This window comes from Balaenoptera musculus, chromosome 14, assembly GCF_009873245.2.
Source record: "Balaenoptera musculus isolate JJ_BM4_2016_0621 chromosome 14, mBalMus1.pri.v3, whole genome shotgun sequence".
Classification (NCBI taxonomy): Eukaryota; Metazoa; Chordata; class Mammalia; order Artiodactyla; family Balaenopteridae; genus Balaenoptera; species Balaenoptera musculus.
The window spans coordinates 76,063,739-76,352,096 of NC_045798.1; the positions used below are offsets into that span (position 1 = coordinate 76,063,739).

Below are 288,358 nucleotides of genomic sequence, written 5' to 3' on the forward strand. Positions count from 1 at the left end.
TATGTATGAATTAGTTGAAATGGAGTTAATTTTACCTGAGATTTTGCCTAATTGTGTGATTTGCTCTGTTCTTTAGGCACCTGGCACCTGACAGATTCTAATTTTAATATTCTAAAATCATCAGTAAGATTGTGCTACGCTTCAATTCCAAATGCCTTTAATCACTTGGTATAATCTGTCTCAACAATTTATTTTCTATTTTTAATAATTTTTGACTCTAAGGAATGAGTGAGAAGTAGCTTCTTTGCCCAACATTTATCCAGAGCTTCTTTCATGAGAAAGATATGAAACTTGAAATGAAGCAAGCATAAGCAACAATAGAAAACAAGAATCTGCCTCAAAAAATAAATAAATAAAACCTAGTGAAAATATAGGATCAGATAATCTCTGTACAAGTCAAATTCTCCTTTAATGCCTCCTTCATAGTTTCGATACTTACAAGTTCAGAAGGAATTTTGTTCTGAACTATATCTTTACAGAGCATTGGGAACGATGCTCTCATCAATCACATGAGAGTCCCTAAAATGACTCCATTCCATTCAGTGTTCAGTCTCCAAACTGCACCACTGAGGACCTCAGCTGTGGTAGATAATCATGCTAACAATGTAAATGTAAAATTAAAAAGTAGCAAAGTGTCTGCACCCTTCCTGCTCTCTCTGCAGTCCCACTTCCTCCAAAAGGGGACATGTTCTGTTCATTCAACATTTACAACTCGCTGCCATGATTCCACAAAGTCAATACATGCTCCCAACCCAAAGGTGAAAAAAGGGAAACTGAATTCCCTCTAGTGTGTACACGCGCACCAGCGTGCACACACACACGGTACAAACATATTTGTTTAAACATGAATATCTATAAACAAAAATTGAAATTTAGTAAGAGAAGCAAGAATCTGAGCCAAAAGTGTAAGATTAACTATTACATTTCTGTTGAGGTTGGGGTACAGGAAGGATCCCATGGGGAAGAGGAGACGGGTAATAAGAAGAAAAAGGAGACAGTTAGTGCGAGGTCTGTGAGCTCTTCATCCTGGACACAGTGCATCTGCCCAGAAAAGTTTGATTACATCTAAAAGCACAACTTAGCACTAATACAGAGTTCAATCCATTTTTGATATTTGGCTGCAGACAGCTTTCAAGCTCCACCAGTCCCTCTTCCACTTCTGCTCTACATCTAGGTAAGCTGGTAGGAAAGCCCAGGTGCTCCTTCTTTGGTGCCAGCAAAAAGTTCAAACATGCAAGCCCCAGCCCATGTGAGGGAACCTTCACCTCAATCCCAGGCTCCAACCACAATTAAAGCCAAGCCAATCTCCTTTCCCTACTCTCTCACCCCATTTTCAGACCTGTTTGCAACCTCCCCTGTTCTCCCCAGAAAGCCTCAGTATGTGAATCATAGACCACTTCATACCCCCTTGGTGCACGTGTGGCATCATCAGTTACAACACCCGAACCAAATTTGGGGTGAATGGAAGAGTACACGCCGTCTCTGTGGGGGACCAGACAAGCACTATCTAAGCTAAGCATGGTCGTTATTAGTTGGGTGAACTATTAGTAGTATGAACTGAGGTTCGAGTCGTTTCTACTTCCACTATTCAGTCCGGCATTTTATGTGTCAAGGAAAAACTCGTAACTAATGTTCCACAGCACCGTCCATGTGAAAGTGGTTGTAACCCTTTTTATCAGAAGTGACTACGGGAATAAGGACCCTCATTTGTCTATGGGGATAGCACAAGTCCTTCAGCTCAAGCCTCCACTCAGATATCTAAAGCCTACTGGGCAGCCCAGCATTTTGGTACCAACTCGCCACACTGTAAAAACACAGGGAATAATGCATACAACAAAAGATTTGGTTAAATAAAATTTAAAACTAATAAGTATTTTATCATATCATTCCACATCACAACCTACCAGACAATATTTTCTGTACCAATTATTAAATTATTTTTAAAGAATTGATGGACCTTGAGTAAACACAGAGATTATTTAGAGCTATTGAAAATCAAGGAGAATGGTCTTTTATGAAAATCTCAATCTGTATAAAATCTAATAAAAGCAGAAAAAACTGAAAAAGACCCAAGAGGAGATACTTACGAGACACACAGTAGCGCCTCATGGACTTCCAGCTAAGAGTGTGTACAAAGAGGGGAGAATAAAGAGGCAGACAGAACTTGGAAGGGCTGACCCCAGTGCCGTCTGTCCCCTCCTTGTGGAGGGTAGAGTTGCAGAAGTTACTGCCTGTTTTGAAACCCTGAGGTAATGGTGGTATTGAGTACATAAATCAGGACAGTAACACAGCTCACAGAGTTATAAGCATCATACAACTTTATGTGCTGAAAGTGCTTCCTAAACCTGAACACTGCACAATTAAAAGTTCGTTGTGACTGTGTCCATCTTTCCTGCATCCTACACGAATCTCTTCAGAAGTCATGATAACTCAAGTCATAAGGGAAGTTTGGCTTGGTACAACTTCTTTTTACTACCTTTTCATTTGTCTTCTTGAATCCCTGTGCATGTTTGCAACAAGCAGATAAATGGAGCTAAAAACAATAAGTACAAAGTTTAAGGGCATCTATTTTAACTAGCCATCAGAAAAGACTTTCTAATTAGAGATGCTCTACAAGGAAATGGGCTTTCTCAGCAAAGGATTGAGCCTCCAGTCCCTGGAAATGCTCAAGTAGAAGCCATCTGCCGCGGGGCTGTAAACAGCATTTCTGCCCTGGGAGAAGGATTGGAATACTTGACTTGTGAGGTCCCCCTCCACTTCCATAATGTGATGATTGATTGATCATGCAGAGAGAAAAACATGCTGTGAACTTGAAAATTATTTTGTCCTCTTAAAAAATTTTTTTGCAAAGCAAAAACTAACACACCATTGTAAAGCAATTATACTCCAATAAAGATGTTTAAAAAAAATTATTTTTTGCATCTCTTTTCCAAAATGACATTTCTAAGGAATGTGACGCTGATGGTCCCCTAGAGGAACATAAAGACAACTACCCAACCTTGATTTCTCCTCTCTAAAACGTAATTTCTGATTAAGAGCTGGGGGTGGAGGGATGGTGGGGAAAACAAGGTAGTTAATAAACCTTATAGCACAGCCAGCATCATCAATCCACCAACAGCTACATACTGAGTAGCTATTATGTTGCAGGCATGACAGGAGATAAAAGATGTATCAAAGGTCCCTGGCTTCAATGTCCTAAAAATGTGTGGACAAATCAGACATTAAAAAGCAAATGATTATGAATAAATAAAAAGGTTGCAAACTAACTGCCAGGGACTAGGTCCAACTTGCATGCCTCATTTGGTCAACATACTGTTTTTAAAATGTTTAAATTAGAATGCCATTAGGCAGAATATGTACCTCACAATCACCATGTCACCACTCTACCTCATATGACACAGGCCCAATTCACACATTTACATCAAATTCCTGACCCCTACAGGCAGTTGCATTTTTCACCTCCTAATGTACAATATAAATGATTAATAGCAGAAATATCATAAAATGGTATGTATATGGTTACTTTTAAATAAATGCCACAAATATGAAATACTAGAGGGGTTTAGAAGAGGAAAGCAGAAAGAAGAGGTTATGAATGACAGAAGTAAAAGAGGTGGGGAAGCATGAATCATAATTGAGAAGATGTGTTGAGAACATGGAGACTAGAAGGAAGAGGTGAGGGTGAGAATTAAGATTTGATCAAATTGTAGAAGGGTTTGAAAGCCAGGTCACATTAGTCAGAAATCTTGACTGAAAGTGACAGAAACCCAAACCAAAGTAGTTTTTTTCAAAAACAGAAATTTATTTAAAAAAAAAAAAACTAGAAATTTATTGGCTTCCCCAATTGATAAGTAAAGGGTAAAGGTAAATTCAGATATGGCTGGATCCAAGCACTCAATGATATCAGCCCTTTTTCTCTCTTTCCTTTTCACTCTTCTCACTCTAGCAATCACTTCCGATGTTTTCTATGTATTGGGTTTTTTCTGTCTTATTGCAGATGGGCTATGACCAGGAGGCCAGGGATCTTGGTCTTTCAGGAGACTCGACTTCTCCAGTTTCACAACCCAGAAAAAAGAAAGAAACTCTCCAAAAATTCATTTATGGGTTCAAGGGAAGGACTCTGAGTCTGGGAAAATGGGTTCATGGATCATATGCTAACTACTGTGGTCAGAGGAAAGCAAGTCTAATAACAATAATGATGTATGTGCACTGGACAGTCATAATAAAGGAAGGTGCTGAGATGGCTCGCCCAGGTGCTCTCAGGCTATGGAAATCCACTGGAGGTTTTAAAGCTCAAAACCACATGACCAAAATACTCTCTTAGGAAGTTTACATGATGAATTGGAGGGAGAGGAAAAGGAATATGGAGAAGTGAGTTAGGAGTCTCATCCAGGACCAAGGACATAAAGTTTAACTGAAATAGAGGACAATTAAAAATAGACAGATGCAAGAATTATTTAGGAATAAAAATTAATAGAATAGGACTTCCCTTGTGGCGCAGTGGTTAAGAATCCACCTGCCAATGCAGGGGACACGGGTTCGAGCCCTAGTCCAGGAAGATCCCACGTGTCGCAGAGCAACTAAGCCCATGCGCCACAACTACTGAGCCTGCGCTCTAGAGCCCATGAGCCACAACTACTGAGCCCGCGTGCCACAATTACTGAAGCCCGTGTGCCTAGAGCCCATGCTCCACAACAAGAGAAGCCACCGCAATGAGAAGCCCGCACACCACAACAAAGAGTAGCCCCCTCTCACCGCAACTAGAGAAAGCCCACACGCAGCAAGGAACACCCAACGCAGCCAAAAATAACTAAATAAATAAAATAAAATTCTATGAAAAAAATATTTTAAAAAATTAATAGAATAAGGAAAATGATTGGATATGGGAGAGAGGTTTCAATTACAATTAATTTAATAAATATTCATAAGTGTCAGTTCTGTTTTAGATACTGGTTATACAGCAGACAAGACGTCTGCATCACACAGCTTACACTCCTCTGAGGAATATGGAGGTGGAACACATAAACTGAGTAATAAGTAATACAATTTCAGTTCCTAATAAATGCTCTGAAGAAAAACAAAAATGTGTAGATGGCATAAAGAGTGGTGAGTGGAAGGTGCTATTTTAGATTAAGGTAGTCTGAGAAGGTCTTTAAAGGAGGTGACACTTATGCAGAGAGCTGAACTGTGAGAAGGAAGCAGACACATAAGGAACTGGAAGAGAAGTGTTCAGGGAGAGGGACCAGCAAGTGAAAAGACTCCAAGACAGGAATCAGCTTGACTGAGGAGAGAGCCAGAAAGAAGAGTGGACAAGGGCAGAATGAGAGGAGAGGAGATCAGCATCAGACAAGGGCCAGATTTGGTAGGGTCTCCTAAGCCATGGAAAGGAGATAGGATTTTATTCTAATTGCTATGGAATTTAGAGCAAGAGACATGATTTCATTTGGGCTGTACAGAGACCACCCAGGCTGGGCCATAGGCAAGAGTGAAGCAAGTTATCATGGTGGCCCAGATGAGGACATGGTGGCTTAGGCTGGGATGCTGGCAATGGAGATGGTGTTAGACAGTCAAAGAGATTCAACATGTTGTGCCTGAGTGAAATATAGCATTATTATGAAAAGAAAACTAGAAATGGTTGAAGAATTTTTTCATACTTAAACCTGAATACATCTACTACTCAGGCTATGTCTAAACCATGGGGTGATACTCCCTGTTCAAGAGCAAAGGCCCACGAGTGCTTCCTTCCAACTACATAGAGGGGGGAAACATGTGCCTAAGACCTGCTTTTGACTAAAAGTTTTAACCAACAGTGGAAGACTATTGACAATAGCTATTTCTGATATGGGAAAAGCCCTAAAGGACGCCCCAAAGAAAAAGAAAGGATGAGAAAGGAATATAAAAAATAAATCAAAATGAAACTTTTAAAAGAATATTATTTCACAGAGGAATTCTTGAAAACTTCACAGAAAAAAAATGAGCTCCTTTGGCCTCTGGCTTTCACGAATTTTGTACAACAAAAAAGGCACGATTCCCTACCTCTTCTTCACTTTCTTCTTTCTATTAAATTTGTGGTGGTTTTTCAGAACAAAAAAATATCACAGAGACATTTCTGTATATAAAGAGTAAATGTCTACAGATTTTCCAGAGGGGATTTTTGGCAGAATGTATAAAACAAAACATACTTATATGCTTTATTCATTCTACTAATTATAGAAATGTGTCCTATATAAACATAAATATGTAAAAATATTTATGTAAAAATGTATTAATTACATATATATTTTATCTGAGATATATATATTTAGTTAAGAATCTGAAATAATCTAAATAAATAATGACAGGGGATTGATATCAACACCATAGGCAAGTTTTCTGTATCCTTGTTGTGTTGGATTATAAACACATATGGGCAGGAGAGGGATCTGGAGAAATGTAACAGAAAGGCCCTTCCGGAGTTTCATTGGGTAAGGAAAATTTTTCATCTGGTACCTAGTTTATGACCTAGAATGGGGTCACTGAAATTGTGAAATTCTGGCTTTGTCAAAAGAATTCCCTGGATCATTTGTTACTTCAGACCTCAAATTCCAGTACTGAAAGGCAAATAGCCAATAAAAAAAGAAAGAACCAAAAAATAAATTTAAAACTCCTGTGGAGCTACAGGTTCATCATTTTGGATTCAAGCCAGCAGATTAGCACCTTGCGAATGAAGATGTAGCAGTTCTGTCACCATATCTGTTTACATTTTGATCTTGGAATCATCTGTATTTTGCAATGCTGCTTTTCTCAGGCATTATTTGGCCCTACCAGATATCTATTGCTATTTTGGTCCTTGACATGTCTAAAAGTTTTTAATCTCAGTCTTTATTAGGTTTAAAGAAGGGACCCTAGGGGTCACAACAAAGAGGATGCAAAGAACTAGTTGTCCCTGACTGCCTCAGTTTTATATTGAAAGAGAGAGACAGAGAGAGAGAGAGAGAAACAAAGGCATGTGAAAATGAACAAGAACATTTTACAGTTACATCAGTGGCTGTCTGTGACACCAGCATCTTGTCTCCTTTGGGCCACCTGTGAATTATTTTTCACAATTAATGGGAGAACTGAAGAAACAAGTGGCAGGAAATGTAATTGCGTGTGCTAACCCTGAATACAATGCTTAAGGCAGAGGATTTAATCTGATGGCTTCATGCACTGAGCCAAAATAGAAAGAAAACACCAGGTGTTTATATTGTAATGATTTTCATTTTTAATTAGTGACTTCAAAGATTTTTAACCAACCTGAGTTTGGCCCCTCAAATACCATATAACATTAATTAGAGTCCAAATTTCTCCAGTATTTTAAAGAATGCATTCAGGGCTTATTTCCCTTTGATTGACAAAAATCTTAGTACCCTGTGACAAAATCCACTTTAGAACTTTTAAAAACACAAATGTGTTATAAATAAGATTTACATTTTGGTGACTCTGGTTTAAGATTTATTTAAAAGGTAACCATGTCCTCTTGGTTATGATGACATTTGTACCACACTCATTTGGCAAAATGCTCCAGAGAGATCATTTATGTTTAACAAAACACAGTTGGTGCAATCAAAGCTGTACTTTAATGTCCTCATTTGCAGTATTTTCTCATGACATTGGCCTCTGCTTTGGACACTGAGAAAAAAGAAACAAACACTCCACATCCAATTTTTTTCTGTTTCTTCTGACATTTAGTAGTGTGCCATGATTTCAAAATATGACTTTTCATTTCTTTATACATGATGGTGTAGGCTCTTGCCTGGAGACTTTTTACATCAGTGAGTTTCCCAGTCAAGAAACTGTAAGAGGAAACTAACACTGCCATGGGAATAGCCTCTGGGTCTGTCTAGGTGTTTGAAGGGAAATTTCCATCTTAATGACAGAAATGTACCCAATTCTTACATTAAAAGGAAGACTGGTGTAAAAGATCCAAGTTCAGTGGGAACACAATCATCATTTAAGCTGTGTGAACAATTGTCACCAACATGATTGGTACACCAATGACCTCATTGGCTGAATAAACAATTACCCAAAGGTCATGTTGCTCCCACAGAATCATGATGGTCAAAACAATGAAAGTAATAGCCCAATGTGATAACAGTTGGACACTGAAACTCCCATAGCACGGCTTGAGAGAATTTAGTTTGAGAAATACAGTGGTGACTGACTGTGGCCATTAGCTTTTTCCTGTTGTGTGAGATTAATTTGTGACTGAGATTTATTAGCCTAAAGGAGGCTGGGGTTGATGAGATTTTGTTGATATACTGCGTAGAACACACATCAAGTCAAAGAGAAAAGATGAAAAATTAAAATGATAAAGTTGCATTGCTAGCTTGTTGCTGAGGTAATTGAAGTGGCTTGTGTTGTGCTGTGCTGTGATGGGTAGAAATAAAATATGTACAAATTTATCTAGATCATCCTTCTGAAGAAAGGAACTACAAAATATTTTCCCTCTCTATTAACGTGTTGAGGAAATCTCCCAGTTCTTTTTTGACAGTGATATTGAAGCAAAACGAAAATGAAACCCATTCAGAATAAGCTCCAGAAGTGAAGCCAGCTATTATCCATGGAAATAGGCATAAGGGTTAGCGTAGATAATTGAAATACGAGCATAATGTAAAAACAGTGTTTTGTCTGTTAGGTGAAACCACAACTCCATAAAATTTCTTTTTAACAGAACTGAAATAGAAAAATGAATTCAATTTTTTTAACCCACCCAACTTTCCCTCTGATGGAGATTCTAATTATCAGTGAAATGCCTAAAAAATACATACAGACCAGAATATTAAAAAAGGAATAAAAAAGCAAGGGCCATGACATTCATAAAGCACTAGAATATCAGCTCCACAAAAACAGGGATCTTTAGCTCACAGACATGTTCCACGTGCCTGGGGTTGTGCTGGCACATGAAACGTGCCCAGTGGGTCTTTGCTGAATTAACAAAGTGCACAATCTTCTACTGCTGAGAACTGACCAGTTAGTGTGGATAAGACCAAAAAAATGTCTTCACTTCTGAGAATCATCTGGCCAATAAATGTGTCACATGGAAATCTGGTGCTCTATAGACTGTCCACCAGAACAGGACCCTGGATGGTGGACCACAACCCAAGTCTAGTGGGCATGGATTTTCCTTGAAGGCAGTGTGACTGGAGAAGTGACAATTCCCCCACACCCACCACCTCCAGAGTTGCAGGGCTTTCAGAGTTGGGAGACCTTCTCCCTCTGAAGCCCATGATGATATTCCAGGACTGTTCTACACCACCTCGATTCTTTAGTTCTTCAGTTACTTGAAGATGTAACATTGACCAGGTATTACAGGTCCTTCACAGAACAGAGCAAATGAGAGTCTAGACATCACCATCTTCTCCACCCTTCTTTTAACCTAGTATTCTCATGCAAGTGAAACAAGGTTCAAGTCAGCAAGAGGCCATAAGAGGGAAAAAAAAGCACAAAAAAAATTTTCAGGGAGATTTATAAAAGCTAACATGCTTCACTTTAGTGAGTGAAGGCAGGAACTGAGTGCATGTATGAGAATCCAGCTTTTGGAGGAGGCATGGGAAGGGTCTTTCTTGTACCAGTGAGAATCATTTCCTCCCACTTCAGACTGCCCTCCACATGACCTTGACAGCAAACCAGCAGTCTCTATCCCCAAAGTGCGTTTACCTTCAACGCCCCAGGGAAAATTGCAACCTTAATCCTGAGAAGACTCTATCGCTGTTTTAGTATCTATTTATTTCAGTTCTCCTCACACGAACCTGTGTTCCAAAGTGCACCCCGAACATTCTTCCCATTTCCTGAATGAAGACTCAGCTGGCATTATGGCTCTGCTCTCTCCCAAGACAGCCCCAATGACAACAGGGAATACCTAAGGCCCTTCTCTGCATCAGTCTCTAGAAGGGCATCAAAGTCTCAAACTGCCCAAGACTAAAGAAGCTTCTCACCAACAGAGGAACGGCTAAGAGTGCCGGTTCTGGAAATTTATTAGCTGCGTGACCTTGGGCAAGTCACCTAATTATCGTGAAGCTTATTCTGTTCATATGTTAAGTGAAAATACAACAGGAACCCTTCTGAAGGTTTTTATGCTGATTACTTGTAAGATACTTGGCACAAATAAAGTACTGATACATGCTACAACTTGGATGAGCCTTGAAAACATTATGCTAAGTGAAAGACACCAGTCATAAAGACCACACCCTCTGATTCCATTCATATGAAGGTGCATTATAGCGAAATCTGTACAGACAGAAAGTAGATTCGTGGCTGCTCAGGGCTGGTGGTTGGGATGGAGGGAGAGGATGGGATAGCTAAAGGGTACAGGATTTCTTCCGAGGTGATAAAAATGTTCTAAAATTGACTGTGGTGATGGTTGCACATATCCATGAAGAAACTAAAAACTGTTGAATTCTACACTTTAAATGGGAGAACTGTAAGTATATGAGTTATATTTCAATAAAGCTGTTTCTAAAATGATGCTTAGCACAGTGCCAGCCACATATCTAATATTTGAAAAATGTCGGTCATTATCATTTATTAATTCACTCAACAGATATTTATTAAGTTTCTAACATAACTCTGGCACTTCTAATATAACTCTGTTCTTCTCGTTCTTGTTCTTATCATTCGTATACCATTTTTACATTTGAAACTTTGCATGTGTGTGAAACATGCCAAGGTTTTAATAATGCAGGAAAAGTCCATAATGTTATTTTGACTAAACTGCTTCCTTGAAAAGGTAAAATTAATTTAGATGAATAAAATGTTTTAGATGTAAAGGTTTTACCTGAGAAGTACTCACTGAAACCCTGGAACCTTATAGGCACCTTGAGAATACCAACAAAAAATGTCTTAATCTATTCAAAACTAGAGTTAATTTATTTATAGTCAACTTAGAAAGTTTTCTAAATGAGAAATACATAATTTAGTGACAGCAGATCAGTTCTGTTTCTGTAGATTTTAGCATTTCATATTTAAAAACACAGAAATAAAATTCTGCATTGAATGGTTTAAGCCCAATAACAAACAAAATCTAAAAGCCATATTTGAATCTCAGAAGACATGAGACAATTATTCTAAGTAGCTCTACAAACGCCATCATCCTACTATATTTCCCATGACTTTCATAAAATAATCAGATTCTGCTTCCTCTTGCCCTTCTCTCCACCCACAATCACTCTCACGTCCATCTTCCACCAAAGACTGCAGGTAACGGGTAAAATTTGTAACCAAAAAAATTAAAGAAAAGAGAAGGGAAAAAAGGGCTCTAAAAATCTATGTCTAAATGGGAAATTCTTTTACAAAAAACATTTGGATGTGCTTCGGCAAGTGCAGAGATTTAAATGGTGTTGGGTTATTGCCAAGGTGGCACACATGCCTGCTCAAAGCTGGTTGTTTTAACCATAACTGGGGCCCTGAGCACAAGAGAGAACAAAGAAGCAAACTAAAAAGTCAAAGCAGCCAGCCTCCAGACCGCCCCTTGTGAATCCTAACTCTATTTTTTATTTCAGATCAGATAGGCTGCTCACCAGAGCGCTCCCTCAACTTTCTAGTAAATTCTCAGAAGCCAGGGCCAAATGGAAAGCACTGAAGGCACCTGTAAAACCCAATTTCTCCCAGAGATTCACTGATACCTTGGCAGCTGCGGTCGGAACCCAGCCGAAAAAGTAAGTCTGTGTTGGTGAAAGATTTTTACGTTAAAATACTGCTCTCCGGGTGTCCTCGCTTTTTCCATAAACACTCCATGGGTTTGTCCCTTCACACTGTTTTCAAACCACCAAGAGCCACTGAAATAAGGAGGAAAATTGCCCTAAATATATAGTATTCGAGGCAGTATTTTTTCCTTATGGACATATTCAGGATTCCTTCCCAAGCAGATTCTGAAGCAAAACAAAGTAAAGAAATTGAAAAGACTAAAAGAGTAGGAATTAACTCAAGGTCTATGGACAAACGTCCATGGGGATCACACTCATTTCTTTTCTCCTTGAACACATGGCTAACTTACTTTGCCTGCTGTATTAATAACACAGTAAATTTAAATCATTAAAAAAATTTAAATTCTTTATAGAAGAAAACTGATGGTTTCATTTTCATAGATAGACCAGTCTATATAAAGCAAAATAATAATATAATAATAATAATAATAATAATCACAGTGAGTTTTTCCTTCTATTAAGACTTAAATTTTTTTGATAAATTTCCTGTGTTACTGATATAACTATGTCCTTGTAAACAGAACTACGTTTATCTTAATACACTTATTTGTCAGGAATTCTTTTTTTAATTGAAGTATAGTTGATGTATAATATTATATAAATTACAGGTGTACAATACAGTGATTCACAATTTTTAAAGATAATACTCCATTTATAGTTATTATTAAATATTTGCTATATTCCCCGTGTTGTACAATATTCTTGACAAATGCCTTCTTCCTATGGTTTTAGCCTTATGATAGCTTGCTAGCTCAACCCTAAGTTTCTTGAGGAAAGTGACTGCTCTTTATTACTATTTATTTTTATTCCTCTTCCCTCACACAGTATCTGGCACATAGTATGCTTCAGAAATTGCTTCTGAAATAAGTGAATTATCATCTGAGTTACTGATGTATACTTGGCATCATTTTAGAGATCTATGATCAGTTAAGGCAACTTCTCTCATAAAACGTCAGCTTAAACCATTACAAACTTTCATAGATTGATGCCCAAATTATGATTGAGAAGGAAACTTTACTATGCTTCCCCTTTCACTAGGTTTTGACAGTTGCTGGGAAAGAGGAAAGTCATTCATGGTCATTTTATTCCATTTCAGCAAAATACTTCCTGTTACTTTGGGGGATTATAATGTGATGAGACTATCCTAGCTGGTCTATTAACGTCCCTCAAAATTGTACTTGCCCACTATTTCCCATTTTACTCCCAGATCCAGAACCCCACTGTCAAAGGAACCCAGAACAGGGTAGATAGATATGCAAATACAGGCCCTTCCTCTTTGCTTGCAATCGAAGCTGTTGGCAGTGAGCCTGGAATGAGTGAAATGCGTGCCCAGGGCTCCTGACAATTGCCCACACTCTGTCTCTCTTTCTCTTTCACATGCTTCATTCTTTGCTTTCTGTTAAGAATATGTATTGACTTTGTGGAACCACTGCAGTGAGCTGTAAATGATGCATTTAATGAAAAATCCTTGCCTAGCACTCTGAAAGAGAACACAACAACGTAGGGCAATCATTGCTGGGCAGTGATGGGTGCTGGAATATCACATTCATCAGTTTCACTGGCAAGACAGATGTACTGATTGGCAATATTTCAAGGGTGTGTAGTAAAAAATATTAACTAATATGTTAATCATATTCATTATTTGCTGTTTCTCCTGTCCCTATCATGGTAATCCTTTATTCTTTAAAGATTGGTGACTCTTTTGTCTGAATGCCCCAAATCCCATATCCTGAAAAGATGCACAAAAGGGTTTTGAGTGACTACTCTTTTGGAGGAATTATATTAAAATTTTGATTTCCACAGAGCTCTGTAGTTATTGCTACCATCCTTGTATTTCAACACTGAACTTCAGGTTATTGAAAAGACAATTTTTCTTCCAGTTTCTTTCTTTCTATTTCTCTCTTAAAAACAAACAAAATAAACAGGACTTGGCCTTTTCTGACAATGCCGGGAAGTACAATCTGAGTGACAAAGTCCAATTGAAATAGGCACCTGATGGTGACAGAGAATCTGCATGGCAAAGCCTGGTTTGAATGAGACTGGAGATGCTCCCCAGGGCCCCGAGGCCCCTGCCCCATCCTTCACACCAACGGTGGAGGAACGTGCTGGCGCTGGATTTCATTTTCTCCGGGATGACCACACACAGTGCCCTGGCACGCTGAGCGTGCACTTCCTGTGACAGCCTGACTCGCATCCACCAGCTGGTGTGTTAAGAGACGACCCCTGTTACTGAACAGCCCTTAGACAAGAGCGACAGGTGCAGCCAACAACCGCCACAGGGTAACAGCCCAGGACTCTTGCAGCTAGCTCTTCGTCCTGCAATCTGGTAAGCTGGAGCTCTGCAGGCTTGGGAAGAAGAGCTGGTTTTGTGATAACAGCCTGCAGGTGCACATGCCAGCTCACCTCTGATGGAGCAGGCTATCTAGTTGTCCCCCACGCTAGACAGAACTCACAAACGTACCAGTCACCTTGTGTTCATACTACCTGAGACTTGTCTTCCTGGAGACAGTATCTTCCTGTGATGTTCCAGTTTTCAATTACTTACTCTTCTCATGAACAGTCTGTCCAAACTGCAGCCCATTATTTGTTTTTAATTGACATTACTATTCACTATATTAAGAAACAAACTTTCTAGAGGGCTTTTTTTTGGCATAATCCAACCACTAGAGCACATTTCCAAGTGAAGACAAAAATATTCTCTATATGATACCTAAAGATTTGGCCAGTTCTGATGGGGAAAAAAATTAGTCGACTATGGTCTGGGGGTCGTCGAAATGAAATAACTGGTTGACAGGGTTTTGTTGTTGTTTGTTACTTTGGCTTGACATAGAGTATGAGTTGCAGAAATGGTCACTCATTTTTTTTTATTTATGTCTAACTTTGACAGGTTTCCTGGAGTCTCCTGAGTGGCATGCTGCATCTCCAGCCATCCTAGAGGATGCCTGAGTCTTCAGAGAAACCTAATTAAAACTGTGGTTAGAAAAATCTTACTTTTAACATATTTAATCATAGAAATGTTATCATGTGGAGATCCATACAGGATGACTAGGATCCTTTTACATCCAAATATCAGAGGATGCCTTGTGTTTATAATTTTTTAAATTTAAATAACACCCTCAATTTCCTATCACTGGATAAATTATAAAAATAATTCATATACAATTTACAGATTTATATTTTTTCCAAAACTGTATTTCTAGAAATATGCTGCATCAATTTCTTACAAACTCAGTATGCTCATATTCTATTTTATTTAAGTCATCACTTGTTTTATCTGTACTTTTCTATTTGTTTTACCCATCTTACTAGTACTTCTGGAGTCTAATAAATCACTCATAGTCTTCCACATTTAAGCTATACCAAGCTAAAGGGATGTTACCGCCTCAAATGTTGTTTTCACGTATTGTACTTTCTCTTGAAAAAGAACCTTCTTTTGGTCACTCTACATGCCTCTTCTTTCCCTGATAATCTTGCCTGCTTGACTTGAAACTATTTTGCTGTGTGATACGTGGGGAGATGGGGTGCTGTTGTCGCTTCCTCCTGACACTTTTCCTAGGTGAACGGAATCTCCTCAGGAGCATTACGCTGGCTTCCTGCAGAAACCTGCTGTATAAAACACCTTCTATGACATCAATACTCTGCCCTAGTTAGTTTCTATTTCCTGAAGCTTTTTAAGGATGATTTGAATGTTCTCACTCTAAATCCCTCAATTTCTGCCTTATAAGTACCAACCTTCTTTGACACTTCCTTGTGAAACTTGGCTGGTTCTCCGTGTAAGAAATTCAGCCTTTATCTCCCCGTTGCATCGTCTCCCTCACCACATCCCTCTGGTTGCCTGTCTCTTCCCGCTCTCCAAAACATTTGTTCTCCTGCAGACATTCCTTTACGCAGGCAGGTAAAACAAGAAGCAGGCCCCCCAGTTATCACATTTCATCCTCTAACAGAGAATCGTACAAAATCCAGTAGCAACTCATCACTACTTGTAGCCTGTAGCAAAATGTGTCATTAAATTTGCCCAGATTTCCCATAGGGCTCAACATAAAATTTTCAACAAACAAAATTAAATATGTGTTCTCTAATAATTGCTTGTGAATGTCCAATCTTTTTTTCTACATCTTTATTTCAATTTCTATTTAATTTTGCCTCTTATATCACTCTGAACTGCATGCCCAAACTCTTACTATCCTTGCCCTGGTAGAAAGAATTTTCAATACTTTCCATTTTCTTACATTTTTAGGATTTATCTCTTTGTCTGAGGATCACACAGTCAGTTTTCCTGGCATAATTCTTACATTTCATATACTGACTCTTCTTTTTTCCTATTACTAATGGGACGTATGTTAATATGGGATTTAGGCTACCCAATACTTCTTTTCCACCTTTACAATCCATCAACCTTAAATGAGATAACTGGTTATCTCCCTGGCTTTTGCCTCTGAAAAAAATCCAAAATCCACAATATGACAAGGGCTATAACACACCTCTCATTCTTGTAATTTTTTTCCTCTCCACCATTGAGAGTAAAGATGGATGCCTTTCACTTCTGTGTAGACTCTTCATACATTACAGTAACTTGGCGGGGACCCACAGCTTTGAATGATCTTAAAGAAAAACTGTGTTTGCCGGATCCAAAAGTTGTTCTCAGTCTAAACCTAACAGAATTCCTTCCTTTGGCACCTTCCCTTGTTTTTTTCCCTAAGACCAACATCAGTCATCTGTCTGCCACCACATAAACAAGATCTGGAGAAGTGCTTAGAAACTTGTTTAACACTCTTTGGTATTGCCAAGCTTTACAGGAGACAGAATTCTCCCACAAATTCTGGGTAATCAGCATTGGAAATATCCATGAAATCACATTTTACTACCTGCCTTATCCTCCTTCTCTCTACAGATCATCTCACTTCCCTCCCGTGTGCCATGAAGAACTTTGAATGTTTGTTCTTCCCAGCTTCAAAAATGCAGAAAAAAACCATCTAAGTTAGAATTGTTTGCCATCCCTAAGAACTTGATCACATTGCTAACTTGGAGCTGAGAGTAAATGATATTTCAAAAGACACTGGCAATAATGTTCTTTGCAGAACTGTTTCAATGGCAGGAAACTAACTGGCTTCCTTTGAAACATTCATACACACACACACACACACACACACATCTCCATACACTCAGACCCTCTTAGAACATTCTCTCTTGGTGATTATGCCTGTCCTCTAAGCCTAGAGTATCTGGGCTTGACTTTATGAAGTAAGCTGGGTTTACCCAGTGAAAACAGTGGGATGATGAGGAAAATCCCCAAAAGCGGGTGCCTCTCAAGGAAACGGAGTCAGGACAACAAGACAGAGCTGACCCTCCTCTTATGGAGACTCAACCTCTTCCCCACTCTCAGAGCTTGAAGGTTTCTTTGCCATGAACTGCTTTATTTCTTTGGTCTTTCTTCCATCATTTCTCCACCACCTTTAATCTCAGAGTGTAGCTCTTCCTGCTCTGGAAAAGGTTCTTAAAAGTACTTCATTATTCACATTACTAACTCTTTCAGCACCATTTAATCTATTTGTTTTCCTCTCCAGTCAAGCACCCCCTTCTCTGCTTGCAAATCAGATGGATTTGCCATTGCTTGACTTCTTTTCTTTCTCCATCAACTTCATCCTATATATAAATCTTCCTTTATTGCTCTTTGATTCCTGTTATTCATTCATGATCAACTTCTTCATTGCTTTCCTATACAAATAAATTTCTTCTTTGAAAGCCTTTAGTCTCATCCCGTCTTGTAAACATTCTCTCTTGCTGAATTAAGACATGTTCCACCCTTCTATGACTTTTTAAATAGAATTTCGGCTTATATTTTTTAATTTGAACATATTTTAAAGTGAACTTATTCTTCCACCACAGATATTAACTAAGATTCTTCATATTAATTTGACTTTTATCTTTAAAATACAAGGAAAAATGCAGTATTCATTCAGAGGTTAGGAAATGTTTTTCAAAAACTCTTTATTTACTACCTATATCTAGTAGATACTGTACTAGATATTTGACATATTCAGATGATGGAAAGACCTACTGTCCACACTCTACTGTGGAGCTAGATGTACAAAGAAACAACTGCATCCAGTGAAGCACGATGGACCAGAGAGGTGGACCCAAGAGGTCTCCATTAGTAGGAAGTGATCAAAGAGGTCTCAAAAGAAGAGGAAGTGAAGTGCTGAAGATGGAGCTGAAGTCTGCCAATCAGCTAGCCACAGAGAGAGTGGGAAAGTGGACAAGAGAGGGCCATCGGTGACTTAACTCAACCCCAACCCTAACCAGCCCATTCCTAGCCATAAACTTAATGCTACTGGCAAGCGTCATCAAACCACACGCCTAATTTCCTAGTGCGCAGGAACGCGCAGGCTGAGTGCTGCCCTTACCCCACACCTGGCTAGCTCAGCCTCCAGCAGGTTCCCACCTTCCTGAATCACCTGCCTTACAGTTTCTGTAAAGGCATGCATGACTTTTCTTAGGTTCCCAAGGCTTCCCCCCTCTTCTTCTGTTTCTCCTCTCCTTTATTCTTATCTCGGGGATTAGGGTCCCATGTCCTACAGATTAATCACGTTCATTGTCTTGGGTCTCCCACTCCCAGCTCATGACTGCCAAAGGTCTCTCCTTTCCTTTCTCCCATTGCGGACCTGTCCTTTCTGGAGCAGTGGATCCTCAGCTCCTTTGTTCAGCAGGAACTCTCTTACTGGCACTGTCCTTGACAGCTCTTCTGGCTCATCTTTATGGTATTCACTGCCCTTCCATGACTCTCTTCCCTCCCCATCAACCCTGTAATTTTTTTCCCGTTTTTTCTGTGGCCCCTAGTACTATCTCGCCTTCCACCTCTAGGTGGCGCTGTTGCATCGGTAAGGGCAGGTGGCACGAGCTCTGTCCTTTGCGGTTTCATTCCGGACTGCCCTCAGCTGCAGATAACACGCTTCTTCCTCACAAAGACTCTACACCATCCATATAAAGAGATCATTGCTGTGCCCTTGTTCGCCACACCTGAAAGACTTCTGCTAACAGTCTATTTACTGGAATAATTTCTTAAACTGCACCCATAATCCATTTGTCTTTGGACTCTGGTAAAATTAGTTAACCTCGCTAAGCCTCACTTTCCTCATCTATGGGGATAATAGTAGTAGACACCTTAAACTGTGATGATACAATTTAAATGATACAATGTATACAAATGTTAGGCACCATCTCTGTGCCACAGTAAACAAGCAATAAATGCTAGACATTATTATCACTGGTGTCATCGTCAACATCATCAGCTCTGTCATATACAAACTGTAGTCCTTCTTCGTTCTTTAAGTGAAAAATTCCTGGAATGTTATTCTAATTCCCTCTTCCCTGGGGTTTGATTCTCTATCCCCAAATACTCTTTTTCTTTTCCAAAAATATCACCATCCCAAAAGAAGCCTCAATTGCTTCAATCCCACTGTTTTATTTCTGGAAAGAATGGTGAGAATTTTTAGTCCTAAACATGCTAAGTAAAATCACAACAAATTTCTCCTGAGTCCTGTCCCTTTTTCTCCTATAAGATCTCCAGAATAAATCCATATTCTCTATTGATCTAAAGCTCACATCAAACTTCTTACTGGGAAAAATTTGGTTTACTGAAAAATATTTCCCTTGGGTTCATCCTAATTGAGCTGATAGTCAGGGTGCCCAGCCATATAACCTCTTGTCGGACGGCTGTTCCCGCCCCTTGTTAAAAGAGTCCTTGCAACAAATGTACCTTTGATGCCATGTTTATGGTGCTCTCTTCCTCTTTCACAAACTTCCCAGATTTTCTTTACTTCTCTCTTTATTCTATTCCTTTCTACCTATAATACATGAGAGGCAAAACAGACAAAGCATCCATTAGGAGTGCGATCATTCCCTTCCTTTTCCTCCTCATTCTCTTATTCCTCACCCTTCCTCACCCTCACCCAGCCCTTCCACATTCTGCTGTCTCCTCCTCTTCAAGTACCCACTGTAATGGACTCTAACCTATCTAAAAAGTCAGATCCAAAAGCCTCTGTTCCAAAACAGGGCACTCATGCAGATAACTGACCCCAAGAAGTTGTAAGAACCGGACCCACCGCAAGCTCTAACCGCCTTCGTCTACTCCTTAGGCCACTTTTGCAATTTTAGTAATATCTACAACCTCTTTCTGGTACATGTCTCACAGCTGAAACTGTTTTGAGCTCCTGACCACACTGGGAGGTAGTTTTATCAGATGTTAGATTTATAGATGAGAAAATGCAATGAAAAAAAAGAAGAACTTTGCCTAAGTTCCGTCTGATAATAGAAACAGCAATAAATTCATGATCTCACCACTTTTCCTATAAGACAAAAGGGGCCCTTTTCAAATATTCTCAGTGGGATGGCTCAGTGCACGCTGCCCTCCTCTGAAAAACATTCAATTTCCATTCTTTTGTCTCTCTCCCCTCTATGTATCCCACACTGACAAAGCTTGCTCCTCCTTGCAAGAGCAAGAATCAGACTGATTGGTTCTATAAAGTTGATTTGGTTCACAAATCCACATGAAAAGGAGAAATACCCTGTATTCACATGAAGAGGAAAAATGGTGTGACTTTGGGCAAGTTCTTTCAACCCTCTTTACCTCAGTCTTCTCAATAACAAAATGAGAGGGCTGAGTCTGACTGTCTCCAAGACCCCTTGTACTGGCACATTCTGCGATATTATTATTTTAACAATGATACAAATGATACTGAAGATAACATTTCAATCTCCTTTCTTGACAAACATGATATTAAGTGGGATTTATCCCGGGGGATGCAAGGATTCTTCAATATACGTAAATCAATCAATGTGATACACCACATTAACAAATTAAGGAATAAAAACCATATGATCATCTCAATAGACGCAGAAAAAACTTTTCACAAAATTCAACACCCATTTATGATAAAAACTCTCCAGAAGATGGGCATAGAGGGAACCTACCTCAACATAATAAAGGCCATATATGACAATCCCACAGCAAGCATCATACTCAATGGTGAAAAACTGAAAGCATTTCCACCAAGATCAGGAACAAGACAAGGATGTCCACTCTCACCACTCTTAGTCAACATTGTTTTAGAAGTCCTAGCCACAGCAATCAGAGAAGAAAAAGAAATAAAAGGAATACAAATTGGAAAAGAAGAAGTAAAACTGTCACTGTTTGCAGATGACATGATACTATACATAGAAAATCCTCAAGATGCCTCCAGAAAACTACTAGAACTAATCAACGAATTTGGTAAAGTTGCAGGATACAAAATTAATGCACAGAAATCTCTAGCATTCCCATACACCAACAACAAAAAATCAGAAGGAGCAATTAAGGAAACACTCCCATTTACCACTGCAACAAAAAGAATAAAATACCTAGGAATAAACCTGCCAAAGGAGGTGAAAGACTTGTACTCAGAAAACTATAAAACACTGATGAAGGGCTTCCCTGGTGGCGCAGTGGTTGAGAATCTGCCTGCCAATGCAGGGCACACGAGTTCGAGCCCTGGTCTGGGAAGATCCCACATGCCGCGGAGCAACTGGGCCCGTGAGCCACAACTACTGAGCCTGCGCGTCTGGAGCCCGTGCTCCGCAACAAGAGAGGCCGCGATAGTGACAGGCCCGCGCACCGCGATGAAGAGTGGCCCCCGCTCGCCACAACTAGAGAAAGCCCTCGTACAGAAACGAAGACCCAACACAGCTATAAATAAATAAATAAATAAATAAATAAATAAATAAATAAATAAATAAAAACACTGATGAAAGAAATCAAAGATGACATAAACAGATGGAGAAATATAACATGTTCTTGGATGGGAAGAATCAATATTGTGAAAATGACTATACTACCCAAAACAATCTACAGATTCAATGCAATCCCTATCAAACTACCAATGGCATTCTTCACAGAATTAGAACAAAAATTTTACAATTCGTATGGAAACACAAAAGACTCTGAATAGCCAAAGCAATCTTGAGAAAGAAAAACAGAGCTGGAGGAATCAGGCTCCATGACTTCAGACTATACTACAAGGCTACAGTCATCAAAACAGTATGGTACTGGCACAGAAACAGAAATATACATCAATGGTACAGGATAGAATGCCCAGAGATAAACCCATGCACATATGGGCACCTAATTTATGACAAAGGAGGCAAGAACATACAATGGAGAAAAGATAGCCTCTTCAATAAGTGGTGCTTGGAAAACTGGACAGTTACAGGTAAAAGAATGAAATTAGAACACTACCTAACACCATACACAAAAATAAACTCCAAATGGGTTAAAGACTTAAATGTAAGACCAGACACTATAAAACTCTTAGAGGAAAACATAGGAAAAACACTCTTTGACATAAACCACAGCAAGATCTTTTTTGACCCACCTCTTAGAGTAATGGAAATAAAAACAAAAATAAACAAATGGGACTTAATTAAACTTAAAAGCTTTTGCACAGCAAAGGAAACCAAAACAAGACAAAAAGACAACCCTCAGAAAGGGAGAAAATATTTGCAAATCAAACAACAGACAAAGGATTAAGCTCCAAAATATACAAACAGCTTATGGAGCTCAATATCAAAAAAACAAACAATCCAGTTAAAAAATGGGTGGAAGACCTAAATAGACTTTTCACCAAGGAAGACATACAGATGGTCAAGAGGCACATGAAAAGATGCTCAACATCACTAATTATTAGAGAAATGCAAATGAAAACTACAATGAGGTATCACTTCACACCAGTCAGAATGGCCATTATCAAAAAATCTAGAAACAATAAATGCTGGAAAGGGTGTGGTGAAAAGGGAACCCTCCTGCACTGTTGGTGGGAATGTAAAATTGATACAGCCACTATGGAGAACAGTATGGAGGTTCCTTAAAAAACTAAAAATAGAACTACCATATGACCCAGCAATCCCACTACCGGGCATATACCCTGAGAAAACCATAATTCAAAAAGAGACATGTACCACAATGTTCATTGCAGCACTATTTACAATAGCCAGAACATGGAACCAACCTAAATGTCCATCGACACATGAATAGATAAAGATAAATATTTTTCATAAATAGGTAAATATTACTCAGCCATAAAAAGAAACAAAATTGAGTTATTTGTAGTGAGGTGGATGGACCTAGAGTGAAATCATACAGAGTGAAGTAAGAGAAAAACAAATACCGTACGCTAATGCATATATATGGAATCTAAAAAAAAAAAAAGGTTCTGATGAACCTAGTTGCAGGGCAGGAATAAAGAGGTAGACATAGAAAATGGACTTGAGGACATGGTGTGGGAGGGCAAAGCTGGGGTGAAGTGAGAGTAGCATCGACATATATACATTACTGAATGTGAAATAGTTGGCTGGTGGGAAGCAGCAGCATAGCACAGGGAGATTGGCTTGGTGCTTTGCAATGACCTAGAGGGTAGGATAGGGAGGATCGGGGGGAGGCTCAAGAGGGAGGGGATAGGGAAACACGTGTATGCATATGGCTGATTCGCTTTGTTGTGCAACAGAAGCTAACACAGCATTGTGAAGCAATTATACTCCAACAAAGATCTATTAAAAAAAAAAAAAGAATGACACAGCCCGAAGACATGATATAAACTTATTAGAACCAAATGGGTCCAAGATGGCGGACAAGTCGACTTCCACTAGACCTTGAGCCTCAGTAGATGCTCACTGTAACACATCAGCAAGCTAAATGACACGCCCACAGGCACCACGACAGTTCCAAGACTGACCATAAGGATTAAAACGTGGGCAGTGGTCCAACTCCTGGAAATCCCCGCCCCTTCCTGAAATAGCTGGACTACTCCTCCCACTCATTAGCCTATAAAAACTGACAACCCCATACGCTGGTGCCTTTTCTCCCCTTCTGAGGTGGCCCACACTCTGTCTGTGGAGTGTGTTTCTCTCTAAATAAATCCATTTCTTACTATCAAAAAAAAAAAAAAGCATAGAAACACCATGTATAACTCTTTTATTAATAATAGTGGGTCATCTTTAATGTACGCTTACTATGTGCCAGATGGTGTTAAACAATTTTTATGGGTTATCTAATTTAATCCTCATAAGATCCCTATGTAGTCCTATTTATGCCCACTTTACAGATGAGGAAATGTAGGCACAACAAGATTAAATAACTTGTTCAAGGTCACGGGCAAGTAGCCAAGCCAGGGTTCAAACTCAAACAGTGAGACTTCAGGGGCAGCCACCACGTTCCACTGCTTTCACTTTCTTAATGCTTTTCAATGAAAGAAAAATATTTAATTAGTGGCTATTAATTTTTTCAGGTACAGCACTAATCCTCTAATTTAAATCATGTACAACTTTGCCTTTAGTAGGTTATCAAGTTTAGTAGGAAACTTTTCTGTTTCTTGCAATTATTTGTTGCATAAGGACTTCAGAATAATGTCAAGAATAACAAATAGTTTTTACTTACAAAGGGGCTGGCAAATTGAGTTTCCTTCATCTGTAAAACCTCTCCACATAAAATTAGTCATCCTATTTTATACCTTATTTTTAGGCTGCTTTATGTTCTCTTAACATTTGGTGCCGTTGAAAATCAAAAATCACAGCAATTCTATGTCTGGGGAGTTACTTACCAGAGGCTCATGTTCAAATATTAATTTATAGTCCATGCTAATTTTAGGAATTAGTGCTTTTTTAAATAACATGCACCTTGCCCAGCTTTTAAAGGATTTGTTATGAATAAGGAGTGATCATTATGCATATGTGTCACGCTGAGTGTCCATGTGAGTTGAACGGTGAATATATTTTAAACATTTTTTTCTGCCATTTACTCTCTTCTTCAAAAAAGCATCAAAACTAAATGATAGGCCAAACCCGTATGTTGCTAAAACACAGAAATCCCCACTCAGTTACTGAAAATTTACATTTTTTTAAATGAAGGTACAATGTTTAATATTATTACTACTATCATTTTTGAATTATTAAATCATCTCACATGACACTTGCAATACAAATAACAACAACGAAAGTAAAAAAGAAATCAAACACGTTCTTCCAAAAGTATGCCACTTGAAAGTGAACTATAAAAATGAAAAATTTTAAATGATTGTTTTGTTTCAGCAAAGCACAGTTTGGGTGTCTCAGACAAGGTTATAAACACACACTGTGATTTCTGTGCATTCATGCAGTGTTTCACAATGGGAGATGCTAGCTAGTGGTCCTTCTAGGAGTACTATCTGAGGGACTGCACAGAAAGCTTAATTTAAAACCATCAGCCTCTTCATTGTACACAGAATGACATAATCAAAGGACATACACTCTGCCTTCACACCACTAAAGCTGTCACGAATATTATATTCAGGCCAAGATTTGGGATTTTATAACAAAACACATTTCTGTAGTTGAATCTAGGACATTACACAAACCATAACTCATGTAGTCTGGGGCATCATGTACCCTAATATTTAATAATAAATCCAAAATAGTAAGCATGCTGGTTATCCTTCTGTATTAGTTTCCTATTGCTGCTATGACAAATTACCACAAGTTTAGGGACTTAAAACAGCACTAATTTATTATCTTACGGTTCTGGAGGTCAGAAGTCTCATGTGTCACTGGGATAAAAATCAAGGTGTCAGCAGAGCTGTGTTCTCCGGAGGATCTCAGGGAAAATGTTTCCTTGCCTTTTTCAGCTTCTGGAGTCTACTCCCATTCCTTTGCTCTTGGCCCCTTCCACCATCTTCAAAGTCAGCAATGGCCAGTAGAGTCCCTCATATCACATTACTCTGCCTCTGCCTCTTCCGTCTCCCTTTTCTACTTTTAAGGTCACTTGTGATTACATTGAGTCCATTTGAATAACCCAGGATAATCCCCCTATTAGAATGTCAGCTGTTTAGCACCCTGAATTTCCCTTGCCATGTAACCTAACATAGTCACAGGTTCTGGGGATTAGCGCTGGACATCTTTGAGGGACCATTATTCTGTCCACCACACCTTCTAAAGAATTAAAAAGAAACCTTGATAAAATGTCCTGAAGTTCACATGAGAAGTCTTTTTCAGACCTCAGAGAGGAGACATATTCTAGGCATGAGGTTTTCCAGCTATGCCAACTATCAGGTCTACCAAATTTTTGCATCTTCTCAGACATTTCTATAATCAGAAGTCATCTTCAACCCCAGACATGCTCTTTTTTCCAATGGCAATTAATAAGGGACACAGGAGAATTTTTGTAGTTTGCCTACAAAAATCCAGCACTAGCCAGGATCAATATTTTGCAATTCCTCATTTTCTCTGATGCCCCACATCAATTGCTTTTTATTCCATTCAGCAAACGATTATCTAATGCCAACAAAATGCCTGGCACTGTGCTAGGTGCTGAAATATAAATACAAAGAGAAAAAACGCAAACCATACTCTTGAGGAGCTCACTCATGTGTGTACGTGTATATGCAAGTGTGCCTATTTGTGTGTATGTGTATATGTGGTGTGTGCTTACGTGTGCGTGTGCATGTGTGTGAGAGAGAGAGAGTATTGTTGAGTGAGACCGGAGCATCCAGGACAGGCAGAAAAAAACATTATTTCAATGTACTGTTGACACACACACTATGATTCTTTTCTATCTCTACTTCCCTTTTCCGGTCCTGCTGCCACATGCCTGGTCCAGGCCATTATCACATCTTGCTTCAGCTACTGTGAGTCTCCCGGCTGGTCCCCATCCTTTCAGTCTGCCACCTCCAAAACGTTCCACACTCAAATATAAACACAGCTGTAGCTGTGTCACTCCCTGGCTCAAAAGTGATACCTTCTTCATTGTCTATGGAAAAAGATACACATTTCTCCACATGCTATCCAAGGCCCTCTGGGCTCCACCTGCCTTTCTCATTTTATGTCCTTTTAACGTCATGCGTACTTGGGCTGATTGCAATCACAGCGGTCCCTCAAAATCGTCCTGTGCTTTCCCAGGCCTCTCTCTACCTCTGACCATTGAAGGCCACTCTACCCTTTCCCCATAGCCAAATAATATCCATTCTTCAGAACCAAGACCAACCATCACTCCTTCCATGGAACATTCTTCTGTCCCTTCTCCACTGAAAATAATCTCTCTACCTGGGGCTCCGACAGCATTTCATTTTTTATTCTTTAATAAAAACTATCCATTTCTGCCTTAGATCTTTTACTTTGCTAAATATCAAGGCCCCTCTCCCAGATTATAACTTCCGTGAGAGGAGTCACTGGTGTTATGTCTCTTGGAAACATCTACAGTAACTGGCACAGCACCTTGTCCACAGCAAGGACACGGTACTCACGCTTGTCAGGTTCAAGGGAACGGGTCAGCAGCGTCACCTTCCAGAATGCTGTCACAAGCACTGAATGTTTCTATGGCTAGTTCTCCTTGGGGCTGATGGTCGGTGGGTGCACTTTTCTCCATTATATTCACAAACACGGTGAGACAGACAGGAATTGACAGACATCCACAGTGAGGGAACCAATTTCTTCTGAGAATGACTTAAAGTCACTGATTAACCCACAAATTCGAAGGCCAGAATGAATGTGTATGTTACACAAAAACAAAAGTAAGGTAACACAGAACCTCAAATGGCCCTGTAAGTCAATCTAGAAGCATCACCTGATTTCTACATCAATGCTACAGAAAATAAAGAACGTATAGAACATATAGAATTAACAGGAATTCCTGATTTTGTGAATGTGCATGTGTGTCCAAAACAACTGTTTCATAATAAATATTTATGGTAAGACAGGCTATGAAGCCACGAAAGTGTTTTTAGTTGTCATTGTCATCAATTCTACTACATAATTATCATCTCAAATCCAAAAATATCTTGAATGGTAATAGTGAATAATCTAGATCATGAAATTCCATTAGAAGGGTATTAGCTGACTCAAGAGACTAATTATAAGGAGGTATTGAGCTGCTCATCCACTCATCTCAATTGTAAAACCATAAACCACGCCGTATGGGCAGTGGCTGCCAATCAGGGTCATGTGGAATAGTGAAAATAGCATCGAACAAGGATCAGGCACCCCAGCTCTGTCATTAACTCTGTGACCTTGGGAGCCCTTAATAGAGATCATCCCATAGGAGAAAAGCAGATCCCTTCCTTAGAAAAATACAGCTATACTAGCGGCAGATGCTGCTCATTCATAGAAAACACTCTTAAAACTGCAGAAAGATTGCACACACACACACATTCACTCACCTTTCCCAGACTAATACCTTCCTGCTTAATGGGCCAGTTTAGTACTACCATTAACCAGATGATTATAATTTGAGCAAGTGTTATCCATCCATGTCCTAAATAACAGTAGCTGACAAAATTATCAAACTGCTTTCTCACCCATGGAGTTTATCAGACAGAGGTCAAGGCTAAAATTACTGTATTTATTTCCGAGTCTACCTTTTAATAATAATAATAATAAAATCATTACATGTTGTTTTTAAATTTCCAAATCACCTGCCAATTATCTCATTTAATCCCAATAGCCCCGTAAAGTCAATGGGACACATTTTTGAAAGCAAGCAGAACTGCTGTTCGTGGGCTTTCTGAGCACCTCCAACTAAGCTAAATTTGGGGATACAAAAATGATTAAGACAAGGTTCCTGACTTCAGGTTGCTTTTGGTTAGTGGTAGAGACAAGACATTGTGTTCTAATTATTTCCTTATGCATCTTAGAAGTCCTAAGGGAGCACAAAGGAGGGGATTGTATTTCTACTGGAAAAAAGTGTGTGTGTGTATGTGTGTGCGCACAGCGGCAGAGGAGGGAGGGAGTTGGACAGAGAGAGATGTCAAAGACGGCTTCACTGAGAAGGTGACTTTGTCACTGGATTAACGTCCCTGTTCTATCTGTTCCTAGGAGAAGCTCTGAGTGTTACTGAATCTCTGTGTGCTTGAGATTCCTGCATCGATTAAATATAGATAACAGTGCTGAATTCACAGGGTTACCAGGAGGATGGACTGATATAGCATATGGGAGAGCAATGTGTAAATATCAAAGCATTCAATATATACGGTATTATTATTTCCACCTGGCAGAGGCACCAACTAGGTCCACTCCAAAAGTGAATGGCTGGTCCAAGGTTGCTCCACCCCCTCTACCCAGTGCCAATGTCCCACTTCGGACTTTGGAGGTCCTTCCCTGACACTGCCTGCTGCAACGCCGGAGCACATATAGAAAGCACTCATCCTGATAGCATTTTATGGGCCCTAAAATCATATTAACATATTCATATAAGTAAACATTCCAACATCTGAAGACTCTTCTGTGAATTTTTGCCTCTAAATCCTAAAGGGATACTCTCCATAAAAGAAGGATCCAACAGAGCATTGTAAGGGAGGAATCGTAATAAGGAAAATCTTAAATATTTAATACAGGGAAAAAACAGTATATACTTTTTTTAACAAAGGGTTTTAAACTACCCAAAGTTTCAGAGAATAAAATATGGCAGATCCTCAACTGTTTTAAGTGATTTAACTGTGAACTTCAATAGAAAATATTTGAATAGAAATGTGCCTTGCATTTAACAGATACTCAACAACTGTTGAATTCAGAGATTTAACCTGATCATTCTTACCCCTAAATTTGTAATAATAAAAAATTTCCCCTCATATAACATCTATAAATCTTGTTTTAAGCCAATCTATTATAGTCCAATTTTCAGTTCTTCAAAGATAAAATTTTATTTAAATCTAATAAAGTCTCATCCATATATATAATTATTCCTCCCTTATTAATAATGTCTGGAAAATCTTAAGTTAAAAAATGTATATTTATTGTACACTATGTACCAGACAATGTGTTGAGAGATGGAAATAGACATTTATGGGAATTTCACAAATAATAGCATTTACTGAATGTATCCATCTGTATTAGTCAGGGATCCCCAGAGAAACAGAACCAGCAGGAGACAGATAATAAGGAATTGACTCATGCAGTTATGGAGGCTGGCAAGTCCAGAATCTGCAGAGCTGATGTCCCAGCTCCAAGCTCGTCAGGCAGGAGAATTCTCTTACTCAGGGGAGGGTCAACCATTTTGTTCTATTCAGGCCTTCAACTGATTGGATGAGGCCCACCCACACTGGGGAGGGCAGTCTGCTTTACTTAGTCAACCAATTTAAATGTTAATCTCATCCAAAAACATCCTCACAGAAACACCCAGTGTAATGTTTGACCAGATATTCTAGCACCTTGTGGCCCAATCAAGTTGGCATGTAAAAATAACCATACCATCCAAAAAACCCTCTCTTTTCCCCTCTAAATTTGGTAAGAAATTAATCACCAAGGACAGGTCACTTCAACAAAACATCAATTGACTGGTTCTCTTTTTAGGTAAGGAGGCAGTAGAGGCTGCTGGTGACTTGAGGGCTCAAGCATATTAATTAGGTTGCTTTGGGTCAGAATTTGTCTCCACCACTTATGACCTATGTGACTTGGACACATGATTTACCTTTCTGAGCCTCACCTTCGTCATCTATTAAAATGGGGAAATAATAGTGTATATTGAATAGAGTAGTTGGAAAGATTAAATGAGGTGACTTGTCGAATGCATGTCACATACTACGTAACTGGAAAACATTAGCTGCTCTAACATTAATAATTACTGTTATTACTGTGAGCTCCAATTCTAGGCCTTACTATTAAAATATGGCACAACTGCCTTAGCCAGGATATTTCTTTCTATTGGCATATGTGGGAATTCTATCAGTTACTCATACACACAGTTTTATCAGTTGTTTATATACATAGATCATTTACTAACAATCAACTCAATCAAAATAACTTTCTGTATTTAGAAAATCGGTGATGGTGGGGGAGGAAATCTTAAAACACCCAAAGATTATAGAGAGACTCAGAGGCAGAACTGGGCAAAGATTCCCCCTCTCCCACTGGCTAAACCCAAGTGTAATCAATAACTGTGAAGGCCCTGGCATTCCAGGGTAGGAGGCAGGACAAGAGAGAGCTTGTTCCTCCCGTTCACCTTGTCTGCTTGACCCCAGACAGAGAAGCTTGGACTGTAGTTGGGAATTGCCTTCTAGAATGGCCCTGCCATAGTTACTGTGTGATTTGAGAGGCTCTCTTCATCCAAGTGTGGTCTCAGCTTCCTCCTCTGAAACTTCTGACCTTTAGGTACTTCTGCCCCATTCCTACTTCACCCAAAGGCATAAAACTATGGTTTTGCTATGAGGACAAAGGAGGGCAATCTGAACATTTGGAGAAAGTCCTGAAAGTAGATAATTGAGGTTTTCCTCTCCCTCTGCTAACTCTCCCCGCTCCTACTGAAAAGTATTAGAGTACTCAGCATCCTCAAGGTCAAAGTTAAACCCAGGTTGATATGCATCTCCTTTCCAACCCTGCTTGCCCATCTTCTACTGTTCACATCAACTGCCTCTTCCAGAATTCATAATCTATGCAGAATAAGTCATTTCAAGTTCAGGGGGAGTTTGGGGGGTAGAAGCGCCCCCTACGCCTGCTTACCCATTTCTTTTCCCCTCTCTCTCTCTTAACATTTCCTTACTCTCTCAGCCAATAGAGCAGTTTAAACATGTAAATGCCGTTCTAAACTGCATTTAAAGAATTAACCCATTTTGCCCCTCACTGGTCTAAACCACAGGGTGCCAACCAGACGCTAATTGCTTTCTTCTGGTGGGGTTCCAGACAGCTCCTAGGAAGGAAAGAGCGCACATTCCTGGCACCAACTGGCTAATTCAATTTACTTCAACGGCATTAGCCTCTGTCAGAATATTCATGAGCAGGGGAATGAGGACCCGCGGCACAGGCAGGCGGCAGCCACTCGGGCTAAGGAAGGCGCGAGGGAGGGGGAGCGGACCGCGCGCCGTGCTCGGGGGACGGTGACCGCGACGAGCGGCTCTTCTCCTCGGCCGGGCGGGGCAGGGCATCGGCTGGGCTGGCGCGCCTGGCATCGCAGCTCAACTCCTGGCGCGGAGACTTTGAGAAAGATCCGAAGGCAGAAAAGCTGTGACACTTTTGACGGAGGGGGTAGGGGGGTGGGGGGGCGGGGGCAGCGCCGAGAGCGGGGACGAAGGGACCCAGCGGGACACGGCTGCCTGCTGGGGAAGGCAGCGATGTGAGCCGGACGTCTGCCCCGGAGGAGTCTGGACCGAACGTCCCCGGAGAGTCGCGGGCCTGCCAGGTAAAGCGGCGAGCTCGGGTGGGGCCCCGCGCGTTTGTTCCTGGGCTCCCAGCGCGGGGCTGCGCAGGGCACCGGAGCCCGTTCTCCCGGGCGCCGCGCGCGGTCCGGCTCCGCGCCGCTCTCTGCCCGCAACTACCCGCCGCCGCGGCCAGCTTGCGAGCGGGTCTGAGTTGGACTTGCTCGTACTTTGGGGGGAAGGGGATGTGAAGGAGCTGCCTGGGCTGGGGAGCCGTTCTCTGAAAGCTAGAGCGCAGTGGGGCAGCCTGAGGGCGCGGCGCGCTGGCAGCCGGAGCTGAGCGCCCGGGTGACGGGGACCGGAGACCCAGGAGCGCGGCTCTCTGGGCCTCTTGACCCAGCCTTCGCCCTCGCTTGCCCCGAGGCGGCTGCGCCTCTCTCCAGCAGCGGGTGGGAGAGGGCTGGCCGCGAACCCGGCTCGAGGATGCGCGCCGGGGACGGGCACCAGAGACCTAGGCTCCAGGGAAGATCGGGCGCCCGTGGGGCTGGTCCCAGTCCGCGCCTCGCGCGGCACCCACGCCCGAGTTCGTCCGTGGGAGGAGAATGTGGTGGTGACTCCTCGCGTCCCCGCCACCTGCCGGACACCGCCAACTCCTCGGATTTCCTGTCTCCGGGCCCTGACACTCCCAGGGAAAGCTCTGAATTGCGCGCGAGTTGTTTGGGCTTTGCTCCTTGTAGTTGCTGTGGAGGGAGAGCCGGGGGTGACGGGGCGGCGAGGGGTCAGATGGGGTGAAAGTTGCAGATTTGTAGAGGAAACGCTATCGCGGAGCTGCAACGTGCCCTTAGCAACAGGGAGAGACTGCGGGCTGGACTTAACGCCGAAGCAAAAGCCTCTGCCTGGCTATCCACCACGCGGCGTGGGGGGGGAGGGGTGGAAGCTGGAACCTGGAGGGCAGCCCGGAGGCAGCGCCAGAGCTGTTTTTTTCTGCTAAGACCAGGCAGAGAGTCAAAGGGCTGGCAGCAGAGCATTGGGGGGTTGGTCGCCTAGTAGATTCGGAGTGTACCGTGCCATTATTATTGCCCTTATTATTACTATTATTAATGCTGTTGTTACTGGCATGAATGCCAGGAAGGATTTTCTTCTTCTGATTGTTATAGGTCGCCTGGAAACTAAGTCTGCCCCTCCCCACAAAAAAATGTCCCTTGACCCCACTCTAATCTCTGATGCTCCTCTCCACCAAGGAAAATTACTCCTCAGAGCTGTGGCGGAGCCAGGGACCCAGCTAAGGAATTGGATCTACCTAAGAACAACAGAAACAAAAAGTCGCAACTTCACAATGTGCTTGCACCAATGCTAAAGATGAATGTTATACTTCTATGGGCTCACCTTCCTCAGCCTCATCTGGCTCCGGAAGGGTGGAGGTATTGCCAGTCTTGAACCCATACTTGACCCAGCTTTTTCTTTTCATGTATTTATGAAATCTGGAAATTTATTTTTCTCTTGTCGTGAGCCTCGCAATCGCACTGGGCATGTTACCTGGCAGGGGCAGACTCCAGTTCCCAACACCCGAGGCAGCCACAAGGGCACCTGCAGTCACCTCCTCTTGGCTTGGCCCCGGTCAGAGCTGCTCCAGGGTGCAGGCTTGGCCAGCTGACGACGCGGAAAACAGGGCAAGAGTGTGGGAGAACAGCGAGTCCGAGTTAAGCCAAGTACAGGAGGTGAGGTCAAGCCTCCTCGCTGGCCACACCCCTTCCTGCCAGAGAAAAGAGAGACAAATGAAGAGCGAATGGCAAGTATTTTAAATGGGAACCAAGCTCTCAGAGTCTACTTTAGGCTGTTGCCATTGACTTTGGTATGACCTTTTCTTGCCAGTGCTTCTGATTTTCCCTATTTGCCAATGCACGAGTAGCCGTGCCTTTCTAATAGGACAGTTGTGGTGGTGAGATAATCTAATTCTGTAGCCCAAAAATGCTTTGAGCATCCTGGGAAAGGACAGTCTATAAAATACTCAATTTTAATGTTTTGTGGAAAGTTTGCTACACTGCAGGTTACGGAGATACATTTTTAGCATGTGTGCCATGTGGCAGTGTAAAATTAAAATAGAAAAGGAAAGTACAAACATAAAAATGACAGCATTCTTGACTTTCTTGTGCATACTTGTGGAAAAATTATCTTTCATTTGAGGAGAGTTGCCCGGGAATTTAATCAGTGTTTATACTACTGAAACGCCCCCTTCTACCTTTCTCCCCAGTAAAATTTTATGACCCAGTTCTCACAGGAAAGGCAATGGGAATGTAGTAAGTGCTGGGGGCTGAGAGGCAGGATGGAAGGGTTGTTAGGGGAACCATCACATAGGATTTGGAGACTGGAATGGGAAGAAAGACGCCATCATCCTTGCAGAGCAGGGAAATGTTCTTCTGGAAAAAAACAGTTGAGCAGTATAGGGCAATAGACCCAGCACTGGCTGTTGTCTGCTCTCCTATTTCAGGACTAGAACTTGATCAGATGTTCCAAAGAGGGCTAACCAAGGTGTTTTGCCCTCCTCCCTTTGGTAAAGGTATTGCCTTGCTCTTATCTTTCGATGGCTGTTAACTTCTCTCTCCCTGCCTGTACAGTGCAATAGTTTCCCTTGCCTTTTCAAAGAGATTCAGATGTACTCTCTCAGTCCCTTATATATTTGTAAATATTCCCCAAGTTCTGAAGCTTCTCAGAGACGTGCAGCCGTTAGCAAATTTAAGTACATAGTTGGAAGTAATCAAGAGAGCCACTGAAAAGTGGGTATGTTTTCCCCTGGTGGAGAAGTTATTGAATGCCTTTTGAGCTAGAAAATTAGCAGTTTAGAAAAGCAGGAGGGATTTCCTTGACTTCCCTCTACTCATAAACCAGTAGCTGTATTTTTCTTTCCCTCATAGTAGTGAGCACTGTTTGGTTAAGCATTTTCTGCAGTTTGGGACTTAAAATGGGGCTCTGCCTGACGGTGTTCTACGCAGAGAGGAAAAATGTAAAGAGATACGGAAGGAAGAGCTGCAGTAGCTAGAACATAAATCAGCCAGAATATATGGGGGGGTGATGAGAATAGGTCTTTTCACCCTAAAAAAAATGTCCACTTTGGAAGAAAAAGAAGTCTGATTATTGGCATCCAAGGCTGAAACCAAGGCAGCTGATGCCGAGAGGAGCCAAAGGGCAGTTCTTCTTAGTTTAGAAACAGCAAGAGAGCCTCTGCCAAAGATTGCTGTAAACACAGAATAAAGATTTCATTGTGGGCTGGTGTGACCAGAATAATTAGACAGTTAATTGTTCATTCTGATCTGGTGGCGTTGTAATCAGTAGGACAGAGCAGCGAAAATAAGAGCAAGGGAGAAATGGAAAAGTAACACATCACTTTTATCTTCACTTGTTTTACTCTGATGGTATTTAGGAAAATCCTGGTTAGTTTTTTTGTTTTTGTTTTTTTTAAGTATATTCATATCCCCAGAACACTGGCGATCTAAGATCCCTTGCTGCCATTTTTCCCGCTCCAGGTTCTACTCTGGTTATGGACAAAATTTCTCATCTTCTAAAATCAGCATGGGAAACTACAGTGGGAATGAGTGCATTAGGTAACTCCAGTGTTAATTAATAGATTTATTATGTGCAAACCTTAGTGTCAGCTCAGTCAAAATATACGCAAATAGCACTAGATTTTTGTGCTTCTCCAACACTTTTTTCATAGACATATAAGGTTTAAGAAGTAAATATTCCATTTTTGACGTTTAATTATATTCTATTGTGAAATAAATTGCGTAGTGATTAATCTTTCACATTTAATTGAAGAAATAGCCTCCTCTGTATTTTCATACTAATTTAGAGACAAAAGAAAATGTATTTTAAGTGATAAAGGTGATTTTAAGCAGCTGAGCATCTACAGTTATTACAGGCAGTAGACTGTGACTTACTGTTATTTACTAAAAGATGGCACTGTCATAAATCCCTTCTGAAATGACTTCTACAATGAAGAAATGAGCAAGGGAGTAGAGAGCATTAAGTACCTGCTGTCTGGGGTGGAGGAAAGGAAGAACCATGTATTCATTAAGTTCAAACCCTCCCTGAATCCCAATATTGACATAGAATATGGAGCAAATTCTCTTTATTTGAATTTTTAAAAGGAACATTTTTAAGTGTCGACATTAAGTATAATTGTTCTGGGAATAAAAGCACTATGTTACAAAGAAAGCATAATAAGTTACATAAGGTCATAAAGTCTCATAAAGAGAAATACTTAGTTTCTCCAAGATATATTCATTTTGTCTCAGTTTAAGAGGTACAAAACTGTCCTTACTAACCTTTAGTTTCTTTTATCCATCATGAATCAAAAGGGATTGCAAAGGAAGAAAACTTACTGAAGTGTTAAAAAAGCATAAGTGGTACAAAATTACGGAACTATCGAGTTTTCTGAAGACAAAATTCTACTTTACAAAATGCACTGTCTACAGCAATTGAAAATAGAAAATCATATTGCCACATTAAATTATGGAAACAATCCATTTTAAAGAAAAATTTAGCCTTTTCTCATTTAATTGCTATTCATGGTTTGCTAAATAGTTTTTCAGAATAAACTGCCAATCTCCTGCTAACCAGGACTGTCTAGTTAAGAATATTCCTAATTACATATGGATTAACTTAATTTTAGAACCCTAAGAATATTCAGATCAAAGCATCACTCAAGTGCAGTGCAAAAGAGAAATGGTCCAATTCGCCTCAAGGTATATGTAATTTTTTTTTTTTAAGTTTAAGGAATCATAAAAGAACAAACATTTGGTGTGGGAGTACATCAATGAATAACTACAATAAAAGAGTAAGGGAAGCTATAAACTGTTAGATATTTTAAATATATGCAAAGTAAAGTTATAGCAATACAGCTCATTTCTTCTTCCAAAGCAGTAAGGGCTGGTCATGCAAATACCATGCAAAGTTCAAATGTCAAAGACATGCACAGCATTGCCTGAAATGGGAGTATTTTTGCTATTTATAAGAATGTTTGACAATCTGATCAAAAGTTTAAAATTTATTCCAACAAATGCCATGACCATGTTAAGAGTAAAGAGGAAGAGATGGAAGAGATATTTCTTTATAGTTCCATAGTTCCTAGCTGGAATCTTACACATAGTAGATTCTCAATAAATATGTATTGATTTCATTTTTTATAAGGAAAATAAAATTGAATTAATGGAATTTCCAAGATAGATGAATTTATAATATGTCAAATAGTTGAATGGTCTTTGTTGCTTCAAAATCTTTCTCTAAACTGGCAAGATATGCCTGTGACCAGTAGTCATAATTATTGGCAATATTCTGGTCTGGGTATGAGGGAGGTAAAAAAAGATGAAAAACTTAAAGGCTTTCCTTTTCTCTAGTTCTACCTAACTACTGAATGTGTTTATGTATACCTAAGTTGATAAAAATGCACAGTATCTCTTCATAACAAAGATGGCAGTTCACCAAATGGTTATTATTTACAAGAAGCCATCACACCGATTCCACCTTTCAAGTACTGTTAGACCTATTATGACTAAAAGGCTGCTATGGCAACTAATTAAAGGGTAATTAATAAAATAATAATTTCATTCCAAGGCAATGGCTACCTCTGGTTGTCACAGAAGTTTGTTTGACATACGGCCAAATGGTCAAGCCCAACCATGCAACTGCAGCAGTGTTCAACCTCCCACAGGAGGACAGAAACCTACAATGAAATTACTTCTGCCCAATATACTTATACTTATCTGCCCTGCACCTGATTTATAACTAAAATAAGCTATGTTGACCTTCCACCAAAATGAAAAACAGGTGCCCATAAGGAACTGAAATGTCTATAGGTAAATCATCAGGCTGTTTTCTTTTTCTTTTAGGTCTGACCTTAGTTGAATGAACAAGGTGGTCTTAGTGTTTTCCTAGAGAACAGAACATAGTGTAGTATGTTGGCATAATTGGGAGCTAACAGTCAAGAGAAAACCAGGCTAGAATTAGCATGAAGATTCAATTACCCCTTGTTCCCAGAGGCAGTTGTTTACCAGGATTGGTGCTAAGGTTGTGGTCAAAATAGGATGGGAAGATGTGCAGTGCAGCTTGTTTGTTACCTAGCTGATATCCTTGGATGGAACCAAACTTTGGTTTCCACTTTCCACCAGTAAATTGAAACAGAGTTTATTAGATAGTAGCTGATATAAATTGCTGGATACACATTTTAAAAGTACAGTTGAGCATAAGTATTTTAGATGTATTTATAAAAATTTGTGGTTAAAGATACTGTATACATAATATTTTTCTGAAGGAATAACGTATATTTTAGATCATATTCATTATTATTTTCTTTCATTTTATAAAACTAATGACTTTGAATCCCTTATCAATTCCTAATATGGGGTTAATTTTCACATATTATAAATAATCAATGAACTTACCATAATTTGTTTTCAAAAACCAACAGAAGTAATTTCATTTAGCAATTTAATTAGAAATTGGCTAAAGGAATTTCATTTAGATGTAATTTCTAAAGGCAACCAAATAGGTGTTTTTTAATTTGAAAAATTATTAGCACTCTGATAAGAGTATCAAACAGATGGAAGTGAACACTCAATCTTCACATCTAATATCTTTTTCTATGCAAATGTTTTGAGTAGACATGTAGAATGGGCAGTATCACCTACTTCCCACTTTTTAAGTTTGGGGGAAAACCAACTGAACATTACAGTCATCTCTGTGCCCACCCCTGCACAGACCCAAAGGTTCCCTTATCTTCATTTTATTTGTATTTGTATGGACACATATACACTACCAAATGTAAAATAGATAGCTAGTGGGAAGCAGCCGCATAGCACAGGGAGATCAGCTCGGTGGTTTGTGACCACCTAGAGGGGTGGGATAGGGAGGGTGGGAGGGAGGGAGACGCAAGAGGGAAGAGATATGGGAACATATGTATATGTACAACTGATTCACTTTGTTATAAAGCAGAAACTAACACACCGTTGTAAAGCAATTATACTCCAATAAAGATGTTAAAAAAAAAAGAAACAAGACAAGTTCCAGTATCTCTCTTTTTCAAATCACTTGATCCCCTGCATCAAAGGCCTCATCTGAAGTATGAATTTGCAAAGGCATCATCATCACATCATTGAAAGAAGAGGCCACACTTGAGAGCATGTGTCTTGTAAGCTTTTTTTGGATATTAAATAAGACTCTAAATCTGTGCCGTACTTTTTGCACAAACTGGCAAGAACTCCCAAGGATGCTCATCTTATAAATAAATACTAAGTAAGATTTTTGTTATTATTTGCTATCGTTAATCTCACTACAAATTGTATTTAAAGCAAACAGAATACAGCAGTCAAAGCACATCTTCACTGAAGTTATAGTTTTGAAGTGTTATAGTTGTATCTACCTTTATATCCTTAGGCTAGGCATTCATCTCAGTAATATTGGGAACATTTATTCAGTCTAAAAATATGAGGCATACTCACATTTGGAAATAAAATCCTTGAGTAGTCATTAAAAAATTAATCCATTTAGCAGTTCAACACCTCAGTGTAATATTTCAGGCAGCTAAGCACAGAGGCTATCATCTGATTCACGGGGCTGGCGAACAACTGGAGATCAAATTGCTGAGGCTCGTTTCTTTAAACACAGGAAAACAACAGATTTCTTCATGATATAGAAATGCTGTCCATGTCTTCAGATACATCTATATAGTTCGCCTCTGTCGATTAAAATGTGTAGCATTCAGAGAGAAAGCAGAAAGGGCAATAAAAATAACCACCATTTATTTAGTCCTTGTCTCTGTGCCAGACACTGAGCTAAGTGCTTCAGATGCATGACCCCATTAATCTTCTTTGTGAAACCAGTATAGTTATCAACTTCATTTTGCAGATGCAGAAACTGAGGCATAGGATTAAGTGGTCACCCCAGGCAGATTTCAAACCCAGGACTCTCTGGCTCCCAAGTTTGGAGTCCTAACCACACAGTTACACTGCTCTCCCTACAACAGGGTTTCTTAACCTTGGCACAAATGACATGTTGGGCCAGATAATTCTTAATTCTTTTGTGTGTGTGTGTGTGTGTGTGTGTGTGTGTGTGTGTGTGTGTGTGTGTGTGTGTGTGTGTTTTAACTTCACTGTTTTTTGTGGGGTTTTTTTTTGTATTTATTTATTTATTTTTAACATCTTTATTGGAGTATAATTGCTTTACACTGGTGTGTTAGTTTCTACTTTATAACAAAGTGAATCAGTTATACATATACATATGTCCCCATATCTCTTCCCTCTTGCGTCTCCCTCCCTCCCACCCTCCCTATCCCACCCCTCTAGGTGGTCACAAAGCACGATGATTCTTAATTCTTTATCGGAGGAGTGAAAAGGAGCTGCCCTGTGTGTTGTAGGACATTAGCAGCATCCTTGGTCTCTACCCACTAGGTGCCAGTAGCATCCTCTCAGTCGCGAACACCAACAATGTTTCCAGGCATTGTCACATGTCCCCTGGGGAGCAGAATTACCCCAATCAGGAACCACTGCCACAGAGCAAAGTTCAACCTCCATGTATTGCTTATTTTGCACACATTTTCAACTTAAGGTTAGGTCATTCATTTTCTAAATAATAATATAGGTACATCTCATAGTTATGTTAGCCACATTATAGATGATTTGTTTTAAAAAAAAATGATGAGACAAAACTTTGGGAGAAAAATTAAGTCAACATGCATTTATTAGTATCAGTTCTGTTCCTACTAAACTTGTTTCCTTTTGAGCCCAAAGAGAGCCTTTGAATCAAAAGAGTGCCGTGATTATATTTTTGTACCAACAAAGATCAGTATAATGGTTGAAAAAGTTTTAAGCCATAGTACCCAGAAATGCCAATTAACAGACTGTCCACTAGACTCCAGGTTCCAAGAGAACAGGGATGGGAACCCTCTTGTTCATCTTAATACCCCCCGAACCCAACATTATACCTTGCACATAGTCAGTGCTCAATAAATACTTCTTTAATAAATGACTGAAATTATGGTTAACCTAGTGTAGGTTTTGGATACTCTATCGCAGGCCTGTTTAGACTTGACAGGTATTACATTTTCCTTTAATTAGAGGCACTGATGTGCACCTGACAGTATGCTGACCATATTTATAACTTTAGTGAAACCAGAGGAATAGATAATACGTTATATGAAGAAATATGATCAAAAAGGCTGATAGGATGGGCTGTATCTAATAAGATGAAACTTACCGTGAACAATGCCAGTGAGGAAAACAAACCATGTAGAGATGATCTAGTGTCCTGCCCAAGGCCTACCTCAGCTAAGGAAAAGCAGAGCTGGGACTCAAACTCAGGCCTCTTGACACCCATATTTTCCAGGGATGAGTCGATCCTGTCTTTGCTTTGTCTTGGTCAGGGGCACCTGAGATGTCCTATTCTGTTCCATGCATCACGCTCTACCTGCGTCATATCTAATAGAAAATAGCTACTGGCCTCTGAGGGGCTCAAAAACATGCCTTTCAGATGAATGGCTGAAGGTCTTTAAAATGGCAGTCCTGACATAGAAAAGACTTAGAGGGACCATAATAGTCATCTTCAAGTATCTGGAATATCTTCATGTGACAGAAAATAAATTTATTACACATTGCCATGAAGAACTGAACCAGGGCCCCTGAATGGAAACCACGGAGAAGCAAATGCTATTGCAGCATAATGATGAGCTTCCTAATGATGAATTGTCCTCCACTGGAGTGAGCTCCCCTGGGAAGTAGTGAGCTCTCAGTCCTCAGAGGGGAGCATGCAGATGACTGGCCCATGGGAATTTGAGCCCAAACAGGTGGGAGAATGTACCAGACACTCTTCAGCATTCCCTCTAGCCCTCAGTATATATAAATTCTTTCTTATAGGCTATTATTGACCTTGTAAATTACTATATATAGTTCTGTTAAAAAAAGCAAGATCTATGTTTTCTCTAATCCACTCTATTCAGAGTCATTGGAGTAAACAGAATAGAATGAGTAGGAGAAAGAATCTTACCACGTGCCATATAGAATAAGAATCATTTCCTATATGCCACGCACTGTGTAAAGCATGTCACCAGCATTATCCCATCTATTCCTGATAAGAACCTCATGAAGTAGGAATCTGTACAATCACTACTTTGTAACTGAGGAAACTGAATCACAGAGAAGGTACATAACTTGTCCAGGCTCACACAGCTAGTAATTCCAGCCTTACTGCTTGAACCTGAGTCAGTCCAAAGTTACAAAGTCTGATTTATAACTACTGTAGCACACCACCTCATCCTTTCAGGAGGAGTACACTATTTTGTTTGAAACGTTGGCAATTTCTAGAGTTTGAGACATGTGGCTAATTTAAACGCAAATACCTAAAACACCTTTCAAAGACTAAAATACGTCATTTTTAAAAATTATTTGCTTTTTCTATTATCCATGATGTTGCTCCCTTTAAATAGTGCAATGCTATGAGTCAACTTTAAGTAAATAAGCAAAATAGGGTTTTAGGGTTTTTGTGTTTTTTTTTAGATGTCTTTAGAAGAAAGATTGATATTGGAATTTCAGACACTGTTCTGTAAATTAGAGAATTAGAACTCAGGTCTCCAGGCAGAAAGTACTAGTGTGAAAACGGGACTGTGAATTTCCATAAATTTGGAAATTCTAATGGTCAAGTTATTTGACCCAATTATATCATTAAAGATCATGCTCTCTTCTGATCACGATTATCTTGTTGGATGATCTTCTGTCTTACGATTATCTTATTGGATATTTCATAAAACCAAACTGATTTTAAAACTACTTTCTCTGCCTTTATTATTTCAGTGCCAAAATGATGCTGAAAAGCTCTAAGCCATTCTGCCAGAGAGCACTGGATTCAGCCCATTTGTAACTCAGATTTAGTTGAAGATAACTTCAACTTTGCAAATTAAATCTGGTGACTTCCTGTTCTTAGGAAGTACTGCTTCGTGCCCACAATTCCAGACAATTGGCTAAAGACTTAAAACACTCTTCTGCATTTGCTTTCTAAACTTATTGCTACCCTAGTGCTTACATGACTTCAGCACTTATTGAAGTCCATAATTCTATATTTATCTTTCTTGCAAAACATCCAGGCCATTGTAGGCGGGGGTCCAAGCACTTATTATAGAACTTCAAGTGGCATTTCATGCAGTTCTCTTCAGGGCAGCTGTTTTGCCAAAAGTAAGGAGGCTTCACTGGGCCCTGTGGCTTGCATTGCCAAGAAGAGGATGATCGAAGTCATCTGCTAATAATGAAATAGTCTTGTGCTGTATGTTCACAGCTCAGCAAGGCTCATGTCTAAAATAATTGCCTTGCTGAGCCTCTTACCATAACATATTCTCATCAGGGTGTCATTCTACCATGTCAAATTGTGGCTTGAAGAACATTTATATGACTTTGTGAAGTCGAATGGAGATTAGCGCACTGTTTTATTCACAAATTTCCCCGCAGGTTTTTACATTATTCCATAAAGGGAAACTCTTATAAAAAGAGTGTTCTCAATATACTTCATGGTGGGAAATACTGTAAATCAAGAACCAAGACGTCTCCTAAATGAACATGAGTCATGGGAAACATCTCTACAACTCGAAGAATTATGGAACGTAGAGAGTGAAACCATGAAACCATGTCTTCAATCATATGTGAGCTACCCAGAATGTAGGATCTGATAGGTTATTCAGGGGATTTGGACAGAATAAATTAGGAACTGACCTGGGAAGGAGACATCGACAAGCACTGAAGAATGTACCAGGCAAATGCTGCTGCCAGTACCTGACCCTGGACTTCAAGATCCTTGAGTCAATGTGTGTCAAAAGCCAAGTGGCATCAATCTGTACCCTCATTTACAGTTCTGAGAAGCATAGATGGCCTTAAGTCATGGCACCTTTAGAAGTCACTGGCTAAGGGATCTGAATAACTGGGCCAGGAGTAAAGGAAGTACAGAGGAAAAGAAGAGTGACTACAAAGGCATGGCCTTATAATATCATAGGGTAGAGAGAAAATATGTCATTTTAGGAGTTTGTTTCATTATAATATGCAGCCTTCAAGTTAAAAGAGATGTTACCTTCCCTTTCCTATCCCAATCCTACTACTATTCACGTCCTACAGAAGATACCAAAGATAACTCTTGTACCTTTAAGATAAAAGGAAAACTTTCATACATTTGGTGCTGGGTAAAAGAAATATTTAAGCCAAATTAAAGACATCAAAAATAAGTTAAGTGCATCGAAAAGTCACAGCCATATTGAACAATAAACAATTTATGGAAGGAGCCCAGAAAAATTGTTTTTTAAAATATTGAAAAGCATAGCTTCTGACAAGTATTCTTTATTTATGAGTGTAAGTAGAATTTTTCAAGGAACACAAAAATACTAAAATAAAATGCAAGTTTGACACATACATTTCTCTTTGAGGCTTGGCATAGAAGGGAAATCTAGGTAGATATGAGGTTAACTGCATAGTTTAATTCAATGACCATTAGCTACCCTAATTGAGAGAACAGGAGGTCAGGATTACGTGAAATTGTAAATGATTCCAAATCATTTATAGTTGACTAAAGAAGAGTTTTTGGCCTTTGACTTGAATACAGGTAAGCCTGGGGATCTAGCATTCAGTTTTTAAAAAGATAAAGAAATCTCAATGGGAACACTGTAGATGATTTTTTTACGTATTCTTGAAGGAATAAATAAACTCATTTTACTTTAAAAACATAAATAAGCCTATATGGAAAAAAAAAAAAAAGGAAATCTCATAAGTGAAGTCTAGATGCCCAAGCTTAGAAACTTCTTTTTCCCCCTCCTTTCTTAGCTCAGCTCCTCCCTACTTGTCCTGGGGTGCTTGTGGGCCATACTCACCAGACCAGAGCTGAGCTTACTTTCTGCTGAGTACACCAGATAACTGGATGGTTCATTGGTTGTATTCTTGCTCTGGCTTCCTATTCCCTTAGAGCTCCCGTGATTTTATGAATGTGTGGGTTGGAGGGCAAGAAATAGGAGGAGGTGCTGAGAGGGTTAACCCAGGAAGAGTTGCCCCAGTGACACAACCCCAGGTCTGACAGACCCCAGACTCTTTACCGCTATCAAAAACACAAAAACAAAAACACCATCTCTCTTAAATATTTCTCTGGTTCCAAGGCAAGTTGGAATACAAATCGTTTCAAAAGGATCCTGTGCATGCAAAGTGAATAGCTGTCAACAAAGCTATAATTAAGGAGATGAGATGCTGTCAATAAACTTGAAATAATGATCTTCCTCGGAGCAGCCACAGTATGTCTTAGCTCTTCTCTACCCTCTCCTCACATGGCCTCCCTCCAGGATAATCTAGAGTTTTCTCAATAACATTTAGAAGGGGAAACATAGCTTTTTAGAGACTTTGAGAAATTCCATAGACCATGTTTCTCTTCCTTTTCAGATAGACATGTTGCTAACGTTTCCTTAAAATTCACGGTGTTTTTTTTAGCCAATTATTATTATTTGTCCTCCCTCCAGTGTTCTATGCATTTAAAGAACCCAATATAGTTTCATTAGCTGATGACTATAGCAATTGAGATACCTCCTGGGCGAAGAGAGTTCTGCCTTTGCAAATTAATTCCACATGTGCTAGTTCATGTTTTCAGCACCATCTGCCAACAACCCTTCTCTTGGCTACAATTGATTTCGTATTATTTCTTTGGTCCACTGGAACATTTTAGGTCTCAACAAAAGTTTTTAAATGAAAATACAGAGCTTCCAAGCCAAAGAAGTCACTTTCCTTAATCTTCCTTCGGTCCCCTGTTTCTGCCACAGCCTTGCTCGTCACCCCCTCTTCCTGAAGAAACCACATTTTGGGGGACCTATATCTGATCCTTTTTCCCAAAAGATGACTCAAAACTTAACTTCCTGAAGGAGCTATAGATTTTTCTGCCCCACCCCCAAGACTCTGTTGTTCTCCCCTACACCAAATTACATTTCTGCACCACGTTTGATACTGTTTTTACCAGTGATGGTTCTTGTCTCAGCTGTATATTTTCTCTCCCCCATAAGAGTCATAACTTCTTCAAAGGAGAGACGCGGTATTTTCCTTTTCTACAGCACAGAGCTCCCTTCTCTGTATGGTGAGGGCTCATCAACCAATGGCCTGGTGCTTTATGATATCCCTGAAACATTTTTTCTTTTCTACCTTGAAACATTCTGCTGTGCCAGCTCGATGCTGGGAATGTTCTAAGTCCACACTCCCCTCAGCTCATTGATCGACACAGCCACAGAAAGATGAGAACTCCAGAGGGTCACTGCCATTTCAGGAAAGGAGGAGCCCCAAAGGTAGAAGGTGAGGGGCACAAGAGTACAACTAGCACTAGGAGAGAAAAAGGAAAGTTAGGAAGGGTGTTGGGAAGGAGCAGTAAAGTAGGATTGTGTGGAAAAGGGAAAGTTTTCAGCTTTTAAAAAATGCATGTAAATAATTACATTTATGTTTACTCCTTGGAATATAGGTATAGCTTTGTGACATGCTGGTGAAAGAAAATTTATTTTTAAACTGCATGTGGGCTGTGCTTTAAAGGTTGAAGACTACAAAAGTTGAAACATGTGCGCTTTAGGCTTGGCTGTGAGAAACATCAGAATTACCAGAACAACTAGCCATGGTCTCCATCTCTGAATTCCAGGCACCAGGTAGCATTCTGGCAAATATGTTCTCTGTGTCCTACCAGGTTAAAAATCTTGTTTGACCTTCACCATCTGCCTCCTACGAGCAAATCCAACACAAATCCAAAATGAGCAGGTGGATTTAGGTCCTGGAGATCAGCACTTCCCAGGGAAAACTGGAGAAATTTATTAACCATTAGCAGTTTGAAATACTCATTTACAAGTATTTCTCTGAATATGTCTTCCCAGGATGAGATGTCTGAATATGAGACATCCAGGAAATAGGCTAATTTAGAAGGAATCTGAGTTCGTAATGAGTGTTTCCTACAGATTCTGTAATGACTCCATTCTGGTTTTGACCATGTAAAGAAGTATACCCTTTTCACTGTTGTTAGCATACACTTTTTAGGGATTCGCTCCTACACAGTACAGTGACAATAATTTTTCCATGGATAGCTACAGATTCAGTACCTACAGGTTCTGCACCGAGAATTAGAACGTGTTCATTCAAGCCATACCTCTCCAAACCAAGACTAAAAACCAAATGCAGCAACATCCCAAATAAGACCAAAGTGCTATATAAACTCCTAAATAGCCACATGCATGTGATAAAAGAAAACATCAAAATTGGATGTTTTGATCAAGCTCACACCATAGCTTGCCACAATGTAATCTGGTTTATATCTTCACAAATGAACATGAGCTGATGATTTAAATGGATGACTAGAGAATCAGGGCAAAGGTCACGTATCAGACTGCTCAGGCTGCCATAACAAAATAGCACAGGCTGGGAGGTGAAAATGGAAGTCCAAGATCAGGGTGCCAGCAGAGTTGGTGTCTAGTGAGGGCTCTCCCTTGGAGACCTCTTCTTTGTGTGTGCATGCGCGCGCATGCGCACGTGTATGTGTCTAGAGACAGAGAGAAGTACAGATAGAGAGAGAGAAGGAGAGAGGAGGGGAGGGGAGAAGAGGGGAGAGGAGGGGAGAGTTCTAGTGTCTCTTCTTGTAAGGACATTAATCCTATGGGATTAGGGCTCCACCCTTATGACCTCATTTAACCTAATTACTTCCTTATTCCAAACATAGCCACACTGGGTAGTTAGGGTTTCAACATATGAATCTGAGGTGGACGTATACATTCAGTCCTTAAAAGTGACATTTTAACCAATAAAGCTTATTAATGTTTTGTCACATTTAGACTGACTCAAGCATTAAGGAATCCCTGAACGCTATTTGAACCCACTGAGTTTAAGTGACTTTCCCAGTGGTCACACAGTAGTTGACTAACCCGAGACTGGATTCCAGGACCACATGCCATTGTTCTTGCCAATACCATTCAATGCCCCCTCCCCACTCCCTGCCAAAGTGCCTCTGTACTGCTTAGGTGGCCACTGAATTTCATGTTGTTTAGCAATGTCTACTGCTGTCAAGCCTTACAAAATATCTGAAGAATCTAGGTTTTTCTCTCCATTCTACTGCTTTATGTTCTATTCCTTGTCATTTTTGTTTAAATTTCTAGCTTAAAATTATTGGTGGTCTCCATGCTTCTATTCTCGTCTTCTAGCAGGCCACTTAACTTTCTAACAAGACTGCACTCCCTTCAATAATCCCCTTGGTTCTAGAGCTGGACTCCCAGGCGTCTCAAGCTGATATGTCAAGGTAGCTATGGAGTGGACAACTGAAGCTTGTTGTGCATTGGAAAGAGAAAGGGTGCAGTGTGAAGGCCCAAGGCCATTGCTGTAAGTAGTATTTAGGGTAATATCTGCTAGGTGCTATAACAAAAACACCAAATGTTAGTGATTTAACACAGTAATAGTCTATTTCTTACTCACATCACAGTTCAATTTCATGTCAGGTGGACCTTCTGAGTACTTTCTCTCCAAGCAGTGACTCAGAAACTCAGGCTGCTTCCATCTTGTAGCTCTGCCTCACCTAGGGGGCAGAGAATTTTGCCCAAAGTTAGCAGAGAGGCAAAGACAAAGTGTGAAGCATGTTTCAGAATGTTTTCTAGTCAGTAACAAAAATGGTGATGCCACTTCCAGCTGCCTTCCTTTGGCCAGAACCCTGCCACATGACCCAAAGCTAACAGTTAGGGAGACTGGGAAATGTACTCTTTCTGTGTGCCCAGGAAGAGGAAATGGGACTCATTAGCACCTGGTCAGTCTCTGACGTAGCTCACAACCCTTTCTTTACTACTAAGAAGGATTTTGGTGTTTAGGTGAACTCATTGATTTGGTGGCATTGCGGAGGGGTAATAATTGTCAGTAATTCCACGTTACCTATACCATGAAATGCAAACTCCTTGATGACTCTTAGAAGACACAACATAGCAATGCTGTGTAATTATTAAGTGCATTGCCTCAGGAATCAGACAATCTGGGTACAGCTGATGCTCCTGGTTCCAGGATCATACATCGAGAACCACTGACCACAACCTATCCCACATTCTGTGAACAGGGGTGTCCATCTCTCCATCTGATGATAAGCTCCTGCAGCATTGGTTGGAGGATTAGTCTTTAGCGTTGGAGTCTGGTTGCTTTAAATCACTGTTCCTGACTCTCCCTGAACAAGTTACTTAAATTCCTGGACAAGTTAACTTCATCTTTCTGAGCAAGCTCACTCATTTGAAAACTGGGAGTAATAATGCCAATCTCAAAGGAATAATATTCAATTATCTATATAAAGTATTTGCACCTTCACTAAAACACAGGAAACACAATAAATGCTAACTGCAAATATTATCAGAAGAACATAGGGACTATGTGTAGTTTGCCTCTATACAATATCTAGCCAACAAAAATAGTCTATCTTTCCATTTGTTTGTGTCATCTTTGACTTCTTTCATCAGTGTCTTATAGTTTTCGTCTTTTGTTTCCTTAGGTAGGTTTATTCCTAGCTATTTTATTCTTTTTGATGTGATGGTAAATGGGATTGTTTCTTTACTTTCTCTTTCTGATCTTTCATTGTTAGTGTATAGAAATACAACAGATTTCTGTGTATTAATTTTGTATCCTGCACCTTTACCAAATTCATTGATGAGGTCTAGTAGTTTTCTGGTAGCATCTTTAGGATTTTCTATGTATGGTATCATGTTATCTGCAAACAGTGACAGTTTTACTTCTTCTTTTCCAATTTACATTCCTTTTATTTCTTTTTCTTCTCTGATTGCCATGGCTAGGACTTCCAAAATTATGTTGAATAAGAGTGGCAAGAGTGGACATCCTTGTCCTGTTCCCAATCTTAGAGGAAATGCTTTCAGCTTTTCACTGTTGGGTATGATGTTACCTATACGTTTGTCATATATGGCCTTTATTATGTTGAGGTATGTTCCCTCTATTCCCACTTTCTGGAGAGTTTTTATGATAAATGGGTGTTGAATTTTGTCAAAAGCTTTTTCTGCAACTATTGAGGTGATCATATGATTTTTATTCTTCGATTTGTTGATGTGGTGTATCAAACTGATTGATTTGCAGATATTGAAAAATCCTTGGATCCCTTGGATAAATCCCACTTGATCATGGTGTATGATCCTTTTAGTGTATTGTTGGATTCAGATTGCTAGTATTTTGTTGAGGATTTTTGCATCTATGTTCAGCAGTGATATAGGTCTGTAATTTTCTTTTTTTGTGGTATCTTTGTCTGGTTTTGAAGAATCAATATTGTCAGAATGACTATACTGCCCAAGGCAATCTACAGACTCAATGCAATCCCTATCAAACTACCAATGGCATTTTTCACAGAACTAGAAGAAAAAAATCTTAAAATTTGTATGGAGACACAAAAGACCCCGAATAGCCAAAGCAACCTTGAGAAAGAAAAACGGAGCTGGAGGAATCAGGCTGTCTGACTTCAGACTATACTACAGGCTACAGTCATCAAGACAGTATGGTACTGACACAAAAACAGAAATATAGATCAATGGAACAGGATAGAAAGCCCAGAAATAAACCCATGCACCTATGGTCAATTAATCTGCAACAAAGGAGGCAAGACTATACAATGGAGGAAAGACAGTCTTTTCAATAAATGGTGCTGGGGAAACTGGACAGTTACATGTAAAAAAAAATGAAATTAGAACATTCTTTAACACCATACACAAAAATAAACTCAAAATGGACTAAAGACCTAAATGTAAGACCAGATATTATAAAACTCTTGAAGGAAAACATAGGCAGGACACTCTTTGACATAAATCGCAGCAATATCTTTTCCAAACTGTCTCCTAGAGTAATGGAAATAAAAACAAAAATAAATGAATGGGACCTAATTAAACTCAAAAGCTTTTTCGCAGAAAAGGAAACCACAAGCAAAACAAAAAGACAACCCACAGAATGGGAGAAAATATTTGCAAACGATGCAACAGACAAGGGATTAGTCTCCAAAATTTACGAACAGCTCATGCGACTCAATATCAAAAAAAAAACAAACAATGCAATCAAAAAATGGGCAGAAGACCTAAACAGACATTTCTCCAAAGAAGACATACAGATGGCCAAGAGGCACATGAAAAGATGCTCAACATCTCTAAGTATCAGAGAAATGCAAATCAAAACTACAATGAGATATCACCTCACACCAGTCAGAATGGCCATCATCAAAAAATCTACAAATGCTGGAGAGGGTGTGGAGAAAAGGGAACCCTTCTACTCTGTTGGTGGGAATGTAAATTGGTACAGCCACTATGGAGAACAGTATGGAAGTTCCTTAAGAAACTAAAAACAGAGCTACCATATGATCCGGCAATTCCACTCCTAGGCATGTATCTGGAGAAAAACATGGTTCAAAAAGATACATGCACCCCAGTGTTCATTGCAACACTATTTACAATAGCCAAGACATGGAAGTAACCTAAATGTCCATCGACAGATGAATGGATAAAAAAGATGTGGTACATACACACAATGGAATATTACTCAGCCATTAAAAAGAATGAAATAATGCCATTTGCAGCAACATGGATGGACCTGGAGATTATCATAGTAAATGAAGTAAGTCAGACAGAAAGACAAATATCATATGATATCGCTTATATGAGGAATCTTTAAAAAAGATACAAATGAACTTATTTACAAAACAGAAACAGACTCACAGACTTAGAGAAGGAACTTATGGTTACCAGGGGGAAGGGCTGGGGGAGGGATAGATTGGGATTTGGGGATTGACATGTACACACTGCTATATTTAAAAGATTACCCATAAGGACCTACTGTATAGCACAGGGAACTCTGCTCAATTTTCTGTAATAACCTAAATGGGAAATACATATATATGTATAACTGAATCACTTTGCTGTACACCTGAAACTAACACAACGTTGTTAATCAACTATGCTCCGATATAAAATAAAAACTGCTTTAAAAAACTGTAAAATTGAATTTTTAAAAAATGATTTTTTAGGTGGTATGGGGTAGTTTAAAAAGCAGCAGTTTTGGAATGCCTAAATCTACATACAAGCTGTGGACTTTGGCCAAGTAACTTGACATATCTTTCTTTAAAATATATTCCTATTATCTGTGTCACAAGATTGAGGTCATGACTACCTACGTCATGAGATAACACGTAGGAGCTTCTTAGCATAGTTCATGTAACACAGTTGGTGCTCAATGCAGTTACCAAGTTCCACTCAAAATGGTTCTACAATGGAAAGTAATGTTTCAAACTATGTGAGTGAGAAAAAGCAATCTTAGAAAGACATATTTTGAGAGAATTAAATGATTATAGTTTCAATCAGATGCTTATACGGGTGAGTTTTTTATCTTTGACCTTCAATCCCATCTGAGAACAGCTTCTCAATGCTTTTATTCAAATGATAATCACTGTGCAAAAACTCAACATCTCTTCATTCGGGAACTTACAGTACCCATCTTAATAAATCACAATGAACTGAAGACGTGAAGAATAACTGGATAAACAGGCCTCTCTCTCCAGCTGTCAAGTCTGTTTGTGATAGCAACTGGTATTTCATTGTAAAAGATGCTAATTTCAATTTGAGCTGTGGCAGTGTTGAGAGAAGCATAAAAGGAATTCTTGATTATCTGTATCAGTAACTGTGGTCCCTGGGGATACACTTGGAAACTTCAGATCACATACGGCAAGAGTGCTGTGATAAAATATGCATCAATGAAGCTTCACGATTTATGATAATAAAGAAATGGATAGTTTTGTCCTCTATGATAACTATCTGTGGCTGGTATTTCTCTCTTTTTACTATTTCTGGAGGCTTTATAAATGACAGTTGTTGTACTAGTTATTATATCATTCTGTACCTGGACCACCATTTCATTTCTGTAACTGTCCTGTCAAATTCCTGGGGGCTTATCGTAATACTGTTTCAATAATAATGATTTTCCCAATCTAAATTTAAGAAATAGTAATTACCTTAGCTGCTGGACTGCATTAGCTGCCTCTCAGTTAAACAAACACTAATTATTATTTCAACTTAAATATCACTGCTTATTAGCATTAGCCAGACTACAGAGGAGAAGAGGGAGGTAGAAGTTCTCAGAGATGCATAGCATCATGGGGGGAAATGGGTGTAGGGGTGAAATCAGGGTAACCACTATCTTTTCTTGGGAATAAAGAATAAAAATTCTTTATTTTAAAATTATGTTCTTCCTATTTTGGGGGCCAGGGGTTGCTGCAATGTCCTTTCCTATCTTAAATAGTGATAATACCACATGCTTAGGTTGGGAAGAGTGTTTAATATCGTTACTTGGCAAAATTAAAACTTAGCAACTCTAACTCCTCCCTTTATTGGTTTTGACCAGCCCTTGAAATCTCAAAATCTGGAAGCCAAATGGACTCTTCCCTATAACATCCCAGCACAGAGTCTTCGGTGGCCAAGGGCTGACTCACCATTTTACAAGTTATCTGTTCCATTCATAGAAGTGCTCATTATTTACTCATTTTATTGATCCAAAATCTGCCTTCATATTCCACAACCCTACGTCAGTCCTCCCACGCTACACAGAATAATTCTCATCCCTTTCGCTCTAACAGCTCTTCAGATACATAAAGAGAGGCAGCATGGTCTCCCAGGTGGCCTCCACTGAAGTAACCCTCATCTGCTGCCCATGGTTTTTACTCCATGGCTTTCTCACTTCCAATCACCTCCACGATGTGTGCCTCTACAAAAGAAGGGTCTGATCCATCAATTTAGAAACTTAGAAACATTCATTTAATTGTCTAGAGAACAAAGCCCAATGTGTTTAGAGCATTAGCATCTCCACCATCTGCTTCCAAACAAGCTTTCTCTCCCACAGCGTTCTCTATTGTACAACACACACCAGTACAAATCCTCTCTCCATTCCCATACTCTTTCTGACCCTGGGCCTTTTCTCATCGAAATGCTCATCTCCGTCTCTTTGACTACTTTTCAAAGTTCACCTCTTCCACAAAACCTTTTCAGATCCATAGGTTGGTATTCACTTCTCCATCCCCTGGGTTCCCTTAAAATGGACCTTGTATTGCAATACCACCACTAATGATTTTTTTACTTGTGTTCCTATTGGTTTCAGTAGGACATTACAAGATTTATAATTGTACAGACAACCTTACTTGCTTTTGAATACCCTATAGTGTCTACCACAGTGCTTTGCACATGGTTTAATGTTCATTAATATTGTGTTCAGTTGAATTAAATGGTCCCTCAAATGCACACAAACTATCAAAAACCCTTTAGCCACTAGTCTCCAGTTTTCCAACCACAACCCCCATTGAGATCTCTCTTGTTCTTGACCTATTCTGTCCAATACAGGAGCCACCAGACACATGTGGCTATTCAATTTTAAACTCGCATCAATGGAAGCTAAATGAAATTAAATCTTCAATTCCTCAGTCTCACTAGGCACATTTCCAGAGCTCAATAGCCACATGCGCCTAGTAACTACCATACTGGACAGCACAGATTTGGAACATTTCCATCACTGCAGACAGTTCTGTTGGAGAATGCAGGTCTAGACACCATTCCTTGCTGTGTGATTATCCACATCACACTGTTGGCAAACAGCATGCAAGCCTCTGGCCAATTAGAATCCCCAGATATTTTTTTAATGAACACCTTTTAAGTTAAGGTCCCTTCATATTGTACTTAGATGATTACTTTTAGGGATCTAAAGGCAACCCCCTTCCCCTCATTAAACTCTAATACATTTTATATCTTCTGTTTTATCTCATCCATCTAGCTTATCAAGATATTCAATTTTTAACTCTGGCATCTTTTGAGATATCCTATCCTAGGTTTGAGTCACCTGCAGATCTTTAAGTACTCCTGATTAAAGTGTTGTCTATAAATTGAGTGACTATATAATTTGTCATTCAAACCAGGACACTTTTCAGAGTGAAATGGAATGCTATAAAAATTATGCTGAGGCACAAGTATTAACTGGGACTATCCAAGGCTCACAGGGATGGATAGAACTTTGTCCATAAAAGATCACATCCAGAACTATTGCCCCATCACTAGAGAACATCCCCCAGATTGACTGAGCTATTTTCAAAAATCTGGTAATATGTTGATTAAATTTTATGTAATTTCAGACCATATTACTCCATTTAGTTCACGAGGCTATCATGAGAAGCAACAAATATCTTACTTAAGTTCAAATCATCTTACTGCTTTCAGCACTCAATAAATGGACAGATACAGCAGTTTTTTATTTCAGAAAAAGAAAACACAATACAAATGGAAATAAAATTTATGTATACATTATATAAATATGAGCAGAATAAATGAGTTTACAAAATTTGGATATAGTATCTTTCTTATTGTTATATAAGGACTCCTTATTGTTATATATGGACTTTCTTATTGTTATATAAGGATGTTCACAAAAGGCTTCCTTGTACATGAAAAGCTCACAAAGACTTGAAGCTCCATTTTAAGATTCCAACAAAAGGAAAGAATACATGTAGCAATTTTACTTGAGAAAGTTATTCAACATATATCACTTTATTTGTGAAAGTGTCAATTTGTAGGAAACCTACAGCTCCTAGTGGTCTTGCACTATCACTTGCCATTCATCTGTGGCAACTGGGCCAACAAAATCCTTGTAAAACTCTAAAACATAGAACATGAGCCCTTATTTTTTAAAAAAGGAAAGACAAAATCAAGTGCAGATGCTTAAAAAATGAAGATGATGTTGTAACACTGCCAAACCCACATAAAAATAAAATAAAACAAAGATTTATGTGGAAGTCTGTTTTCATGGATTTTTATCTTTAGAAATATGAATAAATTTGGGCAAAAATTAGACCAAAAGTCCTATAAATTAATGTAGCTAAAAATCAGATAAAGATCATAGCATAACATTGAATGAAAGAGATGAAAGAATAATGTTAGACTGAAACCAGGAGAGAGGGACCAAGTCTTGGCTCCACCTCTACCTAGCCCTGGAACCTTAGTCAAGTCCTTCCTGATCTCTGCACTTGTTTCTTCATTCATCCAGGGAGCAATCTTTGTTCCCAGGGATAACTTGGGTGGGAGTAAGGAGTGACATGACCCCTCAAAGTCTACACAGACTGGAACCCAAGAGTTCTCCAGCTTTAAAATTCTGTAATCCTAGATATAAAGTTTAGAAGGAAATACTTAAGCTTCTTCTATTCATTGAAAATATAATTATCAATTATGATTGAAATAAACTCTTTTTGGAATTGTCATTTATTTCTTGAATCTCTACAATGTGTAGCAAGTGTATACCATCCACCTTCCACTTTTAAGACATTTTAAAGACACTCTATAGTATTATCCTACTTATGTCTTCTGCTTATTTTTTCATGTTTTTCTCATGTAGATTATTTTTTCCTTAATCTTGAAATCAGATATTTGTAATTAGGTATTTATAAGTTAAATATTATTTCAATAAAATCTTACTTCTATTGACCTATCATAATAATACTAAGATGAAGCATATATTATCTCCTAAGAAAATACTTATTTTCCTCTGCGGCCTAGATATATATGAAAAAAACAACTTTCTAATCCATAATTTGTGGGATTAATATATGTTATCATTTTATTTGGGGCCTTAATTCCCAAGCTCATAGCAACTCACAGGCAGTTAAGAAACCCAATTAGATCAATTTTGGAAGTTCCTTGTTTTTCATTAGGATGATCCTTAAGGGTAGATGCAGTTAATAGTTTGATTCTGGCTTAACAGATGGATCAGTGGTTTTCCTGACCTATCCTGAATTTTCAACCCTTCTCTTCACTGCATTCTTAGACACTCATCTTTGACTCTGAAATGAGTCATAGCATAATGCTGCTTGATTCTATCTGAATTTTTAAATTACATTTCATGTTTTCTTAAATTACTATATTGTTTAGTTGGCTTTTGTAAGCATGATTTTCTTGGTCATAAAATGTATTTGAGAAAATTCTTTCCAATTGTTTTGTATATGCACTGGAACTTTGATTCTCGCATCATTTATAAGCCTTCATTTACAAGCCTCTGCTTTTAATTATTCTAAATATTTGTGCCATGAACAATTCTTTCACATTTTCTGAGTGACTCTGTATTCTAGGGACTATTATTCAAAACTGGTCCTGCACCCTCTTGTGTCTTAAAGTCCAAGAGAATACACTACATAATTCTTCACAAACATCTCTAGATCCCTTATGAAGTAAACAGTTAAAACATTCAGTTTCCACATCCTGCTGTCAAACAAATCTCTAAACCCTGGAATACAAATATTTTTGACTGTCTGATTTTTGTCCCTGATTCAAACTTGGTAGATATAATAAATGACTTTAATGTGAATGTTCTATTCTATCTCTTTTTTGCATCCCCCCATAATGCATTTTGCAGAGCATTACAGAAGGACTCAATTTTCCTTATCCCAAAGATTTAACACTTATTATGCTCAAAGCTTCTAAAGATTTTTTTGGTGTAGATTTTTCCTTTATATTCACTTGTCCCACTGCAGGGACAAAAAGCTAGGAGAGCAGGGGAAAAAAAAGAAAAAGAAAAAATTGCACCAAGCTTAGAAATCTTTTTCCCTTTTCCTTATAGGCATAAATGAGAACCTTTCATAACCAATCTTCTATGAATTCATGTTTCTTTTCACTCTAACTTCACTGAATAAGGGTGGGGAGCATGGATTACCTGGGTAAAGTAGAAATAAAAATAGTGCTAAACTGAGATAGGTCCTTCTTGAGAAACCTGAGACGTACATTTTTTTTTTAATCGTCCAGTTGTCCTAACCCTGGGGTTTCTTTCTAAAGAGACAAGAACATTTGGATATACTGAGAAGAATTAAACACGTGTGAAGACAAAGGCTGTTCCTTACAAGTGAACCAAAATTGATCTTTCTGGCCATGGGTTCTAGTCACTGGTAATCAGGCATCATCCGTCATTACAGCTATTTCTCTGGCAGCGCCAACTCCACGGTAAGTGCTGGGCTGCCCTGTTGATGCCCTGAATTTAGCATCGGGCCCTGGCTCCACCGCTATGCACAGAGTGACAACAGACACAGGCAGCTGTCCCTTGAGCAAGGTAAACTCTGCCAGAGATAATACAATAATGGTTAACAACATCCCAAAGAAAGGAGTGCCTGTCAAATTTTCGAGGGTGCAAGAATCACCGAAGAGCTTGTTGAAAATGCAATCTTTTTTTTTTTTTTTCACTCTACTCTCACTGAATAAGGGTGGTAGCACAGAAGCAGAAGTGAATATGATGCTAAACTAAGACTGGATATTCAATAGGTGGGATGTGGAACCTGGGCACGCACATTTAACAAGCACCCCAGGTAGTTTTGATGTAGATGATCTGTAACCAACACTTTGAGAAAAGGTGCCCCAAACAATTCAAATGGGGAAAAGGGAGGGACATGGCTCATGCATTGAAAATTAAGCCTGTTCTCCAAATTTGATAATAGATGGGTGTATGAATAAATGAATGAATGAAATGTCTTATTCACTAACATTTATGAAGAGAATACAAAATGAAAGAAACAATGCTTGCCGTAGAAGTTCTCAGTCTCTTAAACGATGCACAAGCAGCCTCCACCCCCAGTGGCAAGCGTGTAATAGAGGAATGCAGAGCAGGGGCCATGGGGAGGAGGGCTGAGATTCATGGAGCAGCTAGCCTGTGCCAAGCATTTTGGAGACAGGTGCCCTACAAGCTCTGCTTGGTGGCACTGAGTCAGGCCTCAGAAGAGAGAGAACATCTGAAGAATGAATAAGAATTTACCCGGTGATTAAGGTGGGAACGTTCCAGGGAGAAGGAGCAAAGAGTACCAATGCACAGCCAGGCAAAAAAATCCAACCGATTTCCAACTCTGCTTGCCCCAGGGCTGGGTGCAGGCAGAGAAATGGTGAGAGACCATTTCCTCAAGCTGCCATCAAAACCATGAATGTTTTTCTACATCCAAAACTCTCCCTTACCATGTCAGTTGCAACTTGCAGAAATCACACCATATTTGCCACACTCATGTTAGCAATGGAGAAGCTACCATGATTTGTGTCTCAGAATTTTCAAGCAAGTGTGCATGATAAATCTCAGTCTGGGTCTGTGACACTAGATCATTAAGGTCTAAGGACAATTCATATGATTGTCATTCAGACTATTTCTCAGAATGTCTCTAACAAGTCCTGTATAGTGACTACAAGTGTTTCCATTAGTTTGCGAAAGCAAATTCCACTCACTTTTTCCCACTGCTTCGTGGTTATTACCCTTCTCCTTGGCTGGAAGCACTGTGGTAACAGAAGCCTATAGAAGAAGCTAAGGAGAAGGGGGTAAATACGTGTGCTTAAGGACATCTCCCAACAATATTTAACAGATTCCAGCATTGTCAGTGCTGTACACTTGAATGAAATTTTAAAACTAAGGGGCAAATTGTCCCTCTAGAAGATTTTACAGGGTTTTTTTTCTATTAGTACTTTTTTTCTTTTATCTATTTTTCAATTTACTTGACTTTTGTTTATGAATTTTATCATCTAAGTCAATTAGCCTCTTGAAATATCTGCATAAAGGAAAATCTAACAACCATTGAGCTAAGAACAGAAAATAATATTAAACAAAATACACCTCTCTGATCAGTCATTCATTGGTCACAGTAATAAAACCAGAAGACTCATTAAAGGCCGCCTAAATGGAAGCCAGCAATGGTTCATGACCACCTAAGTACAGAAATCGGGAGTGTTTATAAACATTTATAGCAATTTGACAGAGAAATATTTTGTGTATTAGCTCTAAAAATAAATTTTAAATTGGGGCTTGTATTTTCAATTTTTTTCCATTTCATTTTTCTATCGTCTCTTTCATTGTATTATATAAAAGCATCAGAACACAATAGATTAGAAAATAAAAGCAACTGATCTATCAGCACAGATAGTTCAAGATGCCCTAAGATAATCCTCAGACCTATAATAACAGTAATTACAATATTAATTTACAGTTGCACAGAGCTTTATGTTTTTCAAACATTCCCTTGGTCTTGAGTGCAACCTTTCTAATTGTTAATCTCCATTTTACAGAAGAAGAGATCCATCTCCAGAGGTTAAGTGACTCATTCAAAGGTCAGACAGCCAATCTGAGGTAGACCTGGTACAAGGACCTGGGGCCCCTTACTCTAAGAAAGCTTTTTCTCTCTTTCCATAACTCAAAACCATCACTTTAAAAAAAACGACATTTCAGAAAACTTAAGAAAATCTACCAACATGAGGAAGGAATTTTTTTTAAATTTTAGGGCGTGGTTCAATTGTAGGGTTTAAAAATACTTTTCTGTTTATGCATGACTTTCACGCCAGCAGAGATATTAAGTATCCATAATGTACACACCTCTCTTCCCATTACACAGATGGGGAAAACAGAGACCTAAAAATACAGGTATCCCTGGCTTTTCAAAAGTTCTCTTTAAGCCGTTTCACTTTTATGAAAGACCTACATTAGCATCTGTTTTCACTAACCTAAAAAAATCCAAAGAGGATTTTCGCTTTTACAGAAAGAAGGTGAAAATCAAAATTAGCATTCAGCACTTGTTCTGCAGACAGCAGTTACAGAGGCATCATGCATCCTCAGCAGTAAGAATGGCACCACCAAGCTCCCTCCCCAGGAACTACACTCAGCATCTCAGCATCAAGCCGCAGTAGCTTGCAACTGTGTGAGCATCTGTGCTTTATCTCAATTTATTTTGCACATCTGCTGGCAAGATAAGTCTTAAGGTAACTGCTCCTCCGCTTTATGCCATTTCAGCTTACTAAAGGTTTCACAGGAACACTCTACTCTGGTACAGCAGGGGGCGGGGTGAGGGGGAGAACCTCTATAAGTGCTATTTATCGACAGAGCCAATGTCAGATGGATGCTGTATGTCTCCTGACCCTGTATCCTTTCCACTTGTAAACACCGCCTCTTTCATTATTTACAGCACATATTTACTGAGCACCTACTGTACACCAAGGGATATCCTAGGTGTTGAGGATACAAACAAAAATTCCAACCCTCTAGTAGCTTACATTCTCATGGGGATGGACAGACGATAAATACAAAATAAGTCAACTAAATATGTTAGACAGTAATAAGCACTATGCAGATTAAAAGAGGAGGAAGGGGAGTGTGAGAGAGAGGGAAACAGCAATTTTAAGTAGAGTAATCGTGGAAGACATCACAGAGTAATCTTTGCTCAAATATACATATTAATATAATATGTACACGCATATATAATTTATTTATTCAGAGTTTCTCAAAATGTCATCAATTTTGACCAATGATGGAAGTGCATTAGGAGCAAAATCATAGTTTACTAGCCTTCGCAGAAGGTAAAACCTTTGAGACAAGAGACTTTGAAGATGTGAATGCCCTGGAAAAGTTCTATGTCTTGTTCTTGCCTCGTCATGATCCAAGGGGCAGAAATGAAAGAAAGCAGAAGCACCTTTTATGATTAATTAACGAGTGTTTATCCTGCTCCCCTAACATGCCCAGATCTGTGCTTGAATTGGGGAGAAAACAAAGATATGTGACCTCCTCCCTCTTTGGGGAGTTTACAGTCCAGCTTGGGTGATCAGAAAGAACATACTTAAACCATTCCAAGAGTCATCTGGGACGACGGTAAGCAGTAGTGGCTGTAAGACAGAGCAAGGCTGCCAGGCACGTCCGGGAAGGTTTTTACCAAAGCCCTGGGTTGGAATCTCTTTATTAAGTGGTGTACTTTCTCTGGGACCCCCAAATTCTCGAACTAGGGAATTCTACTCTCCATCAAATAACAACGTAACAAGCAGGCTGTAATATCTTTTCCATTGTAGCTAATTTATAGGGGGCAGAACAAAAGAGTATTTCTCAAAGTTAAGAATTAAGATTAGGAAAACATAAGAGATATCAGTAAAACAAAAACATAGCAGCCCTTAATGTATTATTTTAATTAACAAATGAAAAGGCATGCTTCAATACATTTCAACTACTTTTGTTCTTTTAGCTGAAAGACTGTAAATCTTGAATATTCATGTGGCTTAAGGTGATGCTTATTTTTCTGGGCTTGTGCTACATGTCACAGAGAGAATAACGACTTATTGTGGATTTATGAAGGTCTATAAAATTTTATTTTATCTTACTTAAATCAAGAGTCAGGGAATTTGTCCCACTGGATGGTAGTAACAGACTTTTATTACATCAAAGGTGGTGGTAGCTTACAGAGGAAAAATTGGCCTTCGATGGTGTATAACTTCATGATCTAAATGAAATGAGATGGATAGTCCTCCTCTGGGTGATTCTTTATGTTGTTTTTTAAAAAGAAAAGATAGAAAGAAAGAAAGAAAGAGGGAAAAGAAAGTACTAGTAAAGCTCATTTTCATACAAGGCAGTGTTATTGAGATTATACAGTGCAGTGCCAAAGTGTGATTGTGTCAGAACGCCTTAGAACTGCACCTTTAGTCCAACTCACAATGGTCATCTCTATAATTACTTTAAATTAATTAAAATGTCTTAAATTATATTTGTAACTTAACTATTAGGGGAAAAAACAAAAAACAAACCAACGAAAAAACATGATAAAGCTATGACTACAGGAATGTCTGGGGAATGAGTCATTCTGAATAGCTAAGCAAGAGTTGAGGTTTTACATCCATCTTTAATCTTTAAGCATCTAAACTATCTTTATTATTTTAATTTGGATAGAAATCCCATTTCTTACTAGGGAAAGCCTGTGCTTCCATAGTATTTTGTCTCCACTTTCAGGGCACATAACCTTCTATCTAGAAATTACTTCTTTTCACATCTGCCTGCCACCCCAGTACGTTGTACATAAGCTCCTCAGGAGCAGAAAGTATGTTTCATTCACCTTTGTTTCGCACAGAGGAGGTGATCAATAACCTTTGTGGAGTGAATCAGCAGCGCCCTTACCATGACGACTGCAGTGCCTTCACAAAGATTCTCTCAGTGACAAGTCAGACGCCATTTTGAACATCCATTATTGAGCTGGACTACAAGACAGAGATTCCCTCGGGTTCTACTCAGGATTGCAGGGCTGTTTGCCTCTAATAGCTGGTCCCAGACGCCGTGGGTTTTTTAATTCCTATATCAAGTTTTGGAGTTTTAGCTATGTTTAATCTGCAGGGAAACCAGACCACCACACTTTGTTCAGATGCTTTGGCATAGTGATGGATTTCCAGCGATAGTCCCATGAGTAAAAAAGGGTCCAGGGAGTAAAAATATGAGCTTTGATCAAAGAATTTTTTAAACTTTCTCCTGGCAACTCAGAATCATACCCCCCACCTCTTTTTTAAACTTATTTTTTGGTTCTCAAATATATATCAGAGAAAGGAGGTTGCTGATTACATAGTTGAGATGTTACATTTTCCAAACCTAAAAACTCTTATAGTTATAGTCAGTTTACAGATTCCTGGAAATGGAGTCTCTTAGCAAGTAAATGTTTTCTTGGAACTCATGGCTTCTACAAAACTCTAAGCTACTTAAGTAGTAAAAGTCACACTTCAATGTGATACAATGTTTGACCACACACTAGATATCACAAATCTTCAACTCCTTACAAAATGGAATTGACCTTGGAGGATTTATGTGTTTAACATTTATAAAGTATTTAAAACTCCTTAAGTAAAAACTTTCTGGTAGAAATATTGTTTTATTGTTACCCTTACAACTTAAAAAACAAAACAACACTACTTGAAACACTGCACATTTTACACCCCTTACAGTTTTCATATACATGATCTAATTTGATCCTCACGATGATCATTCAAAAATATAAATGATTGTGAGATCTGTATCAACGAATCTGTAATACTAAATTCTCAAATTTCATTTGGTTCTAAAACTAGCCTCCTGAATTTTCTTATCCTAGATATTATTCATTTCTTGTGTAAATGTCAGAGGCCAGAGAAAAATAAACCATTCTGCCATTTGGTATGAAGCAAGGAATCTAGACCGACATCATTAGTGTACTTAGCATTTATGGTAAGCACTTCAAATACTGAGGATGTTTTTTAAAGTTAGAAGGAAAGGGCTTCTGCTTCCTTTATGGCCTTCTTTTGACCATTTTAAGTTTCCTTAGACTTTATTAAAGTACATGAGTTATGTCATTAAGAAATTTTAAATTAATGTTTTAAATATGAATGTGGCATACATTATTTCTCTAAGATATGCATTAAAGAACTGGATATGCCCATAGATTCTTGTGTTTTTTAATAACAGATATTTGATACTTTTTAAAGAATGGCAACTGTCACTGCTGAGGGCCTGGGTTCGATCACTGGTCGGGGAACTAAGATCCTGCAAGCCGTGTGGCACGGCCAAAAAAACTTAAAAAAAAAAAAGAATAGCAACTGGTATAGGCTACAACAATAATGGGAGTTGTATTTCTTAATTTTTAATGAAATTAGTCTATAATGAGTAGACAGCATCTCTGATTTAGGCATGCCTTAATTATAATTTTAAAGCTTTTGTTATACAGCTTTGTCTAGAAAAATGTGAATGCTATTTGGAAATTTATAACGTTGCTGCACACACACACACAACTTTTCATAATTCCTTTTTCTAATTTCATTTCCGATAGTGAAACAAAGCAGAAAGAGTGAAAAAAATCTCTTCTGGCATGCTTGTATTTTACCTGAAGATTATCTATTGACTGTTACTTTACACAATGCTAAATTACTGTGAAAAACTGTGGAATCACTGAGGAGGCTTGTGAGAATACAGGATGAATATATTAGGACTTAAACAGGTAAAATCAATTCTTAATTCTTAGTATACTAATGGCCATTTGTGGTGTGACTTAAGAGGTACATCAAGGATTGTAAAGTAATTTCAGAGAAGAAGAGAGGAATAAGAAAATGGGTCTATTGTGTGTCTTAGTATAAAGGGCTTCTCTAGCCTTTTTAGAAAAGGTGCACATTTTTTAAACATTTCCTGTTATGTACAGCAAGTGAACATCCTAAAAGAGTTTGCAATTCTTAAGAAAGTGAGAAGAGAAGAGGCACGATGAGTTCCTTTAAAAATGTTTTACATGTTCTCCAAAATAGCAGACAGGGAAGATGAGCAAGAGCCCAAAAGCTTTGAATCCACAAGAGACAAAACCAGAACAAAAGGAGGCCAAGCAGGATCCTAAGGAAATCAAATTTCACACTTATGAGAAATTAATTCACCGTATAAGGTTTCTATGGCTGCTATAACAAATTACTACTTAGTGGCTTAAAACAGTACACATTTAGTATCTCACAGGTCTGTAGTTCAGAAGTCTAAATGGGTCTTGCTCGCCCAAAATAAAGGTGTCGGCAGAGCTGCCTTCATTCCTTTCTGGAGGTTCTATGATAGAATCCATTTCCTGTCTTTTCCAGCTTCTAGAGGCTGCCTGCACTCTTGGCTCATGGCCCGTTCTATCTTCAAAGTCAGCAGTGGCTGGTCAAGTCTTTCTCACCTTGAATCACTCTATGACTCTTCTGCCTCTCTCTTCCACATTTGAAGGACTTGAATTCGTTTGCAAGTGCTGCCATAACAAAGTACCACAGGCTGGTAGCTCAAACAACAGAAATTTCTTGTCTCACAGTTCTGGAGGCCAGATGTCCAGGATCAAGGTGTTGGCAAAGTTTGCTCCTTTTGAGGGCTGTGAGGGGATGATGTGAAGACACAGGGAGAGGACTGTCCTCTACAAGCTGAGGAGACAAGCCCATGCCTCTCTCCTCAGCTTGCAGATGACAGTCCTCTCCCTGTGTCTTCACATCATCTTCCCTCTGTACCTGTGTCCAAATTTCCACTTTTTATAAGGACACCAGTCATACTCAATTACAGCCCACTTCAATAACTTTATTTTAACTTGATTACCTCTGCAAAGGCCCTATTTCCAAAAAAGGTCATATTTTGAGGTAATGGGGGTTAGGGCTTCAACATATGAATTTGGGGGGGTGGGGAGGATACAATTCAACCCATAATAGGACCCTTGTGTTTACTATGGGCCTACTTGGGTATTCCAGGATAATCATTTTATTTTAAGGCCAGCCGATTAACCACCTCAACTCCATCTGCTTCCTTAATTCCCCCTTTGCTATATAATGTAATGTATTCAAATTCTGGGGATAAGGATGTGGACATCTTTGGCCAGGGAGTTGCTGTGGGGGGAGTTACTCTACTGATCATACTCACTTTCTCTTTTTTATTTAATGTCAAGTGTTTGTTAGGAAATCTGATATATTTGCTCCATGTTGATGCCTCAGATATTTTAGATAATTGATAATAGAAAGAACTGCTGTTTCACAGTGGGGAGTGAAGCAACTAGTAAACATAATTAGAGCCAACATACATTTTTAGGGTTAAATAAGTAATTCTAGAACTTATAAAGACAGATGTAATATATATAATATTTTTAAAACAGTTAAAATTTTAAATATGTGTGGATATAGCAAAAAGTCCTAGAAGACTACTTTATGTTTTAGGTTAATACTATTACATCTAAAAACCGGATAATGTTAAAAAAAATTTATTGTGCTAATACTACATATCATATCTCTTAATAACAAATTAGTAACCAATTGCATTTAAAGTATAAGTACACTATTTAATAAACTTTACTTCCAAAACGTTCTTGTGGGGAAGAAGGCAAACCTTTTTTCAAATGTCAACAAGGAGGAAAAATTGATAACAAAGATGTGGAGTTCACACAAAGCCATCCTGGAAAAAAAATAAAATAGGGACTAATTCTTTTCCAGGAAACAAATAAATTCCAAATTAGTTGGGAATTCTGTAAATTATGTTTTCCCATTCTATTAGTCCAACAGAAAAGCTGTGCCTCACATTTAATAATTTATAAGCCTATTTATAATAATTTTACTGAAAATAAGTCATAAAATACAGGTAGTTCTTAGGACTTCAAAATGTTCTATAGAAACTATAATTTGTGGGTTGAATTCAAACAAAAAAGCAAGAGAAAAAAGTGAAGCAGCACCGCTTATTATGAAGGCCTACCAAGCATGAGATGGTACGTATATTTCAAATAACAATGCTATAAGGGTAGGTAGAATTTTTAAATGTGGAAACAGGCTCAGAGAAGTTGTATGATTTATCCAAGCTCAAATAACCTGTAGGGGCAGAACTAGAATTTGAACTCAGGTTTGTTGACTGCAAAGCTCATGCTCAACTCCATGCTGCTTCCCTGAATCAGAAGAAAATATATTCTATGGATTTCTAATCTCTTTAGTTACAGGATAAACTTCTAATGGAGTATATAACTCTTCACATAATATATATTCAAATTAAGTATTCTCTTTAAAAATATCCAGCTTATATGTTAGTGGTTATATGCTAAGTTTAGTAGTTTCAGGTAATATAGCTTGAAAGGGATATATGTCCTATGGTTTAAATTTTCATTTCCAAGAGTTGTCTCTTAATTGTGAATTTGTGTAACTAAGGGTTTCTACTCTTATCAGGACAGTTAAAACTTTACAGAGTGCTTGTTCTGTTGTTTTGTTCTTTTGATTTTCTCAGTAAGTTCTTTGTGCTAAGGAAATAAAACACAAAGTCTCTCATCTTAAGTGTAGTGTATCTTATCTAAGGATGCCCTGAGATTGATAGGATGCTTGCTTCCTGGCATGTCCTTCTCCATAAGGCATTTGGAGTATTATTGATTTAGTAATTTAGATGGTTTTAAAGTGGGTACATCTATGCTTCAGGTCCAGTTAAGTCTAATACCCTCTAAATGTAGGACAGTTTTCATAACTGATGTTATATGATCACCATATGACTTTTTTCTTCGCATTATTAGCTGCTCCAATAGTGCATCACCATCGAAAGTATCTTCTTTAAAATGTATAACTATTCTATGACAGACCAATTTTCAACTTGAAAACCATCATCAGGACATTCTTTTAAAATAACAGAGGAATCTTCTCCAATTAGAAAAATATTAGACAAGACAGGTAGCTCCAGCAGTAATTATTGATGGGTAATAAAATCTACTGAACAACAAAAGCACCCTTTTTAATTCAACTCTTTATTTATAGGGCTATAATCTCATATCAGATCTTCTGGATTAAGAATGAATTTTAAGAACAAGAAATATTCATCAAAAAGAGACATCTTCCCTTGAATTTGTGTTTTCTAGGTTTGGGGGAAAAAAATGGGAATTAGTAACCTGCAATTAACCTGCTGTATTTGTGCACTTCTCATTAGTCAAACTGCCTTCCATTGTAACCGATGAGACAGAGCAGAAGGCCAGTATTTCTTCATTAGTGCTGGTTGGCTTGTTTTGGGTTTTTGTTTCCTACTGAAAAAAAATTAACTGGTGATAATGAAATGGTTTCTGTCTTATTATAGGTGTTGTATAGTGAATCACTACAACCTTCTTCGGGATTGCCATCCATATTATTGGAGCATGGCATTTACTGAATTGAGGAGGCTAGACTCAAGGAAATGAGGCCACACAGGTTTTGCAATCCATTTATACACATGGATATAAAATATACATTTCCTTGGATATAAGGAGGAAAAAAACTTCTTTTTCTCTTTTTTAAAGAGAAAAATGAGGTATTTTCTTTCTTACCCATGCCCTATGTGTCATTATACAATAATGACTGACAGCCGCCCAGAGGGCTTAGGTTCAGGAAAGGCTAATAAATGGCCAAATGAAAATAGCTCATTAGGAGCTAGAAAGCAATGACTTTTTATATCCTACAGCTAAATTTGTGACAAATAAGATTATTGGCCTTAGATTTTCCAAATGGTCTCCCTTCTTTCATTACGGGACAGGAGTACACACTGCTGCAAGTCAACATGTCTAATAGATGATTCCAGTAGAGGATGCCGCCTGTAAACAGCATGGCTATTCAGAAATGTACTGACTACAAGAACAATATTTCAATTGTAGTCATTCCCTCCTCATACTTAAAGGTCATGTACCTAAAGATCCCTGTGGGGGGGGGCTTCCCTGGTGGCACAGTGGTTGAGAGTCTGCCTGCCAATGCAGGGGACACGGGTTTGAGCCCTGGTCTGGGAAGATTCCATATGCCGCGGAGCAGCTGGGCCCATGAGCCACAATTACTGAGCCTGCGTGTCTGGAGCCTGTGCTCTGCAGCAGGAGAGACCGCGATAGTGAGAGGCCCGCGCACCGCGATGAAGAGTGGCCCCCGCTATCCGCAACTGGAGAAAGCCCTTGCACAGAAACGAAGACCCAACACAGCCATAAATAAATAAATAAATACTTTTTTTTAAAAAAAGTAAAAGTCTATTAAAAAAAAAAATGATCCCTGTGGGAATAAAATTGCAAGTTGAGAAACTATCACTGTAGATAAATATGAGGCTGGAGGTCAGAGTCAGGAAAAAAGTCTATAAAAGTCCTTACACTTTTCACTCACTAGATATTTGTGCATGTGTAAATATGTGTGTATATAAATAGTGCACACTAGATACAGTTAACAAAGATGTTTCACTTGTTTTAAAATTTGAAATAATGAGTATTATACTATTAATTTTCATTTGTCTCTCCTGGCTCTCCAGAATTTCTCGGGATCTCTTTTCCCCATAATTTCAAAGTCCTAGATTTTGTTTTACTTCGTTGCACACACCCATGCTAAAACGTTTTCTATGTCTGTTGATCCATTAAAATGCTCAACTCATTTCTAATTTGATAATCCCTTATTAGTAAAAGGAAAATATTTTATAATAAAGTAGCATGTATTTCAATATGTAAATGTTCAGGAAAGACTTCGCTAGAAGACCAAAAATGTCTCCTAAAATTTCCCAAGTGCTCCTGAAGGGATAATTACTCCCCAACAGGACCGTCTAATTTAGACCAGAGGCCCATTGCTTGTTTTCATACACCCCACAAGCTTAAAATTGATTTTTCCATTTTTAAATGGTTGCGGTGGGAAAAAAAGAACAATATGCTCTGACATTAAAAAATTATATGAAATCCAAATTTCAGTGTCCATAAATAAAGTTTTATTGGAACACAGCTACACTCACTCATTTATGGCTTGTGTATGGCTGCTTTTGTGCTACAACTGCAGATTTGAGTAGTTGTGATAGACTGACTGGCCTGCAAAGCCTAATGTACTTACTAACTGACCCTTTAAAGTTTGAGGTCCCCTGATTTAGATTGCAGCATCTTCCAATACATCAAGTCATATATTCTCAGCTCTGTCCATCATAAACGCATGGCCAAATCAATCCCTCTTCATTCTAAGGCAGGACTTTACTTTGTCTTCTCTTCTTTCATCTTACCTCAACTCAACTTTGCTTTGGAGTTTGGGGGTTTTCTTTGTTTTTCTTTTGTTGTTTTGTGTGTTGTTTTAATTCTCTCCAGTAGGAATAACTTTTATTGTGCATACAACCTATATATTCCTGACCCCAGCAGATTATACTTAGTTTGTATCTAATTACTATTGCATGAGACTCCTTCACCTAACTGCCAGAAATCAGCCATCAGGTTCACCCATCATTTCTCAGGCTGCTGCCCTCAAGAGCTCCCTAATGAACTTCTGCTCCACCACAGGGAGTGTCACTCTGCTGACCACGTTCCTTCCATGGTAACTGCTCTTCGAATTGTTGACTACTCTTCTCCTGGCTGCTCCTTCCAAAGCATGGGACAGACTCTGATTCCCCACTGCACAAATGAGATCAAGCCTTTAATAAAGGCTTAGGGATAACAGAAGAAAGTATAACACAAAACATAACTGACAGCTGCTACTAGAATGACTATTTTAAAGCCTACCACCCTAAAATAAATCTGCTGGGACCAGAATCACCCATTTCCAGCAAATCACCACCCATCTCCTTGCCTTGGCATCTGGGACCAACTGAGCCCCTGTCGGATGTGGAGGAAACTGTCTTCCCCAATCCAAAGCCCACTCATGTCTTAATCCATGTCTGGGGAGATGTCCTTACAGTTTCAGATTTACGTCACTAGGTACCTATATACACAAAGCAAGCACAGCTGAAAGGGTGCTATTTCCCTGGTCTATCCACTCTGGATATAACATCTTATTTAATTATTTATCAGTTTTGCCCACCCAATTTAGGTGATTTTAGCAATACTTAAAGAGGTTCTTTTAATGTGGACCCTTTATAAAGACAGCAAAAACATTAGGTTAGTTGAGAATGACTGAACCCCAAGTATGGGATAAATACTGTATAATTTAGTAACAAATATTTATAAATATATATAAATCAAGTCATATATAAATTGGTCATTAACCAATAAATACTTTCTCTAACTCTGTCGCCTCTTTTTTCAACAGGGAAGCAGTCTGACCTCAAATCAGACCCAGAGAAAGTAAGAAGGAGTTACCTATTGACTTAAGAAAAGTATCTGCTGAAAATATGAGTCATTTGATCATATAAAGACCAATAAAATGCATATAAACATATTTTATTTTTTGACTTGAATACCATATGTCATCCATTGATAGAATATTTTTTAATATAATTAAGTTCTGGAATACAGTTCTAGCTTGCAAATATTTTAAAAAGAAGCTTCATAATAGCACACTGGCATGTGCCCTCTGTCCCTAAAATAGAGTAGGGCCACCAATATTCTCTGGAGGCCAATCATGAGGTGTGAAATCAACTCACCTCCAAGTCTATTCCAGCAGATCCTGTTCACACATCAAATGAATGCATAGATCTATACATAGAAGTTTGTTCCTTATCCTGATTTTTACTATCAAATGTATAAAAGATACAAGGCAGCACTACTCAACTCTGTAAAAGCAGCATTTTTATAAACCAACCAGTTCCTTTCTAAAGAAAAAGAATTGGGGTTATATAGCCATGATGAATTTTTACATATACATTTTTATGAACTTAGTTTACATTTGGATATAAAATATCATCATCTATCTATTATTTTTCCATCAGAAAGTCCCTTTCCTCAAACTACCAGTAGTATTTTGGGTATTATCCAAGAGATAGATTTCTAGTATTAAATATGAAACACAAGGGATAGCTTCTTAGGTGTTGAAGCTTAAAAACTTCAAATTCTCTTAGAAATTGAAGTTTTCTAACCTGATCTTTCCTTTAAAAAGAATTGCCTCTTATTGGTTGTGTTATTAGTTGTTCTAATTCATTATTATTAAAATACCTACTGTGCGTGTGTATGTGTGTGTGTGAGAGAGACAGAAAGGCAGAGACAGAGACGAACAGGGAGACAGAGAGACAAAGAAAGAGAGAATGAGAATAAGAATAGAAAATAAACATGCTAAAAACCTTGAGCCTTAAACTTTACTGGTAAGAAAGGTTATTCTGCAGATGGTTTCTCTATGGGTAAAATACAGGTCTCAAATATCTCTTCGGAAGTTTAACTTATTCACACATTTCTTTATATTACAAGCGAGCTATTTCAGGATGTAACAGCACCCAAAAAGATCGGCAGAGAGATAATGGTTAGGAATAGGTGTGTGCAAGCATGGAACTGGTTATTTATGGAGGGGAGCTATCAGAGGGGACAGTGGCATAAACTTAGGGATTCTGCTAGTGTACCGTTAACAAGGATTGTTAGCTGCTCTGGATAAAGACTAAGCTGATATAACAACAATAAAAATACAGAATAGAAGTTTACTTCTCTTTTATAATAATTAGAAAGTAAGGCAGGACTGCTCCATGAGGTCATTCAGAAACATGTGTTCCTTCCAACTTGGAACCCTTAGAATATACATAGTCAAAGTTGAGTTCACCCCACATCCCTTTTCCAGTCTACAGTTCTCATAGGGAAAGTGGGAAAAGGAAATCTGCAACTAGTAATTTCGTTCTAGGGAATTACTTGTAGAAGTCACACTTGGTACATCCATTTACATTTCACTGCAGAGAACTGAGTCTCGGGGCCACATCTAGCTGCAAAGGAGTCTGGGGAGTGTGATATCTAGCAGGGCAATCATGTACCCAGATAAACTCTATTACAAAGCAACAAGGGGAGAACAGCACTGGGAGAAAACCAGGTGCCTATCTGAGCACTTTATTATGGGTTCCCCAGTTACTGTCATTCACCTGTTTTTTTTTTAACTGAAGTATAGTTGACTTACATTATTATATTAGTTTCACATGTACAACACAGTGATTTGATCTTTTATAGATTATACTCCACTTAAAGTTATTATAAAACATTAGCTATATTCCCTGTGCTGTACATTATATCCTTGTATCTTATTTTATACCTAGTAGTTTGTACCTCTTAATTCCCTTCCCCTATCTTGCCCTTCCCCCTACCCCTCTTTATCTGCTTTACACTGTGGGGCAAAATTCCTTCTTTGAGGGAAAAAATTGTGTACTGGATCTCTGTTACTCTTCACCCCAGAGACCTGCACATATTAGACCACTTACTATCTTTTGGATTAGACTAAGTCCCAGTCCCAACAAAGAATGGGTTATTTAGTTCACATTTTTGAAATGTGAGGTCTCCCTTTAAGTAAAGGTCTGCCCAAGAAGGAGAAATGTTTACCTTTTGCCAAACTGAATATGTCTATGGGGAATCTAGTCTACTCCTTTGATGCCCCTGCCTTTCTTGAAGATTCTCAAGGGCCAGTAGAGCTCTCTTCACTTCAGAAAAGACTAAAATGCTAAATGGCAGATTGCTCACTACAGGTTCAATCTACCAGGATCAGATTAAATATTTTTATGAGTATTCAAAATTAAAACTTAACACAGTAGAACTATGACATAGATTCATTGTCAAAATTATGTTGACTTTGGTTAGCTGACGTATTAGTCAGGGTTCTCCAGAGAAACAGAACCAATATGATATATATATATATACATATATAGGCAGGTGAAAACCAATGTCAAAGCTCAAAGGCAGAGAGAATGAATCCCTCCTTACTCAGCCTTTTTGTTCTATTCAGGCCCTCAACAGAGTGGATGACAACCCACATTGGGAAGGGCAATCTACTTTACCCAGTCCACTGATTCAAATGTTAGCTCATCCAGAAACACCCTCATAGACACACCCAGAATAATGTCTAACCAAATATCTGGGTACCCTGTAGCCCAGTCAAGTTAGCACATAAAATTAACCATCACTGCTGATGACTATCTTTATTCTCTTTAGTAAAAGCTCTGAATTAGATCAAGTATGACAAAAATATCAGGTAGATAATGAGGAAAACTGTTTTGCTTTTTTTTTTTAATTTCTAAAGGACTGGCATTTGACATATCAGCTTAGGTGTGACTTGGGATATATTTTAAGGAAACAACCATACTCCAGGCACAATTAATATGAGACACTCAGGCTACTTACCAGGAATAGAATATATACTGTAAATAGTCTGAGAGAGAACATGCAGCAATTAAAGACGATCTTGTGATAAATTTGGATACTGGCCTTTTTCTCTCCCTCTCAGTAGTTTTTGCATAATATTAAAGACTTTCTGAGATACCTAGATAAATATGATGTAAAATAAAAATTCAAGAGTAACATCCACAGTTAGGTTTTTTCCCTTTTAAAAACCTAATTTGCAAGCTTTTAGGCTGTCTGTATCTCTTCAAATGATGTATAAAAATGATAATGACACAGACCGTAACACAATCAGATAATTCAGATAATTACAGCACAAGAGTGGATTTCTTTTATTTCAATTGGCTATTTTAATTGATCAGATAAGCCTAATAATCAAGCAATTTCTACTTAATTTGTGCTAGGCACATATAATTTCAGCAGCCTAGAAGCATCATTATGCTCCCTTAAAAAATTTGTTAAGGCTCTTTGGGAAACTGTAATGTCGAAATTTTAATGGCTTTATTGAGGACACCAAATCTTAAAAGCATTAATGGAAAAATCCCTTCATAGTACTGCATTGGTTTCCTTGGTCTTAAGATATAGATAGAATACACAAACTTAGCAACCTTTCTGTTTCTATTCTTCAAGCTCACAGTATAGTTTAATAAGAGTAAGGAAAAACTTACAAAATATTCTTCAGGACCAAAGAGACAAAATGTCTATTATTAACTAATAGTTTTTGGTACTGGAAAATAGTTCCCAGTATGAATCCCAAAGATACCAAATTTTTTGTGTTCATTAAGTAACTAAGAAAACATCAGAGGGGAAACCTAGTCTGCAAAACTGTGGCCCTGAGATTTATAATCATCTCCCCATCTAGTCTTTGTATATAAAGTGCTTATTGTTAGGGATGTTCTAATGTGAGTGACCAAGGGTTTTGCTTAAATGAGATAACTGCTACTTAAGAAGGCTGCCAAGATGGAGAAAGCAAGTAGGTTTGCTTTTGCTGATTGCATTTGAATTTCATTTTCATCTTAATGTCATGAACCAGTTGCAGTCAGACTCCGGGCCTTGTATCTGCTCTCCATCTGCTGCTGGACCAAGGCAATGAGCAAAGCACTTCTAAGGACTATGGGCTGACAGTTGATACAAGCAAAGTATCCTTGTCAGGATTAATAATGCAGGCAGACAAGTGGATGTTTATTTTAGATCATTCATTCTGACAAGACTGTCGATTTGGAGTTGCTGCAACTGTGGGTAAGGGAAGTACTGAAAGTGGCTGCAGGCAGAGAACACCCCTTAGGGGGATTCTGGGGAGGAGGGTCAATATCCTGATGAAAAGTCTTCTTGGATTTATCCACAGTTAGCTTTGAGCTTGTAAAATCTAAAGTGAAATCAAAGTGTATTTCCAGGACTTGATGCAATAAAGAAGTAACCATGGCAATTGCCTGAACTGCATGGAGACTGAGGGAGGAAGTACAGTCTCAAACTTCATGTACATTAGAAATACCACAGAAAATTAAGTAGGAAAATCCTTGGAAAAAGCGAAGTGTGTGAAGAAGAGATGACAAGATATTATTGGTTGCTTTGTTTGGTTCACACAAGTAGAAACTACAGTTAATTCATTTTTCCCTGTTTGAATTTCTGCAATTTTTGTGGTAAGAATTAACAAGGCTCGGGCTCAGGAAAAATCAGCACAGAATTACTTCTTGGTCAGTTAGTGGCACGTACTGCTGAAGTAAGATAAATGGGTTCTGATTTTGAAAAGCAATTATTCTGCAGAAAGGATATAGCTGTCCCTCCCCTTAGTGTGATGAACAATGTGTTTACTATAAAATGCTAATTAGCCCTTAAAGTTATTAATGTAATTATTGTTCATCTAAGGACATAAATCTGACAGCCCCTGAGGACAAGGGCATTGCTCACTTAGAATAAGCAGGCTTAAAGCAGTTTTTGCTTCCCTATTTGCTTATTTTAAACTAAATCACTCTTCAAAGAAAGATGAAAATAAAATATCATCAAGTTGCCAGTCATTCAAAGAGGACAAAGATGCTTGGAGCTGAAATTAGAGGTTATGAGACACACTGACATTTGTGTTTACAAGTAAGGCATTATTTTTTAGGCCTAATAAGAGCAGATCATGGATTTAAGAGTATGTGCTATGAATGCCTCATTTAATCTCTGATAGGGCATCTTACTTTGAGTACGGTCTGGAAGAATCATTTGGGCAGGGAAGAAAATGAAAAATAGTATTGCTCTATTAAATAAATATAGAAGATTTTGAAAAGAGTCTGTTTATTTACATTTCTACAGAACTTCAAAGTTATGTGTCTCTAGGGCAATATTGCCAGCTTGTCCTCATTGCCTTCTTCAAATAGAGAGGTATCACTCTAGCTGCCTGGAGTAAATAAAATTTCCTTGCCACAAAGAGAAAAAGCATATTAGAAATTCGCCAGTCATGTTCAACACTATTTAACTGAAAATGAGGTTTGTACTCCTCATTAGGATGGAAAGGAGTGGGCAGCCTCACTGCCCAAATTCCCAACCCTTTTATTGTAAAAATTCTTCATATTGCATGTAACAGAAAATCCATGGCTTGAGCAAAAATAGAGAATGACTTTTCTTTTATAACTGGACACTCTGAAATATAACTAGCTTCCAGTATAGTTTGATCCAGAAGGTAACTGTGTATCAGGGCTCCCGCTGTTTTGCACTGTGGCTCTCACAACTATGCCCTGCTCTGTGTTGTCTTTGTCCTGAGACACACTCCCCTCAGCAGCAATATTGGCTGCAGCAGTTTTAGAAATCAGAGCCATATGTTACATGGTCCAAAGAAAAGGAATGCTTTTAAGTCTCTTGGAAGAGCAAGGAAGTGGCTTGCGAGGAGGATGCCCCTGCAAAGGTCTACTTACGGCTTACTGAGCCACACACCAAGCGCAACAGACTCTATATGTGGCCTATCCGATAGTTATTCCCCCCTTCCTCCTTGGTAATAGAACCTCGATTTTGCTTAAGAATGGAGCAGCAATGTGCTCAGGGAAGTGGGCCACTTCTTCAGTCTTAAGGGATGAACCATAACTGGACTAAGTCAATCATGGTAATATTACTACTTTTTCCAGTGACTAGTTTAGGGCATGAGTGATTCTGGTCAACAGAACCTTTAGAGAAGTCTACTGGAAGCCTCTGGAAAAGACTTTCCTCTCTAATAATAGAGAGACATTTAGGTAGACATCTCTAATCTCTCTACCCTTCTTTGGATGTTATTATATAAGGAAGTAGTAGTTAGAGCTGTGGCAGCCATCTTGTGATTATGAGACTCTTAGAGAGGCTGATGGAGAAACTAACTTTGTTGAGTCATGGAAAAAACCTTGGAGCCACCTTATTCTAGAAATCTTTTTGTGGAGAGGGAAAATAACCTCCTGTTTCTTGTGACACTTTTAGTCAAATATTCTGTTACTTGCTACCCAAAGCTTCCTAACAAAATCAACCCTGAGAAGTCAGGAGATGGATGTGGTGATGAGCTTAAGTCCTCCAGGCTTACCTACTGAGTGGTGGGTGGATTAGTCCTATTCAAAGAGCTCAGCTGAGAATGGAAAAGAGGAGTTCTCTAGAGGAAAATCTGAGTAATTTCAAGAAAGGCAAAGGGAAGAGAGGATGCAATCCACCTTCATCAAAAATACCATTCAAGTTGCTAATCAGGAACTCTGTTAACTGTAAAGATAATGAGATGATAGATTCTCATTTTCAGATGTCTGCCAAGCATTTCTTCCTAGATGTCCCACAAGTTCATTACACTCAAAATGTTTAAAATAAAACTCATCTTTCCCCTCAAAAGCTGTTCCATCTTTTATATTCCACATCTCAGGGTATAAAAATCTTTCACTAATTCAAATAAACTGGAAACTTCAAAGACATTCTTTTTTTTGTTTGTTTTGTTTTGTTTTTTGGCTGCACGCCATGTGGCATGTGGGATCTTAGTTTCCCGACCAAGGATCAAACCCGTGTCCCCTGCAGTGGAAGCGCAGAGTCCTAACCATTGGACCGCCAGGGAAGTCCAAAAGATATTCTTAACTCTTCCTTCATCACCACCTCCTACTATGGTCATAACTTCTGTTCCTTCCATATCCAAAATGTCTCTTGGCTTGGTCTCTTCCTCATTATTCCCATTTCCTTGCCCTAATCCATGTTTTATGCCCCATCACAATGGCTAGCTGGACTTCTAGGCTTTAGACACATCTAACTCCAATTCACCATCTCATTGCTATTAGAATTAAAAATACCATTGAATAATTTTTGAAACAACCCTTCAGAAATTTCTTATACTGTTCCTAATATAAAGCCTCTGACTACTTTGCTCCCTAAGTTCACACTTCCAAACATACTTTTAAATACACATAGTGATTAAGCTAACAATAAGCAAATTTACTTTAATAGAAATAATATTTGCTAAAGAAAATAGAGTAATACCTAGGGCAAAAGAATAGAATGAGAAAAGCAAGGGCTTTGGAGTCAGGAAGTCCTGGACCTGAATCTTAGCTTACTAGCTGAGTGAATTTGGTCAGGTCTCAACCTGTCAGAGTTCTACTTCCTGACTCTGTGAGTATGGGGAATATAGTCCCCACTTTAAGAGCTGGCAGGGGACTGAAATGAGGTAACAGAGGTTAAGTATTTAATGCAGAATGACAGTAGACACTCAACAAATAACTATTGTTGTTGTTCTTATTACTAGGCACTTACAAAATACTGGATTTTCTTCCTTATCCAGAACGAAGGCTATTGCAGAGATTTTTTTTTTTAAATCCACAGATTCATGTACTAACACTCACACACTTTTCACATAAAAGAGCACACCAGGTTCTTACTCAGTGACAATGAGCAATTTTAATAAGCTTTTTTATTCTGATTTCCCAAGCCCAAATCTGATGAACAGTAGCAAATTGAAAGGCAGGAGAGTAAAAATGGAGAGAAATAGTAGATGACAGCAAGGAAGCTTAAAGAAATACCTTAACATACAGATTTAAGAACTCAAAATGTGCAACAGCAGGGCAAATGTACTTCGCAACCCCAGAGGAAACCACCATGAGAGGTATAGAGAAAGAGCATTATGCGGTGGTTAAGAGCACAGATTCTGGACTCTGCTGCATCGGTTTGAAGCTCAGCTCTACTGCGAGCTAGCTTATGGGCTCATCAAGCTTCTCAACCTCTCTGTGAAATGGAGACAATCATCGTACCTATGCCACAGAGTTGTATGTAAGTAAATGCAGAAGTAAATAACTTAATGCTCTAGGGCATTTAGAACAGTGCCAGACCCATAGCGAGTGACCACAGAAGCACTAGCTTTTATTATTACAACACAGTACCAACAACAGTGCTTATTTGAAAGACTGAATCATCAAATATTATCCCTGTATCCTCTGTTTTTAAAGAGAAGTGGCAATCACTTGAAAGGCAGGAGAGTGAAAATGGAGAGAAATAGTTGATAACAGCAAGGAAGCTTAAGCTTAATCACTTTCTCTTTGAGAATTGATGCAATCAAAAATGTTACATTCTTAAACAGATATGGTGAAAAAAATTAGGTATCTGAAATATTTATGTTATCTGCAATTCCACTGAGAGTAAGAGAAAAATAAGATACTGCATTTAGATTCAGAATTTTTAAGTGAATGTTATTTTCAGTATATTAAAAGAAATCTTTTCTTCCACCATGCCTTCAGAATTGAAAAAAGAGACAGGGAGAGAGACAGGTTCTTTTGAAAGGAGTTCCTGCGCAGAGCCGTGGGACAGCTCAGCCTCAGTGGAAGTTCCTGGGGTGAGGAAAACTTGGACACGATTCAGCTGTTTCTAAGTGATATAAAGACCCAGCCTTGCAGTTTCTGAGACTGCCAGATCTCTCTTGGAATAAGGCTTCCCTACCTTGCACACAAATGTGTCACAGATGTGTTTCTTCTCTTTTCTGAAAAGAGACCACAAAACAAATCTACTCATTCCTATTCCCTTAATCGAAAGAAGCAGGAGACAGTGGTTCTTGCATTTTTCTAAAGAATGAGTAAAAGCTGCTTACTAAATTTTTGTCGGTATATTGTCTCAAGCTAGTAAGTATCTCTGCTTCAGAGATTTTTTTAAAATAGTAAATCACTCAGAAAATGTTGTGCTCAATTTTCAGTCTAAAAGCAGATTAAAATCATGTATCATCATCACGCATAACTTTTTCATTGTACCTCATCAGGAGAAAGAAAATAAGAGTTGTATTGATTAATGGTCCTAATTCAGTCTAATTTTGACAGTAAGTTAATACAGTCTTTAATATTTCAATCTTTGTAATAAATCTTCTGAAGGTGGAAAGAAATGCCAGCCAGTGCCAAGAAAACGTAGAGTTAGTGTGCCCTCTCACAGTGTAGCACCTTTTCTCATTTAATCCCCCCCAATAACCCTTAGAGAATCTAAACAGAAGGGTTGCTAGGACTTTGTGGTGAAGAAGACTGCCTGACATTATCCTTCAACTGCAGTTGTGAGCACTAAAAAAATAGCTGACAGATAAGTCAATGAGATAATAATTTTATTTTCTTACGGAATCTTTTGGATTCTCTTAGCATTTAGGGCTTAACTCCAAATAATAACCAATTGTTTTAAGTAGGTAACTTCCAGCGGAAGGATTATTAAAAGCTCCCCATCAATATTTACTCTTGAAAAAATAACGAGAAGCAAATCAAATTTTGGAACATATAAAAATAACATTCTACTGCAATCAAGTACTTTGTCCCATCAATATAAGACTCTATTAGTAGACAAGAGATAAATCCAATATGATTTGTTCAGTAAAAGAACGAAAGAAATTTCATAAAATTCCCACCTTTTCCTAAGAATGGTAAAAATAATAGCTAATATTGATTGAATACCTCCTATGTTCCAGGCTCTCTGCTATGGTTGAGAATCACAATCTCTTTTAACCATCTCATCAACCCCATCCAGAAGATGGCGTCACAGAACTCAATTTAAAAATCAAGGCTTAGAGACACTGAAGAATTTGTCTAACACCTTATTTCCAAACCTGGGCTTTAATTCATCATAATATACTACTTATACTCTTAGTTAAAAAAGATTATAAGGCAACAGTCTTAATCTGATAAACTACATTTACCCTAAACCAACAGCCAATATCATACGAATGGGAAACAAGAAATCAATGCTTAAGAACCTTAAGACCGCACATGAAAGACATTAACAATTTATACAAAAAATCCAAGTAGATACATATGTGGAAAAAATTATCAGCTTTACTAGTATGTGAAAGAGTGTAACTTTTGAAAGTGAGACACCCTTTATATTCACATTTATTTATTTTATTGGTCAAAATAGCAAACATTTCAAATATAATTCTTTAAGGATACACTGGAATAATTACTTGTAGAAGGGCAAATGTCTCAACTTCTCTGGACAGAAATTTATCAATAAATATAGACTCAAGACATTTCATACCCTTTGTTCAAATAATTCAAAACATTGTTCAAAACATTACATATTTACCCTAAGGAAATAATTAGAAATTTGAACAATCTACATGAAAAGCTATCCTTTGAAATGTTATATCTAACTTTGAAAAAATTGGAACCAGCCTAACTAGTGAACAATAGAGGAATGGTTAATATTAATTTTAGTTCATCCTTATTACAGAATATTAAGCTAACTCCTAAAATCCTGTTTGAATATTCACACAACTTAAAAATGATTTATATCAAAATATAAATAGCTAAAGCTAAATGAAAAAAGGGTAGCGTAGTTAAATATAATACAATCCTAATCACCTATTTATACATTAATGGAAAATGACTGAAAGTAAATACATCAAAATGTTGACAATAGTTATCAACATAACTATTAGGTTATGATAGGTATATGATTGATTTTGATCTACATCTTCATATGTTTCTGCATTTTCCAAAGTCCCTACAGGAAACTTGCATAAGTGTTATACTCTTTATAAAAATGTTATAAAAAAAACAAGATAGTCTCATATAATGGTATTCTATAGGTAAAAATTTCAAGACTATCTCAATTTTTATCCACAAGGGGCTCCCGTATTAGTGACCTATTTTCATCCATATTTCTATTCAACTTTCACAAATAAAACAGCTCCTATCACATTGTTGATGTTCATTAGAGTAAACGAACGCATGACCATCAGTGTGGTCCCCTCAGCAAGCACACCTCTCCTGCTGATCTGGAATCTGGCTTTCTTAATCGTAGTACAAACTGTCAGTCCTGCCAAAAGAAGTAGGGAACAAGGAGTGGCAAGCCTGAGGTAAACAACCGCCAGGGTCTGCGCTTAAAGTGTAAGCAACCCATTCTTAAGTGTAATGATAAAACTGTCACTGAGTCCTGGTTCTTGTCCCCAATCACCCTCAGACCACTAACTGTGAGAATCTATGGGGCAGGCTCCCCCTCTCTGGGATACACGTCCATTTGTTCAGTTCAAAGAAGAAGCAATTCTCACTTGACAAAAAGGTTGGAATTCCGTAAACTGCTAAATTTCTTGATGAGATTTCCAGAGTCAAGTGACCTCACGCAGTAATTTCTAGGCAAGCTTGTCCATACTTTGAACAAATCCCCTCTTTATTCTAAATATCCATAGAATAATGTATATATACATAGACATTGACATAAATATGTCTTCCAGGTGCTGTACTGGAAATTGAGAGTCAGACAAGACAGAAAGGGATTTACAGTCTTTTAGCACCTTCCAGCATCAACAATGCCTACCCAACTAAACTCAACATTTATTTGTCCATGGTGGGGGAAACATCAGAATGAATTATTTCAGATTCTAAACATTGATTGTATTAGGGCAATGGATCGATGAAATGATTCTTGTTCATTTTAACTTTTCATAATTTTTCCAAATTTTCTTTCATCGAGTATATATTACTTTTATAATGGAGAAAAAAATCATTAAAATGCTTAATATTCTCTGCCCTTGCAGAAATTAACACCTGGCAAGGAGAGAGTTTTCAGACTAGGTATATGACAGTATAAAGAGTACTACCCTCACAATACAAAGTTTTGGGGAGCCCCAACGAGAGAAAAGATGAATTCTGTCCAAGAAGGAAGAGGAACCACAACGTTGAGTGAACTTCACAGATGAAGCAGCTTCTGAAACAGGCCTTGAAGAATGAGTAATATTTGTATCTGATGAAGAAGAACATTCCAAGGAAGATGGCAGCATGGAAAGACTCAGACTTGAAAGCCCAGAACATGCTAGGGAAAGGGCAGTTAATCTGGGGTCACAGCCCTTATTTGATGTGGCCATCCCAACTGTCATCCTTTCCCAACCGAATGTTCAATCTTGATTAACTTTTAATTCTTCAATACGCATTTGGATTGTTTCTTATTTTAATATGTTTCACAGTAAATGTGTCTGTGTGTCATCTGTACCAATGTTAATACTATTTCAAAAATGAAACTGATTTCAAACTTAAACAGATTTAAGTGTTCAGTCAATTCATTTGATTTGCATTTTAGATACTTCTCTTGAGAAATTATAATGGTTCCCCACAGCTCATTATTTCTTATCAATTTGACTAAAGGTTCTGTAACTTAGCTAACTCAGGTATAGAACAACATTTAGAAAAACATATTTAACTGGTTTTATGACATACGTGAGGATGTGAACTGTAATATAAGTATGCAGAATAGTTTCTGGCAGAAATCTTCTCAGACACTTTAACCAGAGACTCCACTGAATCAACATAAAGCCAGTTAGAGGAAATCATTTCACAGTGACAAAAGGACTGTCCAAACAAGGAACAGAAGACTGGGGCTCTAATCTGAGTTCCTCTATTTACTAGCCATGAGATTACAGCAAGTGATAAAATCTGAACCTCAGTTTTCCCATTTGGGAAAGACATAATAATAAATACTATGTATTCCTTACTTCACAAGATTATTAAAATCACATCAGAATGTACATGTCAAAATAGATAACCAACAAGGACCTACCGTATAGCACAGAGAACTCTGCTCAATATTCTGTAATAACGAAATGGGAAAAGAATTTGAAAAAGAATAGACACATGTATATGTATAAAAAATAAATATTATGTTTTAAAAATGTACATGTCATCAGTTATGCAATTGTTAAAGACCTTAAAGATAATCTTATTAGGTTTCTAGATTTTGCTCCAAGAGCCCCATTCAGGGGCCCCTAACAAGATGTAGGAAGGGTGGAAACAGGAGGAGGGGTATTGCTGCTGAACGGACAGTGTCCTCTCTCTCATACCCACATTTTCAGCTGAGGAGTCCGAGATTATCTGCTTTACATGCTGAGCTCCACAAAAGCTTCCATTTGAAGAAAATGCCCAATAGTTTCAAAGGATTGAAAACCAATGATTTATCCAACTGTCTCATATAACAATGAAAAAGTAAAACAGAGAGAAGCTAAATAACCACCCCGCCCCAACTTTAAGTAACTATTATAAAGGGCCTGGGCAAATAATAAAATCCAAGCCTTCTGTTTCCAAGCACAGTACCTTTAATGACATACCACATGGAAGTGTTAAATAAATATGTGTACTGACACCAAAGTACTAAGAGTTGGTACAAGTGTATACAAGAGCTATGACATCACCTGTACAGTATGAAAATTCTGTTCAGCCATATAGAACTATAGTTCATTCATTAACTTTCATATTTATTCAATAAATATTGTGTCAGATATGTGTCATTGTTCTAAGTACTGATTTCAACACTGTATACAATTCAATTTCAAAGATGTTATGACATCCAAGCTTAACACTGAAATACAACATTCCACTTTTTTATGGAATTGAATAATAGGTGGAGTATTATAGATTTAATTATTGCCCATACAAAAATACTTCTTTAATTTCTATAGTGAAATAAACACTAAATTACTTGTATCTGGGCACACCTCACTGAATTTCCTCTTATTAATTTGCTCCTTCTATCAAAAGCTAACACTCCACTTGTGAAATACCTTCCACCTACTCTCACCTTCAAGGAATTGGAACCTTCAGGCACCTCCTTTCTCTTCTTTATATTTATTTTTCTCCCTTTCTGGCGATCATTCTGAAGGATGTAAATATGCTCTAATATCTCCCACATTGAAAACAAAACAAAACCCTTCTTTGCCCCCGTGACCAACTGCCACCCAATTTCCTTTCTTTGTTTCAAAGCAAATATTTTTGGAAAGAGCTGTCTAAAGCCACTGCGTTATTCCCATTCTTACCCCCACCAGTATCTATAGTAGAAGGCAAGCTCCGTTGTCTCTTCCCCCTAGTATGTGAAAAAAGGGATCCTGTTTGTTCACCAGCCCCAGCACTTGGAACACCACCTACCACATGCCTAACTCAGTAAATATTTGTAAAAATAAATCATCTAGAACCATACAGTGATTTAGTGAATTATGTATTACATAGCTTGCCAATTTCTCATTATTTCTGAAGGATGGATCACAATATATGCTAAATCTTAACTGATCCCAAATTATATAAATTCCTTCAACCACTATTTGAAAAAATGTATAATGACCCATAATGCTAGAGTAAAGTTAATCTATAAATGAAATTTAATCCCTACCAAAATTGCAACAAGGATAGTTTTTGTATAACTTGGCAAAATAATTCTAAAATCCATTTTAAAGAACAAATATTTTTAAATAACTAGGAAGATTTGACGAAGAAAAACAGTGTAGGTCAAATTGCACTACAAGATATAAAAACTGTTACAAAATAACAGTAATTAAAACAGCGTGAATCTGGCACAGGATGAGAGCTCAGAAACAGATTACGGAGTTCAGAATTGAGCTCAAATATATTTGAGAATTTTGTAAATAAAAAAGATTGCACTTCAAATCAGGGAGGGACATAGTGGTTATTCAATAAAAGGTCTTGGGACAACTGCCTACATACTTGCAAAATAAATAAGTAACCCTTCCTTACTCCTCACACTGAATTCCAAACAAATTCACAGTACAAAATAAAGTATTGGAAAATAATTTTACAGCCTTGGAGTGAGGAAGGCCTTATGAGTATATCAACAAAACTAAAACCATAAAGAAAAACACTGACTGGAGACAAACTCAACGACAAACTTAAAAGTGAAAGAATGTATATGGTAAAAACAACAACAACAAAAAACTAGAAAACCCTGTCAATAAGATTAAAAGGCAAACAAAAAGCTAGCAAACATTTTTGCATCATATATATGATAAAGGATTACAAAATCCTTGTTATTGTTAAATCAACTGGGGAAAGAACATTCCAATAGATAAATGGGCAAAGGAAATAGATAATTCACCAAAGAATAAATATAAATGGTCAGTAAACATGTGAAAAGATAGCCAGTCTCATTAGTAATCAAAAGAAGGTAAGGATAGCCAGTCTCATTAGTAATCAAAAGAAGGTAAGTTAAAATATTAAATTTCCTTTACCTATTATCTTAGCCAGCTAAATTTAGAGTATTGGAAATACACTGGATTGGCAAGGGGATGGAAAACAGAATTCTTATGCACCTATGACAGAGTAAACCAACACAAAGTTCGTGGGAGTTAGTCTGGCATCAAATGTAAAACATACAATAAGGGAATAACCAGACAATTAATATATAAAGGGTATTCTCTGCAGAGTCATTTATAACTGAATAAAAGTCCATCAATAGATTATTGAAAATATCATTATCGATCCATACAGAGAACTACTATGGAGACCTACATTTTTGAAATATAGAAAGATATCCATAATACGTCAAGTGGAAAATAAAAGATTACAGAACTATTCTACCTCCTAAATATTTCTGAATCAGTCCCCTTCTTTCATCTCCATCATTACTCTGGTGCAAGCTAACATCTTCTCTTTCCTGCACCCCCAGTTTCCTCTTGGGCCTTCCTCGGGTGGAATCAGCCATGGGGGTAGTTTTACAATGCTAGTATCTGATTATCTCACTCCTCGCTGAAAAAGTTCACTACCCTTTGCCCGATCTGGCCCTCCTTATTCCTCTAGCTCTCTCTCTTGCCTCTCTCCCCGTTGCTCTAGGTACCCCAACCCAGTGGACTTTTTTCAGTTCTTCTGCTCCCCTAGACCCACTCTAACCTCAGTCCCTTGCGCTTGTTCTCTGTCTGGAACCTTCTTGCCCACCCTGCACCACCCATCACCACATTATGTCTGTTGACACCTCTGCATCTTCCAATGCTCAGCACAGATGCCATTTCCTCAGGAAAGTCTTCCCAACCACAAAGCATAGATTGGCGCCCCCTTTATGTACCCTCACAGCTCTCTTTCTTTTTTCTTGATCACCTCATCACAGTTTGCAATTATATATTTGTGGATTATATCATAATGATCTATCTCCCTCCTCAGGCTGAGGACAAACAAGGACCATTTCTATTTTCTTCACTATTATGTATCACTGATACATACTAAACACAATTTAGAGACTGACATGTATCAGGCACTGAAATATCTTATAAGTGAAGGAAGGAAGGGAGGGCAAAAGGAAAGGAAAGAATAAGGATTTGGTACTCTGTTACTTGAAAATCAATAAGAACACCGAGACCCAAAATAACTTCTTGATTATTATTTTAAAAAATGAGTACATCCATCACAGATTTTTAACCACAAAAGCAATAAACAGTCACATCACCAAAGAAGACACACAGATGACAAATAAGCATATGAAAACATGTTCCATATCATATGTCATCAGGGAAATACAAATTAAAACAACGAGATACCACTACACACCTATTAGAATGACCGAAATCCAGAACACTGACAACACCAAATGCTGGCAAGGATGTAAAGCAACAGGAACTCTCTTTCCGGGTGAGAATGCAAAATGTACAGCCATTTTGGAGGAAAGTCTGGTGATTTCTTACGAAACTAAATATACTCTTATCATACGATCTAGCAGTTGCCTTCCTTGGTATTTTTCCCCAGACGATGAAAACTTAGGTCCACACAAAACCGGCACACAGATGTTTATGATAGCTCTATTCATAATTGACAAAGCCTGGAAACAACCATGATGTCCTTTAGTAACTCAATGGATAAACAAACTGTGTTACATCCAGACAATGGAATATTATCCAGTGCTAAAAAGAAATTAGCTAGCAAACCATGAAAAGACATGAAGGAAACTTAAATGCATATTACTAAGTGAAAAAAGCCAATCTAAAAAGACTACATACTGTATGATCCCAACTATATGAATTCTGGAAAAGGCAAAACTATGGAGACAGTAAAAACATCAGTTGTTGTCAAGAGTTGGGGGGAGAGGGCTTCCCTGGTGGCACAATGGTTAAGAATCCTCCTGCCAATGCAGGGGACATGGGTTCGAGCCCTGGTCCAGGAAGATCCCACATGCCACGGAGCAACTAAGCTTGTGTGCCTCAACTACTGAGCCTGCAGGCTAGAGCCCGTGAGCCACAACTACTGAGCTCATGTGCCAAAACTACTGAAGCCCACGTGCCTAGAGCCCGTGCTCCACAAAAAGAGAAGCCACCGCAATGAGAAGCCTGCGCACTGCAACAAAGAGTAGCCCTCACTCACCACAACTAGAGAAAGCCCGCACACAGCAACGAAGACCCAACGCAGCCAAAAATAAATAAACTAAAAAAAAAAAAAGAGTTGGGGGAAGAGAGGGATGAATAGGCAGAGCAAAAAGGATTTTAGAGCAGTAAAGCTACTCTGCATGATACTATAATTGTGGAGATATGCCATTATACATTTGTCCATACAATGCAAAGAGTGAACCATAACATAAACCAACATGGACTTTGGATGATAATGATGCGTCACTGTAGGTTCATCAATTATAACAAATACATCACTCTGGTGGGGAATGCTGATAAGAGGGGAGGCTGTGCAGTGTGGGGATAGGGGGTATATGGGAAATCTCTGGACTTTCTGCTTAATTTTGCTATGAACTTAAAAATGCTCCAAAAAATAGTTCCTTAAAAAAAAAGTAGTGAAGTATTTTTTTTTACTATTTATTCTTCTCAAATCAGAGGATCAATGATGCATTGTCTGGTTATTGCTCCTCACTGCCATGAACAAGATGGACGGTTCATCTCCTGTGGCAGGATCACTTTTGCATCAAGTTTACAGGACCTCATGAATTCTGATGCCAAGAACCAGACCCATCTCTAACCCAGAGCCCTGATTTCCTAAGCGCTGTCAATAACAAAGCCAGTTCTATTTTTCATTTGCATACAGTAAATCAAAAATTCTATGTTGAATTGATGATTCCAGATTTCTACTTCTCAATCTGTCTTGCCATGGCCCTAAAATAATTCCACTTTCTTGGGGAAATTTCATTATAAACCCAAAAGGGAAAGAACGATATCCTCTCTTTTCCTAGGCTTTCCACACGACACACCACAAAGCCCATCAAATCCACCCCTAACCACCTATGAAACTCAGGGCAGACATTTTGCTCCCCATGATTATCAAGTTTCATTCCATAGATCCCAGTTCAACATTATATTTGTTAAATTTGAACTTGCAATAACCAATGTTTATCTGTCAACACAGTGAAGAATTCAGGCCTATTTGTAGAGCCCAGCCCATTTCTCCAAATTAGGTTTTTCTGATCTCACTTAGGAAAGTGAACGACATTAAGGGAGAAGACTATAGTGGTTCAAAGTGGCTTCTGATTTTCTTTTTAAAGAATTCAAGAAATTCACTGTGTATTTTGGCATCAAATACATATTATATAAATTGTGTGTAACTATAGGCAGATTGGCACCTGTGGATAGTGGGTGGTTGAAGATTTACAGTCAATATTTAGTCAACAGCTCAGTCATTTTGTACTGGATATAAATGTCTGTGACTTCTTTTATACATTATTTTCCACTGTGCTCACAAGCTCATGTAATCTTTTTCTTGACCAGTTATATGAAATAATTTTTAAAATAATACATTTCAAAGACATTTGACATAACAAAAAATAGGTCTGCAAGTGTGTTTATATACATAGTGTAAGAAAGCAGATTTACAGCTGGTAGACCTTCATCGGGTCATTCAACATTTCTGGAAGTGAGATTCCCTTACCTATATAATAAAAAATAAGTCAAATGAGCTCCAAGACCTCATTCGCCTTCTCAAATAATCTTTTAATTTATGTAAGAGTCTGCTTGTATCTCACTTATAACATTTATCAGATCCTACTTATGTTTTAGTTATCTGAGTTTTTCATACTCTATCCATTCCCCTTTACCTCCTCCAATTCCAGGTTCTTGAAGCCAGGGACTCTGTTTCATTCATCTGTATATTCCCTCCTCCAACTTGATAAATTAAAAAAAAAAAAATTATCTGATCACAGCCTCCAATCTGTTCTGCTTACTTGTGCAAATGCTCTTGTAAAAATTCTACCACCTCCCATGACTTCCAATCCATAGATGCCACTCTCAGTACTCATCAATCTTCCTTCGTCTTCATTTGCCTCTAGCATTCTTCCTCTCCATGCCAGTACTCAACTAGGTTAACAATGCTAGAAAAATTTATAAAGTCATATAAACTGGTACAGTTGGTTCAACATTTTTAAATATTTCCCTCCCTTCCACTAGTTATCCATATAACAGTAAGGTTGTTCCTCTTAAATGTGTTAATAGGCAGGACTCTGTTGACTGTCACATAACTGGGTGTATAAGTGGTTGTCTCTGGCTTCTGGTTCCCAGTCTAACCCCTAGTCATAGTGATTAATCCCAAAGATAGATGTCTGTTTCAAGAGGCAAATGGGTACCCTCCAAGGCTTAGGTTCTTTCCTGAAACCCTGCTCCCCCCTACCAAACACCATTTTTGTCTTCATTGCCAGATATGGGATCTATTTATGGGGATATTCTATGACAAAATGTTCTTTTTTTTTTACAAAAGCAACTCAAAAAAAATATTTAAAGGAGAATATGTACCTTCCCAATCATCTTAGAAACCATGCCCCTCTGAGTCCATGCACTAGCTTTGCAGTGAAGTCTAGTTCCCCACTCTCTCCACATACACAGTATCTTCACCCCTCTGTGTGTGTTTATGTGTGTATGTGGAAGGATACATCATTGGAAAATTAGGAGCAAGCACCATTGAAGGGATACTCAATTCATTTTTACCTTGATAGCCATTTCTTAGAGAGACTCAAGAAGAGTATGCTCACTATAGCTGGTACTGATAAAAATGCCCTACTTTTCCTGAAATAGTAACTATTAGCTCATTTAGAAAAATCACAATCCAAATTAGAAGCTATAAAAATCATATTCAGAAATACACATATGGATCAATGGAACAGAATAGAGAGCCCAGAAATAAACCCACACACCTATGGTCAATTAATCTTCGACAAAGTAGGCAGGAATAAACAATGCGGAAAAGACAGTCTCTTCAGCAAGTGGTGTTGGGAAAGTTGGACAGCCGCATATAAATCAATGAAATTAGAACACACCCTCACACTATACACAAAAATAAGCTCAAATTGGCTTAAAGACTTAAATACAAGACATGATACCATAAAATTCCTAGGAGAGAACATAGGCAAAACATTCTCTGACATAAATTGTACCAATATTTTCTTAGGTCAGTCTTCCAAGACAAGAGAAATAAAAGCAAAAATAAACAAATGGGACCTAATCAAACTTTTAAGCTTTTGCACAGCAAAGGAAACCACAAGCAAAACAAGAAAAGACAACCTATAGACTGGAAGAAAATATTTGCAAATATTGCAAATGACAAGGGCTTAATTTCCAAAATATACAAACAGCTCATACAACTACAACAAAAACCACAAACAACCCAATCAAAGAATGGGTAGAAGACCTAAATAGACATTTCTCCAAAGAAGACATACAGATGGCCAATAGGCACATGGAAAGATGCTAGTCATCACGAATTATTAGAGAAATGCAAATCAAAACTACAATGAGGTACCACCTGACACCAGTCAGAATGGCCATCATTTAAAAAGTCTACAAATCGCAAATGCTGGAGAGGGTGTGGAGAAAAGGGAACCCTCTTACACTGTTGATGGGAAAGTAAATTTGTGCAGCCACCATGGAAAACAGTATGGAGGTTCCTCAAAAATACTAGAAATAGAATTGCCATATGATCCAGCAATCCCACTCCTGGGCATAAAATCCAGGAAAAAACTATAATTTGAAAAGATAACGTGCACCCCAATGCTCACAGCAGCACTATTTGTAATAGCCAAGACATGGAAACAACCTAAATGTCCACTGATGGATGAATGGATAAAGAAGATTTGATATATATACACACACATAAAAAAGAATGAAATAATGCCATTTGCAGCAACATGGATGGAACTAGAGATTATCATGCTAAATTAAGTCAGAAAGAGAAAGACAAATACCATATGCTATCATTTATATGTGGAATCTAAAATATGACACAAATGAACTTATCTACGAAGCAGAAACAGACTCACAGACATAGAGAACAGATTTGTGGTTGCCAAGGGGGTTGGGGGGTGGGTGGGGATGGATCGGGAGATTGGGATTAGCAGATGCCAACTATTATATAGAGAATGGATAAACAACAAGGCCCTACTGTAGAGCACAGGATATATTCAATATCCTGTAATAAACGATAATGGAAAAGAATATATATGTATAACTGAATCACTTTGCAGTACAGCAGAAATTAACACAACATTGTAAATCAACCATATTTCAATAAAATAAATTTTAAAAATCATATTCAGAACTCACCCTTTCTAGGTATTCTTCTAAAAATCAATAATTTAATTTACTAAAAATTTAAAACAAGTTTTTTAAGACCTCTAAGGGTACATTCACCTACTCTCTCTCTCCTGAAGACAACCTTTTTTTCTTCCCTGAAGGTTTAAAACATTCTCTTATACATTTTCAAACTCAGCCTCATCACAATCCACTGCTATTTTCAAAATCCACAGTGACTTCTGAGAGTCATCCTCATTTCTGTTTACAGTCCTCCCACAGTTTCCACATGTTACCTTCAAATGACTTGGCTTTAATTCTAGGGTTTGTACAAACCTGTTTGTTTATAATTAACCCATGGTGTGACTATTTGATGCAGGTGAATTTTTACCAAACCTGGAAGGGGCCTCCACAAGAAGCAAGTAGGATCCTCACTCCACAAACTCAGATGTGCAAGACACCAGCTTTATTTTCCCATTATTCCACTTCCTTTCTGAGTCTCCATTCTGTGGGGTTAGTGGGCAGTTAATTCCCAGCAATCAGCAACTCCACTTTTCCTGGGGTTGGCCTCTTTCTGAGGACAGGGGAGAGCTTTCATAGTAGAAAGACACTGATAAAGGGCATTTGCCGTTCATCTACACGAAGTCTCCCCAAGACATTTCCTTATGGCTGTCTGCATGATCCCGTCAAACCTGGCTGTTCTCTCCCCTATTTACATTCCTGGGGACCCAGGAACTGTTTGAGCTTTGGTACCACGCTGGGGCACCAGAATCTCTGTGAAGCAATCCATGACCCCATTTGCCTAGCTCTAACTTACTGCCAGTTGTTGTTGCTTCTGTGGGCATCTACCCAGGATGTAGGATACAGATCGCCCCTGATCTCAGCATCTTTGAGTTTCTTGATGGTTGGCTGTGCCCCTAAGACTTTCTCTGGGACACACCTACATCTCTGCCCTCCATACTTCCCCTCCATATACATACTTTCCCATCCCCATCCAAACTCCCCATATTCCAAGAAATATTTTTCTCATTTATAGAAAGCCCAGAGATAAACCCACGCACTTATGGTCAGCTAATCTATGACAAAGGAGGCAACGATATACAATGGAGAAAGACAGTCTCTTCAATAAGTGGTGCTGGAAAAACTGGACAGCTACCTGTAAAAGAATGAAATTAGAACACTCCCTAACACCATACACAAAAGTAAACTCAAAATGGATTCGAGACCTAAATGTAAGACCGGACACTATAAAACTCTCAGAGGAAAACATAGGAAGAACACTCTTTGACATAAATCACAGCAAGATCTTTTTTGATCCACCTCCTAGAGTAATGGAAATAAAAACAAAAATAAACAAATGGGACCTAATGAAGCTTCAAAGCGTTTGCACAGCAAAGGAAACCATAAACAAGATGAAAAGACAACCCTCAGAATGGGAGAAAATATTCACAAACGAATCAACGGACAAAGGATTAATCTCCAAAATATATAAACAGCTCATGCAGCTCAATATTAAAGAAACAAACAACCCAATCCAAAAATGGGCAGAAGACCTAAATAGACATTTCTCCAAAGAAGACATACAGATGGCCAAGAAGCACATGAAAAGCTGCTCAACATCACTAGTTATTAGAGAAATGCAAATCAAAACTACAATGAGGTATCACCTCACACCAGTTAGAATGGGCATCATCAGAAAATCTACAAACAACAAATGCTGGAGAGGGTGCGGAGAAAAGGGAACCCTCTTGCACTGTTGGTGGGAATGTAAATTGATACAGTCACTATGGAGAACAGTATGGAGGTTCCTTAAAAAACTAAACATAGAATTACCGTATGATCCAGCAATCCCACTACTGGGCATATACCCAGAGAAAACCATAATTCAGAAAGACACATGCACCCCAATGTTCACTGCAGCACTATTTACAATAGCCAGGTCATGGAAGCAACCTAAATGCCCATCGACAGACAAATGGATAAAGAAGTTGTGGTACATATATACAATGGAATATTACTCAGCCATAAAAAGGAACGAAATTGAGTCATTTGTTGAGACGTGGATGGATCTAGAGACTGTCATACAGAGTGAAGTAAGTCAGAAAGAGAAAAACAAATATCGTATACTAACGCATGTATGTGGAACCTAGAAAAATGGTACAGATGAACCAGTTTGCAGGGCAGAAGTTGAGACACAGATGTAGAGAACAAACGTATGGACACCAAGGGGGGAAAACTGCGGTGGGGTGGGGATGGTGGTGTGCTGAATTGGGTGATTGGGATTGACACGTATACACTGATGTGTATAAAATTGATGACTAATAAGAACCTGCAGTATAAAAAAACAAACAAACAAAAAAACAACTAATACTAAACTTTCTTTGGGTTATTTGTATGGAAATATGTTAATATAAATGTTTCAGACATTATATGAAATTTCTAAAAATCTTATATGTTCTGGTATAATGTTGTAAGTCATAATTCTAGTTATTACTTTAAAATGTATATCTCAGAAATAACTAAAAAATATATATATTTTTTTTTTTTTTCTCATGTAGAGGAATTGTTTTCTCTATCTCACGAAGTTTCTTCCAGGCATTTTGTCTGAAATCCTGTTCTGGCTCTCACTCCCCTCCTGAAGTGACAAGCACCCACCTGCCTGCTCTAGCCTCCCTGGCCCCTGTTGAGTTTCTTAAGCACCCAACCTTCCCTTGGCCTGGATACTCTCTCAGTCCTGCATTTGGCTGCCTCCTTCCCACCCTTCCTGCCTCAGTTTAAATGTCACCTCTTCAGTGAACTTTCCCTGATCACCCTATGCAGACAGCCATTATCCTCCGTTACTGTTTGTTTCCTTCATAGCCCTATCACAGACCATTATTTTTTTTTCTCTTTTGTTTACCTGTTTGTTGTCTGTATCCCCTCTGGACTGTAAGTTCTAGGACAGCAGAGACTATATCTGTCTTAAGGTTAAGAGCATGAACTTTGGAGCCAACCTGCCTGGGTTCTAATCTCAGCTCTATACTTACTAGCTGTGTGACCTTGGGCAAGTTACTCAACTTCTTTGTGACTCAGTTTTCTCATCTGTAAAATGTGGGAAACATAACTCATAGAGTTGTTATGACAATTAAATGAGTCAATACATGGCACACAGTAAGTGCTATCAAGTGTTTATTAGACAAAGTATTGTACCTAATAATTGGTATAATGCCTAAATCATATGGGATGCTCAAACCAAATTTGTTGAATATAGAAATTAATAAAAGAATCAGTGAATGAATGAATGAATAAATACATACTACAAGTCCAAACACATACAGTCTTACATCTGTGACTCACTTGCTCTATTAGCTGAACCACAGTGCAACAAGATCAAGGTCATTTTCTTGAATCTTAAAAAGGGAAGCATAATTTATTGTTTCACAGCAACTAACTACATCTCTCAGCCTGTGTAGCTGCCTAGCAATTGAATAGTGCTGTTTTCGTCTGGAATGCATAAATTCTGAATGAGTCAAGGTTTGTTTGTCACAGTTAATATACAAATCATATACAGGACATGTTTTATTTACTGTAGTTTCACAGTTTCACCTGCTTTATAAATGACAGCTCTCATTTTTAATCATCCTATGAAAACTGTGTAATTTTACCAACAATAATCCTAGAATCTGAGAAGAAAAATATAATAGCAACTTAATTCTGGTCTCCTTAAAATTATTTACATATGTATAAAATTAATAATTTTATTTAAAATTATTATATAATTTTATAATTTTAATAAAAATTATTAAAAGTTTATAAAAATAATCTATAGGTACATATTTACCTATATATCTGGTTATGTCCATCAAAATTTGAGTCAAGTATCTGACTCAAGGAATAGTCCATGGAAGTGTCTGAAAACCTTTCTGTTGATCCACATGTTGACATTTTTTTTAATGTCCAAAAAAAAAGTAAAGGAAAAGCAAAAATATGTAAGAAGATACAAAGTGATAAAATGATCTTTAAAGATGAGTCATTACTATGAATTTAAGATAATCTCCACATCTAAAAGCACAAGCATTATTATTTTGTTTGCTTTGTGGGCTTCAAGGCTTCTGCTTATGTGCTTTTCTCTTTATTTTGCTTTTCCTCTGTCCATTCCAAGCCACTATAAAGGAGTCATTGGCATAGGGAGTTGGTCTATCACCGCCCAGTCAGAAAGAAGATTATTCTGATATTAGAAAACAGAAATGAGTTTGAAGACTGTGCTTACTACGGGAAAATCCAGCCTACATAAGAATGTCCTAGGTGGCCAGCGCTCATCATCCAAGGAGGACAGGATGGTCCCCTGACTCCCTGATGAGGGGGAAAATTACTATTTTCTCAGACGCAATCCATTATCAGCTCTTGAGGAGAGCAGAGTTGTTATAGGTAAATAAAAGTCCCTTAATCTGTTTGTTCATATACTATGACTGCAATTTAGTCAAGCATAGGGAATATAAAACTTTTATCACAACTAATGGAATACAGACATAAGGTGGCTGCATTTTGCAAGGACTAACCTATCGGTTCCTGACTCTGCGATCATTCAGTATTCACTGCTAATTCACGTTAGGTCCTCAGCTGCATTCACAGAGCTCTGGCAATGTATCCACCCTACTGAGTAGAACATCTGAGAAATTTCCTCTGATTAATGTGCCTAACAGCAAAATGTTCTATATCCCACCACTAATACATGACGTACTCAAGCAGCCTAATTTCTAACACTTACCTCTCTTCTGCTTTCCTTGGGTGTCATGTCCCAATTTTAATATCTCTATGGATATGAGGCCATATATAGAAATGCTATCTCCCTATTACACTCGATTTTGTGCCAATACCATGATTCATTTTATATAGGCAGCTCAATCTAGCATTTCCTCTCCAGCCTAAAATCTCATCGTGTTTTGTTCAGCTCACTGGATCAAAAATATATTGCCATATCATTTTCTCCACTGGAAAACATACTATCATTTTTTTTTTCATGGAAATCAGGCTTTATCCTTTGCACACTGCTCCTCATCTCTCCCACCAATGCCTCTCTCCAGGCTACCCCTGCCTAAAATTTTTTATCATTCTAATAAACTGATATATTGGAATGGAAAAAATTTAGCTTCAGTCTCAGGGGTCAATTTATGATCATCTTAAATAAGCCTCTTTTTTCTTATTCTTTTTTTTTTATTTTATTTTTGGCTGCATTGGGTCTTCGTCGCTGCGTGGGCTTTCTCTAGTTGTGGTGAGCGGGGGCTACTCTTCGTTGCAGTGCGCAGGCTTCTCATTGCGGTGGCTTCTCTTTGTTGCGGAGCATGGGCTCTAGGTGTGCGGGCTTCAGTAGTTGTGGTACACGGGCTCAGTAGTTGTGGCTCACGGGCTCTAGAGCACAGGCTCAGTAGTTGTGGCACACGGGCTTAGTTGCTCCGCAGCATGTGGGATCTTCCTGGACCAGGGCTCGAACCCATGTCCCCTGCATTGGCAGGCGGATTCTTACCCACTGCACCACCAGGGAAGCCCAAGCCTCTTTTTAATTGATGAGTCTACTACAAATTGCATACTTCAGTTTACTCTGTAAGGAATACAGTTAAACTAAGGCAAAGCTGGTTATGACTCATGTATAATAAAATGAAAACAGTATCATCATTAAACACCAAATAAAGCCATTGATTCCGTGTATTATTCTGCCAGTTTTAATTGAATTGCATTTTCCCCCTTTCAGTTCTTAATTATGCAGTTCAAGCTGAATCTTTATTTTTGTGCACAGAATGGGATAATGTTCTCTTCCTCCCTACCTTAGTGTCTAAAAATATAAGCCTATTGAGAACAGAAAAGTCTTTGTTGGTCTTATTTAAAGCAAAACACCTGCTTTTATCCTGGGAGCTGAATGTGTTGCTGTACGGAGGCTGTTACCAAGTGAGGGGACAATAGGGCTGCTTCCTGTTGCATGTCCTTCTCCCTGACCTGTGGTCTCAGCTCTTTCCAAATTGTATCAGAAGAAGAAAACCGTGACATCACATTACCCAGCCAAGAAGATCCAGGGGACCTCTCCAGCCTGCTAGTGAGCATTAACTCTATCTAGACTGTCAAGTCTAGACAGTACAAAGTGAAGTAGATACTATTTAACATGGGGGTAGATGTGGTTAGTGAGATAATAATCTAAAAATTCATTCTCTTCTTCAGTTAACTTGTGGAAGATTTAAAGGCAAATGCCAGACTCTCTTCTCTGATATGTGCCATACAACTGAGATAATGCGCAAATGAAAACGAACAAAGGGAGATGGAATAAGTGTAGAAACCTAGATTTGAAGGAAAGCCTGTGATTACAATGAAATTCCTTTCATTCAAAAGTGGCAAAGGGAACACAACCTCTACTCTTCTCTCTTCCCATAAGGCTGTTGTCTATTTCTGAAGTGCTTCTGCCAGAGTCAAGTACATGCATCACTCTCATACCAACAGTTTTTATTTCTAAGACTCAATTCACAGGGGCCAGATGTTCTTGTCTAGAGGCATCAATGATAGCAAGTAATGGGCAAGTTATTTACCTTGGAGCATATAATAAGGGCAAAATTGTGTAATTTCTGGTAGGACACTGTCCCAACAGAAACCTAGCTTGGTGAATATATCTCAGAATTGAGAATCAAGGGATGAACTGGGGTCAGTCTTTGATGTCCCAATGACATTCAATAGGAACTAAGTAAATAAAGACTGAAGACATCACCTCACACTGGTCAGAATGGCCAACATCACAAAATCAAAAAACAATAAATGCTGGAGAGGGGGTGGAGAAAAGGGAACCCTCTTGCACTGTTGATGGGAATGTAAATTGATACAGCCACTATGGAGAACCGTATGGAGGTTTCTTAAAAAACTAAAAATAGAACTACCATGTGACCCAGCAATCCCACTACGGGGCATATACCCAGAGAAAACCATAATTGAAAAAGACACATGCAGGGACTTCCCTGGTGGCGCAGTGCTTAAGCCTCCACGCTCCCAATGCAGGGAGCCCGGGTTCAATACCTTGTCAGAGAACTAGATCCCACAGGCATGCCACAACTAAGGAGCCCATGTGCCACAACTAAGGAGTCCACGAGTCGCAACTAAGAAGCCCACCTGCCGAAACTAAGACCTGGCACAACCAAATACATAAATAAATAAATATTTTTTTAAAAAGACACATGCACCCCAATGTTCACTGCAGCACTATTTACAATAGCCAGGACGTGGAAACAAACTAAATGTCCATCAACAGATGAATGGATAAAGAAGATGTGGTACACACATATATACAATGGAATATTACTCAGCCATAAAAAGGAATGAAATTACGTCATCTGTAGAGACATAGATGGATGTAGGGACTGTCATACAGAGTGAAGTAAGTCAGAAAGAGACAAACAAATATCGTATATTAACACATACATGTGGAATCTGAAAAAATTGGTATAGACGATCTTATTTACAAAGCAGAACTAGAGACACAGATGTAGAGAACAAACGTATGGATACCAAGGGGGAAAGGGGAGGGTGGGATGAATTGGGAGATTGGAATTGACATACATACACTGTTGATAATATGTATAAAATAGATAACTAATGAGAACCTACTGTATAGCTCAGGGAACTCTACTCAATGCTCTATGGTGACCTAAATGGGAAGGAAATCCAAAAAAGAGGGGATATATGTATATGTATAGCTGATTCACTTTGCTGTACAGTAGAAACTAACACAACATTGTAAAGCAACTATACTCCAATAAAATTTTTTTAAAAAATAAAGACTGGAGGAATATTATCACAGTCTAGAAGCTCAGATGACCAGGGCCTGAGTCAAGGGAAGAGGAAGTGGCTGCCATTTAGACATATCCTGAGAGTTGAGGAATTGGCTTTCTGGGACTGAGAATATCTGATCATCGTTGAGGAACTGGGTCTCCCTGGAATTTCTCCTAGCTCTGGCATATCAGACTCTGCCAATCATGCAGCTGTATCACCAGTAGCCATGCTAATGGAGAAAGCTGTCATGGAATGAGAAAAGGCACTAATTATTCTCATACTCGTTTTACCCATGTTGAAAATCATCTGCCAATAGTTCCTTGTATCATGTACTGCAAATCACTCTAATGAGCTTATTCCAATTCTATCTTTTTTATTCCCAACCTACCCTTTGATGGAAGAGAGGAGAGAAAGAAAAATGCCCAATAAATGAAAAGGGGGCTGTAGGATATAGAACCCAAATGCACTGAGTTCTTTCTATGTTACAGGTACTGCTTGATTTTTTTACATCAGTGACCAGTTTTGTTTGTTTTGGTTTTTTTTTAACATCAGTGATCAGTTTTTTTTAAATATCAATTAGGATTAAAAGATTAAAAATGTCACTTAGATACTAGACAAGTAAGGGTTAAATGTAAATTCAGAGCCATGGGTCTACATAGTTTATAACATTCCTGACTGATTCTATAGTAATAGTAGCTGGCAAGTCTACAAATAATGTTGTTGTTGTTGTTTTTTAACATCTTTATTGGAGTATAATTGCTTTGCAATGGTGTGTTAGTTTCCCCTTTATAACAAAGTGAATCAACTATATACATATACCTATATTCCCATATCTCCTCCCTCTTGCGTCTCCCTCCCACCCTCCCTAACCCACCCCTCTAGGTGGTCAGAAAGCACCTAGCTGATCTCCCTGTGCTATGCGGCTGCTTCCCATTAGCTATCTGTTTTACATTTGGTAGTATACATAAGTCCATGCCATTCTCTCACTTCATCCCAGCTTACCCTTCCCCCTCCCCATGTCCTCAAGTTCATTCTGTATGTCTATGTCTTTATTCCTGTCCTGCCCCTAGGTTCTTCAGAACCATTTTTTTTAGATTCCATATATATGTGTTAGCATATGGTATTTGTTTTTCTCTTTCTGACTTACTTCACTCTGTATGACAGACTCTAGGTCCATCCACCTCACTACAAACAACTCAGTTTCGTTTCTTTCTATGGCTGAGTAATATTCCACTGTATATATGTGTCAAATCTTCTTTATCCATTCATCTGTAATAATGTTGATTTTTTATGTTCATTGTTCCTAAGGTTGCAAACTAATGCTCACATCACAGTAACATCTATTTTGAATCAATTTCCTGCAAATGCCTTTCACAACTATATTGTTTTTATTAAGAAATTAAAACACAGCATATTTGGGCAGTATATTTTTTTTTGTTCCACACAAATTCACAGGGATCCAAAAAGATTATAAAGGAGATAAAATTGTCACTTAGAGACTCTCCTTCAGAAGGGTTTATGAAATTATTCTTTCACTATTCAAAATGGGAAATCATAAAACAAGGAGCCTATAGCAAATCCTTGGCATAAATTCACATGAAGACTGCCTGCCAACATTTTAATTAAGGACAGTAGGTTGGCTTATCAAATATAATTGAGAGAATATCGACCAAAGGTTGGTTTGTCTAAGGGGCAGTCGATGGTACATGAGATTCTAGGCACAGTGTCTCTCACATTTCTCCTTGACATCCTTTGGAAAGGAACATTCTCCTTCGCCTGCCTTCCAAGAACTGAAATGGTTAAATCAAAACACTCAGTTGGATCTGACAGCCAGGTTCTATGGAAATATAAAACTTGGTGCTGAAGCAACTTTATGAAGGTAGTAATTCTATGCCTTTGGGGATCAAGTAGGATTCCCATGATGGAGGAGGGCTGATGCCTCTCCCTGGCTGTAACTTAGCCCTCAACAAGTGTTCTGATAAGATTTGCTGAACTACTTCTGAATACAGAACAACACAGATTTACCCTGACAGCAAACAGGAAAAACGTCCTGAGATTTAAAAAAACAACATATTTTCTAGAAAAATGGAAATCAGCTGACAAAAACACCCCATGAAATACATCCCTTGATTCCTTAATGGCATCCTCTTTATAAGCCAGATTTTCTTATGACCTAAACTGCTCCCTGACTGTAAATTAAGCGCTGTATGAATAACTTGCCTGACGGTACTCTAGTGATCTAAGGTTCATGTTTAACTATTAACAGGAAATAAGATTCCAGGTACTATGACCTGAGAAGAGTACCACTGGGGTACCATGTAGCAAATTCTGTTTAAGTCTTATAATAAAGAAGTAACGTTTAAGTGCTGGAAGAATGCAAGCCAATGAAGAAATTGATGTAAAAAGAATTTATCCCCTGGGCTGGGGTATTTTATGTCTCAATATTGAAACTTGAACATTTTTTGCATCAGAAAAGTTATTCTTAGTTGTTGGCAGAGTAAATCCATGTTATCCTGCATTCTGAAGCAGTTCAGCTGAAGCTAATTAGAACATCTGCAGATTTATGCAGCTTTCTGTATATTAAAGTCCCTACCCTTGTGAAATAAATATTTCTCCTCAATCCTTTATTTTTACCCATCTCAGTGTTAATCAGACTAATATGGTATAAATTTTAACAACCACTTTTATGATCCTAGGATGAATGGTACAATACAAGTCTAAAATATCAAGACCTTATAAATAGTGTCAGTGTGTACTGGATTTCAACGCTTTCCAACTCGCCATCAATTTTGGCTTAGAGAAAGGGAAACAATTATGAACTCAGTCATTTGTTTCTTGTTACTAGTTTTTCAGAGATTTTCGAGATGATCCATGCGTTCTTGGGATATTAAGGAGAACCTCTTTGGTCTTGGTTCCTCTTGATAGAGAATCCACTGACTCATGTAGGTAATTACACCAGAAAAAAAAAAAAGGTCAGTTTGTTTTTGCCACTTAAATAAATTACTCAGACTCATATAGAAAATGAGGTTTTTCTAGAGTTAACTTTAAAATAATCCAACCCTCTTGGGAAGCAAGTCCACTGCCTTTCTTGGGGAGCAAGACACCTAGATGTTATACTTCACATTAGGACTTTTTAAAAATCTTAACTAGCCTCTCTGTCAGATCAGGCTAACGTCAAGGTCATGAGTAATTTCTACCTTAGTCTTATAACACCTCAAGGTGTTTCCCATTAGTCTTAAATTAAAAATCAATTTGAATTTTCTCAGGCTGAGAAGCAGTGTAGTGAAAAGAAGCCTAACCTGGAGTCAGATGGCCCTGTTGCAACTCCAGCTTTGTCACTGACCAGGTGTGAACCACTGGGCAGTAATCAAACTACCATGAAGCTCAAATTTTTCTTCGGTAAAATGGAGATAACATTTACCTTTGTATATGATTATAAGGATTAAATGAAATAATATGTGTAACTAGTACATGCTCAATAAGTAAGAGTGGAAATATAGAGATGGGGACCTGAAAAGGGGAGCGTGCAAAAAAGAGACAATTTTTTGGCAATTTTTAAAAAATTGTAACACTTGTTTAATTTTAAAAAGAAGGCACTGTCAACTACTAACAGATTGTTTTAAACAAATTCCATCAGCTTCTTCAAGTCATGCTACAATTTAAAGCAATGATTCCCAAAGTGCTGCCGGGGCCAGCAATAGCAGCAACTCTTGGAAAAGTCTTCGAAATGCAGATTCTTGGGTCCCACCCTGACCTACCAACTCAGAAACTTTGAGAATGGGACCTGGCAACCTGTGTTAAGCCCTCCAGTGCGTGCTCAAGTTTGAGAAACACTGTTTTCAGCCTTCCTTCAAATGTCAGCATAACCCCTAAAGCTTCCTCTATGAGGATGTGAAGATTCCTAGTAGATTTGCTAAATGATCTGAATCCTCACTTCCTCCCTCTTGGCATTCGTCTCCTGCTCTTTATTCAGGACTAATGGATGTTCACACTGGCCAATTAGTCAGTGCTACAATTCAAATGGCCCCAGCTGTATCCAGAATTCACATGAAAGGTTTCCTAAAATATTTGAGTGGGTTTTTTAAAAAACATTGCAGATCTTCCTGTTTGAAAAACAAGCGTTTGGACCTATTTTTATCCAAGTATGAGGTATATTCATGCATTGCATTCATGTGTTGCTTCCTCTATATAATTATTTTACATGTTCATCCAATACAAACACTGCTAAAAACTAGTTTGTTAAGACTTCTACAAGTTGAGATTATATCTGAGCTCAGTCCTAAAGAACTTCCTAAAGAAGGAATTGCTTAAACAAAGAGGTGGAGGAAGGTGGAGAATTTCAGGTGGAGGTTAGTTACAGCAAGCAACAGCTTGGTGTTTTACAAAATGTGAAAGTAAGTCAATGGAGAAGTATTGGGAAAATATAATTAAAAACATATTTTTCTCTCAATCCAGGAAACCTCTCCACAAACATAAAAGAGAAAGAAAACAATTTTATTATTGAATCAGTGTTAAGCCAGAATGTAATACTCATCACAGCAATCCACTAAGAGAGTATAAAGACTGCAAGACATCTCACCCTTCCATAGAGCCAAGCAGATCAACCCTCTACAAACATGTTCTCCAGATAAACAATAACTAGTCAAGTAAGAGGACTTGACAGCACCATTTGTCACACACAGTTCTTCCTAAATTTACTTAGTAGTTGGGGTGACCATCTGTGTTAGCTAATTGGCTTTATCCAAAGGAAAAATTAACTTCTCTTTATGACAAGAGGTAGTTTTGTAACTTGGAGCGAGGGACCACCAAAGTTAGGCTCCTACCCTCCCACAGAAACTGGGCCATGGAGGCTCCATCTTCTTGGATGATGACATTTCAAAGAGACAGTAGAAAGAATTTAACAATTACAAGTTCTCGAAAGTAAATACTCTAAGAATAGAGAGTAGGAGGAAGTCTCTTCCCTTATTTTCAACAGAGAGAATTAAGCCTATTATTTTTCATTTGTATTCACCCTTGCAAGAGGCATGAATTAAAGTCCACAGAAGGGGCTTCCTTGGTGGCGCAGTGGTTAGGAATCTGCCTGCCAAGGCAGGGGACACGGGTTCGAGCCCTGGTCTGGGAAGATCCCACATGCCGCGGAGCAACTAAGCCTGTGCGCCACAACTACTGAGCCCACGTGCCACAACTACTGAAGCCCACGCACCTAGAGCCCGTGCTCCGCCATAAGAGAAGCCACTGCAATGAGAAGCCCGCGCACTGCAACGAAGAGTTAGCCCCTGCTCACCACAACTAGAGAAAGCCTGCGCGCAGCAACGAAGAGTAGCCCCCGCTCGTCGCAACTAGAGAAAGCCCGTGCGCAGCAACGAAGACCCAACGCAGCCAAAAATAAATTAATTAATTAATTAACTTTTTAAAATGACACTTTAGAATATTTACTTAAATAGGAAAAGGTCCATGGCTTAGAATGAGGTTACAATATCACATGTTTAGTATGACATATTTTTGCAACACATATACTCCAAAGGAAGGAACACATTAACACACCAACACATTAACAATGACATCTCTGGGTGGAGTAGGAAATGGTGTTCCAAGGTAGTTTAATTTTTTCCCTTTATTTGTATTTTCCAATTTCTTCAATAATCACAACTGTCTTTTATAATTAGGGAAATAAAAGTTTAACAGGAACAACAAGATGAAGAATTGGGACAAGGAGAAGAAGAATTCCTGGAACTAAGGCAGAGTGCTTTATTTTCTCTTTCTCCCCAAACCTCAACCAACTAAAATGAAATACTTTATGCTTATTTTGTACATCTAAATGCAAAATGTTTTAATTTCATCTCCAAAGCATCAATAATACCGTCCACACTCACATCTGTTAATCTGTTATATTGGGGGTTTTAGAATCTGTACGGTGGGATCTATGAAGTCCACATTCTGCTGTCAATCTTAACACCAGGGATTTTAGAAAGTAGCATGAATGAAATGTGCTAACCCTAGCCTTGGGATACAATAATTTTACAAAACATGTTTATTTTTTTAACCAAAGAATTAATATACATTTGAGCTGCTACACATAAAAATATTCACTTTTCAACTTGAAAGCTCAGCTGCAATGGGAAGAGAATATAATGCATTGTAAGAAAAATTTAAAGTTATAAGCTTGTGTGGCCATGCATAAAAACTCTGAAAAACTGTGACCATCCAAGGATTGCTCTCTGAATGGGTCTTTTATTCCAGTGAGTTGGCACAGTGAAAGATGCCCTGCATTGTTCTGACATCACACCAGGGTGAAAACACACATTTCTGTTGACATCGATACAACGCACTACAATATATTTTTTATATCCTCTGTAGGTGTTCTGAAAGGACCCCATTGGTGGAAATGTTTTTTTAAAAAATTGCAGGAAAATCCCTGCAATGAATAGAGCACAAAAGCATTTCAATTTCCTAGGAAAAACTGGAGTCTACTTAGAAATGTAACAGTAACGTTAAGCATACAAATAGAAAGAAATTTCAAAGGGAACATATAAAACACTTTTCCTGTGTCACAGTTCATTATGCAAACGCTACACATCTTAGTATAATGCGGTATACTTCAGAAAATTAGTTTATCAGGAAACTTGTGCATAATAAAACTAAGCGGATCAAGAGAAACTTAATTTTGATGTAGACATGGTTTTATCTCTCCCTCAGCTCTTTTGCTCCCATGCTTCCTGATCTTAATCAAAATTATCTTTATTTGAATTCTTATAAGTGAGTTTTCTTGTGGACTTTATAGCCCCTCTATCAAATTCCAGAAATCAAACTCTAAAATATTATCAGATGCAGGTGTGAATGGCAATATGGATAATATGGGATGAAATTAAACCAGTGGGAAACCAGACAAGTAAGGAACAGATGCAAAGTCTGGACTCCAGTGGGTCTTGGATATGGAATACTCAAGTGTAAGAAGAGCTCAGAATCTTGTTACATGCAGCTTGACTCAGAAACTGGAGAAGCACAGAAGAAGCTACTCACCAAAATCAATTCATCTCAGCCATATATATATATATCCGTCTCCTATGACTCTCACATTGTGCAAAACAATAGCCCCAAAAGAATTATAGCAATTAGGGTACTTAAACATTTGCTAGCTTAATTTGATGTTAATTATAGAAAGATATAGATAGATATTAAATGAAAATAGTATAATACAGTGTGCTTAAATTGATACGGGCTCCATTGTATAAAAGTGTCAAAATGAAGTGATTTAGGATTCTATATGCTGTATCTTCTCTCTTATATGAGCATATTCATATAGTACAATATCCATATAATAGTAATTCTGTCCTAAAACATGTAGAACACCCCACCCAAAATAAAGGCACGAGTAAGAATGAAACCAGTCATTAGTTAAAGCATTCTACTGAAAACAATTTGAGTTTTAATTTCCCAGAGAAGAGGAGGTAAGAAATTTTTTTAATTTTTAATTTTTTAACTTGTGGTAAAAATATAAATAAATATAAAATTGACCATTTTAACCATTTGTAAATGTACAGTTCAGCAACATTAAGTACATTCACATCGTTGGGCTAACATCACCACCATTCATGTCCAGAATTTTTTTCATCTTCCCAAACTAAAATTCCACACTCATTAAACAATAACTACTCATAGTAAAAAATTTTAAATATAGGAAAAATATCAACAAATATACAAAAACATCATTTAGTAAGTTAAACTTAGATTAAAGAAAATAGATTTCAATGTGATGTTTCCCAAATGTAAAAACTCTTTTGTGATTTTTTTGCTATATTCTAGCATGTTTATTAACTAGTATTTTTATTAACTTCATATTTATTATCTGATTAGCTAGCTATTTCTGCTTAACCCCCAGTACACTGGAAAAAATACTCATCACAGTTTATCATCTAAGTCCAATGGACCCTTTTTATTTTTTTATGTGTTAAAGTCATTTTACAAATAAATTACAGAAGAATAAAGAGAAAATTTTAAAACTATTTAAAATTTCACAAGAACTTAAACATAAAAAACCTCATTTGATCAAGTAAATTTTGATGCGCAAGCATCACAAAAGATGAAATAGTACTGTCATACATGCTTTTTGTGAGTCTTGTCACAAAATATAGGCATACTGAAGTCCTTCCTAGTTGAACAACAAACTAGATGAGAATGACCTATTTTCTTTTGTGTCCTTAGAAATAAATTGTTCACTCAATGGTTTTTAAATTTGGGAAAATACATGCTAGACAGCTCCATCTGAAAACTAATAATCTCAAATTTTGCTTATATGATCAATTTATGATCTGCCTCTTTGCATTTATCATTTGATTCATCCTATAATTTTGAACCAGTTTCCTCTATTTCTTCCCTTTGCCATTTTGAGCAGCAATGTAAAATTCTGAATTATCAACCTTTTCAATGAAAACTAAAAGCAGACCACAAAGATGATGTCTTCAGTCTTATACCATTCTTGAAATATGATACAATACTTTGGGCAACATAATAAGAAAGCTGAAGAATGATTTATTTTACTATTATATCATTTTCGGAGGACTTCAAATTTAGGGGATTCTATCATTCTTATTGATGAGTAATGATGAAATAATTCCTAAGATGATAAAGTAGCACAATGTTCCAAGATATGAAAAGTAATGATAATAATAAGATCACTAAGATCTCATATCTTAGATTTACAAAAGTGTTTAATGGACCCATACAGAAATTGCAAGATTGAATGAGTTTTTTTCCTATTTAAAAGATATGGCAAATTTTCTCTTTGTTCTTTGGAAGGCTTTGAAGAAAGAATAAAAGTCATGAAGTACCAATCCTTACAAATAGCTAAACCTGTTCAAAAAAATGAACTCCAAAACTAAAATTGGATCCAATGGATCCCAATGAAATAAATTACTGTAGAAGTAAACTCTGTATCACTAACATAATTAGAAAACCAATAATATTGATACTTGCTGTATCTGTTAGGACTGTGTTCCTTTATATACCCACTTAAACTAACAAATAAATCTCTCATGAAAAAGCAGTCAAGAGATAGCTATGGTAGTGCATTGGTTATCAGAGATCAGTATCCTTATTTTTCTGCTTTGTCTTTCTTAGCATGAGTCCTTTGTTCTCAAGATTGTTTCATGATCTAATTCAACTGCTGTTGCTCCAGCCATCTCATCTATATGAGAAGCAGAAAAGAAGAATGGGGCTGGGGCAGAAAGTGTGTATCTCTCAGATGAATCAGCTCTCCTTAAGCATCCTTCCTGGATGTCACACATGGCATTTCTGCTCATCTCACTAGTCAGAACTAAGACACATGATCACACCTAGCTGCAAGGAAGGCTAGGCATTATAATATTTCAGCTGGATATATTGCCACTACCAATAACAAAGAGCCTCCTTTAATAAAGAAGAAGGTAGTAATGAAAAATAGGTAGGGTAACCAATATTTTGTGCCACAACTACCAAAACCCAGAAGGTAATCACAACCCACACAAGAAAAATAATATTATAGATAGATATATGTTATTGATAGCTGAGTCCAAAGCCCAAAAGCTTCTCTCCTCACTTGGTTAAAAGGGAAAATATCAAGTACCAGAAAAATGTTAGCGATTTTCTCCTTGACTTCCATCCATACTGAAAAGGGCAATAACAATTTCCCACCAATGATCTGATTTAGTGATTCAGTATGATTAATGACACATTTATGTAACACTTAAATCACCTCCTGAATGACCAGTAGGGTGCCTCCCACACTTTGGAAAAGTAAAAAACTGGTTGCTAGGTCAAGGAATTCTAAATTAGAATTTTGGAATTTATACCTCAACAGGTACTTAGACATTATCTACCCATAGAATCATAAACTCACAAAATTTAAAATTATTTTAGAAGTAATCTTTTCCCATTGAATAGGATGATTATTTTAAAAACATCTTTGGAGGCTAGTTATCTAAAATGCTGTTTCAACTCTTGGAAGGGCTGAACCATTGGAATGAAGATAGAGCCAATAATTGGCAACCAATTCCATTTTTAAATCTTTCTAATCCTAAAAAATGCTTCCTTATACAAAATTAAAATAAGCCTTCTAATACAACTTACCCTGTTTCCTCTCTGGAACTATATAGAAAAAGGAATTTAACCACTTTTCCATGTATAAATCCTCTAAAATTTTATTTATCTACTTTTATTCATTTATAACTTCCACTTATTCTTATTTAAAAGACCACTTGAATACATTTTTATGTAAAAATTAAAATTTATACAAATAAAGAGCCCCTTGACCCTCCCTGAATCCCACAGAGGGAATCATTATTATCAGCTTGTTATGAATTATTACAGATCTTTATCTCTTTATGCACATAGGGAAATGTTTTGTGGGGTTTTCCCATAAACTATAATACACACATATTATATACATTTTTTTCACTTAATAAACCTTCATGATATTTTGCATGTCAGAATTTATGGATCTGCCTCCTTAATTTTAACTGCTGCATGGTATTCCATTGTTGTCTCAAGGGTACAGCCTATGATAAATCCTTAAGGACATTTCCAATTTGAGGCAATTAACAAAACTGCTAGAGTAAAGAGCCTTGTAAATTTATTTGTATATGTACCTTTGTGCATATGCACTTGTGTACAAAATTTCTCTGAAATCACCTACAAATGTGCATTTTTAAAAACTATACGTTTTAAAATGCGCATTTTTCAAAAATTGAGCATGCCAAGTTGGCATGCAACACAACTATACAATCTCAGACCCTAACAGATTATGAGAGTCTCCATTTCCTCACATTCTCACCAACACCGGATACGATCAGTATCTGTGCCTTTTCCTAGTCCGAAACAACCATTTTTTTAAAGTCATTTGCAATATTTCTAAAATCTTTTCTTTCCAAGCCTAGCCCTCCAGTTCCTTCAATCCTACCTTTATAGGTTGTGGTTTTTACACCCTTCACTATCCTAGCTTGCCTCCTGGAGATGCTTCAGTTTATCACATCACTGTAGCTCTTCAAATGTATTTCCAGGAACTGATTATAATGGTATACAACTGTACTTTGACCTAACCAGTATACAAAATAGGACTGTTACCTCTCTTCTTTTGAACTGGTAGATCTTAATATTTTGTGAGTCACTGTTCTCATTAAGAATCCAATAAAAGGTATGAATCTTTTCTCCTAAAAAAAAAAAAAGGTACACATACATGCGATATGCATACAATGTCAGAGGTTTCATGAAGTAAAGATCCAAAGTTAATCATTTATTAATGCAGCTCCAAATCACATTTATATTTTAGTAGCCATATCACATTATTGTTGATTCACATTGAGTTTGCAGTCAACTAAATCTCAAGTCTAATTTACATTATATATTTAACTACTGGAAAATTACATCTTTGTCAGCCTATATTTTTTATACTTTTTGAATTTAAGTGCTGAGCATTTGCATTATTCTTTTAATGTTTCACCTTTGCATTTTCTAGCTATTCTATCAGCCCACCGAGCTCTTTGTGAACTGTTTTAAGTCTGCTAATTTATGAATGTCTTCATTCATCTCAATGAAAAAGATTTAAGTAGGAGCACAACATGCCATACAGCTTCTCTCCAGAAGCTTTCAGTTTTTTTCAACAAATATTTTTTGAGTGACCACTGTGGTCCAGCCTCTGACATAACTAAGCTGTGACCTAACACCTACCTGTCTCCCCCGCGAAAGATCCTAGTACAAATTCATCAACGTCTTGCTGAAATCCAGGTATAGTTTATGCATAGTATCATGTAGTCTACCAAATGAATAACTTTAGGAACTGATATTAGCTAGCACTGCCCTGATTTGTTCGTATATTCTTTCAAAAGATTTTTTGACCATATTCTAGGTGAGAGGTGCTGCCCCTGAGCTGGAACTACAATGGTGCACATGACAAAATGATGCCTGTCTTGCAGAGCTTATAGTCTGGTGAGGGATCGCTGTGCTCATACTGGCTCCAAGTCCGCCACACCTCTTGCTGAGTGTTCCAAAGCTTCTATCGAATAATCCATTCTAAAAGTGTGCCCACTATAAAAACAATGGGTCAGGGACTTACTTAATCTTTCCAAAAGTAAATAGCTAACTCATGATTAAGTTTGGCATTATTTGATCAACAGTAAGAGTGGTGAGTTACGAAAATGGTGTCTAAAAAAACTCAAGAATTTTTTTGTAAGTAAATGAAGCAGAAAAGGACAACAGAGGACAGCAAGAAGATTACAACAAACTCAGAACACTGAAAAGTAGTGTAATATAATCTATTGAACTGGAAGATAAATTTTATTTAATGAAATTCATAGTATTCTCTCTTATTATCTTTGCAAATTCACTATCACCAGAGGCACATCCCCTACTTGCATATTCCAAAAAGGAAGTCCAGGATCTAAGTCTCTGAGTCTCTGGAAACCAAGCTTAAAGATTTCACTGTTTAATCATGTAGTCCATATCTATGAAAATGCCCAGCTCTATTCCTAGATTTGTGGGTGTCTCAAAATGTAACTATCATAAGCATTTGCTTCTTCAGGAGGGCACATGGTAACACAGAATTAACAATTCCACTGGAAAAGTTGAATTTGGTTTGTTTAGTGTCAATGAGCTTTTTTTAAGCAGTTTTCATCTGAATAGTCACAAATTCCATTTTCAGTAAAGTCCATATCATAAAACGAGCTCCTTTTCTAAGCTGCTTTTTAAAAATCTATATAATACCACGCTTACTGTGCTTAATATCTAAAATAACAAAAGAAGCATATTGATTTGGGATTAATATGGTTTTAAGACCATGCATTCATGACCTGAATCTGGATGTAACAAAAAAAAAAAAAAAAAAAAAATTCATGAAGTGCATTGTTAAATTAATATCAGTAGTTCTTGAGCTCCATGGGAAGGAAAAGTGATTTCCTACATAAGCTTAAAGCCATAATTAAACATATATTTCATTTCTCTTTCAAGAATATTCTTTTGAGCACATCTGATAACAGCTGCAGGGAAAGCAATTGGCAGTTTCCAGTCAAAAGGAAAACTACTGGTTCTTTATAAGCTACTTTATGGCTTTTCAAATTCTCTTTTTGTCTCTCCAGCTCATGTTCCACTGCTTGATGTTATTTGTTGAATCAGAAATCAGTGTTTTACTGGGAAAACTAATGTTGCTACAAGTGAAAAAAAATTAAACAGCCAAATTAATGAGAATTTCTCTAATTGCTTTCTAGTTAACCAGGCATTTCTGTTGACCCTTGCTCTGTGTCTTTGAGAAAAGCTGTTATTAGAAGAAAACTACATAGTAATAACTGCAAATTACATTTTTTAAAAAACCCAAACTATTTCTATATCTCAGAGAAATATTACTACTCAGCATGGGAGCCAGGATTCTGAAAAAGATCATCACACTGTGAGCTTTTGATTACATGAGCTTTAATAGAAATTATTCATGGACTACACTATAAGTAAGAATGAAAATATATATTTGTTAAATGTTATATTTCTATGAATATGTAGTAAATATATAAATACATACATATTTATAAACATATGTCAAATATATGAATGTATTTCTAAATATATATATTTTTATAAATAGCCATATTTCATAGGTATAACTAGTAAGTGTAAAAGGGTCTACAATTCATAAATAAAACTGCCCATGACTCATCTATTTAACATAAACTTACTCTATGAAACACTAGGGGAAATATGTTCCAAGGACTATATTTTGCTCTTGACTGTTCTTTTGCACAGACAGCAATGTGTTTTTCTATTATTCTTGCTTATTTATTGTCCTGAGTCTATAAACATTAACAATTAGCAAAGGAGGAAATATTTTCAGTGAATTTAAAACATTTGCAACTCTTCTTTCCCTTCTTCTAGGCAAGTTAACTTTCTCTGAAGCAGCAGAAGAGAGGAAAAAATTAAATTGTTAATTTTGTAACTTAGGGTAAGGCTTGTGAATAAGCAACCCGCTTACCTACTAACTAAAAACACAACTTTATAATTATCACCTGGTTTTATTGCTTCCTGTTCTTTCCCTTTATCCAACATCACAATAAGCATTAGCTACTACACATAATGGTTACCCACAGCATCCATCCTAAGCAAAATTATGAAATTGACAATCATGTTTTTACTTTAGAAAACATGTGAGTGAGCCAAAGCTTAGTAAGCTAGTCAGCTGTTAAAACTAAATCATCAAGCATGGAGGAAACGCAATGGCTTTGTCCAATGGGACAAGTAGGAACAAGGGCAAATCCTGAGCAGGTCAAGAATCACATGAAGAGTGGGCCACGAAAGATGTAGTCAACAGACTCAGGCCAGCACCAAAGAAGCAGAGAATGAGTATTTAGAGCACAGGGAGAATAATTTTTGGAGGGGGCTATATCCCCTTAGTGTCCCCCTTGTCAGCCCTGCCAGGGCAGAATCAATGACAGTGTTAATCATTAGATTCCAGAGCTTCTAAAATATCTCCCATTACTCAACAGTCCCTTTTCCTTTCTCTCCCTCCCCCTCCCCCTCTCTCCTTCCCTCCTGAAAACATCTTACTGAAAATGCAAGAGAAAACTGAGGATTATGTTTCTGAGAGGAAAGCCAAAATCCTCGAGATGCTCATGTCAGACTGCAGGGTCTGTATTTACAATTTCCTCACCTTTTTTATTCAGATTTATTCTCAGGCAGAGAAAGATGAATAGAAAGTGGTGGGAAGGTCCAGGAAAGATGCTGTCATTGCCCCATAGAGTAGAAAGTGTAGTCCTCTACTCTCAGATAAGAGGAAGCTCGAAGGAAGGAGACAGAGAACGCGGAAGAAGGGGGTGCGGGACAGCTGAGGGGCAGCGGAATGAGGGGCACCCCGTGCCTCCCTCAGTGCCCCTCAGGCGGTGCTGAGCAGGTGACCCCAGCAAGGCCTGCCCCGCCCGGAGCACGTTTACCCTGCCACTCACTGCACCATTCTGTGCCCCAACTTAAAATGGGAATAAAGAGAAACTACTTCCCAGGGTGGCTGTCAGGATCAAATGAGTTAACATACAGAAAGCTCTTAGAAAAGGGCCTGGCACACAATAAGCCCTCACTAAATCATTTTGTAAGAAATACAACATGGCATACAAGAGGTCTAAAGACATAAAATTTCGAAAGGGTTTGAAGATGGTTTTTCAAAGGCTGGGCAAAGGAGAGGAATTATATGAGGAAAATGGCATTCTTTATCTTCTCGAAATACAGTATTTTTAATAGACCTAGAAAATGGGCAAGGGAGCAGTTTTTGTTTGTTTGTTTGCTTGTTTTGTTTTTTTGACCAAACATAAGTAAGACTCTCTAACTCCAGTCTCATAAGTAAATCAGTTCCTTCGTATGGGCAGAGTGTGAGGAGAATTAAAACATCTTGTCCACTGTCTCCCACTGTTCTTTCTGTGACAGGTCAATATCGCGTGTCCCAAAAGGACTGGCTTAATGGCCTACATCAGCAGCATACTGTGAGATTCATTTTCTTTGCAGGAAAGCCAGTCATCATTTTCATAAACATCTGCAGTCACTGCTCATCTTTGCTGCGGTGTCCTGTGACACATCCTCGCTGTTTCGTTAAGCAGCAGTCTTAACGAAAGACTGTCAGGACGTCGACCAGCCCTGCTGACCTCTGGGATGACTCGAGCAGGGAAGAAGCCCCGAACACGGGAGAGCAATGATTTGGTCTGTGGTCAGTTAGGCAGGGACCTGACGGAACCACAATGATGAAACATGTTCTAAGAATAAACAGTGTGAAAGGAGCACAGAGCAAATTGGGGGTCAGAGCAGAGTGAGAGGAGAGCATCAAGAATTAGGAGAACAGTATTACCGTTGGTACGAGGAGACTTGGGGAAAAGAGGAAAGAGTGAGAAAGAAGAATCTGTTGAGATGTATGGGGATCTAGATCTCTCTTTGAGTAGCCATGTAACCTCAGGCAACTCTCTTCACTTCTCTGAGTCTGTTTTTCATCTGTAAAAATAATAATGAGTATAACATTTACTATGTGGCGGGCCTTGTTATAACTACCTTATATGTGTCAACTCATTCTATCATCACAACAATCCGATGAGGTAGGTACTAAAAATTTTGTTATTATCCTAACCCGTTCTACAGAAGAGGAAACTGGTGGAACAAAGATTAAGTAATTTGCCCAAGGTCACCCCCCTAGAAAGCAGAGGACCCAGAATTCCCACCCAGGTAGCCTAGCTCCAGGGCCCATGCACTCAACCACTATGCTACACTGCCTCTCTGAAGAGGTAGAGAACTGAACTACAAATATGTCTCAAACTTTTCTTTGAAATGGACAAAAAGACAGACTTCTTGGTTTCTTTCATTTTCAACCCTTCATAAACCACTACTATTGTAATAGTAAAGTATTAGAAAAACGAGCACAGGATTGGATGTTCTTGCAATGTCAAGTTACTATAAAAGTTTCTAAATGCACTCTATTTCTGTACTTTTATCACGGACCACTTACAAATGGTTCCCAGACCAGCCTCAGTCCATCGACCATGCTACGTGCAGCACTAAACTGATGATCTCTAAATTCCAGCTCCGTGGTTCTAAAGGGCAAATTTTGAAACACTGCCCATGTTTCCCTCTTCTGTACAAAAACTCAATCCCAATAGAGGTTAAAATCAAACCTAAATAAGGCACCTAAAACAGCGCCCACTTTAGGTTAGAATCTTCCCTTCATTGACAAGCATTTGCTGAGCACCTGCTTCATTTCTGGTGTTGTATCAGGTGTCACAGACAGAAAGATAAAGATACAGCCCCTTCCACAAACTCAGACTCTAGAAGGGAAGACAAAAACTACATTTGGTGCTACAAGATTGCCACAAGTGCTGATGACATTTAAAGCTATAAGAGTAAAAAGAAGAGATGTTCTTTCCTCTCTCACTTCAGCCCCTTTCAAGAAATAAATGGAATGAAAACTGTGATTCCCAAGCCATCCATTCTACCAGCTGAGTATAGGGTGGGGAGGTGTCAGGGTGGCATAAAAATGGAATCTCCAGTCAAGTCACAGCATCAATTGGGCTTTGGCCTTACCCATGCTACAGCAACCCTGGCCCTCTTCCTCCTTAATATTTCTACCAACGAGGTCTGGGTGCACGCAAGATGTCTCATGTATACTCCATAACTACTCCTCTTGATGCCCATGGGACATCATGGCCGTTTTCCTCCTACTTTGAGCTGGTTCATTGTGGTGATGTCTTCTCTTATGTATGTAGGTAAGTGATAGCTCAGCCACTGATGGCCACTAGAGTCTCCTGTGCTCAATAAGGAAGGGCCCGCTATCTGGTCAAGTTTTCCATTTCCCATCACCATTGAAGAACTCCATCAATGTCTCCATATCACAACTCTCCTAGAGTTTGTTTGTTCTTCCACTGTGCTTGCCTCATTTCTCTTGTACGGAACTGAAGTCTCGGTTCACAGGGTCGGGGTTGAAAGGACACCGACGGATTCTAGGTAGAGTCACGCCTCTCAGACACTAGTGCAAGGCTCTCTGAGATGCGCACGTCACCTCTCCCTCTGAGATGAAATCATCCCAGTCCCCTTAGTTCTTTCAAGTAAAATGGATCCACCAGTCCTCAGACAGGCCTGATACAGGCTTAAGCTAGAATACCTGTTCAAGATTATGCCTGTAGGGGCTTCCCTGGTGGCGCAGTGGTTGAGAATCTGCCTGCCAGTGCAGGGGACACGGGTTCGAGCCCTGGTCTGGGAAGATCCCACATGCCGCAGAGCAACTAGGCCCGTGAGCCACAATTACTGAGCCTGCGCGTCTGGAGCCTGTGCTCCACAGCAAGAGAGGCCACGATAGTGAGAGGCCCGCGCACCGCGATGAAGAGTGGCCCCCACTTGCCGCAACAAGAGGAAGTCTCGTACAGAAACGAAGACCCAATGCAGCCATAAATAAATAAATTAATTAATTAAAAAAAAAAAAAAAAAAAAGATTATGCCTGTAGCTCGACAATATGTCCCCTCTCCTTTCATTTTTAATGATCACCATTTGTCTATATGCCACGGTGATTCCAGGCTTCAATAAGCCTCCACAATACTACACCCAGTAATCTATTTCGTGCAGGCAGCAGTGGATCGTGTTATACGGGAATCTGGGGGGGGGGGGTGAAGGGGCATTTATCTGAATCTCTGGGCAGTGTGGAGGTGTGCACAGAATCACAAGCCTGTGACTTCTTTGCTATACATGGCAAACAAGGGAACTTTTTGGACAATCATAATGTGCTAGATTTTTAAATGCTAATTCACATATCTTTTGACATTTGTTTCTCCATTATTCTCCTTCCAAACACGTACCATTGCACTGGGTGTTGATTCTGGAAGTTTTGCAGAATACCTCCTACATCTTAGAGTCATATTTCCTCTCTCAGCTGTTCTAACTTACATAAAACTTGACTTTCGGATAAGATACGTTTTTTGTGTCTTGCCCTTTCAATTGTATATAACCTCCAAATAATCATCATTATTATGTTTGTTGTTCGAATAAACAGCAAGCCAATTCTATACATCCGGTGACTTCTGCTCTAAAGGGGAATCCCGGTTTTCAAATGCAGCCACAACTTAATTTTTTTTTCCTTTTTTTCCAAATTTGACTTATCTTTTCCAAACCACCTGGAAGAAGCACAGAGCACTCTTCCCTCCTCTTCTCTCCAGCACACCTGTGCGGCCTCTCCTCCCCAGATTCTCTCTAGCACAAAAGAGTTAAACCACCAGGGCTATTCTTTCAAAGTCAGCAATGTGCCTATCACATCAAGAGCAGACAGAAGCTCTGCGGAGTTCATTATGAGAAGTAATTCTTCACTAAGTCTTTCTCAAATAAACAGTGATGATTTACAATTATTATTTCTTGTTTCAAATTATAGCTACCCTTCTCTCCCTTACTTCAGACTTATGTTCCTTTGTAGCTGATACTTTGAAAAAAAAAAAGACTCTGGAATCATTACACTTCAGCCCCTAAGTTTGTGTCACATATCATATGTGTAACTGTGAGGAAGCTGTAACTTCATAGGTGACCCACACTGGTATGACAGCACAGGGCACCTGGAAGGACTCAATAATGACAGCAGAATTTTTGGATCCCAATTTTGTCCCCTTATCCTAGGTATCCTTTTTTTTTTTTTGGCTTGCTTGCTTGTTTTTTAGGAAAATGGCTGAGCTGTTTTTACAGGTTGGTCATACTTACAAGCATAAATTTCACAGTACCTAGATTGTAAACTCTCTGGGAATAGCAGTATTATTTTTTTTTCTTTCTTTCTTTCAAACAGTGATGGGTATAAAATGAGTTCTCAACAACTACCAGTCAGTTGTTTTTGAAGGTAAACTGTGAACAATTCTCTTGGAAAATGTCAAGAAAACATGTCTGATAAAGAACTGAATTTGTTGCATTCACCCATTGAATGTTTTGTACCGCCTTTACCATCAGCCACAGGTCCCCAGGCAAGCTTTGATCAGAAGTGTTGCCTCTCACGTGAGTATGGGGTGACATGAAGGTGACTGAGTCGGAATCTATGAGCTGCCGCCAGTTCTACTGCTCTCCTCCCCACTGGGGAATCTGCTTCTGCTTTTCTTGCCTTTGTCCCTCTTGATTAGAGACTGGACTATTTGACCCTTTGACCAGTTGATACTTTTAAGGCTTCCGACACATTTTACTTAACTGCCTTCCGCAAAGGAAGTGTACCAACACTCCCACCAACAGTGCAAGAGTGCCAATCTTCCAGCATTCTCACCAAAACTGAGCATAAGGTAATGGATGGCAGGTGGTAGAAATTTCTCACTGTTGGAATGAGAGGTTACAGATAAGCAAAGTGAGAAGTTAGACTGAACCATGCAATACTGGATGAGAATCAGAGACATAAGAATAACTCATATTTAGCTTAATACAGACACAGATGGATATAGACACAGAAATAATTATAGATATATTCATATACACTAATTAACATATACACATATATTTCCTGGCTCTGTCCCCTGGGAGGGCCAGAAGTAACAATACCCCAGTAGCATCGAGCACACCTAGGGCCCATATCTTGGTTTCTAATACCATTCTCCAATAAAGTGAACCAGGGATCCTTGAAGAAATGGCTGATTAAGGGGCTGGGGCAGAAAACACACAAGATGAAACTGCAGCATCTTCTGGTGCCAGCAAGTAAGAAAGTGCTCAGAAAACAAATGATGGGGACATGTCAGAGACTCACAGGAGCCAGTCTGAAAGAGCTCCCAGTGGCCAACACTGGAACAATTTGAGCAGTAAAATAAATAGCATAGTATTGAATAACCTAAATTATGAGATAAATATCCATGAGTCCATACTAATAAAAATTAATGATTAAATAAATAATTAAAAAGGGAGAAGAGACAAATCTCCATGTAGAAGAATTCCAAATAATTTATGTAAATACTCCACCCTCAGCATGGTGGAGCATAACTTCCCATTCCTTAAATGTGGGTTGCATAGTAAGTTCCTTTCAAAGAGTACAGTATGGAAAGGGGAGAAAGAGTCATTTACAGTGGAGAAGCCTGAAAACTACCTCAGCCAGGTGACCAAGGTTAACATCAACAGTGATAAGCTATGTTGATAGTATGTATCCTGAATATGATGTGAGGAGAATGACACTTTACCTATGTGATATTCTTCCCCCAAAACACATAATCCCTGTCTAACTATGAGGAAAACATTAGACAAATTGAGGGACATTCTACAAAATACCTGACCAGTACTTCTCAAAACCCAAGGTAATCAGAAACAATGAAGTCTGAGAAACTAAGGGTACACGATGATTAAATATAATGTGATAGCCTGGATGGAATACGAGGACAGAAAGAGGACATTAGGTAAAAATTAAGAAAACCCAAATAAAACCTGAACTTTAGTTAATAATAATGTATCAATATTGATTCATTAGCTGTGACAAATGTACCATAGTAATATAACAGGAAACTGAGTACAGGTGAGACCATGCACCTCAGATTGGGACTTGAACCCATGTGCCAGGACTCGAACCCAGCCAAAACCCTGATTGGGACTCAAACCCATGCGGCCGGGACTCGAACCCGGCCAGAACCCACAGTCTTCCAACTGGGATCACACACCTGGTCTTGGGACTTAATGAAGCTCAGGTTCTTGATGTCTCATCGCAGAAAGAATTCAGTGAGAGACAAAGTGATGGGTAAGAAGTGGATTTATTTAGAGAGATACACACTCCGCAGACAGAGTGTGGGCCATCTCAGAAGGGGAGAAAGGCACCAGGGTATGGGGTTGTCAGTTTTTATAGGGGTGGGTAATTTCATAGGCTAATGAGTGGGAGGAGTATTACAGCTATTTCAGGAAGGGGCAGGGATTTCCAGGAATTGGGCCACCACCTACTTTTTGATCCTTATGGTGAGTCCTGGAACTGTCATGGTGCCTGTGGGTGTGTCATTTAGCTTGCTGATGTGTTACAGTGAGCGTCTTGAGGCTCAAGGTCTAGTGGAAGTCAACTTGTCCACCATCTTGGACCCACGTGGTTCTAATCCGTTTATGTCATGTCCTCGGGCTATGTCAGCCTTTCAAAGGCTGTGCCCTGCCTCCTTCCCTCGTGCTTCACAGGGTATATGGTAACTCTCTGTAATATTCTTGCAATTTTTCTGTTAACCTAAAACTATTCTAAAATTAAAAGTTTATTACATGTTCTTTTTTAAAAGGCCTAGAAATTGCCTGGCATATATAAGCATTCAACATATGGTAGCTTCATTATTTTTTAAATGATTTTTGCCATTTTGAAAAGTAAAAGGAAACATTTTGTTGTTTTAATGTTAATTTCTTTGATTACTAATGAGGCTGGACGTTTTTTAAAGTTTTTCTTTTCCTTTTTTTTTTTTTTTTATGTTTTTCTTTTCTTTTTATATCCATGTCCTTTATCTGGTTCTGTAGGTTCTTGATTCTGCTGTTTATCTGGATTCTCTAGGGTGATCAAACTTCCCAGTTTATCAGGGACAGTCTTAATATATGTCTGCTGTCCCAGTTAATGATTAACATGATCCCCTTTCACTTAGAAAGATGAATTATATGGTCACCAACTACGTCCTGCCGCTGCCCTCATGCATTTTGTGTGTTCTCCCACGTAACTGCACTACCATTCCAGATGCTAATCCTTACTCTGTCCCTTTCCACTGCCAGTGCCCAAAACATACCTCGACAACTAAACAGGGTAAAGTTGTTGGTAGCTAATAGTCTTCTGCCAAAATAACTCAAAATATTTTGCTAAATGACTATGCTTTGTAGAAGATATGGTCTTCAATATAAATTACAACTCAGTTCAGTACTACAATACTCAATTTTCCACAGCTGGAAAGAACACAGTGTTCTAAACGTGTGGGAGTCCCTTCCCTAAACCCTTGTGTTCTGAAGGACATTTTCCTCTGCTCCTGTCCTCTGTGCTGGACTGCATTCAGTGCCATCCCCAAGAGGAGGCATGATGGTACAGAGCTGTATACACACACCACCTTACAGCCAACTTAGGAAGACAGCCTTCTTTCTCTCCCTTCCTTCCTTCCTCTCTTCCTCCCCCCCTTCCCTCCCCTTTGTCTTCCTTTCTTTTCTTATCTTACTTTCCCTTCATCTTTCCTTTCTCCCTTCACCTCCTGCTTTAATACGGAGGTTGTTTATGGTTCAATTTATTTCCTTCCTTTATTTATTATGCAAATAAACTCATTGAAGAAAATTAGAAAATACAGATAAGCCAAAAGAAAAAAAAATTCCACAACCACAGATAACAATTATTGACATTTTCATGTATCTTTCCCTATATCTGTTAGGGGCAGTGTACCAATGTACAGAGCACTGTTGGCATCAAGAGCTTCCTGGCTCTCACACATACTGGCTGTGTGGCCGTGAACAAGTTGCTTAACCTTTCTAAGTCTGTTTTCACGTGTGTAAAATGGGGATAAATGATATATATTGTTAAAATATACTATATCATTATTTACGTTAGGATTAAACAAGATAATATATGTAAATCACTTAGGACAGTGCCAAGAACAGAACAGATGCTCAGTGAATGGTAGGCGTTGCTAATAACACCTATTTTTTCAAACATGAGATCATACCCACAAGATCTAAACTTGGTACCTGGTGCTTTGCTCAGCAAAATACAAAATTCTTTATGATTAAATATAGATCTGCATTGTCATTTTTGATATTTCTTTGTGTTGCATTTTTATTCTGAAATATAATGATGGAAAGTATATGTTAAAAAATAATTAATGAACATCATATATTACCACTACTTTAGAAACTCCCTGAGGATTATAATTTCCTTCTGAATTATCACCATTCTCACACACAAAAACAGGGCCACTAAAAGTAAAAAGTCTGGGCCAATGATGTCTTTGGTAGCCCCTTGCTCTTATGAGCTCCAGATCCCCAAACCCAGATGCACCATCAGGGCCTGGGACTAAGCAAGAGGCTTAATGAGCTCCAAGGAACAACCCAAGCTAAATATAGTATGGCTCAACAAAGTATGAATTTCGGGTAGTGTTTTTGTAATTGTATTTGAGCGATTGCCTCTTTGGGGGGTTTATTGTTCTATTTGGGGGACTGTTGTTTGTTTGTCATTGTTGTTTGTGTTGTTCAAGAGCAAGGATTCAGCTTGTATTGGCTTTCATAGTTGAGAAATAAGAAATCAGAAAGCATAATTTCTGTTTACTCTTAGAAAACAGAACCTTAGAAACTACTTCAGGGGTAGAATCAATACAACACAAAGAACAAGTATTGAGTTCTTGAGTATTTGACTAGATTTTCCCTGGAGAAAAGTCTGGGAGGGCTAAATTTAGGGGGACACACATAGGCATATGTACTCTTTTAGAGCTCCAACATAATAGCAGTAATAGCCCTTTGCGCTATGACATATGACATATTTCATAAGCAGTCCATATGTTTCTGAATACATTTTCATATAGCATTCTGTAAAAAACAAATAAACATAATGTATATGAATCAATTTAAGGAGGCTTGATGACATATAAATCTTCCTGTCAGTTAACTGGTCCATTTCATCTACTAGAAGTCCCTGACAAGGACACGTAGCACAGTCCCTGGCATTTCAGGCAATGATAAATACCTGTTGAACTGATTTTGAGGTAAACAGCTATAAAATATGGTATGGAACTCTGAATTTGGTTTATTGGTTACATGGAGAATGTCTTCAAAGTATCCTTCAGCTTAAAGCACATTTAATAAGGGTTTACTAAGCATGAGACACTGTAATAAGTGTTTTACATGCTGACCTCACTTCTATGACAGACAGGAAAACTGAGGCCGTTAGAGGTCAATCACCTACCGAGGGACCACACAGCTAACAGGAGGCAGAGTGAGACTGACACACGAGCCCCACTTCTCTCCCTTGTGGTACTTGTCCTGGAGCCATCCATGGGCAATGACACCAAGACCAAGTCCAGGCACCAGAATCAAACCCTCCTGAAGCTCATCAATTATTAAGCTAAGACTGATGAAAAGAATTAATATAACACAAATCAAAGTCATAATGTATGTGGACATTTTGATCCATAAAGTGAGTAGTAATTGAACTTATTCCAATTTTTGTACAATTTCACGGTTCTTTCAGAATACTTTCTCTCAGGTGTCCGAGATAAGGACTGAGAGAGAAAACACAGTACAGTTCCTATGTTTACCCCTTTACTGTGATAGTGTCTGAGGACAAGACTCAAAGTCAAAATAATAATATAAAAACAAAGCATTTTCACCATATTCCAGACAACTTTATATGCATTCTCATTATATCTTCACAATTCTTAGAAGTAAGTATGTCTATCCTTTTTCTACAGATCAGAAAATTAAGAAGCTTGCAGGAGAGAGACAGTTATGCAGGCCACCAAGCTGGGTTCACAGCCTGGCTCCGTCACTTCCTCTCTCTGTGACCTTGAGCAAAGCTGACATTCTGCCCATTATACTATACTGCTTCCTGTGGTGCCACTATATACGACACACAGGCCAACCTCAGACAAAGCTGTGACACAGGCAGGATGCCCTCAGTACCTCCCATTATCCCATACCCTGCTCTTTTCCCTCCTTTCAATGCACCCACTTCTCCCAGGTTCCCAAGAGTCTCATCCTGTCCAGATTCTCCTTAGCAAAGAACACACAGTTCAGCCAGGCAAAGCAGGAGGGATGCCATTATCCGGAACAAGGAAATAGGTAAAAATATGTTTTTTTAAATATATGTAACAGCTTTATAGAGATATAATTTACATGTCATATAATTCACCCGTTTAAAGTGGATAGTCCAATGGTTTTTAACATATCCACAGAGTTGTGCAACCATCGACACAATCAATTTTAGAACATTTTAAACACTCCCAAAAGAAATCCTGCACACATTAGCCTCTCCATTTCCACATACCTCCTACACCAGCCCTAAGCAACTACTAATCTGCCTTCTGTACTTATAGATTTGCCTATTCTGGAGATTTTACATAAATGGAATAATATAACAATATATTATATAATACAATATAATAATATGTGTTTTGTAGCACAGTGTTTTCAAGATTCATCCATGTTGTAACACATATCAGTACTTCATTTCTTCTTACTACTGAATAACATTCCATTGTATGGATACACCACACTTTGTTTTTCCAGTCATCAGCTGACCAACATTTGGGATGTTTCCACCTTTTGACTATTATGAATAACACTGTTATGAACATTCATGTAAAAGTTTTTGTGAGGACATATGTTTTAAATTCTATTGAGAATATGCCTAGTAGTGGAATTGTTGAGTTAAATCTTTTGAGGAAATGACATGCTCTTTCTAAAGAAGCTGTACTATTTTCCATTCCCACCAGCAATGTACCAGGGCTCCAATTTCTCCATATTCTCATCAACACTTGTTATTGTCTGTCTTTTTTTTTTCTAGCCATCCTAGGGAGTGTGAAGTGCAACCTATCTCATTGTGATTTTGACTTGCATTTCCCAATGACTAATGAAGTTCAGTTTTAGACACCTTGAATTTGAGATGCCTGTGAAACATCTAGAAAGCTTCTAAAAATGCAGCTTTAAGTTTAGTAGAAATTCTGAACTGGGGGTAGCTGCTGTATTTACACTTGGAAGTCATCAGTGTAATGATCTAAAAGAAAGCATTTCTATTTGTGGGATTTAGGCACTACAGCATTAAGTGGAAATTATTTGGAACATGGGATTCTCCCAAGAATTACAAATTGCATCACATGAGTAACTACTAACTCTATTCACACCCAAGACTAGCCTTGGCTAAGGAAATTATAATCAAGCTTTTCCTGTTCTGTGTTATGTCTAGGGACTTTCTGATGGTGGGGAGGCTGTATAGCTAGGAATTAAACACCCTGCCTGTGGGTTTAAATCCTGACTTATACACTACATGCTGCTTGACTTGGGGACATTTTACTTACCCTCTCTGTTTCCCTTGTTGTAAATGAAGAGTGAACATGTATACCCACATCCTAAGGTTATTGTGAGGAATATAAAAGAAATAGAACGGGGCCTGGCACATAGTAGGCACTCAATAAATGAAGGCTGAATGACCGATTGAATGAATGAATTCATTCATTAATAGAAATCAGTGAATGAACACGTGACTAAAAAGTACCTAGCACAGTGTCCTGCACTCAGTAAGTGTTCAACAGTTACTATTCATACTCAATACATGCAAGCAGTAAAAATTAATGTGCAGCAAGGGCAAACATTCCATTGCTACCAACATCCTTTGACCAGAACAAAATGTAAATGGTAGATGTCTTCATATGTTCTGCCCCATTGGCAGGTGGCTCCCTGTGGGCCTGTCAGACAGGAAGAATTCATGTCCACAATCACTCAGCTCTTTCAGCCGAGGAAACATGATTTGTGAGCCGCCGTGCTCATCATCCTCTTCCATCAGGCCATTTATGGCCCTTACAATTCCACTCTTGATGAGAATGCATAAAATATTATTGGCCCTGTGCGCTTACTGTATAATATACGGAACTTACAACAGACATTATTAAATATTGTTAAATGAAGGGCTGAAGAGGCGCACTAAAATGACTGCATGTTGAAAGGATTCGTTAACCCCACTGATGCCATAGCAGGTAACTGTCACATTTCCCTGATTTCTCCTTGCACAAAAATCATTGTTAAATGGTCCAAAGGGACCATGCAGAAAGGAAGTTCTAGGTTAAGAGCATTGACCTCGGGGTCAGAAGCCTGGGTTCAGATATTGGCTCTGGCATTCACATTACCTGGAGCAAGTCACTGTACTTCTCTGGACATCAGTTTCAACTATAAAATGAGAGTTTGGACAATATAATGTCCAGGTTCCTTCCCAGCTTTGGCATTCTTTGAATCCATAAAAATATTCAGTGTAGAATTTACTTCTACTACTCTTTTTTTCCCCTCAGTGAATTCTCTATTCATTTTATCTGCACTGTGTTTCCAGGCTGCGTTGGATGAAACATTAAACACAAAGAATCTCAAGGAAGAATTGCCTAAATTGATTTTATTTGGCTCAGATACCCCAACCAAGTGTAGAAGACTTGGGCAGTAGAATGAAGTGCTGTGGATGACCACGAATAAATATTTTGAAGCTAGAAAGTGGGATCAAGGGTATCTCAACAGGTGCACTTTAGCTCAGCTGACGGGTCACTACTGTTTCTACATTCAAACCCACTTATGTCTCTATTTCCACCCACTCCTTCTGCACTGGTCTCCCGCACTAGCTCTCTACCCTTTATTGCACTTCTGTCTGTTTCTCTTGCTTTCTTTCCCCTCAACTCCTCTGACATTGATTGGTCCCAAGGGACAGAACAGATTTCCTCCCTGGCATCATACGTGCTGAAGTGTGTGGACAGGGACAGGAAAAAGAGAGGGATTGATTCAGAGACGACAGGGGAGGTGGAGAATGGTTCTGGAGAGGGCCCTGACTCTCTCCCAAGCACATGTGCTCCTGCCACAGGTACCCCAACATATTTGACACAGGAAGACAGACAGACAGAGGTCGCTTTTAATGGACAAGTCCTTTGGGCAAACCAGCCAAAAACACATAGAGTACTTCAATTTTTTTCAATATGTTATTTCAAATCAATTTTTTCTGATAAATGGTTATAGACACTGCATACTGGTATATATTCATTTTTAACAAAGAAAAGTGATTTTTGACTGTCACACTTCCTAAATAATAAAGTGGCAGCGTGCAAGGGAAGACCTATCAATGAAAGAAGCAATGTTAACTGTCAACCACAAAAAGCAAAGTCTAGATTCTGAAACTCTCATAGAAGAGTGCAACATGCCATATATAATAGGGTGTTTAGAGCACTTTTCTGTGTAGTCTGTTATATACAAGATAGAATCCTGCATTTCTATAGGAGCATTAATTTATTCTCATTTCATTGTTTCAATTCATTTTACAGTTCAATCTAAAAGGCATTTGAAAAAAAAAATAAAATAAATAAAATAAAAAAAAAATAAAATAAATAAAAGGCATTTGAATAATTATAGTGCATATTAGCCTACACTCATATATATGACTTTTTGCTGGCTTCACAATTTCTTAGAGCAGAAGAAAGATATTTTCCTATTTTTACAACACTGTAAACCCAAGGAAACTTAAAAGTGGAGTAGATAAAATTATAAAACCAAGAGAAGGAGAAGTATCACATAACCCCCAACTGTACTGAACATAAAGAGAAACTAATAGGTGAGTTTACCAAGAAAAATGAAAATATTTTTCGCATATTCCTATTCCAGATAATTTGTTTCCAAAAAATACAATTCTACAGTCACACTAGTATATTAACTGCCACCTGTCTTTAATAGGTTATTTTAGCTTTTACTGGGGCAAACTCTTTATTGCATTAATGAGTTTCATCAAGTATTTCAGAAAACAGTTTCCCCATTTTGCCTTCTGAATAATTCTCCCTGTGGTCAATTATTGTTCCTAATTCTTCATTTCTTTCCTATAATAAGATTACACATCATTTCCTTTGCCATGTGACTTCACAGAGCCCAGCAGTATCAGTAAACTAAACTGCCACATTGACTTCTGGCTTAGCTATATGACTTCCTCTACCCAACAGAATGTTAGTGGGCATGATACAAACAAAGACTTCAAATTTGCTTGCATAAGTTGGCTTGACTCTTGTGTTTCTGCCATCTGTCATGAGGAAATCATGTCCTGGATAGCCCCTGATCCCAGAATGAAAGATACATCAAAGAGTCCAAAACCCTACCATCAGCCTGAAACAGATATGAGGGAAATAAAAAAGAAAAATAAGTATTGTAAACCACTAAGATTTGGGAGTTGTTCGTTATATGGCTTTACTGCAGCCAAAGCTGATTGATACACTCCCTCTGTATCAGTTACCTATTGCCACAGTCATGCTGTGTAACAAAGCAACAAAAAAATATATGACTTACAATAACAACCACTCATTGTTACCAGTAACACTAAAATCATCTGAACAGTTCTGGTCTCAGCTGAGTTTGATGAAACTTACTCATGCCTCTGTAGTCAGCTTCAAGCCAGCTAGGAACATTTTCTGATCTCGGCTAGACTCTTCAACATATCTGAGAGCTTGGCTGAGACAGATGGGCTTATTCAGCTCTGCCTCACAAGGTCTCTCATCCTCTAGCAGACTAGGCTTGTTCTGAGCACACAAGGTATCCTGAGGCCTAGACTTTGAACTTCTGCTTGAGGCCACTGTCACTTCTGCTGCATTCTACTGACCAAAGCAGGTCACAAGGTAACCCAGATTCAAAGTAGAGGAAGCCGACTCCACCTCTTAAGGAAAGAGCTGCAGCCACATTGCAGATGGTACAGATACAGGGAAGGTAGAACTTAAGAAAGAACCAAATTAAAGGCTGGAGCTCATCCAGGAACTGTCTTTTCTTTTTATTAGGAGAACCAAATAAGCAATAAATATAAACTTTGCACACAGAGGTATTCCATATATTGCACTGAAGATGGTGAAACAAAGAAACACTGAACAATTTTTGTGCCCATAAAATACAGTCATGCTGATAGCAATGGGACCTAGTACCTTTGGCAAAGCCACCTTCCTTTAAGCATTTAATAGTACCCAACTTTGATTCCTCATTTATTGTGTGTCCCTTCAACATTCCCATATTCTGTTTATTCTGTAGAATATTTTACATTTTAATGGGAATGCTTTATTGTTCATTTATACACTTATATTCCCAAAGGTATATGATCTAGATTGATTATAATGTGATTTTCAAGTCTTTTATGTGCACAACTCCACATTCTCTATTAAGCCATCTCCAGTGAGGGTTCCTGTTTGTGTGGAGTTTACAAACTGTACTGTTTTTGTGCTCTCCCATCCACCATGCCTTGCTTAAAATTCTAAACTCAGCTGGCTTTAGACTGAGGAAGAGGTGACTCTCCACCTATTTTTCCTCCCATTCCTCTCATTTCAGGAGCCATAAAATCTTATAACATTTTGTATCAAGTAAACAAATAAAAACAAAGAAAATGCAAACAAAACTCAGGAAGCACCAAGAAAAGTGCTGGTCATGGGGATTTGCCAGGTAGAGCATCTATCTTAGAACATCACAGTGGTTTTCCAGAACTTTATCCATGTCTGGCTAAATGAGGGCTACCCAAAATCAAGTGGTATGCAACACAAATACTCACTTATAATCTTCAATTTTAATTAATATACTTCATAAGGCACAGGAAAATATATTCAAGGCTTTAAACTGATGAAAAAATAGCATCAAGAAATCTGACTGAAACTAGAGACTATTGTGTGCTTTCAGAGACGTCAGATCAAACACCATTTTGTAAAATTTGTAAGGATTAGAGGGAGCAGTGAAACGAGAATCTTTGTAACAAGAAGATCGCTGAACCATTAGAAAACCAAAAGGCACTTTCTAAAGCAGCACTTTGATATAACCTCCTCTCTTGAGAAGGTTAGCAGTAATTCATCTCTGAGCAGTTAGCAATGGTACACAGGGCTGGCCTCTGAGACACTCTCTTACCCCTTGCCGATTTGCCCTCAGGTCTGTGTATCTAATGGCTCCCCAGGTTCCGAGAAAAACAGTGCTTAACAGATTGGAACTGTGTCTTTGCTGTGCATGAAAGAACATATGCATATCACCGTTTCTCTCCCAATCTCAACACTGAGCAGGCTCAGTGCAATAAATTCTGAGTAATTTTATGATGGAGAGGGTACAAGAGAAGATGAATGGATGGAAGAATAAAGAAAGGAAGAGGAGGGGCATTCTTAATCACACTCCAACCTAGTTCTTCTCCCTCCCAGGACTGAGCTACAATCAAGACTGTTTCAGTGACCCCCACCCCATGATTCTTAGGGGTTATGAAATCAAATGCCTCTAGGGAGTGGTAGACAATATAAATACACAAAGTGGGTTAAACGGGCCCACTGGGCTCCTTGAAGGTCCATGCCCTATATAAAAGAGAAAGTCACTTCTCAGTTCCATCTGACTGTTGCCATGTAAGAATGTAGAACCCCCAAGACATCTGATGATGAAGGGACACAAAATAAAGACATGATTAAGAGGTTTTAGAAATAGGAAATTTTATGTGAAATCTTTCCATTTTAAAATGTTGAAAACAGTGGCAGGCCAAAGGGAAAAAAAATTATTTATATATATATATATATATATATATATATCTATCTGCAGGCCAGATGCAGCCACTTGGATCCCCAATTTGCAATATTCACTTTAGAACTGTGCTTCTCGAAGTGTGGCTCACAGATTGGCACCTGTCCACAAATTATTTGTTCCAATCTCCAACAAGATAGGAAGCCAACACTAAACACTGTTTAGTTCAACTGACATCTTCTCCATAGTGAGATTTTCCTTACAGAAGACACAGGGCACTGATTTATATTCTGGCACAAGTCCCTTATCTCACTGTGGATGAAGTTTTGGGGAGCACTACTCTAGAAAGGCATTTTCAGGGCCCCTTCTCATGACGCTATCTCAGAATTGAGAACCAGTACCGTGGCTCCTTGAAGCCCAGTACCCTGTGAGGGATGGGAGGGGAAGGAGGCAGAGCTCCAGCAGGGTCTGGAAAACCGCTTGCGGAAGGCCCAGACTAAGCCAGGGCATTAGGACCTGCCTATACGCCAGTGACTCTGAGTATACAACGTGGGCAAGCGGCCCGTCAGCCATCCAGGGCCATTACTCTTTCCCTTCTCCCAGCACACCCAACACCTGTGCTCTCTCAGGCACCTAAGAGTTTGGGGCTCATAGTTGGGCGAGGTATATTGCATGTCGTGGATGTTCTTTCTAGTAGAACTTGTTCACTTGTTTATTGTCTATCTCCTCATTACTGCCACCCCCTCCCCAGCCTCACCGTAGATTACAAGCTCCAGAAGGATAGGGTGTCTAGACCACTGCCTAGTGCATAGCTGATTAACCTGTCTGAGGAAGTTCAGGAGAGATTCAGCCCAAAGGTAGAGGACTAGTGAATGACCTCAAGTCCTGTGCAAGCCTATGTGTGTGGCTAATGTTAGAGCAGAGAACAGAGCTATATGACCATGAGTTTGTTGAATGACTGAGATTTAAATCTCCCTCTTCTTTACTAAAATTCCTAAAACTAAGCCTGCTTATCAATCATACTACTTTTCTTTCAGCCTCTTGATCTCCCTTGTTCTCTCATAATTTCAGATCCATTATGTTGGGAGTTTTGTGGTCTTTTCTAATATTTAGAAACTGATTATTTTTCCAATCTCCTTAGCCTATTTCCTCCTATTCTCAGTACTAGTAGAAGAAAGGGGTCACTCTAAATGCTTTTTGTAAGTCTTTATTCTACTCTCATCATTCAAAAGTTCCTTCTTTTGAAACATATAAATTATTAATATCATCCTTCCCAAAACTTCATCACCATCTTCTACTAGAACCTTCCTCCAACTGCCTCAAAGGCTTTGATGTTTGGCTCAGAATTTTCTAGTCTGCCCAACTCCTGCCAGTAGCCAAAAAAATTTCAGGGCTATAATAGTCATTATTATATTTATAATTATGATGTCTTCTATTTATTGAGTGCCTACCATGTGCTAGTCACTATGTTGTTTCTAATCTGTCTTATAGACACTGGTTCCAATCTATAACAACCCTACAAGGCAGGTTTCATCCTCCATTTACACAAGAAGGACGTACGAGTCAGAGAAGTTACATTACTTGCCCAAAATCATACAGTTAGCAACAGAACCAGAAGGTAAACACAAATATAACTGATGCCAAAGCCCAAGCTCCTTCCAAGCTTCCCTAACAATAACAAGGATGGCTACCATTTTCTGAATGACTATTACATAACAGCCATTGGCTTTATACCTATTATTTCTAAATCACACAACAACCCTCGAGGTCTAAATCGTTCTCACTTTAAAGATAGGAAAAGTGAGCCTCAGAAACGTTAAGTAACCTATTCCAAGTCACGTTCGTGGTCAAAGATTTGAATTCAGATCACTCAAAGTGAAACATCTCTGTTGATTGCCTTGCTAAAACTCTATTCCAGTTTTCTGCACTGCATATAAACCACCCAGATTTAATGGCTTAAAACAATAATAATCATGTATTTTCCTCTCAAATCTGCAAGTTAGGCAGGGCTCAGCAGGGAAGGCTCCTCTCTGCTACATGTGACATCAGCTGGGGTAGTTCAACCAAAGGTTTGAGGATCTGCTTCCCAATGGTTCACTGCCAGGACTGCCAAGTTGGTGCTGGATTTTGACTGGGAGCTCAGCCTAGGCTGAGGGTCATAGGCCTAGTTGCCTCTCCATATGGATCTCTCCACATGGCCTATGCTTCCTCAAAACATAGTAGCTGGGTTCCAAAGACAAGCATCCCACAAGAGAGCCAGACAGAAGTTGTACCACCTTTGATGACCTAGTCCCAGAAGCCACATAGCATCATTTCACTGCATTTTGTTTGTTAGAAGTCAATCACAAAGCCTGGCTCATATTTAAGAGGAAGGGTATTAGACCACATCTCAAGGGAAGAATATCAAATAATCTGCAAAAATGTTAAAAACTACCACACACACTTCTCCCACAATTTCTCACCAATTTCACCTCCATTCTGCTAACCTACCCATGAAAATAAAAACACGTCAACTTACTCAGTATCACCGAAGAAAATATCAAACGCAAGATTTTGCCTCTGGTGCTCACCTTCTTTAACAGTGTCCTGCTCTCACCTCTCTCACTACCTTGCTCCTGAACTTGACCTTCTCCATCAAAAACTCTAATCCGGGACTTCCCTGGTGGCACAGTGGTTAAGAATCCGCCTGCCAATGCAGGGGACACGGGTTCAAGCCCTGGTCCAGGAAGACCCCACATGCCGTGGAGCAACTAAGCCCGTGTGCCACAACTACTGAAGCCTGCGCTCTAGAGCCTGTGCTCCACAACAAGAGAAGCCACTGCAATGAGAAGCACGCGCACTGCAACGAAGAGTAGCCCCCGCTCGCCACAACTAGAGAAAGCCCACGCGCAGCAACAAAGACCCAACGCAGCCAAAAATAAATAAATAAGTTAAAGGAAAAAAAAAAAAAAACCTCTAATCCCTTTCTCCATATTCTTCAAGTCCTTCATCTCTCAGTTTGGGTTCCATGGTCATGAATTTCACTGCTGCCTTTTCTAGCACCTTCACACTCTCTTCATTATCTATTCCCTTTTTATCACTTGTAGCCTGTCTTTCCCACAATTCCTCTAAAATTATTTACTCATAAATTACCAAGTACCTCCTAATCATTACCTATTCTCATTTCTCACTCTCATTTCTGCATGATTATATATGGTTGCCTATTCTGACTTTCTTTAAATTTCTCCCTTTTTTATATCCTGGGATATGTTTGTTCTTGCCTCAATTCACTTCACCTTAACACAGTAGCCTGAAACAAACTGACAGGAAGCCCAGTCCTAAAAGCAGATCAGAGTGTAAGCTATATGATGAATGATAGCACAGCAAAGCAAGTTGCCAAATAGGTAGACCAAATAATCGCTTTATCCCCACAAGGAGCAAGAGATTGAGATAAGAAGTCTTGCAATGGCCAACATTTCTGTCTGCACACAAGTATCTGCCCCAACCACTGGGATCATGATTCACAGGAAAGCATTTTATCTTAGGAAGAATGTGCAGTAGTTCTAAACTTTTCTTGGGCCACGGAAATTTTAAAGTATCTAATGAAAGCTCTAGACCCTCCCTTTGGAATAAAAATGGTTACAGAGAGACACAAATGTTTGAATACGGGGGCTAAGTTGTGGCATATTAGACTTATTGAATTTGAGGTGCCTATGGGACTCCAAAGTAGAGTTTGCTAGAAGATAGTTGAACATAAAGTTATTATGCTCAGAAGAGAAATTTAAAATGAACCAGAGATTGTGGAGGCAATACATATAGGTAGCAAACACCATCGGATGGAGTTTATAGCCCCTAAAATATAAGTATGGTAGATTGCCATGTATGTTAAGGGTAGATTCTTGAGAAACCCTGGGAAGTCAAAGAGAAAGTAAAGTACATACAGAGATTAGTGAGGAGCAGCCAGTGAGTCGGAAGGAAAACCTGGATGGCGCGGTTGCACAGACGTCAGAGAATTTCAAGAGGAAAGAAAGGGGTTTGTAACATTTAATACATTCATTAATTGCTTTTGTATTATGGATTGAGAATACAGCAATGAAAAAAGTGAGCAAAATCCATGGGGTGAAGAGACACTTAATTAGTCATTATGAGTGTGATGAGTTAAACCAACAATTCTCTTTGGAAAGAGAAGTTTAAACCTAAGTTCACATCGTGACTTCAGTTTACTGTTCTCTGCTTTCCTACAAAGCCAGTCTGAAGCCATTTTACTGACTCTCTCACATACGTAAGTCTACTCTTTGAGTCCCAATGTGTTCATCCCAGTAACATTCTACCACCTGCACTTATACTTCACTCCTGTCACTGCAACAGATGCCCTGAGCTGCCGATTTCTGCCCCTGGAAGTGCTTCTCTCAGCTGTCCTCTGTTATGCTATACAGGACAAGGGCTCAACGCTGGTTTAAATCCAAGCTCCACCACTTACGAGCTACATAACCCCGGACAAGTACTTCATCACTATGAATTTCAATTTTCTCATCTATAAAATGAAGGTGATGCTACCTAGCTTCTATTGATATTGTGGGGCATTAAATCAGATAACATTTGTAAAGCACAGAACACAATGCTTGACCTAATGCTCGTTAAATATCAAAAGGAAAAGGAAAAGAAGACTAGATATGTGTTTAGGACAATTCAACCTCCCTTGATTTAGAAGGGAGGCTATAGAAAGCCCAGCCCTCACCCTATGACACCAGTTAAGGGAACAATGGGAAGCTGTGTATTTCAGAATAATTGTAAGAGCCTCCTCCTCTCTCAAATACAGCAGAGGTCAAATAACAGAAGCCTGAAAAGTGGCCGCGGACTGGGCAAGAACACCTTGGGTGAGTTTCAAAAGCCGTTTCAATCGATCAGAGAAGCAAAAGCCAGCTATCACTAGGTTGCAGAGTGAACAGGAAGTGAGAAAGTGAAAACGACATAAAGTTCCCTTTCAGGAAGTGTGGCTCTGGCAGGAAGTAGAGTGAGGCACTATTTAATTATAATTAGCTTGTGCTCCTCTACAATCACCTGAACTTTCCCTGAATAGAGCTGAATTGGTCTTCTTGGCCTTATTTGAACAAAACCTCATTTATTTTCTCTCAGATATAGAATGTGTTAAGGTTGTTTTAAATATTCATCCTGGGGACTTCCCTGGTGGCGCAGTGGTTGGGAGTCCACCTGCCAATGCAGGGGACACGGGTTCGAGTCCTAGTCCGGGAGGATCCCACATGCCGCGGAGCAACTGAGTCTGTGCGACACAACTACTGAGCCTGTGCTCTGGAGCCCGTGAGCCACAACTACTGAGCCCACATGCCAAACTACTGAAGCCCGTGCGCCTAGAGCCCGTGCTCCACAGTGGAAGAGGCCACGGCAATGAGAAGTCTGCGCACCGCAGCAAAGAGTGGCCCCTGCTCGCCGTAACCAGAGAAAGCCTGCTCGTAGCAACGAAGACCCAATGCAGCCATAAATAAATAAATAAATTTATTAAAAAATAATAATAATAATAATAATAATAAAATAAATAAATAAATATTCATCCTGTTCTAATCACCAGCTTTCTCTCTATCCTGCCAATTTGATGACATTTACGTATCGGGAGGAGTGGTTAAATCTCTTTCTGGGGGTGTTTAAGAAGTGGACAGACATTATTCTTGAAAGGATTAAACTTTGGTTTAAACTATATGACCTCTGAAGTCCCTTTCTCAATGGCAGAAGTTAATGCGCTTTGAGTTCCTCTATCTAAAATCAATTCTAAGTGCTCATATCAATCTCTCGACTGAGAAAGGACCCATATATTCTTGCATACATTCCCTATCTGATATCAGATGTACACTCTGACTCCAGGTACTTAGGGAGGCTACTGATGGCTTTCAACTTCATTGCCCCATTTATACTTTGCTTTCGGTGCCAAGAAAGTCAAGAGAACCATATTCACACAGCACTTTTCTCATCAAAGCCAAACATGAGCCTGAACCCCCCTCACACATCTTTAGCACTCAAACCAATAACGACCTCATTTAATTCCAGCACAGAACAATGTCTTTCGCTTAAAATTAATGTCTTGTCCACATAAAATTGAAATACAGAATGCAGCCTTCCTGGTGATAAGTAGAAAGTATAAAGGTGACTTTTAAGGAGATAAATTTATTCTGTCAGGGAAGGAATAAAAACCTTTTGCTATTCACCTACGACTTGAACACTCCTAAGCAATGAGTTCTTCCCTGATTTGTAACTAAATATGAGGTGTCACTCAGCCTTCCTTTGCTGTCATGTGTTAAATTAAAATATATCATTAACATATACATCATTTCTGACCCTCACATGGTTAATGGCTCTGTACTAAAAGACCAGGCAGTGTGTTGACATCCGATAGGCATGCACACAGAATAATATACTATACAAGTGGATAGGTGGTAGGAACATGGCACGTTAAATTATTTAAAATAGCATAATTGTATCGCCTCCATTTACAGAGAATATCAAGTGAGGCAGTACAAATTGTTTTGAGTTAATGGAATAATAAAGAATTACAATGATCCAGTAGAGATTTCTGGAAATAAAATTATATACAAATATTTGTGTTGTTTAATATGACAGTCCAGATTTTGAAATAGGAACATATATTGGATAATTGAACAGAGAAAGGGTATTTTCTTCAATGAATCAAAATCAAGAGTGTTGCATTCAATCTTCTATTATCTAGTTACCAGATGTGACATGAGATAAGTAAATTACATTGGCTATTCTCTGGAAGAAAACGTATTCAGGCTGTGTTTTTGTTACATTACTTCCAATGTAGATGTAACTAGCATTTGGTGAACACTTACTAGGTGTGAGTATTTTATTTAAGTATTTAATTTAATCCCCACAACAAACCTTCCACGTGTATTTTAGCATCATTGTCATCATCATCATCCCATTCTGCAGATAATGAGAATAATCAAAACCTGTCAAATACCAGGTACACATTTTAATTCATCTAATACAATGACTCTATGAGGTAGGTACAACTATTACCATCATCTCCATTATTACCATCATTCCCCCAGACAGAGAAACTAAACAACAGAACATTTAAGTAATTGGCTCAAAGTCACCAGTGAGTAAAGAATACAGTCTATCCTGCCTCTCAGAAAGGACAATGAGGCTCAGAGCAGAAAGTTACCTCAATCAAGGTCACACAGCTAAAGAGAAATGAAACCGAAATTCAAACCCCTCTTTTTTTAACTTTACTCTTAATTATGGGATTTTTCAAATAGATACTCAACTATAAAGAATGGTACTATGAACTCCAAACAAGACTTTTAGTCCAAAGTCTAAAGTCTTTTTTCTAGAACATTTCATTTATGAGATGGATGTATTTATCACAACACTTTTTAAAGGAAAGAGTTTCAGTGTTATTTTTAATTTAAGAGGTAATACATGTTCATTGTAAAACCATCTATACAGAATAGAAAGGTTTGCCTCTATAACTTGCTCAAATACTTCCAAACTTTCTCTACACATATATGTGCGTGTATAGAGATATAATTATTTTTTACAAAATGGAATCATACTACATACACTTTTAAAACCTGCTGATTTTTGCTCTTAAAATGTACCATGAACATATTTCCATTACAATGAACATTGATCTACAGCGTCATTATTTTTTTTTCTTTTAGATTGCTTTTTTCTTTTGTTTATTTAGATTAGTCTATTTCTCTCTATATTTACCTCATGGACTTTTGTCATTATAGCTTCATTCTTTATGTTTACGTTCACGCCATTATATCAATGAATCATCATTTACTTAACCAATCCCTTGTTGATGAACATTTATGTCTTTTCAATGCTTTGTTACCATAAAAACATTGTGGCAAATCTCCTATCTCACAGATCTTTATATGCTTGTAAAATTAATTCTTAGAAGTTCCTGCAACATAATAGGTACTCAATCAATGTGTTGAATTAATGGATGAATGAAAAGTGAAATGGCTTGATCAAAGAATTGGTAAATCTTATATTTTGTTATGCAAAATTGCTAAATTGCCCTCCAGAAAGGTAATTAATCCACTTTCTGTTTTTGCATCTTATTTTTAAACTTTGTTTATAGTCTAAATATTTTAGCTTCAAATATTTTACTTTGTGGTCCTGTCTTAGAGACAGTAATGTGTAGGATTAAGAGCCCAACAACTTCTGAAAGCCAACTGCCAAATTTTCAGGAATTTTGAGAATCAGTTGTAAAATGTAGCCATTATTTAAAAATTACATAAACTTACAATTAAATAAATTATATTTAAAATAAAAGCAATAAATACTCAAAGCACACTAATTCCTAGTTACTTTACTAAATGTTATTATTATCTATGCTTTTGAAGTCAGTTATGACCATCATATGCAGAGAGTGGAAATACCATATAGTGGTGTGCTACCCCACATCTCTTCCCAACTCCACATTTAGTGACATTGGTAGCTTAAAATTGGTCATGATAGGAGTATTTACACCATGGAAATCAGCAAGTGCTATAAATCAGGGCTTGATTTAATGTTGAAACTGAGTTTTTAGTTTAATAATTTATATGGGGGTGAGAAGAAGTTTAATAAGCCACATATCAGATTTAATGACAATGTATTTATTGAGAAAAGAGTTATCAGACTGAGATGCAACTCCATTTGTCAAATCATGGCTGAATATTGACTACAAATTCAAAATTAGAAAAAAAATCAAAAAAAGCATTCTGAAAAAAAATCAATTGACTATACAGAATAACATTTATTTACAATAAAGAGTATTATGGATTTTTAATTTTTAAACTGTATGCTATGCATCCTCTAGATTAGTAAAATATATAATATTTATCTACATATATGTATATATATTTGCATACATTTTTTTCAGAGAGCTGATTGTTAAACATTTAATGGTACACTACTGTTTAGGGTTTATATTTTGAAAAACATTCTCTTTATAAAAGCTGAAATACCACATGTACTGTATTCTAAGTTCCTATGTGTAGTTGGCTATTTCTGAAATTTGTGTTCTGTTTCATTGATCTTTCTGCGTTACGGCCTTAGTACTGTAAAGATTGAATTATTATAGTTTTAAAATGCATTTAGTATCTAAAAGGGCAAATACCACTCACCTCTTCTCTCACGCCACCCAGCTACACCAGATGAACTTAAAAAAATCTCTTTCAACCTCCCTCCCACATAGTATTCCAGTAATATCTCCTCCTTTCATTCAGCTCTTATTTTCTACTCATTGTTAGAATCTTATCATTGTCTTCATATTTACACTACACATTTTTAGTCTTCAAAACTCTACATACTTTATATTATTGTTTTTATGTACTTTATGGGATTTTTTATATTTTCTTTTTAAAAAATTATTATTTATCACAGATATTTTACCACTACTTAGAAGTATAGCAAAACTCTTCCACCAAAAACCAAGTTAAAAAGAATAGTCGCAAACCATTTCCAACAAGAATGATGGCTAGATCATTGTTCAATATCACAAAAGACAAAGAAGACTCAGGAAACTGTCACAGATTGAAGGAGATTAAAGAGACACAACAAGTAAATGCAGTGTGGGATACTGGATTGAATCCTGGAATAGAAGACGGACATTAATGGAAAAATTGGAGAAATCTGAATATTGGAGAAATCTAAATAAAGTCTGTAGTTTAGTGAATTAAAAAGTATGATTGATGGGTAAAAGTTTTAATGGGACAGTTTGTAAGATAAAGGTTCTGGAGCCATTAATGAAATTATTTTTTGGAAAAAAGGTCAACTCTTCTTTTCAAATGTGAATATGCATAGTTAAACTGTCTTAACAATGACATGGTTTTTGAGTAATTTATTCCATGTTTTGAGTTTCTTCAATATGGCTAATTATAAAACCACTGGAAGTTCATATTCTTCTCTTAAATAATGTTTTCTGACCACACTGTCATCTTCTAAGAGATTCCACAAGCATACAATTATTTGCCAAATGTGGGAATGTGAAGATGTTATGAGAACGTGAGTTAGACAAGCAAACAAAAAAACATAATTTACCATAAAGAAAAACCACCATACAATTCTGCGCTAAATCGCATTGAAAAAATGACACTTTAATTTTACTTCAAATTAATATTTGTTATATAAATTGAACAGTTAACATCATCTCCATAATGAGCACCCCTTTTAGAAAGAATTTTTAATAAGTTACTGAAAATGTTTTAACAAAGGCATATAAGTTTAAATTCTGCACCCAGCTTCACTATAGAATTTCTCCTACAGAGTTCTAAAAAATGAACTCCCATGACTCTATCACTTAATAAGCTCACAGGCTGGAGTGGTCCCATTCCACAGTAAGTTGCTAACCTCAATCCTCTAACCTATAGTTTGGGTAGCCCCATTCCTCTTATTTGCTCCTAGGTAGGTATGAGATCCAACGGGCTGCTAAATAATAAATTTTAGCACAGCTGATGGTAACAGGCTCAAATTTTTTCCTTCCTTCTTTCAGGTCATCAAATACAAAAACATGACCCGGCCTAAGTATTCTATGTTCTCCACATGGTTTGGTAGACACATGACAAGATCTAGCTATTTGGGTAGGAACTGAGTGCCTTCTAGAGTCAAACCAAACCAACACTGAAAACAGAGGAAGCTGAGGATTCTCCAGCCTCCCTGCCCCTCCCCCTTCTCTGTCCAGTCAGGCCTGGAGCCTCCACTGCCATGGCCATCCACTGCCATTTCCTGATCAGCGTCACACTGCTGCTGCCCCTCTTCTGTATGATACATCTAATTTTAAAATGCAGATTCTCCAGTGAACAATCTGGGTCCTCAATTGACTCCTTTTACAAGCAAAGGAACTAGACTTCCTTCAAACACTATTAAAACACACAGAGCATATCACAAGCGTTTAAACACAAGTGTCTTTCTGCTCTGTTGTTTCCTCTGCCTCTGCATCTTCTCTCCATGACTATTTCTCCTTCCTCTGTCTGCCTTGTTGTTGGTACGAGACCCTCTCCATCTGGTGCCTTCTTTCTTCTATAGCCTCCTTTGCTCCTCCATCCTCTTTTAGTTTACCCTAAGTGGTTATTATACTGAACCAATATTTACTCTATCTCAGAAGAGGGTTTTCCTTGGTTAAGGAGAATAGTGGAATATTCTAAGTACCCATTTCCAAAAAGAAAGCCAAAATACCTTAAATTGTTCATGATTTATTTAGCCCTCAATCACAGTTTATTAGGCCCATTCCTGCACTAGCTGGGGAAGGCGGGGGTTGGAAGATAGCCTGTCAAAGAGACATCTTGGAAAGTATCTCTTCTCCCATGAGGCCCATCATATCTCCCTCCCTTTCAGAGCCAGGCAGCTGGGTCTGAGCTCTGCCATACGATAGGCAAGAAATTGTTCTCCTCAAACCTCTTTGATTCTGCATACATCAATATAGCCTCCCTCAGGGTTAGGGAATCAGGCTGAAAGGCTCATAATGTGTGTATCCTGTGATTCCTTTAGGATCTGAACAGAAGCTAAAGGGCCCGTATGCAGTAACTTAACTTGAAGGTAGACTGTGCTTAAGCAACTGAGAGCAGAAGTCAGCCCTGCAATTGTATGTGAATTAATGAATGCAAATTAGCCCAGGATTTGTGTTTGTTGTGTGGGAAGGTGATGACAGAGTAAATCTTCTAAATTTAAGTATATTTTATGTTAATTGCATGAAGTAGCATAGATTTGTTGCTTTAAATCTCATCCATGGGAAGCTAGAATTGGGCTTGTTGATTTCTTGTATTAGCCACTAAAAAGACTGCAGTCCTTGTTTGTATTTACTTGAGAGGCACAGATCTATTTCTGAATAGCTTTACAACTTTAAGCGTTTTAAGAAACTTCTTTTTAATACCATCTAGTTAATTGTACCATGATAGCTCCTAAGTGGAACATTCTATCTATCAGTCTTAAGTGCTGCTGGGGATATAATAGCTTGGGTCACATTATTATAATCTCTTATTTAGAGCACTTGGAAAGCTGAAAATTAAATATGCCTCAATCTATTATCATTCTGACTATTACTTACCTTAATGCTAAGTAAATACTAAAGAAACTATCACCTCTGGTAAAATTAAATTCTGAATTCTTTGATGGTAGAATATAGGTTCAATGTAGATACAAATCTTTCCTTGTTTTCCCTCTCTCTACTCAGTTAAAAATGGCTTCTCTGTAATAGCAAGCTTCTGTGTGCACTGATTTTTGCACTCTCAATTAGTGCACTTAGTGGGGAAAGACATGGAATAAAGGGAAAGGGAAATGGTGAGATTACCGCCATGTGTGGGAGACATTACTCAATGCTAAATCCTATATGCACTCAACATATATCAAGACCAGAAATGGACAGGTTACAGGGGAGAGACTGAACCAAGAAAGTGAGTCTGAAGCTAGATACTTCCAAAGTGGGCCACCCCTTGCCCCTCTAGATGTGGTTTACCAACTAGCAGCTCTTTACACCAACTAGGAGCTTTTTAGAAATGCAAACGCTCAGACCCCACCCCAGGCTGACCTAATAAAATCTGCACAGTAACAAGACCCTCAGAGGATTCCTATGCACTTTCAAGAAGCCCTGTCTATACCTCGCCCAGAGCCTCCACTGGGAAGCCGGGAAAGTCCACCTTGATTAACCTCAGGAATTAAGTAGGAATACTCTAGTCACTCCCCTTAGCAGAGAATGGTGCTATAGAGATAAGGAAAGTAAAAGGTTGTAAGTCTTTAAAAATTCAAATCGACCATTGAGATCTGGTTGTAGGAGAGGCTGAGATTGGGAAGAGAGGAAGTGTCACACCCTTAATTCCAACCAACAGTAGAAACAAAAAGCTCTTGTTGGAACTATTTTACCCTCTTCTCTGTGTGATGTTATTGGATTTGATTTCCTCTCTTCTAAAGAAGGACACATTGGGGAAAAAATGACCTAAATTCAGTATTCCATCCAGATGCTTTCAATTTGGCAGGCGGGAAGCAAGTTTTACATAGAGACTGAGCTCACTGAAAGGAATTAAGAATTTTGAGCTGGAAATTCCAAAGGCATTTTAAAGTCAAGAAACTGTTTAGGAAAAAATAAATACAAGTGACCTTGATGTAATTCTGCAATAATATTCACATCTCAGAGCCATTTCTGAGGCTCCTCTGGATACATATGTAACCAGTCTTCCTGGCATTGAGTTCAAAACAACAGACTTTAGGCAAATGACAAAAAGTGGGAGGTGTAGTAGGATCCAAACCACATCCAATTTAAGTGGAGGAGCTAATCACAGAAACCTCATGCAGGACAAGGAAGTCATACCATAAACGGGCAACCACCACCGCAAAGGCCGCGCATACCCAGCTACTGGCGTCTCAGAATCGGCTGCTCTCTTTGCACTTTAACACAGTCCTGGACCTCCCGCTCAGGACAGACATCCATGGGAGTGACTGGCAGCTCCACCATCCTTTCCCGAAGGTGCTTCTCAGGATCAGGCTGACCCTGCTCTCAGAATACATCTGAGATTTTTGACATCCCTTGACCATATGTTGTATTTATTACATAAGCTGTTTTGCAGTTTCCTTTTTCCTTAGCCAGTTGTGTTTTCCTTATGTTTTTGCCATTTTGTTTTCAATAAGGAGAAATCCTAGACATCAGTAGCTACTAATGTCAAACACTATTTCAATACTTTTTTCATTTATTTTTAAATAATTTACTGATTTAGGATTAAATATATCTTTCAGTATTTTTGAATCAGAATCTTATTTAGACTATCTCAGGTAGTAAGTGCTAATGAATTATATGGCACTCTTATTTATATCTTTTTACTAAGATAATATAAAAGCAATTTTGGCATTTTGTGAAAAGGTAAATTTGAACCATAGTATATACAGATTATATAAAAATTACACAAGCGGCCTATACAAGTAGGGGATTTGAATTTAGTATTAATTCAGAAAATGTTTTAGTTTCTTTATAATGACCATTCCATCTCAAACAGGAGTGTATAAAACTAGTGAATTCAAAATTGGATCAAAATGATTACTAACTACAGAAAAATAGCTAAGCATGGTATATTAGTTTCCTAGGCTGCCGTAACAAAGTACCGTAAACTGGGTGGCTTAGAACAACAAAAATTTATTGTCTTACAGTTCTGGAAACTATAGTCCAAAGTCAGGGTTTCGGCAGGGCCATGCTCCCTCCAAGCCATCAGGGGAGGATCCTTCCTTGCCTTCCAGCTTCTGGCAGCCCCAGGAGTTCCTTGGCTTTGGGGCAGGATCACTCCAACGTCCATCGTCTCATGACCACCCTCCCACTGTGTCTCTGTCTTCCTCTCTTCTTATCAGGACATCAGTCATACTGGATCAGGACCTACCCTAATAGCCTGATCTTAACTTGATTATATCTGCAAAGACCCTATTTCCAAATAAGGCCACTTTCATAGGTACCAGGGGCTAGGTTTTCAACATATCTTTTTTGGAGGGCACACAATTCAACCTATAACACGTGTCTAGCATTTTCTCAGTGATGGAATATAACCTGTAACATTACCAAAATGATAGTATTATTCTCTCTCTGATACAGAAATTATAATTTCTTTTTACTTGCCTTCTTCACAAAACAAAGGAACAGTTAGAAACCAAGCAAGAGTTATTAATGTAATGTGCCCAACAAATATTTGATAGAGGTTCTCTTAGAAAAGAGGAAAGGGCATCTAGGGCATGTCAATGATAGCTGCTAATAATAGGAGCTAATAACTCAAGATCCTTGAGATTTTCAAGTAAACCATCTACTTGGGTGGCTTATGGTTCAAGAAAACAAAGTAATAAGTTCAAAAGATTCACCCAAGGGAAGAGATAGAAGCCTGCCTAAAATAATTTACTCCATAAATATCATAAGTAACTTAGCATGACAATTCTTTGATACCAGCTGAATGTTTAGAAAACATAATTCACGCTAAGTTACGTACCATTCATGATTTAACATTGTAGTAAACAACTCTTTTTTTTGTTACAATTCTGTCTGTGCCTGTATTTAAATACATCATTTTCTTCCCAGACTTACAACTTTCCCACCTTCCCCTTGGAGTACCACTTCAAGGGCCCTTTCCATTGTCTCTTTCCCCTCCTCCTGTCTGGGCTCCTTTTGTCTTCCTCTCAGGCACCCACAGGCACCTTCACAGGCATCCTCAGCACCACTCTCCTGGTTCTTGGCTTCCTCTAACCTCAACCCCGGCTCCCCACTCCTATGCTAGTATCCTCAGTATATACCCATGCTCCTCAAACTTCAATGTGGGAGCTTGCAAAAATGCAGATTCAATTTAGTACATCTGGGGTGGAGTCTACAATCCTGCATTTCTAACAAGCCCCTGGGTGATGCCCACGCGCTGTCCATGGACCACATTGCAAGTATGTACACCCTGACTGACTGTCCTCCAAGGCCTTCACTAGAGATAATCCCCACCACCCTCCCCCGTTGGGCCTCCCGAGGTCCCTTACTTCAAAATGGTCTCTTACACTACCACCCGCCCATCTTCTCTCAGCAGCCCTGCTTCCTTAGGCATACCTCAGGTAAGCAAATGAATAAAAGGACCCTACTGAAGAATAAATGGCTGATACACTCTCCTTACCCACCCTCCCCATCCTCCCAGAGGTTTTCTTCAGTGGTTTGTGTGAATCTCTAAATCAAGCAGTCTTCACTTGAAGTGTAAATATTGGTACATTTTTCTGAGGAGTGGAGTCAAGATTGTTATCAGACTTTCAAAGAATTTCCTAATCCCAAAAGATAAAAAGCCATAGTCTAAATAGTAAAAAGGTCAGGCATTATCAATAAACATGTTTTGAAGGGCATTAGAGGGGTAAAGGCAGAGAGGTCTCCTCTCAAAGCACAAGGCTTGCCTATCTTCCTCTCCCTTTGTGTGGCTGTTCATGAGGGAGGGAGAGAGCAGAGCTGGGGCTACAGCAGGGTTCCTCCTCACATTCCCTCAAACTAAAGGAGGAGTTGCTTTGGGTTCTGCTTCCTTGTATTCAAACAAACTTCTGATCTGGAGGCTGGATCAGAAGGCTGCCAGGTCAGCTCCCAGCCCTTAGTAAAACTTGGACGTAAGATCAATCAGATACCAAGGGGACAAGTTGTGTCCTCACTGTGTCCAAGTGTGGCTAAGATTCCAGGGCCCAGGAAGTCCACACACCCAAACCTGGGAGAGGGCAAAGGTCCCCGAACCATCAGGAAAATGTGTGCCCCTGCCAAAGAAAAGAGAATCCTGGGTCTTCCAAAGGGCCTGGAAGTATAACTTCTCCCTCCTTCACCCACACTGGACCCTGGAAATGCCTTGTTTAGCTACACATTAAATAAGATAACATATGTAAAGCACCCAGCTTTACATATGGAGCCCAGCAGATATTAGGGATTCAATAAATATTAGTCCCCTTCCCTACTAAAAGTAACACCAGCTACCCTGTTTATGTGATTTGCTTGCTGTTATTACCATATAGCACAGTAAGAAGTGTACATGTAATTAAATATGTACCACTATGGTAATTCTGTTTTTGAATTTTATTGATAACATCATTATACGCTTTATGTAAGCTCAGAGTTTTTCTGCTTATGCAGCATGGTCATTGGTTCCTAACTTTCAAAAAAAAAAATAATGCAAGAGAACATCTGAGGGAAGAACAGTTTAGTGGCTTAACAAGGTAAAAAAAAAAAAAAAAAAAAAAAGCTCATTTTCTGCAGCATGAGCTATCACTTTCCTCACTGTTCTTCCTGTTCTAACCCATTGGCACCCCTCAACTCTGATGCTCCCCACCAACCTCCCTCCTCTAACCTCCACACAACACTCCCTCCATTTTCCCTCATTACACTGCTAGCAAAGACCAGGCAATCTCCAGGAATATCCCCTTCCATCTGTTTCTGGAGGCTTTGAACTCACACACTGTTCAACCCAAGCAGTCTAGGAACACCAGCCATGGCAGGGTGTGCTACAGGAGCTGACAGTTGCCTGTCAAAACTATCCTCACCACAGAACCCCTGATCAAAACACTGGCTGGGAATGAATGTGGGCTGTGACTTGATGCCACAAAGGAGCTGAAAGCAACCACACCCATTGATCAATATCTGGGATTAGAAGGAAACATTAGCATCAGGGTGAAAAATAGCCAGACCTCTCCAACTTGAAAGCAGATATTAATGAACCAAGCACCGAGCTGAAGTTAAAGTTGAGGTTGTGGTGAAACCAGTTGGAACCCTCTGTCTTGTTCTGGACATGAAAATTCTTACTAAAAAAATCTATGGAGCCATTGAACATATTTGGAAAATCCTCAACGGTATTTGTCACTGTATAACAACATCTTGATTCATCACTAACTTCAGAAAATGACAATATCCACAAATGGAATCAATCATTTCAAAATAAGCCTTGTAAGAGCAAACAACTTCAACTCCCAAGTAAATCCTTGAAAATATTTCAAACGTGATCATCACAGAGCTCATTGGAAAGAAACTAGTTGGCCTGGTTGCCCATGAATATCCCCTGATATATTTTTTTTAAGTGAAATTGAAAATAGGGTCAGTGTCAACAGGCACTGGCACTCTCTACTTTCTTCATGTGTATTCCTACAGCTACTAAAAAGAACAGCACCAAATCTATTAACTCTAGTCATCCTCTGGCCCCCTGGCCTCTGTCAATCATAACTTTGCATCCAGTGATTACAACTGCCATTTCTTACAAAGAATGGTCCCATTCCCATCTTCTAACTGGATGGACCTTTTGCTAGTAACGTACATATTTCCCATCACATTGAAAAGAATAAAACAGAACTGGCAATAAGAATCCTGAAGCTGGTTAGAGCTGCCAGGTTTGCAAAAATAAGTTGACATTTGATTTCCAAAACATTTTAAAACTTTCATATTTTGGAAATAAAATGATTCTTAATTTTCAGGATGAATTAGTGGTCTGGAATTTTGTTATCAAACCAGGTGAATTTTAATAACTCATTTTAAAAATTAACATTGAAATGAAACAAGAAGGTTGAACAGCATAGCAGACCAAAGCATCCAGAAAACATAAGTGGATATTTGTAAGGGCAAAGTCAATAAAAACTATCCTCATTCTAATTCTACAGAAAACCTTAGGAACCCACTCAGATTCAGGGATCTGCCCTGGGAAGCAGGTGTACTTGTCACCTAAACAATATAAAGCTGAATGAAGGCATATTCCTGAAGAGAAGCAAACAACTTCTTTTCACTGTTTGAAACGCAGTCCATCACTTTTTGAAATAAATACAAATGCAGGATTTACAATAGATAAGTAATTCTGAGAGTGATTCTCTACCACCTTCTTACAAAACAAGAAAATTCTACCTTAGTTATCCACAAATGTTCAAAGCTTATTTTCTAACATTTACAATAGAAACTTACTATTTCACTTAAATGCTGTTATCACAGAGAACTTCCTTAAAAATTAGTATTCATAAATCTTCCCATGACATGATGTTCCAGTCACAGAACGTTACAGAATATGCAGCTCATGACATCACCGCCATTTCTTCCAAGGCCATTCTTGTTATGACTCTACCTTCTGCAGTTCACCTTATTAATAAAGGTGTCTGAAACAATCTAGGGGTCATGAGAGAGGAATAACTGTGAAAAATCTTGAAACGATTTTTCCCTGAATCCACAACTTGAAGCCAGTCTTCCATGACGTAGATATGACTCCTGCTGGTAAAGTTTTGGTCCAAGGGAACCAAAATTCCCTCAAGCTAGTTTTAAGAAAAAGAGAGAAATCAGTGCAGTTACACTGGTATCTCACAGAATACGAGGGCAGGAAGCTCAGCTCAGCTTCTCGAGGGACAAAGGACAGGAGCTGGGAGGAAGAGCCTCTCCCCGCTGCCCTCCTTAGGTGTCTCTCCATCCGACCTCCTCTGCACTGCCTCTGCAGGACGGAGCACCCCAGCCATCCTTGCACATCCCAAGTCCGCACTGCCAGGAAACAGAACCTGCCTGGCCCAGCCTGAGTCAGCTGGCCCCGCCTCTACTCCACACAGCGTTGGCCTAAGGGGGAGGCAGAGTCCTCCGTTACAAATAAGGCTGTGGGGACCCATCCTTTAGGGGAGGGGGCATGCCTCAGACAAGACAGAAATATACTGCACAGGTGCCCCAAAAGAAGTCTGGGACAGTTTCTAATAATATGCTACATACATAACGGATGAGTCTGCCATTGGGGAGACATGGTGCTAATATATCCCCGGTCAGATTCTATCATTAAAATTATGTGCAAATTATTTTATTGGAAAATATGTTTCATTTTTTTTTTCTATATTTGAAGAGACTTATGCAGCATAATTTTCCTTCCCCTCCTCTTGAGAATCTGGCAATTTTCACATAATCACAATGAAGAAGCATGTCTGCAGCATTTCAGTCTGTTTATCCCCCCAGATAGATCAAGAATAGTGTCCTTTTAACAAGCCAGGAGGAATTTTACATCCTTTTACTAACAAGCTTCCATTTCCCACTATCCACCAAACATAGGGTTTGCAACTTCAACATCTTCAGGGAAATCACCACTGCTGGCCAATAGTTGATGTGAAATCCCAAGCTGAAAAGATTCATTCCCCCTCAGAAATGAAGGAAAAGATCCAAATGATTATAAGAAGAGGTTAACATTATAGTTTACACCATAGGTGTACTGTTTCTTCTACTTTGGGAAAGAATTAAACTTTTAATGAGCACCTATTATGTTCCCCACACTATGCTCTGCCTGCTGTATACATAAGATGATTTCATCCTTAGAGCAACCCTGCAACTCTGTGGATTGGGAAAAAAACTCTCAGAGCCTCAGAGAGATTAAATAATTTGCACCAAAAAAAAAAAAAAAAAGGCACATAAGTAGGATCTAAACCTGATTGTGCTCTGATTCCAAGGCCCATGACGTTCCTCTCACTAGTGCTAATAGCTAGTATTTATGGAGCACCGATAGTGGGCCGAGGCCCAGTTCCCAGCGCTTCATGTATACTGACTATGCAGTAAATGTATTAACCAGCTACTATCAGCTCCATTTCCCAGATGTGAAAAGGGAAGCACAAAGAAGTTCAGTTTAAGCCCATAAACAGTAGAGCTAAATGTAGGACCCAGGCAATCCAGCTGCACAGCAGGTCAGGTTGCCTGCACTTGATTCTGTAGACGGCACAGGGCCTCCTTGGTGACTGCTCTCATTATTGAGTCAATATGCCTCAACTGCATCTGTGAGAGCAGCCATGATTCCATCACGAGGTCAAAGTGAAATCAGGTTAAAATTGCGTAGCTCGTCTTTCCACTGCATGTGTGGAGAACGGAAATGACAATCTTGGTAGCCAGGATTCTCAAATCCTTATTTCATCCTAAAACAGCTCTTCCTCCCTATATCCCCTAAAGATTCAAGACATCAGGATATGCTAAGGATGTTATAAGTGAGGGAAATCTCTTCATATCTAGTGTAGGTCTGTGAGTGTGTTTGGGGAGACGAAGGGCACAATATTAAAGAATATTGGTAGCTCTTTTCTAAGAATCTTCTTTTCCTTACCTCTCCTTTTAAGCATAAGCATATTTAGTCTCTCTCTGCTAGAAGACCTTTAATGGTCTGCATAACTCTGGTATCTTTTTTTTCCCCCTGCTTGCTCCATTAAATGTCTTCCAATTTCAAACCGCCACAGCACGACTGGCTTAGATAATGTAGTGTGATCCATTCCTCATACATTGTGTCCAGGGGACTCGCCTTACAGTGAGCGTCACTTCAGTTGCAGTGAGCTGGCCACAGGCCATGACCTATGGGGGCCCCTGTGGCCTTATTTATTGTAAACTATAGCTTGTGGGTGATGCTAATGAAGTTCTTCAAGAAGCCACATTTTCATGACTTCATATTTTGCTGTGTCTCCTTTAAAATTGCTTATAAAAGACAAACGCGTTCTTTATTATGAATTTCTTCCTCCATTTTCTTCATCCCTTTCTGTTCAGGGGAAACCATTTCCATTCCTCCCTCTACAACATATCCCTTCACATCCACCAACACCCAAACACCTCCCCCCAACAAATTGCAAAAAACCTAATGTGGTAATAACTGCCTCCAAATTTGGAGCTTTATATGCAACTGTTTATGACATTCACAAAACTGGAAAAGAACTGCAATAGCACTGTGCTTCTGGAAAGATGAAGCCAATTTCAGAATCCAATTTGCAAAAGGAAATGCCATGTTTGTTTCATGTCAGCCTCTGCTTCAGATCAAAATGGAAAAAAAAAAAAAAAGAAAGAAAACAGAAAGAAAGGCCAAACAGAGCGAAACCGTTGGTCTGGCTGGTTATTCCCCAGCAAAGCGGAGGGCAGATGGAAAGGCATTCAGTTGGCCGTAGCGCCGTCTCGTCTAACCTCCAGTTGCTTTGGAAGCAGGTGAGCAAAGCTTAACCCCTGCTGAATGAGAATCCACACACACACACACACACACACACACACACACTTCCAAATGTTTATTTAAATAATATTATTTTGAAAATATAGGCTGGGCTGTCTCATGGGCAGGTGGTCTGGCTGCTCTAGCCGCACTGAGACACCAGGCCGGCGGCCCAGTTTGCCGAGCCATGCCTCCCGACCGCCCTGTAGCGACAACACAGTACACAGTCATGACTGTACATGTAACCCAGCACGGTCTCTCATTAAGATGGAAGGATTTCTGGAAGTGAGCCTGTGGCATTTTGTAGATTTAGAATTAACCTGTGGAGTGTGAATATATAAAAAAGAGAGAAAATCACCTCTGCTATTGCAACTGTTTGCATTTACATGTGTACATTATAGTTTCCAGCTGCCTACATACATGTGGTATTAATGATTAATAAAAACCTGTAGTCACATATACATGTAAATATACAACAAACACAGAGAGGGATCTAGATGCACTGCCAATGTCATATATGAAATATGTCAAATGACTCATAGAGACTCTGATTTAAAAAAAGGTGTGTAGGAAAAAAATGTAATTGATTTTTAAATGGCTTTCTTTCCCCTGTGTTCAGCTTTCTTACCAAAGACCATTTTTCTCACTGCTCTCTGGTGAAAACAATTTGAGTATTGCTTCCGCTGGTCTTCACCAGATGCAAAAAGAACACATGTGCCAAACAGTCACATGTATGTGTGCTCACCTCTGCTGGCTGCCTGTGCTGCTGGCTGCCTGTGTGTAAGTTCCACTAATCCCCCCGCCAACCGCTGTATACGCAGACAGTGTACACCGGGGTCCTCAGGCGTGTGGGGAGAATAAGGCTCGGTTAGCCTGGTGACCGTGATCGTGCGGGCGCATCTCATCATCCCTGTACACGATGTACCCCGTGATTGTCGTCTGCAACACGACTGGGTACTGGCTGTATCCGACCTATTTCTACACTATATTGTCACTGGTCAAAAATGGCCTTGTTCTCCCATTCCCTCCATTTTCCAACTGAAAAAGGAAAGGAACCAGTAAGCCTGAGCTCAATTTGTTCTGGCAATTATTGCAAAGTTCCTACTGTGAGGGAGGCCTTGCCCATTGGTGCGGAATGACACGCACCATCCAGGGTCCAGACAAAAGGAGACCCTGCTTTTCTCCAAGTGTATTCAGCCATGTATAGACATACTGGCCGAGATGCCTGCCCAGTCACATCTTAATGGGAAAAAGAGAGAGAGAGAAGAACCCGATTTTTAAAAAAAGGAGAATGAAAGATTATCAAGTGACACCAGACAACAAAACGTGAACTTGGTTAAGAGGGTAGAAAGGAAACTATTTTGACCACAAGACAGTAAATCACTGATATAATGTAGATACATATGTTTTACTGCTATCCAGCTAAATTACGCTTTTATTACAGATAAAGGTTACTATAATGATACTGAAATATGAAACTGAAGAAAGTTATGCTTGGAGGTTGGACTCTTCTATCTTCTACTTCCTCTCTCTCTCTCTTCCCTTCACTAAGGGACACGTGCACATTAATTCGACCAAATGAAACTGTTAAGATGAAACACCACCAAGATGCATTCTAAAGCGTAATTTTTCTGAAACAAGTATGTAACTTTACTAAAAACCAAAGTACCAGTCAAAAGGTGAAAAAAATATATTACATTATGATGAAAAAGAGGTCATTTAAGAAAAGGCTGAAATAGCACTTCTATTTGAAATGGCATATGGAGGCTTTTGTAACACTGAAAAAAAAAAGTGACTTTTTCTTAATATTTGTCCTTATTCTCTGCTCATGAATAGAAGGAAAATGTTTGAAGATAAGGTCACTTTAAATTCTAGGCCATGGCACATGTTCCTCTCTGGGGCCAAAAGCCCTCATCTTTTCCCTTTTCAACTATATCAAATGATAACTGTTCTACCGTCCAACACTCCTGTCTACTAGGAAAAGTTGACAAGCAATAATGTCAGAGTTACGTCTATGACATACCAGAAATCATTTCTCCAGCAAGTCACACATCTCAAAGAATAAGTAATGAAATGAACAGGAGAAAATTAAGCTAATTCTAAAATCTGTTATTAGTTGCTTCTCTTTACTCATAATGGAAGATGGGGGTAAAAATTACAGATTCAATAACAACAGGCACTTTTTCCATTAAGAAGGATGGCTAATTCAATGGATGAATCATTAGAGAACGATCCCTCTGGCCTTATGGAACTCCAGACAAAGAAACCCAAAGGAAAAGTTTAAGATATAAAATATACCATAAAATTGTTGGGAAAAGTGAACTACAATCCCCAATGAAATGACCTCTCACGGCAATTAAGAGCCCGATTGTTAGAGCATTAACAGCCTCAGGCAAACTCAACAAACCCATTCCTGGCTGCCGGTAATGACAGATTTCCTAGGGAGTATTATTTAATTAACAATAATTTGAAAGAGCAGCTCAGCTGAGATACTGCATTTACTTACTGGAAACACTAAGCAATGGTAAGTGGAAAAGACATGCAATTTGTTAGCCTTCCAATTATCTTCTGTTTCTGAAATACATAAGTAGCTAATAGGTATTTGCCACCAGATATTTTCAGCTGTCTGTGAGGCCAACATGTCCAAAGAACTTTAGCTCTTACTGTTCAAGGCTGCTAACAGTCTTTTGCCATTTGATTCTGTTAAGAAATCCCCCAGGGCCTCAAATATTCAGGGATAGCATTCTTTGTCCTTCCCCCATCTAGACAAGGGCAACTGCCAGCCCCCCTTTCTTGTATACGCCAGGCTCCCTCCCACCCCCATACATCATTTGCCGCTAATCACCTAACATAAGTGATGCCTTTTGTTCTCACTCCCTTCCCAAGTAGCTTTGGGTTGCATCAGCAATTTGGTAGCTGGCTGGTCTTATCTCCCTCCAGAGATGGACTCGACCCCGTGGCACTGGCAGAGGGGGATGAAAAGCCCTAGCCATGTGTAGCCTTCTCCCCTCAAAGTTACTGGACTAAATTCCCTACATCCGATGGCCTCCTTTAGAGCGGATTATAATTTAATGACCAATTTCAAACTGGCAAAGGGAGGACCACTTTAAGTTGTTCTGACATACAGTGGGAGCTGGCAGCATGAAGTGAACTCCACAACTAAATTGACAAGCTCAGGAAAATGCAAAAATAGTGCACTCCGCTGAAGAAGGAGAAAAGTAAGTTATAAAACTTTTCATGTGGGCTGTTATTTCTATGACAGATCGTCACAAAATTTGGTTCAAAATTGGTCCGTGGCATAGAAAGACTGTCTTGGGAAATGAATGTGTCGATTTAGTTCCTATGGGAGCCAAACAAAGCTAGCTAAGACAGTAATTCTAAATTATTATTGGGTGGCTGTTAATTGTAGTCACTTGTGTCCATTAAAATTCCTGCCAACAGAAAATATTTATCTTGACTTGATTTCTGATAAGCTTAGAAATGAACAGTAAGTGTGGAACATGGTTACTAAGCAAACAAATTTCTGTTCGTGACTTCTGAAAAGACAAATCTGAAATCCCAGCCAGTTAGCTCATGCTTATGTTTGGGAGTAGGTTAGGATGGGGTGTATACAGAGCACAAGCATCCACAGTGGATTAAGGTTGATTGCAGGAGCTAAAGATTTTTCTCTTTGAGTCTTTTGAATCCAAAGTAGCTTTTGCTCAAATAATATCAAAGGCATCTGATTAAACACATCTCCCAGCAGGATTTTATCGTAGGGCATGCTTTACTGTGTACAGTATAATCAGATTGATATAATATGGTATCAGCCAGTGAATGTCTTGTCTTGAAACAACTTGTGGAAATAGATTTTTATCTCTTTCTTTAATCCTAATTTGATGCTATTAACAAATTCCATTATTTAAATCGACTATTAAGATTGGAATCAGTTTGATTTATCAGAATGAGTTTCCCATTAATAAGGCTTTCTTGTTACTCTCTATCTTTAGCTTTCATTTACTTTTAGTACTTTGAAGAAAAACATTTGCAAAATCTGTTTCCTTAACATGGATTAAAGCATATGCATTGTTTCCCATTAAACTATTCTTAGCCTTAAAGTGTAAGAACAAAAACTTGTAGAGTTTATATGGGTTTCTTTCAATGATTCTTTACTGTATAGGAAAGACGAAAGGGATTATAGGAGAAAAATAATAAATTAAATTTTGCAAAGATACATAAGAGCATTTTCCATTCCAAAGAAACCCAATTCCTTTACTGACATAGAAAAAGAATATACAGGAATTTTAACTGCTAATGCAGTTTCCACTGGTAACATTTGAACATCTTTGTGGCACTCCTATATGGTATTTAAATATCAGAAAGGGGGGAAAGTGTCAGCATAAAAGCAAGGGAGGCACACAATTTTTCCAGACAGAAGAGCTAACAATCCTATCTTGCCACAAATGTTACCTGAGATCAATCAGCAGGTCATTTTTAAAAATTCTTTTCTTTACTGATATTTTACAGCAAGTAAAAGGAGAAATAGCTAGAATCAAGCATCATCAATTGATTGCTCTCTAGAGAAGGACAAATTCTTTTCACTGTATGCTTATAAATTCAACATTCCTCCTACGCAAAAACGAGTGAAATGTTCTTACTATGATGTAAAGTCAGCATTTGAAAATATCATTGACTTAAAGGACTTGTAAAAGACTTTATGGCCCTTCGATTCCATCCCCAACTTTCGGCAGACCTAAACTTAAGTCAGTGGGAAACTTCTCCCCTGCAGTCTCCTGCCCCTATCTGCTCCCCACTGCCCCCCCCCCAAAAAAGGGCAGATCTCTTAATCTCCATAAACACTGTCCCAGTTTAAACTTCACTGTCAGAAAATCTGTCTTTGTTTAAATCTCTTCTGCTGGTGAAGATGAATTTTTAAAATTTGGACGTCGTTATCGAGCTGAACCGTGGCTTAAAGATTTCTTTCCTCGGATACTGTAGGTTTCATCTTTAGGGTCTTGATGACTCCTCTGTACCTGCTCCAAGCTCCCATCTCACTCCCCAATCCTCTTTGGGTTGTAGCTCTTGGAAACTGACGAAGCTCTGGGGAAGATCCCAGTCCCACCTGGTGGTTCCTGGGGATCCTACTCTGTTAATATGGCCATACAAGTGCCAAGATTCTTTTTGAAATGAGAATATTATATTGCTGAATCGTTGTTCACTTTTTATTTAATTCTATTCCACGTTTTATTATATTCCTGTTTGGTGCCAAAACTGTGCTAATTCTGAAGATACAGAGGTGACAGTCACTACCCTCAGAGAATTCACAGGCTAGGGGGGAAAGCAGACCCCCTAGTGGTCTAGTGGTCCGTTCTGCTGTGCTGGCAGAATGGACAGAGTGGCATGAGGGCACAAAAGGCAGGCCTGGTAATTAATAAATGCTCCCTGGAAGAGAGATTGCTAAGCAAAGAAGGGCCTGGGAAAGGCATTCATGTCTGAACAAAAGCATGACAGTGTTCAAACATACAGTCTGTAGTTTATTTTGATGGACAAAAAAGTGAGGGGAGCAGGGACAGGAGATGAGCCTAGAATGGTAGTAGGAGTCAGATCACGTAGGTCCTTAAGTGCCTGTCAAGGAGTTCAGCTAAGAAATGAGGACCTATTAGAGACCTTTTAGCAAGTGAGTGGCCCGATAAGATCCCTCTGGCTGATAAGAGAACAGATTAGAACAGGGACACCAGTTATGAGGCTGCCGCAGTGGTGAAAATATGAAATTTAAAACACCAGAACTATGGCAAGTACAGCAGGAATGGAGAGGAAAGATGGATTTGAGAAAGACTTAGAAGGTAGAATTGGTAGAATTTGACAGGTCTAAGTAACCAGGTATGGGGGGTTGGGAACAGAAGGAATCTGACTTTTGGGTTTCTACTTGGATAGCTAGAAGTGCCATTCGTTCTCCAGGTTAGAAAAAAACAGAGCAAGAGACTCAACAACGAAAAAAGTTAGGAGTCAAACTGGGAGGAAATATCTACAATGACCCACCAATCTTATGTTTGTTCAATGAGTTCTCATTTCCAGATGATACTAGATATTACTGTATTCATCATTGCTCTGTTTATATTCTAACACCTCTCCAAAAGAGCCACGTGTCGAAAGCCAAGCCACATCCTTTATCACCATCATTTTCACTTGTTGGCTTCAGTAAAATCTCAGTGCTCAGTGACCATGACTTTAGATATCCTTAAAATTATGAATCAATATTAAACACTTGATACAGAACTTACTCCCATATAATAGCACTTGTCAATGCACTAAAGTTCAGAATGATCCACTGATAACAATTCTCCAGACACTCAGTACTGAACAGTCAGAACCATACCTTTTCATCTGTTATGCCTGAGTAAGACATAATCAAACGTTCTGTATGTACAGCTCACACAGAGCTCCCTCCTTTAGATGCACCCATCTCTGTACAACATATTCCATTCCTAAATGGAAATTAGGTCATTTGGACAGAATATGTTCTATATATGTTTTTTAAACCAAAGAATAATTATCCCCCCCCCACCACCAATTCCCTTCTAAATACAAAAACTTGCCTTCGCTATTCTGAGATTACAAAAGTTCTTCCACTCTGAACTCAATGACCCTGAATGGCCTGATTGACAATCCAGGTGTGGCAGATTGCATTTCCTAAAAATGGCCACAATAATAGCTCCCATCCCACAGGCTCTTCTGGAGCTTTGCCACTCCCCCATTAAGAGGTGGAGTCTAGTTCCCTTCCTTTTGTGTGTGTGGACTTGCTAGTGGCTCGTAACCAACAGAATGCGGCAGAAGTGAAGCTGAGAGGATTTCGAGGCTGGGTCATGAAAGGGGAAGCGGCTTCTGCTTTAAGAATGGGAGCAGTAGCACCCACGTGGGAGTCCTGGCCTGAGAAACGCCACGCCAGACCCACCCAGCCGACACACATCCAAATTCCTGACCCACAGAAACCACAAAAGCTAATAAAATGCTGTTTTAAGCTACACTGTTTTGAGGTGATTTGTTTCATAGCAATAGCTAGCCAGAAATCAGGAATTAGTGCCAAAATAATCCAGTACAACGTCAAATGATTGAAGATCAGAGGATTGGATTCCCCTTTCCTCACTGCATGAGACATTTGTGCCTCTTGATCCAGGTCTGAGCCTAGCTAATGACCTTGATGCCAAAACTAGACTGGATTCTGATGAGCCTGAAAGGACTGAGAAGATCCTGGATTCAAAACAATTCTCCCTCCTGAGAATGCTGGTCACTTCTGGATGACCCAACTTTGCTTGGAAGGACCTAGTTTTAGACCAGTTTGTCTTGGGTCATTTGGGAATCTCTTTTTTTATACATCACTTGTTAACATGGTAGAACTCCATAAAGAAGAATACAAACTTGGGTATATATTCAACAATCCTAACAGAGGCTAATGGGACTAGACTTTCGGGAGGCAGGGGGACTCTGTTCAGAGTCCAAATGAAGACCACCTCACACACTTGCTTGAAAGGTGATTCCAGTTACTCAGCTACAGAACACTACTGAAGAGCAATCAGGGAATAAAAATAGCCCAGAAAAATGAGGACATTTAACCAATCTCTGCCCCATGATTATATTACTATTATATAATTAGAGACAGGTTGCTGCTGCAACCTACAGATCAAGTAACCACTCTTATCATATGTGTATGCCCAGCCGGTCATGGTCTGTTGGGGAGATCCAAGATACAAGTGGTATCAAGGTGGAGAAGACAATATTGAATCTCAGGCTTAGGGACAATGCTTTCTACAATTACCTTCTCAAAAGTTCATTGAGATCTATAGATAGTGGACAACATCAGCCTAGGATCAGCTAATTCTAACTTAACTTACTGTATTAGTTCATTTGAGGTATTTCTAGAGTATATTTCTTCCTTTCTGATAAAACTGTGAAGTGGCTAAATTATGTTTCTCCAATTGAAGGGTGTGTGGCAACATGTGTTAAGAAGTTGGTAATAAATGGTGTTTTTCAGGACAGCTTTTAAACCAATTCTTGATCTTCTTTCAAAGGCAGAGTTACATAGTGTCCCTTTGCATGGGATACCATAATTTTTTAAATCATGTTGTTGGAAATCAAGATTAGTCTGGTTTTTGCTATAATAAAAATACTGTAATAAATATAAATGCATTTAAATTCAAATAAAATATATATCATAATTCTTTCCTTAGGATCAGTTCCATATTCATTTTAAAGACATGACACATTGCAAAACTGCTTTCAAGAAAACTGCTGTCAGCCTACAATCCTGTCTGAAGTATACGAGAATGTGCAGTTCCCCACATTCTCAGAAACATTGCCAGCTTATTTTTTAATGTTTTTCAACTTAATCGGTTGAAAATGGCTTGTATTCTTCAGCTAACTGTGAAAGTAAAATGTTTATCATATATTACAGGTCATGTTATTTCCTCTTTTATGGATTTCTCTTATTGTCATTTGGTAATATTCTATTGGAATAACTCATTTTTAACACTGAACATAAAGATTCCTTAATATGCTAAGGATAATAAGTCTTTGTTATCTCACTCATGCTGCCTAATATTTATACATAAAAATATAACCATTTCTAATAATTATTTAGTTCAATCTATCAACATTTTCCTTCACTACCTTTGATAATACTTTGGGAAGGTATTGTAAAAATAATATTCACCTACATCTTCTCTTAGTATCTTTTGTTTTGTTTTTCTGTGTGTTCTACTAACTTTCAAGGTTTATTTTTTCCCATTTGACTCTTCAATGAATGAAAAGCGGATGGGGAACGGTGAAGGAACAGGTGGAGGTTGACCCTGAAAAGAATTAGAGAAAAAAGACCGCATATCAGCCCCTTCCCCCCTCCCCTGAAATTAAGGAAGTAAAAAGCTAAACCACCAGAGATAACTTCATGGTCCTATCCCTTTAAGTAAACAACTAAAAAATATTACATAATTTTAGGCCACTGTAATTTTTCAAATCCCAATTCCCTCATAAGGTTTCCAAGCATCTCTACAAAGGATTCTTTACATTATAACAAGTGATGCCAAGGTCTACAGCACTTCTGACATGTAAAGGTTTATTATATTTGGTGTCCAAAAACAAAAATATCATTTGTAAAATCTCACTGTTTCCTTGACTTCTGTTGCCTTTATACTAATTACACACCACTTAATACACTGCTGGTAAGAATAGATATTAAAATCAGCATGGAAAAATATTAATTAACTCAAAATAAAAGCCTGAAGACCTAGAAAGAATAATATCAAGCTGTTAAATACTTTTTATAGCTTAAAAATACGCTGGCACTCAGTTAATATTTATTAAGCACCTAGTATGTGCCAAATACTACACTGGGTATGAAGGATGCATGGATTAAAGACACTATCTGGGTCTTCAAGGAGCTGACAGTATGGGGAAGAGAGAGACAAGTAAATAATTACAATACTGAATAATGAAAAGCCAAGACAGGAAATGCACAGGGTGCTTTGAGAAAAAGATAGACAAAAAGGGAAACATATAGGAAGTAAAATAAACAGATAAATAAAAACAACTTAATCTATAGTAATAGGTATGATAATCTGTGATACTCCTTTAAAGAAGATTATCATCCTCACATATGAGACTCAGAAAGGTTAAGGAGACACCCATGTGCCACATATCGAATGGCAGAGCTGGAAATAGTCTTACCAAGGTGTCCTGATTCCAATTATGCATCATTCCTTCAAAGAGAGATTTTGTTTTTGAAAGCATGTACTAGAAGACAAGTTTCTCTTTTCCTTTAACAGAATAAATAATAAATATCAATGAGATTTTGCTTCGTTTTGTTTTGTTTTCCAGGGGTCTCTCTTTTCCTTTAACAGATTACCCAGTTGTCGTCTTTGTGTTCATCCTTTACGCATTAGAAGAATGAAAGATAAAATACCTACGACTCCAATATGAGAGTCAGTATTGTGTAAAAGGAATAACATGTGGGGACTGACAGGTCAAAAAAGTCCCTAGCTAAGTTGAAGTTCAAATCAGCCACAGGAAGCCACTTACAGCAGGCCCAGCACCCCCGGTCGGCGAGCCTGGATTCAGCATGCGGGCTCAGGGAGTAGCGAGAATTGCTCCAAGGGAGAGGAAGGAGCTCACATTCTTTATGCCCAAAGCTGCTTTGAAGTTTTGGACTAAAAAGAGAAGGAAAGTTCTTGCCTCTTTAAATAATCAGGCATAGAAGAATGAATTTTTTATCCCTAAGTCTAACATCAAATTTATTACCTTGCCTCTAACTAGTGCCTCCTCTCAACTTCCTGCCGTCACCTAAGCATGAAAGTTTCCTTGTCGTTGTTTTCCCGCGCCCACCTTCTTTCATATCCAGTCAGTTTGCAAGTGTTGGAGACTCTGCCTCAGGAGTTCAGACGTCTCACCCGACCTTCTCCGCCCCCATCCCTGGTTGAAGGTCTCCTTACCAGCTTCCCTGGACTCTCAACTGAGTCCCTCACCCCTCTCCACTCCCCTCCAGCAACACAGCTAAACAGAGATTTGAAAAAGTACATTTGCATGCTTAAAAGCCTTTAATTGCTCACTATGGACAATTAAATATATTCCAAACACTCCATTGCAGCAATATTCAAAGCTCCTAGCTACTGGGTTTTGCCTGTATTTCCTGTCTTACCTCTCATTACCCTCCTGAATCGACCTCATCCTCCAAGCAAATTAAATTATTTTCCTCCCCCAGACAGGCCCTTTCCATCCTGCATCCACATCTCTGCACTTGCATTTTCTTTCACCTGGATGCCCTCCTTTCTATCCTGCAAGGCCTAGTTCATATGCTACCTTAAACATTTTCCTCCCTCATAGAAATCATTTCTCCCTCTTCCAACCTGGGGTAGCATTTTGCTTTTACGGGTCTTAGGGCCCTTATCACAAACAGATCCATGTTATAGTTAGTCATGTACAAAGCACGTGCTGCAGAGTCACTCCTGAGGAAGAATTCCAGTTCATCCCATGACTCGCTATGTGGCATCTGTCAATGGCTGTGCTGCAAATATTCATACCATGGTTGATTTCAAGGAGTTGGAAAGAGATGTGCAAACCGGCTTTAGTGATAGCCGGAAGGGGCTGACCCCAGCACGCCAGTATTCATTTGTTTCTTTGTAAAATGGGAAAAGAATACCTTTCCATGGAATTCTTGTAAAGATTAAATGACAAAGAAAATGTGTGTTACTTAACAGAGCCTGGCATGGAGTAAACACCACACGCTAGTTCTTCTGCTGTGATTGCTCCCGTCACCCCCGCTGCTGCTCCAGCGCGATCGATCAGCACCACCGCTAGTAACAGTGTCATGCCTGAGCCCACTCTTACTACTACTTCCACTGCTCGGATTAATGATAGTATCTGCCCCACTAAACTGCAAACTCCTTGAAGTAGGGAAGTACCTACTTACTATTTTTCAAGCGCAGGGCTTTACCAAACACCATGCTAAGAGCTTCATATATATTTTCTCCCTTAATTCTGACCATCACCCCATGAGAGTCTATAATTATCTCCAGTTTCTAGATGGTGAAATGAGATTGAAAGAGTTTAAGTCACTTGCTCAGGAGTGCACAGATAAGAAGAGGTAGGGCTAAAACTGAAACTAAGTTTTGTTTGGCTTCACGAACCATTCTTTGACTAAACATATTTGATGCTCAAGTATTTATCAAATTAATAAACTGTCTTAATTTTAGACGGCAAACTTAACTTCTTCCCCCAAACTCTTCCTCCTATGGATTAATCTTTATGTTCCAGGGAAGACTACAGAATTGTCCTACCTGCCTAAAGTTCTGTACAAAGTCAAAGCTATAAGAGAAAACACTGAGTAGTGATTATTTGTAACTTCTTTTTTTTTTAACTTTTTATTTTGTATTGTAGTATAGCTGATTAACAATGCTGTGATAGTTGCAGGTGTACATGTAACTTCTTATCAAAGAAGAATTTTAGCCAAAGAATTACATTTAAAACACATGCTTTTTGTAATAAACAAGCACAAATCCAATACAATTATAAATGTCGCATAAGACTAGAAATTAATGAGCACGTGAGACAACTCCGAAAAATCAAAATTGATCATTCTTGTCTAAGTGTAGTCAAAGAAAGTGCCCATGGACTGAAATGTAGTTTCATTAGCTTGATTAAAAGTGAAAACCGGAGGAAGGGTAAAGTAGGTCAAAAACATCCTGACTCCTTTAGGATTAAAACATTTACTAGATACTAAGTATGTGTGAAAGGATCAGTAAGAATCTATTTGCCATTCTTGGAGGATATAGAAAGAAAGGCAGGACACCCTCAATTGGAAAAATTGATTATAAAGAGAATGAAAAACAAAGAATTGGGCATGAACTCTAGCAAAAGGATTTCTAAAGTGGAAATTCCTTTATTCATGACCCAAGCTAGGGAATTTATAGCTAGAGGGTCAGTGTATATACAGGATACACAAAGCAGGTTTTATTATGGGACTGATCAGGTTTTTCAAAGCCAGCTCTTAATTACATAATTCAAGCTTTCTATCATTTTTTGTTATATTCCTCTCAACCACATGTGGAGACACACACACTCACATACCCCTAGCCTTATATAAGACCATATATTGTTCCTAAAATCTTCATCTGAGCTGCCCTATACCTCCCCCTCAGCCACATCAACCCCACAGTTCCATTTTTGAATGTCTTAAAACAGCACTCCCTCTCTCCTAAACTAGTTTCGTGGTGGGAAGGAGAAGGAGAGCAAAAAGAACAAGTGGTGAGAAAGGGAGGATTTCAGAGACTGATCACAGCTTGAATGACCACCATAAGAGCTGAACCTTTAGGCTCAGGGTTTCCACAGTTTCTGAGGAACTTGGAGGAGCAAGAACTCACAGAATAATAAATAATCAAAATTAGAGTAAGCAAGAGTGATGACTACTTTTTCTAAGAACTCTTCATGGAAATTAAGTATTCTGTTCTTCTTCTGTTTGATTTTTTTTTCAAAAAAAAAAGGTAATACCATAATTCTTCAATTCTAGACACACCATCAATTTATTAACAGCTTCTCTGAGGGATGGGAGAGGAAATATGACCACATTAAATCTACATAATGATTTTAAGATATATCTCATTTCAGAAAGGTTAACTTTGGAGTTTGGGGCAGTGTCATGAGGCAGGTAAGGTGTGGAGTAGGTGAATGGAAGTGAGAGCACAGCCCAAATCCAGGAAATGTGGTACCTGGACAACCTCTTCTGGTTCTGTTGAGAGTTGGTCACCTCCATAGATGGCTAGCTTTGGGGAGACTGGTGAGTTGATGGCCACAAAAGAGGATTGGAGCTTCTTCTACTCACTTAATGAAAAGTGAGATGGAACATCTGTAGTAAATGAAAAAGACTTCAGGTCAGGGAACTATCTCATCTTCCAGCACACCAAACCATACTATACACCATTTCCAAAACAAAGCCCCACTGGTAAGCTTTCGTTAGTAGCACAGACATACACATACAGATCCAGGAATGTTGAAAGTTTGTTTACAGAAGCACTGAAAATATTTTCTTCATGGGATTCCACAACGGGAATCTTGTTGTTTGTGAACCGTACATAGTCAAAAACACCATCAGCATATGAATTTTTCACTCCAATTTATACCTGGGACCACCTGTTCTCTGTGGATTCTATACTCCAATCGGAAGGATTTGACTCTTAAGTAAAATGTGTTTATTCATATTTCTCAAGAGAAACCCTTGATTGGGAGGTGAAATAATGTTGTGACACTGAGCTGTGTTCTGACTGAATGTTGATGCACCTTGGGTACACAGTCATATTTCACTATAATACCTAGGATCTTCACAAAGTTTTGTCTTTCTTTTTAAGTACATTTTTGAGGCTCTTTTTATAAGTAAAAGTGATGGCATAAGAAGTTTAGCTGCCTAAAACCACAGCACCACAGCCTCCATTTACCTCTGTAAAGGTGTGAGTCTACAACAGAAAATTAAAACACCCCCCTGTTCACAGGGGGAGTCACTAGCAGAGGCGACTCACTTTCTCCTTCTGTAGAGATGTCATTTGAGCTTTACTTCCATTGACCATGGAAAGCTCAGGAAAACTGGAATAATGAAGAAAGAAATCAGAGGGAGACCATAAAAGCCCAGTTCATTTCAAGGAGAAAGCAGTAACCATCCCTTCCCCCTACATTTTAAATATCACAACAAATCTAAGTAACGAAATAAACAATTCACTGAGAGCACATTTTATGTACAACTTTAATTTCTTCCTACTGTGTTCATTACCAAGCTGTTTACTTTCTTCAGGCAGGACGGGGGGAAAAAACTTTTAAAAGACTCATTTAACACAGAAGTCAATTTCCACTAATGTAGTCTTCGTGTGGCATATGTGGTCTTCCAAAGCAGACCTATATATACATGTATACATATATTAGCCTCTTCCTTAATAAGGACAACAGCAATTAGCCTACCTTCAAACACATCATCGCTATTCTTATCCCATAGGAAAAAAAAATCAATATGAGAACCATTTTATTTACAATAATGGCAGACTGGTTAGTATTTCTGACAGAACAGATTTTCCCCTCACTTGTATAAACATCTCTAATTGTGAAAAGAATAATGTAACTATTGGATAACCCAGATTTTACTTCCTGAAAAGTTAGGCAGGGGGTATTTTCCATGCATTCTGCCATGAGAAAGCAGGAATAAAGTGCTTTCCAATCAACTGTAGCTATCAAGTTATTTAACACAGAGAGAGTTTACAGGCACGTCAGGCTTTGAAGTTTCAGGTGTGTCAGGGGGAATGTGAAAGGGGCACATGGACCACCAGAGCTTTCACAGGATCACCAAGGACTACACAGGTCCTAAACATCCAAAAGCCACTTTAGTACATGTCCCGTGAAAGGGAAGAACGTGAGGGCTTTGCACTGGTGTACAGGAGGCCAAAGTGGGCAGGAAAGAGAGATGAAAGCTGAGGCAACTGAACGGCCTACAAAATATTCATCACAAAGATTCCATAGAACGCCTTCTTTTTTTCCTGAGCTCTTCAGATCACACTTATAGGTAAAGATAGGAGGTTTTAATTGGCAAGAATGCATGTCTAGTTTGTAAGAGATGGGGGAATATAAGGGACAGTCTTAAAATTCCTCAAAATTTCCTCATTCTTTCCAGAAAATTTAGCCAGTGGAAGCAGGAGAGGAGACATTTGCACCCCTTCCACACACACACACACATGCACCTGCTCACGTAGAACCCAAAAACAAGATGTTAAAAGTAGACAGAGAAAATCATCAAAAATAATGCTTAGACAAAATGTCCACATATGAAACACAGACATTAAAGGAAATACATTAGACTATATATTTTGAGTTCTACCTTTGATAAGTGTGACCCAAAAAGAGAATTTTCTCTATTCTACAGAGTTTTCGAAGAGATAGTCCTTCAATGTTTCCTCATACAAAAAAAAAAAAAAAAGGTTTAGTTATTACAGAATTGGGTTGGGCCAGATTTACTACCCAATAGTACTTATCATTGATGTAGAGATCTGTAAAATAATATATATACATTAGGCCCTTTCAGAATTTTGGTCCAAAAAGTGCCCACAAGATGTTTCAGGCTCAGCTTCATCATTTTTACACATGACCCAGGTAATTGCTCCTTATGTGGCTGATCAAATGTCAGTTGACACCTTAAGTCATTTACAGAATACTTTCACCTACATTATCCCAACAGATTCTCACAGTCATCCTGTGAAGTAGGTGGGAGAACTACCATTCACTGCTTAACAGATGAGGAACAAAAATTCATAGAAGTGAACAAGTCAGAGGTGATGAAGGCAGAACCAGGAGCCAAACTGTCTAGTGACCCTTAGTCTAGTGAACTTCGGGGAAATTACAGATAGGTCTGTGTCTCACAATATATGGAATATTCCCATTGTGGTTACCAATCCCAGTATTCATTCTGGCGATACCTTTTTTTTTTTTTTTTTTGGTAATGCCCTTTAGTCCATCTTCTAGGTCCCTAAAACAGCATAGCTAATTCTCACCAATCTTTTTCATTAATTCATCTCCGGGGTTAAGGTTCCTTTTTCCAGAATGTCTCCCCTTAGACAGGGATCAGAGAAACATGAGCTGGGTTTCTGTCGATCGGTCTAAAGAGAAAGGAAACAGCTAATACTTGGTGACCCCCCTTCTAGCAAACCATTGTTCTTTATTAACAAACACGTCACCCCAAATAAGGCACAGGTGGCTTGCTTTTACTTGACAATCTGTCTTTAGAGCTCTAACTGATAAGAGGCACAGCCTCCCATTCTGTTAGAGAAATTCTATAGTCTCCCCCAGCTTTTTCCTCTTTATCAGCTCTCACTGAAGTGATTTCTTATACAGAAATGAAATGGCATATTGTATGAAATGATTATATCTTTTTAATTCTTTTGTTCATTTCAATAGTATTTGAGAGGAAGCTAAAACGAGTTCTGATGATGACAGGTGGAAGGTGGTAATTGAGTTAGCAGCAATGCATTCACTTTAAACCACTTGTAGAAATGGAGCATTGCTTAGTCCCATAGGTCTGAAATCCCCAAATAAACACATTTGTTATGAGAAGATGACAGCAGTTCTCCACATTAACAGTGAAAGTATTAAGCCCACAGAAGACATTCTAGTTGTTTTGACAGAGTGGCTTGAGTGCTATGCCACCTCATTAAATCCAGCCAAAGTAAAGGAAGAAAAGGTTGATGAGGTCATAGCCCAGGAGTGAGGTCACCAGCTAATCTGACCTCACAGCAACAAAAGAAGTTTGATGAAAAGGTGTCCCCAGGGTAGAAGTCAGCATCCCTTTGCCTAAATGAGTCTTTCAGCTCAGAAAAAAAAAATTGTTGGCTAGACTCTCTTAGCGTGCCCAGGGTAGCATGTGACTAATAGCACTTTAAAGTCTATTGTGAATGATATAATGATTAACTGACCTTTCAAATCCTAGAAAGGTTACATTAGCAGCCACTATCAGTGCTTCAGAGCTGAAGCAGTAGAGTGTGAAACTCGAATTCCACCATGAGCTCAGAGACTGATTAAAGTCAGAAGTGATCCATGGCTGCTTATAAATGAAGTCCAAGGGTGCTAATATTATCAATAACATGGAGTAGACAAAATATAATTGTGGGTGGCAAAAAGGATAGTTAGATTTTGCTTTTAGTTTTCTAATGAAAGCAGTTGGGCTAATGAAAATATTAGTTATTAGCTGTAAATTTTGTAAATGAATACTATTTTTAAGAATGTAGGAGGCTGTCTTATAAATATTTCAAAGAGCACACTATTAATTCAAGCCAGTCAATAATACAGCATACCCCTCTAGTTACCAGTGAGAAGAAATTTATTCACTAGTTTTATTTCTTTCTGAAATCCATATTTAAAGGTTTGGGATTGACTATGTCAACATAAGTTGTCTTCTTTTTATCAAAATATTATTTATTACTCAAACACTTCTAAAGCAGTGTTATGACTCTTTAATTTGTTGAGTAGAAAAAAACGAATATTTACTGACATTTCTTGAAAACTTGCTATAAGCCCACAGGAAAGAATTTGACATCATCACACTGTGTTTTCCTTAACTTGACAGGAAGTCAACTTCCAGTAGACTGACTTGAATCAGGACCTCATTTGGGAAGTATAAGTGTTCAATAAACTGCATTATTTTTTTATTTGGAAAATACTCAAGTTCAGTGGCTTTATCATCCTGAACTCTACTTTCTGAAAACCTGGCAATCCCATGTGGACTTCTGGTAGAATGAGCAATGCAAAGAGCTGGCTTGGACTTGGCATGTCCTTGTACTTCTGGGGATTGATGGACCTTACAACCACTGTTCTCTCGGGCACACCAACACCGCCAGGCAAATTAGAAGCGTTCCTGTCAGACAAGCCACAGTCACACTCTCGGACAAAGAGGAGCTGGGTTTGGAACCAATTTTTTGTTCTGGAAGAATACACTGGAACTGACCCTTTGTATGTCGGCAAGGTAAGAACTGCCAAAGAGAAAGATAAATTATCAGAATATTGAATATTGACATTGAATAAGAATATGAATTGACTATGAAAGCTCAAATAGTCTAAGGCCTGAGAACAATTTTAACTAGAGGTATGTTACTTGACAGCTAGTTGAAATCTAATTTTTGCTTTGTCAGATACCGATCAGAAAGGAAAGATTTCTCTCCTTGTTCTTGCCTCTGTTCTGAGTGGGAAATACTAGGAATTGGATATTTGCAGGAAAAGCCTTGGACCCTGTAAGAGCCATTCAAGTCCCCCCAGAGGCAGCAGCAGCCTCAGGAATAACAGGATGGGGAAGAAATAAACTGGGAAATGCAAAGGGAGGAGTAGAGGGTTTTTTGCCTTTTTTTTTTTTTTCAAAGCATTTCCACAGGTATTGCCTGAGGCCTAAATTTAATGGAAATATAAAGAATAAAACATTCTTCATTTCAGAAGATCCTAGCTTGTGCTTCAGGATAGCTGGAGACAATCAATGAATATATTTATAAACTTTATACTCGAATTTCCTTGATTTATCTATCATCATTTCATTTTTAATCCGGGCTTTCTCCTGTGTTTACTTATTTTGGATGTTAATCAGAGACCATTTTGCAAAAGCAACCAAATGAGAGAAAATGGGAAACAAGGAACTAATTAGAAAATAAATAATTCATTCAATTAACAAACACTTGTTTATTAGCACACAGGCTAAGAGTGTGGGTTTCAGAGTCAAATATATGTGGGTTCAAAACCCAGCTCTGCCAATTGCTTCCAGAGTGACTTTGGAGAACCACGTAATAAGAGAACCACAACTTCTCAAGAGCTGTCTACATAAGCTCTTTCCTCAACTCCCACCCACTTCTCAACCCAGTTATCTGACTTCTGCCCTCACTCTGCACTAAAGTTGTCTTTTCAATGCTCCTAAGGACCTCCCCACCACCAGACGCGATGGTTTCATTTTATGGAACCACCCAACAGCGGCCTTGGACACTGCTGCCCAGTCCCTCCTTCTTGACTCACATTCTTCTCTCAGCTTCATGACCTTCACAGTCCCATTTTTCCTCCTTCCTTCTCAGCCTCTTTGCTGGTCCTCTCCCTCTGCCTGACCCCAACCATTGGTGGTCCTGTAAGCTTTGCCCTGGGTCTCTTCCCTATCCACACTCATTCCCTGGGTGGATTCGTCATCCCTATGGTTTTAACCCCCACCCCCAAACCAATGAATTCAAAACCTCCACCTCTGGCTCAGACCACTCATCTGAGGTTCAGACTTACAAACCCTACCGCTCCACATTTATGACTCAAAGGCATCCCATGTGTAGCATATCCAGTAAAGAATTCTCTAAGTCCACCCTGTTAGACTCTCTCACCACCATTATTTTTCCACAGCTCTAATCACAACCAACAATACCTAATTTATTTGTTTGTTTGTATGTGTATTGTCTGAAGCCCTAGACTATAAGCTCAGTGAGGACAAGGACACTGCTCCCATTTTATCCACAAGGCCTAACACAGCACCTGTCACATAGGCAGTGTGCAAAAAGATACTTATGAAATCAGTACCTCGTGGTGTAGTAAGGATTAAGTAATAAGCTAACACATGTAAAGGGCTTTAGCAGAGTACCAGGTCCAGAGTAAGATCTTAATAATCGTTACCCTGTAGTAGCTGTCGTCACCGTCGTCGTCATCGTTGTAGTAGCAGCAGCAGCAGCAATAGTATAGGGAGTTCCTTATGTGAATTAAGCAGCTCAGTAATGCATACCTAATGCACCTGCAAATCTCTTGGCCTCAAAACCTGTGAATTTTCTTTGCCTTCTGCCTTCCCTTCTCTTCTTCCTTCATGCACAACCAGTCACCACATTCTGTCAATATCTCCTTGCCAGTTTCTCTCAGATTCACCTCATCCTCTCCAGGCTCTGTGATTACTGTGGTCCCTCTGTTCTTCATGATTAGATTAACTAAGCAGGTGCTGTAGGGAGAATCTTCCCATTCCTCCCGCTAGGACTCAGGACATTTACCTCCTTGAAGCACCCTTTCCATCATGTCACTCTTTTGATTAAGAAAGCACTGTAGCTCTCCAGTGCTTATCACAGCTCTCAGCATACAGTTCAAGGACTTCCAGAAAATGAGTCCTCCTCCCTTATCCAACCCTCCCCTAGGATTTCTCAAATCCTGTCCTGATCTCAGTCAAGCTGGGTCTCCTTACTGGCCCCGACACGACATACCACGTCAGTCCCTACCCCAGATGAGTGCCCATGCTACTGTCATGCCAAGGACACACGGTCAGCCCCTCTCTGTTCAATCACATTCAGATTTCTCAGGGCCCCAGCTTAAAAGCCTTTTCCATCATGAATACATCTTCCACCTATTCAGAGTCCAAAGATCTCTAGCAACTTGATATTTGTAAAATATTTCTTCCAACTAGACGCACATAGCTACCGCTAAAATAGGTTTAAGAAAATGCTTTCGTATTCAATAATTGTTTTGTGTATTTGTACAGTTTAGAGCCCTCCTCCCTTCTCCCAAAGATAGAAACTGAGATGCCATCCCTGGCCTTCCCTACATTTCCCTAACACTGAGTACCCAGCACAGAACTGGACATACAAAAATGCAGAAAGACAAGAGTATCTGACATGTTTCTGGGCTACCACAGTACTGTGTGTCAGTCATATTCTCATAAAGCAGATCATTTAATCATCATAACAATGCTACGAGGTAAGTATAATTCACTACTTTTTGATAATTAGAGTAGGGAACAAGGCTCAGAGAGGTTACGTTCCTTGCCCAAAGTTACACAGAAGGCCAGGAAATCTGAAACCGAAGCCATGGGCTTTCTTTTACGCTGCCCTGCACGTGGCCATGGCTTTAGACCTAGCCCTGAGAGATACACAGAAGCAGCAATGGTGTCGGTGAGACCGGGAATGTAACCAAGCCTGTTTCCTGAAGGTGGGAGCACACAGCTGTGTAGTACCCTCTAGTACGCATGATTAGTGCTCACCCTTTCCTAATCACCCCAACACAGGACACAGGATACCCCCGCATCTCCACAGTCATCCTGTCCAACCAACACTCCAGCAAACAATGAAAGTTTTTACCCTGAATTGGGTATGTCACCTCCACATGAAGAAGATAATTATGTATTCACTTACCCAGGCACTTTTCCCCTTTACTTTCTTTTGAAAGAGAATCCATCCACCTTTTGTTCCCTCTCCCCCAGGGGCATTTCAGCTTGTCACCTTGAGCTCTGGAAGATGTCTGTTTAGAGAGCTGGCCTGAGTATTTGCTTATTTCAGAAAGGAGTGTGGCAACAATTATCAGCTGTAATTGGTATGGCCTTATAAAATCCACACTGGGCTTTCCAGGGACAAGGCAGTGTCGAGTTAAAGCTAGATTATATTGACATATGCAAAGAGGGGGACGCAGAGAGCTTGTGCTTGTGCACGAATCTGTGGTCCCAAGTCATGCTGAGGTTAACAACTACACGGAAGCTGTCTAACCACAAACTGTAAGCACTTGCTACATTCCTGGAACTATACGAGGCACCATGAAAGACAGCAAAAGGAGTGAAAGTCACCCTTGTGTTTAACATTTTTTCATGATCTTCATGTACTTCCCATCATTCACTACTCCTTTGGCTCAAGATCTTATAGACTAAAGAATTGTTAGGTTAAGTAGACTATCCACCTGCCTGTCTAGGATAAGTACATAACCACGTGCTGCCAACTCCATTCCAGAAGCTCCTTACCTTCCTCCAAAGAGCTGGTGCTCAGTCAGTGTTAGCTGAATTAAGTATGGATAAACATAAAACACATTTTTATTGCAGTGCCAATTTGCTGAGTGACTTAGAGAAAAGCTGTTAATATCTCTTGTTTTCAATTTTCACAACCAAATGTGTATTCTACGGCTGGTAAACCTAATGTTTACCTAATGTTTACATGCACAATACTGTGCTGGTTATTAAGCTAGTGTCTCAGCTCTGTATTCGCCTTTCCATACTCCACTTTGTGATGCTGGGGCTGGAACTCTGCAAACCACAGTTTCTCCTTTTCCAACCAGCTCCCACTGGGTTCTGAGAGTAGAATGCACTAGAGGGAGAACCAGAGGCAGGAGGAGGGACAAGGGACTTGTTCCTTTCACCTGCAGCAGTTGATTCCAGTTTCTGGATTCTTTCCGCACTCCCAGCCCCAGCCTCACCACACCCGCTGAGAAGTATCAGCACCACTGGATGGCACCCCCTTCTCAGAAGTCTGAGTCTCAGTTCCGTGGGAGGTGGGCGCTGGGGGGCCCCTCCTCTAAACTCCTGAAGCCCCAGCCTGACGGGGCAGCGCTCCCTTCTCAGAGGTCTCTGGCTCAGCCTCCTCCAAACGCCCAGATTCCAAGAGCCCCAACTTCTGCCCTCTGCTCCCCAAGCCAGAGGGGCACTAGCTGTTTCCTGGAGTTACTATCTCTCCTATGACACCTCAATGTTCCCCTTCTGCCTTTTCAATCCTTCATATTAAATTCTCTCTGCTGAAATAAGTGGTGTGGGTTCTGTTCCCTGACTAGATCCTGAACTGATACAATTTCAGTTGACCCTTGAGCAACGTGGGGGTTAGGGGCACCAACCGTCCGCAACCTGGAAAATCCATTTTTAACTTTAGAGTCGGCCCTCTGTCTATATCCACGGTTCCTCCCTAATCACAGTTTACTCTGTATCCGTGGTTCTGCATCCACAAATTCATGTGTAGTACTGTTTGCAGCATATACTATTGACAAAAATCCACATGTAAGTGCACCCTCGTGGTTCAAATCCATGCAGTTCAAGGGTCAACTGTATAGTCCCCAGAAACTAGCTCTGTGTAAGCAGATCCTGGCCCTTTTCATAGCTGGTACTCTTCCTGTTCATAGGAGGCCCTCCTGCTTCTCTGTGGATGTCCTCCCCCTTCCTTCCCCCCTCCTCTCCCCTCTTTCTTGCGCATAAACACACACACACACACACACACACAGAAGGTACCTGAAAGGTGCTTGCCAGCTCTTTTAAGGCAAAGGTAACGTGGTTTCACTAAAAGCTTTAACCCTACTACTACACCCTACACCACTCATTCAATAAAATTTTATTGAGCATTTGCTACATGTGAGGACTCACACTAAGATGGAAGCCACGTGGCTCCTGACTTCAAGGAACTCACAGTCTAGAGAGTTCCTCAAATTCTTCTCTCAATACAAACAAAAACAAAGATAACAGATCCAAGGTTCAGCCCAGACTCCACTGACATCAGCCAGCCGAGTAGCTCCTGAGGAACCAGAACCTTCTCTACAGCAGCAAAGATTTCTAGCCTCCTGTTACTTATTAAGTACTCTCCATAGGCAGAGCACTTAAACTTGGCCTATGATGATCACAAGTATGCTTAACTTTCTTAAGGTTCATAGGACATAACTTTTTAGATGACAAATAGAACACCTCAAAACAATCCTGGGTATTTTCTTTAACGTCAGCTTCTATTCTCTCTTTTTCCCCTGGATAATCTGCCATGCCCTGAATTAACCTATTTCATTCTAAGTGAAAGTTCTATGCCACATGCCTTAAAACTACACGTATTTATATATATATTTATACTTATACATGTATAGACATATATATGTAAACACACACAAACATATAAATTTTTTTTTTTTAATCCTTAGATCCCTGTCCTCCTCCTCCCAATTCCATTCCTCCGCCTGGGAACACAGGTCCAGATGGAATGGATTTTCATTTCTTTGTGGCCAGGTCCAAATAAAATGGCTTTCTACTCTACACAATAAGAGCTAGGCACCTCTGCTTTTTTAACTGCATAAACAGAAGATTTGGATTGCGATAAAAAATAATAATACTGTATATGGAATGAGGAAATGGGAGAACTTTATATTCAAAATAGAATTCTTTAAGTAGAAAAAAATCCACAGCTATTTTTTCGGTCAGTTTGTTCTCTTATTTCCCTTCTCTAGATAAGACACAGCTGAACTCCTCTAGGCAGCAAAATTGCTGCCTGTGTGATCTGGCCATGAGTCAATTTGAGATCAGCTCAAAACCAGCCACAACCTCCAAACCCATCCTTGTCTGAGGATGCTGTGAATACACTTTCAGGTGTCTTCTTGGTGTCCGTGCCATTTAATCCTCAGACTAACACTGTCCCAGCAATGCTTCAGGCAGCCTTCTCCAGCTTTTACCATTGGGCTATGCATAACAAAAAGGCCAACAGGTTGTTTTTTGGCCGTCTCTGCTACACTCCTGAAGGTCTGAAGGGAGTACAGAAGAGCTGGGCATGTTAATACCCTTCTCTCTATGCACGTATATCATCATGGTAATTGGCCCCATTTATAGCTTTCCTATTATGGGAAAGACACTGTACTAGGTGCTTTACATACATTAATCTCTAATGAGCCCAACAAACCTTCACAGTAAGAATTAACATTGTCCTCTACATTTATAATATGAGGAACTTGAGAGTTATAAGCGTTAAATAATTTGTCAAGGGCACTCAATTTATAACTGATACAGACTGTTCAGGCCAGATATACTTGCCTCTCTGGCCTAACCCTAACGCTGGCTGTCTGTTTTATAAACTATATCTCACGGACTTCATCACCGAGCTATGCAAAGTGCTAACTACCCCAGCAACAACAGAGCTGGTGGTGGCTGACTAAGTGTAACTAATTTTCTGTTGCCCCCTTAGAGCAGGACTAATATAAGATAGCACAAAATTCCAGGGTTCTTGCCATCTATATACATGGTCTATAATTAGGGATGCAGGAGTTTATTTCTAGGCTTAATATGAAAATTGTGCCCCTGGACTCATTTCGAGAGTCGTTACAAAGTAATTTGGGAGGAAATATAGCTGGATGGACAGATAAAAGCATGTCCCTAACAGAACCTTCCACATATAGATTTGAGTGATTCAGTTATGAGGCCAAGGACTGGTTCCCACCAAAAGGAGAGATACACTGATACAAAGAATAATAACCAGCAGTAAAATTCCATTTTGACGCCTGAAACATAAACAAGTATAGTCCTACTGAGTGAAACTACGGAATTCAGAGAATTTCAAGAGCCCCTGGAAGTCATTTTGTATTTCCAGTACGGTGGCCACTGGTCTATTTATTAGCTATTTCATCAGCTTCTCAGCCAACTTGAATTGTCATAAAGTTTCTGAAATTCCAAAATTTAATTTATATCAACACTTGTAAAATTTTTAAATGTTTAGCCTTGTCCTTTTTTTAAAAAGAAAATTAAATGGAAAGGCTGGATTCCTTCTTATTAGACTTGCTCCTATTGTACACGTTGGGACCTACACTTTCCAGAACTCCTGTTTTCTATACTTCTCAGGGAGAGGAACTTTAAAAACAGTATTAAGTTAAGGATACTGAATGGGATGTAGAGAAACTTTACTTATTCATCAACTTATATTTGCTCTTTGATATAATCATGTTCAATGCATATTAGTTCTTTGTAGACATTTTAAACATCTGAGTGAAAAAAAGTCTTTCTGTTTGAAAGGAAATCATAAATTTAGACCATACTGAAAAATCTATTTATTTCTGACACCTGTTCATACGTCAGTGCTCTTTTTCCTCAGCTTCACTCAGACATGGACCGGGGGGATGGATCCATCAAATACATCCTCTCTGGAGAAGGTGCAGGCGTCGTGTTTACCATCGACGACACCACTGGAGACATCCACGCCATTCAGAGGCTTGACCGAGAGGAAAGGGCCCAGTACACTTTAAGGGCTCAAGCTCTGGACAGGCGGACGGGCAGGCCAATGGAGCCAGAGTCAGAGTTCATCATTAAAATCCAAGACATCAATGACAATGAGCCCAAGTTCCTGGATGGACCTTACATCGCCACTGTGCCAGAAATGTCACCAGTGGGTAAGCTGGAGATTCACTGATTCTCACAAACAGCGGTTCCACTATAGAAGATCCTCCTGTCTAAACGTGGAGAAGGACAGAATGTGCAGAACAGTTCACAAATCATAAAACTCTACCAAGCTACTTAGACACTGAAGTCAGCCATAGTATAAAATAGTAGTAATACTAAGCCTAGTATTGTTATTCAGTTCCGGTTCTTAAAAAGCAAAACAAAATATAGATGATAGATAGATAGATAGATAATATTTGATTCATAAGGGAGAAGCATTTTGGTATTATCAAAAGAGGAATGAGGGGCCCAAAGACTGTGTTGTCCTTACGAGTTACTAAGAATTTAAAACACAAGTAATTCCCATCCCCACTGAAGAGGTACTTCTGTACTAAGCAGTTATGGAAACTTGACCTAGAAAGAGGCCTTTCCCAAGGAAGCAGACATAACATTTGCAAATGCTTTAAAATTGCCCATTCAGGATTGCATTCAGCCTTTAGCAATTCAACTTGAACAGGTTTCCACCATCTCTCTCCCTCAGGGACTTCTGTCATCCAGGTGACAGCCACAGATGCTGATGACCCAACCTATGGCAACAGTGCCCGAGTCATGTACAGCATCCTCCAGGGCCAGCCATATTTTTCTGTGGACTCCAAAACAGGTATGTGATGTAATACTTGAGTCAGAGGTGTTGATTTTATTCTCTAATAATTTGTAACTGCTATTTATGACAGACCCAACTCTCCTTTTCAAGAACTCTCCAGGGAGTGTATTAACTAGAGAGGATTGTTATAAGCTTTGGGATTAAGAGACCAAACTAGCACTGCCCTGGTGGGTAAGGGCAGCACAATGCATAGACAGTGGATAAAGTCTGATTGGAGAGGCCCAAAGAACTGCCTACACAAAAGTATACCTCCTCACTAACCTGTAAAAAATCCTATGGCTGTATTTATTCCCAGGGAGTAAGGTCTTTTATAACGCCAAGAAGATCTAAGAGGATTGGCATATTAACCTGGGCTCGCTACAGAAATAGAATAATTGATTTTGAAACTAGGAAGAACCTTAGGGGAATCATCCAGTCCATCACTCTTCACTTAAAGGATAAGGAAATTGGGAACGGAGACCTAACAAAGTACTTCTGGTTGTAGAGATGTCCCCTGACATGTGGTCTGATGTTCTTCCCACTGAGCCACCCCGTCCTAAGCAGAGAGCAAGGCCAGAATGAATGGGATGAGGGGGGAGAGAGCACAGAGCATGGAATGTGGCCCCCCAAAAAGGAGGTGCTAAGTGGGACACTCTGACAGGGAGGACAGCATAGAGAACCGGGTGGGTAAGGAGGTAAGGAGCAACATGCTAGAAAAGAACACGTCAACAATCAACAAATCAATTTGGCTTTGGGATTTTTGTTTTGTTTTGTTTTGAGTTTTACCCAAGAGCTTTGACTACAGAATTTATGTTTTATCTATGAAGGATTCCCTTTAATACTTTCGAGTTGGGCACAGCAACTATTATGATTATTATCTTGCACTTGTTCCAGACTTTCTCCCTTTTAAAATACATTCATAAATATTACCATATTTGAGCCTCCCAATAATCTTGCAAACTAGTGAAATATATGGAAGTGTTGTTATTCCCATTTCACATACAGCAAAATTGAGGACTGAAGAGTAATTAACACAAAACTAGAGTAAAGAAACTTACAGCCACAGAGGTAAAGTCAATGACAAACACTCAAAGTCATCCCTTTACAGGAAATAGAATAAACAGATTTCTATTAGCAACCTGATATTTTTTTCCAGAAGTCCTCAGGGGAACCAGGCATTTGGAAAACTGTATCATAAAAGTAGAAAGTGAGGGAGTATACATTAGTAGGAGGAAAGAAAAAAGGTTGCAGTTAGGGACTTCCATAAAACAGTAACTTTAACCACTCTACAGATGGAGGGAGGGAGAGTGAGGGGGTGCCCACAGGGAGGAAAAATACAGACAGGAAGAGGGTAATGTGTCCTTTACATCCCAAGAGGAACCTTACATTATTTTGACAGCTCCCAGGGGGCATCTATAGTGTTAAGGTCAAAAATACATGAAAAGATCGTTATTGCCATGCCCATAGGCCATTTAAAAAAAGAAAATGCTAAATATTTCACTTCAGAATGTTGTTACTATAATGCAATATATATACATTATAGGAGTAAAATGGGGACAGGTTTGTGGTTCCCAGTTCCTTCCTTTGGCATGCAAAAGGTCTATTTAGCCAAGGGTCATGTTGTAAACTTGCAGTAAACACGCCTTTAATCTTTGCCTGGAGAGCACAGAAGTCAACTTTTCTAAGTGGAAGGGTTCAAAGGAAGATAAAACATTACCACACATCCTTGGCAGGATCAAAACAACACGTTTCACAGGATTTTGACTTAGACCCCTCTTCCTAACTGAAACCATATCATCATACGGCAGTGCTGCTACCTACTGTCTGGGGGAGATCATCCTGTATGTGTGTTAAACATAAACAACTCACAGAGCATCTTTCATGTCTTAGCGCACGGAATGCACTGAAGCACAGAGGTAAGCAGAACCTAACAAAACAGAATGAACATATGACAAAAGGAAAAGCAAATCTGAATTCCAACCCTGCTTACAATTAATTACTGGGGAGGCAGGAGAAAGCAGACTAAGAATGAGTTGCCTAAAGAAGAGTCATTCACACTACAAGGGCTCTAGGGGCTGAATGAAGAAAGAAAGAGCTAAAGGAGAATTATCTAAAATCACAGATTTGCAGGCATATGAGGCTTTGTTTTCCGGACCCAAAGCCCCAGTTTTGTTTGGTGAGACAGAGCAGCCTGAAACTGTCTCAGACTGCCAGTTCCCCAGTCTGTTAGAGAACCATTGCTGCCACCTCCTGTTCTTTCTCAGTAATGTTGCCAAAGGAAATCGGCCCGCGAAGCTCTGCCGGCTGGAATAGTTATTTATTCACCCTTTGTTTAAGCACAGCATTTTTTTGACGCTGGGATTCTGACCTCAAATTTAATAAAATATGTGACTTGCATCCCAACTCTAGCCATTAACAATGCACAAGGAGAAGCCTAGAACCCAATCTTTAAAATGGAACTTGTGGTTTTGTTTTTAAAAACAAAGTCATTTCTATCCTGCAGGTGTAATTAGGACAGCACTCATGAACATGGACCGAGAAGCCAAAGAATACTATGAAGTGATTATCCAAGCCAAGGACATGGGAGGGCAGCTTGGCGGATTAGCTGGGACCACAACGGTCAACATCACCCTCTCAGATGTCAATGATAACCCACCCCGCTTTCCCCAGAGTGAGTACCTAACCAGTGAGAGTATAGGTCTCAAGCCAGAGGGATGCAGTTGTGACAGAGGTGAAAGAGAAAGGCCTGTCTGAGTCCCTCTTTGAGTTCAATTATTCATGGATTCCTTTCTGACATTTATCATGCGATTCTCACATAACTATTTCCCTTCTAGATACCAACTTCCCATAGCACTAAACCAGTGTTTAAACTCTTTTTTTCTTGATTGCCATGCCCTGACCACTCCCCATAAAATTAAATATTAAGCAGTAAGATTTTGTTGGGTAGGGCTGAACTTTAGAGAGCCACAAACCATTGTAATATATACTAAATATCTAAGATTTTTTCACCTCTCCCCAACAAGAATCAATTTTTGCCCCCTAGGGGGCAATATTGCCCTTGTTGAGAATGCATGCAGGGAAACTAAGCCAAAGCTGGAGGTGAACATAGTGACCCATCTGACCACCTTAACCAATCAATTCACAAGCAGGTACCAAGCACCTGCTTTGTAAGGGCCCTGGGCATGAGGGGCACAAGATGCCTGAAACCCAGTCTCTGCCCCTGCGAAGCTTAAAGTCCACTTGGGGAGTACATACTCGATATTCATCAAAAGTTAACCAGGAAGCAGCATTTGCTGTGCCACTAGGTTAGTGTAGAATGAAGCCTTCACAAGAAACCAAGATGAGTAAAGGCTTAATAAAAGAATGAGAGCTCAGCAGGGGATTGAAGAATATAAAGGATTCAAATAGGAAGAAAGGAAAACATTCCAGAAGGGGGAAGCTATTCATTCATTCAAAAAATATTTGCTTTGGGCAACATTCTAGATATGGGATATAAAGACCTAGAAATAAAGCTGCGAATGTAATTTTATGTTCAAAGATCCCTAAAATGAAGACCTGCTCTTCAGTGTTTCAAATGTGTTATATTTCTAACGGAAGTCACTGCAAAGGTTTTGAGCAAGTGAGAGACATAAAGGAAGGCTAATTTGATAGCCGTGTACAGCACTGGTTGCTAGGGGTGGAGACTAGAAGCAGGAGAGTCTGTTAGGAGGCTTTTAGAGTGGTCCAGATTTGAACTGATAAGGATGTAAGGAAACAGCAGAAGGGGTGGAATGGGGCAAATAAGAAAACATGGACTTCTGTCTCTTGATTTCTTGGCTAAGGGAAGATGGAATCAAAGATGACAGTGATGTTCTAGTCTGGGTGACAGGGAGAAGAACTGCACTACTGATAGAAACAGAGGGTGCATAATGGAACTAGTGGCAGGGAAGGAGGAAGACAAATTCCAATTTGAATGTGAAGTGACAGCAGGACAATCAGATTGAAGGTCCTTAAGGAAGGTGGAATATAGAGCTATGACTGTGGAATGGAGCCCAGGAACGGAGATGTGAATTTGAGAAGCAGATGCCTAAGAGGGAGCAGTTGGAGAAGTGAGAGCAGCAGACACAATTCCAGGTGAAAGACTTAACCAGGGGAATCAGGTTAAACAACAACAACAACTAAACTAAAAACTAAAAACCAGACCACCAGCTGAATAGCTACATTTTAAGTCAGTCAAACCAAGTAAGCCATCTATTTCATCTATGTAAATACAGGAAGAGGACTCAAATATTTACATACAACTGGTATCCATAAAGTCCCCATGAGATTTCGTGAAACTAAAAGACAGTATATTAAATATTTCACAAGTGGTACAAATAAGTAGGTTACTAAGTTGATTGGTCCTACAGTTCAGAATAGTAGCGCATCATGAAAACAGTTTATGAAATGCCATATGGATTGGCTTCTTAATTGCTTTGCTGACCCTGTGGGTTCCATCTTTATTTTTTCATGAATGGCTCACACTGTGCACACTGTAGACTACAGATTCTTGAACATCCTTGATCCTATTTGGCTTTGTAATTTGACACTAGACAGTATCTCTGAGGCATAAAGGGAAGAACGAAGTTATTACACAGCTCACAGTACGTAGATTTGGACATACTGCAGGAAAGTTGTATTGTTACCTACCAGGGCTCTTGGCCTCCTTAATCAATAGAAATTGATCAGAGGCCAGACAAGAAATTCAGGCAAGGCTTTACTGGGGACCCCGCTGCAGCAGCAGGGAGTGAGAACAAACAACAGCTTCCCTTGCTTGCTCCCTGCGCGGGGGCGAGCTCGTTCCTTATACGGGGTGAGGGTAGGGGTGTGTCCAGGGGTCGGGACAGAGGGGTGGCTGGGGTGGTTTGCCCACCACTTAGGTGGTGTTGTGTGCAGGGGGCAGGCGAAGTACCCTGCTTTTGCTCTGGGCCCTTCAAAAGTGGCACTTGGGTTTTTTGGTCTCGTTGTATCTTTTGTCCAGAATTTGCCCCAACTGTGCATGCACCCAGTTATTTTTAGTCTCATATAGTTTCTCTGCCTTTTGTTGCTGGAGGAGAGGTGTGTCCAGGTGCAAGCGCTGCAGCCCTGCAGCAAAGGGGCCCAGGTCCCAGCCTGTCTCAATATCACCCCAAACACGGCAGCTTCACAGAAGCACAACACAATACAGTGATAACTGGGGTTTTAGTCCTGCCCCACAAGGCAACATCTGAACACCATTCTAAAGCACACATTTTGAGTTGTCATTTTTTTTAAATAATGAAGAACCTAGAATAGAGTGGAAACACAGATTATGTTGCACGGAAGACAAAATGGAAATGTGTAAAAGTAATCTCTGTGTCTCTAAACATTGTTCACACATTATCTCTGCTTCCTCTAAAATAGTCATTATTTTTGGACTTTTAAAAAATTGTCTTTATCTCGCCATTAATTATTTCTCCTATTTGCTAAGACTAAGTTTAAATGATCTCATTATTCCATAACCTACCTTGGATAAACTCTTTGGCATTATTAATCTTCTGATTCTTCATTTTGGAAATCCCATTTTCCCTCTTTTTCACAAATATCATAACTGATTAGTTGTGGTTGACACAATGACACACCTACTATTTTATATTGAACAAGCTCAGTCACCTTTAACTGAACCAAATGTAAGGGAATGTCAAAACCTCAGACTATTTATTTCTAATATAATGCATTATGTGTAGAAATTATATGTATATGTTTGTTTCAACACAGAACATACAGTTTTCCTGGAGAAAATTATTTGTTTTTCCCAAACGTGTTCTGCAATAGAAAAGTCTAATCCATCAACAACTTTGGAAGTGAATGTAAAGAGATCATGAAGTCCAAGTGCCTCCAGTTTAGTACAGACATTAGCAACTTCTTGGCTCACACTGGCAAAGAACAGTCATCATTTCTCCTCCTGTGCAGGGGAGGGTGCTATGAGCTGGCTGGGTGCTGTCAGCCTCCCCAAATCTTTGTGAGACTCAAGCCGTCACATCCCAGGCTTCCCAGGTTCACATCCCCACAGCTTGCAATGCATATTAGAATCAGAGAGACCATGTACATATTGAAAATGTGATTGCTTGATATAATATTTAGTCATTCACGTTATGATTGACAAAATAATGAAGAATGTCAAAAAGTTTAGCCCCAGAGAAGGTAAGTTAATGAAAATACTACTCCATGGAGACAAAAATGAACTGAATTAGTGAATTCAAGATATCAAGTTGAAAAGGAGAACATTACTGGCTCTGAGTTTCTTACATATGTGAGAACTCTGGGGGCATTCTATTCTGGAAAAGAGAACAAGAAGCTTCAGAGATCTGTCCATGAAGAAGCTGCCAATGGGCAGTCCCAGGTGCACGGACAGACTGAAGCTGGTGGAGTTTGTTCTCCATGGCTGGTCCTCCTTGTAGATCACTGGTCTCCATTAAATTTGGGCAGGTGGTCATAGAGACAGGCATTCAGCATGATGGCCAGGCTACAAAGGAAAATGTGGGCATTTGAAACGTGAACAGAGTAAATACATACTTTGTGACCACAATGTTTTTTCTATTTTTCTCAGAAGTAATTAACATTTGGGGAAATGGTTCATTAGGAAGGAAAGATTGGAAAGCAAGGTATTGATACTTCTACCACTCTGAAGGTAGATTCACTGAGATGAGAAATATTTTTGCTTTTGTCCTGTCCTACTCCTAGGATTATGATCAAGGTATTTTGGCACCTACTTATCAAATATCCAGTACAGGCTATGACCCAATAACATTTACTCAGCCTCTTTGGATCTCAGTTTTTTCATCTGTAAAACTCAAGTTTTAACTTTTGGACCATGAAAAAGATGTTTTGCACAGCATGGTGGACATGATGTGATACTGAAGAGGCTTTTTTTTGGTAGTAATAGATTACAGAAAATGCATGTTCTGACTCTTCCTCACAGAACATTATCAGATGAGTGTGTTGGAATCAGCTCCGGTTAGCTCTACTGTGGGAAGGGTGTTTGCCAAGGACTTGGATGAAGGAATTAATGCAGAGATGAAGTACACTATTGTGGATGGAGATGGTGCAGATGCATTCGACATTAACACAGATCCCAATTTCCAAGTCGGCATCATAACTGTGAAGAAGGTAATCCAACTCCTTTTTCCAAATCATTTCAATGGAGGCTTTGAATGTGTATGAAATATTAGTAAGGACTGTTATATTATTGATATGTATTGCTTCAAATTCTCTGATACACTTTCCTATCAATAAGAAAAAAGCCTCTTACTCCTTTTGTTTACATGTAAACACTGGCTGTGTCATCATTTTACAGAAAGGGTACCAAGTCATGATAAAAATGTATTATAAATATGTCACTTCGGACTTCCCTGGTGGCGCAGTGGTTAAGAATCCGCCTGCCAATGCAGGGGACACGGGTTTGAGCCCGGGTCCAGGAAAATCCCACATGCCGCGGAGCAACTAAGCCCGTGCACCACAACTACTGAGCCTGTGCTCTAGAGCCCACGAGCCGCAACTACTGAGCCTGCCTGCCACAACTACTAAAGCCCGCACACCTAGAGCCCCTGCTCCGCAACAAGAGAAGCCACCGGAAAGAGAAGCCTGTGCACTGCAATGAAGAGTAACCCCCGCTCACCGCAACTAGACAAAGACAGAGTGCAGCAACAAAGACCCAATGCAGCCAAAAATAAATAAATAAATAAATTTATTTAAAAAAAAAAAAAAATATGTCACTTCTCCTAGCTCACTACTTAGCCACTTTAAAAAACTGCTGTAGCTTAATTCCCTAATGATGTTAATGACTTAACCAATATCTGCATTTTAATAACCTCATTTTTACCACAGTATACCATAAACAACAATAAAGCTAGCTATACTATTATTATTAATCAATAAATAACATGCAGGGATTTTTAAATTGCTACTTAAAGACCTAAAGATGCTAATCAGACTTGGAAAGGTTTTATCAAACACAGCTGCTGAGTGATGTTACCACTTGGAACTCCTTCATAGTAAGGAGTTATAATAAGTTAATAAGTTTTCATGGTAAGTTAATAAGTTTTTGAATGTAAGCTATCAATTCTGTGGAATAAAGCACATATGGACATACTCAGCTGAAAGATAAAACCTAAAAATAATTGAAGTTTTAACATCCTAATAAATATATCTGATAAAATACATTAATTCAAAAAAGTATTGATTTCATCTTCCTTCTCCTCTATTTCAAATACAACTTAAAACCCAAGATATCTTAAATTATTTCTTCAACAAAGATTTGTTGAGTGCCTACCTATGTGCCAGGCACTGTTCTAGGCATTTAATGTAGCGAGTAAGTAAAACAACTGAAAACCTCTGCCCTCTTGAAGTTTACATTCTAGTAAGGGGAAGAAGACAATCAAATAGCAAGTAAGTCAATAAAGTTGTATATTAGAAAGCGATAAGTGCTATGTGGGACGGGGTGTAAAATAGAACAAAGCAAGATCAGAAGAGCCAACATGACTTCAAATTTAATTGCATGCTTGTGACTGGCCTCACAGAGAAGTGACATTTATGCAAAGCCTTGAAGTGGGCAGAGCCACAGCACAGAGCTGGGCAGGCTGACAATGCACAACCCTCGGAGGAGCCCTATAAATGACTTTCAGTGAGAACCATAAATGGCAGCCCTGTAAACAAGGGAATGGACACGGAAGTACTGAGGAAAGTGTTCCAGACAAAGGAACAGCCAGTGCAAAGACCCTGAGGTGGGACTCTGCCTGGCTTGTTTCAAGAACAGCAAGGGGGTTTATAAGGCTGGAGAGGGAGACCAGAAGGAGATGAGGTCAGAAAAGTAACAAGGGGGACAGACTGTGTTAGGACCTTGCAGGCAGATTAAGGACTTTGGGTTTTAATCTGACTAAAGTGGAGAACTGAAGGATTTTAACAGATGTGTGACATCACTGGACTTTTATTATGAAATAATTACTGTGTAAGCTGGGTTGAGAAAAGGCCATAAGGGGGCAAGAATGGAAACAGGGAGTCCAGCTGAGAGGCTATTGCAATAATCAAGGTAAGAGATGATGATGGCTTGGTCTACGGTATTGGGAATGGATGTGGTGAGAACTGGTCAGAATCTGAATATATTTTGAAAGTAGAACCAACAGGATTTCCTAACAGATTGGATGAGGATATGAAAGAAAAAGAGGAGTCGGTTGAGTGACAAAAAGAATAGAGATGGCACTAAGTGATACGGGGAAATACTGGAATTCAGTTCTGAGCACGTAACATTTGCAATGTCTATCAGACACCCAAGTGGAGATGTATAGCAGTTGTCGGTTATAGGAGTTTGGAATTTGGAGAAGAGTTCTGGACTGAAAATATAAATTTGAGAGTCATAAATGGTACTTAAAGCAAATAAAAAATAATAATATTCCAAGGGATCGAGCATAGATGGAGAAGAGGGCAGTGAAATAAATCCTGTGGCAGCCCAATGTGACGAGGTCAGGGAGAGCAAAAACAAGCAAGGAGACTGAGGAGGAGAGACCAGGGAGGCAGAAGGAAGATCAGGAGAGTCTGGTGTCCTGGAAGGTGTAAAGAAACTGTTTCCAAGAGAAGAGAGTGACTGCTCTAAGTGCTGCTGTGATAAGTGCTGCTAAAGGTCATATAAAAACACTGAAAATTAATCACAGACTTTAGGAACAGGGAGGTCATTGATGACCCTGACAAAAGCAACAAAGTCATAACTTAGAATGTGGCACAAGTTAATGTGTTAATAATAACTTTATTCTATGCTGTTCCATAGAGTTGAATTAACACTGCTTTAGAAGGGAAGAAGGGAGAGTTCACATGTTTGTCCTTATTTATTTAATGTGCAATCAAGTACAGCAAAAGAACAGATATATCCAGCATTCCTCCAACCAGAAATCTTTATAACCAGCACACAATGACCTCAAAACAGTGCAAAATGCTGACATTAACTTTGGAACCATCATATAAATCTGGATGTAATTTAAATATTGTAGTTTATTTTACTCATATTCTTTGAGAACTAATAATACATTATAAAAGGTGACTAGAATAATAATACCAAGTTGTTGTATGACGTAAGATTAAGAACACTCCCCTATTATGTGGCATGCCTCAAGCTAAAAATTAATAATACATTGCCTATCATGACTGGTAACTATAAACAAGGTAAAAGCTCAAAGTTTGGGATAATTATTATCTCTTTAAAGCAAAATTTATCTTTAAAGAATTAAGCAATCAGAAAAAGAGCTTTTGAGGTTCTCAATATATTTTAAATTTTATTTTATATCTTAAATAATATATAATTCTAAATAATAAAATAATATTATGTCCAATTATTAGAATATATCTTAGACCTTACTATAAGCCATTAATTTAAAAAATATTAACTATTATAATTTTGTATATGATGAGATTGGTTAGGGTGGTATGGCCATAGACTGTATCTGAAAGGAACCTCAAAATGTCGTTTCTCCAGCTCCCTTACCTGGAAAAAAGATTAAACCTCGTAAGACAGAACACTGTCTTTCACTGTCATTGCTAAAACTATATCCATGTTCAATCAAAACATGTATCAACTTTGCCAAGGTCATTTGGATTTCTCTTCTGAACTTATGAGGTGCCAGAAAATGGAATTAAGAAACAGGTCAATAAGTTGAGTAGATGGACAAGTCAAATATAATAAATACTTTAGAGGCTATTGACTGCTAAATCTATACCTTTGGAACAACATTCACTCAGATGCTTGATCCACACCCATCCTCCTACTTTGTCATTAATAATGTCATGTAAAATTGAAAGAAATGTTCTGCTTTTGATTTATTTCCCTTAGGCCTATTATTTGTCTAAAAAAGCACACACTTTTTCAAAAGGAGAAATTAAGTTGAATTGATAGAATTGGGTCTTCATAAAACCACACTGATTACTACCCAGTACCTTGGGTCTTTTTTGGCTTTTAAGTAATCAATCAATTGATTTTCAGTCTCTTAATTTAAATGCTTTTCAAAGATAACTTGAAACATACAATTTTCAGAATGTTCTTTATTCTATATGAGCATGATCTTATATCTTCAGCATGTCTTCCATCTTCCAGCATACAATAAACAATTGTTTCAAGTCCACTCTCCTCTTAGGCAGGCCACAAAGCAGAAAACTTTTGAATTTCATCAAACCTAAGGTGCCATGAATTCTCATCACTGTCTTATTTTTAATTTTTTTTAACTTCTTTATTGGAGTATAATTGCTTTGCAATGGTGTGTTCGTTTCTGCTGTATAACAAACTGAATCAGCTATACGTATACATATATCCCCATATACCCTCCCTCTTTCGTCTACCTCCAATCTCCCTATCCCACCCCTCTAGGTGGTCACAATGCACCCAGCTGATCTCCCTGTGCTATGCGGCTGCTTCCCACTAGCTATCTATTTTACATTCGGTAGTGTATATATGTCCATGCCACTCTCTCACTTCGTTGCAGCTTACCCTTCCCCCTTCCCATGTCCCCAAGTCCATTCTCTACGTCTGCGTCTTTATTCCTGTCTTGCCTCTAGGTTCTTCAGAACCATTTTTTTTTGTACATTCCACGTGTATGTGTTAGCATACGGTATTTGTTTTTCTCTTTCTGACTTACTTCACTCAGTATGACAGACTCTAGGTCCATCCACCTCACTACAAATAACTCAATTTCGTTTCTTTTTTATGCCTAAGTAATATTCCATTGTATATATGTGGCACATCTTCTTTATCCATTCATCTGTCAATGGACGCTTAGGTTGCTTTCATGTCCTGGTTATTGTAAATAGTGCTGCAATGAACTGTGGTACATGACTCTTTTTGAATTATGCTTTTCTCCAGGTATATGCCCAGTAGTGAGATTGCTGGGTCGTATGGCAGTTCTATTTTTAGTTTTTTAAGGAACCACCATACTGTTCTCCACAGTAGCTGTATCAATTTACATTCCCACCAACAGTGCAAGAGGGTTCCCTTTTCTCCACACCCTCTCCAGCATTTATTGTTTGTAGATTTTTTGATGCTGGCCATTCTGACTGGTGTGAGGTGATACCTCATTGTAGTTTTGATTTGCATTTCTCTAATGATTAGTGATGTTGAGCATCCTTTCATGTGTTTGTTGGCAATGTGTATATCTTCTTTGGACAAATGTCTATTTAGGTCTTCTGCCCATTTTTGGATTGGGTTGTTTTTTTTGATAGTGAGCTGCGTGAGCTGCCTGTATATTTTGGAGATTAATCCTTTGTCAGTTGCTTCATTTGCAAATATTTTCTCCCATTCTGAGGTTTCTCTTTTTGTCTTGTTTATGCTTTCCTTTGCTGTGCAAAAGCTTTTAAGTTTCATTAGGACCAATTTGTTTATTTTTATTTTTATTTCCATTTCTCTAGGAGGTGGGTCAAAAAGGATCTTGCTGTGATTTATGTCATGGAGTGTTCTGCCTATGTTTTCCTCTAAGAGTTTGATAGTGTCTAGCCTTACATATAGGTCTTTAATTCATTTTGAGTTTATTTTTCTCTATGGTGTTACGGAGTGCTCTAATTTCATTCTTTTAAATGTAGCTGTCCAGTTTTCCCAGCACCACTTATTGAAGAGGCTGTCTTTTCTCCATTGTATATTCTTGCCTCCTTTATCAAAGCTAAGGTGAAGATATGTGTGTGGGTTTATCTCTGGGCTTTCTATCCTGTTCCACTGATCTATATTTCTGTTTTTGTGCCAGTACCATACTGTCTTGATTACTGTAGCTTTGTAGTACATTCTGAACTCCAGGAGTCTGACTCCTCCAGCTCCATTTTTCTTTCTCAAGATTGCTTTGGCTATTCAGAGTCTTTTGTGTTTCCATAGAAATTGTGAAATTTTTTGTTCTAGTTCTGTGAAAAATGCCACTGGTAGTTTGATAGGGATTGCATTGAATCTGTAGATTGCTTTGGGTAATATAGTCCTTTTCACAATGCTGATTCTTCCAATCAAAGAACATGGTATATCTCTCCATCTTTCTGTATCATCTTTAATTTCCTTCATCAGTATCTTATAGTTTTCTGCATACAGGTCTTTTGTCTCCTTAGGTAGGCTTATTCCAAGGTGTTTTATTCTTTTTGTTGCAATGGTAAATGGGAGTGTTTCCTTCATTTCTCTTTCAGATTTTTCATCATTAGTGTATAGGAATGCAAGAGATTTCTGTGCATTAATTTTGTATCCTGCTACTTTACCAAATTCACTGATTAGCTCTAGTAGTTTTCTGGGAGGATCTTTAGGATTCTCTATGTATAGTATCAAGTCATCTGCAAACAGTGACAGCTTTACTTCTTCTTTTCCGATTTGGATTCCTTTTATTTCTTTTTCTTCTCTGACTGCTGTGGCTAAAACTTCCAAAACTATGTTGAATAACAGCAGTGAGAGTGGGCAACCTTGTCTTGTTCCTGATTTTAGTGGAAATGGTTTCAGTTTTTCACCATTGAGAACGATGTTGGCTGTGGGTTTGTCATATATGACCTTTATTATGTTGAAGTAAGTTTCCTCTATGCCTACTTTCTAGAGAGTTTTGATCATAAATGGGTGTTGAATTTTGTCGAAAGCTTTTTCTGCATCTATTGAGATGATCATATGGTTTTTATTCTTCAATTTGTTAATATGGTGTATCACATTGACTGATTTACGTATACTGTAGAATCCTTGCATGATCAAGTGGGATAAACCCCACTTGATCATGGCGTATGATCCTTTTAATGTGCTGTTGGATTCTGTTTGCTAGTATTTTGTTGAGAATTTTTGCATCTATGTTCATCAGTGGTATTGGTCTGTAGTTTTCTTTTTTTGTGACATCTTTGTCTGGTTTTGGTATCAGGGTGATGGTGGCCTCGTAGAATGAGTTTGGGAGTGTTCCTCCCTCTGCTATATTTCGGAAGAGTTTGAGAAGGATAGGTGTTAGCTCTTCTCTACATGTTTGATAGAATTTGCCTGTGAAGCCATCTGGTCCTGGGCTTTTTTTGTTGGAAGATTTTTAACCACAGTTTCAATTTCAGTGCTTGTGACTGGTCTGTTTATATTTTCTATTTCTTCCTGGTTCAGTCTCAGAAGGTTGTGCTTTTCTAAGTATTTGTCCATTTCTTCCAGGTTGTCCATTTTATTGTCATATACTTGCTTGTAGTAATCTTTCATGTTCCTTTGTATTTCTGCAGTGTCAATTGTTACTTCTTCTGTTTCATTCTATTGATTTGAGTCTTTTCCCTTTTTCCTTGATGAGTCTGGCTAATGGTTTATCAATTCTGTTTACCTTCTCAAAGAACCAGCTTTTAGTTTTATTGTTCTTTGCTACCATTTCCTCCATTTCCTTTTCATTTATTTCTGTTCTGATCTTTATGATTTCTTTCCTTCTGCTAACTTTGGGGTTATTTTGTTCTTCTTTCTCCAATTGCTTTAGGTGTCAGTTTAGGTTGTTTATTTGAGTTTTTTCTTGTTTCTTGAGATAGGACTGTATTGCTATAAACTTTGCTCTTAGAACTGCTTTTTCTGCATCCCATAGGTTTTGGGTCATGGTGTTTTCATTGTCATTTGTGTCTAGGTATTTTTTGATCTCCTCTTTGATTTCTTCAGTGATCTCTTGGTTATTTAGTAGTGTACTGTTTAGCCTCCAATGTGTTTGCATGTTTTACAGTTTTTTTCCTTTAACTGATATCTAATCTTATAGCGCTGTGGTAAGAAAAGATACTTGATACGATTTCAATTTTCTTAAATTTGCCAAGGCTTGATTTGTGAACCAAGATATGATCTACCCTGGAGAACGTTCCATGAGCACTTTAGAAGAAAGGGTATTCTGTTGTTTTTGGATGAAATGTCCTATAAATATCAATTAAATCCATCTTGTTTAATGTGTCACTTAAAGCTTGTGTTTCCTTATTTATTTTCATTTTGGATGATCTGTCCGTTGGTGAAAGTGGGGTGTTAAAGTCCCCTACTATGACTATTACTGTCAATTTCCCCTTTTATGGCTGGTACCATTTGCCTTATGTATTGAGGTGCTCCTATGCAGGGTGCATAAATATTTACAATTGTTATATCTTCTTCTTGAATTGATCCCTTGATCATTATGTGGTGTCCTTCTTTGTCTCTTGTAATAAACAATTTTTATTTTAAAGACTATTTTGTCTGATATAAGAATTGCTATTCCAGCTTTCTTTTGATTTCCATTTGCATGGAATATCTTTTTCCATCCCCTCACTTTCAGTCTGTATGTGTCCCTGGGTCTGAAGTGGGTCTCTTGTAGACAGCATATATATGGGTCTTGATTTTGTATCCATTCAGCCAGTCTACGTCTTTTGGTGGGAGCATTTAATCCATTTACATTCAAGGTAATTATCGATATGTTTGTTCCTATTACCATTTTCTTAATTGTTTTGGGTTTGTTATTGTAGGTCTTCTCCTTCTCTCGTGTTTCCTGCCTAGAGAAGTTCCTTTAGCATTTGTTGTGAAGCTGGTTTGGTGGTGCTGAATTCTCTTAGCTTTTGCTTGTCTGTAAAGGTTTTAACTTCTCCGTTGAATCTGAATGAGATCCTTGCTGGGTAGAGTAATCCTGGTTGTAGGTTTTTCCCTTTCATCACTTTAAATATGTCCTGCCACTCCTTTCTGGCTTGCAGAGTTTCTGCTGAAAGATCAGCTGTTAACCTCATGGGGATTCCCTTGTATGTTATTTGTTGCTTTTCCCTTGCTGCTTTTAATATTTTTTTCTTTGTATTTAATGTTTGATAGTTTGATTAATATGTGTCTTGGCGTGGTTCTCCTTGGATTTATCCTTTATGGGACTCTGTGCTTCCTGGACTTGACTATTTCCTTTCCCATATTAGGGAAGTTTTCAACTATAATCTCTTCAAATATTTTCTCAGACCCTTTCTTTTTCTCTTCTTCTTCTGGGACCCCTATAATTTGAATGTTGGTGTGTTTAATGTTGTCCCAGAGGTCTCTGAGACCGTCCTCAATTCTTTTCATTCGTTTTTCTTTACTCTGCTCTGCGGTAGTTATTTCCACTATCTTATCTTCCAGGTCACTTATCCGTCCTTCTGCCTCAGTTATTCTGCTACTGATTCCTTCTAGAAAATTTTTAATTTCATTTATTGTGTTGTTCATCAGTTTGTTTGCTCTTTAGTTCTTCTAGGTCCTTGTTAAACGTTTCTTGTATTTTCTCCATTCTATTTCCAAGATTTTGGATCATCTTTACTATCATTACTCTGAATTCTTTTTCAGGTAGACTGCCTATTTCCTCTTCATTTGTTTGGTCTGGTGGGTTTTTACCTTGCTCCTTCATGTGATGTGTATTTCTTTGTCTTCTCATTTTGCTTAACTTACTGTGTTTGGGGTCTCCTTTTCACAGGCTGCAAGTTCGTAGTTCCCATTGTTTTGGGTTCTGCCCTCACTGGGTATGATTGGTTCAGTGGGTTGTGTAGGTTTCCTGGTGGAGGGACTGGTGCCTGTGTTCTGATGGATGAGGCTGGATCTTCTCTTTCTGGTGGGCAGGACCGCGTCCAGTGGTATGTTTTGGGGTGTCTGTGAACTTACTATGATTTTAGGCAGCCTCTATGATAATGGGTGGGGTTGTGTTCCTGTCTTGCTAGTTGTTTGGCATAGGGTGTCCAGCACTGGAGATTGCTGGTCACTGAGTGGAGTGGGTCTTAGCGTTGAGATGTAGATCTCTGGGAGAGCTCTCGCCAATTGATATTATATGGGGTCAGTAGGTCTCTGGTGGACCAATGTCCTGAACTCGGTTCTCCCACCTCAGAGGCTCAGGCCTGACACCTGGCCGGAGCACCAAGACCCTGTCACCCACACGGCTCAGAAGAAAAGGGAGAAAATAAAAAAATAATAAAGAAAGAAAATAATAAAATAAAGTTATTAACATAAAAAATTTAAAAATACATATTATTAAAATAAAAAAGTAATTTATAAAAAAAAAAAAAGAAGAGAGCAATCAAAACAATAAACAAATCCACCAATGGTAACAAGCACTAAAAACGACACTAATAATAAACAGACAGATAGAACCCTAGGACAAATGGTAAAAGTAAACCTATACAGACAAAATCACACAAAGAAGTATACACATACACACTCCCAAAAAGAGAAAAAGGGAAAAAAATATATATGTATATATATATAAAAAAAAGGAAGAGAGCCACCAAATCAATAAACAAATCTACCAGTGATAATAAGCTCTAAATACTAAACTAGGTAAACATAAAACTAGAAACAAATTAGATGCAGAAAGCAAACCCCAAGTCTACAGTTGCTCCCAACGTCCACCGCCTCAGTTTTGGGATGATTCGTTGTCTATTCAGGTATTCCACAGATGCAGGGTACATCAAGTTGACTGTGGAGGTTTAATGCGCTGCTCCTGAAGCTGCACAGAGAGATTTCCCTTTCTCATCTTCGTTCGCACAGCTCCTGGGGTTCAGCTTTGGATTTGGCCTCGCCTCTGCACGTAGGTCACCCTCTGGCATCTGTTCTTCACCCAGACAGGAGCGGGTTAAAGGAGTAGTTGATTCAGGGGCTCTGGCTCACTCGGGCTGGGGGGAGGGAGGGGTATGGAATGCGGGGCGAGCCTGCGGAGGCAGAAGCCAAAATGTTGCAACAGCCTGAGGCGCCTTGTGTTCTCCCGGGGAAGCTGTCCCTGGATCGTGGGACCCTGGCAGTGGCGGGCTGCACAGACTCCTGGGAGAGGAGGTGTGGAGAGTGACCTGTGCTTGCACACAGGCTTCTTGGTGGCTGCACCAGCAGCGTTAGCATTCCATGCCCATCTCTGGGGTCCAAGCTGATAGCCACGGCTTGCGCCCATCTCTGGAGCTCATTTAGGCGGTGCTCTGAATCCCCTCTCCTCACGCACCCCAAAACAATGGTCTCTTGCCTCTTTGGCAGGTCCAGACTTTTTCCCGGACTCCCTCCCAGCTAGCTGTGGCGCACTAGCCCCCTTCAGGCTGTGTTCACGCAGCCAACCCCAGTCCTGTCCCTGGAATCTGACCTCTGAAGCCTGAGCCTCAGCTCCCAGCCCCCACCCGCCCCGGCAGGTGAGCAGACAAGCCTCTCAGGCTGGTGAGTGCCGGTCGGCACTGATCCTCTGTGCGGGAATCTCTCCACTTTGCTCTCTGCACCCCTGTTGCTGCACTCTCCTCTGTGGCTCCGAAGCTTCCCTCCACACCCACCCCCCGTCTCCACCAGTGAACGGGCTTCCTAGTGTGTGCAAACTTTTCCTCCTTCACAGCTCCCTCCCAGAGGTGCAGGTCCCATCCCTATTCTTTTGTCTCTGTTTGTCCTTTTTTCTTTTGCCCTACCAAGGTACGTGGGGAGTTTCTTGCCTTTTGGGAAGTCTGAGGTTTTCTGCCAGCATTCAGCAGGTGTTCTGTAGGAGTTGTTCCACATGTAGATATATTTTTGATGTATTTGTGAGGAGGAAAGTGATCTCCATGTCTTACTCCTCTGCCATCTTGAAGGTCCTCCCTGACACAGTCTTCATCACTGTTTTATATATCACTTAAAACACACACACACACAAAAACCTCCTGCTAATTTGAATGATACAATGCCTTCTCATTCCTTTGTTTGTAGTTACTGGAAAAGCCCTTGCAGACACAGATGTATTTGCTTCACTAATATCAGATTTATTCCCTGCTATTGTTTCCATACCATTTTACCTACACAGCAACTTTTGTTTCAATGTTGAATCATAATACAATCTTTCTGAAGACATTTTAGAAGGCAGTAAAGTTCAACACATGTATTACCAACAAGTGCAGAACTCAACCGAAGTACAGCATGAACGACTTTGACCAGGTTTGGCTAGCACAAATGGTGACAACTACATCCTACCTCTCGTTGGGCCTACAGCAATTATAAGATGCTATCAATTGGAGAAGCAACCCTATTTCCAAAATGTCAAAATACAAAAAAATGTGTACCTTTAAATCATTGAAATATGGCAACGTAAAGTCTGTATATATCATCATTCAACTAGTATCAATACATGTTAATACACTGAAAAACTTCTGCACTACTCAATGTAACAACATGTTTGGGTTTTAGGCCCTCCCTAGGTACTGGGGAATAAAAATCTGACTAAATCATAATCTTTGCCCTTTAGTATCATGAAGGCAACCAACACAGAAAGAAATATTTATAATACAAAATAAGAAGAGCCATAATGGAAGTAAGACAAAGTGCTATGGGAAAAGAAGAGGGAATGATTAATGCTGCTTAGGGGAACTGCATTACTATTTTGTAACATAATTTTCATTACTCAATTTTCAAGGATATAATAACTTCATTTTTATGTGCTCCAACTCTAGGAAATTTCTTGAATTTAACTTGGGTTCTCAGACATTACTACTCTTTGATTTACTATTTAAATATGTAAAAACAAGTACAAAAACTTTTCTAGACAGAAATGTCAAACTCATATCAATTATGGGCAATTGAAAGTTTAGGGTATTTAAGGCAAAGTTTTCTTTAAATTTTAAATAATAAAATTATTTAAGGGAGACGATAATCTTAAATAATATAAAAATCACTAAGTAACTTATTTAAAAAGAAATTTTAACAATAATTAAAAACTCACTCGTCTTTCAACAGTGCTAGAAAAATTGGATGTCTGTATACAAAAAAAATAATAATAAAGAACCTTGATTCATAGCTACAAAAATAAACCCAAAATAGATGATTTACCTAAATGTGAAAAACTAAAACTATAAAATTTCTAGAAGAAAACAGAGAATAAAGTCTTTGTGACCCTGATTAGGTAATTTTTTTAGATATGACACCAAAATCCCAATCTACAAAATAAAAAGTGATAAGTGAGACTTCATCAAAACTGAGTGAAAAAATAAATCACAGATTGGGAGAAAATATTTGCAAATCACCTGCCTGATAAAAGACTTTAATATAAAATATATAAAGAACTCTTCAAGAAGATATAAAGATGCTCAACATCATTAGGCATTAGGGAAATGCAAATCAAAACCACAATGAGATACCGTTTCACACCCAGTAGGATGCTAAAACCAGAAAAACTGACAAAACCAAATAATGACAAGGATGTGGAGCAACCAGAACTCTCATACATTCCTGGTGGGAATGCAAAATGGTACAGCCACTTTGAAAATTGGTTTGGAAGTTTCTTATAAAGTTTAAAATATGCTTACCAAATAATCCTGTGATCCCACTCCTAGGTATTTACCCAAGTGAAATGAAAACCTATGTTCCCACAAAAACCTGTATACAAATGTTCATAGTAGCTTTATGCATAATCATCAGAAATTGGAAACAACTCAAATGTAGCTCCAGTGGAGGATGGATAAACAAACTGTGGTACATCCATACAATGCAATACTACTTGGAAATAAAAGGGACAAACTCCACATTCACAATGACATGAATGAATCTCAAATGCATATGTTAAGTGAAAGAAACCAGACTCAAAAGACTACACACTGAATGACTGCATTTGTATGACATTCTTGTAAAAGGGATACAAAATAGATCAGTGGGTGCCAGGTGGGTGGGATCTGACCACAAAGAGGTACTGATCAGGGCATAATGGGGTGATGGAACTGTTCTGTATCTTAATTATCATTGGAGACGCATACATAACTGTATACATTTGTCAAAACCTACAAAAATTTACACTAAAAAAGATGAATTTTAATGTATGTAAGTTACATCTTAATTTTTACAAAATTCATACCAAATTAGAAAAATGACTTAAAATTAAAGGAACAACATATTTTGCCTAGCTCAAACCTAACATAAACAATCAGTGTCCACTTTGGGTTACTTCTACATAAGGAAAGAATTCTAAAAGAATACAATGTAATTTACCAGGAAAGATAAATGTCTAGACTTAAAACAGCAGTATAAATAAAATAAACTGGTAAACCTATTCCTTCAAATTTATTGAAACATGAGTGGCAGATATCCCTGTTTATGAAAACCCTGCCTTTTGACTAAGAACTACTGACGCAGGGCGGCTGGTGGAAATGGCCACTTTGTTCAAATGGGAAAGGTGGACTCCATGAAACGAAGAGTACAAAGTATGGTGCTAAGTAAATACAGGACAAGCGGTAAACCGACAACAGCAACAAAACAAACAAAAAACTTTTTGTTAGAATTTGAAAATAACAAATTTAGTTAAAGCAATTCCTACTGCTGTTTGTTTCTCAAAAGCAAACCGGTTGCTTAGACACATGCCTCTTTCTAACATGAGACGTGCTGACATTCAGCACATTTTATGAAAAAGGGACAAATGAATGAAATGTTTAGCTAGAAAAACTTGTCATCACCAAGTGGACATGTGACTTTTAAGCTTTAGTAACTGCTTCACTATCCTCTGTAATTATAGAATTGAGTTTCCATCATTTTTTAAATTATTAATGATATTTTGAGGTAAGTTTTGCTTTAAACTTTTATACATTTTTGTCAGTTAAAAAAAAAAACACAAATGGATTATTCTTGAGATGGCATTCAAGTCCACTTTCTGCCCGAAAGTGCTGTATTTATTTTGACATAAAACATTCTGAAGGTAGAGATAGATCCAAAAAAGGAAACACCAAAAAAGTTATATTTTACGACATGGGGTTTTATTAGACAAAGTTAAACTTTTGGGGGTGAGCCCTGAATGAGGAATTTAAAAATCAAGAGCAGCATTTCTACTCTGACACAGCGTAACCACATCAGCTTAGGCCAGTCTGCTAGCTCGCTGAGTCTCAGTTTCTTTAACTGTAAAATGAGGCATTGGATTAGGTTTTTAAAAAGATTGTCTATGATAAACTGAACACACAAATATTGATCTGACACAGTGCTTTGAGAACCTTTGTGAGGTGTTTATTGATAGTTTCTTGGAAAAAAATCACTATTGCTTTTGTACTCAAGAATTGGTTTTTTTTAAAGGAAGAAAACACAAAAGCCTAGGCCTCAGTTGTATGGATATGCTGAAATAGAACTCAAACTCTCTCTTATCATGACACCTTTTCAAATGAACAAGCATTTCTAAAGATGACCATGCTGATTAAAGAGTAGACAAGTTAAGTCAGCCCTGCCCAGGGTACAGTGGCTTTCTTCATCAGCAAACTGGCTTCCTTTAGCATCTTCCTTACTTTCTTTACCAAATTGTTGAAACTGACATTAAGACCAAGAACCGTGGAACAAAAGAAAAAATTCCCTTATTTCTCCTCTTGCCTCTTTTCCACCATTTTAATGCATTTGGGAATCTACCCACTAGCCAGCAGTATCATCCATCCTTTAGAACCCTGACGTATATGCTCCTAACTGATCTATTTTCCTGTCATTACTTTTCAGCCCCTGAGTTTTGAAACCAAGAAAAGCTACACCTTAAAAGTGGAGGGAGCCAATCCTCACCTAGAGATGCGTTTTCTGAACCTAGGTCCATTTCAGGACACAACCACAGTGCACATCAGTGTGGAAGATGTGGATGAGCCCCCTGTGTTTGAACCTGGCTTTTATTTTGTGGAGGTACCTGAAGATGTGGCAATTGGAACAACCATACAGATCATTTCTGCCAAGGATCCAGATGTGACCAACAACTCAATCAGGTTTTTCTACACATTTCACCTTATCCTTATATCCTGGAATCTTCCCTCATCTAATTTTCTAGCACTTTTTCTCTGCTTCTTCCATCTCTGGACACTCTCCTATTTCTTTAAATTCTTTTCTCTTAAATAACATGGACTCTTCATGTTGTTTAGAAATGAAGTACCATTATGTCTACAACTCACTGTCAGCTGGTTCAGCAACACACACACACACACACCTCTCAATTCTCAGTTGTGGCCTTACTGACATTTGGGGGTGGATAATTCTGTGTTGAGGGAGCTGCCTGTTCGATGTATTGTACAATGTTTAGCAGCATATCTGGCCTCTACCTACAAAATGCTAGTAGCACCCCCTGAGTTGTAACAATCTAAAAAGTCCCCAGATATTGCCAAATAGACAGATATATAGATGTCAAAACATTAAAAATCGTTGAATCTTAGTGGTGAATATAAAGGTGATTACTGTACATTCTTTTAATTTTTATGAACCTTTGACATTTTTACTTTAAAAAATGGAAAAAATAACATATAAACACGTATTTCCATATACTATACAAAGAACAGACATAGAAACTACTACTGTTGTCAACAGCTTTGATGCCATGTAGACTGGCTTTCTATTGCAAGCCCACATAACAGCCTCTCCAAAGTACGTTTGAACATCAAGATTCCAACCTAGATGCTTCCCCCTCAGGAGGGGTAGAGAGCTGCTCTTATAGCCATGGCCATCTCCTGTCGACTATGGAACCAAAGTGCAAACAGCTGGTGGACAGATTGACACTTCAACCTTCCAGAGCAACTGCCAAGCCTCTGAAGCTTGACACAAAAGATCAGGATTCCAAGGCTGTTTGAGACCATCTGTCACATTAATTGTTGAAAGCCACACAAATGGATCTAGGGCTTTAGTGCAGATAGCACATTTTAAACACACCCTGATTCATCAAAGGCCTTTTCTGTCAGCCGGTTACTTTCCTCACCTGGTGCCATTTTGTATTTCATGAAAATGTGCTTTTGCAGTTTAATAAAGATGGTTCTCTCCTGAGTTTAACTATACTGGGGGAAATCTGCTTCCTCTAACCAATTAGCAAACATTTTACATTTTCAGGCATTAAAATGGCTAAAATTATTTTGCTTGAATTCTGATATTTGATTTTTAGAAGAAAACTAATCTTTATGAGCTATAACAATTTTATAGAAGTGATATTTCAACCTTAAGCTTTTTAAATGTATAACAGAAGTTAGTGGAATCATATCATCCCCAAAACAACAACACAAATGAAACCAATTCTACTATAAATTTATATTTGTAATATAAATATTATATTTATATCAGAAGCCAAGAATATATATCTATCTTCTGATTAATCTATTCATATCAGAGACACTACTGTGGGAAAAAACTCTAGAGAATAAAACTTTATGGAGGGAAAGTGTTTGAAATAAAACAAGCACAGTTTGAAAAAAATCAGAACTCATTTCTAAAAGAGTCAATCAGAATATCCAGTGGATGCTTCCACATCTTCTTTCCAGATTCTGATTCTGGACTTCTACATGGTAAGCACTGGAAATATGATTTTGTCAGGAGTCACACTATTAAATGACAAGTAAAAGAGACTGAAAGCAGTCAAGAAACAAGTAAATTCACACACACACACACACACACACACACACCCCTAGAGTGAATGTGCACTATTCAGGACTAAAGTCATTATCTCAACACATATCTAGGAAGGAAAGAGAAACACCCGCAGGCCTAGATCCACTGCTGGCATGGAGCAAAATGAGGATACAAAATGAGGGAATCCTGTCTGGCTAACAGAAAATGCTGCTTCAGATGATGTGCCACTGAAAACTGTCAGTTGGCTGGCATGGCACTGATGCAATTAGCATCAGGGAGGTCTATAGTGGGGTGCCTGTGTAGTCCAATACATCCCAGTCAGGAGGAATCCAAGAGTGAACAGGCAGGAGGCATAGAGCGGGGTCCACTGGGCTTATTCCAGGGCAGGGTTCTAGGTCTTGAAAGAGAAACTGGCAAGAACAAGGCAACAGCCACAGGGCTGGAGGTAACAAGATAAGCGTTCAGGCACAGGGGATAAAGCAGAATTCCACTTATCATAACTAGAGATAATCGTCCCTCTGCATTTCGGTTGGAAAGAAGGAACAGAATTCATATTGTGAGACAGAGTCTCTGACCCTTTGTACTGCCCCACAGGAACAAAGAATGGTCTCTGGAGCCAAGCAGAACACCAGGGGTCCTGGATTCTGAGAAGGAAAAGCACCTAGAAGTCAAATCTCTGGCTATTACTTAATAAACCCATTTGGAAAGTACTTTCCTACATTATCTTTCACCAAATTGCTTGTTTTCTCCTTATTTATCCTATAAAAGTTATTTTCTTTTAAAAATAATTTGAATATGCCATATGCCGCTTGTCTATCTTGTGCATTTTTGGTACAAATAAATGAGGTTCACATTCCTAAAAAGAAAGTGCATATTAAATCACTCAAAAAACAACATACCACCTGAGGTTCAAATGCTATGGATAAAAAGGTCACTGAACTTTTTAAAAAGATTATCAGGACTTTTATAATCTCATTTCTGGAAAGTTTATGGTGTGTTCAGGCATATAAGCTGGTCATCATTTATTAGTAAAGCCCAAAACTAAGTCTCCAGATTTAGTTATATGTACATGAAAAATACAGTGTTTGGATCACCTAAATTTTTAATAAATGCTCAAGGAATTTCTAGCAAGCAGGAAACTGAACCATTAGGCAACTGAAATAGGCTCCTGCTCGTATGCAAACAGCCTGTCCCCCTGTGCCTTCCTAGAGTGTGTGTGGATTTAGGGAGCCTGTCCATGACACCCTACCTCCAAAATCACTCCTAAATTCAGAAGAATGTCCTCAGCCAAGTAAACAAGCAGGGAGTTCAACGAACACCAGCTATTGTTCGCTGAAGGCAGTTTTGTATGTGTATGTTATGCCTATTCTGCCCACAGTAGGTGAGAATATTATGGTTAGAGAAAGGAAAACCACCTACGTAATTCACTAGTATGTCCCAGCTTCCTCATTTTCTATCTGTATCTACGCCTTTAAATTTGTTCTCTTGACTCCTGAAAATTGGCCCAGTGTCCCATTCAGAATAATGAATGCTATTATTGCCTCAATTCAGGCCCCGCTTGGGGAATGGAAGAGGAATTCCACTTGAGGGAGGCTTCTCTGAGGCAGGCTCGCAGCGGTTCCTCGCAGTGTGTCAGCGGGCAGTACCGTCATGGGTTCTGTCGGTTATTTCCATCACTCCATCCCCCCACCATCTGTGACATTTGCTATGGCGTTGTAGGTTTGAATGCAGGAAGCTGGTTCATCATAGGCTGCCTCTCCCCTCAGCATTATGCCTACAGCTTGGAGAGCTGCCAACAGGGTTACGGCTCTGTGGGCTGAATGGCTGGCTTTTCTCCTGTTTGGGGAGCTGAAAGAAAAGACTGTCAGGAGCCAACCAGTATTTTTTTTCTAAGATAAATTCAAATCTTAAAATAGCCTGTAAACTTTAAAACTAAATCACTAATTATACCTAAAAAAACCCGCTCCAGTTAATTTTAAATTAACTTTGTAGGCATGTGTTTATTCTTTATTAAATAGTCAACTGTTGGCTATCATGGCTTAATCTATCTTCAAAAAAGAGTTAACGCTTTGTTTCCTGAAACAATCTCATACATTCCATATGTCTAGGTTTGATTCCCAGACGTGCAACCTTGGGCAAATGTCTTAACCTTTCCATGCTCCAGTTTTCTCACCTGTAAAATGGGGATGATAACAGTACCTACCTCATAGGTTTATTGTGGGGATTATATGAGTCAATACAGGTAATATGTTTAGAGCAGTGCCTGGCTACAGGAACAGTGTCAGAAGCAGAGAGAAGCATTACTTTACTTATTTAAATTTCCCAACACTTGGAGAGTTAGAACTGAAATGTTTCCAACTTCTCCAGCCTTTAGTGGTCACCTTTCCCTTTAATTGCTAATTCTCTGAACAGTCATCCTGAATTTCTGTAGGAAAAAATACATACTCGAAACAAAATACTTTACCAAATAATACATATACTGGTATATACTGTATATATATGTATCTATTTATATATATTGAAACAAAAGTTTTACCATCAGTATTTATCCTTACTGGAATACAGTCTGGCATGCATATACATGTTCTTTCTACACTAGTCATAACCCACCATATTTATTTCAGATTGAAAAACAATGCACTAAAGTAAAGAAACGACTTACTCCCATCAAATGGGCAGTATTTCCCAGTTTCAACAACTTCAAGATAGAGACTGCAATTGCCGGCAACTTTTTTTGGCCATGCTGTGCAGCTTGTGGGATCTTAGTTCCCTGACCAGGGACTGAACCCGGGCCCTCGGCAGTGAAAGCCCGGAGTCCTAACCACTGGACCACCAGGGAATTCCGCTGGCAACTTTTTTTAAAATTAATTTTTACTGGATTATAGTTGATTTACAATGTTGTGTTAGTTTCAGATTTACAGCAAAGTGAATCAGCTATACATATACATATATCCACTCTTTCAGATTCTATTCCCATATAGGAGAGTTCCCTGTGCTATACAGTAGGTTCTTATTAGTTATCTATTTTATATATAGTAGTGTGTATATGTCAATCCCAAACTCCCCCCCGCTTCCTCCTTGATAACCGTAAGTTTGTTCTCTACATCTGTGACTCTATTTCTGTTTTGAAAATAGGTTCGTTTGCACCCGCTGGCAACTTTAAATGGAATTTTGAACCCAGTATGTTACAATAGCTTATATATATAATATATAAGAAATAGAATCATTTATATATAATTTACAGTATATTACATATTATATATATACAATAGTTTATATATAAACACATGTTTGTTTCAAATCTTACTGTTAGCTGCAAATTATTAGCTGTGTAACTGTATGAAAGTGACTTAACTTCTCTAAGTCTCAGTTTCCTGTTAGGTGAGATAATACCTACGTCCTAGAGATGCTGTAGAACTTAAAAAGAAGCTATAGATAAATACAGCCCATCCTGAGCTCTCCACAGACTGGCCTGTAACTTGCAACACTGTGCCTTCTAGAATTGCAGTTTCTCTGCTATTCCTGAGTAAACGCAAGTTCAGAAACCCCATTAAAGGCTCTGGCCTAGAGTTTCCTCTTGCTCCTGTCTTTGTCACCCAACCAAAACCTGGCGCTTCCTCTGTGGCCCTGCATGGCATGCAGTGACTCCCCTCTGAGATCCAACAAATTTATGTGATTACAAGCTTAAACCCAAGAGGACCTTCAAGATGGCTGAGGGTAAGACGTGCAGATCACCTTCCTCCCCACAAATACATCAAAATACATCTACATGTGGAACAGCTTTCTACAGAACATCTACTGAACGCTGGCAGAAGACCTCAGACTTCCCAAAAGGCAAGAAACTCCCCACGTACCTGGCTGTGTGGCTGACAGGGTCTTGGTGCTCTGGCCGGGTGTCAGGCCTGAGCCTCTGAGGTGGGAGAGCTGAGTTCAGGATACTGGAGCACCAGAAACCTCCCGGCCCCATGTAATATCAATCGGCGAGAGATCTCCATCTCAATGCTAAGACCCAGCTCCACTCAACAACCAGCAAGCTCCACTGCTGGACACCCTATGCCAAACAACTAGCAAGACAGGAACACAACCCCACCCATTAGCAGAGAGGCTGTCTAAAATCATAATAAGTTCACAGACACCCCAAAACATACCACCGGACACGGTCCTGCCCCCCAGAAAGACAAGACCCAGCCTCATCCACCAGAACACAGGTACCAGTCCCCTCCACCAGGAAGCCTACACAACCACTGAACCAACCTGACCCACTGGGGGCAGACACCAAAAAAACGGGAACTACAAAACTGGAGACCCCAAACACAGTAAGTTAAGCAAAATGAGAAGACAGAGAAATACACAGCAGATGAAGGAGCAAAGTAAAAACCCACCAGACCAAACAAATGAAGAGGAAATAGGCAGTATAACTGAAAAAGAATTCAGAGTAATGAGAGTAAAGGTGATCCAAAATCATGGAAACAGAATGGAGAAAATACAAGAAACGTTTAACAAGGACCTAGAAGAACTACAGAGTAAACACACAATGATGAATGACACAATGAATGAAATTAAAAACTCTCCAGAAGGAATCAATAGCAGAATAACTGAGGCAGAAGAACAGATAACTGAAGATAAAATAGTGGAAATAACTATCACAGAGCAGAATAAAGAAAAAAGAATAAAAAGAATTGAGGACGGTCTCAGAGACCTCTGGGACAACATTAAACACACCAACATTCGAATTATAGGGGTCCCAGAAGAAGAAGACAAAAAGAAAGGGTCTGAGAAAATATCTGAAGAGATTATAGTTGAAAACTTCCATAATATGGGAAAGGAAATAGTCAATCAAGTCCAGGAAGCGCAGAGAGTCCCATACAGGATAAATCCAAGGAGAACCACGCCAAGACACATATTAATCAAACTATCAAACATTAAATACAAAGAAAAAATATTAAAAGCAGCAAGAGAAAAGCAACAAATAACATACAAGGGAATCCCCATGAGGTTAACAGCTGATCTTTCAGCAGAAACTCTGCAAGCCAGAAAGGAGTGGCAGGACGTATTTAAAGTGATGAAAGGGAAAAACCTACAACCAGGATTACTCTACCCAGCAAGGATCTCATTCAGATTCAACGGAGAAATTAAAACCTTTACAGACAAGCAAAAGCTAAGAGAATTCAGCACCACCAAACCAGCTTCACAACAAATGCTAAAGGAACTTCTCTAGGCAGGAAACACGAGAGAAGGAGAAGACCTACAATAACAAACCCAAAACAATTAAGAAAATGGTAATAGGAACAAACATATCGATAATTACCTTGAATGTAAATGGATTAAATGCTCCAACCAAAAGACATAGACTGGCTGAATGGATACAAAAACAAGACCCGTATATATGCTGTCTACAAGAGACCCACTTCAGACCCAGGGACACATACAGACTGAAAGTGAGGGGATGGAAAAAGATATTCCATACAAGTGGAAGTCAAAAGAAAGCTGGAGTAGCAATTCTCATATCAGACAATAGTCTTTAAAATAAAGACTGTTTGTTACAAGAGACAAAGAAGGACACCACATAATGATCAAGGGATCAATCCAAGAAGAAGATATAACAATTGTACATATTTATGCACCCAACATAGGAGCACCTCAATACATAAGGCAAATCCTAACAGCCATAAAAGGGGAAATCGACAGTAACACAATCATAGTAGGGGACTTTAACACCCCACTTTCACCAATGGACAGATCATCCAAAATGAAAATAAATAAGGAAACACAAGCTTTAAATGACACATTAAACAAGATGGACTTAATTGATATTTATAGGACATTCCATCCAAAAACAACAGAAAACACTTTCTTCTGAAGTGCTCATGGAACATTCTCCAGGTTAGATCATATCTTGGGTCACAAATCAAGCCTTGGTAAATTTAAGAAAATTGAAATCGTATCAAGTATCTTTTATGACCACAACACTATGAGACTAGATATCAATTACAGGAAAATATACGAACACATGGAGGCTAAAGAATACGCTACTAAATAACCAAGAGATCACTGAAGAAATCAAAGAGGAAATCAAAAATTACCTAGAAACAAATGACAATATAAACACAATGACCCAAAACCTATGGGATGCAATAAAAGCAGTTCTAAGAGGGAAGTTTATAGCAATACAATCCTATCTGAAGAAACAAGAAAAATCTCAAATAAACAACCTAACCTTACACCTAAAGAAATTAGAGAAAGAAGAACAAAGAAACCCCAAAGTAGCAGAGGGAAAGAAATCCTAAAAATCAGATCAGAAATAAAAGAAAAAGAAATGAAGGAAACCATGGCAAAGATCAATAAAACTAAAAGCTGGTTCTTGGAGAAGATAAACAAAATTGATAAACCATTAGCCAGACTCATCAAGAAAAAAAGGGAAAAGACTCAAACCAACACAATTAGAAATGAAAAAGGAGAAGTAACAACGGACCCTGCAGAAATAAAAAGGATCATGAGAGATTACTACAAGCAACTATATGCCAATAAAACAGACAACCTGGAAGAAATGGACAAATTCTTAGTAAAGTGCAACCTTCCGAGACTAAACCAGGAAGAAATAGAAAATATAAACAGACCAATCAGAAGCACTGAAATTGAAACTGTGATTAAAAATCTTCCAACAAAAGCCCAGAACCAGATGGCTTCACAGGCAAATTCTATCAAACATTTAGAGAAGAGCTAACACCTATCCCTCTTAAACTCTTCCAAAATATAGCAGAGGGAGGAACACTCCCAAACTCATTCTACGAGGCCACCATCACCCTGATACCAAAACCAGACAAAGATGTCACAAAAAAAGAAAACTACAGGCCAATATCACTGATGAACACAGATGCAAAAATCCTCAACAAAATACTAGTAAACAGAATCCAACAGCACATTAAAAGGATTATACACCATGATCAAGTGGGGTTTATCCCAGGAATGCAAGGATTCTACAGTATACGCAAATCAGTCAACGTGATACACCATATTAACAAACTGAAGGATAAAAACCATATGATCATCTCAACAGATGCAGAAAAAGCTTTCGACAAAATTCAACACCCATTTATGATAAAAACCCTCCAGAAAGCAGGCATAGAGGGAACTTACCTCAACATAATAAAGGCCATACGTGACAAACCCACAGCCAACATCGTTCTCAATGGTGAAAAACTGAAACCATTTCCACTAAGATCAGGAACAAGACAAGGTTGCCCCCTCTCATCACTATTATTCAACACAGTTCTGGAATTTTTAGCCACAGAAATCAGAGAAGAAAAAGAAATAGGAAGAATCCAAATCAGAAAAGAAGCAGTAAAACTGTCACTGTTTGCAGATGACATCATACTATACATAGAGAATCCTAAAGATGTTACCAGAAAACTACTAGAGCTAATCAATGAATTTGGTAAAGTAGCAAGATACAAAATTAAGGCAGAGAAGTCTCTTGCATTCCTATATACTAATGATGAAAAATCTCAAAGAGAAATGGGAGTGTTTCCCATTTACCACTGCAACAAAAAGAATAAAATACCTAGGAATAAACCTACCTAAGGAGACAAAAGACCTGTATGCAGAAAGTATAAGACACTGATGAAAGAAAGTAAAGATGATACAGACAGATGGAGAGATATACCATGTTCTTGGACTGGAAGAATCAACATTGTGAAAATGACTATACTACCCAAAGCAATCTACAGATTCAATGCAATACCTATCCAACTACCAATGGCATTTATCACAGAACTAGAACAAAAAATTGCACAATTTGTATGGAAACACAAAAGACCCCGAATAGCCAAAGCAATTTTGAGAAGAAAAACGGAGCTGGAGGAATCAGACTCCTGGACTTCAGACTGTACTACAAAGCTACAGTAATCAAGACAGTATGGCACTGGCACAAAAACAGAAATATAGATCAATGGAACAGTATAGAAAGGCCAGAGATAAACCCACACACATATGGCCCCCTTACCTTTGATAAAGGATGCAAGAATATACAATGGAGAAAAGACCACCTCTTCAATAAGTGGTGATGGGAAAACTGGACAGCTACATGTAAAAGAATGAAATTAGAACACTCCCTAACACCATACACAAAAATAAACTCAAAATGTATTAAAGATCTAAATGTAAGGCCAGACACTATAAAACTCTTTAGAGGAAAACACAGGCAGAACACTCTATGACATAAATCACAGCAAGATCCTTTTTGACCCACCTCCTAGAGAAATGGAAATAAAAACAAAAATAAACAAATGGGACCTAACGAAACTTAAAAGCTTTTGCACAGCAAAGGAAAGCATAAACAAGACGAAAAGACAACCCTCTTAATGGGAGAAAATATTTGCAAATGAAGCAACCGACAAAGGATTAATCTCCAAAATATACAGGCAGCTCATGCAGCTCAATATCAAAAAAACAAACAACCCAATCCAAAAATGGGCAGAAGACCTAAATAGATATTTGTCCAAAGAAGATACACACATTGCCAACAAACACATGAAAGGATGCTCAACATCACTAATCATTAGAGAAATGCAAATCAAAACTACAATGAGGTATCACCTCACACCAGTCAGAATGGCCAGCATCAAAAAATCTACAAACAATAAATGCTGGAGAGGGTGTGGAGAAAAGGGAACCCTCTTGCACTGTTGGTGGGAATGTAAATTGATACAGCCACTGTGGAGAACAGTATGGTGGTTCCTTAAAAAACTAAAAATAGAACTACCCTACGACCCAGCAATCCTACCACTGGGTATATACCTGGAGAAAAGCATAATTCAAAAAGAGTCATGTACCACAGTGTTCACTGCAGCACTATTTACAATAACCAGGACATGGAAGCAACCTAAGTGTCCATCGACAGATGAATGGATAAAGAAGATGTGCCACATATATACAATGGAATATTACTCAGCCATAGAAAGCAACGAAATTGAGTTATCTGTAGTGAGGTGGATGGACCTAGAGTCTGTCACACAGAGTGAAGTAAGTCAGAAAGAGAAAAACAAATACCATACACTAACACATATACATGGAATCTAAAAAAAAAAAAAAAAAGGTTCTGAAGAACCTAGGAGCAGGACAGGAATAAAGATACAGACGTAGAGAGTGAACTTGAGGACATGGGGAGGGGGAAGGGTAAGCTGGGACGAAGTGAGAGAGGGGCATGGACATATATACACTACCAAATATAAAATAGAGAGCTAGTGGGAAGCAGCTGCATAGCACAGGGAGTCAGCTCGGTGCTTTGTGACCACCTAGAGGGGTGGGATAGGGAGGGTGGGAGGGAGACACAAGAGGGAGGGGATGTGGGGATGTATGTATATGTATAGCTGATTCACTCTGTTGTACAGCAGAGGCTGGCACAGCATTGTGAAGCAACTGTACTCCAATAAAGATGTTAAAAACATATGTATGTTTTTTAAAAAGAAGCTATAAAATGCCTGGTATTCAATAAACGGCAGCGATCATAACTACTGGCCATTACCAAGGACTACGCAAGATTCTAAAGGATGGTTCTCAATCATGGCTACATATCAAAATCCCTTATGAAGGTTTTTAAACATACAGATGCCTGAAACTCCCTCCATACTTAGTGAATCTCCTAATATGGGCACCAGGTAAGACAACTTAGGTAAGATAATACAAACGGTCAGACTGCCAAATCAGATTCAACAGGAATTACAGATCTTACCCAGTATCAAGGGAAATAAGGACTCAAAGGATATAAACAACAGCAAAATATGAGCTAAGCATTCTTTCCTTAGAGAGGTCTGAACCTGTCAGTTGTAGGTGCCTGTAACTATCCTTCTTTTTCCTGTATAAGGATGCATGTTGGTCCACACTGAATATGAAAAGTGTAAGCAAAGGATGAAGTGCAATGCTTGAACAGAAGGAGCCATTTTGATTATGGAACATCTGCTTTTTATACCCCATTAATTACATAGCTCACATGACATTTTCCAGCACGCTGTGCCCAATAAATTCATAAATTCCAGGCTTCTTTACAATAAGCAACCTAGACAGACCTGGTCCATCTTGCTAGTAACATTCCACAGGTAAGGACATCCCATTTAGCAAATACCGTTAATGTGTTTGACAGCAGGTCAGTCATTAGTATGTTTACAAAAGACCTGACTCAAATCTTTCCTTCTCAATAGGTGATACAACTTACAGGAACCGGAACCACGTAACTATACCTTTTCCAGTTCCAATTTATCGTTTCTGGACTTATGTGAATAAAATTTGTTTTGAACAAAGATATGTAGGGGCTGACATTCAGAGTGTCCCAAAAGTCTTAGGGCAGTTTTAAGCTTTAAATAGCTGAAATTGATCTTTAAAAAGTGTAAAACTACCCTAAGTCTTTGGCACCCTGTTTTATTTCATTTTATGAATGAGGAAATTAAAGCAGTAATAGTTTGTTGTTGTTTTGTGTTTGGGGTTTTCTTTTGGGGGAGCGGGGAGGGTTTTTGGACAGATAAAACAGCAATGCAGTCTTCCAAGTGCCCATAACCGAGAACTATCCTGTTCCACAGGGCATGCACTCAGTTCTCTCATGTAATATGCCACAGTATGCTTATCCAAATAAAACGATGTGTGTAATCTGTTTTTGCAGATATTCCATTGACAGAAGCAGTGACCCTGGAAGGTTCTTCTATGTTGACATTACAACAGGTGCCCTAATGACTGCGAGACCCCTTGACCGGGAAGAGTTTTCTTGGCATAATATCACTGTCCTTGCTATGGAAATGAGTAAGTAAAACAAAAAAACTGCTCTCCATACAGTGACAAAACAGAAGCACTGGAGAAAGTGGAAGTTTCTAGAGTTTGTTGAAACAAAAATTATCTTCTTTATGGAAAGGAATGGAAATCCTGGTTTATGCAAGTGAATGAATGTATTTAGTTCAAATACTTATTGAGGATCTTCTATATACCTAATCCTGTGCTAGAGGTAAAAACACACAAACAAAACATGCAAAAGCAGCACAAAAAATAGCATCCTTAAACCAAAGAGCTAGACCTCTATATGAAGAAAAGGGACAACTCCTGAGAACTCTAAGAGGCTTTCAATCTTTAATAAGATTAGGAATGCTCAAATAGTATAAAATATTATTATTGGATGAAAGGAAACATATCACCCTTATTACACACATACATATACACACACATGCATTTAAGAATTTCAGACATCTTACAACAAAAGACAGACTAACATAAACTTAAAAATAAAATTAAAACTAACAAACTAAATTAACATATTTATTATAATCTCAACACAAATTAGATTATATACTACTACATTCCATATTTTTCATAACACCAAGTGATGAGAAAGATTAAGGGAAATGACAAATACTAACATATTGGCAGAAGTATGTACAGCCATTCATGAGAGCAATTTGGTAACTAATCTTTGTATTAAGATCCCCCAATATATTCATACTCTTTTTCTCAAGAATTCTCCTTTAATAATTATCTTAAGGAAATAATAATAAATATTAACAAAGATTTATGTACCCAAATGTCCACTGCATTGTTATTTTAAAATAGGGAATTACCTAAATGTCTAACAATAGGAGTTTGATTAAATAAATTATGGTACAGCCACACAGTAAAATGAGACTATCATGTTGATATTAATACCCATGCTTTCAAAGTATATTTCAATGACAAGGATAATCTTGCCCTAAAATATTAAAGCTCTAAATTCAACTTTATTTTTTTTTAATTTCAGTGCATGTGTGTGTATATGTGTGTGTGTGTGTGTGTGTGTATTGGAGAGTTTGGACACATGTAATATACATAACGTACAATGGAGCTCTCTGGTGGTAGGACTATGGATCACATTTATTCTGATGTTTTTCTGAATTTTTCATTATTCCTTGTATAAACAAGCACCACCAAGTTACAATGAAAAAAATGTAAATATGGCAGCACTTTTGGTAACCAAGCAATAGAAATATTCAGCAGAAAAACACAGTATAGACATTTGAAAGAAAAAAAATGAACCAAAAGAACAGGGCATTCTGAGGTTTAATACAATTATTTACTAAGCATAATTTCTGTGTCTTATGATTTCTATTTTGTCTTCCTGGGATAGTGGCCAAAACAGAAAAAGGCAGGAGGGGCACTAGTGGGGCTGTGAAATTATTTTTGTGTGGTAATGCCAAGCAAAAGACGACCAAAAGGACATATTTCCCCATAAGTGACTATGAGTAACTTCTCCTACCCCAGCCAAAGATACAGATTTGGTGTGTGTTTGATCCTATAATATCTCCCTTAGTCCATAGGTGGAAATAAATGTGCAGTGTTATCTATAACCCCATGAATAACTTGAAACCTTCTGAAACAGTAATTCAAAGAACTGATTACAGGTTTTCCCACTATCCAAAAGTAAAGTGTTCCTATGAAACCTTTTGTAAGCCAAAATGTTGTAAAACGAAGAAGCAATTACATTAGGACACATCTTGCTAATGGATGAGCAAAATAAAAAGCACAAATGCTCACAGACACAGTTCAAAGATATGGCAGCTTGATGCTGAGTATAGTTCCCGGGGAAAGAGCTTGTTGGTGCCACTCTCACTGCTCAGGGTGCGACCTGCCTTCAATTCTAGAATCTGAAGCATGACCCAAGTGAGAGATTCAAAACCTCTTTTTAAGATTCATTTTGTGATACCTGCTCCCCCCCCGAGTCTCATCCCTCCCCTCAACCTCCTGATATCACACACACTCTCCAACACAAAACTCGTCCTGCCCATGCTTATGTTCTGGCCACACTCTTAATAGGCAACCCTTGCATCCTTGTGTTGCTATTTCCATGTACTTTACCCATTCCTTTAAAAACCAGAATGAGGAGGTAAATACCTATTCCAACAAAGAGCTGCTTTCTTGCATTTCTGAACCCTCCTCACCTTTGGTTTTTGTTTGTTTGTTTTGTGTGTGCTTTTAGACAATCCTTCCCAGGTTGGAAGCGTTCCTGTCACAATCAAAGTCTTAGATGTGAATGACAATGCTCCAAAGTTCCCCAGATTCTATGAAGCTTTTGTCTGTGAGAATGCCAAAGCAGGGCAGGTAAGGCAGCCTGTGAGGGGGCACCTTGGTGAACCCCCAACATGTGGAAACGACTGTTTCAGATAACCAGATTTGCCATCAAAGAAATTTAGACTCCAGAAACTAAGTTTACAAAAGAGAGTCCCCAACTTCTGTATATCATGTTGCAACAGTTTATTTGTTAAGACAACTATTTCGAGCCTCCATTACATTTTATAGTCTAAACAAGGTTGTGAATCAAGGGGGCTTACTCACCTGTGAAGCCAGGTAGTTAGTTACCCACCCTGTAACTGAACTGTATGGAACCAACTGCAGTAACATGTGCTCTGGGTCCTGGAAATGAGGGACCATGGAGATGAAGATCGGCAGAAAAAAGGAGTCTTTTTCTCATTTTAGCACTCATCCTTGAAAGTGTTTGTGGTAAGGAAAGTTTAGTTTTTATATCTTCCTACCTCCCTTCCTTCTGGCAGCAAGTTTACAGACTGCCTGCCCTATTCTGAGAACACTTCGTTACCTAGAATTACCTACTCTCTCCCCTCCCTCAATTAAAACATCCATTTTCTTAGTACCACTCATGTCATGTAAAGTTTTGAAAGGAAAGGCATCTGAAGGAACAAATTTCTACTTATTTGAAACAGCTTTAGTTTCATAATCTTCAGATATATTTGTGTATTTTTTTTAAGTCTGCTTTTAAACCTAAATGAATATTGGGTTGACTAAATCCCAAGTGGTGTAACTGAAAAACATCCAAACTGTGCTTGGAATGGCCACGTTATTAATGTACGTGTCAGGCTGCTGCCCACCCTTCCATACCTCAGATCACAGGCAATCTCTCCTCTTCTGCTCCTGCTTTTGTAAGACTCTTCAATCCTCCCTAATGTATTTCCCCCGAGCATATTTTGTGGTCCTGTGGATTTTGGTTTGGGGGCGTTGGGTGCACATGGCAAGGACACACGCTTTGGTAATTCAGGCTTTCCGACTGTAACACAGCTTTTGCTTCCACTTCTCTCACTCTCCTGCAACATCCCACTGCACAGACTCTGTCTATACAACCAAAACTTTTATTAGCTTCCTGAACTCACCAAAGATTGACTCAACGCATCTTTACCATTCTACTCAGTCAAAGAAAAAGTGACTCCCTTGTTCCAGAGGAAAAAAAATGTGTCCTGTAGTCCTTCTCATCTAAATTATCTCATCCATTGATTCTTGAAACCCACTGCAATAGTCTATAGCATGCCTAAACTTTTTATCAACAAGTCTAAGATAATTCTACTTCCATATCTATTGAATTTCTAGTCTAGAAAGACCTGAAATATTATGCAGCTAATAAAGTTACAATGAAGACTTTCCAGCATAAGAAATTATCTGTGTTATTATAAGAAAGGAGGTATAGAAACTACATGTACATGCTTGAAGTTATGTAAAACTGTATCTGCATGTGAACAAAAATTGGGAGGCAGGATGCAAAAATAGCAATAGTTACTGTGCTAAGGTAGTTGAGATTTGAGTGAAGGGATTTGGGACTTTATTTTAATAATTTTTTTATTGTAACGTGACAATTTACTTATATATTATAGAAACAGCATACATAAATTTTTGTTTTATGTAAGATTATCATTATAATATGACAAACATAATACTTTATATTTTAATATAACAAGAAACTAATTTTTAATCTGTAATATAAAGAGTAATAGTAGCACAATAAATTAAACCCCTCATTCCCCAAAAGTGAAACATTTCCTTTCTTAATGGGCTTCAGAATAGAAGGACAGGGTTTTTTTTAATATATAAATTTATTTATTTATTCATTTATTTATTTTTGGCTGCATTGGGTCTTCATTGCTGCGCATGGGCTTTCTCTAGTTGCGGCGAGCGGGGGCTACTCTTCCTTGCGGTACGCGGGCTTCTCATTGCAGTGGCTTCTCTTGCTGCAGCGCACGGGCTCTAGGCGCACAGGCTTCAGTAGTTGTGGCACATGGGCTCGGTGGTTGTGGCTCACGGGCTCTAGAGCACCGGCTCAGTAGTTGTGGCGCACGGGCTTCGTTGCTCCGCAGCATGTGGGATCTTCCTGGACCAGGGCTCGAACCCGTGTCCCCTGCACTGGCAAGAGGATTGTTAACCACTGCACCACCAGGGAAGTCCAGAAGGACAGGTTAATAGCATGTTACCACCTCTCCTGTTTTTGCAGCACACAAGAACACCTCCCATTTCTACATTTCTATATACATCTTCTAATTGTCTATTATACAGTCCTTTGAAGCACGGTTTATCTGTGACTTCCAAGTTCAGACCGTGAGCCACAAGTTTATCATAGTCTGTCATATTTGTCATCTTTAGCCCAAGATACGTAAATCCTACTCTTTGATTTTGGCTCTGGGACATGTTTTGAAGATTTTCTTTCAAAAGCACGCAGCTCAGTAGGTACGTCTGGTTTACGAAGAATCAGGCCTCCTTGTGTTAGATTTGTCATACACTGTCGTTAGCTTTGTATCTGCCGAGTTGGGATGTGTGCTTTCCTCTTAGGGAGAAAGGAAGCCCAGAAAGAAATCAGACAACGTCTTTGGTGCAGGCTGAGGGCGGCATGAAACCTGCTAAGCAGAATCTTGAATGGCAAGTGGGGCTGAGGATGAAATCAGACCTGCCAGGAGAGGGGAGGCCAGGAGAGCAGGCTCTGGTGCTCCCGACCTGTATCATCGCCCACCCATTCTTTAAAGCCCTGTAACCAACCCATCATATGCCTCAGGTCCCCACATCACCAATATACCTATATACAATTTCATAGGTCAGATGTTCTGAAATGACTTTCTGTTTGCCAAGTTATACATAATCACCTATTTATAACATTCATGAAGAAACATGTCTTCACGTGTTTGGCCCCATGCGCAAGATGGAACGTACAGGATTTGTCTCGGCAGGAATGGGGCAGTGGGGTGACCCTCGTGTACGAGCAGCACTGACACCAGGCTGGACTGTGGGGCAGATTTATCTTCAGTGCTCTCCTGATCCCTCCCCTTTATTGCAACTCCATCCCCCCGACCTTTCGATTCAACAGAGCCCCGCTGCCAGTTGGGTTCACCAGGAGGCATAAATGAGATAGAGCTCTGGTCTAAGATGTTTATTAAGGCATGCCCTTGGGGCCAACGCCCATGGAAGGGAAGAACTTCTGCAGGACTGGGCAAAAGGAGAAGTCCAGCTGCAGTGCAGACCCACTAACAGCCCTGGATGACTTCACAGAGTTCTAGGACTAGGGTTCTCCTGAGGTGAGATGGGATGGCCAGGCTTTATACTATCGCATCAGTCAGTGGATATGGATTGTCCTGGAAGGATGTGGTGACTGTGGGTAGGTGGCTCTCAGCAACTGAGGCAACCGCCAAAGAGACTGACAGGTGAAGGCATCAAGTCCTTCACTGAAGGGGGTCTGAGCAACACCATGCTTACCAGCAGGCCCCTTGCTGGAAGCTTTCCCCTCTGTTATTTAATCTTCCACACACTGTGAGGATAGCATTACCTCCTTAATTTACAGATGAAGAAACAAAGACGAAGCAAGCCCACCTCAGCCCTCCAGCTGACCTTGAATGTTCCATTTTCTACCCTGTTAATAGCCGGCTTTTGACAGCAGGAGTGTGGTGTCTACAGGGCCAGGCCCGAGAGGGGTGGGGGGAGTCTGTGCCATTGGCTGGCGGGAGAGCAAACACACAGGAGGGAGACCACCCCTTCGACTCCTGTTCTATATCCCCCCACTCTGCTTGCCAGTGTTGCAACTGTGTCATTTCTCACTGCTTTCTTTAGGAACTTTTCCATCCTGATCTTCATAACCTTCATGGTAACTTACAACTTTGAAAAACACGTGGAAAAGGCAAAATTTTGGCCAAAGAGCTCAAGAGGAAGCCACCCCACCTCTTGCTCTCCTCAGCCGCAAGCCTTGCTTCTGACTCCAGTCTGTTCTATACAGCCCACCCTGGGGGTCTTGTGCTCTACACTTTGCCTAGCTCCCCTTCCTGCCAACAAAGAGTGACTGCTCTGCGACCCATCCCCTCACGTCTGTTTTCCATTAACCTGACACAATCAATGTAGTGTCTGCTTACTTCCCACTAGGTACTGGTCATTTTTAAACAGAGGCCTCTCAAAGACAGCAATCTGACCATGAAATATTAACCCAAATGTGAGGCTAAGAAGGTGAGGCGAGGGCACAAAAGAACTGGGAAACAGGCAGGACCTTGTGGCATCCCAGAATTATTTCACTCAAAGTCTTCTGTATCAACTGCCTAAAAAGGGCCAGACCTGGGGTGAGAATAGCGTGTTATGTCGATGTCTAACATCTGAGGCATTCAGGTATCATCTACCCTGTGCCTGTTAACACACTCAGGCCCAACAATAAACCAAAATTCAATTCTGCACTGTGTGATGGCACAGAGACTGCCGAGGGAAGTTTCAGGATGTCCTCATTGGGTAAAACAATATACTACTGGATTTCAGGGTTTGGGACCCCCCCCTGCCCTTGAAGCTTTTCTTTTGACTCTGACTCGCCTGATTTCGTGTCCCTCCCTCAGCTGATCCAGACAGTGAGCGCAGTGGACCAAGATGACCCACGCGACGGCCAGCACTTCTACTACAGCTTGGCTCCTGAGGCTGCTAACAACCCCAACTTCACCGTAAGGGACAACCAAGGTAATCAGCTGCCTGCCGGTGCTCTTCTACAGCGTGGGCTGGAAGCTTTGGGTTCCTGTACCACGCAAACAGTGTCAGAGGTCACCTGCTCTTGAACAGCACGAAAGACACTCATGTTAATCTGTACGGTCTTTCAAAGTTTTGTTTCAGAACATCAAAGACAAAGAACGTCCTCTGCTGATTCTGAAACTTTTACTCAGTCAGTCAGTTCACTCAAACATTGGAGCACGGGCTCTGGGCCAGACACTGTGCGAGGCACACAGGCTTCCTTCATCCCCACAGAGAGTAGCCATGTTTGTATGTTCTTTAACTACAGGAAGAATCTGAGAAAGCTGACAGGAAGAGGCCCAAGGAGAAAAACCTGAGTGAACACTTCTAAGCAAGGATCAAAGGGGGAAACAGTGAGAGCTCCCAGAACAAAAGGGAGACAAAGGCTAAGTAACCTTTGAGTTACTTAAGAGCAAAGGACAAATACAGGAATACAATGGGTAGTTCTGGCACCGAAACCACTTTATTGTTTTGGAATGATTCAGAAAGAACAGTCAGGTGGGGTTCCCTATTCCAGAAAGTGCTTCCCTCTACATCTTTGCTGGAATGGAATTCTAGACCCCTCTACTCCAAAAAGCATTCAGACCAGCTAAGGAGTTCACAGACCTAGCACACTCTTCACTGGGCACAGATGGGAAAAGGAGGGGCTTCTGTACTCTGGCCAGAAGATTTTCAGAGAAGGGTCAGACCAAGTGAAAAAATAATTTAAATCTGTCAAGTGAACCCCTTATGTTGCTAACTGCTACCAACTAGCTGTTTGACCTTGGAGAGGGAGGGCATCACTTCTCTGGGCTGTGGTGGCCTCATTTTTATTCCAATTCTAAAGTGCTGTCACTTTATAACAATCTAAACAAAGGGTAACAAAAAGTCATGATTTAGGCATACCTAGTCTTAGTCCAAAAATCAATTGTTTGGGACTTAAAGTATTAAATCCACCCCACACGATATTCTGCTATTAAAACTAGAGAATATCAAACCTGTTTTCTTCTAAATGGAAAGCATCCTTCCAAGTCATCCCTTTAATCATCTACATAAAATCATCAAACCACTATGATAATTCTGAAAGGAAGAGTAATATAAATTACAACAACAGGAATGCTACAATTAAATATCCTGATATTTTTTACTGGGTCAAATTTTGAATTATTCATTTATCTGCTTCACTTGGAAACCCTTCCTGCAAAAACTTGTTTCAGACCCTTCAGGATAGGTTTTTTTTTTTGGCTGTGCCACAAGGCTTGCAGGATCTTAGTTTCCAGACCAGGGATCAAACCCAGGGCCCCTGCCCCTGCAGTGGAAGCATGGAGTCCTAACCATTGGACCACCAAGGAATTCCCTAGCATAGGTTTCATAGTAGAAACCCTGGGGAAAAAAATAATACATTATACTGTTTCTTCAAATTTTCAGCTAAGTGTCACTCTATTCCTCCACTCTGATATTTGTCTGAATCAATACAGAAACAATACGCAGCAAAATGCTGCAAATTTCTTAACAATGACTTTGGGCACCAATTCATGGAGCCAATACCTTAAAAAGATGGGCCCCTGGAACCTGATGACTATAAAAAGAAATGGCTCATCTCTTGGAAGGTTTTTTTCTAAATGGAAGTCGGAACATCTTCAACAGAAAGAATGAACTCTTAATCTCCTCATGACAATTTATCCCTCGAGTATCCTTTACTGAGACTCATTAAAAAACTGACCAACATCTGATGTGGTGGATCTACTGTCAAGCCCTCCAACTCCCGTGCCCAAAACATGATATTCATTTATGAACACAACAGTGCACTATTTCAAGTAAAGCCTTTCTTAATCCCCAAAGCATTGTGAAAAGGATTGTCCATATACTTCACAGTTTCACACACATTTTCCCATACTTTGCTTTATTTGATATTTATAATAATCCTATAAGGTCTTAAGAAAGTTACCAATGCCTCTGATGATTCTCATTGTCTCATCTGATAGATAAGGAAAGAAAGTAAATGGCCCATGGAATAGAGAGTGAGTAAGCATTAAAATTGGGACTGGAAGTTGAGACCTCCTGTTTTCGCCACACACACACACACACACACACACACACACACACAAAATTTTTGTGTCACCTTGGATACTATTTCCAGATGGGTTACTCAAGCTCCAGTTATAATATTCAACAAAATTTTGCAAGTGGCTACATTTTGCCAGCTCCTTTGTAGGACTAGTCTCAGCAATGTGATGCTCTGATCTTTTTTCCTTCATCTTAAATAATTCTGAGATCAAGAAATCTATGATGCATAGTAGGCATAATGTAACACTTACATGAAATTCAGCTCTTCTCCGGCTTTCTAAAAGTCTGATGAACTACCCTTGATGAAAATGAAAAATAAAAAAGATTTCTGTTCGAGAAAAACTTTACTTCGGACAAAAACAAAATGAAACTGAAACTGTGAAGCAAAATTACTAGTACTTAGCTATTAAATCTGGAAAACAGAAAAGAAGATGGATTGTGTGGTAGGTGGAAATACGAATATAATCTTCAGGTTGGTAACCAACTGCTATCTTTCTCCACTGAGAAGGAAATAAGAGGGAAAAGGCCTGTACCAAAGTAGGAAGAGATTTCAATTAGCTGAATAATTTTCAACATTAATGTTACAAAACTAAGTAAGCAGTTACACAGCACAATGGAAGGAGTATGTATTTGGAGTCAAGAGACCAGAGTTCAAATCCCAGCTGTCCTACTAAATTCGTGACTTTGAACCAATTACATAATCTCTCTAGGCCTTAACTCTCACTGTAAAAGGGTGAGATTATCACTATCTCACCAAATGGTGGTAAAGATTAAATGAGATACTGCATGTAAACTCTAAATACCTTGCACATAAGCTCTCAAAAAACAACTGCTCTCATGATAAAACAAGGGGAGGAGGAGGTGGAAAAGTTAATTAAGGAATTATGTATTAGTCAGGATAGGCTAGGTTAGGCTGCAGGAACAAACACCACCAAAATCTCAGTGGCTTAACACAACTAAAGTTAATTTCTTGCTCACATAAAGCTGACTGTGGGTCTGGTGACCAAGGACAGCTGTCCAGGTGTAGGCTGCCTGGCTCTCCATCTCAAATGTTCTTTCATATATTACAACAAGGCAAGAGAGCACAAGAATCACATACCAGCTATTATTGATACATGCTGCTGCCCGGAAGAGACACGAATCAGTTTTGCTCATTTTCATCATCTAAAGCAAATGATACGGACATGCCCAAATTCAAGACGGTAGAAAAGTATAATCCTTTATTATGTCCAGAAGTATTGATATTGGTATGATATCAATAATGTTTACTTTGGTTAGACTCTGAGAATTTTTTGTGCAGTTCTAGACTCTTCCCTGTGAAATGTGAAACACATCCAGAGGACCTTCCATATTGATGATGTTAGCTTTAAGAGTCACTGATTATATGTCCTACCACATCTCTCAAACTTTTCCTCTGCTGAATAAGATACCAGCTTTCCAGAAAATATATCTGATTTATAAGTCAAACCCACTCAAGAAAACTTGAGAACATAGATTAAAAAAGATCCCAAAACATTACATTAGGCAAATATAAATACAGACAGACAGACACAGACACACACACACACACACACACACATATCAGCTTTGTGGAAACATACCAAACAATTTTGCTAATCCCCTTTAAAACTGGGGGAAAAAACTAGTATTGAATTTTCACCAAATTCATATTAATTGCTTAAACTTAGACCACCAATTAGCGGGAAATAACAGGGTGTGTCATATGATTAGGGGATTTCAAATAAGCTTCTGCTAAACGAGCAGGTTCATCAGAAAGCACAGGAGTTGGTGACTGCATTTCAAAGGCATAAAAGAAAACAGCAGAAGACTTGAACTCCAGCCGAAGTGGCAAAAGTAAGCAATGTGCCACAGCCGCGTGGGCTCCTCAGCATTCTTTCCCTGGGGGCACAAAGCAGCACAGGGCCTTGGAAAGCTGCTGAGCTAGAACAAACAGGGACCACACGTCACCAGTGACTGTTCATTTCTGTCAAGTTCCCCCAGGGACATTTCAGTCAGATCTGAAGTCTGACAGTTCGCCCTGGGCACTTTGTCACAAAGGGTAAGACAGACTCTCAAAAAAGGTCTCTCTCCTAGGCCTCAGGGTTTTCCCGAGAAGCAAGCAAAAATCCTGGTTTCTGAATCCAACTGCTGATCCCGACAAACCCAATGGCGGCTGCAGCTAACCGCCTCCAGGGCATGCTGTCCCTTCTCTCTCCTTCCCCACCCAGTTCCTGCCCCCTTGCTTTCCTCAATCCAAAACATTAATTCTCTTGTTGGTTCTTTCATTTTCCCCTTCCCTCTCCTTTTTCGATCCTGGAACCCCTGTCTTCTTCAGATAACACTGCCCGGATTCTAACTAGGAGGTCTGGCTTCCGGCAGCAGGAGCAGAGCGTCTTTCACCTGCCCATCCTGGTATCGGACAATGGGCAGCCGGCGCTGAGCAGCACGGGCACGCTGACTGTCCAGGTGTGCAGCTGTGACGACGACGGCCACGTCCTGTCCTGCAGCCCCGAGGCCTACATGCTCCCAGTCAGGCTGAGCCGCGGCGCCCTCATCGCCATCCTGGCCTGCATCTTTGTCCTCTTAGGTGAGTAAGTGGCTCCTCTCCATTCTGTGGGGTCCTGAAAGCGCTTACTTAGATACCATTCCGTTATCACCCTGACACAGCTGGCCAGAACTGGTTTTCCACACTGCGCTTATTGAAAAGGTGGGAGAGTAAGGCTGGGAAAAAGTGAAGAACTTGGAGACAGTCCCTTCCTTCAAGGAACTCATGGCCTCTGTGGCCAAATCAAAGCACATATATTTATCAAGCATCTACTGTAGGCCAGGCTGCCGTTCTAGGTGCTGGGATTAATAAGACAGAAATGCCCCAGCCTTCACAGAGCTTACTTCAAAATAAAGCAAGTTCATTTTGACATCATAGAACCTATATAATAATTTTGGACAGGATATGATGATCACCTCTTCTAACCCCCTCATTTCAGATAAGTAGTAGCTAAATCACAAAGAGGTAGTGACGGGCCCAAGGCCAAATCTCAGTGGCAGAGCCAGGGCTGAAACACAGGCAGGCCCCACATTGCACATCCCTGTATCTGAGCAGTACGGCCTTTCTCCCAAATGTTCATCCCCAGATTCAGGAGGTGGTAAGTGTTACAGAGAAGGGAAGAGGGACAGGGAGTCCTGAGAGGACAGGAGACAGGGGTGGGTGCCATTTTAACTAGGGTGGTCGGGGAGGACCTCACTGATAAGACGACCTCTGAGCAGAGATCTGAAAAAAGGGGCAGAGTGAACCACATGGATATCTGGGAGGGTAAGCTGTTTGGGGGCGTTAGCACCCCCCCTCCCTGGGTACCGTGGCCTCTAACCAGGGCCAGTTTGCCTCTACTGGTGAAATAAAGATGTGATGACAGGCCAGTGGGAGAGCACTACTGGGATAGGGGATCCTTTCTTCTTCATCTAAAGTCATACTGCAAAGCAGCTCCCTACTCCCTTGTACCAAGGCCATTCATGCTATTATCCTCAAAATCCACACTCAAAACAAACACATCTAAACCAATTCCTGAAACCAAAAAAATATCTGTACATATCTCCCAACTCTTCTGACTGAAATAATTCACAGCATACTTATTTTGCTTAGAGAAAAGCAGACTTAGTAGATAGTAATATTATTCAATATGGAAAAAATTCTGGTAAGGGAAAAGAGTAAAGCACTGAGGATTAAAATTAGAATTTAAGCCCTGATCCCAGGTTTACCTCCAAACCAAGAGACTGAGTCAGACCAAAGAAAGGTCTAACTAAAACGTCAGTTGCTTGATTGAATTTCTAGTAGGTCTGTGGAATATGCTTCATGTAGGTCAGTGCTACATGAAGGGAAAAGCAGTATAAAGAAGTAACCTTTCAAAGTCCTTGGATCCCTGGATCAAAGAGGATTGTTATGGCTTCTGGTCCCTTTCTGTACTGACAAATAAAACCCTCCTGCAATTCCCTGAGTGTCCATAAGGTGGCATTAGGAGCCCTTGAGTGCATAACAGGACAACCTGCAAGAGGCCTTTGAAGAAACTTGCTCCTAGGAGAAATTTCCAGTCTGGCTGTCCTTACTTCTATCTTAGGAAAATGTCTACATTATAAGTTCACTCTAGCCCACAAACAGTAAAAGAAGCCACCATTTCAGGGGGACTGATTTAAAGGGGCTGGCACAAAGAGGCTCTCAAGTTAGAAGTGGTGTGCAAGGGGCGATTTATTTTGTGCCTCCCAAACCCATTATGTCTTGCCTTTGGAATTGCGCAGAATAAACAGACAGTTTTCAGGACCTAAACCAAGCAAAGCTGTCATAAAATTCTCAGAGTTTTAGGCACTTGCACTTCTAAGAGCGTACATCCCACATTAAATATAATTCATAAAACTGAGTAAGACTGAACTGCAGTTGATTTGTCAAAGAAATACTACATTTTGTGGATAATTATATTAACACATTAATTTTGACTATGGATTTTTTCCATGTTTCAAATATGTATCTAGTTCCTAGAAAATCTCATAGGCCCTATGCACTGTGCCTATAGATCCTAAAGAATAAACATCCCTAGAACTGATTCTCTTCTGTCAGGGAAGCCCTTCAGCTGAATAGGATCATTTTCCCAAAATTTGATTTTCAGGAGGTTATATAATACTTGTTATTTAAATAAATTACCTAAAAATAAGTTACGTAGCAATCTTTATTTTTTTCAGATTTCTATAAACTGCCTAATTCTATATCATCAGAATTCTTTCCAGTACAAAGACTTTTCTAATCTTGCTTCCCAGCATTTTCTGAAATACCACACCTAGCACTCCAGTGTCACCTGTGTGGAGGTTTTCCCAGGTCCCCAGGAAGAATTAACTGGCCCTGCTTCTGTATTCTCTGCAAAACTCTTGCAGCTCTATGGTAGTCCTATCACCACCTGTTTCATATTAATCATTAATGTCTATTATCTCCTTAGATTGCACGCCTGTAAAAACAGAAATCATGTCATATTCTACTTTGTTTCCATTTTGCTTCAGATAATGTCTAAAACATATCTGAGTTTAGTAACTCCTTACTGAATCCCTCAAACACAGCAAGTTCACTCAGAATCCCATTTCTCCACCCTGCATCCATCCAAATCACACCCCAACCTCCAATGCCCAGTTCAAGCCCCCACTTCCTTAAAGTCCTATTAGTCCATTTCTCTGAAATCCCACAGTCCTCTAGTCTATGAGTTACATTTTTGCACAGAGATAAAATACAAGAGTATATAACTGTTTCCTGTGTGTGCATTTTGTCACCCGAGCTATTCAGGAAAATATCATGTATTAACATCATTAACTGCAATTTACAAAAAGCACATTCCACATTCAAGTTTAAAAAAACCATTGTTGTTATTTTTTTAAGTCAGTCCATAATCTTACTGGGCATATGACTGTACTCCATTCCCCCCCACCCCTTGGATAAACTGGGCTCTTATTTTGCAGTGTTGTCAAGCTGTCACTGTTCACCAGCTGTAACAAAGCATGCTAGAAAAAAAAAAAAAATCAATAGCAGTTCTACAGCCAAAACCTCAACACACTTCCTGGAAAACATTTTTACTCACAGAGATAAACGGTTCAATGGGATTACCTCCATCTCTCCTTTAAACCCCAGCGAACACATCCTGCGGAAAAAAAAAAAAAAACGTTATGTTGGGATAAAATTTCATCCAAACCTGCAAGGGCACATCTAACAGTGTGGTGCGTCTTTGATAACATGATGAATTATATAAAATGTCATTGCTCATTCCCTCTCTTCCATGAACATCCTTAGATCTAGAAAGTCACAACCATCTCTCTAATGGAAGGCTTTTCTGAGGAATCTGAGTAAACTGGACAAAGACGGTCATTTATGCTCTCTTATTTTTTGGAGAAAACATAAAAAGGCTAAGACTTTGGCTCATATTTAACACATGTGTCTATACTCATATGAATTAATATATGATCACAACTGACCCTTGAACAATGGTGGGGTGGGGTTAGGGGCCCAGACCTGCCCTGAAGTCATGTATAACTTATAGTCGGCCCTCAGTATCCACGGTTCAGCCTTTGCAGCAACCAACTGCAGTAGTAGTGCAGTATGTATTTACTTTTAAAAATCCACAGCTAAGTGGACCCCAGTAATTCAAACCCATGTTGTTCCAGGGTCCACTGTATATTTACAAAGTAGGATCCTATTGAGAGGCTAATGTAAAAAAGCAGGATTCCACCTATAGAGTAAGGTTTTCACATTATAATAGAGAAACACGTATTCGTCCTTACGAAGTCAGAAAACATGATCTGATCCTTAGCATATACTCCACGGCGGGCCACAGGGCTTCGTGCTTTGTTAATGAGATGTTACACTGGGTGGCTGGGTGTACAAACGCACACACATTTCAAAGCGATAAGGTGTGTGCAGAGCCTCTACATGCAACTTCTACTTAAACCACGTGGAAACATGTCACGTAGGGTTCACTCGCCCACAGACTCTCCATCCAGCAGTGCAGGAAGAGTGAGAACAGGGTAGACCCTGTGAGGTCACATAGCCAAACACTGCCCCTGCGCTCCCCACCCAGACAGCCCTTCCCCTACCTGTGCTACTCAAGAGCTCTGGTCTCGGCCCACACGGCCGGGGCTCTTCCGCCAACACCCGGTCCTCTGTGTTTCCGGCAGTGCTGGTGCTGCTCATCCTGTCCATGCGGAGGCACCGGAAGCAGCCGTACATCATCGACGACGAGGAAAACATCCACGAGAACATCGTCCGCTACGACGACGAGGGCGGCGGCGAGGAGGACACCGAGGCCTTCGACATCGCGGCCATGTGGAACCCCCGGGAGGCGCAGGTGGGCGGCGCCTCCAAGACGCGGCAGGACATGCTGCCCGAGATCGAGAGCCTCTCCCGCTACGTGCCTCAGACGTGCGCCGTCAACAGCACCGTCCACAGCTACGTCCTGGCCAAACTCTACGAGGCCGACATGGACCTGTGGGCCGCGCCCTTCGACTCCCTGCAGACGTACATGTTCGAGGGGGACGGCTCGGTCGCCGGGTCTCTGAGCTCCCTGCAGTCGGCCGCTTCAGACTCGGAGCAGAGCTTCGACTTCCTGACGGACTGGGGGCCCCGCTTCCGGAAGCTGGCGGAGCTCTACGGGGCGTCGGAGGGGCCCACGCCCCTGTGGTGACGGAAGCCGGGAGGCCGGCGCGCGGCCAAACCCGGCCGTTCTGGGGCGGAGGCTTCGCGGAAGAGGCGCCGCCAACCGCAAGAGCAAGACTGTGCTGGAGAGTGAGGTTGCGGGGGGAGCGGGCGAGCAGAGCTCTCTCTGGATCAGCTTTACTTGGTTAGATTAAGTTAAATAATCAAAAGGAAACACAGGAAGAGGGGGGCAGAATCTCCAATGACCTTTTCTTCTTTTTTAATTTTTGTGATACTGTATTCAAAGGTGTGGATTCCACGGTTAAGTATGGCGGGCTTGACTGTTCTCCGCTGTTCACTTGGTCATTTTGCCACCTCAGAGAGGCTGTGCTTTTCAGTGCAGAGGTGGCAGTTGAAAGCAAATAGAAAGTTCTACTCTCCTATCCGTTTTTTGTTTTGTTTTATTTTTAATCATGTTTATTCGCCACTTAAAAGTTTTGCTGGCTCATCACGCTGCACAAACCAACCCCCATAAAAGAACACTGAAAAATTATTCCTCGGTGAAATTAACCTACTTGTTCTGGGATGGATGCAATTTCTTTTAATCCTTTTAAAACAAGGTTAAGGCCTAATTGACCTTGCATGGGGGGTGGGCAGGGGGGTGGGAGAAGGAAGAGGCATTGACTTTAAGCTCAAGTTTAATGGCTGAACCAAGAGTTGTTGGCATTACAACAAATCCACCATGGAGTTAGAGTGCTCTTTAACTGTGCCCCTGCAAAATTATTCAGAAGGAGACCAGAAAATCTGCCTCTTTTGCACTGTAGACGTCTCTTCCATGTGCCAAATGTGAAGATTAGATTCTACAAATGAAAGCCAAATAAAAAGAAGTATCTGATAAAAGCATGGGTTAGAGGGCTTTCCTAATCTGTGTGAGGTCAATTCAAGGGATGTTTACATACTGTAGATAACCTACTTGAACACAAATCAGTATTATAGAGAATAAATGGATGTAAGAAAATTACATATATAAGTTTTGTATATTTGTTAATAATTTTGGTAATAAATATGATGTACTGCATCTCAGTACCTTAGCACCTCTTTTAATAAAAGTTAAATAGAAGGGAAAGTCTATTGCACATGTGTTTAATTGCTGAGCAGGTAAGAGATGGTTTTGTGATCCTGACCTAGTCTCAGGTTCTTGGGGCTGGGGCTCATTCATCAAACAAAGACAACAGCACAGAAGTATGAGGCTGTGCATTCTATTTCGGTCACTGATCAGATGAACGTATGGTTTAAACTGTAAAGCTGTAAAGCTTTTCATAGATATTCTTCATTTCCCCATCCCTTAAAAGAGCAAAGGATGGTTTGATAACATCAGCAATACAATAGTGAGTTTAGCCGATATTTTGTTTTGTTTTGTGAGAGTGTATTGCACACAGCCACCAATGAAGCAGGCCACTGTGCTACTTTCATCTCTGTTCTGTTGGCAAATCAAATATGTACCAAAAATATGTACAAATATGTACATCTTGTCAATATTGGATGAGCTCACAGAACACTGGGGCCATATTTTATTCATGTTTCCTTTCCCCACAGTAGCTAAGAGTGGGTACTTAATAAGTGCTTAATGGGTACATGATGGAAGGGATCTCTTTCTTTGACATCGTATTATTAAAGGATATTTTACACAGTTATCCTCACCATTGGGAACAAATTGTGAACAAAATAGTTTTCTGAGTGTCTTGGTTAAAGGTTCTCAAATTTTAATGTGTGTCAGAATCACTTGGAACAGAATCACTTGTTAAACTATAGCTTGTTGGGCCTTTACCCACAAAGTTTCTACTTCAGTTGATCTGGGGCAATTTGCATTTCTAACAAGTTCCTGGGTGATGCTGATGCTGCTGGTCCAGGGACCACACTTTGAGAACCTTTGGCATATGGTCACGCTTTCTCAAATATAGAAAGATTAGATTGCATTGGGGCCTACCCCATCAGTAGAATAGTATTGTGAATCTCTTTTCCAGTAAAAAGGAGAGTTTGGCAGAAATATGTGAGAAGGCTAATGGATGTCTGGGAACCAGCAGGATGTGCTTCACGCTTTATTACGTGGTACACTAACAGCCAGGCAAGTTCTCATCTTCAACCTTCAGCATACTAACCCTTTCCTCCATGAAAGGCAGCTCTCATACATGCTCTTTGAGGGTAAAGTGTGATGTAAAAATAAATAAACTTAGCAAAGAAAAACGTGAACTTGAGTCCAAACTAGGCTTTACAACATACCAGTTATGTGAATGTGGGCAAATTAACCATTATAACATTCTTCTTTTCTATCACTAGCCCTGAGGATAATTTTTTGACTAGCTCACTCTGTGTTGCTTGTTTTAAAAACTGGGAACAGCTGTTATCCTAACCACAGGGGATTATCATGCCCCACATCCTGCAAATGTGGTCCCCCATGATACTGGGCATGAAGTGATTAAGCAGAATCTCCTGGAGCTTCTGGTCCCTGGGAAGATGTTTAATGGTGTGATACAGGAAGTGTGAGAGAAGCACAGAATAGGAGATCCATTTCAACTCACACTCTAAGCTTAATAGAGACTCTTCCCTCCAAATGAGTTTTAGAATTCCCTTTCCACCGCCACAGTTTACCACAAATGCTGGTTCATTTGAAAATAAAACATCATTACCACCAGACAGAATGCAGTGTGATCAGGTTAAAAAAGAGAGCTGTAAAATTATCCAGCCATTTATTTGTAAACAGGTAAAGCAGCTAGCCTTTAATTTATATGTTAGAGGGAAAAGGAACATCTGTGGAAATCAATTGATAAGACTCTGTCTGGAACTGTATTCTGAACAAGAACACAAGCAAAGATAAAGATTAGCAATGAATTTTCTAAATCATAAAAGCAGAATATCCCAACATGGCAGATAGCAAAGGCAAAGAAGGGAGTAGTTTGCACAAGAAAGAATCTATAAATCCTGAAAACAAATTCAAACAAGCCAAAATCAGTACAGGCACATTGACTATGCATTGTTACTAGTTTACTAGTGATCGAGAGCTAAACCTTGATGTCAGAATTCCCAGTATTTCCTTTCTAGCGCTGGAAATACATGAGCACAGGATACACTTTGCAAGCAGTTCTTTTCGCAGATGGACTCATTCTCAAATCCATTTGTCATCTTCATAATAAAGAACTTTCAAGATATTTTTATGTGTAAATACCTGGATTCGGGAGGCTTCTGCTTGATCCTGAGGGTCAAGGTTCTGGTACAGGGAATGGACAAAATTAGATCAAGGAAACTTCTTTTTAAAATGACCTACTAATGAGACATATCTGTTTCTTGTGATTTATGTTGTGCAAAAATTGTGAGTACTAATTTATAGTATCTGTAATTAACTACAACATCAACCAAAAACACAGTTTTTCCTAAATCTTTTCTCCTGGGACGGGAAGCTGGCAAATCCTACCCCATGTGTTTGTCCATACTCCTGGTTTGTAAGGATTCCAGATGACTGATGACGAGGCTGTTTCTTCCACTCCAACATTTTAGCCACTGAGGCCACCTTCCTGGTACCCATGATGACAAGGGCTACTTTCCATCCCAGAAAACCTTAGACCACTTCTCTGAGAGGACACACTTCCAAAAGCTAGTAAAACTACCTATGAGTCTTTTCTTATTTTTCAGGAAGTTTGGATACTAGCTTTTCTTTTATTATTTCCACTTCTTCCCCTTCTTCATATCAACTGTTTTACCACCATTGCTGCATAAGAAGACACTAAACTTAGTGGTGTAAAACGACAATCTTTTTTTTATTTTTCTGTTTTTTGTTTTGTTTTGTTTTGGCTGCTTTGGGTCTTCATTGTGGCATGCAGGCTTTCTCTAGTTGCGGCGAGTGGGGGCTGCTCTTCATTGCGGTGCGCGGGCTTCTCACTGTGGTGGCTTCTCTTGTTGCGGAGCATGGGCTCTAGGCACACAGGCTTCAGTAGTTGTGGCTCGTGGGCTCTAGAGCGCAGGCTCAGTAGTTGTCGCGCACGGGCTTAGTTGTTCTGCAGCATGTGGGATCTTCCCAGACCAGGGCTCGAACCCGTGTCCCCTGCATTGGCAGGCGGATTCTTAACCACTGCACCACCAGGGAAGTCCCCAATCAGCTATATTGTCTTTCCCTTTTTTCTACTCTGCCTCCTTCCTCTATTCCAGGAATCACTTTGGATTCCATTCACCATTTCTTTTCTCTCTTCCATTCCCCCTCCTCTCTATAGAATACATTCTTGTTTATAGGTATATTATTCTCCAAAATTCAGTTTTATCCCTACCATGCAGTACTTTCAGAAATAAATGAATATTTTATGAGAATACTTAGCAAAATATCTGATATATAAAAGGCACACAATATATTTTTATTGAAGTATAATTAATACACAATAAACTGCAGGTAAAGCATATTATTTAATGTTTTGACGTATGTATACACCCATGAAGCCATCATCCCAATCAAGATAGTAAATATATCTGTTACCCTCAAGAGTTTTCTCATACCCTACTGTAATACCTCTCTCCCATCCCTGCCAACCACCTCCCCCAACTGCAAGCAACCACCAATGTGCCTTCTATCACTGTAGATTTGTTTACATTTTCTAGAGTTTTATATAAATGTAATCATACAGAGTGTACTCTTTTGTGTGTGTGGAGGATGGGGGGAGGGGGTCTGGCTTCTTTCACTCAGCATTATTAGTTTGAGTATCATACATGCCACTGTGTATATCAACAGTTCATTGCTTTTTGTTGATAAGCAGTATTCCATTGTGTAGATAAACCACAATTTGTTTATTCATTCATGTATTAGTTTGCTCATGCTGCCAAAATAAAATACCATAAATTGGGCGGCTTAAATAACAGAAATTTATTTTCTCTTAGTTCTGGAAGCTGGAAGCCCAAGATCAGGATACCAGTATGGTCAGATTCCAGTGAGGACTCGCTTCCTGGTTTTCAAATGGCCACTTTCTCATTGTATCCTCACATGGTGGCAGGAGCAAGTGAGCTCTCTGGTGTCTGTTCTTATAAGGACATTAATCATATCAGATTAGTGCCCCAGCCATGTAACCTCATCTAACCTTAGTTAATTACTTCCTTACTCCAAATACAGTCACATTAGAGGTTAGGGCTTCAGCATATGAATTTGGGGCATGGAGGGGGACACAATTCAGTCCATAACAATTCATATGTTGATGGACATTTTGATTGTTTGCAGCTTTTGGCTGTTACAAGTTAGGCTGCTAAGAACACTTGCATGTGAGTCTCTGTATGGACATATATTTTCTTTTCCCTTGGATAAATGCTTAGGAGTGGAATGGCTGGAGTCATATGGTAGGTATATGTTTTCAGTTCTTGTTTTGGTTTTTTTAAACTGCCAAACTATTTTCCAAAGTCTTTTTACCATTTCAAATTCCCACCAGCAGTATATGAGGGTTCCATTTCCTCTTCACCTTCACCAATGTTTGGTATGGGCTGGGTTTTTTTCATTTTTGTCATTGTAATAGGAATGTTGTAGTATCTCGCTGTGGTTTTAGTTTGTAATATCCTAATGACTAATAATGCTGAGCATCTTTTCACATGCTTATTTGCTATCCACATATCTTCTTTGGTGGAGTACCCAGAGGTATTTGCCCATTTTTAATTGCTTCATTATTGTTGAGTTTTGAGATTTCTTTTTATTTCCTGGATATGAGTCTTTATCAGGTACAGACTTTGTAAAGATTTTTATTCCAGTCTGTGGCTTGTCTTTTCATTCCCCTAACAATGTCTTTTGAAGGGCAGGAGTTTTTTTATTTTGATGAAATCCCAATTCATCAGTTTGTTCTCTTGTAGATTGTGCTTTCAGTGTCATTTCTAAAAAAATCTTTGCCTACCCAAGGTCACAAATGTTTTCTTCCATGTTTTTTTTCTAGAACTTTTGTGGTTTTAGGTTTTACATTAGGTCTATAATTCATTTGGGATTTATCTTTGTAGATTTTTAGGTATGAACTGAAGCTCTGTTTTTCTTTTCCCTTTTGGCATATGGATATCCAATTGTTCTAGAACCATTTAGTGAAAAAGGCTGTCAATTTTTTTACTGCATTGCCTTTGTTGTGAGTTGAATTGTGTCTGCCACAAAGATATGTTCAGGTCCTAACCCCCAGTACCTGTGAATGTGACCTTATTTGGAAATAGGATCTTTGTTTACAGATATAATCAAATGGACTTGAGGTCATACTGGACCAATGATTGGTGTCTTTATAAGAAGAGAGAAATTTAGACACAGAAGCAGAGACACAGAGTGGAGAATGCCATGTGACAACTGAGGCAGACAATCGAAGAGATGCATCTACGAGCCAAGGAGTATTAAGGATTGTCAGCGACCACCAAAAGTTAGGGAGAGGCATGGGACAAATTCTCCCTCCAGAAGGTACCAACCCTGCCCACACTTTGAGTTCAGACTTCTAGCCTCCAGAAGTGTGAGAGAATACCTTTCTGTTGTTTTAAACCACCCAATTTGTGATAATTTGTTCTGGCTGCCCTAGGAAACCAATAGAAGCCTTATATAATACATTTTTTAAGATCTATTTTAACATAAAAAATAACTCAGTATGAACCCTTTACGTGTCCTTGTCACTTTGGCTGGATCTACAACACATTCACACACCAGGTTGCTTATTAATTAATTAACTAATTAGTGTGTTCGTTTTGCAGGATCTTTTTTTATTTCGACTCAGCCTTTGCACATGGTTGGAGTGTATGGAGAGGGCTCTGAAGATGCCCTGCTATCTGGCAGGTCTCAGGCAGCAGCAGAACTCTCCAGCTGACTTGGCAGCCTGCGAGCAGCTCTCACAGTTGCAGACAAGGGGGAGGGAAGAATGAACCACCAGATGGCTGAGAAGAGACACTTCCATTCATATGACCCCACTGATGTGGGCGGTGCAGAGAGGTTACAGAGAAAGCAGAGAAGGCAGGAGCTGCTGAAAACGGCGCGAAGTGCCCATTGGTCCTCAGGCAGCACAGCAAAAGGACAGCATTCAGAGAGGTGTCCCCCACTCGGCCGCAATACGGAGCATATGTACCCTTGGCATGACTGCAAGTGAAAAGCTGCACAGCAGAGTGAAAGAATTAACCTTCAAAGAGCAGGCTGCCTGGTTTCCTTCTGTCTCTTGTACTTGATATTCCCCTGCTGCCCCAGGAAACTGATGTAATCCTCTGTGTTTCCCTGCCAGGCCCATATGCAGTGAAATTCACTCATCCTAATTGCTAGTCTGCACTAGCCTCCTGGGGGAGGGCGGGGCACCAACGGTCTGCCCCCGTGTTTACCTCCAGGACTGGCTTCATCAACCTCAAATTTGTACATTTGCCGATGACTTCTTGGGACTGTGGCTATTGGGCCACATGATGGTTGGTGTGAGATGAGATTCTTAAATGCAGGGCATTACCTGAGGATGAATATTAGTTACACCCAAGAGGGGACTCAGGGCCTCATCAGCATGCTCCAGGCGGACGTCACTGCTGCTGAGCTGAAGCAAAGGGAAGGGGAAGGTCATGGCCGACTATTGAGCACCTACTGTATGCCGGCACAGTGCCAGGTGCTTTTACATTAATGATCATGTTGAAAACATGAGCAAAGCACAGACCTAAAACCAGAAAAGAACACAGAGCCATTTGTGAAACACTCACCTCAGATGTTGATACCATTGGCTCCTCTGGGAGCTATAACATGTAAGGAGCTCTGCACACATCCTTCACCATTGATTGTTGATATCCCGTCTACATCTTAAACCCTAGAGAACTGAATACTGGCCTTCACAGTGGGCAGTGAAACCAGGTAAGGACAGCTGACAAGCATCATCTGAGAAATAGGGAGTGATCATGCTTTTGAAATTCAGTCCTATGTTCTTTCTGGAAAGTATGTATATTTCACTATTATGGGAAGATTTTTTAAAAATAGATGTTATTGGAGAGGACTTCATTATCAGGAACCTTACATAACCCAGGTTAATCTCCTCTCAAAGGAGCAGGAGGCTATTTCCGGAGAACACTGGCACACTGCCATATTTACAGTGTGTCCCTTACCTACAAACTGGGTACAAATTCTTTGTAAACTCCAAGCCACTTATCACATCCAGATTCCCACATGGATCTAAGCATATGCCATGTACACCTCAGGCACAATGGGCAAACAGATTATTTATGGGACTTGGCAGAGATGTCTTGATCAGGGTTTTTAGTCACAGTCTCGGTGACAGCATCCACTGTGACAGTGAGCAGGTAAAGTGAATAATAATATATCCATCTTGGAAGGTCAGTTCCTGCTCATACTTCTAATTATTAAGTACATGATTGAGAGCCTCTCCGTAGCTTAGTTTCCTACTGTGAAGGTAGGCTGTTCATTATTCAAAGTTGTTCTTTTTTTGCAGATGTAGAATAGAAAAAGTGGCAATTGCTCCAGTGCCATCCTTTTATTTTGAAGAAAAAAAAAAAAAAGGCACAGATTTTTGACTTCTTGAAATGAAGCCTACAGCTTATTTTTTCTCCTTCCGTTTCAGTGCCATCCTCACTGAGTCCATCAGTAAATCTTAACTTGATTAGGGATCATCCTTTAGCATCATCCTAGTTGGTTTGTTTCCCTCCTGACTAAACACCTTCCTTTGAAGGAAAAGGAAATGATGAAACCTTCTCATTTTATCTCAAAGAGAAAAAGCAAAAAGACACTTGAAGCTGCAGAAATAGGAACTTAACAGCATAGACAGAAATCTCTTCTATAGGGTCCCTCTAGCCAAAAGTAGACTAGATTAAAAAATGCCAACACAGGAGAAATGTGATCATCTAAATGAGGTTCACATTAATTCTATTACTTGGTCATCCTTGTCCAAGTTTTCTAATAAAGCCTAAATAGATAAACTAGATAAATAGCAAGCTTAAGTAGATAGATTATTTTTATAACTTCTATATTAACTAGCACACCTGGGAGCCTAAATTATTAATTACTGATCATAAGACTATTCAAGGGATGACCATACATCCTTTATCGTTCTGTTCTAAGTCTTTGCTTATAAATGGCATTATTACACATGGCCACGTTCTAAGAGTTTGCTCAGCATTGTATTCAGTTGTTCGGCCAAAGTTCCATCCTGCAGGGGAGAATTCGCCCTCTCCCAAACTGAAAAGAATGGTAATATCAACGGGTAATAACTCTGGAGCTGAAGAAATGTGCATCTCAATGTGGTAGACATTGGGGCAGGTCACAAATATTCCTATTACCCTCCGTCTAGGTACACATGGGTCTGAACTTCTCCATCAGGTTATGGTTGTATGTGAATGTGCTGAGCTAAGGAAACATGAGCAGGAGCCTTAACAGCCAATGTGGGATTTGCCGGTTCCTTGCCCCTTCCTGCTGCAGTGATCTTTGAAGTCTGTGCCAAATGGAACCTCTTTCTGCCTAGGTCTGAGTGACCGTATTAAGTAGGGTCCTCCTGCTGGCCTGTAGCCTGAGCTGAAATGAGAGCTGTCACAGGACAGACACACCAACTTTCACAGTGTTAAGTCACTGAGATTTTGGAGTTACTTATTACCACAGTATAATTTTGCCTATCCAGGCTAATACAATGACGAAAACTGTTAACTTCCCTTAAGAAGAGGAATTAACCAACTGGTATGACTGGTATGCATGATGACTACTGATGCCTCCTCCAAAATACATGTGCCCTGGTTGTTTTTTACCATGAGTAAGAGTGGATTTTGTTGACCAGTTCATCTTTTTTCCATTTCTTCTCAAAATTAACAGCACACATTTTCAAGATTAAAGAATAAAACAGCACTGTGCCCATAGATGGACACGCACAGAGGGAATGTAGCCATGTGACAACGGACACAGAGATCGGATCACACAGCTACAGGCCAAGGAACGCCAAGTGATGTCGGCAACCCCTGGAAGCTGGGAGACGAGCATGAGCAGATACTGCCTCTGGACCCCCAGGAAGGAACCAGCCCTGCTGCCACCTTGATTTGGGACTTCCGGCCTCCAGAACTATGAAAGATTAAAGTCCTGATGTTTTATGTCACCCAGTTTTTGGTACTTTGTTACAGCAACACTAGGAAACTACTACAGTGACTTTTAACTATACTTTCTACCATTCCTCAGCCTGCCTGACATTTTTACCATGAGTCTTTACACGATGACCTGCACATTCCTGCATTTTAAACCTCGATGCTTTCTGAGACTCTTTCTGAGTTGAGTAAAATAGGTACAGGGCCTAAACTCTTCTTTAGCCAAATAATCCCTACCAAGATCAGAAGCAATATCTTGTTCATCTTCTCCCTCTCTCTTTTTTTTTCTTATATTCACTTGTTTGTTTTATTTTTCCTATTCCACATATAAGTGAAAACATACAGTATTTGTCCTTCTCTGTCTGACTTACTTCACTAAGCGTAATACCCTCCAGGTCCATCCATGTTGTTGCAAATGGCAAAATTTCATTATTTTTTTATGGCTGAGTAATATTCCATTATATATATCACATCTCTTTATCCATTCATCTGTTGATGAACACTTAGGTTGCTTCCAGGTCTTGACTATTATAAATAACGCTACTATGAATATTGGGGTGCAGGTATCTTTTCAAATTAGTGTTTTTGTTTTCTTCAGATATATACCCAGGAGTGGAATTCCTGTATCCTATGGTAGATTTATTTTTAATGTTTTGAGGAAGCTCCATACTCTTCTGCATAGTGGCTGTACCAATTTACATTCCCACCAACAGTGCATGAAGGTTTCCTTTTCTCCACATCCTCGCCAACATTTATTATTTGTTGTCTTTTTGATGATAACCATTGTGACAGGTGTGAGGTGATGTCTCATTGTGGGTTTGATTTGCATTTCCCTGATGATTAGCCATGCTGAGCATCTTTTCATGTGCCTGTTGGCCATCTGTATATCTTCTTTGGAAAAATGTCCATTCAGGTCTTCTGCCCATTTTTAAATCAGGCCGTTTGTGGTTTTGATATTGAGTTGTATGAGCTGTGAATGAGCTACCTATATATGTTGAATATTAACCACTTATCAGACATATTATTTGCAAACATCTTCTCCCATTCAGTAAGTTGTCTTTCCATTTTGTTGATGTTTTCCTTCGATGTGCAAAAGCTTTTAATTTTAATTCGGTCCCATTTGTTTATTTTTGCTTTTGTTCTTTTTTATCGTTTTTTTTTAAACAACTTTATTGGAGTATAATTGCTTTACAATGTTGTGTTACTTTCTGCTGTATAACGAAGTGAATCAGTTATATGTATACATATATCCCCATATCCCTTCCCTCTTGGTATCTCCCTCCCACCCTCCCTATGCCACCCCTCTAGGTGGTCACAAAGCACCCAGCTGATCTCCCTGTGCTATGCGGCTGCTTCCCACTAGCTATCTATTTTACATTTGGTAGTGTATATATGTCCATGCCACTCTCTCACTTTGTCCCAGCTTACACTTCCCCCTCCCCGTGTCCTCAAGTCCATTCTCTACGCCTGCTTCTTTATTCCTGTCCTGCCCCTAGGTTCATCAGAACCTTTTTTTTCTTTTAGATTCCATATATATGTGTTGGAATACGATATTTGTTTTTCTTTCTGACTTACTTCACTCTGTGTGACAGACTCTAGGTCCATCCACGTCACTACAAATAACTCAATTTCGTTTCTTTTTATAGCTGAGTAATATTCCATTGTATATATGTGCCACATCTTTATCTATTCATCTGTCGATGGACACTTAGGTTGCCTCCATGTCCTGGCTATTGTAAATAGTGCTGCAATGAACACTGTGGTACATGGCTCTTTTTGAATTATGGTTTTCGCAGGGTATATGCCCAGTAGTGGGATTGCTGGGTCTTATGGTAGTTCTAGTTTTAGTTTTTTAAGGAACCTCCATACTGTTCTCCATAGTGGCTGTATCAATTTACATTCCCACCAACAGTGCAAGAGGGTTCCCTTTTCTCCACACCCTCTCCAGCATTTACTGTTTGTAGATTTTTTAATGATAGCCATTCTGACTGGTGTGAGGTGGTACCTCATTGTAGTTTTGATTTGATTTTCTCTAATGATTAGTGATGTTGAACATTCTTTCATGTGTTTGTTGGTGATCTGTATATCTTCCTTGGAGAAATCTCTATTTAGGTTTTCTGCCTATTTTTGGATTGGGTTTTTTGTGTTTTTGATATTGAGCTGCATAAGCTGCTTGTATATTTTGGAGATTAATCCTTTGTCAGTTGCTTCATTTGCAAATATTTTCTCCATTCTGAGGGTTGTCTTTTCGTCTTGTTTATGCTTTCCTTTGCTGTGCAAAGGCTTTTAAGTTTCATTAGGTCCCATTTGTTTATTTTTGTTTTTATTTCCATTTCTCTAGGAGGTGGGTCAAAAGGGATCTTGTTGTGATTTATGTCATAGAGTGTTCTGCCTATGTTTTCCTCTAAGAGTTTGACAGTGTCTGGCCTTACATACACGTCTTTAATCCATTTTGAGTTTATTTTTGTGTATGGTGTTAGGGAGTGTTCTAATTTCATTCTTTTACATGTAGCTGTCCAGTTTTCCCAGCACCATTTATTGAAGAGGCTGTCTTTTCTCCATTGTATATTCTTGCCTCCTTTACCAAAGATAAGGTGACCACATGAGCGTGGGTTTATCTCTGGGCTTTCTATCCTGTTTCATTGATCTATACTTCTGTTTTTGTGCCAGTACCGTACTGTCTTGATTACTGTAGCTTTGTAACGTAGAGTGAAGTCAGGGAGCCTGATTCCTCCAGCTCCGTTTTTCATTCTCAAGATTGCTTTGGCTACTCAGGGTCTTTTGTGTCTCCATACAAATTTTAAGATTTTTTTGTTCTAGTTTTGGGAAAAATGCCATTGGTTGTTTGATAGGAATTGCATTGAATCTGTAGATTGCTTTGGGTAGTATAGTCATTTTCACAATGTTGATTCTTCTAATCCAAGAACATGGTATATCTCTCCATCTGTTTGTATCAGCTTTAATTTCTTTCATCGGTGTCTTATGGTTTTATGCATACAGGTCTTTTGTCTCCTTAGGTAGGCTTATTTCTAGGTATTTTATTCTTTTTGTTGCAATGGTAAATGGGAGTGTTTCCTTAATTTCTGTTTCAGATTTTTCATCATTAGTGTACAGGAATGCAAGAGATTTCTGTGCATTAATTTTGTTTCCTGCTACTTTACCAAATTCATTGATTAGTTCTAGTAGTTTTCTGGTAGCATCATTAGGATTCTCGATGTATAGTATCATGTCATCTGCAAACAGTGACAGCTTTACTTCTTTTCTGATTTGGATTCCTTTTATTTCTTTTTCTTCTCTGATTACTGTGGCTAAAGCTTCCAAAGCTATGTTGAATAATAGTGGTGAGAGTGGACAACCTTGTCCCGTTCCTGATCTTAGAGGAAATGGTTTCAGTTTTTCACCATTGAGGACGATGTTGGCTGTGGGTTTGTCATATATGGCCTTTATTATGTTGAGGTAAGTTCTCTCTATGCCTACTTTCTGGAGGGTTTTTATCATAAATGGGTGGTGAATTTTGTCGAAAGCTTTCTCTGCATCTATTGAGATGATCATATGGTTTTTCTCCTTCTATTTGTTAACATGGTGTATCACATTGATTGATTTGCATATATTGAAGAATCCTTGCATTCCTGGATAAACCCCACTTGATCATGGCGTATGATCCTTTTAATGTGCTGTTGGATTCTGTTTGCTAGTATTTTGTTGAGGATTTTTGCATCTCTGTTCATCAGTGATATTGGCCTGTAGTTTTCTTTCTTTGAGACATCTTTGTCTGGTTTTGGTATCAGGGTGATGGTGGCCTCGTAGAATGAGTTTGGGAGTGTTCCTCCATGTGCTATATTTTGGAAGAGTTTAAGAAGGATAGGTATTACCTCTTCTCTAAATGTCTGATAGAATTCGCCTGTGAAGCCATCTGGTCCTGGGCTTTTGTTTGTTGGAAGATTTTTAATCACGGTTTCAATGTCAGTGCTTCTGATTGGTGTGTTCATATTTTCTATTTCTTCCTGGTTCAGTCTCAGCAGGTTATGCGTTTCTAAGGATTTGTCCATTTCTTCCAGGTTGTTCATTTTATTGGCAGATAGTTGCTTGTAGTAATCTCTCATGATCCTTTGTATTTCTGCAGTGTCAGTTGTTACTTCTCCTTTTTCATTTCTAATTCTGATGATTTCAATCTTTTCCTTATTTTCTTGATGAGTCTGGCTAATGGTTTATCAATTTTGTTTATCTTCTCAAACAACCAGCTTTTGGTTTTATTGATCCTTGCTATCGTTTCCTTCATTTCTTTTTCATTTATTTCTTATCTGATTTTTATGATTTCTTTCCTTCTGCTAACTTTGGGGTTTTTTTGTTCTTCTTTCTCTAATTGCTTTAGGTGTAAGGTTAGGTTGTTTATTTGAGATTTTTCTTGTTTCTTGTGGTAGGATTTTATTGCTATAAACTTCCCTCTTAGAACTGCTTTTACTGCATCCCATAGGTTTTGCGTCATCGTGTTTTCATTGTCATTTGTTTCTAGGTATTTTTTGATTTCTTCTTTGATTTCTTCAGTGATCTCTTGGTTATTTAGTAGTGTACTGTTTAGCGTCCACGTGTTTGTATTTTTTACAGGTTTTTTTTCCTCTAACTGATATCTAGTCTCATAGCGTTGTGGTCGGAAAAGATACTTGATACGATTTCAATTTTCTTAAATTTACCAAGGCTTGATTTGTGACCCAAGATATGATCTATACTGGAGAATGTTCCATGAGCACTTGAGAAGAAAGTGTATTCTGTTGTTTTTGGATGGAATGCCTTATAAATATTAATTAAGTCCATCTTGTTTAATGTGTCATTTAAAGCTTGTGTTTCCTTATTTATTTTCATTTTGGATGATCTGTCCATTGGTGAAAGTGGGGTGTTAAAGTCCCCTACTATGACTGTGTTACTGTCGATTTCCCCTTTTATGGCTGTTAGCATTTGCCGTATGTATTGAGGTGCTCCTATGTTGGGTGCATGAATATTTACAATTGTTATATATCCTTCTTGGATTGATCCCTTCGTCATTATGTAGTGTCCTTCTTTGTCTCTTGTAACAGTCTTTATTTTAAATATTTTGTCTGATATGAGAATTGCTACTCCAGCTTTCTTTTGACTTCCACTTGTATGGAATATCTTTTTCCATCCCCTCACTTTCAGTCTGTATGTGTCCCTGGGTCTGAAGTGGGTCTCTTGTAGACAGCATATATGTGGGTCTTGTTTTTATATCCATTCAGCCACTCTATGTCTTTTGGTTGGAGCATTTAACCCATTTACATTTAAGATAATTATCGATATGTATGTTCCTATTACCATTTTCTTAATTGTTTTGGGTTTGTTATTGTAGGTCTTTTCCTTCTCTTGTGTTTCCTGCCTAGAGAAGTTCCTTTAGTATTTGTTGTAAAGCTGGTTTGGTGGTGCTGAATTCTCTTAGCTTTTGCTTGTCTGTAAAGGTTTTAATTTCTCCATCAGATCTGAATGAGATCCTTGCTGGGTAGAGTAATCCTGGTTGTAGGTTTTTCCCTTTCATCACTTTAAATATGTCCTGCCACTCCCTTCTTGCTTGCAGAGTTTCTGCTGAAATATCAGCTGTTAACCTCATGGGGATTCCCTTTTGTGTTATTTGTTGCTTTTCCTTTGCTGCTTTTAATATTTTTTTATTTGTATTTAATGTTTGATAGTTTGATTAATATGTGTCTTGGCGTGGTTCTCCTTGGATTTATCCTCTATGGGACGCTCTGTGCTTCCTGGACTTGATTGACTATTTCCTTTCCCATGTTAGGGGAGTTTTCGACTATAATCTCTTCAAATATTTTCTCAGACCCTTTCTTTTTGTCTTCTTCTTCTGGGACACCTATAATTCGAATGTTGGTGTGTTTAATGTTACCCCAGAGGTCTCGGAGACTGTCCTCAATTCTTTCCATTCTTTTTTCTTTATTCTGCTCTGCAGTAGTTATTTCCACTATTTTATCTTCCAGGTCACTTATCCATTCTTCTCCCTCAGTTATTCTGCTATTGATTCCTTCTAGGGAATTTTTAATTTCATTAATGTGTTGTTCATCAGTTTGTTTGCTCTTTGGTTCTTCTAGTTCCTTGTTAAACATTTCTTGTGTTTTCTCCATTCTATTTCCAAGATTTTGGATCATCTTTACTATCATTATTCTGAATTCTTTTTCAGGTAGACTGCCTATTTCCTCTTCATTTATTTGGTCTGGTTGGTTTTTACTTTGCTCCTTCATCTGCTGCATATTTCTCTGTCTTCTCATTTTGCTTAACTTACTGTGTTTAGGGTCTCCTTTTTGCAGATGGCAGGTTCATAGTTCCTGTTGTTTTTGGTGTCTGCCCCCAGTGGGTAAGGTTGGTTCAGTGGCTTCTGTAGGCTTCCTGGTGGAGGGGACTGTTGCCTGTGTTCTGGTGGATGAGGCTGGATCTTGTCTTTCTGGTGGGCAGGACCACGTCCAGTGGTGTGTTTTGGGGTATCTGTGAACTTAATATGATTTTAGGCAGCCTCTCTGCTAATGGGTGGGGTTGTGTTCCTGTCTTGCTAGTTGTTTGGCATGGGATGTCCAGCACTGTAGGTTGCTGGCCGTTGGGTGGAGCTGAGTCTTAGCATTGAGACGGAGATCCCTGGGAGAGCTCTCACCAATTGATTTTCCACAGGGCCAGGACGTCTGTGGTGCTCCAATGTCCTGTACTCAGCTCTCCCACTTCAGAGGCTCAGGCCTGACAGCAGGCCAGAGCACCAGGACCCTGTCAGCCACACGGCTCAGAAGAAAAGGGAGAACAAGAGAATGAAAATAAATAAATAAAAATATTAAAATAAAAAAGTAATAATAATAAAAAAAGAAGAGAGCAACCAAACCAATAAACAAATCCACCAATGATAACAAGCGCTACAAAGTATACTAAAATAAACATAAAAATCAGAAACAAGTCAGTCACAGACAGCAAACCCCAAGTGTACAGTTGCTCCCAAAGTCCACTGCCTCAATTGTGGTATGACTCATGTATTCAGGTATTCCACAGATGCAGGGTACATCAAGTTGCTTGTGGGGATTTAATCTGCTGCTCCTGAGGCTGCAGGGAGAGATTTCCCTTTCTCTTCTTTGTTCGCACAGCTCCTGGGGTTCAGCTTTGGATTTGGCCCCGCCTCTGCATGTAGGTTGCCCACAGGCCTCTGTTCCCACCCAGACAGGACAGGGTTAAAGCAGTGGCTGATTAGGGGGCTCTTGCTCATTCAGGCCAGGGGGAGGGAGGGGTACGGTAGTTATAATTGGAATGCAGGGCGAGCCTGCGGCGGCAGAGACCAGCATAACATTGCACCAGCCTGGGGCGTGCCATGTGTTCTCCTGGGGAAGTTGTCCCCGGATCACTGGACCCTGGCAGTGGCGGGCTGCACAGGCTCCCGGGAGGGGAGGTGTGGAGAGTGACTTGTGCTTGCACATAGGATTCTTGGTGGCTGCAGTAGCAGCCTTAGCATTTCATGCCCGTCTCTGGTGTCCACGCTGATAGACGTGGCTCACGCCCGTCTCTGGAGCTCGTTTAGGCAGTGCTCTGAATCCCCTCTCCTTGCGCATCCCGAAACAGTGGTCTCTTGCCTCTTCAGCAGGTCCAGACTTTTTCCCGGACTCCCTCTCGGCTCGCTGTGGTGCACTAACCCCTTCAGGCTGTGTTCACGCAGCCAACCCCAGTCCTCTTCCTGGGATCCGACCTCCGAAGCCCAAGCCTCAGCTCCCAGCCCCCGCCCGCCCCGACGGGGGAGCAGACAAGCCTCTCGGGCTGGTGAGTGCTGGTCGGCACCGATCCTCTGTGCGGGGATCTCTCCGCTTTGCCCTCAGCACCCCTGTTGCTGCGCTCTCCTCCGTGGCTCCGAAGCTCCCCCCCTCCGCCACCCGCAGTCTCCACCCGCGAAGGGGCTTCCTAGTGTGTGGAAACCTTTCCTCCTTCACAGCTCCCTCCCACTGGTGCAGGTCCCGTCCCTATTCTTTTGTCTCTGTTTTTTCTTTTTTCTTTTACCCTACCCAGGTACGTGGGGATTTTCTTGCCTTTTGGGAAGTCTGAGGTCTTCTGCCAGCATTCAGTAGGTGTTCTGTAGAAGTTGTTCCACATGTAGATGTATTTTTGATGTATTTATGGGGAGGAAGGTGATCTCCACGTCTTATTCCTCCGCCACCTTGAAGATCCCCTGTCTTATTTATCTTCTAATCCCTCCTCTGACACCTTCTCAGAACTTGGCACAGCACCTGGCCCACAACAAGGCCTCCACAATATTTGTTTAAAAAAGTATAGAGCAAACATTGGCTATTACTCCTTTTCTTTTTGCACCTCTCATCTCATACTAAGCAGTGATTTAGGAAAACTGAATTACTAAGTATGTGAGTGTTGGCTCACTTCATGGCCAATTACCTGACAATAAACTGGGTCACTCTGGTCGCGAATCAGTCCATCCATACATTGGTGCCAACTATGCCATGGTCCATTAATGTGATTCCCATCGATGATTACATCAGAGCAACCAAAGGAACAGTCAGCGACCAGAGCCAGACTTGGGGTGTTTGAAGTAATAGACCATCATTAATCAATGAGGACAAAACAAGAAACTTAAGACTTAAGTGGCAAAAATAAAAGTTAATCTGCAAAAGTGAGACTCCATGTGCATATAGCTGTGTCATCAATGACTGTGTACACATACCACATCCCTCAACAGAATTTCTATTTATTCATTTGCTATTCACCTCAATGAGTTGGCACCCAGGTAAGGTATCTGCTGGTTTCCACATATACTCGACTTTCTTTCCAAGCTTATGGCAAAGCCAATTTGCTCATTTTGGCTGGGAAAAAGTCCTAATTACCTAAGAACTAGCACATTTCAATCTCGTGAGGACTAAGTTTCACTGTATTAAAATGCAACCAAAACACAGATTTCTGTCTCACACACAGAGAAACCCAACTGAAGGTCTTCTCCCAAAATACTTAATGCCTGGGAGGTTCTCCAGTCAACTTTATCATTTGAAATCATATCCCTTACAGACAAATTAATCTTTCCGAGTTGTGGTGTTTGGGGGATGTTTTAATTAGCTCAGCTGCTTTATCATTCCTTTAAGTATCTGAAAGTATCTGTTAGCTTCCTACAGGTCTCAGGAAGATGGCCCCTTCCCTAGAGGTGGCTAGGAAATGTGTATTTGCTTTCAAAGTTCTATGGCTTTCTGAGACGAGCATTTCATCTTGTTATTTCCTTTCCACCACTAATTATTAAATGTTGAAGGCCTTAGCTAATTCTGGGTGCCCTAATCCACCGTAAATCTGAAACAAGGGAAAATCAACTGAAAGCTAGCCCGTGGATTTTCCTATACCCAGAACAGGAAGAGACTGGTCATAAAGATAAAGTAGTTGACTGTTCACATTGGGTTCCAGAAAAGGTCTCTAACTTCTCAGCATTTCCCCTACAGGTCCTTTCTCAAAATGCAAATAACCTGAGGGAGATAAACCCTCTTTATCAAGACATTTTTTTTTTCCATTGCAGCATTGGTCAGGGCACAGAAGTGATGGAAATTTTTGTAGAGCCAGGAAGAAAAGGGCTCTGATGGTGCCTGGGTCACATATCCAGAATATAGAGCCAGAGAGCACCCAAAGAGAGTAAAGACTCCTCAATCTCTGATCAGACAGAACACTGTGGTCCCTATTTCAGAAATAAGACAACTGAGTCCCTTAGAGTTAAGAGCGGTACCCCACTGAACAGCAAGAAAGCACTAGATGCTTGAAAAGTTTTATGAGTAGAGGACAGAAGAGAACAGAAAAAGGCAGTGGGAGGGTCAACTGTGCCTAGAATCGTCTCCACTATGTGAAAATGTTGGTACCACGGGTGAAGGTGACACACTACGCCACCCCCAATTATGGCTCTGAAGAACTAGGACATAAAAGAGAGGGATTTGGAGAATTCCCTGGTGGTCCACTGGTTAGGACTCTGTGCTTTCACTGTCAAGGGCCCAGGTTCGATCCCTGGTTGGGGAACAAAGATCCCAGAAGCCACTCGGTGCAGCCAAAAAAAAAAAGAGACACAGAGGGGTTTGCATGAGGGAGGGCATGCCTGGACCAGGAGGCATATTCGCAGGTGAGAACAGGGTAGGGAGTCAGGGCCGTGAGGGGCTCTGGATATCTGGCTGGGAAAGAGCAGAGACAAAGCTCACCTCCCCACTCTTTGGAAGCTGGCTCTCATGCTGATTTTATTTCCGCATTCAGGATAGAGCACTAGAGAGGAGTTGGGGGAGAGAATGGCCAGCAGGAAGTCAAAACAGGGTATAAAGTGAGCAAAGCCAAAGATTATCCATGTAAAATCCAGTGTTCCAAAACCTCCACAGTAACGTTTCAGGTCAGAGATCCACAACTACCCCCTCATCCTCGTCCACATCGTGGTGGATATGGCCACGTGTCATTTAGGAGTCTATGTCCCTAAGTAACAGAAATGTGTACTAACAGTGACCTAAGCAAAGATTTCTTCTTCTCACAAACAAGAACTCCCATGTTGCCTCAGTGACTCAGTGTTGCCAAGGTCAATATTGCTACAATTCTCAGGTTGCAAGATGGCAGCAATAGCTCCAAGGATCAGATCTTGCACTGGTTCAAGGGCAGGAAGCCGAAGACAGGGCTAGGACAGGTTCTCTTCTGGACCTTCCTCTTACCAGGGAGGAAAAACCTTTCCTGTAATGTCCCAGCAGACTTCTTATAGTCTTGTTGATCTATACTAACTACATGCCTTCCCTTAGACTAAGGACTATGTCCGGATTACCTAAAGTTAAAGATGCCCATCTGATGTATAGATTTCTCCTGTTCCTTCCTATGGGCATGGAAGATGGGGGCAGTGCCTTTGGAGGCCTCTAGCATCCATTGTTGATGAGATCCAAGGGTAGACCTTGGATCAAGGGTAGAGCTGCTGGATCAGAGCAGAGCCCTCAAGACCAGCACAAGCAGGAGATGGCTGGGACTACAAGTGGAGGGCATCCACCCCACAAAGGCATCCTCTCTAAATTTAGAAGCAAGAACTAGCCTTCCCAGAGGCTCCTTTGAAACTGTTAAGAAATCATAATTAGACTTTGTACCTCTGCTAAGCCTTTCATCCCAGGAGCTTAGGGCACTTCCCTGCATGGTCTCATTAATCTTCACACCATTCGAGGCAGCCAGCATCTATTGTCATCTTTATTTTCAGGATGAAGGAACTGAAATGTAGGTACAGGTTAATGACTTGCCCGATGTCATATGTTCAATGAGTCACCAGCCCACTGGGGATAGGACCAAATTTGATGGGGAAAGATAGCTACCCCCAACTCACTGAGGACCGTGGGTGAGAATGTGGAGGTCATTTACTTACCCAGATGGCATGAGCCCTGAAAGGTAGCCTGATGAAGAATGTCAGAGCTCTGGGCAAAGAGGCAAGAGGAGCAAGTCTGAGCTGTGACTCACTGTCAGGCAACCTTGGGCAAGTCACTTGCACTTTCTGAACATTTTTCTTATTTAAAAATAAGGATTGTACCCTGGTGGTCCAGTGGTTAGGACTCCATGGTCTCACTGCCGAAGGCCTGGGTTCAATCCCTGGTCGGGGAACCAAGATCCCACAAGCCACATGGTGCAGCCAATAAATAAATAAATTTTTAAAAAATAAAAATAAGGATAGTAACATTCACCCCATCTAATTCACTCAGCTGTTTCGAAGGCAAAAGGAATGTTTCAGATGAAACCACGTGAGCTAGGACATTGTGTAAAATCTAAGTCCACTGAGGGAGTTGGTAGAACCAACATTTAAAATCAGCCTGTGCTCTTGGCTCACCACGACCGACAATCCTAACTTGCAATTAGACAATTATACAGGACTCTCCCCAGATAACCAAGAAATTCCTTTCTGCCATTCGATGTGCTACGAGCCTATTTTCAGCACATACTGCATGGAGTATGCAATGCCCCATGCATGCGTAACTAGGATGTGACCTGTGTCCTCTAGGAAATACCGTCTGGAAGAGGAGGCAGGCAAATGAACCACTTACTTCACTGAGAGGCAAAATGAAATAACACTTATGACAGACAAGGAGGCGAAACAGGGGAGGGTGGTATCCAGAGAAGGTCTGGGTCAGCCAGTGGGCTGGGAGGAGGTAGAGTGGGGAGAAGGGGGACAAAAGCCGAAACAGGAAAAATGCTTAGCTTTTCTTTTCCTTCCCCAGCGTCCATCATTCTCCCGTCTGAGAAAGAGGAAGTCAAGGTGGTAGAGCAGCAGAGGTTGAAGGTTGGGTTTGCCTTGTTTCCATCCGCAGGAAAGGGCATTTGCAGAGAAAACATTTCCTCCCCGCGCCCTGGGCGCGCCTCTCTCTACGGGCAGTCTTACTTGCGGCCACAGGAGGGCGCTTCTCCTCCTCCGTGGTCTCTTCACTGCGGTCAGCGCCGCCCCGCCTCCCAGCTACGTCCAGCGGACGCGGGCTGTGCTTCCAACACCTGCAGCCTAGAAGCACTGCAACGGCAGGTGGGGAGCCTGGAAGACGGGGTCACAGCACGCGCAACTTCCAACATTTTATTTCTTTCAGACAAGCCAGGGTAGATGTTCAAAAACAATTAGTCTCCCATCAGCAATGCATGCTATGAGGACAATAATGCCTAGAAAATTCTCAGGGAGTATTTTTGGAAGATTTTCTATTGAAGAGACAGAGGCTCAGATTCATCAGGAGGTGGAAATAGTGTCTCTGGCCCTGTCAGCAGCGTCTCCCCCATTCCAGGCTTAAAATAGGGTGATAGGGAATTCCCTGGCTGTCCAGTGGTTAGGGCTCCGCGCTTTCGCTGGGGAGGGCGCGGGTTCAATCCCTGGTTGGGGAAATAAGATCCCGCAGGCCTGTGCAGCGCGACCAAAAAATGAATGAACGAATGAATTTTAAAATTAAAAACAGAAAAATAAAATAGGGTGATTGATAACCAATTGACATAGCAGGACCTTGTCCCTTCCCAGGGAGACACCCAGTGCGGTGCTAAGGGGGCCCAATAAAGGAGAAGAAAGGGGCTTCCAGATCGGAGACACGACCAGAGAGGGAAAACAGTCATCTTTATTTATTTTTGTTTTAACAATTAATTGTTAAAATACCTGAAGGAAGGAAACTATTAGGGCTGGCTCTGCACCAGGCAAGAATTCCCAAATTGCACTAACTTGGCTGCTCCCCAAAGTCCCTTTGTTCTCTCCACACCCTCCTGTAAACATACCCACGCACCACCACCCTGTATTATTTGTCTCCAATGAATTAGAATGAAAGTTCTAAGATAAGGCAGGATGAAGCACTGACAGCCAATCAGGAGCCTTTCACTCAAGACTCCCCATTAGAATTAACGGAGGACTGGTTTTTTGGTTTGTTTGTTTTCGCCTCCTAAGAGTACTAACTAATTCCGTGATTCCTGGTTAAGCCACTGGATTGGAGTGGTTCTTTGGGTAGAAACAGCCTAAACTTTCCTAAACTCTGAGATGAACAAGAACTATCACAGCATGTAAAAACAAGAATTACCAGCATGCTAAAATTATCCCCTTCTCAGAAAGGAAGAGAAATCTCTGATTATGAAAAAGATTTTTAAAACAATCTAATAACTACACAATAACACTCAAAATAGATCTTGAATAGTCTGAGAGATGCTTGGGCTAAAATCCCATAACTTGCTCCAGAAGATTTGTCTAGCCGCATGCCCAAAAAGTACTGTACATAGTCACAGGAGCTGTCAAAGCAGTGGGTCACCATCACCACCACCATCATCATCGGATGAGTGGTTTATTAGATAGAACACATAGTTAAATGTTTCTAATCCTGATTTCTTTTCCCTTATCTTGCTGAGCCTGGGTCCTGATGTTTGGCACTCTTGCTGGGTCATGGATTGCGTTAGTATTACTGCAGACGCGAAAGAAAACCTCCCTCCAGTCCCCTCCACACATCAGAACACTAGAGGAGAAATCTGAATCAGAGTGTAAGTGGGACATAGTTCTCAACTGTAAAATTGGGCGGAGTCCATCTATTTGGGGGGATATATCCACAGATGCTGTGGGCTAGTATGAAAAACAATGATTCCTGTAGCTTCTACAGTGGCCACACCTTTGCTGTAAGGTTTATGTCTCTGAAATCATATCAACATCACTCACTCCAAGGAGATTTGAGCTAAAATCGTTGAGGAAAACAAGATTGGAGAATAAAGATTATGTGATAGTTTATTTTATGTGTCAGCTTTGCTAAGCTATGGTGCCCAGGAGTCTGGTCAAACACTAGCCTAGATGCTGCTGTGAAAATATTTTGTAGATGTAATTAAGATTTACAATCAGTTGACTTTGAGTAAAGGGGATTACCCTCGATAATGTGAGTGTGCCTCATCCAATCAGTTGAAGGTCTCAAGAACAAATACTGAGGTTTATTGGTGAAGGAATTCTGTCTCAAGACAGAAATACCAACTCTTACCTTTGTTTCCAGCATACTGGTCTGCCCAACAGATTTCAGTCTTGCTGAGTGTCACAGTGGAGCCAATTTCTTAAAATAATTCCTTTTGTGTGTGTGTGTCTATGTGTGTGTGTGGTATGTGTGTTTGTATACACTTTTGATTCTGTTTCTCTGGAGAACACTGACATACAGATTTCAAGTGAATATTGTGTGTGTGTTTGTGTGTGTGTGTGCTATCTGTAAATTAAAACAACGATGAGACATTCAGTAATGCCATTTTACATGACATTACACGTAACTTGGACTTCTGATTTGGTTTGGGCACCCAGTCCCTCCCTAACAGCCCACCCACCTCACTGGAAACTGACCTGACCCCCCCCCCACCCTCCACCCCACCCCACCCCACCCCGACCCCCCCTCAGTAGTCCTGATTGGTCCAAGGCTGAGAGATCCCCTTGCCAATGATTGGTTCAGTGGGATCATGTGACTTAGAAAGGGCCAATGATATATGAGAAGAAGTTTGCTGTGGACTTCCTGTAAGGTTTGTTCTCGTTCTTCTGAGAGACTTTACAGAAGCAGCCGTTCTCTCCGCTGTTGGAGGAGAATGAAAGAGTTGCTATTGGCAATAACCCTTTGATGGGAAATAACCTGAGTCCCTGGTGATGCTGTTGAGCTGGATGGGTCAATCATCCCTAAAGCCTGCACTGACTCTGGTCTTCCTTTAAAATGAGCCAATACGTTTTCTACTGTGCAAGTGAGTTTGAGGTTTCTTGAGGATTCTTGTTAGTTGCAGCCAAAGGACCAAGTTTTCTTGCCTTTCGTCTTTTTACCTATAAACTGGGAGGACAGAACTAGATAATCTAAGATCTCCTTGAACACTCAGTATTTGTGAATTGCACGTTTAGGCACTAGCACTAACCGTATTTATCAATTACTGTTTAGAGAATCTGAATATTACTGTAGATTGCTAAATACGTCTTCACTGTTAGAAATAAGTATGTTTCTAAATACATCTTCATTTTAGAAACAGGAAAATGACATGAATTTTAAGTTCTTATAGTGTAATTTGATGAATTTTTTCAGCAACCTTAACTCTAGTCAGCCACTGTCAGCAATAATAATTTTCACTAATTTTTTTTAATATGTAAAAACTTTAACAAATGAGCAATAACTAGAAAAAGAGCCTAATAGGGAAACGGGAAAGGATAAGAGCAAACAGTTCCCAGCAAAAGAAATGCAAATGAATCTTAAACCTATGAAGAGATGTTAAACCTCCCCCATAGAGAGAGAAATGCAAATTAAAATGACAGTGAGTTTGTTTTCTTCACCTAAAAGATTGGCAAATTATAAAAAGTTTAATAACACACTATTGGAGAAGCTCTAAGAAGATAGCAACATTCATACCAATAATGGGAATTATCACTGAAGACCAGCAATTACAGGTAAGGGTGGAAATGGTACAACTTTCAAGAAAGGCAATTGGGCATTATCTGTCAAAATTACAAATCCATATACTCTTTTTTTTAAATAAATTTATTTATTTTTATTTTATTATTTATTTTTGGCTGTGTTGGGTCTTCGTTTCTGTGCGAGGGCTTTCTCCAGTTGCGGCGAGCGGGGGCCACTCCTCATTGCGGTGCGCGGGCCTCTCACTGTCGTGGCCTCTCCCATTGCGGAGCACAGGCTCCAGACGCGCAGGCTCAGTAGTTGTGGCTCACGGGCCCAGTCGCTCCGCGGTATGTGGGACCTTCCCGGACCGGGGCACGAACCCGTGTCCCCTGAATTGGCAAGCGGATTCCTAACCACTGCGCCACCAGGGAAGCCTATATACTCTTTGATATAACCATTCCCCTTCTAGATCTTTATCCTACAGTTATACTTTCCCATGTATAAAATATTATTTGTAATTGCAATAATTGGAAACTACTTAAATATGTATCAATAGAGAAAATATCAAACTATCATAGGTGTTACAATAGAATAATTCCCAGCTGTTAAAGAAATGAGGCAGCTCTGTATGCAGTAAAATGGAATAATCTCTAAATTGTATTTTAAATAAAAAGAGTAAGATGAAGAACAATGAGAATTATATGCTGCCATTTGTATTTTTAAAAAAGAATAACTACATATGTTTTTGTGTAGGGATAAACTAGGAGACTGCATAGGAAACTGGGAATTGTGGTTATATCTAGGGATTGCAACGTGGGAACTAGAACACGGGGGTGAGAGCCAGGTTAACTTTTCCCTGGATATCTTTTTTTAAACATGTTAACATATGAATGTATATCAGTTATTTTAAAATTAATGAACTTGGAAGGAAAGTAAAGTTATTATTATAAATATATTTCCTGATTTGCTATTATGATAGTCATTCTGAAGCTAAATTACAGTGCTAATGTTTTGGATAAATGATAATTAATGATCAGATACGAAACAATGATTTGGTACATTTGTTCTCATTTCACTTTCTGTCCAAATAAAGGTAGTAGAAAAAGGATCAGGAATTAAGGAGAGGAAATTAATCTTATCCATAATATTTTAAAAACTGGTTTGCTAGGCTTTTACTTTTCCATGCCTTCTACCCCTAAAGTGCCTAAACTAGATTTCTTCTAACCCAGTGTCCTATTGTTCACTCACATCCACTCATTCGACAAATATTTACTAAATATTTAGTAGTGCAGTCACTGGAGCCTCAAATGAGAATATGACCCAGACAACTGCTATCTTTAGGAGCTCAGTCGTTTCACTATTGTCTTCATTCCAGATGGGTAGAAAGATGGATGGTGTAATCAATAAACTGAGGGCTGCAGGTCCTAAAATGTGGAGAACCCACCAACTGGGAAAGAAGACAATGAGAGTTCACGGATAACACTATTGGTCCACAGAAAACCATTCCAGAATAAACCTTTTTCCACTCCGGGGTTTCAATGCCCCAATAAATGCTTATTTTAGGGAGAAGAATAAGAAGGAAGGGAGGATGGGAATGACAAAGAAAAGAATGAGCCCAGTTGACAAAATAATCCAGGAGAAATAACCTCTGAACCTGGGATTAATACCTTCATTAATTCATCCACTTGTCTACAAATGTTTACTGAGAGCCTTCCACGTGCCAGGCAGTGATCTAAGAGTCAGAGATGAACCAAAAGCATCCCCCAGCTTGAGAAGCTAACATGCAAGAGGTAATAAATCACTAAATGTATACTGTACTGGCAGGAGGTGATAAATGCTAGGAGTGAAGTAAAGCAGGGTGGGGAGCTGGAGTAACAGGGCCGCCATGTTGGATGGCTGGTGAGGGAAGTTCTCTCTGAGGAGATGCTGTTGGAGCAGAGAATTGAAGGAAGTGAGGAGCCACGTGGGGACCTGGGTGAAGTGTTTTCTAGGCAGAGGAAGGAGCCCTGGCATAGAAATGTTCTGAGGAAGTGGAAGACTCTGTAAGCAAGATGAGTGAATGTCCTCGTGGAGTTTAGAAAAACACAGCTGAGGAACAATGTTGGTGCTTCTTCCAGAAAACACACCCAACAGTTATGTAACTCCACACAGAAAGCCCTGGATCTTTAAAGCACAAACCAAATCTTATTTAGAGACGGGGTAGGAATCTGCTCATGTGGGATGTTCTGACCGAGAAATGCTTCCCCCCACGCTCACGGATCCTTGCTTTCCTTCTCAAAGAAGCAGGACACCAGGCTCCGTATCTTGAGGTGAACTTCAAAATATAAAATGTCTTGGAAAGATAAGACACAGATTTGAATTCATACCAAAGTAAAAATAACATTATCTGATACTTCTGTGAGCAGCACAGGCTTTCTGAATTCAGGGGAGGACGGGAGGGTGTTGAAAACATTAAACACGTACAACGTGAAAGCTGGAAGCCCTCAAATCAAGCTTCAGCGGCTGTGCTATTTTCTCTCAGACAATCACCAAACAGAAATGTTCTTTCTCCCTAGAGAGAAAAAAGGTATTTCTGTTAAGCTTCCACAGCTTGTTAGAAATATCCCTTAGGGCCATACAACTCCATCTGGAGTCTAATTATATATTCACCCAGTGGTGAATTTAGCTACCTGGGAAATACCCAGGAAGAGAATGCCATTTGCAGACAGCTGCACGAGGGGATGACACATTGTAAATTAATAAATGTATTCTGGGGGCTTCCCTGGTGGCGCAGTGGTTGAGAATCTGCCTGCCAATGCAGGGGACATGGGTTCGAGCCCTGGTCTGGGAGGATCCCACATGCCGCGGAGCAACTGGGCCCGTGAGCCACAATTACTGAGCCTGCGCGTCTGGAGCTTGTGCTCCACAACAAGAGAGGCCGCGATAGTGAGAGGCCCACGCACCACGATGAAGAGTGGCCCCCACTTGCCACAACTAGAGAAAGCCCTCGCATAGAAACGAAGACCCAACACAGCCATAAAATAAAAAATAAATTAATTAATTAATTTTAAAAAAATTTAAAAAAAAAAAGAATCAGAAGAAACATTTAAAAAAATAAAAATAAATAAATAAATAAATAAATGTATTCTGTTTTATATTATTCCAACTCTGATAAATTTTGCAGGTATGATAGAACCAAAGCCCCAAATCTGAAACAACCTAAGGAACAGATGGAAGAGTGACTGGAATTCGAAGCATCACTGTGAACCCCTTGGTTAGACTTCACGGTGCTAAAACCTTCCCACAGTTGGTACCTAAGGGGATTCATTTCCTGGTTGTAGACCGTGGAAGGAAGCCTCCATTTATCCCACAGAAGATGCAGGTGAGTAGGTACTCTGTGCTAGGTACAGGACTTCTAAGGAGAAGTAGGACCTGCCTCTTCCCAGGTGAGCCCACCCACTTGCGGCCATTAAGCAGAGTGGGACCAAGGCTAACTTCATGCTCACATTCAAGGTCCTCTACTACCTTTGTTTTATTTTCACAAAGAAACTGCCATTTAGGGGTTACTGGTCAATTTTGGACTCTGGAGAATTGGAGCCGACCTTTGTGTTCTAAGTAAGTCTCTGGAGTGGCCCATTAGTGACTTAAATGTTAAGCCGGTACCACCACTTCTGTTCGGGTGAGGGTATGAGCTTCGCACAAGGAGGACAGGGCCTCCTGCGAGGAAAGAAATTGAGACCTTCTTGTTAAGATTTGAACTGGTGTTTTGCACTCAGGGTTCCCCAGCTGAGACCAGATGCCAGAGGGGAAGAAAAGCGTTCAGGAAGAGATGTTCCACAATAGAAGGGAAGAAGAGATTTCTGGATATGTGGACTGGATCCAAATATCCAGGCCTAGTTGTTCATATCAGAAGGCAGGCTTAAACATGTCTGATTGATACCAATAGCCACGCTGACCCAGCTGATGTTCCAACACAGTCATGACTTAGTACTCAATAAGGAAGCAGGAAAGAGAGAGAGAGAAAGAGAACCCTGAAAGAGCTCTCCACGAAGAACTGTGGGACCTCAGGTTCTCTGGCAAAGCAGAACATGAGGATGCTCCCACAAAAGATGCCCAAAGTTACCACTGCAAGAATGGCAGCCACGTGTGAAAAGCAAACACCTGAGAATCACGTCAACCTCTCAGCATCATTCACCTGCTGCACTCCTCATGCAGACATTTGCCACTACCTGCATCCGGCTTCACCTGCCAATACTCCTTGCACAAAGATAGCTGCAAGCCACAGAAGCCAGTTCAGAATGAGCTCAAGGTTGTTGGAAGCATGCCAGGTAGCACGCGGACTCCACAGGATGACTGAAGAACGGGGCTTGGACAATAATCAGGAACCCAGCAAAGCTGGGCAGCAGAAGCAATGGCTCCAGGACAGAGTTGCTGGCACTGCCTCCGGGGACGTTCAAGGCCAAAGTGCCATGGACTCTAAACACCGGAGGGCAAATTTCTCAGCTGCCCTGCATCTTCCCATCACTCCCCAGAGATTCGGTCCCAGGCTTGGAGGGTCAGCCTGGCAGAGCCTGAGTCCTGACCCTCAAGCTGAATGCCAAGGGGCAGGGAGGGGTTCTCCCAAACTCAGGCTCTGTGGAGAGAGAAGGACCCTGCTTCTCTCCCCTTGCGCACCCATCTCCCACCCCATAACACACAGCCTGGAAAGGGGTCCCGGAAATAGGCAGTGGGTATGGTTTGGGGCAGTCAAAAAATGACGCTTGGATGACAGTTGAGGTTGGAAGCCAGAGAGGCAACAAAGAACCAGAAGAATAGACTCAACAGGCGGCTTATCTCAAAATCCACGCAATTCATACAGTCTGTCTTGAAATATGTAAAGATGCTGCGGGGAAAAGAACGATTCCAACTTTAAGAGTAACCCTGAGATTAATCCCTTCTTGGTTAACTATAAAGAGATACCCGTATAGAAAAAAACAAAAAGTGACTGTCCTACCTGCCCTGGACACTATTATTGAGAGATTTTGAGAAATAAGCTATCCAAAGTACATCTCAAAGTCACCTCAAAGTTATAAGTCAAACAAATTTAATGTTAATTATATACTTAGTACAGCTACAATATTAGAAATGAGTCCAATTTATGATATAGTAAAGCTATATTTTAATATAACATAGGTATATTCTGTAATACATTAGTCATTAGTGACTATTTTTTAACCAGTATACACAGTACATTTATGTCTATTTTATGACCTTGAACATAATTTTACTATTTATATGATTATAAAGGTTTATAAATGTTGTGGTTTTACATGTATTATGTATTCTTAGTCTGGTCCATAATTTCTTTGAAACAAGAATGTAATCTCCAAAGCATTTGAGATTGACCTTGCCTTCCACAATAATCTGCTTTATAGCATGGTTTCCAGGGACACAGCAAAAACTGAGGCCTGGCCATTTGCTGTACTTTTGTATAAAATTTGATCTATTATTATAATAAAATGGTTAGGCTTTTTGGCTGGGTTTTCCTTGAACCTATAACTTTACAAAATCACACACATCTATAAACGCTTTTCAAAGTTTTCATTTTCCAAAATAATATGTTCTATTAGTGTTTTGGGGCTATGATGGACATTTCTACTGACCAGTATAGGAAGAGGCTATACCAAATGTGTACAGGAAAAAAAGGCAAGTAGAGAACATACCTGAAGCTCCACTACTCACCTGGGTCATTCGCTTACACCAAAGCTGATGGAGGATTTTGTAATTGGCCTTTTCCCAACGTTGCTCACTCGTTGGGCTGCCCCTGATGCCTGCCTCGTGACAGCTCTCTACAAGTCTGAGGCTCTGCTCAACCCGTGCTATGCTTTTGGCGTGAGTTGATGATATATGTGAGTTGAGGATAGAAATTATTCTGAAATACATATCAAATTCATTGATGAAAAACATGATTTGCATTTGCATGATTGCAACCATCTAAAACTCTACATCCTGGTGTTATGGGCTGAATTATGTTCCCCCCAAATTCATATGTTGAAGTCCTAACCACCTCAGAAAGTGACTGTGTTTGGAGATAGAGTGTTTAAAGTCTTTAAAGGGGTGTAGTCTTGTAGGACTGGACTGAATCTGATGCTATCTCCAAGTACACAGTGTCAGAAGTGAGTTAAGTTGTAGGACACCCAGCTGGTGTCAGAGCATTGCTTCATGGTATGGGAGGAACCCCTACACATACATTGGAATTGGGTGTCTGAAGTCCTTCACCAGCCCAGTCAGAGTCCCAGCCAATCTTATGGGGAGCTCTGGAGCTAATTATCTCATTAGAGTTATTCTAACTTGGGCCAAGATAGCCAGACCTTATATTTCCACATAAATCAGATTGTTCATTGGCTGTTGGCCACCCAAAGCAAAGGCATGATCTTGGGTTTTCTTGGATGTGTAACAAATTACCACAAACCTGTCAGCTTAAAACACCACAAATTTATCACCTCACATTTTCCATAGGTCAGGAGTCCAGGAGCAACCTGACTGGATCCTCTGCTTAGGGGCTCACCAAGCTGAAGTCAGGGTGTTATGCAGGGCTGCAGTTCTCATCTGGACTTGGGGTCTTCCAAGCTCCATCAAGTTGATGGCAGAGTTCATCTCCTTACAGGTGCATGAGTGAGATTCCTCTTTACTTGCTAGCTGGCAGCCGAGGGCTGTGCTCAGCTCCTGAAGGCCGCCTTCAGTTCCTCGCCACCTGGCCCCCACCTGCCGTTCACAGCGTGGATGTTTGTTTTCTTCCCAACCAACCAGGACATGTCTCTATGACTTCCCTCTGTGACTCCCCATTCTCCTCCAGACAGCTACAGCACCCATCACCACCTGCCCTATAATGTAACCTACTCAAGGGAGAGATTATCCCATCAAATTCACAGGTTCTGCCCACACCAGGGGAGCGGCAGTCTTGAGGGTCATCTTAGAATTCTGCCTACTGCATGGTGCAAGGTGGCTCTCTGCAGCTGCGACAGTCTCTGGAGGGGCTGACGGCTGAAGTCTGGGCACCAAGTCCTTCACTGAAGAGTGATCTGGGAAGCGAATCACAGTGGCCACTCATCACGGGCTACCTCTCTATCATCAGGTATTCTGTACTTTGGAGGCTGTCTGCCGCCAACAGCTTGCCTGGACTGGTTGTCTTCCACAGTTTCCCTATATTATCTGGGTGACACTAGCTCCTGTAACATATGAACCCTGAAACCTCAGTGGCTTAATACAGTAAATGTTAATTTCTCTCTGATGTGAAGTCAGCTTGGGTGTCTGGCACGGAGTCTTCGACGTATAATGATTTAGAGTATCTTATGGACCCATCATCCTCTAGACCTTGGAGTTCGTGCTTCCAGCAAGTAAAACAGAAAGAGAACGTGAAGAAAGAGAAAACAGAAAGAGAAAGTGACTTGTGTCAGTGTGGAAGTGACACCCGTCACTTCCATTCACATCCCATTGGTGAGAACTAGTCCTCTGGTCCCACTTGGATGCAAAGGGAGCTGGCCTTGCAGACTCTGGCTGGGCAATCCCCTCCCAATGACTCTACACTGTGGAGGGGAAGAGCGACTCTTTGCCGGACAGCTGGCTGCCTCTCTTACATTCCCTTTATGCCTGACTACACTGTCACCAGCAGCTTTGTCCATTGTACTCCACCACCTCCCCTCTCCACCTGCCCAACCCTGCCTGGTCCAGTGGGCATGTCCAGTTCTGATACGACCCCTTCTAGGATTCTCCAGTCTTCAGGATTCACCCTCCTGCCACCATACTTTGGGTATTATCAAGGTCTTCTTCTTCCTTCCCTTCTTATAAATTCCACTGCTGAATTCTGAAAACCCCAGGAGTTTGTCACACTGAATCCACAAAAGAAGCCTCATGGTTTGGTCAGTACTGGGAATGATGGAGACAGGGGCAGAACAGGCCACTGGTCTACATGTATCATTCTTGCAGGGGGCTTCCCTCAGGAGGAGCGTGCAGCTCCAGATAGGCTTGGCTCGTTCGACACACCCTGATTGACAGCCACTCCCTGAGGGCTGGGTGGTGAAACCGCAAAGGAGAGTAAAGCACTCCAGAGCTTCGATGAGCTCAGTCCAATGAGGGAGGTGAACTGTTAAACACACTTACAAGGCAGTGTGAAACACACCCAAATAGAGGTTTGTAAAGGTCCGGAAGGACATCGGAGAGGCAGGATCTAACTTTGCCCAGAGTGGTGCAAGACTTCTTCTAGGAGGCGACATTCAAGTTGAAGTTGAATAGATGAGAAAAGGGGAAGGGTATGCATTGCAGACCAAGGGTAAAACACCTGTCAAAATATGATTGTGGGAACAGCCAAAAGCTGCAAAAAACCCAAGCGTCCATCAACAGATGAATGGATAAACAAAATATGGTATATGCATCCGATGGAATAGCGTTCAGCCTAAAGAGGAGGGAAGTTCTGACGCATGCCACAACATGGAGGAACGTTTAAAATATTACGCTAAGTGAAATAAGCCCGAGACAGGAGGACAAATATTGCATGATTTCACTTACGTGAAATATCTAAAACAGGCAAATTCATAGAGACAGAAAGTAGATTAGAGGTTACCAGGGGCTGGGGAAGGGAGAATGGGAAGTTCCTGTCTAATGGACACAGTGTTGCTGTTTGGGATGATGAAAAAAGTTTTGAGGATAGCTAGTGGTCATGGTTACACAACACTGTGAATGTAATTAATGCCACTAACTTGTACACTTTAAAATGACTAAAATGGCAAGTTATATATTTTACCACAATTTTTTAAAAAGATATGGTTGTGTAAAGGAGTATAGGCAAAGGGAAGAGGTTTCTTGATTATCTCTATTTTTAAACATCAAAAATCAAAGATCAACTTGAGAACTTCCCTGGAGGCCCGCTGGTTAAGACTCTGGCCATGGGTTTGATCCCTGGTCAGGGAATTAAGATCCACAAGCCGCAAAGAGCGGCCAAAAAAAACACAAAACAATCAACTTTGTCCCTGGCTATAGCCTGCAGTTTTCATTTTCTACACTAAAAGGGGAAGAATTGAGCAAAAACATCAGAAAAAGAGCCACTTTCAGAATTTCATTGGCCAGGAGAATCTACAGGCCAGCTCCAGTGAATTAGCTATTTGTGGTAAAAGAAAAACTCTGTGTGCTTCAACTATGACTTTCTTTTAAATGTTCATTCTATTAGGCAGTAGTCCATTAAATGAGATTTAATTAAAGTTGATTTGATTGATAGTCTAAGATCTCATGGTCTTTCCAAAGGCTACATAGGTTTGTGTCATTGATCAAAAACAACCCTTGCCTTTTGGCCACCTTGTGGTAAAATGATTTATTTCCTTGGTAAAACCAGCAATACTATTGATCTCAGGAAATATCACTTCAGTCATTCCTGTGTAGTGGAGGTTCTTAACTGTTATTAAATCAGCTGTTCATTGGCTGACATGTCACAAATTGAAACTACACACACAAATCACACAGCTGAACTTGAAAAGCCAAACCTGTTTTTATTGCACTGTGGAAACTAGAAATGGGATTTCATTCTGCCGAGGTTATCACATGGAAGTTAAAAAATGCAAAACATCCCTCCTTTTAAAAATAATAAATGACATAAATCATCTCGACAGCTGACCATTACATTGTAACATTTCAGTGAGTTTTGCATTAAGAGGAAGCTGAATTAGATTAATAACTATGCATTCTCCTAGGCGTTTCAAGGAAATTAATTTAGCTCTTCACATGTCTGAGCAAAATGCTTTGAAAATATTAACTGCCTGATTCTTATCACCAAAAAACATTTCCTTTACACCTATTTGCACATGGGGCTTTGCTAAGCACTTTTAAGCAATTCAAACTGGTGGATTATATAATCTAAAACTGCAGTTTTCCTATTAAAAAGACAACCTGGAACTTGTTTATTTAAGTGCCAGCAGCACTTTTTTTTAAAAGTTGGATTATTTCTGGTTATAAAAGTGTGAGGAGGTCTTATTTCATACAAAGGATGCATCTTACAAGACCTTGCATAATTCAAGAAAGATTTTCTCAAGGGAATAAACATAAAATAAGACAGATGTATTCTCAGAGCACATTTACAAGTTGTAACGTATTTGTGCTTTAAAGCTGCTTTTCCTGTCCCCAGCATTATATCTAATATTCTGCAGAGTTGTCTCCCATAACAACCGCACCATGTTTCATCGTAGTTGTTTGCTCTTCCTCTTGGCATCTTATCACATATAACTTCCCCTCAAAAGTTATTGATCTGGGGGCGCATTGTTCAGCATGAGCACTTACATAATTATTTTATGAATACTTGAACGACATTGTTATAGGTCGTAAAAATAGTTTACATGATAATAACAGCGAATGCTAAAATAATAGCATAATAGTAAAAAGAAAAAAAAATCACTTGCAGGAGTCCCATCGCATGTAAACAACAGCATGGTTTAGAGACCCTTGCGAAGCCAGGTTGACATTTCTGTTTACCAGCTAAAGTGGCAAGCCATGTTATAAAACTGTAGACAGGTTTACAATATTCCTTTTGCCCATCAGCAATTAAATTACATGATTCTTGACAATTTTTTTTAATTTGGCATGATCGATGTATTTTTATCTTTGTACCTGAATTAAGATTTTATTGGGATTTTTACATTGATGTTCTCAAGTGTACATACCCCATAGGGCTGCCTCCCCAGGGGGTAGTAGAGGGAACTGGGAAAAGGATGTTTCATCAAAGTCCATGGTGGCCAATGTACAGACTAAAGAGATGGAAGAGACCCACCGTCATTTAGGAAGGATTTCATCTCCTATCGCGTCTACAAGGCAGGAATTGCAGGGCTCACGCTCGCCACAGAATAAGGATCACTCAAAATGCAGGTTCACTCCTAGCACCTTTCTCCTCCCACGTCTCTCAAAAGGGGTATGGATTTACGGTAAAGCATAGTCTGTGTTTGATTCTGCCTTGGTCTGTGTTTCAGTCGCTGCTGTCCAACTGAGGGGGTTTAGGTCCCTCCCTCTGAGCCCAAGCTTCAGTATCAGCTAGTGATGGCTTTAATCTCCATCGGGCTCCTCTCCTTGGGTGGTTGTAAATAGCAAGTGAGCTAATTACAGTCATTCTCAACAGAGGGAAGCATGCCAATCTAGGTATTAGGGGCCTTATATGGTTTGGAAAAAACTTAGCATTCTTTCTTAAATGGAAGAGCAAAGATATAGTTACCACTGGAACTGGAAATATACTAGCTTATTTTAAAATAAACTTATAGAAAATGTGAAAAATTCCAAAGAGCATGAAGAAAAAGATAAATAATTTCATTATTCCACTGCTAAGAAATAAGCTTTCTAAAATTGTGGCATGTTTTTTTCCCTCCTTTTTCTGTTGCTTTTATATTTTCCATTACTAATATCACATGTACCATTTTTTATTCCACTTCAAAAAAAACATTCCAGAGCATATTTACATATCATTATATCATATCATGCTCAAAAAGCAGTTGTAATTGCTGCTTTCTAACCCAACATTTGGATGTTCTCCTCTATTACTGAACATTTGAACTGTTCCAGAAAATTAACATTTTAAACATATTATTCTCCAAGTGTAGAGAACATTCAGAATTTTTCTATTTATCAAAAATTACAATATTGATTTTAAAATTCTAAAATTAAGTCATTTGCTATATACTGATTAATACTCCATCTTGATTTGCCTCATTTTCAAGCCCTGAAGGTCCAACAGTAACAAAGTAACATCCTTGCCCTTAAGAAATGGACATTTTCAATCATCAATGTATATACAGTCTCATTATACAATGTATAGTGAGACAATGTATATACAATGTATATACAGACTCATTGACTTATACCGTTTAAATATAGGTAATTTTGGGACTTCCCTGGTGGCACAGTGGTTAAGAATCCACCAGCCAATGCAGGGGACACAGGTTAGAGCCCTGGTCCAGGAAGATCCCACATGCCACGGAGCAACTAAGTCCATGCGCCGCAACTACTGAGCCTGCGTGACACAACTACTGAAGCCTGAGCGCCTAGAGCCCATCCTCTGCAAGAAGAGAAGCCACCGCAATGAGAAGCCCGTGCACTGCAATGAAGAGTAGCCCCAGCTCTCCACAAATAGAGAAAGCCCACACACAGCAACAAAGACCCAACACAGCCAAAACTAAAATAAATAAATAAAATTTAAAAACCAGATGAGGAAACTGAGGCCCAGCATGAATAAATTACTTGTTCAAAACAAAAAAAATAGGCAATTTTACTACACAAATTATATCTAAAATTAATTTTTTTAAAAACCTCAGTGGATTAAAGTCATTTATTATAGTACTGGTGGTTAATGAGGATTAGCTGCTTTAGGCTGCACAGATCTAATGTCAGCTGGGTTCACTCATTACCTGTCTGCAAGTTTCCTGTCTACAGGTAAGCTGGGGATCTGCTCTTGTCTGACTTGGTTGAGGCCTCTTAGCTGGGAAGCTATGCTCTAAGTCCTTCATCCTCCTCTTAGGACCAGAGGGCTAACCTGGCCTTGTACTTCTCATGGCAGTGGCGAAGCCCAAGAGACACAAGTGGAAATGCACACGTACTCTTGAGGGGTAGGCTTGGAACTTACACACCATGAATTCTGCCTCATTCATCTGGCAAAGCAACTGACATGGCTAAGCCCAGATTCAGCAGGGGGTGGCAGGAAGAATAGACCTTGACTCTTTTTTTTTTTTTTTTTTGAATTTTTGAATTTTATTTTATTTATTTTTTTATACAGCAGGTTCTTATTAGTTATCCATTTTATACATATTAGTGTATGGACCTTGCCTCTTAAGTGAGAGAAAATGTAAAGTCACATGACAAAGGGTATAGATATTAATGCAATCAACCTCAAGCTCCAAGTGGAGATATCAGAGGGGTATTTGGAAATACATGTATGGAATTCAAAGGTCTGGGCTGAAGATATAAAATTGAGGGTTGTTGAAATAGGAAAGTATTTGAGGTTATATGACTAGATGAATCACCTGAAAATGAATGTTGATAGAGAAGAGATTCAAGTCTGGAGAGATGAAGAAAATCAGCAGAGGATACCGAAATGGGGTGCTGGCAAGGTATGTAGAATCAAGAGAGAACAGTATTCTAGAAGAGGAGATCAGAACATGTTTTTTTTGTTGTTTTTTTTTTTGGCTGCATTGGGTCTTTGTTGTTGTGCGTGGGCTTTCTCTAGCTGCAGCAAGCGGGGGCTACTCTTCGTTGCGGTGTGCAGGCTTCTCATTGCGGTGGCTTCTCTTGTTGCGGAGCACGGGCCCTAGAGGGCATGGACTTCAGTAGTTGCAGCGCATGGGCTCAGTAGTTGTGGCTCGCGGGCTCTAGAGTGCAGGTTCAGTAGTTGTGGCGCATGGGCTTAGTTGCTCCGTGGCATGTGGGATCTTCCCGGACCAGGGATCAAACCCGTGTCCCCTGCATTGGCAGGTGGATTCTTAACCACTGTGCCACCAGGGAAGTCCCGGAAGATGTTTTAATTGGGAGGAATGATCAGTGTGTCAATCGCTGCTCTATGAGATAAATAAAACTTTTTTAAACTGCTGCCTGGTTCTTTCTGGAGAGTCATGTCACAGTCATGTCACTCTGCTAAGCTAGGGTGCAGTTAGCATCTAATAAAAACTGCCTTACCACACCCACTCCACCTGCAGACACATAAACAAACCAGTTTAAGATTAGCTAAGCCCAGCCTAAACCGGATCTTTTGCTACATTCATTCACTGATAGTTGCCAGGATGATTTCTAACATTTTAGTGAGATCTGTAGCCTAACTACTGTATTTGTGTAACAAATATTTATTGGGCGCCTAGTTTTGTCACACACTGCTCCAAGCAATCAGGCTATAACAGAAAGTAAGATAAGTAGGTTTCTAGCTGTCATAGAGTTAACATTTCAGTGGAGGAAATAAACAAAAAACATAGACAGATGGGTAAACATATAAATTAGCAAGTAATTTCAGATAGTGGTGAGTGTTGTGATGATGATAAAGCAGAATGATGACTAGAGAGTGACTGAGGAAATTACTTTTGATCATATGATCAGGTAAGGTGTCTCTGAGGAAGTGATAGTTGGCTGAAATCTGAATTATTCAAATCAGACAACTCCTCAGTGAGTTTCATTATAGCTCTTTGACCTTCCACCACTCCTGGGCTGCCGCACAGAAAGGAGAATCCCAGCATTATCTTCTGTTCTCCCTCTTGCCTTTCCCAGAGCCCCTGGAGAACTAAAATAAAAGAGGAGAGTAAGGATGCCAGGGGAGGTATACCAGATGTCTGCTGAACCATGTGACCACAAATCCAGTCTTCTATGGCCAGAGAAAATTCCTTTTAAGGAATTGAACCCAGTTAAAGCTTTTCAAAAAACAGAAAGGTCTCATTTGATTCAGAAACTTTATCTTCTTTGTGTCAGGAAAAGAAGAAGATATTAACTCTGCAGAAGAGAAAGTCATAATTGACCTAAAGCCCCCTTGACTGCCATATCCTTCCAGCATTCTGCTATCAAAGAAGTGAAAGGAGGTGCTGGATAATATATGTGCCATGTCTCCCTGAGACCCATCAGCAAACTCAGATGGTGGAAATCATTACTGGAATGAAGACACTGGCTCAGAAGGACTAAAGAACTTATCCAAGGTCATCCAGTCAATAAGAAACAAAACCAGAATATGAACCAAGGGCTGACTGTTTCCAAAGCCCATGTTCTTTCAGCTAAATGACCCTGCCCGGCTGCCAAACTGGACGTCAGAAAACATAAACCATTAAAAGAAACAGGGCAGAACCAATTCATTTGTAAAATTCTTCTAAGAGGAAACAAAAGAGAGAGAGAGTGAGATCAATAATGCCATGTTGTATTTTTAGTGATGGGTAGTGAGAACAGCACACAACAATTTATAGAAAAGGAAAGGAATTTGTATTCCCTGGGGCTGGAAAGTTGTTGGACATTAATAGCAAGAAAATAGTTAGGAAGCTGACAAGAGGTAAAGGAAATGTCCTTGCTTTCTCCCCTGCAGAAACCTCACTGTAGGAAAAGTGGAAAGAACACAGGATTGAAAATCGAAGCAGGTTTGGGATAGAAAAAAAAAACAGGAGGGAAATATGAGAACGTTTGAAAGAAAACAATATGAAATGAAAGAATTTCAGAGTAAAAAGAAAAATAAGAGTAGCTGTTGTCGAAGAGCAGGATGGTTAATTAACAAGGGGGATAAAAATGGGCTGCAGATAATATTTATCATCCTTCCCAGTTCTCCCGTGGCTTTATTTGTGCCCATCTGTCAGCTCGATCTTTTCCAAGTGTCTGCTGCCACAAACACAAGCCATTAATTTACTGAAAATATTACTGAAATTAGATTGCTTCTGGCCTTCCTGTTGTTTTCCTTTTAACTTTTTAAAAAATGGTGTTTATCTGTGTGCCTGTTTGTGTTTTCATTTGGCAAGTGGAGGTTTGCCCAGGCTCAGAAACATAGCCTTCCCAATTTACAACAAGAAAAAACATGGGAAACTTTCCCGTGTTCGGAAGCACACCCATCTAATTTTGCAAAACAATTTTGTCAAATGTCCCTGTACACACACCCTTGTTCCCCTGGGGTGAGAAATCTAAACCTGAAACATTCTGACAAAAAAAAAACAAAGAAAACAATGGCAATGTTACATTTATTTGCTTTAGCAAAAAACATACATAAACAAGTGGCTCTTATTATAAACACATCCAGTTTACATTAAAAAAAAATTCATTAGACTAAGAAACAAGTAGGTGGTACATTTAGATTATACCCATTTTTATTTCAAAAACAGGGACAAAATCCTTCCTATCGACTCTGTCACAGGTTGATATGTCACCCCAATTGAAGCTGTTATCAAAGGAAGATAATTGTGACATTTTTAATGTTACATAATCGAATTTTTAAATCAGCATTTGGGTGTATATTATGAGAGTTGTGAAGAAGCAACTCTTCAAAGGGTCTGAGGCCTTGATTTGATTTCTTCAGCTTCCCAAGGTTGCCCCCAAAGAGCAGACAGGCCACCCAAATCTCCAGTTTGTCAAACCGGTCTGGCCCCAGGAGGGATTTTTGAGTGCTTTCCTTCAAAGAATACCACCCAGGCTGGTTGGCTGCAAATGTGAGCTGCCTATTATTTCTCCTTCATTTCCCAGGAAATCTGGGTGCTAGAGCTCCCAGCCTCCTGGTGGGCACGGTGCCCTGCCTCCTCACAGCCCCTTCTCATGCTCAGCAACTCTTTAACTGGAGAATCGCAGCTGCTTCACCTCCCGGCTCACTTACTGGCAGTCTGGTGTGCAAGACAGAGGGGAGAGAGGTGGAGAGAGTGAAGAACCAAGCAGCTTTTGGTGGTTTTGTGTGGAAGGAAAAAATCTTATTTTTTCTCTCTACCCATCTTAGGTTCATAGGCTGGGACCAAACTGATAAAAGACAGATTGGAAATTCCCTGGCGGTCCAGTGGTTAGCACTCTGTGCTTTCGCTGCCGAGGGTGTGGGTTCAATCCCTGGTCGGGGAACTAAGAACCCGCAAGCCCTGCAACTTGGCCAAAATAATAATAATAATAATAGTAAAATAAAAGACAGATTAACAAGAGAAAAAAAACAAACAACACATTTAACTATGTGTATACATTTGCATGGGATTTCACAAAGAAATGGGACAGCCAGATGACTGAGGTTTATATACCATCCTAGGCTAAACAAAGGAAAAGGGGTTTGGGACTTCCGGGTGGGAGAGGCAAGCTATGGGAAGGTGACAAGTAAAAGTACTGTCAGCAAGGGTTGTTTAGTGGGATGTGTTATGCAGACGAGATGTTAAAAGTCCTTCTCCCCCGGTGCAGGATGGGGAGCCTTTACAAAAGGATAAGTAAATTATGCCTGTTTTTAGAGCTTTCCCTGCATCTACTGTTTCTTAATGGCCTTTAACTCAAAATAGTCCAAATGTCAAAGGGAGCTATCTGGGGTGCCATATTCTTGAGGGAGAAAAACATGTTTTAAAGGCTGAAGGACTGGAGATTAAGCAATTACCTTCCTCAAAATAAAGTATGTATTTCAGTTATGGAAGTCAAAAAAAAAAAAAAAATGAAGTGGCAGAAAGTACTGCAGGGGAGGAAAAATAATTTCCCCTCTACCCTTCTAGGTTTTTGGCTGAGATGCCCCTGCAATAAAAGAAAGATTAACAGGAGAAAAACAAACATAAGTTTAGTATACCTTCTGTATGCCTGTATATAAAACTGAGTGTGTCCCTGAAATGGCCCAGGCCAGGAGCTTAAATACCATCCTTAGCAAATGACAAAAAAAGATGTTGAGGGGTAGAGGAAGGCCTGTTAATGGGAGGTGACCAGGAATAGCATGGTAACAAGTAACAAGGTCATGGTTGTTATGCAAATCAAAGTCTTTGCCTTCTCAGTGGGTAAGAGTTGCTAGGGATTTGGTCATCCTTCTCTTCGTGGTATGGAGAGACACCCCTACATATGGAGATTTTCTTGTAAATGTAAATGTCTCCCACAAAAGGGTAATTTCTACTCAATTTTCAGAGCTTTTCCTGAGTCTGCTGTTTTTTAAAAAATAACAGCCCCAAATAATCTTTATGCCAAAGAGGCATATTTTGGGGTGGCAAATCCTGTTCCCCTTCAGTACCCTTGTTACCAAACACAAGTTCCTGTGCCCGATGCACCGGGAGGCCAAACAAACTGAAACGTTTCTAGAGGCAAAATTTGGGGTGAGGGCTGCAGGGTGTGTGACTTTCTTCTGATTGGTTGGTGGGGAACAGGGTGGTGTTTCAGGAATCCTGTGCTCAGCCTGAAGTTACCAGCCTCCACCTGGGTGAGGGCCTCAGTTCCTGCAGAAGAGCTCAAAGGTATTGTTATGTATATTCCTTCAGGAGGAACCGGGACCCTGCCACAAGGCTGCACTATTTTTTCTGAAGTCCCTCCCTTCCCTGATTAGCAACATTTTAATCTGCCCTTTGGAACTCAGGGAAAGTCTAAGAGGCTGAAAGAAGCCTATTTCCTACAAACAGGAAATAGGAGATGGACAGGATTTGTAGCTGAAAGGACCTCACAGGGTCCTGCTCAGTTTCACCCTGGTGGATTAAGGTCAGGATATCCCCAAATATTATGAGTGGACACTCCTGAGCCTACGTAAAAGAGGGGGAAATCTGCCAATTGTGGCAGATTTGCCCCAAATGTTAACCAAGCTCACTTCAAATGGTCATTTTCCTTTGTGTTTAAATGTCTGTTGATGCCCTTCTAATCTGAACAATCAAGAACATATTATAGTTGTATCTGGTGGAGCCAATCAATATGTTCAGATGCACAAGGAGAACAGTAGGAGACCAGAACATGTCACTCTAAAATATGCCTCTTTAGCATAAGGATTATTGTGAGCTGATTATTTAATAATCAATAGACACAAGAGAAGCTCTGAAGACAAAACATACAAATTCACATTTTTAAAGGAAGTCTCCATTTGTAAGGTGTCTCCCTCTATTACCTGAAAACTGGGTTCACCTCTTGATGGGTGTTGAGCCAATAGACACAACCAAGCCAAAGATCAGGAGAAGAAAGGATTTAATACTTGCAGCAAGTAAGGAGAGCTCCAGGGACCTTTCCCAAAGCAGTGTCTCCCTGAACAGCAAAATTGGGAAAGTTTTGTTTTTCTTTTTTTTCAAAATAAATTTATTTATTTATTTTTGGCTGCATTGGGTCTTCATTGCTGCACGCGGGCTTTCTCTAGTTGCGGTGAGCAGGGGCTATTCTTTGTTGCGGTGCGCGGGCTTCTTATTGCGGTGGCTCCTCTTGCTGCTGAGCACGGGCTCTAGGCGCACAGGCTTCAGTAGTTGTGGCACACGGGCTTAGTTGCTCTGCAGCATGTGGGATCTTCCCAGACCAGGGCTTGAACCCATGTCCCCTACATTAGCAGGCGGATTCTTAACCACTGTGCCACCAGGGAAGCCCAAAACTGGGGAAGTTTTAAGCTAAGGGTACATGTTTATTCATGAAAGGGCTTGAGCAGAGGAGAATTGAGCATAGAAGTGGGGCAAAGGTCGACAGAGTTCAAGTTTTAGTTGATTGGTCACGAGGATCAACAGCATCATTCCATCCTCCACCTTGGTGGGGGCCTTAGTTCCTGCAGAGCTCAAAGACTATATCAGATTATTATGTATATCCCTTGAGGAGGAACTATGACTTGTTTTATGGCTGAACTATTGTTTCTTGACTGCTTTTCCTTTGTTCCTGTTTTCCCTCACTTCCCTGTAGATCATTAATTACTAAGACCTATTCAAGGGCAAGCATGGTGGCCAGGCTTAGATCACAAAACGACTTAGGCCAAAAATGGCTTCTCTTATGCCAAGAAAGCCATGCCTGGTTCTCTTTCTCCAGGGACCCCCTACCCCATCTGAGTACACCTCTTTGTATCAGGAAAATAAGGATGACTCTTAATCACGAAAGACTCATCAAGACTTTGACTTAAACCTGTATAACAAAACTGATCTTGTTCACCATGCTTTTCCTGGCCACCTTCCATAACTCGTATCCCCCTGACCGAGAATTCCCCAAACTGTTTTTCCTTTGTTGGTACTTAAACCCAAGTTCTAACCACCCCTTTGAGTTACTCATGTCTGGGTACTCCCACGTGTTACTTGTATAATGCTCATGTTGATAAACTATAACTTGTTTTTCTTTTGTTAATTTGTCTTTTGTTGTAGAGCCCCAGTTGAGGGCCTAGAAGGGTATCTCAGAAACCAAACTCTGCTCACTGAGTAAAATGAAGTACATAGAAAGATGAGTTTATTACGAGAGTTTTGACTTACAAGCTGGGAAGCTCAAGGCTACGTACAGGAGCAATGAGCTCCAAGTTACTCGCAGACTAAAGGGTTCTTATGGAGTAAATCAGAAGTCTTCAGCTTTTTTAGCTGATTGGTTGCCTAGTGGTCTTATCTGGATCAGGGTCACTGAGTCCGGGGAACAAGGAAATCCAAAGATGGCATGAACAGACTTGGCATTTGAGGATTGGCTGACTGAATATACCATGTTTCTGGTCCAGCCGAGCCTTTACAGGGGCATGAAAGCTACCTAAGTTTCTGTTTGTTGATGCAGCACCCCAGTAGGAGCAGCTCCGTCTTGGGCCTAGAAATGTATTTCAAAAGTAGAAGGAAAAAACAAAAATTTCCCTCCCTTACAGACCGAAAGAAAATAAAATTAATTTCTAAGGTGTGATGGTTCTCCAGGCTCAGTTTTACTGTTGTCTTTATGGAGAAAAATCCCCCCAGATGGCTTCAGTACATCAGAAGCCCTTAGTTCATGATAGTTACTGCCTGATACCTGCCCTGAAGAGGCTTTAGGAATTGGCCAGAAACGACCAGCTTGGGGTCTGCAGGGTGACCCTGGAATCATCCACAGGTCCGAATTTCAATTTCTGGTGGACTTAGCTAGAGGAAGAATTTTGATTGAAGACAAGAAAAGACATTTATTTATTCAACAGGGAGACCAGGAAGCATTTTTCAGGTTCTGGCACCAAGTCTTTCTAACAGAACCCAGGTCTCAACATTAGGATCCTCTAGGGAGCTTTTATAAAATGTCGACAACCCACCCAAGAGGAACTAATCCGAACATGTGGGAGAGGGACCAAGACACTCCAATTTTCTTTTTTTTTTAACTCCCCAGGTGATTCTAATATAGAGCCGCTGTAGAAGAACACTGTGGCATCTAGATTACCCCTAGGAGGGGGATGGGGTGCCCTCATCTGAGCTTTAAGCATTCTCCCTCATGTGGGCTGAATCAGGGTTATAGACGTGCTGACAGAAGACGATGCAGCTCTTAAGTCTGTGGAATACACAATATCCACTACACAAGAATTCATTGCTACAAGGGTAAGATGATAAAATTTTCTTTGTTTAGTAAAAGGGAAGTAAGCAGCTGCCTCCCCAGCCTTCTTTTTAGGACGTTTCCTTGAAAAGATAATAGCTCCAATAATAGGCCTGACCTTTTGATTTTACAATGCAACAGTCATGGGCCCTCTGACCCTTGGAAATGCAAACACAGACCTCTGAAATGAGCTCAGGAGTCTCTCCTGAGGAGTTCCGGAGGCGAACACAAGGTCCATTCATTTGTCTTTGGAGGAGATAAGAGAAGTGTTACTTGTTCTTTCTTCTACTTTACTGTATAAGTTCATGTGAAATTCTGTGCAGACTTAGTCATCTCTTGCAGATTGCCTGCCTGTCTGTAATCTGATACGCATACTCAAGAATAAATCATGTTCTCTGTCTTCTATATTGGTATAGAGGGGTCTTTTTGTTGGCAGGATTTTTTCCCCAGTGCTCAGGATGGCAGATGCAGGTACAGGAGGGGGATAGTACGGATACCATGGAAGCAAAGGATGAACTGAAGGTCAGAGTCCATGGATCAGGCCAAATCCAAAGGCATAGACCTAGTTAGAAATGGTCAGTGACCAGAGCCAGCTGTGCTCTCCCATCCTTGGCTTTCATTCTCTCCCCCTGTGCCCTCGTGTTCTTTGATGTTTAGCAGGCTGCCGCCTCTATCTTGTCCCTGGTCTTTGGAGACAGGTGGCTCCCTGAGCAAGAGACTGGAAACTCCCCTGCCCTCTTAGGGCTCTCAAAACAAGGTTGTAGCATTTGCTGAAGCCCAGTTCAACGGGTATACAAGCAAGAGTAGTGAGTGATAAGACGGAGAAGGAAATTGGGCCTGTGGTCCAGATGAATGACCAGACTGGTGACAGAAGTTAGAAGGAATGTGAGACAAGAGGTAAAAAGCAGTAGGACTTGGCAACTGGTTAGGGATGGGGAGAAGAAAGACTCAAAACAAGGCTCTAAGATTTCAGATATGGATGACTAGACCAGGAGGACCACTGAGCTATGGGCAGATGAGGAAGTCAGGGGAATGAGAAGGGGCCAGGACGGGGGTAGATCTCATGGAAAATTAGCTTAGTTTCAGACATAATAAATTCAAGACAGTGGTAGGACAGCCAGGCTGAATATATTCTGCAGAAAGTAAAAATGTTAGACGTGCTCAGGAGAAGTTAAATTTTGAAATTCATTCCATTTGTGTTGAAGTGGGGGCTGAAGCTTAGAAATGAGTGAGAGGACCCAATATGCAAATAGAGGACCGAAACTCTGAGTACAGAATTCTGGTCAACACTTAGCATTAGGGACCGGGAAGAGGAAGAGGAGCCAGAAAAGGAGTTAGGAGAAACTGTCAGAGAGAGGGATAAACAAGCAGGACCCTGTAAAATTATAATATTTTCAAGATTAGAGTATTAATTTCCTAGGGCTGCCATAACAAAACGTCATAAACAGAATGGCTTGAAACAACAGAAATTGATTGTTTTACAGTTCTGGGGACTAGAAGTCCAAAGTCATGGTGTCGGCATGGTTACGTGCCCTCTGAAACCTGTAGGAAAGACTCCTTCCTTGCCTCTTGTTGCTTCTGGTGGTTGTCATCAATCCCTGGTATTCCTTGGCTTGCAGCTGCATTAGTCCTATCTTACCTCCATCGTCACATAGCTATCTTCTCCCTCTGTGTCTCTGTTTCTTTTCTTGTAAGGACATTAGTCATATTGGATTAGGGTCCAACCTAATGATCTTACCTTAACTTGATTATATCTACAAAGACCCTATTTCTATATAAGGTCACATTCATAGGTACTGGAGGTTAGGACTTCACATATCATTTGGGGGGACAACATTCAGCCCGTAACAATTAATTTCAAAGGAGTAAGTGATTGGCATTACATGTTTTTAAGGAAGCTGGGACCATTTGTGAAAGCTGATGAGTGAACATCTCAATAAAGTGGTGGTGATGGAAGCCAGCTTTCAAGAGCTAAACAGTACAGTAAAAGAGGCAGTAAGTATAACCTGCAAGTTAGAATGTGGCTGGTGACAGTAGAGGGATAGGGTGGCAGCATGAAGAAACTAGTCTTTACCTCTTGGTGCTGCTGTGGCCCTGATCACAGAAACTCCCTTACCTGGATCGCTTCCACATTATTCTGTCATTTTCCTGCTTCAGAGTCTGTGCACTCCTCGGGGCCACCCACCAACATCCTGTTTCCTGTCTGAAGGATGCCTTGGCTCATCTGCTGGGCAGAGATAACCGATGTGCCAGTGAATGATGAGCCCAGGGACCCAGCCGCCTCCTCTTTCCTGGTCATCTTTCTGGTGACTCACAGCTGTAGTATTCCCAAAGAAAGTGGGAAGATTTTCCTAAGATCAGTAATTCTGTGATTAAGGTTTGTACATGAGAACTATGTAACTGAGGGTACACTCTTCTAAACAGTAGAACAATTTAACCCTCACATTTCTATAGAGTATATGAGGAGAGATGATTAGATGTGTAAGTCAAAGAAGAGGCAAGGAACGAATTCTTCCCTGGAGTCTCTAGAAGTAACCAGCCCTGCCAGCACCTTGATTTTAGTCCCATAGGACTCATTTCAAACCTCCATTCTCCAGAACTGTAAAAAGAATAAGACTGTGTTGTTTTAAGCCACTAAGATTATAGTAATTTTTTACAGCAGAAATAGGAAACTAATACACAAATCAGCCTCATATTTAAAGGCCCCCAAAGTCATCCCGAATGCAGCTCAGGCTCTCCTCATATATGACCACTTGACTCTGCCTGTTTAGGTTAAATGCCCACAATTTCTGGTGCTCCCACCCTGGTGGAGTCCTCTCCTTCTCCTTCTTTTTCTTGTCTCTTTTGGGTCCCACCCCACCCAAACTTCATCCCTTCCAAATGCAAGAGAAAAGAAAATCTCTGTCTCACTTAATAGAGAATGAAGATAACAAAACAAGGACAAGAAAGAGGCAGAGCAAGTGGCCTTCTGGATGCTTACAAACCCGGAGGCGTTGTTATTAGTAACTAAGGGGTTGCTGGTAAATGTCCTGACACATTAGTGCAACTTTGGAAGGTTCACTACATCAGTTAATATATTAAGTGCTGTGTTTTATAATGTTCATAAAGAGGAGTGCCATTTAGACCTTGCCAGGACCTCTCCCAAGGGAACTGTATGTTTTCAGATTTTTGGAAAAGATTCTCCAAAAAAATTAAAAAAAAAAAAAAAAAAGGAAGCAGAAAACAGAACTGCCCATTTACCTGCCTTTTTTGTCTCTATTTATACCTTCCGGTTTTATAGGTCTGTGTAGAGGAGTCAAGACTTAACATCTTAGATCAGTGCCTGGCCCATATTAGCACTGATTAGATGTTAGATATTATTATTCTTACTAGAATTACTTTCTCTGATCATTCTGAATTAGTTAAGTAATTACCTTCTCCTCTTTAAAAGAACCCTCAGGACTGTTAGAAAATAAAAAAGAAATGCACAAAGGTCTAACTGGGCTTTGCTGTTCTTGGGAATCACTTCCTGCTTCAAGTACAACTTTTTACATATGTATCTGCATTAAAATGAGATTTTTTTTCCTTCTTCTCTCATCTACCAGAACAAATGAAATAAATCTGTTGCCCTGACAGAAATACATAGATTGACCTTGATCGTGGATTATTCCAGACTTGTCCAAGCAATGTGCCTTGCCCACAGGTAGATTCAAAGGACAGATTCCAGGTGCAGAGACAAATATGATGGAGATCTGCATTTGCCCAAAAATTCTAGAGGGAAAGCTTCAGAAAGAATGTCCTCTTGCTGCACCCAGGATCAAGAGAGATTGGGATATATGAGAACCCAGGTAGCCTGGCCTCATACCTTGAACTTGACCTCACACCTGATCATGCTTTCCCATCTCTTTGAAGCCCACCCCCACTTTCTCCTTGCCCTCTTTATTTCAGGATCTTTCCTCTCTCCTCCCACTCCCTTCCACAGGAACCCTGACTCTCCCACCTGTGCCTCCACAGCAAGGTTCTCTGTGTCTTGTCCATTTTCCTCTAAATGGAAGGGGTCTTGGAAAAAAGAAACCTAAATAGACAGAGCTATAAACATGGGGTTCATTTTTGAAAACTGTACATGCATTTGTACGCATAAAGTCAAAGCAGGGGATAGAGTCACAAAGAATGATCTTCAAAGCAAATTGCAGCATCTTCTATGCCTCACATCAACTTATAAACTGTAAAGAAATACATTAACTTGTGTTTTTCATCCCTTCATCCTTACTCACCTAGGTGTCTAACAGCTAGCAAATGTCTCATGTGGAATTCTAATGTACACAGACCATTTCATGTTATTAAAGGACCTAAAATTTATATGCAAAGGTGAGAGTCTCAGCAGTGAGTTCTTTTGCAGCCTTATTCAATCTCAGGCTCCTTTTCCTCTGAGGCTCCCATAAAGGCCAGCACTCCATCCTGGAAATGTAATGTCAACTCATGATCTATCAAGCAACTACTGCTGCACTTCCGAGCACACCAAAGGGAGCAATTATCTGTATTTCCAAGAAACCGGATTTGTCTGAGAAATCTTCACATCTATTTTCTCACCTACAAACAATGAAAATAAATCTTGAGTGGAGAAGTGACCACTAGCTTCCAGTCTGCATCATCCACTTCATATTGCTACATATTTACTCAAGGATGACCCTCACTAGCACTGTTTCCAGTTTTATAGGAAGCAGTGCTGTTTGCTGGCCATAAGTTTAATGGGGAAAAGTTAATTCTTATAGTAGTCACAGAAACAACCAATCACTGATCTGGACAGCTCACTCCTTCAAGACAGAGCTATATTTAAAACTTACTCCATAATTGCTAATGTAAAGTGCTTGCAGTACTCGGTACCCACTAAGATATTAGAAGTCTACCTGGTTTGGGACTTCCCTGGTGGTCCAGTGGTTAAGACTGTGTGCTCCCAATGCAGGGGCGCAGATTCAATCCCTGGTTGGGAACTAAGATCCCACATGCTGCACAGCCAGAAAAAAAAAAAAGAAATCTGTCTACCCGGTTTGAATCAGCCCTTCCCTGCCCCAGTACCTAAGTCCCTTTTCTGAGTATGTTAGTTATTTATCAGTAATGGAGTAAGCTGAGTAAGCTTTCCTTAAGTCTAATTTAAATAAAGCAGAAGATAAATGAACTATGTCCTTGGATTTTATCCCATGTTGAATAAATAACCATGTGCAAACCTTCAGGAATACAGCTAAAAATAAGAATGAATACACATTCCCCCAAAAGACTCATGGTTGTCCTTGACAATCATCTCAAAAGATTAAGAGCACACATCAAATCCCAAGATCCACCTGTCTGTAATAATTCAACTCAGTAAATCTTTATCAATCATTTACCATGTACAAGTGACTGGGCTTGTCATCTCAGCAGGCATAAAGATGAATAAGACATGGTACCTGCACCAGAAGAACTTATTCATTTCTCATCCATTAAGGTATTGACACCTTTTTAGTACCCAACTTTATTTTCTGTTCCCAACAAGACTTGCATTAGACAGAATCAAAGCATGTCCTGCCCCATGTGGCGTGAGTTAAATCTATAGTCAAAACACAAAAAAGGAAGAGAAAAATATAAACAATTTTTCCCTAGAAAATCAATTTGTGTTAATTGGAATCTCTTTTCTCAGAATAGTTTTAGCTCAAAAAACTCTTACATGAATCCTCAAATATTTGTTCTCATAACAATTTTGCTTCTGCTGCTCTAAGACCCACAGGGAAAATCCTAAGCTTTATTACATGAAAGGAGGGGAATCAAGCTTCCTTCTCCTTAGCAAAACACCAAACCAGTGAGAGAAGGCTGTTGAAAGAAGAAACCCCGTCAAGTCTGTGCAATTTGGAGAGTTCCTCTTAAGCTGAAATTTTGAACACAGACAAAATGCTGAATGGGTAATGCCCAGAGACAACCATTTCTTTTTTTTTTTTTTTTAATATATTTATTTATTTATTTTTGGCTGCGTTGGGTCTTTGTAGCTGCGTGCGGGCTTTCTCTAGTTGCAGCGAGCGGGGTCTACTGTTCGTTGCGGTGTGCGGGCTTCTCACTGCGGTGGCTTCTCTTGTTGCGGAGCACAGGCTCTAGGCGCACGGGATTCAGTAGTTGTGGCTCGTGGGCTCTCTTAGAGCACAGGCTCAGTAGTTGTGGCTCACGGGCTTAGTTGCTCCGTGGCATGTGGATCTTCTCAGACCAGGGCTCGAACCCGTGTCCCCTGCATTGGCAGGCGGATTCTTAACCACTGCGCCACCAGGGAAGTCTGAGACAGCCACTCCTAATGAGCCCTAAGGAGATCGAGTGTTTGAATTCAAATCAGCAGTGTGAGATACAGGAAGTGCCCCCCATGTCAGGAGAGCTGGAGCCAGCTCTAATCTCCAGCAAGTCCAGACTCAGGCTAGAGCATTTTCTCAAATGACAGCGCATTAGTCTGACCAGTTGGCTGGGCTGAGCTGGGCAAAGGACTTCAGGTTATCAGAGACATGATGTCAAAATGTTGACAACTACGAGAACCAATCCTGTTACGACAGAAATCCATCCCCGCCCTCTCCCCGCCCGCATATGCTAATCATTACGCCTGGTGCTGATGTGTGGTAAATTATTTAACGGCCAGGAATTCCTTCCAGCTCAGTGTGCTCGACACTTTGCAATGTAGCGTTGCTGATCCTCCTATCCAGCAGAATTATTTGTGTTTTTCCTTTCTTTCTTGCTTTTTTTTTTTTGGCTGCCCTGCGTGGCCTGTGGGATCTTAGTTCCCCGACCAGGGATCCAACCGCTGCCCCCTGCAGTGGAAGCACAGAGTCTTAACCACTGTACTGCCAGGGAAGTCCCCCTTTGTAATTATTTCTTGATCAACTAAATGTGATGGAGCTGATACTGTATGAGTTCTGGAGTCTAGGCTTTAAGAGACCCTCTTGGAGCCTCCACATTGAAAAGAAAAAAAAAAAAAAGATTTTCCTATTACTCTTAAGCTGCTAAAGTGCAAGTGTGCAATTTTATTGATATTTGTGGAGTATTTCTGCGATGCCCAACCCCAGTCCATGGCACTGTGCCAAGTCCATCATAACACAACAGGAGTTCAATTAACGAAAACTAAACCGAGTGAGACCACTAGAAAAGCAGGTCCTACTTGAGACAGCCTAAATAAAATACTCCCTAAACTGATCACCATAAGAGTTAATCCTTTCAACAAGGCTCTGAATTTGAATGCTATTGGATGCAGCCTACTGAATACATCTCTTTTGGGTTTCGGCTAGAAGACCTGACAGCACTGCCTCAATTCTGGGCCTGGCCATTTGACCAATATGGTGACCGACTCACCTCCCACCCATGTTTCTTCTGCCAAGGAAGAGCTTTTTCTCTTTGTTTTCTGTTGTTGTTTTGTTTTGAAATTTAACTTGACTGGGAAAATCAAACTTCATGGATACAAATTATGAAGGCCTGGAGGGGTTTAGAGAGCACTGATTTTGTGGCCTATTGTTTTTCCCAAGTTTACATAGTAGCTTGGCTGGCATAGCTTCAAACATCCTCAGCTCTACCTAGAGGAGGAACACTTCCCCAGATGCCCTTCATTTTGGTCCTTGAACTTTTCTTTTGCTGTTCTCTCCACTGGGTATCCTCTTTACCCCACCTCTCCATTTCAGCTGGACAGGGTAATAAAAAAGCACAGGATTTGGAGATGGTTTCTAGCCAACCCCCTGGAATTCTGTAGGCACATGACAGCTGGTTGCCCAATCCGAACCTCGCACCGTACTCTCCTCATAGGGCTCAGAAAGAGGAAGAGGTCATCCACAGAAACAGAAAAAGCATGATAGACATCATTATCTTTCTTTTGTCTCTCTCCATGTATCACAGAGGTAGAGGGAAATAAGAGAAGTAAAAATATTACACAGGTCAGGAATTTGGGGGCATTCCCTCTGCTTAGGAGTTGAAGGTGACAAGAAGGATAGGACTTGAGGGGAAAACAGGGCCTGGGAGCATGAAATGGGCCCAGTATCCCCGCCCTCTCCCCCCCCACCCCCCCACCCCCGGCCGTGATGCACAACTCCAGTAGGTCACCATTCACATTGACCTCCAGAGTTAAGCAATGGGGACAGAGTTGTGCTTCCGTGGAGAACTACACAATGTCTAGATTCTAGAGGACTCCTCTCTGGGTTATACGGTGTCATGAGGGCTATTTTACAGCTTTGTGAATTGTACATGACTGATGGCAGTGCAAAATAATTCTTGGCGATAGACATACAAATTTTGTCCTATCCCCAGTGGTTTCATGGACTTCACTTTCCTAAAGTAAAAGCTCGGTTGGGGGTGCTTTTGCATATTAATTTCAACATTCCCATATTCATAGGATGGTTCTTTTTCTACCTTCCATTGAACTGGTTTTAACACCTCACCAGTTTGAGTTAAATAAAATCTTTAGCATGTGTTCATATATCAGTATGAGAGTTGTGATTTTACCTTTTATAAAAAAAATGATTCTTTAAGAGTCCACAGTAAGAACCTACTTGGGTCCTTCCCTGTGATCCAGCTGTAAGCATCCAAAACTTGCTAGAAAGGAAGCTGTAGCTGAGAACCAAATGCTCACTCCGGCTCAGGGCACGTTAGCGTAACAATAGACTCTTCACTCCTGGAGGTCCAGGCTCTTTTCCTTTCTTTCTCAGGGCTCCCCTGAGGTGAAACCCTATTACCCCAGGGATGGTGTTTTAATTCACTTCTAAGTGACTGAATGCAAGCTGGGTTTGCATCCTCAATCCACTGGAGCCTGGATTCATTTGCAAGTAAATAAAATTTAACTCTCCTTTTCTAACAGCCCTTAAGGTCAGCAACAACAAGGAGCTACTATGAAATTTTCATAACTAAAGGGCAAGATTTTACTTCGAATGCTAAGTAAGGCTCTTTAAAGATAAAAATCAAAGCCCTGGCCATTTCCTATAGTATGTAATTCCCCAACTCTTCTTTTTCCCCTGCCTGTCCTCCTTCTATTGGAAGACACAGTATTCTTTGTATAGTTATCAAAATGTATTTGGTACCAAAACACACCGAAGCTCTGTCAGGAATCTTAGCCTATTGGAGCTACCTGAGGGTTCCTGGGTCTTTTATTTTGCTGAAACTCAGAGACTCAGAAGAGAAGATACAAATGGCAATTGAAGAGCCAGGATCTAAAATTAGTGGTTCCAAATTCATTGCTTTTTTTCCCTATTACAACCTGACGCAGGACAGTGGTCTCCAAAGTAAAGTGTAGGAAGCAATTATTCAAATTTGCTTCAAGTTATTTTTCTTTATTTTTAACTTAAAATTATTTTATTTTTTAATGTATTTTTTAACATTTTATGTATGTTTTACAATATAATACAGCAGAACTACAGTATGTGTATATAATTTATAAATGAATGAATAAATAAATGTCAGGGGTGTGTGCTCAAAAAAAATTATGATAAGGACGACAAATCAAAATAATTTAGAGGCCTTTTCTTTAGTGCTGATGTTGAACTCTAAGCCCTGTGTTTCCTGAAAGCAGAGATGGTAGAGAAATTCTCCCACCATTTTGTATTCCCAGAAAACACAAAGGACAACCAAAGTAAGATCCACCTCTGGCCTTCTTAAGACCAACTAGAAAGAATTAGAAAAATTAGAACAAGCGAATGTTGGTTCTGAGATGATCAGAGCTGGTTGACCCTAAGAATTGAGTTATTTGTTGTTATTGACAGAATTGTTTCCCCCTAAATTTACACATTAAAGCCCAAGTCCCCAATGTGACTCTATTTGGAGATAGGGACTTTGGAGAGGTAATTAAGTTAATAGGAGGTTGTAGAGGTGGGACCCTAATCCTATAGGACTGGTGTCCCTATAAGAAGAGACACCAGAGATCTCTCTTCTTCCCCCACCCCACGTGCAAACACAGAGGAAAGGCCATATGAGCACAGCGAGAAGGTGGCCATCTGCAAGACAGGAAGAGAAGTCTCACCAGAAACCAACCCTGACGACACCTTGATCTTAGACTTGTAGCCTTCAGAACTGTGAAATAATAAATTTCCTTTGTTTAAGCTGCCCAGTCTATGATATTTTGTTCTAGAAGCCCAAATGTCCTAAGACTGCCCAATGCTTAATACAGATGTATGCTATAGGAATTAAGAGAGAGGTCAAGGAAGATCTGA

The 288,358-nt window shown here is 39.6% G+C and overlaps 1 protein-coding gene across 1 annotated transcript; it reads left to right on the forward strand.

The window, feature by feature from the left end:
* The first annotated feature begins 31,810 nt into the window (after positions 1–31,810).
* CDH20 (cadherin 20) lies at positions 31,811–232,489 on the forward strand. Its single transcript, XM_036874127.1, has 12 exons — positions 31,811–31,884; positions 171,250–171,645; positions 179,246–179,540; positions 180,071–180,190; positions 182,676–182,843; positions 187,131–187,318; positions 202,530–202,783; positions 215,053–215,189; positions 217,387–217,508; positions 222,041–222,158; positions 226,588–226,839; positions 230,949–232,489. The coding sequence occupies exons 2-12, from the start codon at positions 171,400–171,402 to the stop codon at positions 231,452–231,454; spliced, it is 2,406 nt and encodes an 801-aa protein (XP_036730022.1). The 5' UTR covers positions 31,811–31,884; positions 171,250–171,399; the 3' UTR covers positions 231,455–232,489.
* Positions 232,490–288,358: the final 55,869 nt, after the last annotated feature.

Excerpts from the sequence above, each read along its gene's own strand:
- CDH20 (XM_036874127.1), top strand. The coding sequence starts at position 171,400 with ATGTGGACTTCTGGTAGAATGAGCAATGCAAAGAGCTGGCTTGGACTT. Across the intron at positions 171,646-179,245 it reads ACCCTTTGTATGTCGGCAAG|CTTCACTCAGACATGGACCG; the intron begins GTAAGAACTGCC and ends CTTTTTCCTCAG. Across the intron at positions 180,191-182,675 it reads TTCTGTGGACTCCAAAACAG|GTGTAATTAGGACAGCACTC; the intron begins GTATGTGATGTA and ends TCTATCCTGCAG.